At 41.2% G+C, this 272,087-nt stretch overlaps 3 protein-coding genes across 8 annotated transcripts; all 3 read right to left on the reverse strand.

The window, feature by feature from the left end:
• Positions 1 to 1,145: 1,145 nt before the first annotated feature.
• wdr12 (WD repeat domain 12) lies at positions 1,146 to 17,020 on the reverse strand. Its single transcript, XM_052024280.1, has 13 exons — positions 16,935 to 17,020; positions 14,834 to 14,928; positions 13,632 to 13,726; positions 13,349 to 13,455; positions 10,632 to 10,747; positions 9,074 to 9,228; positions 8,125 to 8,170; positions 7,326 to 7,411; positions 4,226 to 4,366; positions 3,365 to 3,470; positions 2,578 to 2,710; positions 2,001 to 2,073; positions 1,146 to 1,414 (listed from the first exon to the last, which is right to left on the reverse strand). The coding sequence occupies exons 1-13, from the start codon at positions 16,973 to 16,975 to the stop codon at positions 1,337 to 1,339; spliced, it is 1,272 nt and encodes a 423-aa protein (XP_051880240.1). The 5' UTR covers positions 16,976 to 17,020; the 3' UTR covers positions 1,146 to 1,336.
• A 6,353-nt stretch (positions 17,021 to 23,373) lies between these two features.
• On the reverse strand, positions 23,374 to 71,647 carry LOC127574822 (calcium-responsive transcription factor-like). 6 transcript variants are annotated; one of them, XM_052024241.1, is made up of 16 exons: positions 71,550 to 71,647; positions 63,477 to 63,562; positions 62,238 to 62,362; positions 61,009 to 61,239; positions 58,132 to 58,252; positions 55,731 to 55,857; positions 52,119 to 52,203; positions 47,547 to 47,736; positions 42,222 to 42,339; positions 39,745 to 39,888; positions 35,116 to 35,355; positions 33,879 to 34,041; positions 29,519 to 29,594; positions 28,671 to 28,801; positions 27,328 to 27,703; positions 23,374 to 25,343 (listed from the first exon to the last, which is right to left on the reverse strand). In XM_052024241.1, exons 3-16 carry the CDS (start codon positions 62,346 to 62,348, stop codon positions 25,243 to 25,245), a joined length of 2,214 nt encoding a protein of 737 aa, XP_051880201.1. In that variant the 5' UTR covers positions 62,349 to 62,362; positions 63,477 to 63,562; positions 71,550 to 71,647; the 3' UTR covers positions 23,374 to 25,242. The 6 variants fall into 6 exon arrangements, with proteins under 6 accessions (XP_051880201.1, XP_051880227.1, XP_051880219.1 ...); XM_052024267.1 differs by having other exon boundaries at positions 61,168 to 61,239; positions 71,550 to 71,611; XM_052024259.1 differs by having other exon boundaries at positions 33,870 to 34,041; positions 61,168 to 61,239; positions 71,550 to 71,611.
• LOC127585077 (melanophilin-like) lies at positions 71,562 to 166,147 on the reverse strand. Its single transcript, XM_052042648.1, is given in 16 exon segments — positions 71,562 to 71,783; positions 87,334 to 87,434; positions 95,489 to 95,614; positions 95,617 to 95,653; positions 96,302 to 96,505; positions 105,584 to 105,817; positions 112,720 to 112,803; positions 115,662 to 115,906; positions 120,440 to 120,650; positions 123,310 to 123,438; positions 128,230 to 128,267; positions 133,302 to 133,350; positions 133,960 to 133,980; positions 135,779 to 135,941; positions 143,546 to 143,767; positions 166,038 to 166,147. Coding segments are annotated over 16 exon segments (2,196 nt in total).
• Positions 166,148 to 272,087: the final 105,940 nt, after the last annotated feature.

Raw genomic sequence — 272,087 nt, forward strand, 5'->3', positions numbered from 1 at the left:
ACTGTAGCATAAATCACTAGGCCATGGGGTGGCAAGGTGCTAAACATCTGATAGTACTGCTCAGGATATGGACTATTTATACAATGTCCCAAGTCTAATGTTTTTTTTTAAACGTGGAAACTACTCTGAACATTATTTTCACTGCATTTAAAAAGATTATCATCAGAACAATAGACTTAGAATGACTTTCTTGGTCTTTCCATGATTTTATTTTAGTAAAAGTCAGTTGTTCATGGTACACTGCTGATTGCTCAATCTACTTTTCAATCTTTGTTTATTGTAGGACTCTGAGCATTTTATAGAAATTAGACTTAACAATCTACTGCTTTGGGAAAATTAAACTTATTTATCTTGATTAAAACAAGAATTGTGGCTGCTTCAACTTTTAAATCCCACTTTCCCATACCCCAGTGATCTGGAGAGCAGTTTGTAATGGCCCCTCCCAAAATAAAACATGGTAAGAAGGTTCCTTTGACAAGAATATTTTGATATAATGTTCTGCATAGACTTTTGGGTGGAAGGGGATCCAAGAGATTTAAAAAAAGGCTTTGGATGGTGTTTCCATTTTTTAGGGAATTCAGGAAAAAAGTATACTTTAACATTAATAGCTCTTAAAATTTATTAGAGATGTTATAGAATGAAAAAATAGTTGGTGCTATAAACCATTAAAAAGCTAATTTTCTACAAATCACATTGGAAACTGAATGTGTCCAGATGAGCTTCTTAACAGGTAATGGTTAATAGCAATGAGTGGTTTGGCTGATTTAAACAATGTAATCTTCCTCCATTTTAATATCAACTTTAGTACATCACCATTTCCATCAGGGCTTTTCTCTCTAGTTACACCAATCATACATAATGCTAAACACCTAGGAACATTTAGAGTTCAGGAAGTTAAGTGGGTACATTCTTAGTTCGGTAAATATGCAGGTGCCTTTAAGCAAGTAGTAATTTCAACCACTGAATTTTGCAAGATGTATTAAATTAGAAGCTCCAGGTTAAAAAAAATACTAATAACAAAATAGATGCTATCAATTGATGAAAAACTACAGCTCTAGTAAACTCCTTCCTCCTCTTGCACCCCCCCCCCCCCCCCAAACAACCAATTTTTCCTCATAGTAGAGATTAATGACAATAGTCCAACATCACAATCCAGATTTCAACATTTTAGTCCCATCGGCATTTCTCAAATAACCTTACACGGTTGGTCATAGAGACAGAGCAGGCAAACAGATCTTTTTCAATTTGTTGTAAGCTGCTTTAAGAGAAATGTAGTAGTATTAATCTGATGGTCTCCACGGGTGGTGTTTTTGTTCTCCATTGTTTACTGTTCTCCTCATGCTCCATCTCCAGAAGTGGGAGTCAAATACCTGAACAGGAATAATTTGTTGTCTGCTCCACCACTTAACAGCAACTGAAAAAAGGGGAACAAGTTGTTTAGTCTGTGAAGATTTGAATAGGAAGACAGTTTAGAACATCAGTTAGCCTTTCAGCATTATTACAATCAGTCTAAGTGAAAAACTTGTGTTGGATTAGAGAGAGTAGATATTTTCTTTAAATGTTATGTAGGCATTGGCTGTGAGGTCCAACTTGCATCCATCACTCAGTGAGCAATTACAAGTTTCATATTTCTCTCAATACTTTAATATTAACTGAAGAACTTTTTTTTTACATTTTAACAACTAGGTGTCTCATCTGAGTAACAAAAAGGACTGTGAGCTTTTATCCCACACCTAATCTTGTGAAAGCAAACATCATTTCTGTAAGTTTATTCAATGCATGCTTAGAGCACACTTTAGTAGACACTACATGCCAAATAGTAACAATTGTATTGCTATCCAGCATACTTCCTAATAGCAAATAACAAGGAATTACAACTATTCATCTTTTATATCACCTGAAGGACTATTCCTTGCCTCAATAATTCTGTATAGTATTACAAGGTGGAAGACAATAGATACTGCAACATCTGCACTTTATGATGCTCATAGCAAACTTACCCCAGTCTCTGTCCAGTCCACACAAAGTACTCTATCTTCATGTGCATTCATATCATATAACGGGGCCTTGCAACTAGAACAGAAAAGAGGTGAAACAATTTGTGGGCATCTTAAGGGGTGGGGTGTGAGCAAGTCCAAGCACAATGGAAATCTATTTCATCCAAAAGATTCTTTTTGTGGAATTGATAATGGGCACAATCAGTTAGCAATGGCAGGGTGAAGGATTGGGCAACAAAGTAGAACTAGAGAAATGCTGAGATCAGGAAAGCTCCCAGGAGGGATGTAAAAGTATTTTCCAGTAGATCATACAAAAAGTGGTATTGTATTAACAGTATGATTAAATTTACTTATATTAAAGATCACCTCACACCAATCAAATGTACACTAACATTTGCTTATATTGTGGGGACTGGGTTGGTTACTGGCACAGAGCAACTGTATGACAACCATCTATGTGGGAAAAGTAAGAATTCATTCTTAAGTCTTTCCATTAGTCAAAAGAGATAAGGAACTAATCACAGAGCTAATCAGCTGTTGTGCATTTCCATCCCACTGCAAACAGACAAATCCACGATACCTTCGTGTGTCCCAGAGCTTGACCAATTTGTCAAAAGAACCTGAAATCAACTGATATTCATTCATGGGTGACCACTGGACTGCTGTTACCCATCCATTGTGTGACGTTAGAGAAAGCAAAACTAGAGAGCCATCTGTAAGAGAGAGAGTAAACAATGACTGGAGGTTCATACAACTAAACTCTTTAAATTTAATGTATCCAGAAAGACAAGAGCTTTGACACACTTACATTATTTACATAGAGAATCATTTTGGTGGCCTGTAGCACTAAAGAACCAGAAACATCTTTGAATCCAAACCCTTTTTGCTTAGTAATATCAGGAGTAACAGGAATAAGAGTAGGCCATTCGATCCTTTTTTCTTGGACCCACTTTCCTACATTAACAAGCTATCCTTCAATTCCCTTGATAACCAAAAAATCTATCAATCCCTAAATCTACTCTGTAACTGAGTCTATACAATCCTCAAGTGTATGGAATTCCAAAGGTCTGGGAAAAGAAGTTTTCTGGAGACACAAAAGTGACTGCAGATTCTGAAATCTACTGGAGGAACTCAGTAGCACCTGTGGGGGGGGGAAAGGAATTGTCGAAGTTTCATCCTTGAATGTTATCCTGATGTAAACTTAAACTATTTTGCAAATAAAATGTGTTGCATTTAATCTGAGAGCTATGCTTCTATTATATTTATGAATGACCCACAATTATTTTCAACCTCAGTGCAAGGAATACTTTGTAAACTATAGTTACAGTCAATCAGCATCATGCATGACAAACGTAATTGTATATTACCTTTTGAGCGTGGGTCCCACAGCCTGATGTGCCTGTCTGTGCTGCCTGATGCCAGCCTTTTGCACAGAGTGGAATAAGAGATGCAGTTAAACACTTTATTCCCAGTCTGCAGAGGATAGAAAAGGAAACATCCTGTTTCAGGAAGCTAATACATCTCATCAGATGCTTAAAATACCATGTGTGATTTAGCTATATCACAAGAGATGATCTATTCATTCTGTTTTTAAAAGTATAAAATGTCAAACTTAAGCTTTTTAGCCACAAATTGTCCAAAAGACAGGCTTTGGAAGAAAAGATGTGGTACTAACAACAACACGCACATATGTAAACTTATTCACAGAAGTTAACCTGTAATGGACTGCTGTATTCATGTGGAAAAATGCAACTTAGGCACAAAAAGCTGTTAAAAGAAGTTTATTAACCATCACTGAAGGAAAAGCCTGAGTTTTCTTTTGTACAGGTAGGTATAACATAGTCATCGTCAAGATTCTCTCCTAAAGAACAGCAAGGCATAAAAAAACTGGCAGTTTTAATCATAAACAAACACACTCTAGTAGAAACTTCTCACCACTTGTTTAACTTTTTAATTGAGATTCCCCCCCCCCCCCCACAGCGCATGGCTTACTCTGCACTGTTTCAACAATAAAATGTGCCAAGAAATAATTGTTCCTCCATTTCCCAACACAAAGATCTGATCCAGGCAGTTAAAAAAAAATTGGAAGTCAATGAAGTCCTCCAATCTGAGCAAGGGAGAAATATATGCACACAAATGAACTAAAGCCACAACACTATTATAGACAACAGAAGCTGAAACAACAGCTCCTGTCCCCAACTCATATACAAGGTTACTAACTCACTCACCAGGGTACACTTCTGGGCTCCAGTCTCAGCATCCCATATCTTTATGGTGTGATCCCAAGATGCACTACATAGTTCCTCAGTATCAGACCACAGGACTGAAGAAACTGCTTCAGTGTGACCAGACAGTGTCATCATGGGGGTCTGTGGAAGGGATATCCAAGTTAACAACATACCAAAAATCAGCTCTCAGTTGGACTTGCATTCCCAAAGGCTTTCTTAATTAATTCTCCACTCTCATACATCTTCATTTTGATCAGGTGATCTTAAAATGGTAATTGTACCATTTTTCTCCCCTCTTCAATTAAGATATCAGCAGGTGAAGTAAGCAAAGCAAGTCACACAGACTCTACTCACTGGAGTTTCTCTCACTTACATTGAGCGTGAAGTACTGTATGAAAGCTGGTTATTGTAGTAACCACTAAATTTCATGTCAGGCAAGCTGAAATCAGCAATTTAGAAACACTTGTGATTAAGATTAAAACTAAAGGTAATAGTCAATGAAGCTTATTTGAATATCAGTCTAACCATCATGTATCTTTTACCATTTAGATGAATTGAAATGGAGACACAATACTAGTTTAAAAGCACTAAAGCCTTAGGTTTAAACTTGGTTACACATTGCATCCAAATAGTCCATAAACCATGTCAAATTCGAGCAAAAAACTTTTAAAATGTCTCAAGTCAACACAGTACCAACTATTCCTCCACAATGTAGTCATTATATTACATTATAAGCTTCTGTTATATCTGGGAGGTTCCCAATCTTATTATTTACTCCAAGATTTACCAGCTGATCTGGTACACCAGCACATACTGGCAAGAAGTGAAACTAAAAGCAACAATTACAACTAGGAGCTGGTCTTACCTTTCCAAACAAGAGTGCCAGTTAGGAGACCAAGGCTGGCAATCAAAAGAGCCACAAAAGTGTCCAGGCTCTGCAGGCAACCACCTCCTGTAGTATCTGAAGTGAGACAGGCAGTGCAACAGGGCAATGGTAGCGGCTAATCAAGTTGCTGCATGAAGACAACCTGCTGGGGCTGTTTCCACTGCCAACTCAGCCAACCTTCCTGCATTGTTGAGAAGTAGACTAATGCCAGCAAGATGATGTTAGACAAGCTGTCCTCAGGTCATTGCTAAGACCTGTCTCATTCAGCCAGTGTGGACCAGCTGGTCTCTGGCCCTGCCACCCACGAACAGCACAAAGAGCTATCAGCTGCTACTCAATTGGATGCCAGCCTATAAGTAAATTACTGCAAATTCATGCTATAAAAAATCAAACGCATCATTACAAAATTGCTTCACATCATTCAAAGATGATTTGTGCACTCTTCCCCACACCACCAACCTCACCACATCTCATCTTCCCAACAGATACATATACTCAGTATGAAATCCCTACCATGGCTTAACTGACCTGATTGTTTTACATAAACTTAACCTGTACAAAAGTCATTTTACTTTACAAAGCAGAATGAAGAAAAAAAATGTTTGTTGTAATCTCAAGCCGTGCAACCCTCTCAAAATGAACAAAAAACCTATGCTTCACATTGAAGCTTCTATGCACAGGAGCTGCAATATGAAAAGCACAAGAAGAATCTGTTACAAGTTATGACTGGCATCTACCCGACAGTGTGGTAAATTGCCCAGGTATGTCCTGTCCACAGGAAGCAGGATAAATCCAATCCAGTCAATTACCACCCCAATAGTTTACCTTAATTATCAGCAAAATGACAGAAGGGATAATCGATAACACTATCAAGCAGCTTACTTAAGAACAACGTGCTCACAGAGGCTCAGTTTGAGTTCCACGCAAGTCATTCACCTCCTGTCGTCATTACATCCTCCGTCCAACATGGACAAAAGAACTGAACTCCAGAAATGAAGTAACTGCCCAACTTCATTTGATTGAATATGGAATCAAGGAGCCCTGGCTAAACTGAAGTCAGTGGGAATCGAGGGGGGGGGGGGGGGGCGGGGGGTGGAAACAGGACGGACCCTAATCATACCTAGCCCAGAGGAAGGTGGTTGTGATGGTTGGAGGTCAATCATCTCAGCCACAGGACATCTCTGCAGGAGTTCGTCAGGCTAGTGTCCTAGGACCAACCATCTTCAGCTGCTTCATCAATGAACTTCCTTCAGTCGCAGGGTCAGAAGTAAGGATGTTCGCTGATGACTGCATGATGTTCAGCACCATTCGTGATTCCTCAGATAATGAAGCAGTCCACATCCAAATGCAGCAAGACCTGGACAATATCCAAGCCTTGGCTGACAGGTGGCAAGTAACATTCACGCCACACAAGTGCCGGGCAATGACAATATCCAACAGAGAAAATCCAGCCATCACCCCAACCTTCAATGGCATTCCCGTCACTGAATTCCCCACTATCAATATCCTGGGGGTCACCATTGACCAGAAACTGAATTGGAGTAGCCATTTACCCAAGGTGCTACAAGAGCAGGTCAGAGGCAAGGAATCCCTGCAGCACATAACTGACCTCTTAACTCCCCAAAGCCTGTCCACCATCTACAAGGCTCAAGCCAGGAGTGTGATGGAATACTCTCCATTTGCCTGGAATGAGTGCAGTTTCAACAACTCAAGAAGCTCGATACCATATGGGACATAGCAGCCCACCTGACAGGCACCCTGTCCACAACCACTCACTCACACCACCACCAACACACAGTAGCAACAGTTTACACCAGCTACAGGATGCACTGCAACAACTTACAGCACCTTCCAAACCCACTACCAGCTAAAAGGACAAGGGCAGCAAAAGCAGGGGAACACCCCCACCTAGAAGTTGCCCCCTGAGTCACACACCATCCTGACTTGGAAATATATCACCGTTACTTCACCATCGCTGGGTCAAAATCCTGGAACTCTCTCCTTGGCAACATCGTGTGTATGCCCATACCTCAAGGACTGCAGTGGTTTAAGAAGGCAGCTCACCACCACCTTCTCAAGGAATATTAGAGACAGGAAATTAAATGCTCGCTCAGTCTACGAAGCTCACATCCCTTGAATGAATAAAACAACAATGTCACTTTCTGGGATGGTCCAATTATCACTCCCAAGAGGTCACAACATAAACCAACATACTCTTGTTAATCCCAGTTGTTCAGTTTTCTGTTTCTTCCTCGGTCTGTTTTCGGACTCCTCCACCATTTCTTCATCTTCATTGGGAACTAATAGAATACAAACCCAGAACAACAAGAAAGTTAAGTTGGTGCAGCATAGAAAGGAAGTTTACAAGTCCAAACTACTCACGTGAGAAACTAATTTTGAGGTCATCTGTAAAATGAAACAGTGAGACCAATATAAAGGGGTACCTTGGATTAAACAACACAACTGCAAATTTGAGTAGCATTGGCAGTGGCACACAGAAGTGACCAATCCAACCCTTCAGCCAGGATACAATGCATGGTCCTTCAGATACATGGTGGGGAGAAATAACATTGTTTATCCTGTGAATGTGATTATTCTACGTTCTTAATACAACTCAACGTATAATTTATCATGTGCTCTTGGTTCCGAGGGATCACTATTACAACAAATTGCAAGTGTTGCAAATACATATTCTCACAAGAGCTTTAAGCAGCTCTAGTCTGTTGGCTAGATTTTCAGGCATATGGTTAATTCAATGACCAAGAAAATAAAGTTAAGGCAAACCCTGCAGCTTAATTGCACCAATTTACCATCAATTATACCATGACTTTATCCAGTACAAAATGTGCCTTTCAAGAAATGCTGCAGATTGTCAGTAACTTGCATCATGCAAATGGCCAAGATTGACTGGAGAAAGAAATAACAGACAGTTCAGAAGGTGGCCTAAGTAGTTGAAAATTTTGTGGACAAATACCTAAGTGAATCCAAAATCACAGACAAAATTCTCCAGTACCTGTTGACCAAATCTTTACCATCTTGTCCCATGAGCCACTGCAAAACTAAGAAAATGCATTATTAAATGAGATGGAGAAATAAATATTCCATACAACAATGGTTAATAAAAATACCACCATAATTTTAACTGCAGGGTAGTTAGCACATCATGAAAGGCCATTAAACCAACCGTGCATGTCGCAGTGTGAGTGTAGTTGAAGAAACCCTTTTCTCAAAAAAAACTGATACGAGGAACTCCATCTCTCAATCTGTCATGGCCCTTGCACTTTATTTGTCTATCTGTGCTGCACTTACTCTGCATTGTAGCACTATGTTCTGCATTCTGTTTTATTTTCCTTTTTCTACTGCCTTAAGGTACTCATGCATGGAATGATCTGTCTGGATGGCATGCAATCAAAAGATTTTTCACTGTATCTCAGTACACGTGACAATAATAAGCCAACAACCAATTGCTCAAAGATTTTTCTCTGATAACGTTAAATGATGATTCTGGGCTAGGGGGAGCTGGACAGCCAAACAAATAGATGGGAGTACAGAAGCTTCCATCACATCCAAGAGGTGGTGATGTGAGAGACTGTAGGAGTTCAGTGGTGTCAACAAATGGAGCCGTCAGCTCCCAGCAAAGATCCATGCTCCCTGTCATGGTCAGGGTAAGTCTAAGCCCCACACCTCAGCAAAGAGTGGCCACACTGCTCACCTCTGGCCTACCCAACACCAGTCTCACAGTCAGCTTTTCCCGACTGAGTCATGGACTGTGTATTACATCTATCTATCTATAAATTATATTCCCATTAGTTCACTGACTCTAGGGAACACATTATGATACCAGTGTTTCTTTTTTATTGGCTTATCAACTCTCCATTTCCCTGGCCTTTTATAGAAAAGCATTATCAAACCAGAGAGACCTGTAGATCTAAGCAGAGAGTATCAAGAAGAGATAAACTCACTTTAGTTTTGGAGCTGTCCACAGCAATTGATTCCACACTAGCAGCATGTCCTCGACAAGAGTGCAATGCCTTCACTTTGTTCTTTTCACAGTTCCATTCCCATAAAATAACACTCTGGTCCTGAGAGGCAGTGAGCAGCAAACTGCTGGGACCACCTAACAGTGAGAACATGCACAAGAAGTTAAATAAATGTGGCACCACAGGGGAAGCATGTGAACAGCAGATAGTCATCCAACTGCACACAACAACAATCTGCTGGGCTGGGCTGGTCTATGGCATAAATGAGGATCAATCTGATTCGCAGTGACCATCTGATGGGCTTTGCCTCAAAAATAAAACAGCATAAATCATATTTACAGCAGCAATTTGCTTCAGCTAGTACAGCGATCAGTGATCAGCAAGTGTGGACTTAATACTGACGTGATGCAACAACCTCTTTGGTAAGAAGACTGAAAGTTGAAGAATGGAAGATTAAGAAAATACTGCCATCTGTCCAATAGGCAATGAGTAACAAATGGATTGTGTCCTGCTTTCATCAATGAGTGCATTATTTGGTTTTGTTTCCAATAAACCTATCATTGAACCTGGACCTTTGGGCTTGTAGTCGAATCATTCTATTGATTTTGCATCCATAATGCCTTTACCTCACTAGGAGGTGATACGCTCAGCTCCTTACAGCAGCACTGGAAGAGGCCTGGAATACCACCTCACAGAGTGCAAAGATTAAAACTAGGTCAGCAGTGAGGTTCATCATATGCCCAAAGTTAGTGTATTTCATTCTGAATTACAAGCAACACACTCCAATTCTGGCAGGAAAATGATTATATACATTTTTTCTAATATATCATGTTTAACTACCCTGACAACATTCTTTCAAACTTTTACAATGTTTCTGTTGACCTATTTGTTACTGAAACAATGCACAGGATACTGCCTTCACACTGATGTCTTGTTTTTACAAGAAATAAGGTGAAGGCAGAAATTAACTTGGTAATGAAACTTGAACACATTGAATCTGTTTGTTTATATTCCAAATGACAAGTGAAGGTGACATTATATTAGACTCCTAACTTTCGAAGTACCTGGTGTTGTGAATGCAAGATCTTATGTACTTCACAGATCCTAAATATACTGAAAATTTACCAAAAAATATTTTGTTCTTGAAAATAGAAGTTTCAACAGCATAAGCAATCAACTAAATGTGTAATGAATATCCCTATTATTTTATATAAATACAACCACACGATATGCAGGCTGGGCAGCTGCTCAGATGCAGAAGTACAGAACTACATTCTGTTACATTAACGAGTTAGGCAGACTTAAAAAGATTTTTACCAATCATAAAATATGGGCATCCAAAAAGCGAAACCTTTTAAACATTTAATGGAGCCACAAGAGACTCCTAGCCAATTATATACGATAAAGTTACCCTATTTAGGGTCAACACAATATTCTAACTTCATGATTGTGCTATAAAGATAAAAGAAAACCTACAAATTCAAATTCTAGAATACACTCAAAATGGACAGAACTTGTGACAAGACGATCAAAAACTCACCTTTCCTTATCCATGCAACATCTTTGACTACTTCAGTATGTCCAGAAAGAGCCACAAGTGGTCGGCCGTCTAATGTCCAGATACGAGCAGTTTTATCATATGAACCTGTGAGAATCCTGGGAGAACACAAATTAACCACATTAACATTTTAAATCTTGCTACTGTACCACAGGCAGACAATGAACTTATAAAGGAGCTGGCTCTGAGAAGCGATTAGCAAATAGGAGTTACAAAAAAAAACACAATTAACATCAACGATCACTGAGATGCATCACAGTATTATTTGTACAATGGACTCTCCTCATTACAAACACTTTCATACTAAAATGGAGCGCAGAAGAGGGATCCAGGGAACTTAAGAGAAGTGTGGTGAAGGTATACCCAAGCTTTGGTCATTGTTTCTGCTGGATAAAGATGGAGGTCGAGTGAGACTCCCACTCCTGCAGGATGAATCCACTCCCATCCACTGGAAAATAACAAGGTAAGACCCAGGAGGAAACTGCAACCTGCCAATATCAGGCAGCACCGGGAGGGCAGATGAAGGTCTTCCTGCAGTTTTTCTGGAGAGGTTTGTGGGTTTTGGGCCAAGCCACAGGCTTCAGGAGTCTCAGCAATTGACAGCTGGGGAGTGGTTCCTGAGCAAGCCACAGGGGTCAGCAGGTGGCCTCAATCTTGGAGAGAAGGAGCAGCTGGCAGTTAGAGATCAGAGAACAGCAGGGGCAGACTGAGTGTGAAAATGAAGGGGAGAAGTAAGGGGAATGGGCTTGCCAATAAAGGTGGTGAGCGAAGGGGGAACTGCGATGGATAAGGAGACTGTCAGGGATGGGGAGACTGAGGGAGAGGATCTGGATGAGGGGGACAAAGGAGGGGATCAAGGCAAGGTGGGGATGAGGGAAGGGATCAGGGTGGGGGGTGTTGTGGAAAAGTGTGTGCAAGATTGAGCGTGTTCATTGTGAGTGGATAGTCAAAATAGATCTGTGTCACATACTGTGAGTATGTACGCTGTCTGTGCAGCAGAGCTGGTTCCGTAGTTGTTTTGGACCAAGACCTCACATTATCAAGATGTGTGGTAGCTGATGTGCAATTGCAATCCCCTTTCAAAAGAACATCATGCCCAAGTAGTTTCCACTCCTCAGCAGAAGCAAGTCATCCTCAATCCCAAGGGACTGCCCAAGAAGGCAGCTCCTTTAAGGAACCAACAGTCTAAGGTTTTCTACAGTATAGGAAGGAAGAAATGTAACAATAAAGTCCAGAATCATCACCAAAACAAAAATTATCCTGTTGGTATTGATCAATTTATAATTGATGGGAATCTAGTCCAAGAAATTTTATAAAGAAAGCAATTTTGTCCATTATTGCTTTTTCATATACACTAGGAATCAAGGATCACAATATTCATTGCATAAGACACACTAACCCATGACAAATTCTTTCAAGATGGTTGATTAACCTAGCTGCCCTACAAAATTTAAGCTCTCATGGAATTGAGCAGTTGCTTATTCTAGCTTTGAAAGAAAAGTTGTTTAAATCTTCAGCCCCTTGCTTCAGATCCATTTTTCTGGCAGCAACCTCAATGCCAAACAGTTTTAATTTATGAGAAACAAAGGACTGCAGATGCTGGAACCTAGATGAAGAAACAAGATGCTGGAGGAACTCAGCAGGCCAGGCAGCATCCGTTGAGAAAAGCAGACAGTCAACGTTTCAGGTCAGGATCCTTCTTCGGGGATGAAAATAGGAAAAGGGGAAGCCCAATATAAAAGGGGGAAAAGCAGAGCAGTGATAGGTGGACAAAAGAGGGGAGACGGGGTGGGCACAGGGTGGTGATAGGTAGATGCAGGTAAGAGATAGTGATAGGTGGGTGTGGGGGAGGAGGGGAGAGCAGATCCACCGGGGGTGGGTCAAAGGTATGGAGGCAGGTGGCACGGGGGTGGGGGGGGGGGGGGGGGGAAGGGGAGGAGAGGAAAAGGAGAGAAAAAAATGGTGAGTAGAAAAAAGAGGCTAGGAAAGGGAAGAAGAGGCAGGATGGGGGTGGGGGGGGGGTTGGTTTACTTAAAGTGGGAGAATTCGATGATCATGCGGTTAGGCTGTAAGGTCCCAAGATGGAAAATGAGGTGTTGTTCCTCCAGTTTGTGTTTGGACTTCTAGCAATGGAGGAGGCCGAGGGCTGACATATCAGTAATGGAGTGGGAGTTGAAGTGACTGGCAACGAGGAGAAGTCCAAATGCAAAATGGAGGAACAACACTGCATTTTCCGTCTTGGAGCCTCCACTACAGCCTAATGGCATGAACATTAAGTTCTCCCCCTTTAAGTAAACCAACCCCCACCCTGCCTCTTCTTTTCTTCTCTTTCCTAGCTTCTCTCTTTTTTCCTCACCACCATTTTTTTCTTCTCCTTTTCCTCTCCTCACCTCCCTCCCCCCGACCCATTCCCCGGTGGATCTGCTCTCCCCTCTTCCCCTGCACCTGCCTATCACTATCTCTCCCCTGCAACAACCTATCACCACCCGGTGCCCACCCCACCTCCCCTCTTTTGTCCACCCATCACTGCTCTGCTTCCCCCCCTATATATTGGGCTTCCCCTTTTCTTATCTTCATTCCTGAAGAAGGGTCCTGATCCAAAACGTTGACCATCTGCTTTTCTCCACAGATGCTGCTTGGCCTGCTGAGTTCCTCCAGCATCTTGTTTGTTTTTCAGTTTTAATTTATCCTGTCCTTACCAATCGCCTTGTGCCTCCACAGCACTGACCCAGTCATCGTGGAAGAAACACTCTTCTGGCTGAGGGGCGCTGTATCGTTCTACATATTCAATCTCAACCACCTCTTCCTAGGATAGTGGGGGGAGAAAAAACATCAATGTTCTTTTCCTCAATTTGGTCATCAAAAGAAAACAAATTCATACATTTTTCATACATTAATTTTGTCAAATATTGTTCCCTGTAATTTTATGGATAATGATTACTGCATTACTAAACTTCACCAAGATGTTTTGTGATGACTTACAGTTGAAATGTTCTCCAGTTCCATGTGTTTACCCAGTGGCACCCGCAGGAACTGGCCCTTGATGAGGAAATCAAAGTCTGCATGCTTGTGATTAACTGCAAGATAAGAAATGACTGATGATTTACTTCACAGATTCCAACACAAAGCACACATAAACATTCCCTCACCATGCCAAACACCAGTACTAATCGCCAGGAATCGCCAATACTTATTCCTTAGCTCTAATCTCACACAGAGAATCACACGTCATTGCAGTCCAAGTCCTGTGAAAGTGCTTGAGACGTAACCCCTTTCCTTCTACAGCATATGCCACTAGTGAACTGGATATGTTGTAGCATGGCCAAGTACACTGTAAAGCTTCATTACATTTTCTCAACCTACCCCACTACACCAAAGTAAATTTTTCAGATTTCCCGTTCCATTCATCACTGAACTCTCAGAAAATTAGCTTGCACCTTTTCAATGTCAGGACACTTTTGCCAAATCTACTGAAAATTTCATATCACAAGGACCAGCATGTTCCATAAATCAGTATAGGATTCAAATCCAGACAGAATACAGTCCCAGAACATTTAATGGAAAAAGACTTTGGAATATAGAACAGCACAGCACAGGAACAGGCCCTTCAGCCCACGATGTCTGTGCAGAATACTTCACAGAATACTTCTATTCAGTCCGCTAGGGCGACCCTGAGCTTCCAGTACCTACCGTTTTAATTCTCTGCCCCACTCCCATTCTGACTTCTGTCTTTGATCTCCTACTTTGCTCCAAGGATGGCCAGCAAAAGTTCAAGCAGCAGCACTTCACCTTCCAACTAGGACTTAATATAAAGTTTAACTATGTCAAGTAAACCCCCCTTTCTCTCCCCACAGTTGTGGCTGTAAATTTGTTATATTTCACATTTTTTCTGTATCATTTTTGTTCCAGCTGCTGGTTCTTAAAGTAATTGTTCCCTTGACAACTTTGGTCTGCACCCTATCACATATATTTCCTTTCTCTCCACAACTGAGAACATGCTGGTCTCCCCACTTTTGCCCTTCTGATCAAGGGTCTTTAACCCAGAATGTCAACTCTATTTCTCAACCCATTGGTGCTGCCTGTCCAGTATTGTTCTATTTAGAATCAAGCTGATCTCAACAAGTGCTAGCTCACAGACATCAATAAGAACAAATGCCCAAAATTTGTGTACAGCTTAAACTCACCATGTTTAGCTTCCAGAAGCTTATTGATGATTTTACTGAGGTCAATAACTTCAGATGCAGCTGGCACAGAGAATGGTATATCATCTACTTCATATCTGTAAGCAGAAAAACATGGCAGAATGTCACAATCACACTTTTTACTGTTTAGACTCCCTCTCATTTTGGTCCCCAAAACAAGGACATATACAATAAACAGTAGGAGCACTACAAATTCTGATGAACAGAGGGACCCTGGGGTTTAAGCCCACAGTTCCCCAAAAGCAGCAATGCAAGGAGATAAGGTGGTAAAGAATCCATATGGCACGCTTGCCTTCATAGGCTGGAGAGAGTGTAGAGGAGATTCACCAGGATGTTGCCTGAAATGGAGAGCTTTAATAATGGGGGGAGCTTGGACGGACTAGGTTTGTTATCCCTGGAGCAAAGGAAGCTGACGAGTGATCCAATGGAGATATATAAAATTATAACAGGCATAGATAGTGTCTTTTTTTTCTGTGGCAGGGGTATCAAAATCAATAGGGTTAGAGTTAGGGTGAGAGAAAGGAGTTTTAAAGGGTACTTGAAAGGCAAGTTTTGTCTTTACACAGAGAATGGAATTTGCTGCAACAAATTCGTAAAGAAGGTAAACAATCACTATGTTTAAGAGACACTGAGACAGGTACATGTATTGGCAAGGCACAGAGGGATATGGACCCAATGCGGGCAAATGTAATTAGTGTAGATGGCTGAAAAGGTCGGCATGGGATGAAGGGCCCATTTCTGTGCTGCACAACTCTATGACTAGACTCATACCCACTATGACACCACATATGACTAGGCACACAATCAACTGTACAAATGATTGTACCGACACTAAAGGCACAGATCAAATTGCAGTGATCAGACTCTTCTTCTAGCGACCTGTTTCATTGAATTATCAAACAGTATAATATGGGCAGTGGTCATTTGACAGAGAATCTGCTCGAACAGATCTGAAGGTCTATCCAGATCGACTCAATTCCATGCTCTCTCATTATATCCCCATATTTTTCACCTTCAAATACTTATCCAGCTACTAATGGAATCTACTTTGGTGATATGTTCCAAATAAGTCAGTGCTCTCATTACTGACCCTCCAATCACTGGAAACTTTTTTTATTCATACAGTTAATGATTTTGACATCTCTAATTAGGAGGAATTAAAAGAAAGTAACAAAGCTCATCTTAGCCCCCTCTGCTTTTAGGAGATCAGAAGTTTATACAGTTTATATGCCTCTATCTCTTTGGATCAGTCGGGGGGATGGAGAAAGCAGTGCAAAGGGAAGAAGGAAAGAGAAGAGAAATACAGTGCTGGTGGTGAGGGATGGGGAAGCCGGAGAAAGGGCAGTGGACCGGGTGAGGTCAGGTGGGGTGGGCAGGGGGGCTGAGAGTGAGGACCTAGGGTGGGGGTGATGATGAGCGGGCGTAGACTGGGGTTAAAGGGGCCAAGTACCGGAGATGAGGACTGGCGCGGGGGGGAGTGAGGACTGGGGGGGGGGGAGGGGGGGGGGGAAGGGGGGGAGGGTGAAGAAAAGGAAGGGAAGATGCTCGTGGTGGTGGGGAGTGGAGGGTGGGGAAGACTGGGGTGGGGGAATGCAGGAGTGCGAGACTGGTGGGGGTGGGGGAGACAATGGTTGGGGGGCACTGGTGTGGATGGGGGTTCGACATGGGGGTGGGAAGCCTGTGGTGGGGCTGGGGGGGGGGGGTGAAGAATGGTGTGGGGTGGGGGAGAGAGTTGACCGGGGTGGGGGTTGGGGGGAGGGGAGGGGACCAGTGGAGCAGCGGTCGGCAACCTCCTGATTCAGTGTGAACGCCGACTCCAAGTGACCCGGGCTGGAGAGCGCATCTCCTGCTGTCGGAGCAGCCAGGCCGCCGGTGCTGGGGGTCCCGGGATCGCCGAGTTGCTCCGGGTGTCCCCGGGGGGTGGGTGCCGGGGGCCCCGGGGGGGGGGGTGCTGGGAGGGGGGGGGGGATGGTGCCGAGGGCCCGGGTGTCCCGGGGGGGGTGCTGGGAGGGGGGGGAATGGTGCCGAGGGCCCGGGTGTCCCGGGGGGGGGGGGGGTGCCGGGGGGCCCGGGGTCTCCTCACCTCTTGTCGTCAGTGCGGAACCGCACCTGCACCTGAGCCATGGCGGACGCGAGTGCCCGGCGGCGCCTGCGCACTGCCCGCCGCTGTCACAGACCCTCGGCAGCACGTGGCGGCGCCAGACACAGCCAGCCGAGCGCCGAGCCAGCCGAGCCATCCTCCGCCGCCGCTCCATTGGTCGAGACTGAGAGGCGCTGCCGTTCCGGGGAGCGGACGTGCGGCCGGGCCCACGGAGCCCCGGGCGGGAAGGCAGAGGGGAGAGCGACCCATCCGGAGCCCGGCGGCTCACAAGGGCAGGAGAGAGCGAGGGAAGGCGAGCGCCATGTGGAAAGGAGCGGGGCAAGGTGGCATCTCCAGCGGCAATTGGGGAGGGGTGGGGGGCAGCCCGGTTCCGCACCGGTGGGGGTGGAGGTGACCTGAGGCAGCGCACAGCAACCGATGGCCATAATAAAAACACAGGCAGAGGTGGGTAAATATTCACAATTTCTTTGTCCCATCAGAAACTGAAGGCGACAGAATTGCAGCATGCGAGATTGCAACCGATTGCCACAGTTAAGCACAGCCTGGGTTATAACAGCGTGGACTGTGGCAATATGCTTAGCAGTGAAATGTTTCGTGATTCGAGTACTGCGAACAAGTTGTGCTGTGGAAGAACCAAAACAGAGCTATTCAGTGTGCGATGTTTTGGCCCCTAAGTCTGTAAGGAATTGTTTGCAGGATTTACTACCATCACCACCAGAACTGCCTACATATTTTTCTATCGCGACAGATGCATGAAATAAAGGGAACAAGAAAATTCTTCCAATTTGCTTACAATATTTCACCGCATCAGATGGCATTCAGTGGAAGCTGCTCGATTTTTGCGAAGATATTGGTATTGGTTTATTATTGTCACTGAGGCACAGTGAGAAACTTGTCTTGCATACCGATCGTATAGGTCAATTCATTACACAGTGCAGTTACATTGAGTCAGTACAGAGTGCATTGATGTAGTACATGTAAAAACACTAACAGTACAGAGTAAAGTGTCACAGCTACAGAGAAAGTGCAGTGTAATAAGGTGCGAGGTCACAACAAGGTAGATCATGAGGTCAGAGTCCATATCATTTGAATAAGGGAAGCATTCAATAGTCTAATCACAGTGGGGGAGAAGCTGTCCATAAGTCTGGTGGTAGGTGCCCTCAGGCTCCTGTATCTCCTACCCAATAGAAGAGAGAATGTCCCGGGTGGGTGGGGTCTTTGATTATGCTGGCTGCTACACCAAGACAACAAGAGGTAAAGACAGAGTCCAAGGAGGGGAGGCTGGTGTCCGTGATGCGCTGAGCTGTGTCCACAACTCTCTGCAGTTTCTTGCGGTCCTGGGCAGAGCAGTTGCCGTACCAAGCTGTGATACATCCAGATAGGATGCTTTCTATGGTGCATCGGTAAAAGTTAGTGAGAGTCAAAGGGGACAAACCAAATTTCTTTAGCCTCCTGAGGAAGTAGAGGCGCTGGTGAGCTTTCTCGGCCGTGGCATCTACGTGATTTGACCAGGACAGGCTGTTGGTGATGTTCACTCCCAGGAACTTGAAGATAGTGATGAAACTGCAAAAGGCGTTCATCATTGCTATCATGAACTGTCTAGATAAACACCAACTTGATGTTAGCCAGATTACAGCATATTCTGCAAATGATGCAGATGTGAACTGTGCCAAACACAATCCTCTACATTATTTTGAAGGCCACATGTCCGTCACAGATTGCCCACAAAGCTCGCAAACATGCAAATAATCAGCTGTCAGTCGATATTGAAGCAGTTGTTAAAAATATATAACCATTTTCCATCTACACATACACAAGAAATGCAAAGTTTTTTCAAGTTTGTGAACATTCAATTGAAAGAGTTACTAGCACAGATAGGTGACTTTCAATTAATCTGACTTGTTTGGCTTTTGAGAAGTTGGCCAGCAATTACAACCCATTTCAAAGTCACTGGGTGAGTCTTGTCCAGTAGCACTCAAGAACATATTCACAGAAGATGGAGACTATGGCTGCATTGCAGAAACCAACATGTGTTTTTTCCACAATGTTGCTTCTGATTTAGATAAATTTGTGAAAAAGTTGGAGGTATCAAAAATATGCATCACTGACATGTACCCAGAAATTAGCCATTTTAGGATGAACATGCTGAACAGGAAAGAGGATTGGATTTTTGGCTTCTGAGCCAAACAACTGATGGAAAAGTTAATACTACAACAAAAAAAAAGGTAAAACAAGACTTCATGAAGTTTTATGACTCTGTACTTCTGTACATTGTTAGTAGAGAAATCAACAATTTATCAATGTAGTGATGAAGCTGAAATTAATTGGCTTCTATGAGAAGCTTTGTTTTTCAGATCTGGAAGAAGTGGCAATTGCACTTAAAATGGAAGAGATTATAAACATGAACCAGTTGTGTGAGGAATTCTGCATTTGCCGGGATGTAATTGAAGCATCCAGGAATGTTACTTCTAAATCCATCTGTAAAAAAAATGGATGTATTTCAAAAGTATGGAAAAGAAAATTGAAAAAAATTATTCCAAATTGTATCATTTGTGCTTAGCATACCAGGATCAAATGTATTTGTGGAGAAGATTTTGTCATTAATGGAAAATAAATGGTCAGGTACACGGAACAGATGCAGTACTATTTAAACTAAAGTGAACTGCAAATTTGCATAAATTTTGACTTGCCTTGCAAAGATTTCTTCACTTCCATTAAAGAAGATCTAGGGTTATTGACTGCTGCAAAAAGCAGCCAGAAACACCTCTGGCGAATATAGAGAAGTAATTATTTATGTTAAGAATACAGACTCGTATTTTAAAATACAACACTGGTGATCTTAGGATTGAGGGGTAGGGAGAATATATACATGTTATCCAGCTTTTTTTCTACAATATCGAAAACAAAGGCCATGCTACTGAAAATTTATATCACCATCTTTTTATCTCTGGGTCAAAATCTTGGAATGTCATCCCTAATTGCAGTGACAGTTTTCACGTGTATTTAATAGCCTTCACGAAAGATCCCTTGATAGGGGCAGTTGGTCAAATTTATTTTATTATTACCCTTGATTCTGTTGAAACCTGTGCTGCTAATTATTTGACCTTAAGTTTTCTAACTGAAAGACAACCAACAAACAAGTCTCAAATCTGGGCCCATTACCAGCATAAATAATGGTTGTGCAGATGATACATTTCCAGCATCCTAATGCACCAAATGGTGTCATTTGTCACGTAATGCAGTTTTAAGCATTGCAACGCAAGAATTAGTGGTTTTCCAAAGCATACCAGCCACTTGCAATCCAACCAGCTTTTAATAATGTTGCTGTACAATTATGTGATTTAAAGGACAATCACACTCTCACATGGAACTTACGCAGTCAGCTGCAGAACATTCTGGAGACTGATCATTCTGAAACACACTCCTTATCACCATTAAGGCTTTGATTATGCACTTGTTGCCATTCCTGAACTTGGAAGCTCCTTACAATGGGTACTTTCTTGGTGCTCCTGCTAATAGACAAGAATGTCCTGTTAACAGAAAGCAAGATAAATCCAGTCTACTCAAATCCATCAGCAGTGAAGGAAGTTGCCAATGAAAATGTGATCAATTTACTCTCCAATAACTTGCAAACCATGCCTAGTTTGGGTTGAAAAAGAGCACCCAATTTTGGACATCATCACAGCCTTGGTCCCAACATGGACCAAACAGCTGAGATTCCAGAGGTGAGGAGAGCGCCACTGTCAAATGTTGCCATGGTGTCGAGCAAAATGCGGCATCAGAGCCCTGTTAAAACTGAAGTCGCCAAACCTCAAGGGGAGAACACCTAGTGTTTGGGTTCATACCTTGCACAAAGAAAAATGGTTGTGATTGTTGTCAATCATCCCAGTCCTATTATTTCACTGCAGGAGTTCCTAAGGAGAATGTTCGAGGCTCAATCATCTACCATCATTTGGAATTTTCCTTCCATCATAAGCTCATAACTGGGGATATTCATTAATGATTGCAGCATTCAGTTCCATTCATAACTCCTCAGCAAATAAAGCTGTTTATGCAATGTGCAGGAAGAGGGAGACAAAATTCAGGTGTGGGCCAATTTGTGGCACAGATGTTACTTGTCACTCAAGAGTCAGGGAATTTCTATTTCCAACAAGGTATATAATCACCTACCGTTACAAAGTCACTCACCATCAGCATCCGAGGACATCAGCGACCAAGCAAGAGAAGCATTCTGCAAATAAAAAAGGCAACGTGCTCAAAACAATACCAATCGTCGTCTACATGGACTTTAGCAAGACCTTTGAAAAGGTCACACACGATTGGTTGGTCTGGAAGATTAGATCACATAGGATCCAGGGTGATCTAGCCAAATAGATACAAAATTGGTTTGGTCGAAGGAGTTGGGGGGGGGGTTGCGGAGAGGGGGAGAGTAGTATGGGGTTAGAGGTCTGTGTCCAGTGGTGTGCCGTGCAGGAACAGTGCTGGTTCCACTGTTTTTCATGTATATTAATGCTTTGGGTGAGAATGTAGGTGGCATGATTTGTAAGTTTGCAGATGACACCAAAATTGGTCTAGTGGACAGTGAATAAGGTTACTTACGATTACAACAGGATCTAGAAAGTGGGCAGAGGAATGGCAGATGGAATTTAACTCCAGACAAGTGTGAAGTGATGCATTTTGGGAAGTTAAAAGTGATGCATTTTGGGCAGGACATACACAGTAAATGACATGACACGACACTCTCCAGGGTTCTAAAACAGAGACACCTAGGGGCACAAATACATTGTTCTCTGAAAGTTGCGATGCAGGGAGGAAAGGCCATGAAGAAGGCGCAAGGCATACTTGCCTTCATTGGACTGGGCATTGCATACAAGAGCTGAGACATCCTCTTAGAGCTGTACAAGGCATTGGTGAGACCGCACCTGTTCTGGTCGCCACAATATAGGAAGGATATGATTAAGCTAGAGAGGGTGAGAAAAGATTCACAAAGGTGTTGCTAGGACTGGAGAACTTGAGTTATTAGGAGAGACTGGATGGACTGGGACTGTTTTCCCTGGAGCGATGGAGGCTGAGGGGTGACCATTTAGAGGTTTATAAAATCATGAAGGGCATAGATAAGGTGGAATGGCCACAGTCTTTTTCCCCCAGAGTAGTGGAAATCTAAAACTAGAGGGCATAAATTTAAGGTGAGAGGGGAAAGGTTTAAAGGAGACCTGAGAGACAGGATATTCACACAGAGGGTGGTGCGTATATGGAAATGAGCTGCCAGAGGAAGTGGTAGAGGGGCTACAATTACAACATTTAAAAGACATTTGGACAGGTTCACGGTAAGGTTTAGAGGGATATGGGCAAAATGCAGAAAAATAGGAGTAGCTCAGGAAGACACCTTGGTCAGCAATGGATCAGTTGGGCCGAAGGGCCCATTTCCATGGTGTATAACTCTATGACTCTAAGCCTGTCAGGCAGTGCACAAGGTGAATGGAACCAAGAGGTTGTTCAGTGCCAAGAGGGCATCACCTTTACTCTGTATTGTTACATATTACGTCAGCCATTTCTGACACTGGCCTCCCTTTCACAGTCCTCATGTGATTTTTCTGGGTCAGAGTCATTGAAAGATACAGTACAGAAGCAGACCCTTTGACCCATCAAGTCCACACTGGTCTTCAACCACCCATTTACACAACCTACATTAATTCCATTTTTATATTCTCCGTACATTCTGATCAATTCTCCCCAGATTCTACCATTCGCCTACACACTAGGGGCAAATTCACAGTGGCTAATTAACCTACTAACCTGCACATCTTTGGGATGTGGGAGGAAACTGCAGCACTGGGAGGAAACCTACACAGTCACAGGGAGAACATGCATAATCCACACTGACAGCATTCAAGGCCAGGATTGAACCCAGGTCTCTACTAGCTGCACCACTCTGCCACCCAGGTCAGTACTACTATCTGCCCTCCAATATGCTAGCGTAATGGATTTCCTTCTCCTCTTGCCTGACTGTGGGGGGGGGGGGGGGGGGGGGGGGGGGGGGAGAGAGAGAGAGAGGTGTGGGGATCTCTAGCAATCGGTGTGGTAGAGTGTGGTTAAGGCAGCACAACAAAAGCAAGTGTAAGTTTACCTTCACACATCCTGTGATGCTGCTGAAGGACTTTAATGCACCATTTAAAAAAAACATAAGGGTAATGTGCAGAGTTGTTTCAAAACCATTCGGTAGCAAGAAAGTTCTAGGCCAAGTCCTTTTCTTAAGCAGGGAAAATGACTGAACTTCTCAAATCATGAAACAGTGTGATGCATCATATCATGACAGTCTGGTATATTAACAGATTTGTACAAAAATCTCTGTCTTTCTCAATAAAAACACATCTGTCCTCCAAACATTACTTTATGAATGAAAAAAATACAAGTAGAGATATTACAATTAAAAGTGGCTTTATTTGAATTATTTTCCTTCTGTAAACAATGCAATCTTCTGCAAACACTGATGTACTAAACATTATCTGTGATCAAACCTCACTGCAGCAAGTGTACTTTTTAAATGGCTCATATCAGGTAGATATGTGTAATCAGAAAAACACAATTAATCTTCCCAATGCCCGTATTAAAATTTGGGTAGAGTATATTGGCAGTTCCCAGTTAGCTTGCTAAAAGGATAGGCAGGGCAACAAAAAAGTTGGTCCTACTTTGGCAGAAAACCTCATTCCACTTGTTTCACACCACTGGAATAAGTTTCGCCACAGAAGATGTTCTACGGATTTAATCATTCGATTACCTCCTCACGAGGCACACTTTCCTCATCTTAATTTGTTTTTCTTTTAATAATTGTGTATGTGTTCTGAAGATCTGTAAGGCTTCCCAAAAATAAATGGCATTTTTTAAATATGATTGCCTGTGGCATCTAAAGATAAATACACATTTTAATTTTTGTAGTTAATTAGACAATGCTAGGAATTGTCAAATCAAATAGCACTGATATAAATGCTTGGGGTAAATCTCTGCCCCTCAACATTAAAGACACCGACAGCCTAAAAATGTGAAAACTTCTGGTGGTAGTGTTGCCACGATTGCACATGCATTGTTTATCACTCACTAAAGGCCTGTGTGTAAGACATGTGATTGCAAGGGCATTATTCCATAGCCTGGCCAGAGGTCATCTCCTTATTCCTGAACGAAGCATCTTAATCACAATCACACTGGTCTGTATGAGGAATAGCTCCACATCTCTCTCACACCCTTCCAATTGTACAAGACCTCAAGAGTAATCTTCAAATACAGCTTACCTCTCATTAAATTGAATGAGTTAAAAGAAATAATGTTTTCTTTAACTATAACTTTACATTTCTGGATTCCTGCTGTTCATGCTACGAGCAAGTTTTTCAAAACACAGTAGAGATTGCCATTGGCAGGAAATCAGGATGTAGAAATTTGCTGCAACACATTAATTCATCTTACAGGCTTCAGAAAAATGCTTTCTGATGGTAAACTCTCATTGGCTGTCAGTACCAGAGTGCAAACCTAACTGTATTTCCAAGTGCTGCCTGCTAGATGTCTGTATTGTAATCCTGAGAGGCTTCTCCTCTATAATTCTGAAGATAAAGTGAAAGGCCTCAATTCTGCCTCCAGCTTTGACACCAAACAAACCATTAGCCAATATAAAAGCAGTCCACATTTGCCCACTGAAAAATTTTCTGAATAAATATATTAGTCTGATCAGATCCGGCATGCTTTCAATTCATGTTCTTTTATCAGCATAGATCTGGTACCAGCACCAGAAATGACATTAGCTAACACTGACAAGCAGTGAGAGCAAAAGAACCTTCAATCAAGAGTTCCAGCATTGTAGTAGAGACCAGTACTTAGGATGATCTTTCATGTTGCTGGCACAGACTCCAAAACCAGTTGGTAAATACTGAGCTGCACAACGTGATCTGTTATCTGCATTTGCTGATATTTCAAGGAAAGATATTATACTGACCATCAAAACTGAGAAGATTTCTTTAAGCAGCCAATTTTTGTTGAAGTGTTCGCTGCACCCACTGTTGATTCTTAGAAGACTGAGCAGGAGGTCCATGCATTTAATAAATTTCTCTTTTTAAAATTCCCTCCTTGCAAAACAGGCAAACATATTCCTGCTATTTGAGTGGAAGATAAACTTTAACCAGGTCTGTGAAACCAGGTTCTTCCCTGTTCTATGATAGCTCAGGAATTTCCCCATGCCGGGGTGCTATTGAACTCTCTGGACCAGCTGATTCTTTGGTTGCGCACATGGAGTGAATGAAGATCTTCAGTCTCCTGGTCTAGCTATCTCAGGCATGCAAGGCTCAGGTGCAGGCAGAATCCCATCTTCAGATTCCTCTTTCACTTGGCTTATATAACTGTCTTGGGCTAGAATCACATTGAAAAGAAATACAAAGTAAGCAATAATATCATCTATCAAATATTAAATAATACATAATTTCTTCCAAAGTGAATGGGAAACAATTTAAATTTTGTGGATACAATTACATATTTAGGACTTGCAAATAAAATTGGGAAGTGCTGGAAATACTCGGCAGGTCAGGCAGCATCTGCAGCAAGAGAGCAGAGTTAAATGTTTCAAGTCAATTACTCTTCTGATTGTTAATTCTGCTTCTCTCTGCAGATGCTGCCTGATTGGCAGAGTATTTTCAGCATTTCCTGCTGAATTCTATTGCGATACTATAGGAAGAATGTGATTAGGGTAGAGGGCATAGAGAGATTCACAAGGATGTTGCCAGGACTGGAGGGCTTGAGTTGAGGAGAGACTGCATTGGCTGGGACTGTTTTCCCTGGAGCAAAAGAAGTTTATAAAATCTTGAGGGGCATAGATAAGGTGGATGGTCACACTTTTTCCCAGCGTAGGGGAGACTAAAACTAGAGGGCATGGGTTTAAGGTGCGAGGGGAAAGATTTAAAGGGGACCTGAGGGACAAGTTTTTCCACACAGACGGAGGTGGGTATATGTACCAAGCAGCCACAGGAAGTGGTAGAGGCAGGTACAATTACAACATTTGAAGGACATTTGCACAGATACATGAATAGGAAAGGTTTAGAGGAATATGGGCCAAATGCAGGCAAATAGGACTAGCTCAGGAAGGCACCTTGGTCGGCATTGACAAGTTAGGCCGAAGGGCCTGTTTCCGTGCTGTATAATTCTATGACTCTAAATTAAGTCAACAGTGGTTATTAGGAAATACAGAATGAACATCTTTCTAAACAACAAGGGTAGAATGGGAGGTGAAACAAAAAAATGTTAATGGGTTCTAAGGAAGAATGAGATAGGCAATTTCTTTCGTATCAAGTTTATAGTTATTAGAATTGCATCAAAAGAGAATAGTATGATTAGGTGAGTTTTGTAGATTTAAGATCCCTTACCCATCAAAACTTATAAATTTTGTTCCTAAATGGCCTGACTTCTGTTCTGCATTTCTAAATAATGGATACATTGTGGGATCAACAGAGTGAAGTTACTAAATTATATTATTGTAGAAAATTTACAGATATTTAATAACTTTTACTAAATGAATGCACTGCACCCAGTAACACTATGGACAAAACTCTGTTGGATGCATTTCATTATGGACACGTGCAATGCATACATTTGCTATTTGGATAGCTCCTGTGGCACTAATATCATGCACATATGGATCAAATGGAACACAAAAATTAAAAGGTTTGCTTCAATGATATTATAACTAGACTGGAGGATGCAGTTTTAGGATTCGGCATATAACAAAGAGCACTATACTCAGACGTTGCATGCTTAGGATAGATCTTTGATGTACAGTTTTGCAAACTCACAAATTGTAAAGGATTAAGACTTTATGGAAAGTATTGAAGTGGCAATCAAAATAATTATGCAGGTATCAGGCTGGGGTGACTTAGGAAAAGATCAACAGAGGATATGATATGGGTTGTAAAATGAAGAGGATTCAATATCTTTCAGGAAGAACTTTTAGTAGTAGTTATTTTGGCAGAAAATCAACCCACATAGAATTTTGGATTTGGAATAAAAAAGTTCTTGACAAAGTTCCTACATGGAAAGAACATTTGCAGTTACGCAAGGAAAGTTTACCACTTGGCTAGATATAGACTAGATAAAACTTAGATTTTTATTTTGTAGGTATTCAATTTAATGCTTGTTTGGCAGGATATCCATCACCGGATTGATAAGCCTGATAATTTTTTATCCATCCTTCTCATATGTTGCTGATACAATCCAAGGACAACTTAGAGAAACATTTCAGAAATGTAAAATAAAATTTGGGAGAACCACACCAAATCATGAATTCATTAAATCTAGACTATATCTCAAAGCACCAAGTTCCATTAACAAAGGCAATTAAACTTACTGACTGTAGGTGGTGATGCGGCTTCCATGATTTGTACAGGAATGGTCTGCCCAGATCCAAGCAAGATCTGGTGAACTCCTCCATCAAGGCCAGTGTCTCCACTGATTGATGCTCCTACTGTTACCAGCTGTCCCATGCTGACCATATTCTGTTCGGATCCTGCCACACCCACCAAGGCTGAAGCTGCAGAGTCACACTCTGACAGCGAACTGCTAAGCTGCAAGAAGTGAGCTTGGCTAAAAACCTGCTGCTGTGCAGTGGGACTGCTGGAATCCAGCACTGTGGAAGAGCTACTGATGCCAGGTTGATGGGAATTCAATGTAACAACTGCTGTGGCTGTGTCAGAAGCAGTAAAAGCTGGCTGTAATTGTAAACCCTTAAAGAAAGAAAATATGCGACAGTAAATAACAATAACACTAATGCTTTGAAAGTTGTTCAACCTTCCGCATCAAACAGAAATTGCCAAGGAAAGAACAATCACCCAAATTCTTGTGTCAGGTTGCAATGGACTGAGTGAAGCAATTACAAGCTCAATTTTAATGAGCTATTGATTGTAATGCACAAAAAAAGGTTTCATTTTAACTTGAAACTGAAATTTCAATATTCCTAATCTATGATGCAAATTCCTTTCTGTACATACTATCTTTCTGGACACACACAAAGCCAGTAACAACTTACATTTATATAGGACATTTAACAAGGCAAAACATCCCAGGGCATTTCGTGCGAATATGACTAGACAAAATGCCAATACTGTAAATGCTTTGTCAAACAGGAAGGTTTTAACTAATGTATTTAGAGAGGACAGGCAGAGAGAAAGGACTGTGAAGGGAATTCCAGGCTCGCTCGCAAAGGACTCTTTGCAATGGTGGAGTTAAGGAAATGAGGAATGCACAAGTGGCCACATTTGAAAGCACACAAATGTTGAAAATTGCAAGGGAGGAAGAGGTTACAAAAGTAGGAAGGGATAAGCAGTGAAATGATTTGGACACAAGAATGAGAACTTAAAAAATGATGGATGGGTTGACTCAAATCAGCAAATATGGGGTAATGCATCAAAGGACTTCATGCTGGCCATGATCATAGGCAGCAGAGATCTGATCAAGGCAAGTTTGTGGTAAGTTGATGCTGGGAGTTCCAATCAAGAAAGCATTAGATTAGTCTGGAGGTAATAGAGTTTCTGAAGCAGATGGACTCAAGTATCAGGTGCTAATAGCGAGTTCTGAGACCAAGCTTAAAAGCCAGGCCTTTCCTGTTGGGGGGAAAAAAGTTGCAATAACACAAATCAACATCTCACTGAAAAGTAGGTTTATGTTTCCTCTAGCAGAACATATCAATCTGACCTGTAATTGTGCAAAAAGCTTTGGTTGCAATGAGGAGATTGAAGGAGGAATCTGTGTTGCCTCTGGAGACAGTGTATCTGCAAGCTGGGCTGACTCCACCTTTGTGATAATTGAATCAGCTGTAGTGCTCTCTGTGGATTAACAACATCCATGTAAAGATGTATAATAGCTTTACCATTTTAATATAATAATTTCATCTGCAATCTTCACTGAAATTAGCTGAATTCTGTCATGCAACAACATCCTCCAGCAGTAGAGTAAGACAAAACAATTTGGTATACAAATACCAATGAATCCCCTCAAAACATTGCAAGAAGTTACAAAAGTCACTGCCTCTCATCATCACCATGGGATATTGTAAAAATACAATGCTGTGGAACTGACTGGAGTGAAGCGGGACATTGCTAAGGGTACTTGTGTAACCAACAGCACTCACAATTGAAATATAATGAACTGGAATACGAGCATTCTGCAATAACACAACAGGAGAAAATCTCATTTAGTTTTGAAAATGGCAATCCATTGCCATGTATTTTGTGTATATTTTCCTATAATGAAGTTCCGCTTTAACATATTTTAAGATGCAGAGATCATTTAATGTAGTACCTAAAGAAATGTATTATCTTCTCCCTCAGTAAGCCTAGACTGTGTGGTTGACTGTCTGGTATGAAACTTAAACTCACGACATTCTAATCAGTGGCACGATTACTACCACTCTTCAATGGATAACTTTGCTGTACTCCTACATCTAAATCAAGACCATAAAGTTGCCACAGTCACTTCCTGCTGCACAACATAATTATAGATTGGAGATAAAAATGATAAATAAAATTTGCACCAGCACTTACCATCCCCAGGTGCAGATGCAAGTGTGACTGTCACTGTCTCTGTGTGAAGACTCCCATTGGAAGCTGTCCATTGCAGCTGGAAAAATAATCTTTATCATTAAATAGAAACAAATTTGAGAACCACAGAAGTCAGTGACCCAGCCACCATTACACATGCACTGGGTAGCTAAACGCTTAAAAGATATCATAATCCAGAGTTAAGAAGGGTAGAGTCACAGATATACAGAACGGAAATGGGCCCTTCGGGCCAACTGGTCCATGCCAACCAAGATTCCCATCTAAGATAGTCCCATTTGCCCACGTTTGGCCCATATCCCTCTAAACTGTTCCTATCCATTCTCCCCAATATCCTAGCCAAAATTTATTTTCTTTACCAATATCAATAAAACATTAACTGACCACTATTTCACTGCTTTATCTAGGACCTTGCTATGCATAAATTAGTTTAAAATCTTTGTGTTCCTTCTGGAGGCAATTGGCTTGCCCAAGGCATGTTGCTTCAAGGTACCAGCTAACATAAGACTGTGAACGTTGGATACCCAGATTATTAAACTTTATGGTACCACTCATCCACAGTTGTTAAATGCTTTGGTTACCCCGTTATAGGAAAGATATCATTAAACTGAAAAGAACGCAGAGATTTACAAGGATGCTGCCAGGACTCAAGGGCCTGAATTATAGGGAGAGGTTGGGCAGGCTTAGGATTTTATTCCTTGGATTGTAGAAGATTGAGGAGTGACCTAACAGAGGGGTATAAAATCAACAGGGGCATAGATAGATAGGGTGGATGCACAGTCTTTTTGTCAGGGAAGAGGAACTAAAAACTAGAGGGCATTGGTTTAAGGTGAGAGGTGAAAGATTTAAAAGGGACCCGAGTGGCAAATTCTTCACACAAAGGGTGGTGCTGCCAGAGAAAGTGGTTGAGACAGGTACAACAACAACATTCAAAAGACATTTGGTAAGTACATGGATAGGAGGGTTTTAGAGGAATATGGGCTAAACATGGGCAAATGGGACTAGCTTGGTGGGCTGTTTCCATGCTGTATTACTCCATGACACTTCTTTACACTGTTTTTGATTAAAAACTACAAACTGTGTCTTTTGTTGTTTAGTTTCTGGCCTCATGCATACAATTGTATTGCAATTAGTTAGGATATGATTATACAGTCAAATACAAACACCATACACTGTAAAATCCCACAAACATCAAAGTTAGTTTGTTTTTTGCTTGAAGAGTGTTGACTTGATCAAATAAAGAACAATTGCTCTTCTTAAAGTAACAACATAGGAGATTTACAATCTACCTGATCCACCAGAAAAGGCAGACAGATATGGCATCAGTTTAAAAGCTAGAAAATTCATGACTTTATTGCAGATGTCACTGAGAATCACATTAACTAATTAACAAATAACAAAACCTTTGGCTTCTTCTATAGAGCTATTCACAACTTGCTGGATACAGTTACAAGGACCAAGATCACAAAGAATATGTTTTTCAACAAGGAAGGTATGATTGGGGCTTCCTTCATTTGCAGAGATTCTGATTACATTTGCAGGCTATGCTGATGTATTTAAATATTTATTAATAAAGCCTATCCACTCTGTAATGGATGTTGGATTTTGTGCCTTACGGTTACTGTGGTCCCCTGGGATCAAAGAGGTTGTTCTTAGAACTTTTTAATTCCCCAAAATTTGCCTATCCCATGTGAATGTTTAGATGCTGGTGAGTGAGGACATGGAAAGTTACAAAGCTCAGTCACAATATAACTGAGCAAGACAGATTAGTTATTGCCTTTCTTCAATGTTCTAAGCTGCATAAGGGCACAGTTTTTAGAAACCAACAACAAAATGGGAAAACGTTAGTCACAGAAACGGTACAAAACTCATTCTTTGATAGTAATCATGGTACTTGTGTCTAAGAAATCTCTGTTAACTTCACTGCTTGGTCAAAGTCATGAATAGTAGACTAAATATTGTGTTTTAAGGCGAATATAGAGAAAATACTGAGTTTCATCTGCACCTTCAATATTCTCATGGCCATCTCCCATTCACTATAAACTTTAACTCATCGAAAACTCAGCTGCCTATATCCTAACTCAGCACCCAACATCTGTGTTAAATGTCCTGTGTGATTCACAATCTGGCAATTACTCAAGTTTTTAAAACTTCCTTTATTCAAAACTCTCGTGGCCTTCTGTAACCTCCTCTAGCTTTACCACCTTCTGAGATACAGTTCTGGTTTGTTGCACAAGAAGAATTTTCCTTAACCTCACAGCAAAGGCCATGTATTCAGCTATCTAGGCCCAAGCTTTGAAATTTCTCAATTTCCGTAACAATCTTTTAAGTATTTTTTTTAAACCTACTTCTCCTCCAAGCTTTACATGTTCCATGTGGTCTAGCTGAGAAAAAAATTTATCTGAAAACCCTTGTGAACAACCTTGGAGCTTTTTTTTAATTACTTTAATAGCATGGGGAATTGTCATTGTCGCACCTGACAGATGACTACTAAGATTGGATGCCCACCACATGTTAAAAGGCACGTTGAGCACCTAGGAGGCAAGGTGTTCCTAGAGTAGAAAGCCAAACCTATTACTTCAGTATTGGATGCATCCCACATGTGAGTAGACAAAATTTTGGTAGGCGTATTCACAAGGTCCAATAGTAGATTCTAGCTCATCCATGTTACATATATGGACACCTACACATGAAGTAATCCTTGTACTCTGCTCATCAAAATGCATACACTGAGCTGGCATTCCATCTGAAGACTCGCAACAAGACCTGAGAACCTTACAGGAACAGTATTTTTTTTCCCCCTATTTCCTGCTCCCCACAACAAAGACAAGGCCATCCTACTTCAGGTACAAAAAACTGTCCTTGGTTACTTTCATTGGCTGACTAGCTACAATTTGTAACTAGAAAGATTTTCCAAAACAGACATACATTTTACCAATAAAACCAAATGTAAATATAAAGATGGTGAAAATATGAAGCTAAAAGAGCACTAAATGGGCCCTTTTAAACTCTAATCTACAGCCACTGATATTTGTTAAGTTTCACCCATTCGTCAACACACTAAGTTCCTTGCAAGAATATGTCAATGGAGGTCTCTACTCCATTATATTTTGCCTAAATATTCTACATGTCTGAACCATGACGGTATGTCGTAGTGGCTCTTGACCATACAGAACACACAAATGATCATGTTTTCACCTAATGCTCACATGCAGAGATTACTAAACAACCGTCAGAAGCAAGAACTCTAATTTATTCTCATTCTGCTTAGCTCATCAGCACAAAGGTCAACTGAAGGACCTCAATTTCTCCCCAACCAACTTCAACTAATAAATAAATGGTGAATAATATGTGTACTTCTCACCTGTAATGGCTGTTTCCACATGTTTTTAAGTAAATAGTGGTTATAGGTCAGTGTTTGGGTCAGATATATCTACTTGAATTTAAGAGAAAAAAATGTTCTATACTACCTTAATCATATTCCATCCAAGTACTTTTGAGTCAGTCTGATCTTAAAAAGGACTAGTTTTATTTTAATTTGAAAATAAAATCACTTCACAACAAAAGTCTAAACTGTTGACAGAACTTTCTATGGGGGCAGAGACAAGAAAAAAAAAGGTCAGTGCCATTTCTATCTACTGCTCCGCATGATGCAGCCTGTGTTCACAATGTCTTAGGGACTCAGACAAACTGGGTATTGTTCATGGATTTAGTCAATTAGTGTCATGTCAAGCGAAGATGGTTGAACTTGTGTGGAGTCTCGGCTCAGCATTGAAGTACTTGACTGAGATGGATTTAGGTCTGTGAGAAGAGAATTCAGCATCACTTGAGGCAAGTATTCCACTTGAGCTACTGAAATCATAATGATTCTGACGACTCAAGTTGAGAAAAATGATGAAAAGTAAATGTTGTGGATATTTGTATTTGGGAAGCTGATCCCAAAGATAAGGACTGGTACAAAACTAAAGTTCAAGATCAGACAGATTCAGGAGGAGATGCATGGCCAATAATCTTAGACGGCATTATTTAAATACAATATTTTTTTGAAAAAAAACAAATAGAGCAAAAAATGGAAAAATTTTTTAAAATATGTTTGCTTGACACCATTAAGAAATAAATGAGAAAAAAAACTAATTGACGACAAAAGCCAATAACTTTTGGCAAAACCTCCTCTGGTGGTCAAAACAAAATTATAAGGCAGACGTCCATGCAATGTATAGAAGGCAAATCACAGATGCCACTCTGAGAACAACAGCAATTCCTATTTGTAGGGGAAGGTTGAACAGGAAGGATATCCCACTCCTCAGCCTAATGTTATTTGCAAACCAGAACACACAGATCTTACTGCTGCAGTCATTGATCCAGATGTGTACTCCAGCTCGCCTCTCTGTAGTGCTAACTGTGCTTCATGGATGTGATTTTTGATGTCGTTGACAGTCGGAAAGAAGGAGAGATTGTGTCTCTCAGGAACATCATCTGGTTTAAATAGTTCCCTTTCCACAAACTTTCTGCACAAAGAAAAACAGACCATTAAATACAGCTTAGCACATCACATTTTAAGACAACAGTTTAGTTGATCCAAATTTTAGATATTGAAACAATCCACTGGCTTTTGATTTGCTTTGGGTCTGACTGCATGTGACAAACAGCCCAGCTTGACCTAACTCTGACAGAACAGAACTCTCAGATTGACTTAAAAGCAAACCAGATGAAGAGTTATGATTAAAAGTAGGAACGACAAGCAAAATAGATAAACAAATGGCCTGATTCAGACCTGCTTGGCTGCTTCCCAATTCTCCTTCTAATCTATCTGCAGTTGGTGGATAACAAAACGTGGGATGTGAGGAAATAAGAGATGGCTTGATCATTAACACCTACTTATCAAACTTTAAATCCCCATTCCTCATTGTCAAACTCACTATTTATTTCCCATTTATCCAAGGATGTTGCCAGAACATTAAATAATTGAGATATACTCAAAATACCCGAAAGGATTTTAATCACAAATCTTCACTTTTAAGAGTAAATCTTGTTGATATTGTTCATGTTAAGATCCAAAACAATTTAATTCTTATACATACATATCCAATGGAAAACTGGATCATTAAAAATAAGATTTAAAAATGCTGAAGAAAAACAGAAGTACATGTGGAATAAATTTCAACACCATTAATGTTTTTTTTTACCTTTCACCTTTAGAAACCAAATTGGCACTGAAAACAAGGTGCAGAATTTAGCCGTCATTTTATATTTGTGTGCATTACATACAAGGGAAAACGTTAATGTGAGATTCTTTACATACAGCCATGACAAATCAGATTTCTTTTTGACAATCAAAGCTGTATGTTAAATAAAACATAGAAAATGCAAAAAAAAACTCAGATCTGGTAGCATCTGTGGAAGGTGAAACAGAGTTCACAATTCAACTCAATGATCTTTCATCAGGAATTTAATCAGTTCCAAGTAAAAATCTTGACCTAAAATGCTAGCTCTGCCTCCCTCGAAGATGCTAGTGATTTGTTAATCACACCCAATATTTACCATTTCCAGACCCACAGCATTTTGCTTAAATAAAATAATACCTGAGCTGCTTCCGGACCATGTAGACCTGGTCAATTCCCTGAGCAACCAGTTCTCGAATCTTGTCAGTGACCCGTGGGTGCAAACGAGATGGAAGAATCCCATTTTCGTCCATCATACTAACATCCTCCTCTTCAATGGAGACAAATGTTGGAGGTGGTGGCAACGGAGGTGGTGGTAAATAGGAGCCATCTTGATCATGATATTGATGAGCCTGTGGTGTAGGTAACTGCACATACCACCTATGACAAAAATGGCCATGGTTAATGGCAAAAGCTGTCAGTTGCCAGAAAATACTTCAAACAACAGAATCATAGTCCAATGAACTGCATGAAAATCTTAATGCCTAATATAGTTATTTCAGTCTAGAGGCGTGCCAGTGAAATTATTTGGGACTTTTATAAGACCATGATCTTTGCAAATTCAAAGGAAAATGAAAATATTTAAATATTTGCAAGAAAATTATGTGGTCAGACATGACAGGTGCTCACTCCCATTCCAAGCATGGAAGTCCAAGTTTGTACAATGAAGCAATGTTGAACTCATTTAAAAATATCAATCTCTGGATTAAGTCAGTGCAACGTGTTGGTAAGAATAGGAAAAGGAAAGTGTGTTATCAATGGATGGTTAAAGGCATCGCACAGGAGGGAGGGGTTCAGATCCCCGAGGACTGGGACTAGTTCTCTGGCAGTAGGGACTTGTTCAAGATACAGGAGGTTGCACCTGAACAAAAATGTAACCACGATCCCCATCGGCAGTTTAACAAGTGCAGTGGAGCTGAGTTTAAACTAGGGGGGCTGGTTAACAGGATATAGTGGCAGAAGGAGAAATGGAGTGCAGAGAAAGTTGGGACAGACAGACAGTCAGAAATATAACAGAATTAATGGGATTATGGGAAATAAAAAGTTATCTGTAAAATCTGAAGTGTTTGTGTATAAAGATGTGAAGCATGTTAATAAGGTTGGGAACCAAAGTTGCAAACAACATGGGAATTGTGTGTCATGGAAGGGATAGCTCAAAAGTTAAATGCTACAGTGGCTGACATTAGGCCACCACTGGCAGGAAGGATTTAGAAAACAGATTTCCAAGAAAAAGACTATGTGAAGTATGGAGTAATAACAAAGAAAAACATTGTATCCCAATACTGAATACATCAGAGAATACAGGGGGAGGTTCTGAAGTGCCTTTTGGAGTATTCTTAATCTCTATCTAGTCCTAGCAGCAAAATAAATGTGGTCAACTGAAAATGCCACAGTAAAGGGGTTCCTCAAGATACACCACAGTAAGGTGTAGATTACTTAAAGAATTACAAAAAGGGAGTGGTATAATTGAGCAACAGGCTGCATTTAAAAAGGAAGTGGTATGGTTACAGTCAAGAAATACTCCAATTTGGAAAGGGAAGCCAATAAAAAACAGAAATTGGAGAAAAGGATGAACAAAACAAAAATTAAGTGTATGACTCATACCAGCTTAATAAAAGGAAAATGAAGCTGAATGTAAGAAATACAAAGTAAAAAGAAATATGGAACTATGAGACTGTACCAGAATAGACTGATGGCTAACAGAAGAGTGTGACCTGGGTATACTTGTCAAAAAAAAGATATGGACTCCTGAGCTTTAATAAATACAGGAATGATGGACAAACACCAAGTTTTACTGAACCTACTCAATACTAGTTTTGTCCAAGCTACAGTATTATGTTGCATATTTTAAGATGCATGTAGAAGTTTACAGAAGGTATTTGATGTTGGTGGCACAACTGTTAAATAACTGGACTTGTTAGTCCAGGCTTCTGGATTACTAGTTAAAGAAGAATTCAAATCCTAACATGTCAACTGTGGGTCAATTAATAATTCGGACTTGAAAGAAAAAAGATCATCAATGAAACTTAGTAACGACGACTACAGAAACCACTGGATATTATGCGAATCAATGGATATGGGGTTAGTACAGAAAAATGATAATGAGGGAAAAGGTCAGCCACACTTTTTTTTCTTACATTCTTCAGGGCAGGCATGGTAGTGTAGCAGTTAGCGTAACACTATTACAGCGCCAGTGATCGGGGTTCAATTCCCGTCGCTGCCTGTAAGGAGTTTGTATGTTCTCCCCGTGACTGCGTGGGTTTCCTCCCGGTGCTCCGGTTTCCTCCCACATTCCAAAGACGTACGGGTTAGTAGGTCAACATGGGTGTAATTGGGCTGCGCAGGCTCATTGGATTTATTTTTACCGTGTTGTATAAATAAAAGTTCTAAAAAAAAAGTTCTAAAAGTTCAAGCTAGTCAATTTTTGATGGAAATCTTAACAAAGGTGTCAATAAACTTTGGCATTTGCATGTTCATGTTCACTAAACCACTGGATTGTTGTAAAAACACATCTGGTTCACTGTTGCCCTTCATGGGAGGAAATCCACCATCTTCCACCTAGTCTGGCCTATTTGGAACTCCAAACCTACCCCATGTGGTTGACTCTTAAATGCCTTCTGAAATGGTATAGCAAGCCACTCAATTCATGGGGAGCAGCTAGAAGAGTTGCTGCTTCACATCTCCAGTCACCCAGCTTCAATCCTGATCTCTGATGCCATCTGTATGGAGTTCGTACATTCTCCCAGTAACTATGTGGGTTTCCTCCAGGTGCTCCAGTTTCGTCCCACATCCCAAAGACGGTTGGATAGGTTGGTCAATTTGGCACTGTAAGTTACTACTAGTGTGTAGGCATGTGGTAGAATAAAGGAGTTGATGGGAGTGTGGGGAAAATAAAACAGGATTAGTGTAAATGGGTGCTTGATGATCAGCACAGAGTCAATAGGCCAAAGGGCCTGCTTCCGTGCCGTAAGACTCGATAACTATGACTCTATAAATTAGGGATGCACAATAAATTCTGGCCTTCCCAGTGATACCCAGGTCCTGAAGAATGAAGAAAAATGGGGTATCAGTTACATGGACAGCTGATTATAAAGTAGTTGGGGATGTTTTCCCTAAAGCAGAAAGTTAAAAGGAGATATGATAAAGGTGCTCAGAATCACAAAAAAAAATTAAATAGAACATATAAAGAGAAAGGCATTTGGGTCAATACCCAGAGGGAATGGGTTTAAGATTATTTTCTTTCAAACGAGAAAAAAAACACTTATGGTCAGACTGACAGGTTTAATAGCTCTAAGGTCCCTAATGAGACATTAAAAAACATAATTAGATACTGCTATTTTTAGTGTACGTGAACATGTAAATACCAAAGTTTATTAGCACCTTTGTTAAGATTTCCTTCAAAAACTGACTAGCTAGAACAAAAGAAAAAAGGAGTTGGCCCTGCTTCTGATCCACCATTCAAGAAGATCATGGCTCACCACCACCTACTAAAGGGCAACCAAGGATGGGCAATTAAATGCTGGCTCAGCCTGCAAAGCCCACATCTGTTGAATGAATATAAAAAAATCTTTGACCCAAGTATCATTTTTCTGTACTAACTTCATTGATTCCCTTAATATTCGTTAACATAATTAGTTCGGCACGATATCATGGGCCAAAGGGCCTGTTTCTATGCTGTACTGTGCTATGTCTATGTTCTATCCAATGGTTTCCTTATTTGAAGTGCAGGCAATGAGTGATGTTTATAAATGTCTCACATCAGAATTTGCTTTAAAACATCTTTCTAGCCCTTCTCAGTTCTGGAAACTCAAGAACAGTCTGAATTTCTCATCAATCTCTTCAATGAGTTAAAAATATATACTGCTTGATAAATTAAAACAGTACAAAATTTACCAGGTCTCTCCTTGGAACTAATTGTGATGTGTTGTAGCACTTCTGGGAGATCATTTTGGGACTGTCAACCTTTACTTTCAGCATTGTCAGAAAGATAACTGCTTGAAGGTCTTCATAATCAAATCAGGTTATTTCAATTTGACGAGATTTGGCAGAAAAAAAGGCATGTTAGAACAAATACATTGTCAAAAAAATTCATGACTCTCTGCCAGAGTTCCAGAATCTTCAAAAAAATTCTGCATTTTGCTAGTACTTTCTGCAAAGTGAATTAGATCATTGCAGATCAGTGTGTTTAAGCTAGTTCTCAATTCCAGTAATTCTGGATCAGCTGAAAATGGGTCAGCAACTAACTCCACAGAAGCCCGAGAAATGCCGATCAAGTGAATAATGAAGCTTCCTCCCACTGACTTAAGGAGAGCACCTGAGTCATTCTGTGATCAGAAAACTCCTGCTGACAGGTAGGGATGTGAAATCGATCAGCTCACTGTGATTGTGTATGGAACTATTTCAGTTTGAAATGGTGCAATTTTGCTAGCAGTTGGACACAAGTGGTTACTTTCCCTGACATTGAACGTTCTGATCATTAAGTCTTAACACTAGCTGTGCCACCACACTTTAGTGTGATAAAGTATATCAATTTATTATAAATACATTTTATACTGACAGCAGTTGAATGCATAAGAATTATGCTGTTGATTATAGAGAATTTCATTGAGCTCAAAAAGACATCCCCCCACACTGATTTTGCAGTGATACTGGATGAGGTTTAACAGAAAGGCAACTAGTCACATGTGGAGCAAAATATTGCAACCATGGACTTGGTGATAGCAAACCAATCATGAGCCACTTATTTTTTGATATATACAACATTCCTACCTGACGACTCCGCCTACATCAAATCCATTCTTCTTCAGCATATTAAAGGCCTTTTCCTGCTCTTGCCGAATAACTTTCTTATCAATTTTAGGATCGGTGGGAACCCTGTATTCTGGAAATTTTCGCACCTTTTTAATATAGATTCTGCAACAGAGTAACAATAAAATTAGAGGAAGGTTTAGTTACAAGCTATCAGAAAAAAAAACATTAGACTACCAGCCTTCTTCAGATGAATGCATTGTCAATACATCACAAATATAAGCCCAGGTTAAGAACAGGATAATTCATGCAGATCAAAATCTCTCTAAGATTCTCAGTTGTTAAATGATGCATCTACCCTTCCCTTTACATGAAGGGCCTGGAAATAACATCCATTTTCCTATTGGGTGTTAAATTGTGTCTTCAGTAGAACCTCATGTTACTATTAAGTTCATATTAGAAATTCAGGTTTGAGTTCGAGTTATGGTGGTAAGCATTAAGGAAATTAATTTATCTCGAGTATTGTTTCATCTGTACGTATAAATGGCAAGCAGACTCTAATACACAAAATAGCAGGAGTAGGCCACCTGGCCCCTCAAGCCCACCCTGCCATTCAGTGGCTCATGGCTAACCTACCCCAGACTGTGTGCCGATTCCCCATAATCCTCAATCTTTCAAATATTTATCTATCTGCACCTTAAATACATCTAATAATCTGGGTGTTATTATGTGTGAATCACAAAGAAAGTTAACAGGGTCTCCACCACCCTCGGAGGCAGAGAATTCCAGAGATTCATTACTCTCTGAGATAAAAACATCCTATGTACCTCAGGTTTATATTACTGGTCCCTTATCTTGAAACTATGTTCCCTCTTTTAAGATTCTCCCACCAGTGAAAACATTTGACATCTATCCTGCCATTATGTTTCACCAAGAACAACCCACACTATTCCAAACTCCAAAAAAATACAGACCCAACTTGTTTAGCCTCTCATGATAGAACACCTCTCATATCCCAGGAATTAGCCTGGTGAATATTTTTTGGATCACTCCCAGTATCATTATATCTTTTCTTAGGTAAGGGAACCAAAACAATATGCAGCATTCCAGGTGTAGCCTCACAAAACCCTGCACAACTGTAAAAAGCTTCCCATTTTCTAAACTCCAACCCCCTTGTAATAAAGCCCAATATACTATTTGCCCTCTTAACTATTTGCTGTACTTGCCTGCTAACTTTCTTTGTGATTCACACATAATAACACCCAGATCTCTCCGTACTTCATTCATTTGCATCCTTTCTCCATTTATATAATAATCTGCCCTTGATTCTTCTTACTGAAACGCATCACCTCACACTTTCCTATTTTAAACTCCATTTGCCAAATTTTCACCCACTATATACACACACCATTGCAGTGTCACATTATCCTATTCACAACTTGCCCTTCCACCTATTTCTGTGTCATCAACAAACTTGGCTACCTTACATTCTGCACCCTCCTCCAGTCATTAACATAACCAGTAAATAACTGAGGGCCAAGAACTGATCCCTGGGGTACTCCACTATTTACACCTGCTCAAGTTTGCAGGCAAACTCATAACCTAAATCTGTTCATTATGTAATTTGCTACCAAAACATACAAGCTATTATATAACAATACCTAAAAATCTAGAAAAATGAAATAGCAATGATAGGAAACATTACACAAGCAGCATTACACAACCTGAATTGAGGCACCCATGATGCTGCTCTAGCAAGTTTCACCATAGGACTAAAGCCAGAAAAGAAATAGAGCCTCAGGTAAAATCTGAGCATGTATTAACAGTGAGAATGCTGTTGAGTCAATGACTAAGTAAGCCATTCTCTTTTCATATTCCCTGATGAATTCTGGCAATTACTTTGAGAACAAGACTGGCAACTTCTCTACTTCCCTCCAACTCAAATGGAGCAGATAAATTGGTTCAGTCAAAGCTTTCTTAAATTTTGTTTTTTTTTCCCCCATTTGTAACCAGGAATTTAACCTACTATAACCAACCAGGCTAATTCGAAAAGCACCTAATGACTAAAAGTGCAGTTATCCAATTCCTTATCTAAAAGCAATGTGGGAGCAAGAACAGCAGCACTTCAAGCTGATGGCTCACCATCACCTTGTTAATCTTGTGATAACCATTAAATACTGACCTTACCAGCAATGCCCACATCCTCTAAGAGTTAACTATCCTCACGGAAGGACACTAGAACAATAGGTTCCAACTCCCTGATCAATACCACCTCTTTCCTATTATTGAACATGAGACATGAATGCAAACTTTTTAACCTAACTTACACTAAAAGGCCTTAGCAGTTTGAGTAACATTATTTCTTCCACATTTGGAACTGTATTGCACCGAAGATACTGGAAGCTCACAAATATCACATTATCATCATGAATGGATCTGTTTCAGACAAGTTAAAAATGATTGTACATTTCTTCATGTTATTCAAGAGGGGTTCTCACCGTGCAGCACAAGTTGCCTTATAATGCTGATTTGAGATGTTCTCCTGTTCAGTTTTCTTAGGCTGAACTCCCTTTCGCCTTGGTCCAAACTGGCATTCCATGACAATGGCCCTACTTCCTGAAAGAGACAGATACAAAAGCTTTATCAGGTTATCAGTGCATCAAATGACACCAAGCAAACCAGTATTATTCCTGACTGCTTATATCGAAGCTGCAGCCTCTCAATAAAGAAATAAAGGCCCAAGGGCTAGAGAAATGACTAATGGCTTACTACTGAAGGATTCATAGGCTGCACGGAAAGTTATCTACATTAAAAGCCCATTTAGCTTAACTGGCCCCCTTAAAGTTGAATTGCTTAATGTATAATTTTGGCATTAAACTACAACCCAGGTAAATTTAATTTCACAACTTCCTTTGAATCTACTTAAATCTTTGGGTTGCTATCCTGATATCATAACTATAGGAAGCTGAAATCAGACAGGGCCTTTGAGGAACATAAAGGAAGCAGGAGAAAACTTAAACAGGGAATCAGAAGGACTAAAAGGGGCCATGAAATGTCTTTGGCGAGTAGGATTAAAGAGAATCCCTAGGCATTTTATACACATATTAAAAACAAGAGGGTAATGAGGGAGAGGGTAGGACCAGTCAAAGAACCAAGGAGGGAATTTATGAGAGAAACAAAGGACTGCAAATGCTGGAAGTGTGAAAGAGGGAATTTATGCCTGGAGCCAAAGGAAGTGGGCGAGGTGCTAAACGAGTACTTCACATCGAGAGTCTCCAAAGAGTAGGACATGGAGGATGGCGAGATCAGGGAGGGGTATGCTGATATTCTAGAGTATATTGATATCAAGGAGGCAGTGGTGTTGGGGCTCTTAAAGAACATTAAGGTGTCTAGGTCCCCAGGACCTGATGGAATCTATCCCAGCTTATTGAGAGAGGCAAGAAAGGAGATTGCTGGGGCCTTGCAGAGATCTTTGTATCCTCTTTAGCCACAGGTGAGGTGCCAGAGGACTGAAGAATAGCCAATGTTGTTCCTGTTTAAGAAGGGCAATAGAGACAAACCAGAAAATTATAGGATAGTGAGCCTTACATCAGTGGTAGGGAAATTATTGAAGATTCTTAGGGATAGTATCTACTTGCATCTGGAAAAGCATAAATTGATTAGGGATAGTCAGCATGGCTTTGTGCAGGGGAGGTCACATCTTACAAACTTGATTTGAGGTTTTTTTGAAGTGATGAAGATGGTTGATGAGGGCAAGCAGTGGATATGGGATACATGGACTTCAGTAAAGCTTTTGATAAGGTCCCTCATGGTAGGCTGATCCAGAAGATTACAGCACATGGGATTCATGGAGACTTGGCAGACTGGATTCAAAATTGGCTTGGCAATAGAAGGCAGAGGGTAGTGGTGGAGGGGTGCTGTTCTTACTGGGCGTCTGTGAACAGTGGTATTCTGCAAGGATCAGTGATGGGACCTTTGTTGTTTGTGATACATATAAATGTTGGAGGAGTGATTACCAAGTTTGCAGACAACATAAAAAATTGGCAGAGTTGTAGATAGTGGGGAAGGTTGTCAAAGGATTCAGCAGGATATAGACCAGTTGGAAATGTGGGCAGAGAAGTAGCAGATGGAGTTTACTCTGGACAAGTGTGATGTGTTGCACTTTGGGAATCAAATGTAAGAGAAAAGTAAATGGCAGAACCCTTAGGAACATTATGTACAGAGGGATCTTGGGATCCAAGTCCATAGCTCCCTGAGTGGCAAAACGATTAGATATGGTGGTAATGAAGGCATATGGCATACTTACCTTCATCAGTCGGGGTGTTGAGTACTAAAGTAGGTAATTCATGTTGCAGCTGTATAACACTTTGGTTAGGTCACATTTGGAGTATTGTGCGCAGTTCTGGTCACTGCATTACGGAAAGGATTTGGAGACTTTGGAGAGGGTGCAGAAGAGGTTCACCAGGATATTGTCTGGATTAGAGAGTATTAGCTATAAGGAGAGGCTGAACAAATTTGGATTGTTTTCACTGGAGTGTTGGAGGCTAGGAAGTTACATGATAGATGCATATAGAATTATGAGAGGCATATATAAGGTAGATAGAGTCTTTATCCCAGAATGGAAATGTCAACTACTACAGGGCATAGCTTGAAGGTAAGAGGGGAAAAGTTTAAAAGGAAATTTATGAGGCATGTTTTTTGTTTACAGAAAGAATGGTATGTGCCTGGAACATGCTGCCAGAGGAAGTGGTAGAAGCAGATACGTATGTTAAAAAGGCATTTAGACAGGCAGATGAACAAGCAGGAAATGGAGGGACATAGACCATGTGCAGCCAGACGGGATTAGTTAAAATTTACATGGTCAGTATAGACATCATGGGGTCAATGAGCCTGTTTCTGTGCTGTACTGTTCTATGTTCTGTAACCAATGTACAATTAAACTAATTCTTGCAATCATTCAGGTTTAGAGTAAATGTTGCAGATGGAAGACCCTCTATCATTACTGATGAAAGGTCTTCAACTTGAGATGTGAACTCTGTTTCTCTTTCCACAGATGCTGCCTGATCTTCTAAGGTTTCCAGCATCAGTAGGTTTTTGTTTGATTTTCCTTCAGATTAACTTCAGTGGTAACTTGGATCATTTTCAATTCTGCAATATACAGTTCTAACAGTAGAATGCTAATATTCCACTCCATTAAATCAAACACAGGGTATTTGTTGCAAGCCATCGGCATCAAGCAGATCTGTTGCTCAAGGAATGTTAATGTTCATGATAAAAATTTAAAATTGGTAATTTCCAAAAGGTGAAAACAAGTCTGTGACTTGGTTGGGAATAAACAGAAAGAGGAAAATTTTTCTTTAAAGAGTTTTCTGAATGGAAGGAAATCTAAAAGGAAATAGCTGTAGTTCTGAACAAGAATCTTTCAAGGATTTGCAGAGTAGAATCTGAAGGAGGTATAAATGATAACAGTACACCAGGAAGCCTAAAATCAGTTGTGGTATAAAATAAATATTCATTCAGAAAGTTAGCATGTTGATTAAGGATAGCTACTTTGAATTTACAAAGGCAAGTCTGACAAATTTAATAAAATACTTTGACAAACCAAAGCATTACTAATAAGGAAACCAAAGCTGACAATGTGCTGTAATTTCCAAAAAGTGAAAACAAGTTCCTGAATATGGAGTTGTATAGGTTGTGTGTTTAAGTGCAAGGAAGCTGTAAGAGAAGTTAACAGATTCGGCATTTGGATGTGAGGTAAAACTTAATCTTATGAAAGGTGCATTAGAGTCAAAGAGAGATACAGCAGAGAAATGAGCCCTTCAACCCACCGTCCGCACCGACCATCAACCACCCATTTACATTAATCCTATGTTAATCTCATTTTTTATTCTACCTACGTTCTCATCAACTCCCCCCAGATTCTACTACTCACCTACACACAAAGGACAATTTAGAGTAGCAATTGACCTACTAACCTGCACATTTTTGGGATGCAGAAGGAAACCAGAGCACCCGGTGAAAACCCACACCATGAATGTGCAAACTCCACACAGACAGCACCCAAAGTCAGGATCAAACCCAGGCTGCTGGAGCTGTGAGAAAGTGGCTCTATTAGCCATGCCACTGTGCCGCCTCAAGATACATTATGCATGTTGAACAAGGATAAAAAATAAACCTTAGGTGGTAAAACATTAAGGCTTGCAGGGATTCAGACAGACATTTAAAAAAAACTGGAGGGGACTAGGTTAACAAGAATGGTAAGATAAGAATTTTTTTAATTAGTCATATGTACATCGAAACACACAGTGAAATCCATTTTTGTGTAGTATGTTCTGGGGCAGCCCGCAAGTGTCGCCACGCTTCCAGTGCCAACATAGCATGCCCACAACTTGCTAACCCATACATCTTTGGAATGTGGGAAGAAACTGGAGCACCCAGAGGAAACCCACACAGTCACAGGGAGAACGTACAAACTCCTTACAGACAGCGGCCAGAATTGAACCCGGGTCACTGGCGCTGAAATAGCGTTACGCTAACCACTACACTACCGTGCCACCCAGGAATGAAAGGCATAACATAATGAGGTGCATTTGATGTCTCTGGGCCTGTAATCGATGGAGTTCAGAAGGATAAGGGGGGATCTCATTGAAAACCACTGGATACTAAAAGGCCTGGATAGAGTGGACGTGGAGAGAATGTTTCCATTAGTAGGAGAGTCAAGGACCCGAGGGCACAGCCTTAGAATAAAGGGACATCCCTTTAAAACTGAGATAAGGAAGAATATTTTCAGCCAGAGGGTGGTAAATCTGTCGAATTTGTTGCCACCGAGAGCTATGGAGGCCAAGTCATTCAGTATATTTAAGGCAGAAATTGATAGGTTCTAAGTAAAGGGGCTAAAGATTACAAGGAGAAGGCAGGGAATGGGGTTGAAAAAAAAATCAGCCATGATTGAATGGCAGAGCAGACTCAATGGGTTTAATGGCCTAATTCTGCTCCTATATCTTATGGTTAAAGCTGTAAAAATACAAGTTTAAAGAGACTAGCATGCACATACAAAGAAGATTCTGTAATCTACAGAAGCAATTCATTAGCCTGTTAAAACAACTGCAATAAATTCTGGATATCCCTTTATAAGAACAACAAGAAAGCCACAAATAGGGAGACAAAGTGAAGATGATGTGAATGAAAGCATTCAATGAAGAGACTATAGAAGATGTTTTCACCAAAAACAGTTGTGGAAAATCTGACAAGGCTCTTTTGAAACAAATTGATGAAGTAAAAAAGGAAAGAAAAATGTATTGGCTGGTACCTTGGTACTGGACAGCTGAAAATCAGCAAAAATCAAAGGGAAAGATCAAGAGATTTCTTTCATGCAGCAGATTGTTATGATAGTATCAAAATCAGAATACCAAGCAACTTTAAAGAAGAAGAATATAAAAAATTGAAAAATTTTATAAGGGTATGGGAATAAGATCAAATGGGCAGTTCTTTAAACAAAAACTGGTACAATCATACTGAGCTGAATAACTTTCCTTTGGCATCACAAAATTTTCGTGTAATAGAGGATGGAGAATAATCAACCTTCTGCATTCCAATTCAACGTACCTAGGAAACAACAATATTAACAAAGGCCCAGTATTCTAACATTTAAGGAACTGTATGTGAAGCGAGATTGACCTGAAAGAACTATGAATGGGAATAAAAGATATATGAAAGGGAGCAAGGAAATTTAATGTTTTGAAATATTAAATTTAGTTATCCTATAATCGTCAACAATATCTTTCTCTAGTGGTAGTTGGCTATCTTCTGGTGCGTATTCTGACCTGCATTAACGAATGGAATTCCATCATAAGGGACATATTGGGATTTCCACATCAGCCTGGTGGCAGGTTTGGCAGGACTCGGAGACTGCCTTGTCCCCCAGACACTTTGTGTTTGCTGTTTGTGGACCGTTAGTACATTTTCCAATTCTGTTTCACTCTCACAGTATCCACGGTAGGAGTCGCCAATTTTCTAGAATAATGAAATATTAAACACCATGAGAAGGTTCCTCTTTAGACATTTTGTTAGCGCTAATGTTTTCTTCTTGGCATCCTCTGATCCTTTCACCTCCACAACCATTACATTCCAATGCAATCAGGCTAAAACCACATGGACTCTGATTGGTCCACATCCTAAATACTGCATTGAGTTCTGAGCACCAACCTGAAAGTGAAACATCTGAACACTGAAGTAAAACCAAAAAGTGCTGGAAATACTCTGTCGGGGTCTTTCACCTGAAATGTTAAGTCTGCTTCTTTTTCCACAGATGCTGCCTGACCTGCAGAGTATTTCCAGCATATTTCAGTTTTATTTCAGATTTCAAGCACCTGCAGTATTTTTGATTTCTATCTAACCACTGATTTGCAGTTAGACAATGAACACTAAAAGAGACCATACGGCATTGTATAATCCTACACATTTTGTTTAAAAGAAAGTATTTTTAAATTAGGCCATGACTATAGGACAAAAACCAGTAAAATCCAAGGATGGATAACAAATAGCAGCAAGCAAAAGACATACAGTATTTAACAAAAGACAAATAAATATTCAGATGCTTTCACAAGTACAATGGTGGAGGCAATAAATCTAAAGCTTTCATGAAGTGGTTAGATGCCATCAGAAATTTTGATCAATTAGTTCATCAAACAAACAGCCACCTTCCCTGTAACTGTAAGAATATCAAGAACAACACTTACGGGGACTATTTAAACAAACCTAGCTTGGGTAAAAAATAGTTTAACCCTTGTTCAGGCTCCTGCAAGGAACATTGGGAAGAAACATGCCAAAACAAAAATGTCAAAACACTATTATAGCAACAAAGATCCCAGCACTCTTACACAATACTGAAATATTTCTGCAGACTATGGTGAAGCCAACACAGAGCTCACATTTAAGTATCCACGCATGAGATTGTGCAGCATGGTAACTGGTTATGTTATCAGACATCTTTCTCTCAAGGGATATGAAAGAAACTACACTTTTCAGCTCCCTCTGCATACCTTCTTCAATGAATTTCTGGCATGGAATGGGTCCAAGAGAACCAGAGCGGCTGACAGTCTCTGTTCACATCACTATAGGTACTGATGCCTATAAGGGATGGGTTCAACAGATTGGAAAAGTATGGATAAAGTAAAACAGGAGAGTGCAGGAAAGATTACTGAAGTCTCCAGAATAGAGTATAAGACAAAGTTTGGAAAGGGATAAGAATTTAACTTCAGGCAAAATGGAGACAAATTTGAGAAGAAAGGTGGTAAATACAGGATTGAAGGTGTTATATTTGAATGCAAGCAGTATACAAAATAAGGTAGATGAGCTTGTAGCTCATTTATAAATTGGCAGGTACGAATGCTTTGGGCATTACAGAGTCGTGGCTGAAAGAAGATCACAGCTGGGAGCTGAACATCCAAGGATACACATCCTATCGAAAAGACAGGCAGGTGGGCAGGGTGGCTCTGTTGGTAAAATATGAAATCAAATCCTTAGCAAGAAGTGACATAGGATCAGAAGATGTAGAATCCTTGTGGGTAGGGTTAAGAAACTGCATGGGTAAGAAGACCCTGAAGGGAGTTATATATATGTGTGTGTGTGTGTATATATATATATATATATATATATATATAGGCCTCCGAATAGTAGCCAGGATGTAGGGTACAAATTACAACAGGAGATAGAAAAGGCATGTAAGGAGGGCAATGTTACAGTGGTCATGGGGATTTCAATATGCAGGTAGACTGGGAAAATCAGGTTGGCACTGGATCCCAAGAAAAGGAATTTGTAGAATGCCTATGAGATGGCTTTTTGGAGCAGCTTGTGGTCAAGCCCAATAGGGAAAAGGCAATTCTGGATTTGGTGTTGTGCAATGATCCAGATTTGATTAGGGAGCTTGAGGTAAAGGAACCCGTAGGAGGCAGTGATCATAATATGATAGAATTCACTCTGAAGTTTGAGAGGGAGAAGCTAAAATCAGATGTATCGGTATTATAGTTGAGTAAAGGTAACTACAGAGGCATGAGAGAGGAGCTGGCCAAAACTGATTGGAAGGGGACGCTAGCAGGGATGACAGTGGAGCAGCAATGGCAGGAGTTTCTGGGAGTAATTCAGAGGACATAGGATCAGTTCATCCCAAAGAAGCAGCAGCATTTTAAAGGGAGGACGAGGCAACTGTGGTTGACAAGAAAAGTCAAAGACAGCATAAAAGCAAAAGAGAAGGCATGCAATATTGCAAAAATTAGCAGCAAGGTAGAGGATTGGAAAGCTTTTGAAAACCAACAGAAGGCAACTAAAAAAGCAATAAGGAGAGAAAAGATGAAATATAAAGATAAGCAAGCCAATAATATAAAAGAGGATACCAAAAGTTTTTTCAGATATATAAAGAGTAAAACAGAGGCAAGAATGCACATTGAACCACCGGAAAATGATGCTGGAGAGGTAGTCATGGGGAACAAAGAAATGGAAGAAGAATTGAATAAGTATCTTGCGTCAGTCTTCACTGTGGAAGACACCAGCAACATGCCAGAAATTCGAGAGAGTGTCAGGGGCAGAAGTGAGTGTAGTCGCTATTACTAAGGAGAAGGTGCTTGGGAAGCTGCAAGGTCTGAAGGTGGATAACTCACCTGGACTGGAAGGACTACACCCCAGGGTTCTGAAAGAGGTAGCTGAAGAGATTGTGGAGGCATTAGTAGTGTTCTTTCAAGAATCACTAGAGTCAGGAATGGTTCTGGAGGACTGGAAAATTGCAAATGTCACTCCACTCTTTAAGAAGGGATGGAGGCAAAAGACAAGAAATTATAGGCCAGTTAACCTGACTTCAGTGGTTGGTAAGATGTTAGAGTCCATTGTTAAGAATGAGGTTTTGGGGTACTTGGAAGCACATGATAAAATAGGTCAAAGTCAGCATGGCACCTGACAAATCTGTTGGAATTCTTTGAGGAAGTAACAGGCAGGATCGACAAAGGAGCATCAGTGGATGTTGTTTCCTTGCATTTTCAGAAGGCCTTTCACAAGGCACTGCACATGAGGCTGCTAAACAAGATAGGAGCCCATGGTATACAGGAAAGGTACTAGCATGGGTAGAAGACTAGCTGACTGGCAGAAGGCAAAGAGTGGGAATAAAGGGGGCCTTTTCTAGTTGGCTACTGGTGACTAGTGGTGTTCCTCAGGGGTAGGTGTTGGGTCCGCTACTTTTCACATTATACATTAATGATCTGAATGACAGAACTGATGGCTTTGTGGCCAGGTTTATAGATAATACAAAGAGACAGGTAATGTTGAGGAAGCAGGGAGTCTACAGAAGGACTTGAACAGGTTGGGAGAACAGGCAAAGAAGTGGCAGATGGAATACAGTGTAGGGAAATGTATGGTCATGCACTTTGGTAGAAGGAATCAAGGCGTGTACTACATTCTAAACAGGAAGTGAATTCAGAAATCGGAGTTGCAAAGGGACTTGGGAGTCCAATTGCAGGATTCCCTAAAGGTTTACTTGCAGGTTGAGTCAGTCGTAAGGAAGGCAAATGCAATGTTAGCATTCATTTTGAGAGGACGAGAACATAAAAGCAAGGATGTAATGCCGAGGCTTTATAAGGCGTTGTTCACACCACATTTGGAGTACTGAGAACAGTTTTGGGGCCCATATCTAAGGAAGGATGTATTGGCATTGGAGAGGGTCCAGAGAAGGTTTATGAGAATGATCCTGGGTGTGAAAGGGTTAATGCACGAGGAGTGTTTGAGGAATTCATTGCCACAGTTGGCTGTGGAGGCCAAGTCATTGGGTATATTTAGAGGTTGATAGGTTCTTGATTAGTAAGGGTATCAAAGGTTACAGAGAGAAGGCAGGAGAATGGGGTTGAGAGGGAAAAATAAATCAGCCATGATCCAATGGCGGAGCAGATTAGATGAGCCGAATGGCCTGATTCTGCTCCTGTGTCTTATACCTTTCTCTATTTGGGACAGCAGGAACAGCAAATTTCCTTCAACTCATTGTATAAATTGACAGAACAGTTTAAAAAATGAATTCTGGAAATATGAAATAGAACCAAGAACTGCTGGACAAACGGCACCAGAAAAACGAACTATGGAAACGTTGTTGAATAAACTTCAAAACTACATACTTCAAACAAAAATGCCTTCATAGAATTTGCTCATTTTTATTCATTATTTCTGATGAAAATCTTCACTCGAAGTGTTGAAAAGTAAGTATAATTTTTGAAATATATGATCTCAACTAAAGCACAAATAATTGCTCCAGGAGTCTATCCTGCACCCAAGAGATAAAAATTATTTGAAAGTCAGTTTCTGTTTCAGCAAAGTATCAAGGCAAACATCCAATGAAGATGATACGCAATTAGCTAATCAACCTCACAGCTCCGAAGTCTTCGTGCCCACGCAGGGGTGTTGTGTGGCAGTGGCTGAAACGGGACAGAAAAATTGTCTTCAACCGTTCTGAAACACAAAAAAAAGTTGAATTTATTGTAAACATTTTTCTATATAGTTGCATCATATATCAAAACTATTAACCAGAAGCAAGGAAGATAAAACTTTTATTGCAGCTAGATTTAACCTTTGCTGCACCAATTAGTTGCAAAAGATAAAGAAATTCCATTCACTACTGCTAACATCCTCAAACTTTGAAGACAATCAATTTCAAAGATGAATTGTACCTTCTCCAAATGAAACTGTATATTAACAGTCAACTCCAATTCCCTAGAGCGTAATTATTCCAAGACCCAGCAACTGCAAATCCATTGCCTTATGACCAACTTCTTCCTTAATTCCACTAGGATTGTGCCAACAGCATCTCAAATTAAGTCTGGGTGCAATAATGCCAAGTCTCAACCTTCCATGCAGACAGAGCCTCTAGTTACTCCAAATGAAATCAATGACACAACAGAAGTCATGTCTGACACTTTCGATATAATGGAAATTCTCACTTTGTTCACAGGATTCTGCAATTTCATTAGTAGCAGAGCATCTGATTTGACCAGGTGGAGCAGCTGACCAAACATGGAATAAGGATTCTTTTTTTCAATCCAGAGAGTCTGGAAAAGTGATAGAGATAGAAGACCTCACCACATTTTTTTTAAGAAATGCCTGGATGTGTACTAGAAGAACCATAATGTGGAGGGCTACAATCAAGTGCTAAAAAAATGAGATGATATTCAGTAGCTCATTTTTTTTAAATCAGCATGGGCACTGTGGGCTAAATAGCTCATCCTGTGTTATAAATAGTCTCCAATATCAAAAGGTTTACCATTACTGTACAAAGATTTGTCTAGATTCCAAAGGAATAATGTACAATCCTAGTCACTTAATCAATGTAAATATAATACTGTCATCAAGATGCAAAAATTTGCAAAGGTGATTCAAGCAAAGGAACTTAATGGGAGAGTAAGTGTTAATTAAGCTTTGATAGATTTCAAACTCTTGCAACTGAAGTGTTAACTGTGTAGAGAACTGACCTGGGAAAATCGGCCCCATGGCAAAAGATTTAAGATATCAGGGAATACATGTTAAGATTAAGATGAAGACACAAGAGATCGCAGATGCTGGAACTCGAGCAAAGGCAAATTGCTGGAGGTACTCAGCAGGTCAGGCAGAGCATCTGTTGAGGCAGAGGGATGGTAGATATTTCAAATTGAGACCCTGCATCAGGACTGTGTATAGAGGGGAGAAAGCCAGTATAAAGGGGAGGGGGGAGAAGAGAAGGGGTGAAACTAGAACTGGCAAATGATAGGTAGAACTAGGTGAAGAGGGGGTTGATGGAGCCGGCTGGAGGGGAGGAGAGACACAAAAACTGCAGATTCTGGAATTTGATAAAGGAACATGTTAAGTGGAACTAGATAAGGGAGGGATGAAGGGCAGATGGAACGAGCTGGGGAGGGAATAGAACCAATGGGTTAAATGTGTGGGTGATAGGCAGATGAAACAAAGTGGGGGAGAGGAAAAGGGCTGGGGTGGGTGAGGAGAGGGTTGGAAAAGTGCAGGGGTGGTGGAGGAGTCAGTGAAAGAACCTGGGTGGATCAGAGAGAAAGAAGCATGGGGAGGAAGGGATGTAGTTTACCAGAAATTAGAAAATTCAATGTTCACACCATGGGTTGTAGACTACCCAGGCAGAATAGGAGGTGCTGTTTCTTTAGTTTGTATTTGGCTTCACCCTATCGGTGGAGGAGACCAAGGACAGAGAGGTTGATATGGGAATGTGAAGGGGAAGTGGAGCTGAAATAGCTTGCAATCGAGAGCTCAAGATGGCCATTGCAGACAGATCACAAATGCTCAACAAAGCAGTCGCTTAGTCCATACTTGGTCTCACCAACACATAAGAGCCCAAATCACAACCACCAAATGCGATAAGAGGAGGTGCATGAGAACCTCACCTGGAAGAGCTGTTTAGGTCCCTGGATAGTGGTGAGGAAGGTGGTGTAGGGACAGGTTGTTGTACCTTCTACGGTTGCAAGGCAAAGTTCTAGCGGATGGGGAGGGGTAGGTGGTGAGGGACGAGTGAACCATGGAGTCAGAGGGAGTGGTCCCTGCGGAAGACATGAGGGGTTGGGGGGAAAAGAGGGGAAGATGTGATTGATGATGGGATTGCGTAGCAGCTGGCAGAAATGACAAAGAACGCTGGATGTGGAGGCTGGTAGGGTGAAAGGCAAGGAACAAGAGAACTCTATCTCTGTTCTGTCTGGGGTGAGGGGTAGAGCAGAAATGGAGGAAATGCAAATGAGGGTTTCATCAACCACAGTAAAGGGGAAGCCACGTTTTCTGAAAAAGGAGGACATTTCAGATGCCCTGGAACGGCTTAAGTCTTATCTCAGGAGCAGATGCGGCAGAGACAGAGAAACCGAGAGAAAGGGAAGGCATCATGACAAGAGACAGGGTGGGAAGAGGTGTAGTCCAGGTAGCTGTGGGAATCAGTGCATTTATAGCAAATGTTAGTAGATAGTTTGGCTCCTGAGATGGAAACAGGGAGATCCAGAAAGGGGAGAGAGATGTCAAAAATGGCCCAAGTGAATTTGAGGGTGGTTTGTAGTTAGTAGCGAAGATGATAAATCTGACGAGTTCCACATGAATGCAGGAGGCAGCACCAATGCAGCCATCGATGTAGTGGAGAAAGAGTTGGGGAGTGGTGCCAAAGTAGGTTTGGATCAAGAGTAAGAACTAATTCTGCCAGGCAGATTAGAGAAAATTTATGTTAAAATGTTAAAGTTAATTTTGGAGTAGGCAGAAAAGTCAACTTCTCACAAATATTTAAAAAGGCAGATAATTCATCAAGGAAGGCCTCTGATGTCAACAATGTAAATACATTCAAGTGACAATAATATTTTCTGTGAAGACTAAAATTAGGCTCTTGATGAATAGATGAATTTGATCAAAAGGGTGCAAGTGAGTTATGCCCAGCAACTTTTCCCTATTCCAAAAAGCGTAACTATAATAAATTTAACCCCAGAAAACTAAAATAAACTAACCTCAATTTCCTTGTTGTATTCTCATAAGATAAGGGATTTACTTCAACATCGATGTACAATCTAAATTTATCCTGCTCAAACTTCCTATGTGCCCGGAAACATTTAATGGAACAATTTCTGAAACATTCCTTCAAACAAAATTAGAGCTAGGATATGTAGCATTTTATCTGTAGTTTGCAATTACTCAAAAGCAAGAAAACAGCAGATGCTAGAAATCTGAAACAAAGACAGCACAAATGCTTTCTCCACAGATGCTGCTTGACCTGCTGAGTATCTCCAGCATTTACTGGTTGTAGTTTTGATTTGCAATGCACCATTCATCACAAATTCATGATAGGGATTAAGATGTCATTGCATCTTACAAACTAAGAAGGATCTTTTACCAAGGTAACTAGAAGAATAAAACATAGATGAGAAGCTTTTGGTCATTTAGCAAAAAACAACACATCATGAGAAAGTGATTACAATATCACTTTTACTTAATGTAAGCACGTATCCTGTACATACCTGACGGTAGTCTTTTTGGGCAACGTTAGTGAAGACTGTGGATGCAAAACATAGCCAGTGTTATCTGCTATTGCAGCTACTGTCACTGTCTGAAGTTCATCACTTATCTGTTTGTCATCTGTTGCATCTGCCAATAAATAGGTTAACATACAAAATTAAACCATCACACCAAGTCCTCAAAGTGTTATAAACAGACATGAGAAAGCAAAGACAAAAAACCCCAGTGGGATGAGACACACGTCAATGCTCACAACTCATCCCACAGTGGCAGCACAGTGACACAGCAAGAAGTGCTGCCATCTCATTTCCAGCAACCTGATTTCAGTCCTAATCTCCTGTGCTATCCACGTGGAGTTTGCATGTTCTCCCTGTAAACAAATGGGATCCACATCCTAAATTCATGCTGGTATTAGCCAGTGTAATTTATCCCCTAGTGTATGTATGTAGGTGAGTTGGAAGAGAACTGGGGGGATGGGGGGGAGGGTGGGGGGGGAGGTTAAAGAGAGTGGGAGGTGTAGTTGAGGAGAAGTTGATGGGCATGTGAATGGGTCACAGGGAAGTGGGGAAATTGGACTGATGGGATTGCTTTGACCAGCATGACTCAATTGGGCAGAATGGTCTCCTATGTAACAAGGAAATGAGAAAATGTGCAAAATATAATATATTAGAACATTATAACTATATACTGTATATCTTTTCAGAAGTATATAATATCATGAGCGGCCTAGTTAGAATGGACAAGAAGTACCTTTCCCTTAAGGAAGCCTTCAATAACCATGGGGAATAGATTTAATATAACATGTACAAGGATTAGAGAGTGTTGAGAAACATTTTTCAACTAGTAAGGCAAGGGTCCAGAATTCAAGTGTGGTAGAAACTGTACTTAACTAAAATTAAATAGGGGAAGCACTGTAAAGATGGCATATGGTACGCTTGCCTTCACTAGACTGGACATTGAGTACAATTGGGATATCATATTATAGCTGTACAAGACATTGGTGCGACTGCATGGGGAATACTGAGCGTAGTTCTGGTCACCATACTATAGAAAGAATGTGATTAAGCCAGAAAGGGTGCAGAAAAGATTCACAAGGATGTTGCCAGGACTGGAGGGCTTGAGTTATAAGGAGAAATGGATAGGCTGGGACTATTTTCCCTGGAGCATAGGAGGCTGAGGGGTGACCCGATAGAGGTTCACAAAATCATGAGGGGCATAGATAAGGTGGATGCACATAGACTACCCTACCCTGGGAAAAAGACTAAAACTAGATTGCGTAGGTTTAAGGTGAGAGGGGAAAGATTTAAAGAGGAATCCGAGGGGCAAGTTACTTTTACACCAAGGGTGATGGGTGTATGGAACAAACTGCCAGAGGAAGTGGTAGAGGTGGGTACAATTACAATGTATAAAAGACATTTGGACAGGTTCATGGATAGGAAATGTTCTGAGGGATATGGGCCAAATGTAAGCAAATGGGTCTAGCTCAGGAAGGCAACTTGGTCAGCATGGACATGTTGGGACAAAGGTCCTGTTTCTGTTCAGTATAACTCTATGACTTCAATCTACAAGTCTATAGACCAAGCTGGAAAGCAAATTAGGTTTAAGAATTCTTTCTCTGCAAGCAGATATAATTAAGCCACATACTCATCCTTTGTGCCATAAATCTCTATAATTCTAAGATAATCTCTACTACCAAGACACTCAACAATTCATCTTTTCTCCCCCCACTATATACATTTTTACCTACCTATTCCCTCTAACTTTGCCAACCAAACTGTACTGGATTACCACAAGTTACTGTAAATCGTACCAGAGTTTAATTACATGCAATTATAGTTGTGAATGATTATGTAAAATGAATCTGGTTTGAAATACAAACAATCATTCTGATATTTGTTTCTAATTTTCTTTTAGTCTCCATTTAGCATACAGATACATATAAAAAGTCGGAATTTTTTTTTAAACACCTTCTCTCAATTTTGGCAATCACAACAAAATGCAACAATGCACTTAAAATTATTTTAAACATCCTCTTCTATGCTTCAAAGACAACCATGCTTCTGACAAACCTTACTTGATAACTATTCACTAATTACAACTAGTTATTAATTAGTTGTGACAATGTTTCTTGAACATTTTTTTCATTATTTTGATTATTTAGGATAATAATAAAGGGGCCAATGAGTACCATCAATAAAATCAAGTGTAGTTTTATTGTGTGAAATCAATCCAGTAGCTGTAATCCCCTTATCCATTTTTATATAGCTCTTTATTTGTCCCATGCTGTCCTACAATTCTCTATTGAAAGGTTCAAAGGTGATCATACAGGCACCTATTACTCCTTCATTTTTGATTAGATGACTTACACACACATAATTTTAAATGCCAGATAACCGTCCTTACCATGTGAACTTGCAATGTCAAGAAGCTGCCCCTGTGGAATTAGGACTTGTGCAACACCAGGCTGATTGGATGGAATCACATGAAGCACCTGGCCATTTTCTGACTGGCTGGTAACAATCATCTAGAAATAGCGACAAACAGTACTTGTGGTAGACCATGTTAGAAATGCACATGTATCATGTTAATCCAAAAGCAAATAGACCCTATGGCACTCTCACCTCTTATCCTTATATGGAAGAAAGCCAAATAATTTTGAGTCAGCTTTTATCAGCTTTACCCTAACCTTTTAAAGTCATATCAAAAAGTGGAAGAAACCTTGAAGTAGGACATGTATCCTGCCAAGCTTATGGTTCACAGCATTGAAAAACTTAAAACAGTTAAAACTCATGGTAATCCTTGCCTCCTGTGCTCCCCTTTCTCTCTCCTTCCAATCCACCTCCGGTCACCCCATTTTTGACCCTTTCCCATAACTTACCCCCCCTCCACCCACCCCTTATCACCCATTTTCGTTCCATCCACTTACTACCCACATGCATTTCACCCAATGGATCCCTTCCCCATCTGGTTCCATTTGCCTTTCACCTCTACCCTAATGGTTCCCATTATCACCTTTGTAATTTATCAGATCACAGTACTGGCAGCCTTTGTGTTCCCACTTATCACCCTCCAGCAGCTGTTTCCACCTTCACTCTCCCCTCCCACCCGGCTCCATCTGAACTTTTTTTTTCTCTTCTGTTTGCTTCCACGTATCACCCACCTGAGTCCGTCTCCCAGCTCCATCCCTCCCCCTCCTGGCTTGAATTGTCTGTCATCCTTCACCCCTCCTCGGTCCACATATCACCCACTGGCCCTGTCTCACCCCTCTCCTCTTTATACCAGCTATCTTCCCTCTCTACTCTAATCCTGATTCAGGGTCTCAACCCTAATTTCTCCCCGCATCCCTACCCCCGATGCTGCTCAACACACTGAGTTCCTCCAGCAGTTTGTTTTTTGCTGATTAAAAGCTCATGATTTGTTTTTAAGAAAATGAAAGAAAAGCATCAGGGAGGATCTGACTGCCTTTTTAAGAAAATTTATTGCCTGATACCTGATCCAATAGATAATTTCCCCTCCTGCATTAACACAAAATTCATGAAAGTGCTTTAATCTTTTTGCCAATAGATCACAGCAACAAGACCCGAGACACTAGCAAGAGCATTAAATATATTGAACAGGTAAGGGGGGGTGATTCTTTCAAATGATTCGCAATAGATCACTGATCTTCATTTTTTCAACTCTCTGTGGTAAACCGGAAATATTTTTTTTAAATTGCTTGCATATTTGTTTTGATCTTCATTTTCAAATTATTTTAAAAGACTATAACATCAAGCCATTGTTTGCCCAGCTGCCAAGACAACAGTGTATTTCTGAATGTACTTAAGACTCTCTTCTAATAGTTTCTTTGCTAAAGGCATTAAAAAAGTTTTCAATGTTAACTTAAAGATGTATCCATTGATCAGGCAAAGTAAGATATTCTTTTCCCTGGCTAACCCACAGATACATGCTATCATAAACACAATTTATTGGGAGGAAGTAAACATCTTTCAGTTATAATTTAATAACCTAGACAAATGGAAAAACAGTTTCAATGGAAGAAACATGAAGTAACAAGTTAATCATCAACACTGACAGCTCCTATCAGAAAAAAAAAGTAGGGTGGGAATCAAAATTGAAGGAAGGTTAAGTTGATTGGCGGACCAACAGCTCCAAAACCTCAGAATCAATTAGAAGCAATTCAGAACGATATATTCTTGGGTAAATGTTTCTGCAAGAGGTATGCATACCTGAAGCATCTTTTCATTGGAAAAAAAAGACACATTATTTCAGCAATGAGATAATCATCCCAGGTAATGCCAAAAAAAAGGTAGCCATATAGGAATTACAAATATTTTGGTAAGGGAGCTAAACTGTAATTTGTTAATGTATTCTAGAGGGATTATCTTGCACATGCTTTCAATTGCTCACAATTTCTGCCCAATCACCATGTAGAGTGCCAAGGTTGATCCCAAGATCTAGCTGCTTGGAATCAAATCAAGCATTTAAGATCAATATCCCAATATAATTGTGGTCAATTATTCTGAGTCCGTATCTTCAGATAAATAGAAAGTTGCTTCACTTTAGCTGCTCTTTTCCAGGGGATTTTTCTTCCCTTCCTCTTGGACTCAAGGCACAGTTCATTAAGTAACCTGATGTACCTCACTGAAAAGAAGTTGTAATCGTAATGCAGATTTTGAAGCCAGTCAGTGAAACTGACGAGCAGCTACAAAGCTGGGTTTGACTGAGGCACTGATCAAGTTTTGCATAAGCAAACTATAAATCAAGGCAGTAAAAAAAAGGGACTAGACTCAAAACACAAAATATTGAGCGTGCACTAAGTTGCCCACCTTACTTTGCAAACTGGAAACCTAGTCTGAAGTATTATTAAAACCTTGGGCTCCAAATTTTAAAAATTTAACATTTGATTTTTCAGAATCCAAAAAGTTACTACAATACAAAAAGTAACTTTCGTCTAACCCATGTATATTGCTAAATGTCCTCAACAAATTCTGGAATTTTCTAATAATTGTGGCCTTTGTTTTCATCATCACTTTGTGGATAAGGATGCACGTCCTTGGTTCTTCATCACTATGCTTAAATACATGCTTCATCGCCATGCTCCAATGTATGCAGATATTTTAGCAGATAATAAAAGGGGTACAATTATGGGGTAATCATCACTGTTTGGTACTTTTGCCACTCGAGTGGGGTCCAGAATGTTGTGATATTTTTGATGGGGCAGAGGGAAACATACACATAATCTGAATTTTTTTTTATCATGCTGTGCTGTTTGTTACTAACCATACGTGCATTTGTGTCCCCCAGTGACTGAAGTTCGTACTGGATAGGATGCCCATTCTGATCCATCAGCTGGAACTGCTCAGCAGATACTGCCTGTGGTTGCTGAGACACCTGTACCGTAGGATTCTGAGAAGCACCCGAGTCATCTGTAATATGTACCGTGATAGGAATGACAGTGATTGGATCGTTCCTTCCAAATGCAGAATCTCCATCATCTATCCAAGCCAATTGCTTTGAAATGTAAAAAAAAGACAAGGCTGAGTTTAGTAACTTTTGTACTTAAACAGTAGCAAGAGTGAACTGTTACCCTTCTAATGTTTAACCAGCTTTAACAAACTTGGCTGAGGGAACCTTTCTAAATAGAAGGGTATTTACTGTAACAGGGGACAAAGTGACAAGACAACATAATCTCAGTTCTATCATTATAGTAGCATTAAGCAGAGACAGAGTAAAAATGTGGATGTCATCAACACCATTCCCAGAAACCTCGACGCAGTCACATGTAGAACAACAAAGAAAGATATATTGGCTCTAGATTTTGCCAGTAACTGCTGACAGTAACACAGCATCAAACAAATCAGGTTCATTTGACAGTGGTAAATGCAATATCTGTCAAGAAGTTCTACTGCAGGACTTCTCATTGAAACCAGCAACAAAGCTCATTTTTATTGCAATCACCCAGCATTTTAGCTGTGGAAAATTGGTTCTATGCTCATGTAAGATTAGATATTCATCATTGATTTCAACTGGAATTGTAAAGCTGTGGAGTAAAAAGGCAAGTTCCTGAATCTAAAAACACTTTTTTTTTAAATCTGAGGGAGAGGCTTTTAAAATCCCTGACAGATTTGATAACAAAGCTGGGTCAGCATTGCGCCTGTTGTCAAAACTTTCCAGAGTATTTCAGGAGCAGGGTTTCTCTTGCACAGTTAACTCTTAGGCATTGCCACTGGAGTCAGAAATGATTCTAGTTAGGAAGGTAGGCCCTCCTCATCCGAACCAGGCAAGTTTGGATGTGGTGTGATTGTAGGTAGCAACTGCAGGCAGATACCTGCGAGAAATATCAGACCCAAAATTCACATCACACTCAATTGAGCATTTATTTTATCCTCAATGTTCTCCAGAAGCAAAGTATGAGGAAAGGTCTGTAACCAGAATCATTAACAGTTCACACAAGCTGACTGACCTGCTGCATGCTTCTAGTACATTTTGCTTTTCTCAAGTTATCTTACCTGGAAAACTTGTCGCTCTGCCTCAGAATCTTCAGTCATGTCAGAATCAGATCCCAATAATGTAGTGCCCTTCTCAATACTGATTTCATCCTGACTGACATCTTCTTCCATCTCAGAAATAACCACTGAAACAGAAAGTGAAAACTACAATGACCAAGTAATAAAAAAATCAACTAAGAACATTTAACAACACAAAGCAGCAAACAAAAGGTAAATTGAAATTCGTAAGAAAAATTTGCAGGGTAAAGCTAAAATGTACAAAAGATAGGAATTCAACAGAAACTCAGACTATAGAAGGTAGTACAAACAATAATTCAAAACACAAAGTTGAGAAGAGGAAGACCTATCATTGTGCATAATGGATAAATGGTAGACGTATTGACTTTCTAGTATATACTGATCCAAATTACAGTAATATTCAAAAAAATTAAACCAGAGTAGAGTCATGTATTAACAGAGTAAATCTATTAATCAATTTTTCATGAAAAGCTGCAAGAAGATTGGATTGTTTAGCTGCAATGCTCCATTACTTTGGAATATCCTGCTCATATTCACTGTCAAGGCTCATATAGGCATGATTACCTGGGAAAAATACTGGTGGATGTTGATGCCCTTAAAGGAAAATTTTAAATTTACCAATACAATTTGACATCTTAGAGCCTGACATTTTTCCTGGACCCCTTATGCTCAAGCCACATGTCATAAAGTACTTGAAAGATTGTTAAAATGAATTGATGACAGACCTGGATGCAAGTACAAGAGAAAAAAGTAGATTTGAAAGTGATTTGGATTAGTTTGCATAAACATGAGATAGCACACACCTGAATAGAATACACACAAAATTTATCTTTGTGAACAGTAAACCAAAATATGCAGTCCTTCCTAAGATTTCTGGACAGTCCAAGAATGGCGTGAAAGGAAAATGGTGTGAAAGAAATAAAGAGTCTCAAAAAATTCTTTGCTCAAGCTTTTATGTTATAATTGAACGCTTCTTCAGTATGCATGTTTATCGAAAATAAAAAAAGGCAGATGCTGGAAATCTAAAACATAAACAGAAAATGCCGTAAATACTCAGGTTGGGCTAAAGAGAAACAGTTGATGCTTCAAGCTGCAGACGGGCCTGATGAAGGGTCTCCTACCTGAAACTGACGCAGCCTGACCTGCTGAGTATTTCCAGCATTTTCTGTTTTTGTTGTACACGTTTACTGTGCCAATGTGAATTTTCTTCCATTTACTTACACTAAAATCCATCCACTATTCGTTAGCCAATCCACTTAATTGTCCAAATTCCTTTCAAAATCTTGAATCTTCTCTGCATTGGTTTGCTGGTAGGATTAACAAAATTTTACATTATAACAAGTACCCTCCTCTCATTTACAAATTAGGCAGCAGAATTCAAAACAATCTATTCAAACATTTTCCAACTTGTTCTCTACTCTTTAGTGAATATTCAATTATACAATTTACTATTAATCCTATCCATGAATAACAGCAACGGAGGATCAGCAATTTATTTCCAAGCAAGATAATTGTAAAGTCTTATTTTAAATTGATATTGCATCTACCCTGCTGTGTTTGTCACAAGGAAATGATTCCAAATGCCAAGGGTCGAGTTCAAAGCACGCTTTCAAACATGTCACAGAGACTTCTTTCAAAGACAGCACATGGAAGAACCAGCTCTCCAAATTAACTGTACTGCAATTTACTTTCTCATAATCATCTAGTAAATCACAAGGCATTATATTTGTCCGGTTCCAACAATGTCTGTATATTCTTGACATTTTTAAAAACCAGTGAGCTGTAAAATGATCATTTCAGAATCAGAGAGAGATACAGCAGGGAAAAATGCCCCTCAGCCTGTCATCTTACACTGGCCATAAACCACTGATTTACACTAATGCTGCATTAATCCTCATTTGTTTTACTCCTCCCACATTCTAATCTGTTACCGCCAAACTTCAGTGTATCAATTGCACCAAAAACTGGGAAAACCTGCATATCTGTACCAAACCAATTGACATCATTTAAATAATATGAGATTAAACAAACCAATTGACATCATTTAAATAATATGAGATTAAACACTGTGGACGCTACAATTCTAAATGAAAATAGAAAATGCTGTAAATCAGTCTAAAAATGTAGAGAAGCAAAGTTCACTTTTCAAGTTCAGAGGTTTGGAACGCAGGTTTGATGCGAAGTGAAGAGAGCTGCACATTCGGAGGGGGTGAGGTTGGAGCAGGCCAGGGGAGTGGAGAAGTCAAGGCGGTTGATGTCACGGCAGCAGCTGGAGATGAAAAGGTCTAGGGAGGGTAAAGGGCCTGAAGGGGGTGTCCAAGAGGAAGGGGAGTGTTGGAGACATGAGAAAGGGTCATCCATAAGGTGTGCAGACTAGATTGCAATTGTTTTTCGCTCACATTTCAAATTGACTTTTGATGAGAACATGTGCAACAAAGAGGTTAATACCCACAACTCTGTAGATGGTGTGCTGCTCTTCCTAAAGCTAGCAAGATGTTCTATCATAGCAATCCTTTAAGTTTCTGCAGACTCGTACAATTAAAAGGATTTCAACTTGAATAACCAGTTACCAATCTAACAAACCCCCCCAAACAGCATTCCATTCATAACAAATATTTCTGCTAAAAAAAAATGCACAGACATTAATTGAATAAAGTGCTGCCTTTATTGTTGTAAAACATTTTTATTTTCTATCTAAGTAATTTGTGCTTTTCACAAATGGAATTAAATACTACATTCAAATACCTTGTATGCAACATTTTTGCACAAACTGTTCAGTGCGATTTAGACACTGGCTCATGAAATACAGAAGATAAAAATACAAGTTACAGCAAGCAACTAGGAAGGCAAAATGTTTGCCTTTATTGCAAAGGAGTTGAAGTACAAAGCTAAGTAAACCTTGCTCCAGTTACGCAAGATATAGGTGAGACTACATAGTTTTGGTCTATCTTGAGGACATACTCGTCTTGCAGTCAGTGCAGCCCAGATCCTAGTACATAGGGTTTGCTTATGAGAAAATAGAAAGATTGGTTAATATTCCAAGGAGTTTAGAAAAATGGGAAATCTCACTGATATACAGATTTTGAGAGGAATTGGCATGGTAGCTACCAAGAGACTCTACCCTCAGCTTGCCACAGGTCAGTTTAGGGTGGAGGCCGGAAGTACAGTGTCCTCACTCAGCAAGGTGTAAATCATTGGAATTCTCTACCTGGAGGGTTACAGATCTTCAAACACTGAGTATGCTCAAGGCTGAGGATCACAATATTTTTGAATGGAAATAACAATTGAATGGAAATAACAATAGAATGGAGGGATATTCCTTATAGCTATTAATTTGGTAGATTTAGCTAGGCTTTGGTACTTCTATATCTGAGGTAAGGAAGGGGAAAATTTCCAAAAGTTTTGGTCTAGAAGGGATATCCATCAACATGGCAAAACATTCAAAAGAATGTTCTACAAAAATGGATAATAGAGAGAGGAACAGAAAGCTGTACTGACATTGTAGAGTGTTAACTACGATATGCATTCCTTCATTGCCCAATATTGCCATCATCTGGCTGAAAAACCATACAAAAGATCTTTAACCTTTTCCTTAAAGCTTCATAAGGAAATCATTTTTTAAAAGGAACTGATTCCACCTGTTTCCTACCACTACTCCAAGTCCATTACTTTGCTTGTAACATTAATCTTTCCCTGCAAAAAAAACTGATTTGAAAATTACAGTACACTTTTAACTTCTACCAATTAGAAGTCCTTCATGCTCTATGTAATGATAATTGACGTCTGCTTTGCCCTATATAAAGAAATATGTTTGGAGCAAGAAGCAGAATTAGGAAAGGACTGCTATACTACAGCTCAGAAAAAGAATAAGTGGCTAAAAGGATATATTTCTTTAAAGGCCTACAAACCAAATGTCTAGTTACAGTTTTTGATACAAACCTTACTAAGGCAAGTAATTTATTACGTTAAGCGTTTTATATGCCTCATTCTATTTCTTTGATGTCAATGTACTATTCTGGTCTTGATACAACAAAATCCCAAGTGGTTGTTAAATCACTCAAAAGAACTGGCCATTTGGTAGAGGGTAAGCTACCTATTTCTTTTTCTCGTTACCCTGCAAGAGACTGACCTCATTTCTCCCGATGTGACACTGAGAGTGACGATGGAAACAGCATCAGGCGAACTCTCAGCCACAGGACAATTTTGATGTTTTTATGCTACCCATTATCATATCATTATCTATTCTACCAAAATGCACAAGATTAGCATGGTGCCCCTGATCATTTCCCAGGATGCATGTGGAAAAATGCCATGCCAAGGAGACAATATGGGCAGGTTTTTCCCCCCCCCAATTAAACTTGCCTATTGGGAATATGGCATTCCTTGGAATTGAAACCATAAAAATACCTTTTCAGTCTCATTATAATTTATTATAATGATTCAAGGCCACTACCAAAAAAGTAACTCAAAGATAATGAGGAAGGATATCCTAGAAGACTCTTCAAATGAGGCCTTTTGAGTAGAGCTTAGAAACAAAAAGGTAATCACTTTGCTGAAGGTCTAACAGTCAGTGGGAGATACAGCTGATACGTAGGGAAATCACAAGACGCAGAAGAACGATGGGGCTATAGTGGCAGGGAATTTCAATTTCTGCAATATTGCCTTAGTGTGAAAAGGCATATTTTAGAATCTGAAAGACAGAGCACACCTACACTTGGATAGGCAAGGATTAACCAAAGATAGTTAATATAGCTTTATTAAAGAGAAATCATGTCTGACCAATTTAATTGAATTTTTCAAAGGGGTAACAAAGTGTATCCATGAGTGCAAGCAGTTGATGTGCATTTCAATAAGGCCTTGATAAGGTCCCACATGGAATTTAATCCTGACAAAGAGTCATACAGATAAGGCACAGAAACAGGATCCTCGGCCCACAGAGTCCACCCTAACCATCAACCACCCAATTAAATTAATCCTACAGCAATCCCATTTTTGTTATTTCTCCCCCAGATTCTACTCACCTAGACACCAGTGGCAACGTATGTCTAATTAACCACTAACCAGCACATCTTAGGGATGTGGGAGGAAACCAGAACATTTAGAGGAAACCCATGTGGTCACAGGGAGAACATGCAAATTCCATTCAGGCAGAGGTCAGCAATGAACCCAGACCTCTGTGCTGCCTTTATATTTTGGGAGGACTAACAAGTACATAAACAATGAATGGTAGGGCCCTAGAGAGTATTGAGGAAAAGAAGGTTTACAAGTCCAAGGATCCCTAAAGGTGGCAACATAAATTGAAAAGGTAGTTAGGAAAGCATACAGGATACTTGCCTTCATTAGAGGGGGATTGAATACAAGTCCGTGGAATTTATGGTTATAAACCATTGGTTAGGCCACAGCTGGAAACTGTATGCAGTTCTGGTCACCACACTGAAGGAAGGATATAATTGAACAGGGGAGGGTGCAGAGGAGATTTACCAGACAGGTAGTCCCTGGGTTAAGTAAATGTTCTGTTCCTGAGAACTATCTGTAAGCTGATTTTTCCACAAATCAGAAACATTCATTTTCTATAGATACCCATATCATATTGCTCTGCATACACTTCCTATAATTCTTTCACTTCATTGAATATTCACTCTAAGTCTACCCGTAATTAAACTAATGGAATATATACTGTATCCAAATATTAATGAATACCACGAAACATCTTATTACTATCTTAAAAAAATTCCTTTTAAAATTTATAGGAAAATTTGTGTAAAGCCAGATTTCTGTAAGTCAGGTCTTTTGTAACTAGGGGACTGCCTGCGTGTTGCCTTTCAGTTGTGAGCAGACTGGGTAGGTTAGGTTTGTGTTCCTTGGAATGGAGGAGGCAGAGAGGGAATCTGATTGAGGTATACTAAATTATGAGGGACATAGGGTAGACAACAAGAAACAGCATAGGTGTCTAAAACCAGAGAACAAAGGTTTAAGATAAGTGGCACATGATTTAGAAGGAATCGAAGGAAGATATTTTTCACCCAGGTGTTTGGAATTTGGAATGGACTGCCCGTGTAGGTGATGAAGACAGAGACTCTCACAATATTTAAGAGGTATCTAAACAAGCCAGGGCCCAGAAATGACAAATGCCAAAGCACGATGGGTGCTGTTAAATAATCGCTCTGTTTAAGATTTCACTCATCAATATGGTTACTAAAAAAAAGTTACAGAGTCATATATCACAGAAACAGGCCCTTTGGCCCAACTGCCCCACACCAACCAACATTCCCATGTAAGCAAGTCCCATTTGCCTGTGTTTGGCGCATATCCTCCTAAACCTTTTCTATCCATATACCTGTCAAAGTACCTCTTAAATGTTGTTAATGTACCTGCCTCAACCACTTCCTCTGGCAGCTCATCCCATATACTGACCTCTCTGGGAGAAGTTGCCCCTCAGGTTCCTATTAAATTACTCCCCTTTCACCTTAAACCTATGCCTTCTAGTTCCCCATCCCTGAGAAAAAGACTGTGTGCATTCACCCTATGCTGCTCATAATTTTATACATCTCCATAAGATCACCCCTCATTCGCCAATGATCTAATGAAAAGAAGTCCCAGCCTGCTCAACCTCTTTCCATAACTCAGTTCCTTGTGTCCTGGCAACATCATCATAAATCTCTATGCTCTAACTTAATGGCACCTTTCCTATAGCAGAGTGACCAAAACGGAACACAACATTCGAAGTGTGGCCTCTCCAACGTCTTGTACAACTGCAATGTAACATCCCAACTTCTATAATCAATGCCCTGACTGATGAAGGCCAACTTGCCAAAAGCCTTTTTCACTTCCTTGTCTACCTGTGACATCACTTTCAGGGAACCATGTACCTGTACTCCTAGCTCCCTCTGTTCTACAACACACCCCAGGGCCTTATCCTTCACAGTGAAAGCCCTAGTACCAAAGTACTGAAAACTGGAGCACAACTTCACATCTCAGCCCCCGACATATCCTGCAGGAAGGGGGATAAGAATTAAAATTTACTTTGAAGTTATTATCAGATCATTGCACATACTAAGTAGTATGCTGACTTCTCAGTTGCAAAATGCCATATATTAGCAGTGAAGAAAACATTTAGATTTCATGCCTGCCAAAAAATGTCACTGCACATATTCAACACATTTATTACAGATTCTTTAATTGAGTGTGGTTCCCTTGTACCGGACTTGGTTTTAATCAGGTATCAGAATTTTACATTGAACCACTTTGACAAAATCTAATGCAATTTTATTCATTTCTGTTTGGTGCTCCAATACCCTATACTGAACAACCTGGAAATTTATAATACTTCAGAGCACAGTTGCTTCAGAGAGCAAGCCATAAACTTAAACCTGGTGAATTACTTGTGCCTGTGCTGCTCCAAATTTTGAACTGCTGATCTCAGCCACTATATCGTGAACAGTAGATATAGGGTATCTCTCCACAGAAAAGATAAACCAGTTTCATTTAAATCCTAATTGACAACTAATGTGAATTTTAACAAATAAAAATCCAAAGTTCTAAGATAATGGACAATATTAATTTCAAACATTACAACAGCTGGGTGTACAGCTTAATTTTGATCCTAAGTAAACATAAAATAACTTGCATTAAGTTACTTTAGCAGTAAAGAAGATCCACAATCAAAAATAATGCAGTGTAAAACAACTCCAACTGAGCACCTCTACTTGAGATTTCCTGTGTGATGGCACTAAATTGCAACGACATGAGTTCACAGAAAAACTATGAACCACTTCACGTTTATTTATAATCACACAATGGAACAAATGCAAGAAAAAAAATCATGAACACAACTACCACTGGTAGATTAACCATTCTTGAAAACTCTCCTGCCATGTAGTTTGGGACACCTTTAGTACAAATCTCTGCAAATTTACTAAAAATATTCACAGGATTTTCAACCAGTACTACATCAAAATGATACAAATAAATTACATGGAATGCCAAAGAAAGACAAACATTGAAGAATGACCTTCCAAAATGGGTGGCGAAAGGAGTTTAAATAAAACACAGAAGTAGCAAGTCCTACCACTGAAAATAAAGCAGGACGTAATTTAATTTTCAGCCTCATGTACTCTATACAGCCGCAGACCTAGTACTTTAACATTTGTAATGAAAGGGGTTTCACTTTTTTGTGAAAACTGCCAACAAATGCTTTAGTTTGCAAGGATCAAAGAGAAACAGAAATGAGTCATCCCACAAATTTCAGGACCCTAGTATACAATTTACTACCATTTTATTTTAAAGAAAGATCCAACCACAAATAAGCCAATGTCTTTCAATGCATCAAAAAGGACCAACATTTCACCATCTCCAATTAAAGTGGGTAAGTGGTATTAAAATGTTATTCCAAAAATAAAACTCATTGCAACTAAACTTTAATTTCCCCCATTTCCACCCTGGATCCAACTAATTCTCAGTAATATCCCATGAATTTGAATTGTTCAACAAAAGGTTCATAAGGGGGTGGAATACGGGGTAAGTCACATTCTGAATGCAGGCTGATTTAAATAGATATCGAATTACAAGTGAGAAGTTAAAATGTGAAGTTCATAATCCATAACTAAGCTTTGGCTCTACCCCTTCCTCTCCCATCAAGGTCCAGCCACACTGCACAGTGCCCAGTGCCTCAACAGCAATTTCGACTGGGAGTTGGGGGAACATTTTGCACCAAGGTTCTGACGAAGGGTCTCGTTAACAGTCTTGCCACAGACGCTGCCTGCCCTGCTGTGCGTTTCCAGCATTTTCTGGGTGTTTTTTTTGTTTTATTTCAGATTTCCAGCAGCTGCAGTTCTGATTTTTATTTTGCAGCGAAGGCTCCGACTTGCAAGCAAATAATGTACGAGAACCCAAGTGTTAACACGTTGCTTTTTGTCTTGTTGAGCGAAAAAAAATAAAGTAACCTGGCAGGGACAACCATCTGCGCAGTGGAAGGTGCCCAGGGCCCTCCCTCCAACAGCGGTGGCCGGCCCTGCCGCCGCCGCCGCCACCCCCTCCACCACTGCCCCCGCCTCGGGCGGGTGGGCTGGGCCCCCCCTACTCCCCGCAGCCAGCAGCATTCTCGCCATTTTGTTGCCCCGCAAGCTTGGCCCAGGAGCGCCCGCAAGAGCTGGCGTCGGACCCGGGCTCGCTGCTCCCCTCCCACCCCCTCGCCCTTGCTCCCTCCTTCCCTCCCGGGCGCGGCAGCGGCTCTGAGGGCCTGAGAGCGCGGGGCAGGCAGACAGCGAGCAAAACACCGGAACGAGTCTACTCAACCTCGTCTTCGCTTCACAACACATCCGCCATGGAGAGCCGGGGCCGTGCGCAGCGCGCCTGCGCCGCTCGCCCCTTCCCGAGCCGAGCCGAGCCGCGCCACTGCGCTTGCGCCGCGGCCGGAGCATGCCGAGTGCCGCGCCCCCGCGTTTCCCGCCGTTTGCCGGCGGGGGCGGCGGCGGCGGCCATCCCTCCCGGATCCGGGTGGTGCTTCAGATCTAGTGGGGAGGAGGGGATCTAGGGGGTGACAGTGCCACCTATTTTAATGCGAGGTGAAAGCGGGCAGGCATGGCCAGGTGGTGGAGGAGGCGGAGGTGGAGGTGGAGGTGGCTCTCCGGTCTCCAGGACGCTGTTGACAACCTTGCATTTAAATTAAGCCATTACCTGTGCAAAAAACAACAAAAAAACTAAACTGCTGGAGGGACCATACAGGTTGAGCAGCATCTGTGGAGGCAGAGGGGTGCTGGATGTTTGGGGTCGAGACCCTGCATCAGTGTTCCACAGCCGCTGCCCGACCCGCTCAGTTCCTCCCAGCAGTTTGGATGTTTTGCTCCAGATTCCAGCATCTGCAGTCTCTTGTGTCTCCGTGTACCATTCCTTTACAAGGGCGGCACAATGTCTTGCCTGGCTGTAGTTTGCATAAGTGAAAGGGTTTCTCTTACTGATAAACGGGAGCAAGGAATTTCTTTAATCTGAATGCGAGCATGTCAATTCTCTGTGCACAAGCAGTGCGAGGGTTCCACCAACCTGCTGGTGAAAGCTTAACAGCTTTTCGCAGGAAGGTAGAAAGGAAATTATTTTGTTTTACCTAACGTGCAGTGCAATCAGCATTGATAATGCGGAGAACCGAACATCTGAAACATTAATTCTAACATTGTATGAATGCATACTCTGTTGGAATTAGGAAGAGGATTTTGTTCTAGCTTAAACGGCCAGTTCCTATGAGTACTGCTACCTGCACTCGGGTGCCTTAAAAGCTTGGTTTGATGTAAAAATCCATCCACTGGCATGTTACAGCGTCACACCCGAGTCTCTCAGAAGATATGAAATGTACTTTCAATTTTGAATGCACCAAAGCTTTAATACTGCTGTTAGATGCTGCGTGTCCGTGAAGTGAAGAAAGGTGGGCAAGGCAAACTCTCAATGTTCAAGTACACAATGAAGAATGAGTTTAGTAATGTTTTTGCCCATTCTGTAAATAAACCACTCCAGAAACACTCCCCCCAATATAAAGTAGTTTCATGCCACTTACAGATTTCACTCAAAAATAACCTACAATATTTGTCCCTCTCCTTCCCTTTGTTTATTAATTCATTGCGAATATTATTCAAACAAGTTAAGAGAAAATTACTGATCTCAACAGAGCAAGGAACCACATTTACAAATAGTCACTAAGAGAGTCTATCACACAAACCTCCTGCTGGAACAGAGCTTATCTGCAGAACAAATAGTAAACTGTTCGATCTATGTCATCATAAACTAATTCACTTGAACATTGGTAAAAATGAGCCTTACATTTAACATTCATAAAACAAAAGTGCTCTGCCAAGGATCCCAGCAGTGAGTTCTGACAATAAAGATGTAAGACAAGAAACTGGAAAAGGTGGACCACTTCTTATATCATGGGAGCCACCTCTCAGTGACAAAATTCACTATCAATATACTAGAACTGTCTTTGGCTGTCTGACCCAAACAGTCTTTTCCGGCGAGACAGAGATTCACCTGCATCTCCCTTAATATCATCTACTGCATTCAGTGCTCCCAGGTGTGGCCTCCTCTACATTGGTGAGACCAAACGCAGACTAGGTGATCGTTTTGCAGAACACCTGCGCTCTGTCCGTAATCACAATCTGCATCTCCCCATTGCCAGTCACTTCAACTCCCCCTCCCACACTATCACTGATATGTCAGTCCTTGGCCGCCTCCACTACCAAGAGAATTCCAAGTACAAACTAGAGGAACGGCACCTCATTTTCCGTCTTGGAACCTTGCAGTTTAACAGCATGAACATTGAATTCTCCCACTTTAAGTAATCCCCATCCCCTTTCCCCACAACACCCCCCCCCACCATGCTTCTTCTCTTCTTCCCTTTCCTAGCCTCTTTTTTCTACTCTGTTTCCTTTCTCTCCTTACCTTTGACCCACTCCCCCAGTGGATCTGCTCTCCCCTCCTCCCTTGCACCTGCCTATCACTATCTCTTGCCTGCATCTATCTATCACCGCCTTCTGCCCACTCCGCCTCCCCTCTTCTTTTATCAACCTATCACTGCTCTGCTTTTCCTTCCCGTATACTGGGCTTCCCCTTTTCCTATCTTCAGTCCTGAAGAAGAGTCCTGACCCGAAATGTTGACTGCCTGCTTTTCTCCACAGATGCTGCCTGGCCTACTGAGTTCCTCCAGCATCATCGTGTTTGTCATCTAGATTCCAGCATCTGCAGTTCTTTGTTTCTCTGAGATAAAGAGTGTTTGAAGATCAAGACGTCAAACCATGTGGTCTACTGGACAACTGTGACCCTGCACAGATATGCATCTGAACCACAGACTACTTCAAAGCACTGCAGAAATACAATCTGGAACATGAGGACAGTATCGAGAACCTGGAGTCCACAAATCAGGATCACATAAGCCCAGAGTTAAAAACAGAAAGAATACATCATCTGACAATTTACTGACCTTTCTGCCCTGTCAAGCACCTCCTGACCCATTTGTGGCAGAGTCTAGCATCCCACATCGGCCTCATCACCCACTTTAGAACTAGAGTGGAAGCAAATCATCCTCAATCGCAAGGGATCACCTATTAGTAAAATCATACTAATCAGGCTTAATAATATGGAAAAAGTGGAATGTGATCATATCAGATCCTAATGGGTTTTAACAGCATGAATGAGGGAGGATGTTTCCTCTTATGAGTGAATCTAGGAGTAGGATCACTGTCTAACAATAAGGAGTCAGCCAGTTAGACAGAAATGAGACAAATATTTTCCATCTGAGGATTGTGAGTCTTTGGAACTCTACCACAAATGGACAGTGTAAACAGAGTCTGATTATTTTTAAGGCAAAGGTAGATAAGTTCTGGATAAACAAAAGGATTTAAAGGTAATCAGAAATACGGAGTTAAGTTTACAGTCAAATCAGTCATGGTCTTATTAAGTGATTCAAGGAGTTGAATGCTTCTATCTTATATGTTAATAGATATAAATGAATTGAAGCTATTTTTGTCTGGAAACAATTTCTGAGCTCCACTAGATGACAAGCATGAAAATGACATTAATGATACGTGTTGTGCTGGAGGCGACACGTTACTCAATTCAGCAATGTAACTTAGAATCAGGAGACAGAATTATAAATATGTTCTGGAATCAAACAGTTATAGAAGTTGATAATGCCCAAGATGAATCCAGATCAGAAGAATGAGACAGTTACCACCCATTTAATTCACACATTTTTCACATTCATTCTGGAGAACCTACATTTCAAAATGAATTGAAAATTAATAATCCATGTTCCACACACGCAACATCATTTGCAGATACAAAAGGAGGATTGTGCTTCAACTACAAGTTACATTTATTTATCACTTTAGAAAAAAAAATTCAATGTGTTCCATGAGGTTTAAATAGTAAAAATAGATACAAACCCAAATGAATAATTGAGGGTAATTAAAAGTTCAAAGTGGTTTGTTTTATGGAGATGTAAAAGTAGAAGGGTGTATAGAGGGGTTACTATATCACTGGACCTTGAGTGCTGCTAATGGTGTGAAGGGAACGGAAAAGCAGAAAAGATCAGTGGCAGGAAGGATGAGGCTACAAATAAACAAAGTTAACACTTTAAATTAAAAACTGGATGGTCACTGCAGACTAACCATAGAGTGGTTGCTGCTTCCAGATCTGGTGCAGGAAAGAATATTTACTGGTATATGAAGACGAAAAGCCAGTCACAAAAAAAAAGTGGATCTCAGCAGGAAATGGGCTGCAATGGGGATGGAGGTGTGCAATATTGCAAAGGCGGAAAATAGACTTCTTAGTATTGAAGATGACATGGAGTCAGAAGAATTTGAAATGGCCAAAAGCAGAGTTCAGCCTGGGACTGCTGCCAGTGAAGGGACTGAAGGGAGTGGCAGGAAGCAATTCAGATCCTTGAGCCTGTTCTGACATTCAGTTTAATCATGGCTGATCGGCATCTTAATTGCTATTCACATCCCTTGATACCTTATTATCATATATATAAAGCTTCAAAGTTTAAATTTTGCCCATTTCTACTGTTTCTTAGAATCATCAGTTCCAAGAATTTCTACCCAATGTAAGAAATGCTTCCTGATTTCACTCCTGATCATCATGGCAGTAATTTTGATATTTTGCCACATTGTTCTCAATGTAATAGCCTTGCTTTATCCATACTCACTTTATAAAATGTTAAATCTCACTTAGATGACTCTTCAATTCTTAAAGTAAATCTTAAACCCCTCAATTAAGGTGAAGTTTAAAATAAAAATTATAAAGTAACAATCATAAAAAGATATTGATACTAAACCTGAACTAAATTTGAAATGCATATTTAGAATGAAGTAAAATGGAGAAGGGACCCAAAATCTAATAAAAAGGAATGAGAAATTACAAAGAGAACAGGGAAAGTAAATAGGAGAGGATGGTAACAAGTAAGTCAAGCAGAAAAGAGCAACTGAAGATCTGGCAGGAATCAGGAAAGTGGGGTGGGTGTGGGAGCTGTTGCTGAGGGAGCGCTGCTGAGGGAGAGCTACAGGTTTAGAAAAGAGTAGAAAAACAGCCCGTGGCATGGCCATTCTACTTCCTAAATGCTTCCATGCGGTCTTCCAAATAAGATAGAATGTTATGTCAGGTTTCTACAGCAGCTGACTATGAATTGGTTTGACACTTCAAAATCCTATTTTGTTTGGGATTCTAATAGTCAACATTAAAGTTTCTTTACAAGATGGTTATCAGCTTTTTAAACACTATTCTTGCTCAACAGATAATCATTACTTTGTGATTTGTTGTGATTACACAATTATAGAAGATAAGCAGACAATTTAAAAAGTTGGCTTTGTATGTTTCAGAGTTGTAGGCAAGATGTCAATCATTCATCCTGGTTGGAGTCTTCACTCTCTTGGATTGGGGTGCAGACATGACGTGTACCAAATTCGTATTTTCTGATGTTTTCCAGGGTTAGTCCTCTCCTTCCAAAACGACCCACAGGCCTTATCCCACGTCCAGTATACCAAGATGAGTCAATATCAGCATCTGCAAACCAAAGCACAATAATTTATACTTACAGCACTCTGTATTCCTTTGTTATTCGAGATGTAAGAAAGAAGTTTGCTTTATTTCAGAACTATTTTTCTTTTTGCTATAAAGGCAGAGCCTATAGTCCCCAGTGATACTGGAAGCACTTTAGTGCATTTCCCCAGGTTCCATCCTTCACTTGTGAACAAACACAACCACTTGATGAATACTGTTGTCTCCTTTAAGTATTTTGATCATCACTCACTTCAAGTTATGACCAGTCATGGTGTGAAGAGGAAAGAGACCAGGAGAAAGAATTACTTCAGCAATCTTCAAATGAAATACAGTAATAATTTTCTTCCTGCTTCTACCTTTTCTTAGCAAATTTTGCCCCTTCATCAATTGAAAGACAGTGCTGGGAAGGAAGTACAATATTCATATGTTACTGTCAACATCAAGCACTCCCAGGTCAGATTCATCACAGACTAGGTACAGAATTAAACCACCACTATTCTGCTTTGTCAAGTATGCCAAGATTGAGTATACCAATAGATCCAATTCAGGATTATGGTGTCACTATTTTATCCAGAATTCTTCTAAAATTGCACGCTGCTCAGTATTCCTGTGGCACAATTTAGATTTCTCATGTGCTTCCAACTACAGTGAAGTCCATTTTACCCTGTATTAGTTCTTTGCCCCATCCAAGGGGAATCACCCTTGGCTGCGCCATTCCTCATTAAAGTTGTCCACTAGCATTTATATGTGTGTGTAACTGTTGAAGAGTAGTACAGAATTGTGGGGGGCATTTAGTGCTGTGGGTCAACAAAATCAATTAACCAATCTTAAGTAGTATAGAACAATTTTATTTAGCATGGATTAGTTCAAGCAGTGTTATATCCCCACTGTCAGAACGCTGCACTGTCATCTCCTTTAAATTTCTTTATGCTCTCACTGTTACTGGATACGGGTAGTAACAGTACGTAACTATACAATAAACATTTGTTGGGTTAATTTTTGGAAAACAGTAATCTGCTGATAGAGTTGCAGAGGGGATCCATCACAATTCAAGGAAAAAATGAAAATTATTCCCCAAACACCTTTCAAATCTTTAAACTTCACAGTTGGCAAGCCTTGGAAAAATTATTTCTTTATTTGAAACTCGGGCTTTTGTCTCTTTCGTGCCTGCACACACACACACACGCACACACACACAATCATTCTTAAGACTTCAAAAGCAGGATAGATTCATTACGCAGTTTGCAAATACACAGCACAGTTTCATTCAGGTGTGAATTTGCACATATTTGGAGGAACAACGCTTAGCAACTTCCAGATAGTGAACTGTTGTCAGTGACTTCACGCCAACAGCAGCTAAAGTTAAAATAAAGAAAACTGAAATCCGAAATAAAAACAGAAAAATCTGGAAACACTCAAGTCAAACCCGCCCCCAAGCCCCCGACTGACGGGCACATCACAGTCTTGCGAGCATTTCAGATGCCCTTCCTCCCTCCAGCCAGATGGGAGTTGGAGGACGGCACCAGATCTCCAAGCTGAGGCAATATCAGCCCATGTAAGTTATCTCTATTTCCCACTCCATGGATGCTTCCTGACCAGCTGCGCATTTTTTTTCTTTTCGTTTCTTCAACCACAAGCCTCTCTAACACCACCACACCCCCACCCCCGTAGAAAAGCGGAACATTTTATTCTGCTGCCTTTCCATACTTTCACTGTCATCACGCACAACCACTGGGACGAACAAAACGGATTGAAAGGATTTAGAATTGCAGACTAACCAATCCTCCCATCACCAACCGGGCAAAGCGATCACTTACTCCTGATCTCCACCGGGGATCCTTGGACTCGGGAACCCGCATCAGGAAATGCGATGCACATCAGCAGGCAAACGACACAGCAAGCCGACAGCAACTTCATTCTTCCACAGGGATTTGGGTAAATTCCTCTTTTGACTGCAGCGACAAACAGGTGTCTTGCATGAATATATATCTATACAGATTACATTATAAAAGTACACACTCCCAACAAATTGCAGAAAACGTTTTTTAAACATGAACAATATAAACTTTGCATCGTTCTGAACTGCAACCCCAAAGTTAAAATGTATGCATGCTCTTAGTAAGTCACAGAATTAAAGACAAGTCTAACCTGGACTGATCTACCCAGGGATTGCAGGCTGTAGACCGGGGGCTACAAACCGCTCGGTTCTAGATAAGGTGTTTTATGAAGAGACTGATCCGTTTCACCAAGACCTGCTTTTTATTCCATGATTTCGTGATGACGTCAGTGACTGGCCGAATCTGCTTTGCCGAGTTCCCTTCGGCTGGCGTCACTCCTCAGCCCCCTGCTGAAGGTGGCTCGCTGGCGGCTGTATTATCTGCTGCCCTACAGGAATGATGCCTCTCTTAATTTACCGCTCCTGCAAAACTTCTTCCGAGCGTTTTACCTGTGCTCAGTTGTGTATTTTCCCGATAGTTTTTGTGTCTCTCCCGTGATCTGTAGCAAACTGTGTTATTGTGTTCTGTTGATATAGCCTGAAACAGATATTACTGTTGATAGTAATGGTGAACGAACACTTAATGTCATTTATCCGCTGTTGTAGTGGAATCATTAACCCACGTGTAAAGCAGTCATCCACTAATATTGAGACCTATAACCTCTATAACGAACTTCACACTCCCACCGTTTGCCTATCTGTAAAATATGATCGACTATCTAGCTCTCTGACCTTCCTTTTACCACCCCCCATACTAGTTTTGCTTCTTCCTTTTCTTTATTTCATAGCATCACCCCCCCCCCCGACCATCTGTCAATCAATACACGAGGCTCCACTGGACTCCCTTGATTTTAGTATGTGCGAGTGATTCAGACTTAAACGTAGACGGCATTGGAAAGAAGTTTGCAGATTGTACAATAATTGGTTCATTGGTTGACAGCGAGGAAGAAAGCTTTAGACTGCAGGTTTGGTCATTTGGATAGAGAAATGGCAAATTGAAATCATTTGGGCGAAGAGTGTGGTAAGATATTTGGGGAAGTGCAGCAAGGCGAGAGATAGCCAATAAATGAAAGGATACAGAGAGGTGTGAGGGAATACAGGGACCTTGAAGTGTATGTCCATAGATCCTTAAAGATGGCAGTAAGTTTAATAATTTATCAAAAAGGCATATCAGATACATCCCTTTATTAGCTGAGGTAGGGAATATAAGAGCAGTGAAGTTATGCTAGAACTGTATATAACACTAGTTAGGTCACAACTTGAGAACTGCATACATCTTTGGTCACTACAATACTGGAAGGATGTGATTGCTCTGGGGAGAATGCAGAAGAGATTTAGGATGATGTTGGCAGGAATGGAAAATATTAATGCTGGGAAAAGCCTGGATGAGTTAGGGTTGCTTCGTTTGAGACAGAAAAGGCTGGAGGTTGGATGTATAAAATTAAGAGAGGGCTAGATAAATAGGAAGAACCTATTTCCCTCACCTGAGGGGTCAAGTACCAGAGAGCATAAATTTAAAGTTGCTGTTGGAAAGATTAGAGAGGAGATGAGGAAGAAAGTTTTCAGTCAGAGGATGACAGGGACATGCCTAGAATGTCCCTCGAAGGGTCTTCACCGTGTAGAAGGATAATAAAGGCAGAAATCTTCAGCATATGTAAGCAGTACATATGCACTTGAAGAGTTGTGACATGCAGGGATATAGGTCTAATGCTGTAAAATGGGATTGAGTACTTTATTTTGACTGGTGCAGACATGATAAGTCAAATGACCTATATTAAACATTCTCTAATGTATTTTCCATACATTTTCATTTGGAAACCCACTATGTGGAAAATTGCCTCTGTGTTTCCTTTGCTAGAACAACAGCTACATTCCAAAAGTGTTTTATTGTCCTCAACGAGACTGTTCAATAATTTGCTAAAAAGGTTTGAGCACATTGTGTTGTGAAAATCACTACATAAAGTCAAGCCTTTCGATCTATCTTACAGCTTTGTAATAACTAAACTCAAATACAATGGCAAGCATAACATACATAGAACATAACTTCCTAGTTGAGTTCTGCTTGTGTGGTTTTTGCTGCCAAGAGGATGCTGAATCTTGATTGATAAGACCCAATATTATTTATTAATTATTTGTGTCACAATATATACCAAAGGAAATCATTATGCTTTTTAACTGGTCCAGACCTCAAATAGATTATTAGTTCCTGTGATGAGATGCCTTTTCCTATTCCTTATAATTATAGATTAGATTGCTGGTGCTATTCCTTGAGTCAGCAATTGATAAATTCAAGTCCCACTTCAGAACAGTGAGTATAAGTTATAGCATGGTGTCTCAATACTGGATTGACCACTAATGGAGCACATGGGAGTGATCATTGGCTCAATGGTAGATTTCCCGCCTTTAAATCTTTCTGGTTGGATTTGAATCCCCCTCCAGACAGCCCAGAGAAAATAGGCCAGAGCTCTGGCACTGAGAATTGAGGACATTCAGAAGAAGAACTTGAATCTGATGGCCACCTATGTTTCCTATCTCCCACAACCTCAGGCATACAACATGACATTGATGGGAAGTGGTGAGTCTCTTCAGCTTTGCTTACGGCCTAACCAGGAGGAGATGCCCTAAAAATGAAACAAGTCTTGAGGCTGCCAATGGAAAACCACTTTAGCAACTATTCCCAGCTGAATGGTTTAAGATTTAGACATGGATTAGGACCTGATCTAGGGCAGAATAGAAGAGATAAAAGAAAGACTTTTATGTACATAGTGTCTTTCATGACACCACAAAGAACTTTAATACTGATTAAATATTTACAAAGTTGTGACATAGGAAATGTGGCAATCCATTTGCACTGAACAAGATCCCATAGCAGGCACGGTAGTGTAGCGGTTAACATAACACTATTATAGCACAGGAGACCCCAGTTCAATTCCGGCCACTGTCTGTAAGGAGTTTGTACATTCTCCCCGTGTCTGCGTGGGTTTCCTCCGGGTGCTTCAGTTTCCTCCCACATTCCAAAGACATACGGGTTAGGAAGTTGTGGGCGTGCAATGTTGGCGCTGGAAGCGCGGCGACACTTGCGGGGCTGCCCCCAGAACACTCTGCGCAAAAGATGCATCTCACCGTGTGTTTCGATGTACCTGTGACGAATAAAGATATCTTATCTCTTATCTAGATAAGGAGATAATAAGGGAGACAGAGGGGCATTACAATGTGGGAGTCCAGTAGAAGGCAAGGTCACTGCACAGGCAGCAGAGACAATGGTGCAGCTGGTAAAGCCACTGCCTCACAGCACCAGAAGTGTTGTCTGTCAGCGCTTACCTGCACCTCTTCCATTTCCCACACTTCTGCTGTCACCCCACCTCACCTCATACAGAATAGAGACAGAGTTTCCTTGGTCCTTTTGAGATAAGGGTCAAATGAAAATATTAATTTTTTTTCTAGCTTAAGGGTTATAAGAAAAGGCAGGTGATATAGCGTTGAAGCGGATCAGCTGGGGTCCAACTGAACTTAAGGGTTGAATCACTATTCACGTTTGCTCTTAAAGGGAAGGCGTCAAATTTGAACCCAATCTTTTCCTTCTTCAGAGGTCACTAAAAGAAACACAGGCTGATGTGTTCTAAGCACAAGCACCCACATTGAACTTTAATATACTGTACTGGCAACAGTAGAGGACCAGGCACAAGGAAGGACATGATTCCTGGCAACAAGTAATTCAGGAGAGAAACAAAGGGAAGTATGAATTAAAGAAGTGATAGTGGCATGGGAGAAGTACAATGTGGCTTTGGTCCAAAATAGAGTCCATCTGAATATAAGGTGCTATTACACTATTGGATTAATACTGTGGATCACCCTCGATGAGTTAGAGGAGCAAATGTTCAGGGAAATTACCAAAAGATGCAAGAAGTTCAGAATGAAGTCTTCAATTTGTTTTATAAAAATTGGGATACTAACACAGCGAAAAGCAAGATATGCTAAGATTTCCTGAAACATGAGCAATAAATCATTCTTGATCAATATTTCCAGATCAGTTAGAGCTGGAGAATGAAATCAGGCAAGTGGAATATATTTCAGAGGGAGAGTATTTGTGGAAGGGTAATCATCATATTTAACACAGTAATGGAAAAGGCCAATGGTACAATCAAATGTAAAAATACCCAACTGGAGGAGGGATAACAACACTGAATTAAAAGTAGATCAGCTGTAGATGGGCTGGAAATAGCAATAGCAGGAACGGGTCATTGACCAATGGTGGTCCTTAAAAGCTTGATATTTTGAGTACAGAGTATATGCATAATTGCACAGGGACAGGAAAGGACATCCAAAGGTAAAAAATCCATGGATGACTGAAGATGAAGAAGACAGCAGTCATAAAATGATTAAAAGATTTATAAAGCAACAGAAAGCCAAGCTTGCAAGAGTACAGAGATGCACAAAGTGAAATAAGGGCATTACAGAAAGAGCATGAGAATTATTCAGAAAACATAAAATGGAACCTTAAACTCACCTTTCAATGATACTCAAAGGAAGGGTGGACTAATTAGGGATTAAATAAACATTCCCATGAAGGCAGAGGATTTGGCCATCATACTAAATGAGCACCATGTGGCTATCCTCACTGAAGAAAAGGATGCTGCTAAAGTTTCAATAGAGGAGGAAGTGAAAATAGGATAGGATAAAAATAAATGGCCTGTTAAAAGGGAACTGGTCTTCAAAGGAAGAATGTTACTCATCCTGATAATACATCCTAGATTACTGAGGGATGGAAATAACAAAGGTCCTGATCCTTCTTAGATAAATAGGTGGTGCCAGAGGCCTAGAGGATTTACATTCTTGATAGTAAAATTCATACTGTGAATGATGGCTTTCAAGAGACCTCTGACAATTTATCACATTAGAGGTGTGAACAAAATTAAAACCTGTGAGATTACAGATACAACAGTACCACACTTGGTTAAGGGACAGAAAGCAGAAGATAATTGAATGAATTGCAGTTTTTCAGCTTGAAAGGAAGTATGCAAAGAGGTAGGGACATGCTCGGCACAGCTTTGTGGGCCAAAGGGCCTGAATTGTGCTGTAGGTTTTCTATGTTTCTAAAGCTGGGATCAGAATTAGACCCATTTGTCTATTTAATTTATGCTAATGCATTGCTATACAGCACAATATTTGAAAGCTTCAGATAATATACATAACTTTGAAATGTAATAAACAATGAGAATAATAACAGCTTGTAGAACATAGCAATGTATAAAACGAGACACAAGGTAGATGAACTAATTGTACACAACAATAACCACAATATTCTTACTAATTCTGTCCATTACCATAATTTTCTTTAATATTAAAAATAACAGTACAGTGCAAGATTGGGAATAAACTTTTATTGTGCATTTCATCAAAGAGTAAAACAAAATACACCATTATATCATGATTACAATGACAATCATTAGGATTACTCATCAATCACTCATCTCTTCATGCCAAAGTTCTCCAGAGCAGTGATGTTGATAAACTCTTGGGTTCTGCCAGATAATAGAGACTCAGTTTTCTCTAGAATGGGCCAAGATTTATCATTAAAGCACTTGCAATGACTTAACCCCATTTTGTTTTAAATTAGGTTAAGACTATAGTGCCCCCCCCCCTCAGTTACTGAACTAGATGATTCACTTTTTAATTATGTTGACTGGTAATTTCTAGAAGATACAACATTTACTGAAAGACCAATTTTTATAGTATGCTTTGAATTTTTTTTGTCATTTGTTTACTCATTAATTATAATTGTTCTTGATGAATTCTTATTTTCAAAATAAGAACTTTCAAAATGTTCAGAATTTTAATCCATGATTTCAGCAATTTCTCAACACATCCTGTTTTGGATTTCACTATAGATACCAATTTCAATTCAAAACTCTTTCTGAACTTCAATCATTTTTCAGTTGATGGAAAAAGTGCAACCTATTAAAAAAAGAACAGAATCTATAACAAAAGGCCAGATCTGTTCCGCACAGACTTCCGTAAATCTAAAATTCTTGACCACTTTGGGCTTGGTTGAGCCAATAAGAAATACAAAGAGACTGGAATGAGACATTTGGTAGGAGTTACTCAGCTGTAGTTTTGCTCAGTTGCTTCATCGACTGTAGCAATAATGTTAGTGTTTCAGTGGTACTGGAACTGTACTTGTCTGATGAACAAGTCCTGGCTAGGAAAGGTATATAGACTTTGGATGGGAGTGTAAGGTATAAGTGTCAAAAAGCATCAATACGTGTATGTCTTTGGTGAGACAAATTCTGAAGGGAACTGTGCAGGGCTGATTTTAACACAACAGTTTCATTAGTAATTATAGAAGAATTATTATTAAATTCAAGAATAGTATATACGGTTTGATAAATGATCAATAAAATGTCATAGACTGATTTAGATAAATTATGCAGTATATGGCAGATGTCAAGCAATGGACAGGAAATTCAAGGCAGTTTTGTCTCAGATAATAGTAGCTGTTGTAGATAATAGATCAGGAATGAATCCTGAGATGATAGTTGATTGCTTGTAAGAGGTGCACGAACATTATGGAATATCTATAGGTAAACCAAGTGGGATATTTAACCATTGTTAGAAATAGGAAAACAAAATGGATCTTAACTCATCATTTTAGCTTATGTTGGTTGGACCATCAACTATAGACTGAAAACAATATATTTAAGGTCAATATCCTGTACAGGATTTCTAGCACAGATCACTGAACATTATGGAAGATTTTCCCTGGAAATGGCCAGGGATAATGGTGTCAAGTGTATCACTATATCTCGATGCATCCCAATTGAGGTCATTTACCTCATGTAGGCCAGGAATTGAGGCTGGAATCTTTTATTTAGTTCAGTTACTCAGTAGATAATATATTTAGCAATTGGGCTATGGTGGCATCTGCACAATGTATAAAATTATAACAAAAGAAGCGTTGAAAATGTGTAATACGCAATATATTGAAGTTTCAAAACATTTGAATTTTTATGAGCATTACAGCTGTCACAACATGGTCGATTGCACATGCATATATTTCCATGCAAAGGATATCCATTACTCAAAGGATCAATTGTGTGTAACCCTGCATGAAAGAAATAATATAGCACACAAGCTCTTTTGTACTACGTATCATTTAGCAAGCTGATTGCTCTGAAAATGAGGATTTTTATTCTCATTCTGGGAAGCTTGTGCATTTTGAAAGCTGCAGCATGCAGGTCGCGTTGATGGCTTTTCTCTTTACGGTCGCATAGACATGACTGGTTTCTGTTCAGCAAACAAATACATAAAGTGTTAACATTTATGGAGAACAGTAATGAGTATGAATAACAGGAGAGCTATTCTACCCTAGTTTTGGGTCATACTATTTTCCTTTCACAAATCTATTAGTCAGGCCACACTTTAAGAACCAGATCTGGTTTTATATTTTAGTCTTAACTAGGAACAGTGAATTTCTTTCCTGCAAAAATCAATTAGTTCATCAAGAGCTCCGTGATTTATCTCAGGAAAGGGAGCAAAACAGTAATGGAAATACATAATTTTAAAAACCCTTTGATAGTTTTTTATCCATAGCCTGAAATGGATATGTAAAAGGTAGAGGTCTGATCTTGACTCTCATTAATGCTTCCTTATATTATTAACCCATATAGCTGATTTAGAACTACATGTACTGCAAAGTAATAAAAAGGTTTATTAAAAGCTTTTTAAAACGTTTGTTGTTTGTCAAATCACAAACCTGATCTCAGAATATTATGTTTTTCTATATCTGTGCTCTATGCTTACTCAAACACAGGTTTATTTTTAAATTACTTTTTTTAAGCCACGAGGCTTAATGATTCCTAGTTTAGCAAGCATAAAAGAGTCAAACACTCTCTTCTTTCTGTGCTGCATTGTATTTCCTCTACCCAACGTGTACAATCATGCACCTTTCTCCTGCATAGGCAAATCCTGCCCACCACCCCTACATCCTGCAGATAGATGCCTCCACCTGATGCACAGAAGATGTCCCCTTTCCCCAGCAGGGACCACCATTTTCCAAACTGGTTCCTAGTTAACCTCCAGGACAGTAGGCATAGGTTGGAAACCAAATGAAGAGCAGTGCGACATTGAAGTTGGTTTGACATTGCTCCATAAAACCTGAAGTAGAAACAGCTCTTCAAATTATATACAACTGTCTGGCAATAAGAAGAAAAACTTTTACAGTAGGGAATATTTCCAAATTTTCTGTTGAAAAAAAACATGCTCAAACAAGAAATCCTGATCTCAAAAATGTTGCACCACAAAGAGAGGATCATAGGTCTGTGCGTGTGACTCTTCACTACCACTGCATTTTAACTGTGGCTTTGGGCAGTTGTTGAGGGAGCTGAATTCTAGCTCTGGCATCATCTGAGAGCTTAGAAAGCCATGAAACCAGGTTGAAAATCATGCAGTTACGTAGTCCTGAGGGCTACAGATCTAGCTATGTTATGCATTGATTTGTACTTATTTGCACCCTCAAGACCCTCAACAAGATCCTTAACATACCCCAAAAACACGGTCCAATCTTCTACTCATGTTGCTTGGATTCCTTTGAGTGAGTGATCCTTTGTGTTGCACATTTCGCTCACGTGTTTCATTCTTGACAGCTGCAGAAAATGAGTATTATTTACTACACCTCAATACATCTATATATCTATTAGTATCAGCAAGGGCCAATTAGGCTGAGATTACCTTCTCCATGGAGGAGAAGGCTAAGGAGAAACTAAATTGATATTTAAAAAAAATTATTGAAGGGGACTGGGCGGATGGATTGAAGAAATGTCTCTATTTAAGGAACAGTCCAAAACTATGATCATCAATATAAAATAGTCACTAATAAAGACAATTAGGAATTTAGGGGAAACTTCTTTACCCAGAGAGTTATGAGAATGTGGAACTTGCCTTCATGTGCAGTAGTGGAGGCAAATCACAGTTGCATTTACAGGGCAGCTGAACAGACACGAAAGAGGAAAAGAAACTGATTTGTTGTTAGGATGAGATGAAGAATATTGGGCGTCGGCTGTGGCATACACACTGCCAAAGACTGTTGGGCTAAATAACCTGTTTAGAAGCAGTTACAGTCCAATACCAGATCTGCGGAATACATGAGGAAAGGAAAAATGAGGAACAGGAAGATCAATAGTTTTGTTGTATGGGTGAAGAAATGCATCTGAGGAGGAAACAGTATGATTTTAGCACATAGGGGAAATGGGGAAAGAAGAGCGTGAAAGAAGGTTGAGGAGAAGAAGCCAGGGAAGCAGTAAGGGAAAATAAACTGGATTAAACTCAGAATTGGTCGGGTGACAGCAAACAGGAAAATTCAAATAATGGACTAGAAAGTGATCAGTATTGTGAGAGGGGATAGAATAGGTAAAAAGGGAAAGGCAGCAGTCTTAAATACAACAGAACAAGAACATTTTTTTAAAAAATTGCAAATGCTGGAAATCTATGATGCTGCCTGACCTCTTGAGTGTTTCCATCATCTTCTGTTTTTATAATACACTTGAACATTTTGGCATTGATGTTTCGTTGAAGACTCATAAAACCAATACATATTGCAATCAAAATTATTACAAATACAGTATTCATACATATTTCAATCAAAATTGCTACCACTCCTAACTGACTTTTTGATTCCTTATTTCCATTTGAATTTGAGCTTTTTTTCTGCGAAGGCTGCTGCACCATCATTGCCTGTAAAAGACAAATATATTGGTTAAACAATTGGTTATTGAATGAATCATCATTCAAACATGTCAATCAAAACCATTTCTGTGCACAGTTAGAACCTCCATGAGAATGATAAATGTGACCAGTGCACTCCAGAGGCATTCTGTGCACATGGGCACCTATGACACGATCTCAGTCCTTAACGCAAGATTAGTTTATTGTAATATTTACACTTTGCACTTAATAGACTGCTAATATACAGCTTGAGAAAGATAACAGAGAGTGGCAGAGAATTTGACTCTGCCCAAAATTATTCCCGAAGTTATTCTAGATCAGTCTAGGTAAAGCAATTTTGTACTCAATTAAATTATATTTTCTCTCTTTTTTATAGACTCCATCTCTCTCCCCTCCTGGCAATGCTTGAAGACTATGAACTCGTCTTACCCAGGCTGCCATTCCTTCCATTTTAAGTTGAGATACCAAGAGCCACAACTTAGCCGAATTCAGTGCTCACCAAATGCCCATTTTCTAGTAAGAGTCACTGTCGAGGGAACAGGAGGAAAGATCCCCACTAATCTTTCCTACCTTAACCCTCAAGTACTAAGCCAGTTAGAATATTTCTTCTCCTGTACAACAGGGGATCATTACTGAAAGCTTCCCTATCTCTTGAAAATGTAGGGTCCAACTGAGTAAGTGCCATGAGGTTTTTTGAAACAAATTAGTCATGGAGTCTCCTTCTAATCCTTAGCAACTGAACTTTTCATATTATGACGTATTATCATTTAGACCACAAGTAGATGAAAGACATTTGTTATCCATAGAAGTAATACAACCACTTAATGTTTTCTATTTTGGTGCCGATCTGAACAGCAGTAACATTTCTATCATGGAAAGATAATTTTCACAGTTACTTTGGTATGTCATACTTGGTCTTTATGATGAAACATGAGAAATTATTTCAGATCACTGAAAGTTGTCTCACAGGTGGATAGGGCAGTTAAGAAAGCTTATGGGATGTTAGCTTTCATAAGTCGTGGGATCGAGTTTAAGAGCCGCGAGGTAATGATGCAACTCTACAAAACAATGGTTGGACCACACTTGGGAGTACTGTGTCCAGTTCTGGTTGCCTCATTATAGGCAGGATGTGGAAGCGTTGGAAAGGGTGCAGAGGAGATTTACCAGGATGCTGCCTGGTTTGGAGAGTATGAATTATGAGGAGAAACTAAGGGAGCTAGGGCTTTACTCTTTGGAGAGAAGGAGGATGAGGGGAGACATGATAGAGGTATACAAAGTATTAAGAGGAATAGATAGAGTAGACAGCCAATGCCTCTTTCCCAGGGCACCAATGCTCAATACAAGAGGGCATGGCTTTAAGGTAATGGGTGGGAAGTTCAAGGGAGATATCGGAGGGAGGTTTTTTACCCAGAGAGTGGTCGGTGCATGGAATGCGCTGCCTGGGGTGGTGGTGGAGGCAGGTATGTTGGTAAAGTTCAAGAGATTGTTAGATAAGCATATGGAAGAATTTAAAATAGGGGGATATGAGGGAGGAAGGAGTTAGATAGTTTTAGGCGTGGTTTAAAGGTCGGCACAACATGGTGGGCCAAAGGGCCTGTATTGTGCTGTATGGTTCTATAGTTCTATGGTAATTTTGTTTTATAAGATTCAATACAGTACATCAAACTAGTTAGTGTATTATTTTGTTCATGGAATATGGACATCATTGCCATAACTCTAATTGCCATAACCCTGAACTGAGAAGGCAGTTAAGAGTCAACAATATTAATGGGCCGGGAGTTACATGTAAACCAGAATGGTAAGGATAGCAGATTTCTTTCCTGAAAAGACATATTGAACCAATTGGATTTTTACAGCAATGCTGCGGGTTTATGGCCACCATTGCTGATGCTCGTTTTTTTATTCCAGATTTATTTAAATTCTCCAGTTGCCACACGTCAATAATCCAGGCCTCTAGAAAATAGTCCAGTAAGTTAATTACTATTTTACTGTACACTTTATTGTGGAAACCCCAGTTGGGCACTGGTGCTTTACCATGTATGTGGAGACTACAATGACAGCAAATTTCTGAGGATGACGTGGCACATGAATATCACACCACTTGCCAAAGTTATGCATCACGGTGTTCATGAATATTCAATTACTTTGTGAATAAGTGAATAAGATATTATCAACAAACACATTATATATAGAATGAAGAAGACCAGTATTTCCAATAATCTGTTTCAGTTGAGTTAAAAGTCCTTTACAACTTTTTATCTCCTACTCCAGCCTCTCAGTACCTCTTTAAAATCTGGTTGAGAATTACTTCCTGACTGTTTGCCTGCCATGATTATTTTCTCTATATACCACATTTTGTCTTGAAGATTATCGTTAGGCACTGGCTCCCATTCAGTATCTTTTTTTCAAATGACCAGCTTAGGCATAGAATGCCAACAACCTGCTAAACAGGAAGGGTAGCACTGCGTTCCAACATTTTCTTAGCTGATATACATATTTCATGTTGTTGAGTTGAAGGCAGGAAGTAATAATTGATGGCTGGTTTTCCCTCTACATGACCTTTCAACAAATTGTAACTGCCCCAAGTGTGGCCTGGCCAAGATCAGCTAAATCAGTAAAGGCCAGAAATGGAACCTTCACATCATTGTCACCCTTACTGTAACACCTGCAGCAACTGAAGTAGTTGGGAACACTTCTAGCATTTTTGTTATCAATAGAAACAAACACTACCAGCTTCTGGACTTATCTTTCCCCCTGTAACTATCAGTGGCGGGGTGGTCCATTTTCACCCATACACACACCTGTCCATCCTGGTTGCTTTTGGATTTTTCCACAGTTGAGACATTCATCCCAGCAGCACTCAGAGCTGCAATCCGGTTTTCTATTTCTGAAACCTGTAGTACAAAATCGCACTGCTATTTCAAACAGCAGAGATATTGAGCTTTCTTGTTCAGAGATACTGTGTGCCTTTTTCTTTTTGTTCCCCTGCAGTTCCTCATGTACCATTCTTTAATGAATGGACAAACAAATCCTGGGTTATAACCAATCTTATCCTCATAACTTCCTTAGATCAGCTCTTTACATTGTCATTATGGGGAACAGCCAAGAGAAAAACAAAAACATTATAGAAGAGAGTAAATCAAATCAATACAGATCGACACAAGAGACTCCAGTCGCTGGAATCTGGAGCAACAAACAATCTGCTAGAGGAACTCAGTGGGCTGAGCAGCATCTGTCGGGGGGAGAGGAGTTGTCGGTGCTTCAGGTCAAACCCTTGCATCAGGACTGGGAGTGGTGAGGGTAGATAGCCAACGTAAAGAGGAGAGGGGGAAGGGTAAGATAGGGGCCAGTAGGTGAATGGTGGACTGATCCTTGGCCCACCTATCCCTGTCTCACCTCTCCCCCTCTCCTCTTTATATCAGCTAACATCCCTCTCCAATTCCTGTCCTGATGCAGGGTCTTGACCATAAATATCTGTCCTTTCCCCCAAAGGTGCTGCTCACCCCACTGAGTTCCTCCAGCAGACGGCTTTTTGCTCTAATCAAAATATGTCTGTTAATGTATATTTATGGAATGCACGCAACCACCAAGATACTATGAAAATGCATTCAAAGACAGAGACCTCCAGCTGGAGAGATAGAAACCACAGGCTAGAAATTAAAAAGCCCAGTTCATTTTTTTGTTGGTAGCAGTACTTACCTGAAATCATTTTTCCCCAAAGTGGAACACAGTTACAACCGTTACCAAGTTGAATTGTGTCAATTGTGAAATTCAACCAGGCACATTCTGTGGTGAATCACCTTTGCGCATCTAATGTGATATTTGTTTCAGACGTAATTCTAATGATGTCATTTTCTCAAGTATTGCTCTTTTTGAAGTGTTGCCAGGGGCATTAGTGAAGGTTTTAAGAATGCCACTCAGGGCTGGGACCTACTTGAGTAAACCACATTACTTACCTCAACTCCTTTGGGCCCCTCACCCTCATTAATTCCCACACTTCCACACACCAATCACAGCCCTCCTAACTTCTTGACTGGTTTAAGACCCAAAACCCCAGCTCCTTGACTCTAAGATTGTTCCAGCCCTACCTGCGTAGCCTGTCTCCAAACTCCTGAACTCCTTCCAGGTTCCTTAGTCTCAACCCCATCCTGTTGGTTGGGTGCCCAATCTCACTACCTCCAAACAAGGGTTTTCTTTCATCCCTGAAACGCAGCCCTACATGATGGATTTTATCTTCATGGCACCAATTGCCCAAACCTATATTGTGCTCTTAAGGGATATTTCTAAACCAGGATTTTTGCTTATAGCCTTCAGGAATGTGAGGAAGTGCTGTGTGTTGTCACTCCAAACCCACAACAGGATACTTCTGAACTTTGAATAGTTACCATTGCCATTTAGTGTTGACTTTGAAAATGTCAACTAAATTGATTACAAAAGTCTCCATAAGTTTCTCCTTTGAGTAGCTCAGTCATTTTCAGTTTGATCCTTCGACCATGGCCTTCATGGTTGGGATGCCAATGGGAGCACCATAATTGTGCTCAGAAAGGAATATTAGCCAGGTGTCCTATTTCTGATCAATATTCAATGTTCCCACCATAAATAGGTAATTGAGGACACAGTCAGTCTCTGCTGTGGTTACCTGTGAATATTTACTGCCAGGGTTCAGGCATGAGTAACAACCATTTTGACAAGACATTGAGATAGTTCACCAAGTTCTGATTAGTCAAGTGAGAAATGCATAGCGGGCTTCAAGCTGTGGAATTGATGTTCGAGAGGTGGCTCCTATATCAAGGGAAGTGGTGGTGATGAAAGAGAAGTCAGAATTTCAGGGATTGAGACATTGAAGATGGACATTATAAGGAAAAGATTCACACACATGGATGCCATTACTGCTGCCGAACCAAATTTGGGGAAATGTCACGGAAGAGTAAGAATTGAGGACACTACATGTTCACACGTCTCTCATGTATGAGACTGAGTGCATCTTTTGTGCCTGCCAAACCAAGGAGCACTGAGCTTGCCAAGCAAGATACATCACATGCAGTGAGGCATGATGGCATGTCACTGCCAAATGAAAAATTGTCAGGTTGATTTTTCTTAATAGAAAATATCCAGTTTCAGATTAAAGTTTTGTAAATTACTATTTGTAAACTAATATACAAATGACCTATTATCAATATCGCATTCCATTTGAGCCAACACATTTCCAAGGCTTTTACCCCATCCGATCTAATGCACGTTCCTTACGTTCAGTTATTTATCTTGGTGGGTGGTCATCCCTTTTATTGAGGGTACTGACATGGTGGGAAGAGTTCCACCAGCATCAGCTGCCCACTGCAGTCTCCATTAAATGACCATTCCTGAGAAAGGAGCATGGTTCAGTGCAACAGATGCTTCACAATGACTATATTTCCTGTATTGGGACTTATATAATGCTTTTATTCACTTACTATTGTTAATGCACTGATCTAGAATCAAGCTGCTGTTGTTGACAACCATGTCAGCCCAGTGGAGATATTTATTTTGCTGATTTCGTTCAAGGAAAGGCTTTGAGGACACAAGGACACCCACTTCATTACAATAGATGAAGGGACCCATTTGGTCCTTTAAGAATTTACGGTTGGCAACGTTAAAAATAGGCATAGTGCATTGTGTGACTTTCCTAAGTTGAAAGCTGAAGTATGTCAAACTGACCCAAGTAAAATCCTTGAGTTATTACTTGTGTTAAATTGGTAGGATGACGTCTGAGGTCCTTAAGAAATCATCTATTAAAGTGACTTATGATGAACTTGGTTTCAGTCTTCTCCCCTCTTTCTGTGGAAGATTAATCAGCTTCCACCTGTCAGCTCTGTACAGCTGCATGCTTGAAATCAGGAAAAGTTGGGACTTTATGTTGCAATTTTACAAAACACAGGTTAGACTGCACTTGGAGTATTACATGTAGTTCTGGACACCACACCACAGGAAGGATTTGGTTGTGCTGGAGAGAATGCAGAAGAGGTTCACCAAGCAACTACAATTAAACAAGTCCCTTAAGGAATACAGATGGTGTAGGGTGCATACTTAAGCAAGAAATTAGGATGGCAAAAGGGGACCATGAAGTAGCTTTGGCAGGTAAGATTAAGGAGCATCTTAAGTCATCTGTAAGTATATTAGGAGCAAAAGGGTAGCTGGGGAAAGGGTAGGTCCCATTAGAGATCAAAGGGGTAATCTATGTGTGGAGCCAGGGGACATATGCAAGGTCATAAATAAATACCTCTAATCTGTATTCACCAAGATGGACAAGGAGGAAAGTGAGTTCAGGAAGGGATACACTGATAGTATGGAGTATGAAAGTATTGAGTAGGTAGAGGTGTTAGATGCTTAAGAGTGGATAGATCGCCTGGGCGGGTTGAAATCTATCCCAGAATGCTGTGGGAAATAAGGAAGGAGATTGCTGGAGCTCCAGCGGAGGTTTTTGCACCTTTATTAGTCACAGGTACCAGAAGACTGGAGGATAGCTAATGTAGTTCATTTATTTATAAAGGGCAGCAGCGATACGGCAGGTAACTACAGGCTGGTGAACCTAATTCCAATTTCCATCCATCAGTGAATGGAGTAATAAACAAAGAAGGAGTTTCTTAGGATTGTCTTTGCAAGAAAGAACTGAGCAATTTATCCAATGTACTAAACTACAATTTAAGCAGAAGCTACTAGACAGTGATTAAGAATGAGAACAAGTCTTATTTTTTTGACCCTGTTGCTAATCCAGAAGAGACACAAGCCACTTGCTATTTCTCTTCTTTCAATGCAGCTGATTCCAGCTGTATCAGTGCAGGTGCAAAGATCAAAATGAGCAGTCTTCCTGTTCTTTACATGCACTTGGCCATTGCTGTTGGAAACTGAGCCTTTGGAAATACAAAGCATCCCTCTTCAGATTCAATGTGCAGCCACTAAACTGCGTTTCATATCTCTAAAGGTTTACAATGTCCCTCACTTTCAGTGCACTGAACCTTAGCAGCAGTTGAAGCCACCTTATCTAACAATTCTGGGAGCCCCGTGTCTGTTGTTGTGGTGGTGTGACTCTGCCTGCTTTGTGCCCGCTCTGCCAGGTCCTTCAATGCCTCTCCAAGTTGTAATTTGAGCTGGCAGCCACATACACCTACAGGAACTCGCTCTTTCTGCCTATGGCAGCAGCACATTTGATAGGGGCAGGTGTAAAGAGAACTATCAGGCAGGAAGATCAGTTGAATCAGCAAGAGAAACTCTTTTTTAACTTCCTGCTGCATTTCTCACATGCCATCATAGATTATATAAAATGTTAAAATAAAGGAAAAATATATCCCCATTTTTCTTCCTTTCCAAGTTACAATTTCCCAATAGCCCTCTCCAACTTGATATGTGATAGTTTTGTTCATCAACCTTAATAATGTTCCAGGGATATTCTACCAAAGAAGGCATCTCAAGGAAGCCTGCTCTCAAATGTAGTTGTGTTGAATTTTTAAATGGGAATTGCTGTAGAGCTAAATAGTTAAGGGTGCTGAGGTCAATGGAAGTGTCCCAATTCCTTCGTTGATTGATTTCAGCTAATAAAATTCTTTCCTGGTTTGCATAGTGCAACACAAAGCCCAAAGATACAGTTATCATGTAAATATCTTAAGTACAGTGGCTGCACTCAAATGGTTCAATGAATTCTTATCTTCCATTTACTTAATTACTAAATATGAAAATAAAAGCTGCAAAAAAAAAGATGTCTTGTATTTATTACGAATAATTGTGTTTCCTCTGTGAGGTAGAATGAAGCTCTTACATTTTCCTTAAGTTTTCTGTAAGCTTCATCTGCTTCGCTCGCACTCAGGCCTTTTTCACTGAACTTTAGGTGCAAAGTGGAATTTGTGAGAGGTTCGTTAGTTGTGCCCTCTACTTCTGCAAAGTCATGTAATGCTTTTTCAGTGGCGTTAATGGTTCTTAAAGCTTCTGTTGTGATGTCGCAAAGAGCCAATGCTGATGAGTGCTGTGAATGCTATATACAGAGTCAGTAAAACAGACAGGAAGTTAGTAAAGTATGAGTATAAAGATATTCTAAATCCACCCAGGCTTATGGAGTTTCTGTTGACAGTGAAGCTTAACATCAAGCAAGATTTCCACTTTTATTTCAGTTCTTATTGAGAATTTCCCCACAGCACATAAATTTACTTAATAGGAGGGTAGAAATTATTTTGCTATTGTCCAAGTATTTAATACTGTGCTGTCCAACTTCCCTGTTCACTGTGGATAAGGGCCCATTTCTGTGATGTACACCTCTTTGACTCTATAAGCATTCAGAAAGCCTAATGCCGTGATGTTGAGGGCATTTATCAAGTTGAAATTAACCCTTCATGTCACATGCCATCCGTTACCATCTCCCAATTACATGAATTTAAGAACACCCACCATTACAAATGCTGCATGCCTAAGATTTCCCATTACGTATTTCATGAAAGCATTACTCCCCATTTTAAGCATAGTATTATGCCTCTGGAGCAGGCCTTGTCCTTGTCCAAAGTGTGAGACTGTTCTTTCCAGAAACAGTTGTGCCATCAGAAGCCAAGTTTCCCCCAGTGGTGAAGTAATCCAGAGAAAGCACTACAACAGCAACAACAACTACTACTACTCCAATTTATCCAACAACCTTAATATAACAAAGCCATCCCAAGGCGCTTCACAGGAGCATTAAAGTAATCTGTGGCAAGCAGATTCTGGGAATCAAGGAAAAGTAAATTGTACACAAATAAATGAGTTACTTACTCATGCCTGGTGGTTACATAACAGAAAATATCTTCAACAAATTGATGCAGCTGAGACAAACTTTAATGAAATTGATCAACTCCAGGGAATTGTACAAAGTGTAGAATGTGTTCAAAATTTTCTGAAGAAGGTGAGGGTGGGAAGACAACATCAGTGGTGTGTTCCAGCCCTGTGCTGCTATTGTCAGGAAGTGCTTCATTGAAATACAGTCAAAGAGGGATGCACAAAGCTATAGAACCTTTAGAGAGAATAATCTCTTTCTTTTTCAATCTTTTTATTCGTTTTCAAATTAATACAGATTAATGTATAACATCAACGTTTGTACATGTAATACAAAGAGATCAGGAGAACAATCATGGCATAGATAATCATAAAGAACAATAAAATATAAAAAAATCTGTAGATCCAACGATCTCTTAGTAAAGGAATATAACATAAAAGAAAGGAAAGAAAAAGATTAATTATATATAAGAAAAGAAAGAAAAAAAAATCCCCAAATCAATAAGAAAAATTATAAACAATATATCAAACCAAACTAAACTAAACAGAAACATTTCAAAAAATAACAAAAAGAAAAAAAAAGACTGGACTAAAATTTCTCAGTAGAAACAGAGCAATATTATGTCATCAACTCCGTTCCTCTAAGTTGGAAAGTTATTGAAAGGGGATCTATATCACGTGAAAATCTTGAATAAATGGACTCCAAATATCTTCAAATTTAAGCGAAGGATCAACAGTACCACTCCTAATTTTTTCCAAGTTTAAACATGATATAGTTTGAGAGAACCATTGAAAAGTAGTAGGGGGTTAGAGAGAATAATCTATGACAAAGTTAATTGTCCCCTATAAAATAAATGTGGGATGTGAAAATGACAGCCAGCGTGGAGTTCTTGAAGAAAATCATCTTTAACCAACATAGCTAAGTTATTTACTGATGTAATGAAGGTACTGCTGCTGATGTGTATTTAGACTTTATAAAAGTAATTGATTGAAGTATTGCATAATAAATGTTAGTAGAATTGGAGCTCATTAAAAGGGACAGTTAGGGATAATGATGGTGACATAAAGCATAACATGGAGGCAAATAGTTGAATTTCAGATTGGCAGGAAATAGCCGAATTACTTGCCTTACCCAGCAGCCTACTAATATTTTATGATTTCTGCTATAATAGGATTTTTGTTGTCTTGTCTTGGCAAATTTGAAATGTAACAGTTTAGTACACTGGATATTTCTTAGGCAATCCATTAGCATCAAGGAAACTTCTGAGCTGGCAAATGAATCTAATGCAGACTCTGCAAACTCTGCCACAAATGGAGCAGTAGGTGCTCAACAGGCAGGTCATCTGGGAGGAGGGTCACACCTTCAGCTGTTTGCACACTTCTGTGCGCTCCCAACAATGGAGTCAAGGTGCTCAGTGCCATCCTGAATGCTCCTTCTCCATTTTGAACCAGAGATTCATGGGCCAGAGATTCCCACTAATCAGTGCTGATGTTACAAAGAGGCTTTGAACTGTATCCTTTGTCCAAATGGAAATTTCTTGCTGTGATGCAGCTGAGGGTAGAGCATTTCAGGAACCTGGTGCTGGATATAAGAATGACACGGCCAGCCCATTATAGCTGAGCTGAGTGTAATTATGGCTGCAATGCTGTGGATATTGGCCAAGGAGAGGATGCTGATGTTGGTTCATTTATCCTGTTAATGGATTTAATATACTTTGTGAAGACAGAATTTGGAGTACCTCTTCGGTGCTTTGGATAATTCATGTCTCAGAAGCAAATAGAAGAGTAAGAATCATTGCTGGCCAACAGCTTCTTGTTGAAGTTAGGGTTTTGATCTTCCAGCACTATTTTCTTCAGATAGCTAGTGGCTCTGCTGGTGCACTGAAGGGGAATTTCATTGTGGATATCTGTCTTTTTTGGGAGCTGGCTTCCGACATATGGAGACATTTCCAAGTACAGCAGTATCAGTATCCATTATTGAACCCACAGGCATGTTGGTGAAACAAGCAATTATATAGCTCCATCAAGAACACTGAGGAAAGGTAATGCACCAATTAAATGCTCTAGGTTAACAATGCTTTTCTCAAGAGATTGCCTTAGGAAGTGTTACATCATATGAGAGAGTAGAGGACGCTTCAAGTGAACATCTCTTTTGTAAACTGCAACTATGACAGTTCTGGGCTGGAGTGTCAATTGGAGATTTTTGTGTTCAAGTCTGTGGAGTGAGAACCTGTAACCTCTTAACTCAAAAGCCAGAAATACTAACAACTGAACCTGACCTAAAGTTATGATGCTGTGGATATATCAATGCCTTGCCATTACTTGAGTAGATATCAGCAATTTCAGCATAAGTTCCTAGATATTAATGAGCAAGATTTTACAGGGAAGATAGAGATGGTGCCTTTGTCATATCTGAATCTGATTTTACATGTTCTAGTTTTTCAATAGTTTTCTACAACTGAATAGCTTGCTAGGCCACTACAGAGTCAACCACATTACTTTGAGTCTGGAGTCATCTATGCACCAGAAAGATTGATAAACAGAACAGTTGTCTTCCTTGAAAAACTAGCTTGGCTATTACAGCCATCCAGTAGCTTCATTGATGGTAAAATCTTATTCCAGATTTTTGAAAACCTAATTTATTCAATTTAATTTTGTCAGCTACCATAGTAGAATTTGAACCAGCATTGATTGTAAACACATGTTTCTGAACTGTATTCCTAATCTTGTAAACTAACCACCATGTTATCACATTTACCAACTCCTACTGAGGTCCACGATTCTATCACTTACTGCGATGACTCGTGTGAGCAGGGATAGCATCAGCAGGCTGTTGAGTCATGTAAGACCTAACATCTAAGCTTTGTCTTACTTCCATACACTATCTAGGAATTAATGGTGGTGATGAAGTCTCGAAAGTGTGATTTTTATACTTTGCTTCCTACCCACGATGATGACTGTGGTGTTCCTTCTGTTGCACCAGCTAAGATCTGTGTTCTTTCTAGTCTTGATGGTTCACACCATGCCGAATCATTAGGATTCTGTGGTGTTTCTTTGTGCTTGTAATTCTTTGCACTGTTAACCTCCAACATCCCCAATTTATGCTTACTTCTGGATGACTGGGCTTTATTTCTCCCTCATGTTCAAAACAACCAGACTGCCTATTGAAGGAAAATATGGGAGAGGCAAGATTGATATTTAGAAATATGTTATTCATTTTGATCCTGTTAATAGCTTATATTCCCTGGTGCTATTTAAATACTGAAATAGATCTGAAAGAAATACTTGTGTGGTTTAATATCCTTGTAATATCAAAACAAGCAAGAAAGACCATTTTGACATAATACATTTATCCGTTCAGATACGCATTATTGCTGCTTAAGAGCAAAAGGAAACTGAGTCAAAAGAACTATTAGGAAACCAAAATAAGCAGAGTTGCTGTTCAGGTTAATGGGGTGGAGGGTCAACATCTTTTCCCTTTTAATAGTTAAGATAATGGAACACCAGAAAAGCTTCTTTTCAGCTGATGCATCCATTAGATCTGAGCACAAATATTTTACCATTTCACATTAAAAATGTGCCATCTGACTTGAAAATAGTCTGATGGTTAAATTAGTTCTAGAAAATAACAAATATTTCTGGACTATAATATGTCAGACTAACTTCTTTGGAACTGAAAAGGATGCGGTGTTGTTAGTGATGTTAACAACTCTGCTATGGTTAAAAAGAACACAAAGTAAGTGGAAAGTAAAGCAAGGGAACAAACATGCAATTGATGTATTAGTCACTTAGATGAATGACCCAGCTAACCCTCCTACTCTTAGCCACAGCGGTGTGAGTCTTATTTAAGTCTTAAGGATGTGACAAGTTGTTTTAGTCCAGTGATTAATTTTTGAGGTCAAGTCACTAATACATAGATAATATGGCATCCACATTGAATGACCATGCTGGTATTTTGAGGGGGGAATATTGATCAAAGTGAAAGAAAATCAAGAGAAAATAAATAGAAAGTTTCGTCCCTAATACATGCACCATCTCAGCAGCATGTTATCAGAAGAATGGTCCATACCCCAAAGGATGCAATTTAGGAACAGATTTATAACACACTGACGAAGTCTTATCAGAGTGTAATTCTATGGGTTTTGAGTTGTTCAACGTGAGGTTGCTAAGAATGAACTACAGACTTGTTGAGAAAGATATCAATTTACTCTCTGGTTTTCTCTAAGAAGGTAACTATGGCACAATTCTACGAGTGGATCTCAGCTGTAGAGAGTTGTTCTGACTTTGGTGTAGTGTGACACGAATACAATTAAGTTTTGGAATTATACCCAGCCTTTTGTTTTCTCTATTCCTTGAAATGTGCGCCATTGGCACTATGAGATAAGTTTGTCTGTACTTTTATTTTGGGAAATCCTGCATTTCCCCTCTTCAGACACAACCTCCTGGTTTCTATAAATATCGTGGTAACTTTCAACGTCTTCAAAGGTGTTCTTGAGTTGGGAAAGAATATCTACAGCAATGGAAGACTACAGTGATGGGAGTCATAGCTTTTTAATATTCTAGTTATTAGTTAATTAGTTAGCTAAGTTTAAGTTCTATTCTTGAATGGTGTCCTCTACCTTCACATTGGCCACCTAAAATGAGTGTTCTGTCCTATGGATTAGTTTCTCTGGCTACAAAGAACATAATTTTTGTAGTTTCTGCTGATGTTTTTTAACCATATTTTTGCTTGCAAATTGCAATTAAGCTTCTATAGATGTAAATAATTTTGCTGGATCCCATAAAGCTTTATGGTTCGGATGAGGAAGACAAGTTGATGACTGACATAAAATTACAGGTGTGATAACATTTGGCACAGAATGTCACCAGCGATGAGTAACTACCCTTGCCAACTGTTCCTAGATTTCACTGGAATCTTCAGGAATTAAAGATTCTCTAAGGTATTACTGTCAAAAACCTTGGAGAAAAATCAAGGAGCATCAAAACGTATAGTTTCATTTTTGTTTATTGGCTGCAACCATATCAGAGAAAGTTTTTAAAAAGTGCTACTTAACATGTGACAAAACCTCTAGGAAGACATAAAAATCGATCTGCTGACTTTATCAGAGATGGAAGACCCGCCAGTAAAGATCACAAGATCACAAGACAAGGGAGCAGAAGCAGGCCATTCGGGGTGGGGAAAAAAAAACTATTCAATCCCATTTTCCAGCCTTATCCCCATATCCCTTGATACCCTGACTATTTAGATATCTGTCTATCTCCTCCTTGAACACCCCCACATGATGTTCCTAAGTGGGTGAGTCTTATTTTCGTACTACCCCTTAACTCTGCCTTTTAATCTATCAAGGTCTACAGTTGCAATGGTTTCCATTGCTTTCACCCACCATAATTTGTCTGCAACTGGTAAGACCAATGTAAAAGATGTTGAAATTTTAAGCCTAAGTTATGTCAAAAGGAAATCAATTTTCTGCAAATGTTAATGCTGGCTTAAAAATCACTGTGGTCAAAATCAGGCCTACACACAACACTGGCCACACCTCAGATCAAATTGATAAGCCTGGGGAGTTTTCACTGATTGGGGTACTTTGCAGAAAATCTTAAAATTAAACATTTTGTTTCAGTGAATGGATATTCATCAGCACATTTAAAAAACAATAATAATGTTACTAAAAAACTGACTTATGAGCATCACTGAAACTAGTAAATGGTTTGTAAGGGCATTTTCTGTGAGGTAAGCACGTTACTCAGGTGTTAGACCAAGGATATTAAAAAGGCTTGTTTTTGGTTATGAACCGTTTTCAGTTCCATTAGTAAAACTATACTAGGTTACCACACTTAAACCAATGACATTTTTGTTCGATAAAAAATATAAACAAATTCCAGCCAAAATTGCAAATTATGCAGACTAAAAGTACAGAGTTTCCTGAAAGATTTCATGTCACAATTGTGCAAATGAATTTGTATGGAATTTTTAAATTTGTCTATTCATTTACAGGATGTGGGGATTGCTGGCAGGCCCAGAATTTATTGCTCATCCCTAATTGCCCTTGAGAAGCTGGTGGCAAGCCACCCTCTTAAGCGATTGGAGTCCTTCAGGTGAAGACACACCATCAGTTCTGATGGAGTCCTGATGCAGGGTCTCAACCTGAAACACTGACCATCCCTCTGCCTCCACAGATGCTGCCTGACCTGCTGAGTTCCTCCAGCAGTTTGTTTTTGCTCCAGATTACAGCACCCAAGGTCTCTTGTGTCTCCCTCATTGTTATTGGGTAGGGAATTACAGGATTTAAACCCAGTGATAATGAATGAATGGCAAAATACTTGTAGATCAGGATGGCTTATGACTTGGAGGAGAACTAGAGGTGGTGGTGTTCCCCTGCGTTTGCTGCCTTTGTTTTCCTTGGCGATAGAGGTTGTGTGTTTGGGAGGTGCCATTGGAGTAGCCTTGCTGAGTAATTTATGTGAATGGCACTTTGGAAAACCAGTGCAAATTCAAGTGCAATTTGCACCTGATCATTAATTGTGCCATGATCTCTTTGTCAGCTTCATCCAGAGGATAGCACTTCTGACAGCAACTGCATAACATTATTCCTATCTCCAATACCCACACTGTTCCAGGGTCCCACTGAATGAGTTTGCCAAGTTGCACAAAATTATGCGTGGTCATTTTCTGTGGAGCATCAGTCAGGTACTAATCGGAAGGGATTTTTGTTTGCATAGTTGGGGAATTAAGGGTTACGGGGAAAAGGCAGGTAGGCAGAGCTGAGTCCAAGGCCAGATCAGCCATGATCTTATTGAATGGCGGAGCAGGCTCAACAGGCCAAATGGCCTTCTCCTGCTCCTAATTATTATATCCTTATGTCCTCATGGATCCTATCAGTCTGGCTGGATTTTAACCAGTACCCCATTCAAGCATGATTACTACCCTTTGTATATAAGCCTTGATGATGTAACTTTCTTTGTTGTTTATATTCCAGGTGTCAGACAATCTGGATTCCAGGATGGCAGAGCTGACCTTCTCCAAACCTCAAAGCTCTTCTGCTGGTTCTGGAACAATTATGTTGTGAAAATTATGATGTGGGTTCTCAGTTTGATGCTATCAGTAACTGACCTAGCCACCTTTTTTGTTCAAATAACATATGAGGTAGCACAGTTTCAAAGATACTTTAGATTAGGCCTAATTTAATTTGAAAGCTTTTTTTTCACTCCATCTCCATTTCCTGTCCTTATTGTTGGAAGCCAGAGAACTTACCTGACTGCAGGTTAATAGACAGCAGTAGCTCTCTGATAATCTATTTTTCATCTGCATTTTGACACTGAGGCATTCAATGGTTGGGAAGCATATTCCCAACATGTTCTACCTTAATATTAATATATACAGTTTGTGGTAGTGGCCATCAAGAACAACTGATTTCCTTCCCTCCTTCTACTGTCCAGCTGAGATACTGATGTCAAGTGTGACACCTTGATGTCTGACTGGTTGATACCAGATAACAAAGGCAGTCAGAAACTCAACCTGTGGCAGTTCTGATCTGCATGGCTTGGAACTGCATCATATACTTACCAAGCCAGAAGGAAAAATTGACAAACTATCCTCATCACACTTGCATTGTGTACTTAGACAATTATTCTCATATTACACAAACTATTCACTTTAGATATTCCTTTAGTTTTGCACTAGTCTCCTAATTTTGTCCCACATATTTTTTCTTGCTTCCTCTTTCCAATGTCTCAAAAAAAGGCTTTTGGTTCTTGTTCAATAGTCTTGATTTCAATTTTTAAGTGTTCCTCATATCCATCTTTTGACCAAAATTATTCCAAGATGAGAGGCTGGTCGGAAGTTATATCCCATCTGTCCTGTGTTGGTTTATGGGTGCCTTAGGGAGGGACTCACATCCTGATTTTCCCTCTCAGCCTATGGGTTGGTGCCCAGCAACAGAGGGTGCCTTCCTCTGACCGGAAACTACAAAATAGAGACACTGCTCGGAGATAAAGAATGGGCCAGAGTTCACAGTCAAATAAAATATAAGAGAATCCATGACAGATGTGCCACTGCACTGCTTTTTACCGTCCATCTTTTGAACATTTACTGGTGGCCAAGAGGAGTCAATGCTTATAACTGTACCCCTGGAACTGCTCCAGTAATAGGTCTGCTTTCAATTAGAAACACAGATAGTCCATCAAATCACTGCACAGTAATATTACAGTCAACAGCTGACAACACTATTTACTAGGTGAACTGAACCCAAAAGATTCAAACACCTGAGAGAATTACTCTGGCTTCAACTGAAAGCTCATGCCTTACCTTTAGAGTATCATTTTGGAGGTCTTCACTGGATGAGCTCATTTCTCGTGGATTTTCAGTCCTCATTTTCAGCTCTTCTTCAGATGAAGGGCCTCTGTCACTTATATTGCTGGCCAATTCATCCAACTTCTTCTTCAGCTTTACCTCTTCCAAGTCTGCATCTGTCAAATCAAGTCCAGAAGCCTCGGACCCAGCCGGAGATGACAAGTAATGCCTGCCTTTGTTGTCTGGTGACTACAAAATTAATGAGAATTAAAAAAGACTAAAGCACAGAAGCAGGCAATTTATTCCAACTAGCCTTTTCATAGAATCATACAGCACAGAAACAGGCCCTCCAGCCCAACTTGTCCATGCTGACTATGATGCCTATCCACACTAATCCCATTTTCCTGCATTATGCCTGCATTAGGCTCATGTCTTTGTTCCTTTCCTATCCATGTACCTGTGCAAATGCCTTTCAAACATAGTAGTTGTACTTGCCTCTACCACTTCCTCTAGCAGCTTGTTCCAGATAACCACCATCCTCTGAGTGAAAAACTTGCCCCTCAGATCTTTAAATTTCACCCCTTTTACCTTAAACCTATGACCTCTAGTCTTAGACTCCCCTCAGCCTAGGAAGAAGACCCAATCTACCCCATCTATGCCCCTTATAATTATATAAACCTCAATAAGGTCATCCTTCAGTTGAGAATAAATTCAGCCTATCCAATCTCTCCTTATAAGTAAAGCCCTCCATTTCAGGCAATATCCTGGTAAATCTCTTATGCATGTTTTCTAATGCTACCAGATCCTTCCTGTAGTGTGGCAATCAGAACTACAATATTCCAAGTATGGCCTGTTGTCCAGCTGCAATATGTATCCTCTGTACCATCTCGTCTCTCCACTCAGTCCTAATGCAGGGTTTCAACCCAGAATGTCAACAGTTCCTTTCCTCCCACAGATGCTGCTCGATCTGCTGATTTCTTCCAGTGGATTGTTTGTTGGACAATGTCATTTGAACCCACTACATATTAGAAGTTAAAATACTTCCCACAGCTAACTTAGTTTGAGGTCTCATTTTATGCCCTCTGCACCACATTCCATCGATGTCAATGGGGTTCATTTCTAGAGATGGAAAGCAGGTAAGTACCATTCTTGGAGCGTTGTGAACTGTTTTGATCTCCATTTCACAAGGAGGCACTGCAGAGGGTGCCAAAAAGATTTACTAGAATGATACCATAGCTGAGAAAAGGTTAAAGAGGCCGTGGTTCTTTTCCCAGAAAAGATCTATTTAAAAAAAACCCATTAAATTGTTAAATGGGAAATTCTAGAAGAAGTATTTCCACTTTTCCACTTGCAGAAGAGAGCAGGACAAAAGGCTATAAAAATAAGATAGTCAATAGTAAATTCAAGAGGTAACTCAGAAAATAAACCTCTTTACCCATGGGATGACTGAAAATGAAACTGACTATCTCTAGGAATCAATGGGATGAACAACATTGGTACTTTTAATGAGAAATTAGCCAAATATATGTAGGAGAAAGGAAAAGAGTACGTATTGATAGGCTTAGATGATGATACTGGGAAGGGGCCTGTGGGGATCATTGAGGCTAGAATAGATCAGATAGCCTGAATGGCCTGCATCTGTGCAGTAAGTACTTGGTTGTTCATTTGCTGTAAAATCAAACAGAAAAGGAGGACATTGTGCCTGTCACGCATGCTTGCTTTTTAAAAGTGCTGTCCAATTTGTCCTACTCACCAATCAGCGGCTCACTTTTCTCTCACCATTTTAATAAATCTTTCCAGAGCAGTAAATGCCCTGAAAACTCAAACCAAAGCCAAGGAGAAGGTTTCTTATAAACTTGCATAAAGCTTTCCAGCTCCATTAGCATTAGTATTAGTTCATTAGTTTTTTTGAAAAATCATCTTTATTTGTGTCCTAATGAAAGCACTCAATGACTGTCAACACTCTGGACATTACAATGTTGTGAAAGAGAGTGATTCAACCCAGTGTGGAGAAGAAAATCTGCAGCAACTACCTCACATATTACTCAACTGGCTATTAGTTTTCTGTTAGTTTATTTAAAGGATGCAGCTAATTAGTTTGATATGGAAATGTGCACGGCATCACATTTTTCGCAACACAGTCCCTTCAGTAAACAACTTGGCGTTCCAATCAAGGGAGCTGTGTGTGTCATTAAGAAGGACTGCAGAACAGATGTCACGTAATGATTACCTGGTCATGAGAGCATGTTGCTTCGATCAATTTGCCTTTGAGTCATCCTCTTTGCCTTCTGTAAATTTCCTGATTGATAATGTGGTCCATAGAAGGGAAAGCAGACAGAACCCACCATCCCAACAAATCATTGTGCAGGTCAAGGTGCCTCAGGAGGTAACTCCATCTGAGCATTAAATGTTACCTGCACTGACAAATTAAATTAAGCTTTCAAATTAAAAAAAATTCTGCAAGACCTTTGGATGCCAAGGACTAGCAATGTTGTATTGGTTCTGATAATATCAAGAGATATTTGAGATGTATCCTCATTCCTAACCAACCATCAAGCAGAAAGGTGATAGACACTCCTCCTGTGACCCCACTTCTCTCCCTCTCAAGCACACACAAATGACAATGTGAAGAACATTCATGTCAACTAAAATAAACTAACTAGAAAATACAGTGGTACACATCTCCCTGGAATCCTGCTCCAGTGCTGCCTTTGCACTGAGGCACCTTCACTATTCTCGGTGTTATTGGTTGGGATTATACTGATAGGCCTTATCTACATACCACCATTAACTTAATAAAATGCCTCAGAGCGCGTAACAGGAAATGTTAATGTGCAAAATATTGATATTGTCATTTAAGGAGATATCAGGCAAGCTGAGAGATATCTTAATGGAGGAGAGATTGACCAGTTTATGATGGTACTTCAGAGCTTAGGATCTTGTCAATTGTGGAAATGACTGTCAATAACGGAGAAATTAAAATCAGGGAAGCCTCAATTGGAGGAAAACAGACATTTTAAAGGACCGTAGGAGGCAGTTGAGGTAGGGAGGGATGATGGGCCTGTGGGCAATGAATTCTTGATTCCGGCCTTGGTGAAGGAGGTGCCGGGTGACACATTCTAGTCATGAAAACCTGATCTGCTGTGGCTGAAGGCTGGGGATCAACAGTAGTTTAACATGTTGGAGTGACAACCAAAATTGTCAATGGTGCCCTACATCTGCACCATTCCACTGCACCCCAGTAGCAATGTTTAATGTTAGGAGCACCTACTGATGGTTCAAAAGTTAAGATCCTTTCAGAATAAGTTGCTTTATTCATAAGGGCTAAATAAAAATGCTGGAAAATTCTCTAAACAAAATGTTGGAAATCAAAATATTCCGAGGAGGATGTAAATCACATATGCTTGCTACTTACACCAAATAAAACATTTTGAGATGCAGCGGAGCAGGGAATGTTTTTTTTCTGCATTTAAATTTTCCTTGCAATGGAAGTAACAATTTAACTTGTAAAATTGTTTTTCTATTCATTTACCATCAGATGGTAATGTATAATTAGTGTAATGCATCAGAACAATCAGTTCAGAGGGGTGCTATACTGTCAGGAGAGTTAACCCAAAACCCTAACTGCTTTCTCAGTTATATGTAAAAGAATTCATGACACTATCTGAAGAACACCAGAGAGAGGAGTTCTCGCAATGTCCTGGTCAATTTTAATTGATGGATAAATGTTATCAAGACAGCTAAACTGATCATTTATCAATTTCTGGCTCCATGCTACATACAGCTGCTCTGTCTCTCTACAAGTCAATATCGCGGAGAGTCATGAGGAAGGTCTGAGGAGGCTCTGGAAGGAGGCACTTCAGGCAAGATCTGACAACGTGGCATAAGCTGGTAAACTGAATGGAGTAATTGCTACAGGTTTATCTTTGGGTGGAGGACAAAAGATAGAAGTGAAAAAAATGGCAAAATATAACTTTAGACTGACTTTAGGAGATTTTGCATCATAGATCAATACTCATATCATATCAATACTATTGAGATTATATTTTCTACTCACTTTATAGGAGGCTATTAATTAAAAGAATACTAAAACATATTTTTGTCTGAATATCCTGACACTTCTGCGGGACTGTATACCACGTGATCTGCCCCAGCAGACTCCAGTTCTTATACCATTCTTCTCATGGACTAGGGAAGGATGAGTTCCAAGGAGGAGAGCTCCATTTCCTTTGAAAGAGAGCCACTCTTCTAATAGGTGAACAGGACTTCCCACAGATAGCAGCTCTTGAGATATCCAGCTCCTGGCAATTTCTCATGCTGCTTTGAATAGTTGACAATATGAGCCTCCCCTTGTTACGACTGAGAGCCTTGTTTCTTCTGACCTTAATCCTTTCAACATTTCTCAGTGAGCGACTGTGGGAGAAGGGGCAACTGGTGAGGACATTATCTTCTAATGGACTTCCCACAGAAACTTAAATCAGTTACTTAAAAATGGTACAATATAATTAGGCTGTGTTTGAAATATCTCTCCCTCTTTTACTTACAGTGCAGACACAAGCTCTTCTTTTATTCGCCTTCTTAGATATCTCATAAGATGCTTTCATAGAGTCACAGAGTCTTACATCACGGAAACAAGCCCTTCAGCCCACCTGGTCCATGCCGACCAAGATGCCCATCCAAGCAAGTCCCATTTGTCTTCTTTTGACCTCCAAACCCCTCCTATCCATGTATCTATCCAATTGTCTTTTAAAACTTGTTATTGTCCTTGCCTCAACCATTTCCTCAGGCAGCTCATTCCATATACATACCACCCTCTGTGTAAAAAAAGTTGCCCCTCATTACAGCGTCTTCCCTGACTACAATAGTTTGGAGCTCTGTAACAAGCAAAGAAACTATGAGTAACTGGAAAAAGTTGATTAAACTACAACACTAGAGAACCCCTACCGTAAAAGTCCTAATTATAGATATTCTGGTGTTAGATCCCAGCATGTTATGATGCCTGGCTTTACTGTTCAATAATTATTGTCAGCTTGCTTGGGCCCAGCATTGTATCTAAACTATGTATAAAAACAAGGAAAATAAAGATATATTATAACCATTGCTCCAATTTTACAGATGGCAGGTGCACCTGTTAATGATTGTTTAAGGACATTTCTTCTTCTTCTCAGGCAGTCCCTCAGGGTTAAGTACAACTTGCTTCCACTCCAGTTCTGTGGGCGCTAAAGCACCTGTAGAGTCCTATTCAGGATCTACAAACTCTGGCAGAGTTGAGGCAGTTGGAGCTCAGTGAGGCAGATGGTCGAGCTGTCAGTTTGTGTACAACGGGCACTTGGTGTTCAGGTGCTCCCTTCAGAGAAGTGCTCAATAGAGTCTGGAATCCTTCTCTGTTACTTCGAGAAGTTTTTCATCAGGAGTTCCCACAATTTGATGATATTACTTATTTTTTTAGGCAGGCCTTTGAGGATGTTCTTGAAGGGTTTACTCCCTCCTCCCTGTCATTACTTGCAGTGGTGGAGTTCAGTGTTTCAATAGACTAGTGAAAGGCAAGTGGATGATGTAGAACTGCCCACCAGAGTTGGGTAAGTGTGATCAGAACTATGATGCTGGGGACGGTGGCTTGGGAAGCAGCTGACATTGGTTCACCCATTACTATCTACAAGGTTGAAGGATTTTAAAAGAGTGAGAGGCAACTTGATTTAAACATAAATGGTACTGAAGGGTCTTGATAGGGTGGACATGGAGAGAATGTTTCCTTTTGTGGGAAAATCTAGAACCAGGCGTCACTGTTTAAAACGAAGTGATTGCCCATTTAAGACAGACGAAATGATTTTTTTTTCTCTCTCCAAGGGGTCAACCCTCTTCCTGACAGGCTAGTGGAAGCAGAGTCTTTCAATATTTTAAAGGTTGGGAGCTAGATGGATTCTTGATAAGCAAGGGATGAAATTTTGACTGAAATACAAAGCTGAGGTTACAGGTAGGTCAGCCATAATCTTATTAAATAGCAGAGGGGATGGGTGGCCTACTCCTGCTCCTAATTCACACATTCATAAGACCTTGCAGAAGCACCATTTGTGGAATCTCTCCTTTGTGGTGCTTGCTGTAGTTGTCCATTTCTTCCAATTATACAGGAGAGCTGTGATCATCCCATTTTGCACCCCCTCCAGATCAATCTTCTTTATATGACATCATTCTCTTTCTTGCCTTACTGCATTATCCTGCAGGCTAATTAATACGCCCTGGCTCTGACCCTAAAACAGAACTCTTTGTTCTTTTCCCTCTGCCTCATTTCTCCAGATCCATATTTACTTAAAACCATCTCTGACTTTTCCAGTTCTGATGAAAGTTAAATTCAGATGAAATTTTATTTGTTTCTCCATAAATGCTCCCTCGTCTGTTGAGTATATCCAATTTTTCCTAGAGTGGTTTTAGACCAGCCAGCATGCTAGTTTGAGATGAACTGTGTTCAGTTTTGAGATTTTTACTACCTATTGAGCCCTAACCCGCACTCTATTGTTAAAATTTAAAGTTACAATTGTCGATCTGGCTACCTCATTTTCCATCACCCATTGTCACTCATTTTCACCTTCTCCCTTCTCAGATGATAAGGGTGACATAAAATACCTCATCTTACTAACTCCGACCTCTTTAAGGAATTAGAAGTGAACAAAACCGAAACCATTATTTCATTGCCTAGGTACCTTGGATAAATGTGGAAGTTTCCTTACACTTTCTTACCCAGTCGTAACGTGAAACTAACAGGAGAAAGATATCAAGAAAGAGCAACAATGCAGGATCGTTTGGGGCAACCAATTTACAGGTGAACATGCAGGTGAGTTACAGACTTCACCCACCTTTCTCCTGTAATACTGGTTTATGTATCCTTGTGTGGTATTACCTTCTTTTTGATGACTGGTTGCCTAAGTAAGTCACTTGGTGCTTAGAATAAGTTCATGAAACCAGTTATCAGATGCCATTTTCTGGGTCAATCTCCAACTAGTCAGTATATACTCCTCTGTTTGCTAACAATATCACTTGCCCTGGGTTTCACAGAAAATAATTTTGCTTTACATTTATTGATAATGGGAAGATGCAAAGGTTAGTTCATAATTTTGCCATTTTCCTCAATGTAATTAAACGATCCCAATGATTACCTTCACAGAGCTGGGGGTTATCTTCTCCTCCAGTCTGCTTAGCATTCGTTCAATGGAAGACATGCGCTTGGATAGGTCTGAAATCTGTAGGTAAGGAAAGGGTTAAACCATCACCAGCTCACCACCACCACCACCACTAGCTGGGTGAATACATTTTCAAACTCAGCCAGCTTAAAGAGGAGACACAAGAGAATGCAGATGCTGGAATATGGAGCAAAAAACAAACTGCTAGAGGAACTCAGTGGGTCAGGCAACATCTGTGGAGGGAAATAGACAGTCAACATTTCAAGAAGAGAGTCTTCAGCTGGACTGAAAGAGTACAGGTAGGAGGCAACGAAGGGCTATCCATCTCCACATCACCCACACACTCCTTCCACTGGATCCCCTCCCCCAACTGTTCCCATCTGCCCACCCCACCTCTCTTACTTGGCTCCATGCTCCACCTTCCTTTCTCTCAAATTCAATCACCTACAGCCCTTTGTTGTCTCCACATATCACCTCTCAGTCTCTATCGCTATTTCCTCTCTTCCCTCCTCCATCTGCCAATCACTCCTCACCCTAATCCACCTATCACTTGCCAGCACTTGCCCCATCCCTCCCCTTCACCTCTTTACACTGGCTATCACCCCTCTACTCTTTCAGTCCAGATGAAGAGTTTCAGCCTGAAACATCCAATGTCTATTTCCCTCAACAGATGCTACCTGACCCACTGAATTCCTCCAGCAGTTTGTTTTATGCTCCAGCTTAAAGAGGATCTTCAGTGTCAAATTAAATGATGCAAATTGAAACTCAATATTGGATGTTGAGAGCAATGTTGCCTTTGTTGTTTTCATCCCCCAATCCAAAGAATTATTGTTGTGCCATGTATGAATCATTGCTCATCCTTACTGATACAGTGAATATCCCCTTTCAGAGTCCTTTTCAGAACACATTGCATACAGAATAGCATAAAGACGTGATAAGTCTGAAAATTGAGTTGCAGAAACTAGATAGACAACTCATTTCAAACAGCAGATAATTGGAGGAAAAGCAGCAAAGGAAAATATCTGTAACGCATTGTGCAAGTTATTATACTGCAAATAATCAATTCTAACTAGTAAATGAGTTCTTTGAGGACATGACTAGTTGGATAGATAAGGGAGGAATTGTGGGTGTAGTTTATTTATATTTTCAAAGAGTTTTCAATTGGGTTGCATATAGGAAATTGGTCAATGAGTCACAGGTTGACAGGGTGGTGAAGGAAGCATATGACTTCTTGCCTTCTTGAATGAGGGCAGAGAATATAAGAATCAGGACATTAGAGTGCGGGGAGATTTACCAGGATGTTACATGAAATGGAGTTGTGGCTAATTTAACAGCATTGATGAAATAAAAGAATGGGAATAAACGGAGACACAAGAGATTCTGCAGATGCTGGAATCTGGAGCAACACACACAAAATGCTGGAGGGGTCCTGATGAAGGGTCTCAACCCGAAATGTTAACTGTTTATTTCCCTTCATAGACGCTGCCTGACCTGCTGAGTTCCTCCAGCGTTTTGTGTGTATTGAACGGGAATAAATGGATATTTTTCAGGTTGGTCAGCTGTGACTAGTGTGGTAATACAGGGCTCAGTGCTTCAGCCTCAGTTGTTCACAATCAATATCAATAATTAGACATTGAGCAGACCAAATATCATTTTTAACATTTGCTGATGATACAAAACTTATGGGGAATTGAGAGATGGGAATGAGGATGTAAGGAGGGTTCAAGAAGAAACAGATAAGCAAAGTGAATGCATGAGAAACAGCAGATGAAATATTATATCGAAAAATGTAACTTCAGTGCAAAAGACGGAAAAGCAGAATATTTTTAAAGACCGCAAACGCTGGAATCTGGAGCAACACACAATCTGCTGGAGGAGCAGCATCTGTGGGAGGAAAGAAATTGTCAACGGTTTGGGCTGAAACCCTGTATCAGGATTGAGAGTGCAGAGGGGAGCTGGACAGGACAAAGTGGAGAAGGGGAGCGGTGAGACAGGAGTCCGAGGTGAGTAGTGGACTACGCAGGGGTGAAAGATGACAGGCAGGCTGCACCAGGTAGGGGTGTGGGGGGGGGGGGTGGAGTTGGGAGACAGTGGCAGGGGAATGATAGATGGAGGCAGACAAAGAGAGAAAAAAAATAGGCAGATGGAGCGAGGTGGGGGGAGGGGAGTGTGAAGGATGGAGACAGCTGCTGGAGGGAGATACACATGAACGCAAAGGGCTACTCGTGTTGGAATCTGATCAGTAAACGAGGTGATAACGGGAACCATTGGGGTAGTTTTTATATGGTGACAGATTGCTATTCAAAGGGAACTACATGTACATAAGTCACTGAAAGCGAACATGCAGGTGCAGCAAGCAATGAGTAAGGCAAATAGAACACTGGCCAATAATATGAGAGGAATTGAGTACATAAGCAAAGATGTTTATTTTCAATTATATAAGTCGCTGTTGAGACCACACCTGGAGTACTGAGTACTGGTTTAGTCTCTTTCTCGACAAGAGGATGTACTTACCATCGAGGGAATGCAGTGAAGATTTATCAGCCTGGTTCCTAGGCTGTATGATGGAGATGGAATAGACTATTTTCTAGAGTTTGATCTTATTGAAACTTACAAAATTCTCACAAATCTTAACAGGACGGATGTAGAGAGAATGTTTACCCTAGCTGAGGAATCTAGAACCAGGGGTCACAGTCTCAGAGTAAGGGTTAGGCCATTTAGGACCAAGATGAGAAGAAATTTCTTTACTAGAAGATGGTAGGTTTTTGGAATTCACTGGCTATTAAACACTGTTGTCATATTGTTTACAGCTGCACACCCTAAAGGTAAAACTACAATATAAACACCAAGCTGTGTGTAACACATAATTGTGTGCTCATTGGTATAAGCTTGTTTGCTTGCATTCTTTGTAGATTTACCTGATGTCCACCAGAGACTGAATTTTCCTGTGAGAAGCTTTTATTCCTATGCCGTACAAAGTGGCGATGATACACTGGATGTTCGGGAGCCTCTTCATTGTCAGAACTCTCCATGTCAGCATGGCACTGGGCCCTGTGCTTCTGTTGTGACAAAAGCTGCTGCAGCTCTGTTTCTTCATTGGAGATCCAAATTCCGGGAACGGACTGAGAGTGGGGAACCCTCCGCTCATGATGCACAAGCTCTTCTGAGATCAATTTACATGGAAGTGAAGGACATGGAAAATTAAAGACATTAATGTAAATTTAGAGGAAAGAACTTAAACAGGGAATCATTGGAATCGATTGGAAAGGATTTAAAATTGGAAAGGGCCCTTGAAGAATTAAAAGGAAGCAGAAAAGTACTTAAGTAGGGAATCAGGAGGGTTAAAAAGGGCCATGAAATGTCTTTGGTGAGTAAGACCAAAGACATTTCATGGCCCTTTTTAACCCTCCTGATTAAGGAAAACTCCAAGGCATTTTGAGAGGGTAGCCAGTGAGAGGGTAGAACCACTCAGGACAAAGGAAGGAAGAGATACTAAATGAGTACTTTGCATCAAGGAAAATGACATGGAGGATAGTGAGATCAGGGAGGGGGTTTGGTGACATTCTAAGGCATGTTGATATCAAGAAGGAGGAGGTATTGGAGCTCATGAAGAACATTAAGATGGATAAATTCCCAAGACCTGATGGGATCTATCCCAGGTTATTGAAGGAGGCCAGAGAGGAGATTGACAGAGATCTTTGTATCCTCTTTAGCCACAGGTGAGATCTTAAGAGGACTGGAGAATAGCCAGTGTTGTTCCTTTGTTTAAGAAGGGCAATAGGAATAAAACAATAAATTACAGGCCAAGGAACCTTATGCTAGTGGTAGGGAAGTTACTGGAGAAGATTTTTAGGGATAGAATTTACTCACATTTAGGAAAACATGGACTTATTAGGGACAGTCAGCATGGGAGGTCACGTCTTACGAACTTGATTTGAGTTTTTTTGAGGAGGTGATGATGATTGATGAGGGTTGGGCAGTGGATGTTGTCTACATGTACTTCAGTAAAACTTTTGACAAGGTCCCTTGTGGTAAACTGATCCAGAAGATAAAGGCATATGGGATCAGTAGTGACTTGGTAGCTTGGATTTAAAATTGGCTTGGTGGTGGAAGGTCTTACTTTGAATGGAGGATTGTGACCAGTGGTGTTCTGCAGGGAATAATGCTGGGACCTCTATTGTTTGTGATATATATATATATATATATATATATATACACACATACACACACACATATATATTATATATATATATATATATATATATATATATATATATATATATATAAATGATTTGGATGAAAGTGTAGGTGGGTTGATTGGTAAATTGCGGATGGCATGACAGTTTAATCTGGACAAGTGTGAGGTATTGTCCCTTGGGAGGTCAAATGTAAGAGGAAGGTATACAGTTAATCGCAGGGCCCTTAGGATTTGTACAGGGGGATCTTGGGGTGTAAGTCCACAGTTTGATGAAAGTGGCAACACATGTAGATAGGGTGGTAAAGAAGGCATATGGCATACTTGCCTTCACTGGTTGCGGAGCTGAGTATAAAAGTAGGGAAGTCACGTTGCAGCTGTATAAAGCTTTGATTAGACCACATTTGGAGCATTATGTACGATTCTGGTTGCTGCATTACCAAAAGGTTGTGGAGGCTTCAGAAAGGGTGCAGAAGAAGTCCACTAGAATTCTGAGGGACAGGACCTACCAGCATTTGGATAAACAGAGTCTGATTAGGAGGAGTCAGCATAGCTTTGTGCGTGGAAAGTCACGCTTGACAAATCTTTTACAGTTTTTTTGAAGAGGAAAGCAAAAGGGTAGATGAGGGTAGGGCAGTGAATGTTGTCTACTTGGACTTTAGCAAGGCCTTTGACAAGGTCCCACATGGCAGGCTGGTCTGGAAGGTTAGGTCCCATCGAATCCAGGAGAGCTAGTTAGGTGGATTCAAAATTGGCTCAGAGGTGTCTAATTTCAATTATACAAGTCGCTGTTGAGACCACACCTGGAGTATTGAGTACCGGTTTGGTCTCTTTCTCTACAAAAGGATGTACTTGCCATCGAGGGAAGTCACTGACCTCCATTCCAAGAAACAACCTTCAACCTCCACCCTCTGCAATGAAGATTTATCAGCTTGATTCCTCGGCTGAATGATGAGATGGAATAGACTATTTTCTAGAATTACTACCAGTGACTAGTGGTGTGCCATAGGGGTTAGTGTTGGGACCCTTGTTATTTGTTATTTACATAAATGATTTGGATGCCAATGCACATGGCTTGATCAGTAAGTTTGCAGATGACACGAAATTAGGAGATCTTGATCAGTTAGGGAAGTGGGCCGTGGAGTGGCAAATAGATTTCAATACAGATAAGTGTGAGGTGATGTATTTTAGAAAGTCAAACTAGCGTAGGACTCATACTACGAATGGTAGGGCACTAGGGAGTGTTATGGAACAGAGGGACCTAGGAGTACGAGTGCATAGTTCATTGAAAGTGGTGTCACAGGTAGACAGGGTGGTGAAGAAGGCATCTAGCATGCTGGTCTTCTTCAGTCAGGACACTGAGTATAGGTGTTGGGATATTCTCTTGCAGTTATACAAGTCATTGGTGAGGCTGCACTTGGCGTACTGTTTTGGTCACCCTGTTATAGGAAAGATGTGGTTAAACTGGAAAAAGCACAGAAAAGATTTACAAGGATGCTGCCAGGATTAGAGGGCCTGAGTTATAGGGAGAGGTTGGCCAGGCTCTGTCTTTATTCCGTGGAGCATAGGAGAATGAGGAGCGACCTTATAGAAATGTTTAAAATTGTGAGAGGCATAGATAAGGTGGACAGTAACAGCCTTTCTCCCAGGGTAGGGGAGTCAAAACTAGGGGGCATAGATTTAGGGTGAGGAGAGAAAGATTTAAAAGGGACCCGAGGTGCAGCTTTTTCATGCAGAAGGTGGTGAGTATATGGAATGAGCTGCCAGAGGAAGTGGTTGAGGCAGGTACAATAGTATCATTTAAGAAACACTTGGATAGGTACACAGAGGGGCGGGGCTTAGAGGGATATGGACTGAACGCAGGAAATTGGGACAAGCTGGGTGGGCACCATGGTCGGCATGGACTGGTTGGGCCAAAGGCCATAGAGCTGTATTGCTCTATGACTATAGAATGTTGCCTGAATTAGAGAGTATTAGCTATAAGGAGAGGTTGGACAGACTTTGATTGTTTTCTCTGGAGCGTCAGAGGCTGAGAGGTGACCTGATAGATGTATATAAAATTATGGTACAGATAGGATAGATGGTCTGAGTCTTTTTCCCAGGGTAGAAATGTCAAATACTGGAACGCATAAAGTGAGAAGAGAAAAGTTTAAAGGAGATTTACAAGGCAATTTTTTTTACACACAGAGAGTGGTAGGTGCCTGGAATGCACTCCCAGGGAAAGCGGCGGAAGCAGATGTGATAGCAATGTGTAAGAGGCATTTAGACAGACACATGAACAAAGGGCCGGTTCCTGCGCTACACTGTTCTATGTTCATGTTTATGCCAGCAATATTATCTTAGGGCATCTTTTAGGAATTTGATTTAATTCCCATAATGGATTTGAACTTTGCGATAAATATGATACCATACAAACCTGGGAGTGAATTCTCTTGCAATGAAAAATTAAATAACAAGAACAGGACAGGAAAACAAAGTAGGGCTAGAAATTGTCATAAGTATAATAGGCCATATAAATGGGATTCTGCATAGGAATGGAAATTTGGGGAAAATGCCCTATATTTACACTTCGTATTTAAAGAATCCTGCACAGGTAAAAGGAGGTACAAGTGATCTCTTCCTCTTGGTTTGAATAGAAGGAAAGTATTTAATAGCTTCAGAATGTTTTAAAAACATTTTGGAGAGTCTTAAAACATTTTAGTGATTTTTTTCATCTTTCAGATATTTAATCCTTTTACTCATTTGTACTTTTAAAGCTTTTAAATGTTTTTTGGACACATTTGAGCACATCCATTTTCCAGACATTTCCTGCTTTGGTTAAGACTATGGGGGTACGTTTGATGACTTAATAGTCTGAGCGTAGAGCTGAGCAGGACATCCATTAAAATCAACTGATGGAAAAACATCCAGGCTGCAAATTGAGTAGGTTGACTTCTCTGCCTGAAATCCTGACATGTACCCATCACTGCTGTTTTGCATAGGAAGCATTAATTTGCTGAATTTCCCCTTGAATCTTAACATACTGGAATGCCGAGAACTTGTGTGATTGATATAACTGTTGCAAAGGACTGTTTTTGCCAAACCTATTTGTTTCAGGTACAATAAGGATAAGCACAAGGGGATCTGGACCATGGGGAAATCCACTGACTCAAAGGTCTCCTCCAAACCACACCCACATATTGTTGCTGGGTCAATATTCACAAATTCCCTACCTGAAAGCACAGTGGGAGTATTGTCACCATCTGGATGCCAGAGGTTCAAGAAGAAGGCAGCTCCCCACCATCTTCTTGAGGGCACTTATGCTTGAGGAATGAATGCCAGCTTTGCCAGGGATATTGGACATTGAATATAGACTTTCATTCCAAGTTGGAATTGATGCAGATCCCAAAGGTGAGATGACCAATTACTAACTCTGTATTTCAGTTTAGAATAGATACTGATGTACAAATGGAGACTATTACATGGCATGTAAAACATCTTGTTAAGAAAATGGAAGCATACCGGTTTTGCAAGATCTCTCCAAGCTTTGCCTTCTTGCGTTAATTTCCAATCGGACTTCTGTGCTGAACATTTGGTCTGGCATCAAGTTCTGACTTTTCTCCTGCAGGATGCTTCGAAATACTGAGGAAAGCTCTGGATTGTCAATCAAGGACCCCTTCCTGGAACCCTCTCCTGCTGCACCATTGCCAGGGTAAGAAAACTCTGAAAATGACTGCGAGAAAAGTGGAAGTGAAGAAAAATAATGGTCTTCGCCAAAGTCAGAGGGGACTGTCATATACATTATTCCAACGAACAGTGTCTTGTCAGTAAAAACATACACAAGAACCACCCTGATAAAACCATTCTCAAGGGAATTCCCAATTGGAATTGAAGCATCAGCCAGGAACTGTCAATCCTGAGACTCTGTGATCCTACTGCTCCTGTCAGTAAGAGCCCCTATGAATGTCCACAGTAGTAGTATGCTGGAACCAATCAAACAACCTGAAAAGCCATTCACTCCGCCACTGGCACACAGTGGATGCAACGTGCAGCATCGACAAAATGCACTGCACTATCCAGCCAGGCTGCTGCAACAGCAGCTCCCCCACCCATGATCCCTACCACCAAGGAGGACAAGGGCAGCAGGCATATAGGAACACTGCCACCCACAGGTTCCCCTCCTATCCTGGAACCCCTCCCCAACATTCTCTGTGGGCCATTCTTCCCAGGAGAACTGCGGTGGCTCAAGCAAATGGCTTGTCATCTCCTTCTCAAGGGCTATTAGGAATGGACAATAAATTCCAGCCCTGGCAACAACTGTCAGATCCCAAAGTTGAAAATAAAGCCAAATGGTGCAGAAGAAAACTATCCATGGTCCTTGCTATTGTCCTACAGCTGGTCCACGTTGGAGCCAACAGCTCCACAGGCACTAACTGATACCTTCCATACATAGCTATTTTGCATGAATGCGTTCAGGAGGGAGAAAATTGGAACAAGCAGAAAGGACAGACTTATTTTTGAATGGGTAGAACAGGACCATAGGGTGGGCCCCAGTGACTGCACAATTTACTAGAATTTCTATTGGGGCAAATAAAACAACTTTATCTTTTAATTTAGCAAGAGCTGCCTTCCGACAGTGTAGAGAGCCTTGTTAATTTAGAGCCACAGGAGTTTTGCTCTGTTTCTAGCCGAGCAAAGATTGCTCAGTTCTGAGCTTGGTGTGTGGGTTTTAGCGTAGATGGGGATTTTCTGTGGGCTCAGGGCTGAAGACAGGTAACCTGGAAGAATTTGTGTTTCAAATATCCTGCAGAATTTAAGTTACAGTTCCTTAAAGTGATATTTCTTGCCAAAGGCATCCTGATTATCAGACTGGAGTCCCTATTATGGGAGGTTTGTATCAGAAGGTTGTGGTGTACAAGAACAGGCCAGAGGGTGAATAATTAGTGGGGTCAGGTTTTGAAGGTGATTGGTTCAGTTGGGGAGACATATGACTGGAGAGTATGGGGTTGGGAATAGCCGTGCAGAGGTTTAATGGGTAACTTGTTCGGCCTGAAGGAAACATGCTTCTCCTCCTGACTCAGAGCTGTGCATAAAGGCACTTGACTCAAAATTGTCTGCTTTCAACCATTGGGTTTCCTCAAGGGTTGGGTTACTCAGCTAAGTGCTTTAAACTGAAGGCAGACAGCCGCATTTGATTAGGTTTTCAACCTGCCTCCCACAAACAGATATGAGCTGCCTCTGTTCATTAAAACTGGACGTGGAGATTTCGAGGGGCTTGGGTTGCTGGTTCACATTATTGAAATTTAACATCTGTCTTCACCCACCCACGTTTATGGGAGGTTAGCTTGAGCCTTGGATTCTTGAATGGGAAAGTATATAATTTCCCTGAATTACAATGCATCACACTGAGAAGCAACTGTCTATGTATTAGCTTGTGAGCTACAGATGCAATCATGTGTACAGTGTATTAGAATGTTTTCGAAACCAATGATGTATACTTTGGGAATAATATTATAATATTGCATTTTGCTTTACTGCTTTCATGCATATTAAAAGGGAAATAAATTTCCGTGAGACATTCCACTGCTTTACTTCTAACCTGAGTTTACTCTTTGGAAAATGTCAATATTTTTCTACACCAACACAAAAATACAAGATATTTGAAAAATCTTAAGGTTAAAGCTGTGCATCCATGGTAATAAGCAAACAGATTGTGTGGTATGATGTTGAAGCCACAGTCCAAATTTGGGGTTTACTCCCTCTCTCAATGCTCTACCTGTGAAGGTACTTCCTTATGCTTGGATACTGATGCATAGATGTCAGCCACTGCCTGGTGCTTTCCAGAGAGGATTTCTTCACCTCAGTACCCAGATCTACAGTGGCCGATAGAGTGTGAGGAGGCATCACAGCCAAGTTTGATGGTGCCTTATACATAAGTATTTTCAGAAGCTAAACATGGATCAAATAAAAAAAGTCAGGAACAGGAAACCAGCTGGTAACTGGATGTACAGTTTTAAAATAATTGCTAAAACAAGCAATGGGGAGGTGAAAGATTTTTTTTTAAATCAGAAAATATTGTCAAAGGGTGATGGAAGTTGTAACTTTCACAAATATTTGGATACTTATTTGAAAAAGGAACATCTGCAATATTTGGCAAGAGCAGGTAGTGGAACCAATTCAAAGAGCCATCACTGGCATGATGCATTCTATGGTGTGAGTCTGTCACTCTGGTTCACACACATTCACATTGAGAGATCCCAACTGACTTCAGCTAATTCAGCATCAGTAAGGAACTCTCAGCAAATCCCTGATCTGCAAAACTCAGGAATCTACTTACATTTGTTTGTAGAGACAGCTGGAAAATAGTGCAGTGCAGCTGCAGCAAGAGTTACCTGAAAGTCATTCCCCTCGAAATGTGGTGACGGAAGCTGGAGAGACGGGCGGCGAGATTGGGCAGAGTACTCTGAGTCCATATCAAAGTCAAAAGGATGCACCGAAAGCAGACGTTTATTTCTACGTTGCTGAGAGTATAGAGAGTAGAAAACATCTCAAATACTTTTCACTTCAAAATTATTTATATATCTTTTTCTTTACAAAAAAACAATATAAATGCCTTAATCAGAGCTTTGAAGGAAAAACAAGTAAAAACAACTAATTGAATAGCTTTTCCTAAAAGCCAGTGGACTGAATGATCTCCTCCTTTGCGGTTTAATTCAATGACTTCTATGACATTCTATAATGAGTACAGCATTAAAATGCTAACTGAATGTGCATTAGTAAGTGGAATTATTGAGTCCTAATTCATTGTGATGCCCCTTGAATTTCAGGATTAGGGGAGAAAGCTAATGGAAAGTATGTCATGGAAAAACTGATAAACTAACAGTTTAAAAAAAAGGAAATGCACTGCAAAGACACAGGTGATGATCACATGAATTCCATTTCCAGAGGAGGCTACTCATAGTGCTTGGGCATGCAAGACCTTGGTTGATTCATTCTCAAATCTTAGACAATGTGTATAAATGCTGTACAAACTTTTATCTGTGCGGTCTGCAACTCACATCTAATTACTACTTCTAAGTTAACCAATGTATCAAGACATTTTATAGTAAGTCAACGAACATCAGCAAGATATTGAAGAGAAGTTAGAGGACAGTGTAACAGTTTCAAGGAGGCTTTCAAAAGTGGGAAGAGATGGAAAGAAAGAGGGATTCACAGGAGGATTTGAAAATTCAGGCACTAGGTGACCAAAAATTTGGCCACTGATGCGAGGAGGTGAGCACGTTCAAGACACAAGAGAAAACATTCTGATTTTATCACCTCTGGAGGGGAGCCTCATCCAACAGGACTGTAAATCTGGAATCAGGAAACAAACTACATTTTGTTCTGACTATTGAACGTTTGGAAATTATATGCAGCTCAAGGATGAATTTCTAATACTTAGTCTTGGGGGATGGGCTGGGGAGAGGTTTTATGAGGAACAAACCAAATATTTTGTTTACATTTTGGTGAGGGTGGAAAAAAGCTTCCTTCTCTGAAATCCTCCCCCCTACACCAAGATTGAGAATGACACTAATTGATAATCTGCTTGGGGGTGGCATCCAGCCACCACTTGATGCCTTTTCACACGAGGCAAAACAGATAAAAAGCTAGACGTGGGAAAAGAGATTGAGGTGGCAAAACAAACCAAATGTAGAAATTAGAAAATGCAACTAGTAATGAATACAGAAATCAGCTTACAGAATGGTTAATTCAAATTGGGAAAAGGTGTTGCTCATATAAAGTGGAGATATAGAACCAGTAATACAAATTAGGTATGGATGTTGGTAGTAGTGAAGAAAATGAAGCTGACAATACAAATTAGATATAGAGATTTGGGAAAGGAGCTATTAAAAGGTACTAAATGTAAATATTGGAGCATCTGTAGTTAATTCCACAAAGCAAGTCGAAGGGCATTGGGAAAATTGTTACTTATGCAAGCCAGATAAAAAAAAAGAGAAATAGGATTGTTGTACTGGGCCCGAGTGAGACCACAGCTAGAATATTTTCCATGTTGCCTACCAAACAAAGGATATTCTTCTGAAAGAGGGACTGAGAGAAACGCCCTACATTTCCAATATTTGTATCCAGTTTATGTTAACAACATCATTTTGCAGTCTCTACCCATTTGAATTTTAATTATTCCATTAACTGGTCTCTTGATTACCAGCTACATTTCTGGAAGGTGGGGGGTTGGGGGGAGGAAGGTGATGGTGGGAAGGAATTAACATTAAGCAAACTTAGCCTAAACTCTCCAGAGTTTAGAAGAATGAGAGCAAATCTCATTGAAATATATAACACTCTTCTGGGCTTTGACAGAATAGATGCAGGGTCACATAGACCAGGCAACTGTTTGGCAAAGCACCTTCGCTCTGTCTGCAACGGCCATCTCGAGTTTCTAGTTACATCCCATTTTAACTCTCCTTCCCACAGCAACCTGCAATGGAGAAGGCAAAATGCAAATTGGAAGAATAATGTCTCATATTCCGCTTGGGTAGTCTACAACCCAATGGTATGGATACTGAATATACCAATTTCAGGCAAACCACAAGCCTGGTGCATTCCTTCCACACACACTCACCTGTCCACCTCATTTTCTTCTCCTTTTGTTCATCCCTCCTGTCCCCTTCCCCCAACTGGCTCCATCTGCCCATCATCTCCTCTCTCTCTCTGGCTCCACCTATCACCTACCATCCTCCACTTCCCCCACCCTGTCATAGAGTCATACAGCATGGAAATAAGCCCTTTGGCCCAACCAGTCCACGTCAACCAAGATGCCCATCTAAGCTATTCCCATTTGCCTGGGTTTGGCCCTTATCCCACTCAACCTTTCCTATCCGTGTACCTTTCCAAGTGCCTTTTAAATGTTGTCAATGTACCTGCCTCAACCACTTCCTCTGGCAGCTCATTCTATATACTGACCACCCTCTGGGTGAAAAAGTTGCCCCTCAGGTTCCTATTAAATCTCTTCCTTCTCACCCTAAACCTTTGGCCTCTAGTTCTTGATTCCCTAACCCTGGGAAAAAGACTGTGCGCATTCACCCTATCTATGCCCCGTATGATTTCATACACCTCTATAAGATCACTCCTCCCCACCCCCCCACCCCCCTTCTCCTACACGCCAATGAATAAAGTCCTAGCCTGCTCAACTTCTCTCTATAACTCAGTCCCTCAAGTCCTGGTAACATCCTCATAAATCTTTTCTGCACTCTTTCCAGCTTAATGGCATCTTTCCTATAGCAAGGTGACCAAAACTGAACACAATATTCCAAATGCGGCCTGCAGTATAACATCTCAACTTCTGCACTCAGTGCCCTGACTGATGAAGCCCAGCAAACCAAAAGCTGCCTTCATCATCCTGTCTACCTGTGACACTACTTTCAGAGAACCATGTACTTGTGCTCACATTTTAAAGCCTCCCAATTGCTGAATGTCCCTTTGCCCACAAACAACCTACTCCAATCAACTTTTGCAAGTTCCTGTCTAATACGATCAAAATTTCCCTTGCCCCAATGTAGAACTTGTGGACCAGATCCGTCCCTTTCCATAACTAATTTAAAACTAATTGAACTATGGTCACTAGTCCTAAAGTGCTTCCCCTTGCCCTGGCCTATTTCCCAAGAGTAGTCAAGCTTTGCCCTCTCCTTAGTAGGGCCTTCTATATATTGTCAGAGGAGACTTTCCTGAACACACTTAACAAATTGCACCCCATCTAAGCCCTTAGCACTATGGCAGTCCCAGTCTATATTAGGAGAGTTAAAATCCCCTACTATGACAGTACTATTATTCTTGCAACTTTCTGCAATCTCCCTGCATATTTGTTCTTCTAATTCTCATTCACTATTAGGGGGCCTATAGTACAATTCCAACAAGGTGATCAACCTCTTCTTATTTCTCAGCTCCGTCCACAAAGCCTCAGTGGATGGCCTCTTAGTAATTTTATCTTGGACTACTGCTGTGACGTTTTCCTGAGTCAGAAATGCAACTCCCCCTCCTCCCTTTCCTTCACTTCCATCCTGCCTGTAGCACCTGTACCCTGGAACATTTAGCTGCCAGTCCTGTTCCTCCCTTAGCCATGTTTCTGTAATGGCTAGAATATCCCAGTCCTACGTAGATATTCATGCCCTAAGTTCATCGGCCTTACCTGTCAGGCTGCTTGCATTGAAATAAATGAAATTTAATCCAAAAGTCTTTCCTTGCTCCCTGCCTTGCTGCCGCCTGTCTTGGCTACTGAACTGACCATTGATGAATTCTGTATCAACTTCCAACCTCCCATCTGCCTCACTGCTGGTTTGGATCCCATCCCCCTGCCAATCTAATTTAAACTCTCCCTAATAGCACAAGCAAATCTCCCCACCAAGATATTGGTCCCCCTCCAATTCAGGTGCAATCCGTCCCTTTTGTACAGGTCACCTCTGCCCCAGAAGAGATTCTGATGCAGAGTCTTGGCCTGAAACGGCGACTTACAACTTTTGCCTCCATAGATGAGTTCTTCCAGTGTTCTGTTTTTGTTCTGGATTCCAGTTTCTGTAGTTGCTTTTGTCTAGATATAGGGATGATGTTTCCCATGCATGGGGGGTGGGGGTGGGTGGGGGGAGCTCAAACTGGGGCCACAATCTCAAAATTAAGGTCGTTCAGTACTTTGATGAGAAGAAATTTCTTCACATGGAGGATAGTAAATCTATGGAATTCTCTGCCCAAGATGGCTATGGAAGCTCAGATGTTGAGTATATTCAACAGCCATGATCTTATTGTACAGTGGAGCAAGTGTAGGGGGTCATGTGGCCTATTCCTGCTTCTATTTTTTATGTTCTTATCTAGCAGTGAAAACCAGAGACAGCAAGATTGGGTCATCAGGATTTGTAATAAATATTTTCTATTAGTGTAGAATATAAAACTGCAAATTTTCTTTTCAATAAATGATGCACTTAAGGCTTTCAGTTCATATTAATGTCAATTAAGCTTTTAAAATGCACATCAATTTTATTTCCTTACCATGACTTTCCTTGGACTGTATTTTGCATGATTTATATAACCTGTTGTGATCTACACTTGCCTCAATTAAGGCTCCATTTCCAGCACTGTAACTAAGTTAACAGTACTGCACTTATTTGTTTATCTTGTACTTGGTGATTGTTGGCCAACATCTCCAGTAATAAATGTAATCAGCATGATTAAAGATGCCATTAGAAGACACAGTTCAATGTCTAAAATAAAATCTTGTAGTAAATTGTAGAAATCAGTGACATTTTCAAAAGCAGTGAAAGTGGTATTACTCTACTATAGCGCTGAGCCTCTGAGTTATCTAAAGTATCTTCATCCTCTTCAATGACCTCTGTCATCACCTGAGGATTGTATCCACCTGCAGGTAAGAAAAACAGAAGAGAAAAACACATCAATAATGCTGCAAATGTATTCTGACTGTGAAACTTTGACACCACATAAAGCCATGTGTTCTGGGATCACGTAGTGTTGTGCACTTCAGAAGGATAATATTGAAGATCAATTTCCCTTATGGTTTAATAGCATGGTAGACTTCCTCTAACATGTAGACTAAATCAGAGAGTACGTACTTGCGACATGTCACAGGATCCAATACGAATGATTTATGCAAACTGGAAGAAAGCAACTCCATGCTTAATTGGTGAACACAAAGAATTAAAGCAACTTCTGGTCCTGTTGTTAGCAAAGGGGGTCTTTCAACTGAGCAGAAATTTTGTCAATTGGTTTTATCTGACTAAGCAAATGAAGCAGGCACCAACTGAATAGTAGACTACGGAGCTAACAGAGAATCAGGAGCTTTCAGCGGCAAGTCTTTTCTAATTCAGATAAACACTTTGAAAGATAGTGTCCAGTAGCCTGTTGGAGGACGGAAAAGAAATCCACAACAGACTATGTATTGGAGGGAGTGGGGGGAAATGGAAGGCTAGATTTTTCAAGAGCGGAGTTATTTACTAATAGTGGTAAAATACTTAGGAAAGACGGGTGGAATATACTTGAATCTATCAGGAGCCTGCGTTTCTTTCTTTCACAACTAGGTGAACTGCAGATGAACGAAATATTGCTGGTACTGTTGCAGCAATTGACGATAGGGCAGTAGAGCTAATGATGTCAGGACTTATTGGGGTTAATCTTGATTTCATGTGATAGAGTAAAACAGGTGATAGTGAGTTGGCATTGAGTTTTACAGTATTCAGTATACAGGAAGATCTTGCCTCACAAGCCTGATAGAGTTCTTTGAGGAGGTGACGAGGAAGATTGATGAGGGTAGTGCGGTGGATGTGGTCTATATGGATTTTAGTAAGGCGTTTGATAAGGTTCCTCATGGTAGGCTTCTTCAGAAGGTCAGAGGCCAAGGGATCCAGGGAAGCTTGGCTGTGTGGATTAGGAATTGGCTTGCCTGTAGAAAGCAGAGGGTTGTGGTGGAGGGACTGCCCTCAGATTGGAGGGCAGTGACTAGTGGTGTCCCACAGGGATCGGTTCTGGGACCTCTACTTTTTGTGATATTTATAGATGACTTAGATGAAGGGGTGGAAGGCTGGGTTAGTAAGTCTGCGGACGACACTGAGATCGGCTGTGTTGTGGATAGTGTGGAGGGCTGTCGGAGCTTACAGAGGGATATTGATAGGATGCAGAGCTGGGCTGACAAGTGGCAGATGGAGTTCAATCCGGAGAAGTGTGAGGTGGTACACTTTGGAAGGACAAACTCCAGGGCAGAGTACAAGGTAAATGGCAAGGTACTTGGCAGTGTAGAGGAGCAGAGGGATCTGGGGGTTCATATTCACAGTTCACTGAAGGCTGCCTCACAGGTGGATAGAGCAGTTAAGAAGGCCTATGGGATGTTAGCTTTCATAAGTCATGGGATTGAGTTTAAGAGCCGCGAAGTGATGATGCAGCTTTACAAAACTCTAGTGAGACCACACTTAGAGTACCGTGTTCAGTTTTGGTCGCCGCATTATAGGAAGGATGTGGAGGCGTTGGAGAGGGTGCAGAGGAGATTTACCAGGATGCTGCCTGGATTAGAGTGTATGGAATATGAGGAGAGGCTTAAGGTGCTAGGGCTTTATTCACTGGAAAGGAGGAGGATGAGAGGAGACATGATAGAGGTATATAAAATATTGAGAGGAATAGATAGAGTAGACAGTCAGCGCCTCCTTCCCAGGGCACCAATGCTCAAGACAAGAGGGCATGGCTTTAAGGTTATGGGTGGGAGGTTCAGGGGAGATGTCAGGGGGAGGTTTTTCACCCAGAGAGTGGTTGGTGCATGGAATGCACTGCCTGGGGTGGTGGTGGAGGCAGATACATTGGACAGGTTCAAGAGTTTGTTGGATAGGCATATGGACAAATGTGAGATAGAGGGATACGCGGGAGGAAAGGGTTAGATAGTGTGAGGGTGGTTTGATGGACGGCACAACATGGTGGGCCGAAGGGCCTGTTTTGTGCTGTATGGTTCTATGGTTCTATGGTTCAAAAACATCAAAGACTAATCCCAACAAGGATTTTTTGGGAGACAATGGAATGCAGTGGATGCAATCTGTCTAATTTTCAAAAGGCCTTCGGTAAGGTACCCCATAAAATACTAATGAATGAGGTCAAAGAATGCAGAACAGGGACAAATAGCAGAATGGATTGCTTGTGGGCTTCAAGCCAGACAGCAGAGAGTACGAGTTAAGAGTAGCTATTTACAGTGGAAAAAAAAGTGGGTAGTGTTCCATAAGGATCAGTGCCGAGTCCACACCTGTTCACATTTTACATTAATGATCTGGACTCTGCAATCAAAAACACACGTTCTAAATTTGTGGATGATACCAAATCAAGAGGGGATGGTCAATACTGAGGAAGACTGCAACAAATGACAGGACTACATTAATAAACTTGCAGAATGGGCAAATAATTAGCAAATGAAGTTTAACAATGCAAGATAGTATATTTTGGTAGGAAAAACGGGAAGGTCAATAGGTAGGAAAGTGGAAGTTCAGGTGGGAGGAACAAAGGGAAGTTCAAGAGGAACAAAGGGAATTTGGTATGTACAAATACGCCAATCACTAACATTTATGCCACAGGTTAGCAAGGCCATTCAAAAGCAAACTGAGCACAAGGACTTAGTTTTGAAGGGATTGAATTGAAAAGTAAATTTATGGTAAATCTGCACTGAATCTTGCTTAGAGCTTACTGACAGTACTGTGTACAGTTTTGGTTCCCGTATTATAGAAAGGATATAAAGGCACTGGAGAAGATGCGGAGAAGATTTACAAGGATAATACCAGAAAGATGAGGGTATCTCCTCAGGAAAGGATGAACAGACTGGGTCTCTTTTCTCTTGAGAAAAGACTGAAGAGCAGCTTAATATCTTGATAATTATAAAGGCTTTTGTAAGAGAGGATGCAGAGAAAATATCTCCATTTGTGTGGAACAGTATTAGAGACTGTTACTATGTAGGCAGCAAGAAATCCAAGAGGAAATTCAGGAAAAAAAATACTTATCCAAAAAGTGCTGAGAATGTGAACTCACTGCTGCAGGGAGTGGTTGAAGTGAGTAATGTAGAAGCATTCTTTTGGAGACAGAGTGAGCATGTGGAGCAGAAAGAAATAGAGAGTTATGCTTATAGATTTAGATGAAGAAAACAGACTGCTAAAATGGAGCATTAACCCCAGTGTGGCGTGGTTGTACTGAATGGCTCACTTCTGTGCTGTATATCCAGTATATCTAATCTCGTGTAAGGGTCTTTTCTCAGATCATTATGGAGGAAATCATATTTACATCATGACTCTGATTACATCTTCAACATGACACTGGTTCTAGTTGATATGGACTTTAAGGTTGTCCACAGGTGTGTATTTAATTCAATATTATTGTTTGCCCTTTCTGCCATGAATTATGATCCTAACCGATGGTTCACGAGAGCTACACTCAGGAGTTGGGGATGTAGTACCTCTCTGAGTGATGACAAAGGGGTCAACTCGGGCCACAACCTGCACTGGGTCCTTTTCATGTCAATTGGTAGATGGATCAGCAAACTTGCTAAGGGCTGTTGGTGGCAAACAGGGAGGTGCTGTATTATTAGCATCACCGAATAAGCCCAGGAGTTAAAAACTGACGTTATCAGATTGCTGTAAAGCGGAAAACAAATAAAATATTTTGTTGTTTACTCACCTTGCAAATAAGTGTCTGATGCATCGTCAAATCCACCTTCTTCACAGTGTAAATCTGTAAGAGGTAACAAATATATTAACAATAAAATTTCAACTCTTTTCCTTGATATAATAGTTAATTGCACCACATTATACCATTAGAACAACTGCCTGGCAAAAGCTTGTGAAGCACTGAAGGGAGCCCGGGCTCAGGAAGAAATAGGGCCCAGATTCTGCCCAACAAGGAAACCAGAAAGGCTTCTCCAAATGAAACCTTCAACAAATCCCACCTACTATAGTCCAACCCAATCTAGTGATATTCCAGAAAATCTGCCCCCTTTGTGCACTATTTTAGCATGCTAGGCAATATTAAAATAATGAAAGAATTCCAGGAAGAGGGTATCAGTATCTGGGCCCCATATGACCTACTGTATATCAACAATTTGTATGAGTAGACCAAGTATCATCTTACCAAGTTTACGAGTTTTCTGATGATACAAAGCTGGGTGGGATTGTGACTAGGGAAGAGGATGCTAAGACACTTTAATGAGATATAGACAAGCTGAGTGAGAGGATGAGAAAAGGCAGGTGTAATATGATGTAGAAAAACAGGGTGACAGTGTAGCGCAGCAAATGGTGCTGATGCCTCACAGCTCCAACAACATGGGTTTGATCCTGACCTCCTGTGCTGTCTGTGTGCACTGTGCACATTCTCCCTGTGACCACGTGGGTTTGCTCTAAGTGACCCGCTTCCCTCCCACAGCCCAAAGATGCATGGGTTAGTGGGTTATTGGCCTCTGTAAGTTATCTCCAGTGTAGTTGGGTTGTAGAATCTGGAGGGATTGATAAAAATGGGGAAGGGGGGGAAGATAAGTTCCATGGAAAATAAGTGGGGGCAAAGCAAACTGCTGGAGGAACTCAGCAGGTCAGGCAGCATCTGCTCACAGAACTAATCCTCAGAATATACTCTCTAAGTACGGCCATGACGTTCTCCTTAATCAAAAAGGAAACTCACCCTTCTTCCTTACCCCCACCTCTAACCCTCCTGAAGCATTTGTGCCCTGCAACACTGAGCTGCCAGACCTGCCCATCCCTCAACCATGTTCCTGTAATAGCTGTAATATCCCAGGGCCATGTGCCTATCAATGCCCCAAGTTCATCTGCCCTTCCTGTCAGGCTTCTTTGTATTAAAATAAATGCAGTTTAGCCTATCAGACCTTCCTCGTTCCCCGTCCTGTCCCCTGCCTGCCCTGCCTGCTGGACTTGCTTGCCTCAACTTCTATATCAAGGTTGATAAATATGCTGCCTGACCTGCTGAGTATTTCCAGCATTCACAGTAGACTGGAAGGAATCAGAACTCTGAGTAAAATGGAACAATTTTCAGGTCTCTGAGGAAAGAACAATGAACTTGAGATGAATTTAGGCAGCGCCTTCGCAGACATTTGGAGTTAAACGGGTTCCTTCAATGCAGCAGGGTTCTAAGCAATAGGGAGGTCTCTTTACAAGAGTAAATGGGCCAGGAGGAGAGATTGAATGGGTTGTGATATAACTAAGGTTCAGAGGGATATGGGACAAAAACCAGCAAATGGGACTAGCTTAGATGGGCCTCTTGGTCAGCATGGATGAGTTGGGCCAAAGGGCCAGTTTCCATACTGTATGACTATGATTTGCTTCAATGTTTTCATCTGCCACACCACTGCTTTGGGTTCCTCCCCCTCCTCTCCCCATCAACTCAGTTAAAATCCTGCCAGGATAATGGTCTCCCTCCAGTTCAGGTGCAACCTGTCCCTCTTGTACAGGTCACTTCTACCCCAGAAGAGATCCCAATGGTCCAAGAATCTGAATCCCTCCCTCCTGGACCAGCTCTTCAGCCACACACTCATCTGCCATATCTTCCTATTCCTACCCACACTAGCATGTGGCACCAGGAGTAATCCACAGATTACAACCCTTGAAGTCCTGCTTTTTAATCTTCTTCCTAACTCCCTAGGAGCTTATCTTTTTATCTATCTATGTCATTGGTACCAATGTGATGATGATATAAGATGATACATCTTTATTGGTCACATGTACTTTAAAACACACAGTGAAATGCACCTTTTGCATAGAGTGTTCTGAGGGCAGCCCACAAGTGGAGCCAACATAGCATGCTCACAACTTCCTACCCTGTACGTCTTTGGACTGTGGGAGGAAACTGGAGCACCTGGAGGAAACTCACACAGACACGGGGAGAACGTAAATTCCTTACAGACAGCAGCGGGAATTGAACCCAAGTTGCTGGCGCTGTAATAGCATTACGCTAACCGCTACACTACCGTGCCTGCACAACCACCTCTGGCTGCTCACTTTCGGAGTGTTCTGCAACTGCTCAAAGATATCCTTGACCCTGGCACCTGGGAGGCAACATGCCATCCTGGAGTTTTATTCTTGGCCACAGAATTTTCTGTCTGTCCTATCGAGCCACTACAGCTCTCCTCATCTCCATTCTCACCTGCTGTGCGTCAGAGCCCAATGTGGTGCCACTGATCTGGCTGCTGCTGTCATTTTTTCCTGAGAGGCCATCCTCCCAGTAGTATCCAAAATGGTATATTTGTTTGAGAAGGAACAGCTAGAGGAGACCCCTGCACCATCTGCCTGCCCCTCCAGGCAGTCATCCATCTATCTGACTCAATATTTGGTGTCATGACACTCTCTGCCTCCTGCATGTTGCTCAATGAGTCCAACTGCTGCTCCAACCGATCATGTGGTCTGAGAGGAGCTGCAGTTGGACAAGCTTCCTGCAGACGTAGTCATCAGGGACACTGGACTTCTCCCTGATCTCCCACATCTCACAGGAGGAGCATACCACTTCACTGACTATCATCACTGCCCCTTTTAACAACTTAAGGAAACTAAAAAATCCTAACTTGCTCTACCTTGTTGCTGCTCGCCCTCCCCACCTAAGTCTGAGTTTTACCAAAGCCTGCACATTGACCTCACAGCTGCACTTCCAACCTCAACGCAGCCTTTTTCAAAGTGGCTGCTCTGCTAGATCTCGCTTCCCTTTTATTCACTGCTAGGCCTCACAGTAACAAGACAAACAGCTCCTCACCCGAGACACACTTCTTAAAATGGCCTCAACTGCTCCTCTTCCTTCTTGGGCCTCACAGTAACAAGACAAGTTGATAAGTTAATAGGCCATTGTAAATTGCCCCTATTGTGTAGGTAAAGTTAAAAACTGGGGTCAAATTGATGGGAATGTGGAGAGAATAAAATGGGATTAATGTAGGATTAGTGTAAATGGGTGCTTGATAGGTCAGCATGGACTCAATGGGCCAAAGAACCTGTTTCTGAGCTGTTTGACTCTATGAGTGTATAAAATGGCCACTTAGTGAGAGATACTGAAGTTTGCATTGATGGGAACACTTTCAAAATTGATGATAATGCATTGCTACATTAATTATCTAGTGTACTCATTAGCCAGCATTAGAATATTTAGATGACAATACTTTAACATATCTCAAATGAATAAATAGATACATCTTTGCAAACTTATGACCCTACTACTTCATTTAATGAAAATCACTGCTACTTAATTTTTATCTTCATCACTATTCTATTTATCCTTGTTTAGTTTCTTAAGGCATTACCCTTCCAACTAGTTCTCTATACTCTCCTATTGTTCAGAGAATAAGATTAGATAGATAGTGATAACCACAGCTAGAAGGGATGAAGGTGTACCTAAGTGTGGTAGGGGATATTTTTCTCCACTTTGAAGTCTTTTGGTTAAGCTGCGCATCACCTTGGCACTGCCAAAGTTTTTGAAACGAGACTTCACATGGGTATAAAACCAGTCCAGTGACCCAGTCTTCACAATCCTGAAAAAGCAGAGGGATGGATTTAGAACTAGAAGTTTATCCTTTAGCAGAAACCCATGTTTACAGTAGAGTTACTGAGATGCAGCACCATTCATTCCAACTCCCACTGGCACAACGTGCCTTCAAGAAGCAAGTGCCCAATTTTTTGCCAGACTTACTCCTATGGTGTCAAATTTAAATTCACCCTATTTCATTCATCTCAAGTTGTTTCTCCACTTCCATAAACATCAGGCATCTGCAATCTTGGTCCAATTTTCCCTCTCTGAAATTTCTTAATTCTTTAGTTGCTCCTTTCATTCTGCAGTCAACAGACTTTAAAAATCCATTTACTGCACCACTACCTCTTAATTATCTCAAGGAATGAATTTGGGGCTTTATGCACAGGGTTCAGCTGCACTGCAAAATCAGGAGGATTTTCTCTCCCTGACTGTAACCCAACAACTCAAAAAAAGTCTGACTGATCCAAAATCTGTCTGGCACGACATGAACATTCTTCAGCTGAGAAATCATTCTTTTGTGTGAAGTTCCTGAGGATTATGATCCTTCAAATTCATTAAGCATCATCGGGGCCAGATCTCAGGAATTGCATGTATGGTTGGCCAACTAGTTTCACTATAGATTCTGGATCAGAAGGGTGTACTTTTTTATGCCAGGAATTGAGTAGGCTTATCTTCTAGTGAAGTACTGTATTATCAGAAGTGCTATCCTGCAGATATGACATGAAATCAAATACTATCTGCTCTGTTATAATATTTAGATAGACTTTAAAGATGACGTGGAACTATCTGAAGAGCAGCAGAAAGATCTCATAATTTCCTGCCTGAAGCTACGCCTAGAAAAATAGATTGATGGCCATGTATCTCCATATTGGTGATGTGATCTTGCTCTGCATAAAACAATTATGGTATTTTCCCACAAGTATCGAGTGAGAAACCATTCCTGTATGTAATGTACTTTGATTTCTGTGAGCACCCAGAATCACAGCTCACACTCAATCTTCACTTGTACTTACCTGAAAATTGGTGTGGAAGCTTGCTCGGCCACTGGATCCTGGAAGTGTTCTGCTAGCTGAAGCATGGCCTCAGGCAGCATGATGCAAAATCCTGCCTCCAGAAAGCACCGGAGGTCTTTGGCAGAAGGGGAAGAAGATTTGTTTCCTATCAAAACTGCGAAGCAGTTTTAACACACCTTAAAAACCTCTGACATTCAGAGGCATTTAAAAACTTAAAATTTATGTAAATAATTTAAAGAAATAAAAATTGTTAAACTGTAAAATAAAAGTATTAAAATACATTGTCTTAAAAATCATTGCAAATGAATTAAAGCAAAATAATTTTAAAGGAATCATCTAATTTCCTCAGTCTGCAATTTAAGAATCCCCATTGCAATGAATGGGATCGCTGACCCTATGTCAGGTCTGACTTGACATAAGGCCTGACTGCCCACAGTAGTGTGGTCTCTACAGGAGTCCAATACCATTGATGGAAAGATGTTGCAGCATCCCATCCCTCAGGAAATTCTGGACTTAGAGCGGATCCACGTAGGTTTCTGAACTTTATATCAGTACTAGTGGCTGAATGTTGGCTGTTCTCTTTAGAACTGCCAGCCATTGCCAACACAATTTGGCCCATGATGAATGTTTGATTTTCCAAAACTTGACATGCTATGCTGAAAAACACAACCATTGTTCAACAAGGGATCCAGAATTTTATTAACCAGAGTTCAAAAGGGTTTCAAATTCATAATTCTAGCTTATCATTTAATTGGAATTCAGTTTACATTCTAGTTAAAACTTCACATAAAAATGCATAAGTTTAGAAATTTATCCCCGGTTGTTTTGAAGTCAATGAAATTAATTGCAGAGATACAGTTAATGCATGCAGCTCCTGTGTTACTATAGGAATGTTGTGATCAAGCTAAAGAGGCTGCAGAAAAGTTTCACAAGAATGTTGCCGGGACTGGATGGCTTGAGTTATAAGGAGAGACTGGATAGGCTGGGGGGTGACCTAGAGGTTTATAAAATCATGAGGGGTATAGATAAGGTGGATGGTCACAGGGAGGGTGGATGGGTAGGGGAGTCTAAAACTAGAGGGCATAGGTTTAAGGTGAGAGAGGAAAGATTTAAAGGGGACCTGAAGTTTTTCCACACAGAATGGTGGGGATATGGAACGAGCTGCCAGAGGAAGTGATAGAGGCAGGTACAATTACAAAGCTTAAAAGACATTTGCACAGGTTCATGAATAGGAAAGGTTGAGAGGAATATGGACCAAATGCATGCAAAGGGGACTAGCTCAGGATGGTACGTCGGTTGGCATGGATGAGTTGGACCAAAGGACCTGATTCCGTGTTGTATTGGTTTGTTCCCTTTGACTCTCACCAACTTTTACAGATGCACCATAGAAAGCATCCAATCTGGATGTATCACGGCTTGGTACGGTAACTGCTCTGCCCAGCCTTCCCTCCTTGGACTCTGTCTTTACCTCTCGTTGTCTTGGTGAAACAGCCAGCATAATCAAAGACCCCACCCACCCGGGACATTCTCTCTTCTCTCCTCTTCCAATGGGTAGAAGATACAGGAGCCTGAAGGCACGTACCACCAGACTTAAGGACAGCTTCTACCCCACTGTGATAAGACTATTGAACAGTTCCCTTATACAATGAGATGGACCATGACCTCACGATCTACCTTATTGTGACCTTGCACCTTATTGCACTGCACTTTCTCTGTAGCTATGACACTCTACTCTGTGCTCTTGTTATTTTTACCTGTACTACGTCAATGCACTCTGTACTGAATGTAACTGCACTGTGTAATGAATTGACCTGTATGATCGGTTTGTAAGACAAGCTTTTCACTGTACCTTGGTACAAGTGACAATAATAAACCAATACCAATACCAAAGTTTAATGAGGTAAGAGAAACTTTGGTGAATGAAAAGAAGGTCACCTAAGAAATCATAAGCTTGGCCCTTTGAAACTAACAGCTTGTAACAGGAAGGTAACCGGAAAGAGGCACAGAAGCTTGCAGTTTTTCCCATCCAGGAAAGAAGGAGTTTAGATTAGGAGATTGAAAGAAATAAATAAAGTAGAAAAACAACATGCAGGACAAAGCATTTGGAGTTTGGGCGGTACAAGACAGTTTAGAAGAACAACAGGCAGTTATTAAATTGCATTCAAGTATATATAAAGAAAGCAAAATATTGAGCAGACTGGACAATGTTATAAATCCAATAAAAAGTTCCATCTGATTAGAAATTAAGTTCAGCATATTATTTCATTTACAGACAAACATTCTGTCATCCCACCACAAGATGGTGATCAAGCAACAGGGCCATTTCTGTGATTGTGCTGCACAGCACTTTGCCATATCTGACAAGTACACAAGTTCAGAACAGATGTCAATTTTCTGTACTGTTTCAATCAAGGCAACTTGTAACCTGGTAACAGTAAGCAAAGTTGGCACTAGTTATTTGTGCCCATAACCCCGCTCCATTCAGGTTTCCTCATCCTGCAGCAAATGTATCATACCTGTCTGAAATGATTCCACCAAATAATTCCACTCCTAATCTTGTTTCAAAGGGTGTAAATTAAAATCTGAATTTTAGATGCAATAGGAAATACAATCAATCTCCCAATTAATTTTTTTGCAAATGATTTGTCCTGAGCCTTACTGAGACCCATGTTGTATTTCCTGTTTCTTTGAATGCGATTTATGGCAATGATTATGTGGTATCAAAAGTTTGAAAGCTTCTCATGATTCAGCATGTCACCGTATCTCTCTCTCTCTCTCTCTCTTTCATACTTGAAACTAGTCAGTAATTCAAACTAACATCTCAGGTACTTTTCATACTCTTACAGGGACAGAGACTCTCTGGCAAGTTCCACATTAAACAACATGGAAAAAGCAGAGAGCAGTTGGTCACATGATAAATTCTTAAGGTGGTATCAACAAATATTAGATACAAAAAGCACTCTAGAGCCCCATTTCCCGTGTTGTTTTCATATACATCGATTCCCATGCTCCCTTTAAATTCACTAAACCATGTTTCTTGTGCTCCCTTTAAACTCACTGGGTATTGTTTCCAGTGCTCCCTTTAAACTTATTGGAGCCTCACTTCCCACACTGCATTTTAATCCACTGGAGCTGTATTTCCTTTGCTCTCTTTAAACTCACCGAATATAATTTCTAGCACTCCCCTTAAACTCACCTGAGCTGCATTTCCTGCTCTCCCTTTAAACTCAGTGGCCCCGTTTCCTGCACTCCTTTTAAACTCACTAGGGCCCTGATTCTTGTGCTGCCTTTAAGCTTACCAGGTTCACTAACAAATTTCTTATCCGACAGCGTAACATGTAAAAAAAAATTAAACGTGGGTTGAGATACTAATAGCAGTAATATCCAATAATCTGGAAAACCTGCCTGTCTGGCACCTGCAAAGTCTCAAGGCTGCTGCATTATGGGAGCTTCACTGTAATCAGTAATTCAAACTGATACAAAGGGTACTTTATTGGAAGTAAAACTTACTGAAAAAAATTTTGAGGGACAGGATTAATCTACACTTGGAAAAGCAGGGTTTCATTGGGGATAGTCAGCATGGCTTTGTCGGTGGGAGATCCTGTCTGATCAATTTAATTGAGTTTTTTTGAAGAAGTAAAAAAATATATTAATGAGAGCAGTGCAATTCGTGTAGTCTATATGGCCTTTTGCAAGGTCCTACATGGAAGACTGGACCAAAAGGTTGGAGCCCATGGGATCCAAGGCAAGTTGGCCAAGCGGTCGAAGGCGCTGCGTTCAGGTCGCAGTCTCCACTGGGGATTCGAATCCCACTCCTGACAGTTAAGTATTTAGGGCAGGCATGGCAGTGTAGTGGTTAGCGTAACGTTATTACAGCGCCAGTGACCCGGGTTCAATTCCAGCCACTGCCTGTAAGGAATTTGTATGTTCTACCCATGTCTGCCTGGGTTTCCTCCAGATGCTCCGGTTTCCTCCCACATTCCAAAGACGTATGGGTTGGGAAGTTTGGGCATGCTATGTTGGCACCGGAAGTGTGGCGACACTTGCGGGCTTCCCCCAGAAAACTCTATGCAAAAGGTGCATTTCACTGTGTGTTTCAATGTACATGTGATTAATAAAGATATCTTATCTCATCTTAAATTTGATCCATTTGGCTTGGTAATAGGGGACAAACGGTGATGGTGGAGGGTTGCTTTTGTGATCAGAGGTGTCCCTCAGGGATCAGTGCTGGGAACCTTATTGTTTGTCACACACAATAACAATTTGGATATGAATGCAGGAGATGTGATTAGTAAGCTTACTAATGACACAAAAATTGGTGATGTTGATAGTGAGGAGGATAGTCATAAGTTATAGAGGATATTGATCAGCTGCCAAGTTGGACAAAGCAATGGCAGATAGAACTTAATACTGGTAAGTGTGAGGTGATGCAACTTGGGTGGCCTAATAAGGGTAGGGTAAATAGCAGAGCCTTTAGGGAGTATTGAGGAACAGAAGGATCTTTGTGTACAAGTCTATAGACTGCTAAAAGTGGCAGCACAAGTAGATGAGATGGTGAAGATGGCATACAGGATGCTGGCCTTCATAAGGCATCATAGAATATAAGAACAGGGAGGTCATGGTAAAAGTTTATAAAAATCTAGCTAGGCCACAGGTCTAATATTGTGTGCAGTTCTGGTCACTACACTATAGGAAAGAAGTTAATTCACTGGAGCAGATGCAGAGGAAATTTACCAAGATGTTGCCTGGGATGGAACGTTTCAATTATGGATAGTGACAAAATTTTCTCCATAACGGTGATGTCTAAAACTGGAGGAAAAAGGTTTAAGGTGAGGAGTAAAGGGGTTGAGGGGGATCTGAAGAAAGATTCCTTTATCCGAAGAGTGGTTACCATTTTGAACACGATGCCTGAGAAGGTGTTAGAGGCAGATACTCTCACAACATTTAAAGTGTGGATGAGCACTAGCAAGGCATTGTAGGCTAAAGACCAAGTGTCAGTAAATGGGATTATTATAGGTGGGTACTTGATAACATGGACTCCCTGGCTTATTCCAATAATCAAGCAGTTAACAATTCTCTCCGTATGATAAACAATAATAAGCATTTCATAAGCATAGCTGTACAAAAGTATTAAGCACTGTCTGCTGAGGCAATTCTACTGGACAGATACATACAAGTCACAAGCAATGGCAGATATCAAGAGAAAGTGAGTGAACAACCTTGAGGAAGCTTGGAAGGAAACCAGCAGAAATCTACCTGGTTTGATTGTCACATTCGGATTTTGCTTTTCTTCTCACCTGATCTGAGCGATGGGAACTCACCCTTCATCTAAGGTTTTCAACAGTATGAAGAATATATTAAAAAAATGAATAGTAACTCAAACTGCCTTGTTCATTATAGCAGTCATGCAATTATGCCTATCACAAGTAATCATCCTTAATATCCTGGCACCTTCCGTACAGTGGAGAATAACTTAATGACCATGCTGTCGAGGCACACCCCTGAAACAAACTCTTGATTGAATCAAGGCAGAAGAAAAACATTGTATTTATTATAAAATCTAGCATGTAGGTTGATGTCATGCACGATCAAATTTGAACAACAGACTGCTGGATTGGGAACCCCATGAGGTTTGTCACATGCTTTACTCTTCCTTCCCAGCCCCACAAAATACCAAACTCAATTCCCAAGCCTCAATCTTAGAACATAGAACAGTACAGCACAGGAACAGGCCCTTCGGCCCACCAAGTCTGTGCCAACCATGATGCCAAATTAAAATAATCCATCTGGCTGCACATGATCCATATCCTTCCATTCCCTACATGCCTAAATGCCTCTTAAACACCATTATTGTATTTGCTTCCACTACCACCCCTGGCAGCACATTCCAGACACCTACAACTCTCTCTGTTAAACAAAAATTGCCCTGTACATCTTTGAACCTTCCCCCACTCACTTTTAAAGCTGTGCCCTTTAGTATTTGACATTTCTACTCTAGAAAAAAGACGATGACTATCTACCCTATCTATGCCTCTCATAATTTTATAAACTTCTATCAGGTCTCCCCTCCCCTCTGATGCTCCAGAGAAAACACTCCAAGTTTGTCCAACCTCTCCTTACAGCTAATACTCCCTAATTCAGGCAGCATCCTGATGAAACTCTTTTGCACCCTCTCCAAAGCCTCCATATACTTCCTTACCCCTGATTTTAACCCCCCCCCCAAAGTGCAAGTCCCAATTCTCCCAATCATCTAATTCCCTGAGAAAAAATTCCAGAGAACATAAATAAGCTTTCATAATAAAGAGACTGATAGATTCTTAGATATTAAGGGAATCAAAGGATATTGGGTTAAAATCAGTAAAGGTGTGCTGAGATAGAGCAGCCACAATCTTATTGAATTGAGGAGCAGATGCAGGGGGTCAATTGGTGTACTCTTGCTTTTATATGAAAGGCACCTGCATTAAGAAGAGGGATTCCATGTGAGTGGAAAAAACTTGGGATGTCCATGCATGAAGAATAGGGAAACTGTGAACAGAGAAAAAAGTACAGGAAGTTCATGCATAAGGAAGATTGGTTTAATGCATTTTCTCACCTGACAATCCGGCAGGAATCACACACCCAGCCATACTCCTTTTTGTTGAATTTGCTACACCTTTTGCAGGTGTTCAGAGAACAATCCAGACATCGACGTTTGCCGTTCACCAAAAATTGGAAGGGCTCCAGGCAGTGAATGCAATGACCTTCATTAAATTTGGCTTGCTTTGTTAGAAACTTCCTCTTAACCCCTTCTTCCTCAATCCTACATTTTAGTTCCCTGGTCAGAAGGGAAAGGGACAGGGTGAAGATATAGAGAAAAAGGTGAGTGAATCAAAGCAAAAGAAAAAAATTGTATTTATCAGGAAATCTGGCATATAGATTGATGCAATGCATAATTCATACTCCAATCTGATGGTTTTCATAAAAAAGTAAATATTATACATCGAATACAAATTTGTTCCCAAATTGAGGGAATGTAAAATTTACATGATTTTGTGTATTTGTAGGACTGATCAGGAATTCAGATGCAAAATCCTTTAGGATTACCTGACCTCACAACCTCCATTCCTGAGGCATGCATTCAGTGTGTAAAGTTTAACTTAAATTAGGAAAAATCCATTCTTGCGTATGAAAGTGCAATGCATATTCTAAGCAGTCTTTACAATTTGTAGAACCAGAAACCCAAGACAAGAGTTCAAGATACGTGTCAGATGTAGCTTTAAATTTTAAAAGATTGATTTTTGGAAATGTCTGGGAGTGCAACATGCATTAAAATGTAAAATATTTAAATATTTTGCAGGTTATTCCATAGCATACACCATTATGAATTTGTGTTCTGCTTTGGTATTCTCAGTTTTGATTTAATCCCACTTCACAGTTATATTTTTGATACCAATTTTGGAGATATTTCTTTCAAATTTATTAAAACGGTCCTTGAAGCTTTTTTTTAAGAAAAGCAAAATAACCATAACTACAACTTTTATGTCCTTCATAAGTTGTCCTGTTAATTAAAGGTCCCATCAGGTCTGGACAGATTGGTCAGTCAGCTGAATGGTGAAGCTGCAGTCTGAGTATAAGCCCTACCTGACACTTACTCCCCATACTCGCTCACTGCAAATGAACAGACCAATTTCCTCAAATAATGGGATATTTTCCTCCCACACTTGAACTTTCTACAAACTATTTAAATGCATGCAGATTGTATCTTTCAGGTAATGCCTCATGTTTGTTAACCACCTAATTTTCATCTGCTTAGCAGAAGGAGGAAAAGTTTGTTATGTGCGCTTTATTGGTTGTAACAGAAATAAGACGAACATTTACAGACAGGTATTCAGAATTTGCTTACCATTTTGCTTAGTATCTTGAGCTTTAAAAAAAGTAAGAGAACATACACATAAAAGGAACAGCAGTTATCACTATGAAATGAACAAGATTGCAGTTTTGTCACAATTCTAGTTAATAATCCTAAAATCATGAACTGAAAATCTGATTTGACATTATAACTCAGCTATGATAACTCAGTCATTATAACTCAGCTATGATAACAAGAGCTTATTATGTGTTACATGGCAAAGCAAACCTATTGTTAAAAAAACACTTCATCCTCCAATTGACCAAGAGCCACAGGAGATTTGATACTGCAGATACCCTGTTTGATGAGACTTATTGTTGCCTTTTCTAATCCAGGTCCAAAATTAGGTGAGGTCACATGAAGATGATGACATATTGCGAGAGCACTCAGATCCATGATCTGATTTATTGATTGAAGATATTTCCATCATATACAGGCTATTCCAACTTCCATTCCTAGCAGTAATTAGCTGATAAAATTTACTGGCCACCAGACTGCAGGGTAACTGTGGGAGTCCTGCTAATTGGAGGTAGTGCTGTTTGACCTCTGCAGGAAACTAGCAAAGTACCGTGCAGCCTGAACGTCTATCCCCTTGTACTACAGAATCAGATTCCCCCATTCCCACTGCCTGAAGAAGATTGACTGTGTTAACAAGTGGATAGAGTCACATCCACTCGGGAGGAAGCACATCACAAAATTAGAATCTAACCCAACAACAAATGTACAAGCGAGAGTGGTCTGTAAATTCCAACTCCAGCAACAATACAGCTTCCAAAGCATGCACCACTGTAAGGCTGTGCTAATATGGATATTGTCAACAACATGTATACATAAGCTGAAGGCTATCAATGAAATCAAAAGGTGAATAAGTGTAAGACTCAAAACTCTTTTGGATAAATTATCAGGGTTTGAATTATTCAGTTTATATTTTTGGTTTATTTCTTTTTTTTTTCCCATTTGTTATCTTTGGCAAGTTGGGTTTCTTTGGTTCTTTAAAAAATACTTCAGGCAAACATTTGATTTCTGTAATACATTGCAACTAAATTAGTAATGATAATAATGATAATGCCTGCACATTCAGTCACTCAATTCTACCCACGTTTTAACAATTCCATAAAATTTTCCCCCAGAGTTACTTCACTTGAGACAACTCTATTCTATTCCATTCATACATCATTCAAATACGATTGATCACTAGTCTATGCATAAAACTGTTAAACAAAATGCATGTTTGACATTATAAGATATATTGCCTACATAGATTTATTGGAGTAAAAATTACAATTTTTTCTAAGTAGGTCTTTGTGTTTTGGTTATCTTTTAAAATTGGGAAAAAAATCAAGCCCTAATTATCTGTAAAAGATGGAAATGTCATTTGATCATAATTATTAGCAATGCATTAAAGACACATGTTTTCAGCAGCATGAAAAAAATTAGTCTGCTTGCATTAGCCTACTTTGATTGAATTCAGCACTATCTACCCATTTTCTCACACTCAATGTCTTTTTTATGTACAGATACAACCTAGTGGGTATTGGGTCTTGCCCACATTTATACACACAGCTTCAATGCATTACCGTGGTAATCTAGTACTCCATCCTGTAAACTGTCTCATTCCTACTTCTGCCTACTGGTAATTTCATGCTCCATAACAGTACGAATTTACTTGAATCTTCTTTGCCAATTTCTTTCATAATCTTAAAAACCTTAATTAGGCTTCTTCAAAGATGCCTCTTTCCCAAACAAAGCAAGCTCTACTTACATGACATTTTATCACCATCCTAATATCTGGACTCATTGCTATTGATTTTGTACCCTCTTTATATGCCTTTTTTTAATATGAATCCTAAAATTAAATTGCAAGAGATTTTGTTTTCTGCTGTACACTCCATATGGTTGTAGCTGTCACTTGTATGGTGAAATATGAATATAAAATCAGTTGTCACAGCCACAAAGGCAAAGTTGCTACTTTCTGTGAAGCCTCCATCTTGTCAGATTTGACCTGTTATATATTCTGTGAAGCCTCCATCTCTCAGATCTACTTACATTTTGTAACAATGTCCGTAAGGAGTTTGTACGTTCTCCCCGTGTCTGCATGGGTCCTCCCACATTCCAAAGACGTACAGGTTAGGAAGTTGTGGGCATGCTATGTTGGCACCGGAAGCATGGTGACACTTGCGGGCTGCCCCCAGAACACTCTATGCAAAACAATGCATTTCACTGTGTGTTTTGATGTACATGTGACTAATAAAGATATCTTATCTTACCATGGCTGAGGCCAACTTTCTGGGAGCTGACAGCTACAATGTGACAAAAAGATTGTTTCTTTTTAGTAGAATAATTTGCGAAGATAATTAAATCTTTGTGAATTATTATTTTTCCTTATCCTGTCCTTAACTAATGTTTTACACAGAAAAGCCCACTAAGTGATAATCAGGACAGGTAGCCTGGCTAATTTTGCACATCCTTAACCCATTGTATGACACTTAGGGCAACTCTTATTACTATGGTAGCTGACTCTATCACAGACTGGGAGTTGCATCCAGGACCCTTCTAAACTGTATGGCATGACTGTACTAAGGTGCCACACATTAGATTATTAAACAAAATTAGGGCACTTGGCAACGGGAACAATACATTGGCATGGCTTATGGATTGGTTAATGGAATGAAAACATAATGGGAACGATGAGTTTGTACTGGAGAGGGTGCACAAGAGATGTACCGGGATGTTGCCTGGAACGGAATGTTTCAGTAATGAGGAGAGACCGGATAGCTGGGTTTGTTTTCCTTGGATCAGAGGAGGCTGAACGTGGACCTGATAGGCTTACACAAAATTGTGAGAGGTGTAGCCAGGGCAGATAGTAAGAAACATTTTCCCATGGGAGAGGCACCTAAGAGCAGAATGCATAGGTTTAAAGTGAGAATCAAGAGATTCAGAGGGGATCTGAGAAAGGAATTTTTCACCCAGAAGTTGGTTACAATCTGTCTGAGAAGGTGGCAGAGGTGGGTACTCTCATAACATTTAAGAAGTATCTGGATGAGCACTTGAAGTGCCAAAGCACTGCAGGGTATGGACCATCAAGTACCTGTCTACAGCAATCCCACTTACCAAGTGCTGGTAAATGGGATTAGTGTAGATAGGTACTTGATGGTCTGCATGCATGTGGTGGGTTGAAGGGCCTGAAGCACAATAGTTACAGTCTCCCAACCCTTTTTGGGTCGGGAGGCTGTAACTACTGTGGGCCATAGCAATTAATACTTTGACTTGGATGATGGGATCAAGTGTAATATATCGAAGGCAAAAGATATAGGTTTGCTGATGACATGCAGATGTGTACGGGTGTGATGATATAGTGAGGCTTTAAGGAGTTACAGACATACTAAGCCAATGGGCCAGGGCGTGGCAGAGGGAATATAAAATGGAAAATGGAAATTGGTTGATTTCTGAGAAAGGTAAAAGATCGACGATGATCTAGTCAAGTGGCCAAGTCCAGCTTCTATTCCTTATGTTCTAATTGAGCCACTAAGTCATTATAAAAAAAATTAAAGGCTAAATGCCAGAAAAGAAACAAATTTAACTTTACATAGTCATGCAGTAAGAAGATGACTAATTCCGAAGTTGACATTTTGTCCTATAAACTAACAATACACAGTTTTAAGGACAGAATGAACAAAGCACTCTCTGTTATAGTAAAACATTTGTAAGCAGATAAATCACAGCTAGTCACTGAGATGTAACATTTACAAAACCTTATGATCCATATCCTGAGGACATGGGAGCTTAAATCTGAATACCTCTGAAGACTTGCAGGAATTGTGATGGGTGATTGGGTTGTACCCATTCAGTGTGAAGCAGAGAGCATGCTGATTTAGTGCTGCCTGCTAATTACAATAATTGCAGCATCCAGCCTGTGCTACTGTGCTGTTCATTAACCAGACAGTTTAAGTCAGCCTGCAAAGAAGATAGGAGTTGAGATGTTGCAAATTTACAAAGCACTGATTAGGCCACACTTGGAGTACTGTTTGCAGTTCTGGTCGCCATGCGATAGGAAGGATGTGATCACATTGGAGACAGTGCAGAGGAGATTCACCAGGATGTTGCCTGGATTGGAGGACTTTAGTTATGGGAAGAGATTGGATAGGCAGGACTTGTTTTCCCTTGCCTGGAGTGAAGGAGGCTGAGGGGTAACCTGACAGAAGTATATATGATTATGAGAGGCACAAATAGGGCAGATAGTCGAAATCCTTTTCCCATGGTAGGGGTATCAAAAACAAGAGGGCATAGGTATAAGGTGAGAGGAAGGGGTTTTAAAGTGGGCCTGTATGTTTTTTTTTTACATAGAGAGTGGATGAAATCTGGCACGTGCTGCCAGAGAAGGTGGCGGAATCAGATACAAATACTACATTCAAAAGGCATTGACACAGTCACTTAAACAGGCAATAGGCATAGACATTTAAACAGGTGCTAATCCAGGCAAATGGGATTCGTGTAGATGCCCACAAAGGTCAGTATAGAAGTGTTGGGCTGAAGGGCCTGTTTCCGTGCTGTACACTCTATGACTCTCTCTCTTAAAAGTCTGAAGCGGGGGTGGTGTGGCGCGAGGGTTAGCACTGTAACTGGAGTAGAAGCTGGCAGATGTTTTGCAATATAGGAATGGTGCAACATGGGCCTCAGTGGGCTCTGCTGTTTATAGACGTTGCATTGGAAGCTTTGGTGAAGGATTGCAAAGGCAAGAGAAATGTCTTCTACCCTCTAGGAGTCAGGAAGCACTTCGGACTCACAATTTGAGGAAAAAGTGAACAGAACAGCTTTTGCAATCAATATTTGGAGTCATACAGCAATGATTTAATGCAATGCTGCAAAGGTTTAGTGATGAGGAACACATTATAGTCCATTCCTGGGTTAAGAACGCCCAATTTAGGGACACCTGTATATATGAATGAGCTCCCATAATGTTATTAAATTCAGAAGTCCAGACTTTGCTCTGGTTCAAATTCCTTTGCTTCGGTTCAAATTCCTTTGCTTCTCTGTGCCCTCTGTAGTGCAATCCTTTCTTCAAGGTGGTGACCAGACCTCTAGCATGGAGTACTCTAGGTTATACACGTTATAGAATCCTTACTTTTATATGCCACTGGTTTCAGTTAAGAAAGTATTTCTTATATTTTCTCAATAACCTCATCTACAGTACGTGTCCCACTATCTTCATTTAACATAAACTCCAATCTTCCTCTCTTTCTTTAATTATCAATCTCAAATATCAACCACTTTGTTATTAATACTCATAAATCCAGGCAGCATTTGCAGACAGAGAAGCAGAGTTAACATTTATCATGAAAGGTTATCAGCCTGAAAAGTTAACTCTATTTCTCTCTCCTTTGGTGCTGCATCACCAGCTGAGTATTTCCAACATTTTCTGTTTTTATTTCAGATATTTGGCATCTGTAGTTATTGGTTGTATTTTAGTTATATGAATCATTCTGGTATATGGTTTGGGTTTATTTTACGATTCCCTGCTTAGTTAAAGTTTTATCGAGCTTACATTTTCCTGAAACATATTTTTGAGATGAAGAAAATGGTAATGTGGCACCATTTTTAAAGTTTTTGCTACAGGAATGGATTGAAATGCCTGTCTAAATATCTCTCATCCATTGTGACTGTATCTGATTTTACCACTCTCTGTGTAAAAAACTTTCCTTTCAAAACCCCTTTAAAGCTTCTTCCTCAAATCTTAAACCAATACCCTCTTGTCTTTGATACCCCAACAATGGGAAAAAGATTTTTACGAAGCACTCTTCTATGCCTCTTATAATTTGTCACAATTGTGCACAGTAATCCAGGTGTGGCCTTATCAACTCCCTGTCAAATTGTACAAAACTTCCCTATTTCTTAACTCCAACCCCTTTGCAATAAAGACCAATATGCCATTTGCTTTCTTAACTATTTGCTGCACCTGCCTAACTTTTTGTGATTCATTCACAAGAACTCCTAGATTCCTAGCTTCACTCATTTGCAGTTTCCTTCCATTTAGATAATAGCTCAATTTAACTTTCTCACAATAAACTGCATTTGCCAAGTTTTCACCCACTCACTTAACATACTTATATCCTGTTGCAGATTCACAATATGCTCATTGCAGCTTCCCCTTTCACCTATTTTCGTGATAGCAGCAAATTTGGATTACTTACATTATGCTCTTTCCTCAGGGTCATTTATATGAACAGTAAATAATTGAGGGCCAAGAACTGATCTCTGGGGTACTCCTTTAGTTACATCCTACTAACCTGAAAAAGATCCATTTATTCCAACTCTTTGTTTTCTATGTGAAAACCAATTTTCAATCCACACTAACACACTTCCTTCAATGCCATGAGTGTTTAACTTGTGCACCAGCCTTTTATGTGGCACCTTGTCAAACTTCTTCTGGAAATCTAAATGAACCACATTTACAGGTTCCCCTCTGTGACTCTGCTTGTGACATCCTCATAGAGCTGAATCGAATTTGTCAAACTTGATTTGCCTTTTATGAAACTACGTTGACTTGGTTTGATTATATTTAGCTTTGATCCGTTATTCAATTTCTGGATCTAATCTGGAATTTCAAATATTGTGGGGACCTTTTTTGAACTACTTTCAAAACCATTGATTTGGTGCTTAAAGTACAGATATTGGCTAATACTATTATGTCTTCAGGGCTTTTTTTTTGTTTTTTTTCAACCAAACAGCTTTGGTCTTGGTAGCAGGTTTAGATTTTTTTAATAATAAAATTATTCCAATTTATTAATATTAATTAGTTATCATTTCTGTTTATCAATATGAGATATTGTGATTTCAAGTGTGACTCAATAAATGTATTTTGTAACATTTTGTTTTTTCTTTTGTTTCGCGTACTTTGTATTTTCTATCTGGAATTAATAAAAAATATTGTAAAAGAAAGATTATATTCAGTTTTCCTACATGATTAGCTGCTTGTTCTTTGAATATTGACTCCAGTAGATGTTACACTGGCCTATAGTTTTCAACCTATTGTCTTCCCCCCATCTTGAAAAAGGGAGTCATATTTGCAGTACACTCGGTACCTTCATCCAAGTCATGAACACAGTTTACATATAGTTGAGGCCCCAGCACTGATCCCAGTGACACCCTAGTGTATACTGATTTTCAGTTAGTTAGCCACTCCCCTATCCATGCCATTGATCCGGTGGGCTCTCATCTTGTGCAGTGACATATTATGTGGCACCTTATTGAATGCCTTCTGGAAATTAAAATTAACCAAATCTACTAGTTTTCCTTTATCCAGTTTGTTATATCGTCACGAATATAGCAGATTTGTCAAACATGATTTTCCTTTCAAAAACCATGTATCTCTTCTTGATTGACATGATTTTCTAAATATCCTATTATTACCTTAATAATAGATTCCAACATTTTCCCAGATACTAGGCTAACTAGCCATTAGCTATTGTTCTTTCTATCTCCTTTCTTTCCTGAGTTGTGGTGTTACATTTGTAGTTTTCCAATCCCCATCTGCAACTGGCTTCTAGACTTCCTGACTGGCAGACCTCAGTCAGTTAGAATTGGGCATAACATTTCATCCACCCTGACCCTCAACACTGGTGCTCCCCAGAGTTGCGTGCTCAGTCCCCTGCTCTTCTCCCTGTACGCCTATGACTGTGTGGCCAGATACAGCGCCAACCCGATGATACCACTGTTATCAGCTGGATCAACAACAATGATGAGATGGAGTACAGGAAAGAGATTGTGAATCTTGTGTCATGGTGTCAGAACAACAACCTAGCCCTTAACGTCAGCAAGATGAAAGAGCTGGTTGTTGACCTAAGGAAGCAGGGAGGCATACACAACCTTGTCCTGATCAATGGAGCTGCTGTAAAGATGGTGGACGGCTTCAAGTTCCTTGGCATCCATATATGAGCAACTTCACACTGATGCTGTGATCAAGAAAGCACATCAGCGTATTCACTTTCTTTAGCATCTGAGAAGATTTGGCATGTCCATGAGGATTCTCTCAAACTTCTACAGATGCGCTATAGAAAGTTTACTGATGAGTTGTATCTCAGCCTGGTATGGCAACTGGACTGATGGAACCTGTAGAGAGTGGTGAACACACCCTAGTCCATTATAGGCTTGTCACTTCCATCCAGTCCATCTTCATGGTGTGTTGCTTCAGGAAGGCTAAAAACTGATAGTCATGGTTTAAGGCAATTTCTTTACAACATTGAACATGTCAGTGAATTGTCTGAGTTCCTTGAGCATTAATTGAAGATCTCACCTGATACTCAAGACAAATCTCACTTAAATGACACAAACCTGCCACTTGGCATTTAGTTTATTGCCTAAAGTGCTAAACCACTGGTGAACATTATCAAGTTTTTTTTTCTAGATATATTCATCAATCATTCAACACTGTAATAGATTTGACACATAGGGCAGAAGGCAATGCAAAACAAACGCCCAGCAAAGATGCAGACAAGAACAGTTTTCTTCAAGGAATATTCAGGTAAACAGTAGGCAAACTTCAAGAACATACTGTAACAGTGAGGAGAGGATTGTAAGATGAACTCAATGACAGCCAAAGTTTACATAATCAGACTGTTATTTATGTATTCAGAGTGTAATTATTAGTACAGCATGATCCTCTCAGAATGTGATTCCTAGCTTTGCCCATGATGTTAAAGCACAGCTTATGCAACCCAAGTATTTTGCAAATAAATGTGAAATAAATGATCTGGGGAAATTATGGGATTTACATAAAGATGTACAGCAATTTCAGAATTAGTTGAGGCAGCAAAGTGATAGGTATCGAACTTCCTGAATTCCGTTGATGCTAAATGTGGAGCATCTCAATATTGGCAAGTTATAATAAAACAATAACAGAGTATGAGGGAGAGGATTGCAGCCAAATCTACAGAGCTTACATTGAATATACTTGCAAATTGTGATCAGACTCAAATTGTCCAATGATTGTATAATGACCAGATAGGGAATGGACCAATTTTTATATAAATGCAAGTTCTTTCTCAGTTCTTATTACAAGCACTACTGTCTTAATAGGTTGTTACTTAACATGGAGGCTTCATTCCATTAACAGTTTGTTCTATAATTTCTTTTCCTGGAAGTAAAATATTGTCTGCTGCTAAAGTGGAAAGTGTGCCATCCTATGCAGCAACAGCTGTTGCCATATGACATTGTGGAAAAATGTTCATGTACCAAGCCAGAATCAAAATTACTAGGCTAGAAGGTTGTTCTGTAGTGATCCATGCACAGATAAAGCATTAATGCAGCATGGCAGCCAAAGTTTACATAATCAGACTGTTATTTATGTATTCAGAGTATAATTATTAGTACAGCATGATCCTCTCAGAATGTGATTCCTAGCTTTGCCCATGATGTTAAAGCACAGCTTATGCAATCCAAATATTGTGCCATTCATGGTATTTGTGAAGTAACCAAACATGTAAAATAAGTAAATACTCTTATGGATGTTGTCCTCACCTAAAACATATACAACAAAGAAAACTCTTCATTGCTTTTGGGAATTAATATGCTGTATAATTGATTCATGAACAATAGGAAGATGTTGAGGTAGCTGACAACAGCTGGGCATGGATGGACATAATACATCTGACCTTAGTAAGGACCTGGACCTGCTTCAATTCGCCTATGACTACAATGGGTCTACAGCAGGTGTTATCTCGCTGGCTCTTCACTCTGCCCTGGACCACCTGAATAACCAGAACACAAATGTCAGGCCGATGTTTACTGACTACAGTTTGGCATTCAACACCATCATCCCCTCAAAACATATTGTCAGGTTCCAAGACCTGGGCCTCTGTACCCCTCTCTGCAATTGGATTCTCGACTTCCTCACTGGGAGACCACAATCAGTACAGATAGGAATCCTCATCTCCTCCTCACTGACCATCAACACAGACACACCTCAGCACTGAATGCTTAGCTCCGTGCTCTACTCTCTGTATACCTATGACTGTGTGGCTATGCATACTTCCAACACCATCTGAAAATTTGCCAAATACACCACTGTTAGCAGAATCACAGATGGCGATGAGGAGGCGTACAGTAGTGAGATAGGTCAGCAGGTTGAGTGGTGTCGTAACAACAACCTTGTGCTCAATATCAGCAAAACCAAGCAAATGGTTGTGGACATTAGGAAGGGGAAGTCAGGCGAACATCGCGCTAGTCCTCATTGAAGGGTCTGCGGTGGAAAGGGCGAGTACCTTCAAGTTCCTCGGTGTCAACATCTCAGAGGATCTATCCTAGGCCCAGCACATTGATGCAACCATGAAGATGGTGCCCAGCCTTCTTAAAAGTTTAATGAGATTCAGCATGTCATCAAAGACTCCGACAAACTTCCATGGATGTACAGTGGAAAGCGTTCTGACTGGTTCTTTCATGGTATGGAAAATCCAATGCACAGTAACACAAGAAGCTACAGAGAGTGATGGACTCTGCCAGTTCCATCACAGGTATAGCTCTCCTCACCATCAACAACTACAGCTAAGTCCTCTGGCATGTGAGGAGCTACTTTGATTTCCTGATGAAAAATAATTGGTTTTGCCTCTCCCAAGACAGGTGGATAGGGGATGTGTGTGTATCATAATATATTTAATACCATAATTATATGGGACTGTCTGAATGGATTACTTGGTCTTTTCCATTATTGCTCTATCAAATATATATTTCATAGGCAACATTGAGAGAGCCTTTTGGAACTAGACACACATTTAGGAGAAGTTGATCTAGGTTTTCTGCTTAAATTTTTAGAGTGAGCTTTGAATACAAGGAAGGTGAATTATACATTGGTGGGGCACACCAATGGAAGTTTCTTATTGGTCACCTGTTCAGTTCTCTATTGACATTCAGTTTCATTAACTAATTGAGCATAAGGTTGGGTGTGCCGTATACTGGTCAGTGAATGCAATTCTGTCTGTTTTACATCCCCACTCACATCCAATTCACCAGACACTTTCTGACTCACATACAAGGTACTATTAACTGATTTAACATAACAGAAATGGCTGCTTACTTGAATTATCTAAAAGTTCCATGTTCCATCATCTGGTAGTAACAACCAAATTTTTGTCCAGTACTTAATTTTCTGCTAAAACAAAATGAAATCTGAGAATTTGCCAGCAGGCAAATTGTTGCCAAATAAGTATCCAGAGACCTTCAATTTTAAGGAACATTAAAACTTTCCTCTGATGTATTTTAGTCACAAGAACAACTCATGCCTATCCCAAATATACAATGAAGGATTTTTATTTGCACAATGGGTGGTTTTGATTCTTGTACATTGAATGTAGTGATAAAAGATTTAGTAAATAGTACGTTGCCCTGTTTATTAAGTTGCTCCTTGCCCACAGCACATTGATCCATGCAAGCCTTAAATGCCAAAGCAAACAGACTCAATCTCAAACAACACAGAAAAGAGCTGGAGGAACTCAGTGAGTCAGGCAGCATCTATGGAGGGAAATAGACAGTCAACGTTTCGGGTCCAGACCCTTCATCTGGACTGTAAGATAGAGGGAAGATAGCCAGTATAAAAAGTTGGAGCAAGAGCTGGTAGGTGATAAGTGTATCAGGTGGGGGGGGGGGGGGGGGTGATAATAGGCAGATGGGGGAGGGGAGAGTGGGAATAGCACCTGAAGCTGGGAGGTGATGGGTGAAAGTGAAATTAAAAACACTTTTGTAATATAATTCCTTAACATAGCTATATAATTAAAGATTGAAGATGAAGATTTGGGTACTGCCCTAGAGTGACAGGGAATAAGGTCACCTCTCACCCCTTCCAGCACAGGATAATATTGTACAGCATAACAGCAATAACAAATAGTTGCACTTATATAGCACTTTTAATCAATCAAAATGCCCCAGGAGTGATTATAAACATTTGACACCAAGCCACACAAGTCTATAATGGCCCCAGTTTTCTAACTAAGAACTGGCACATCTCAGATATGATGGACTTGACCATTTAACTGGATGAAAGCTTGGGCCTCTCAAGCACAAGCGTTCCATTTAGCTGTACCTATTTCAGGACACCCACATTGCACCAGTGGACTCCTCATGAGATCCAATGGGAAGAGCAAACAGACCAGATTTTGCAGCACAGGCTGAGAAAGCTGCCCATTGGGTTGTACACTATGCACTCCCAGCAGGCTGAATCAGTGGTAAGTAGAAGTTAGTTTCATTTTTTATTTAACTTAATTCAGTTAATTTAAAGCATTTCATTTGTTAAGTGGATGAGAGGGTTTCTTTACATGGGGGCAGCGGCCTGCTGGCTTTGAAAGCCGTTGTGGGAATGGAACTGGGAGCCAGCCTCCCAGTTGGTTGAGGGGCCCACTGCAAGTGGAGCATTCTCCAAGGGTAGCCAAGTTTGTTGGTCAAGGGAAGATCCCCCATTATAATGGTATACATAAGGACAATGTTTCGGAGCACGTTGCCTGGCCATTCTCGTGTCGAATATTATGCTGTGAGACACACAGATAAGGAGAGGATGCAGACAAAATGTGAAAACATACATGGAAGTAAAATAGATTTATTGTAGACCAACAACAATTGGTTCAACACCTGCTCAAAGGACATTTGGTAAAAAATTTAAAAAGTCATTGTCATAACATAAAAGTGACATAGAAAATTTGCAGCTCTGTGAGGAAAGAGCTTAGGAATGGAACTTACTGGATTGATTATCACAAAAGGTTATGTTACGGACTCAGTGAAAGTCCCTTTAAGATAGAGAGTGTGTGTGTATGTGTGTGTGGGGCGTGCTTACGTCAATAGAAGATAAAGGACGTAATGACGTTGTTGAAGAAGTCAGAAGAAGAAGGAGAGAGAGAGAGAAGGGAGAGAGACACCAGCCTGCTTGTTTTCTCTATCGATGGATGAGAAACAATAACTGTGTTTGCCACTGAAATCCATGTATGGAAGTTGGAAGTAATCCGGTGGAGTTCACTTTGTTGCTGACCTGTAGAAGGAACCAGGTATTTGTATGTGGACGACCACGGTTCGGATGCTTTTCGGGGTGAGGAAGTCACTACCGAGTAAACACTGAAGTGTCGTTTGGGTTCCATCGTGGAACATTTGGATTTCGTATGTACTCTCTCTATGTTTTTCTACATCTACATCTTATCTTCAGACAACGGTGGTTGTTGAAGAAGCCCTTGCTCATGTTTCACCTTATGGCTTGCGGAACTGAACTTTAAGAACCATTCAGGAACTGGGAGTTTTGGACTTTGTCACACACACACACACGAAGAGTTTAGTTTTGGGGTTAACGTTCGAGGTTTAACATTCTTGAATTCTAACATACTAACATTTTTACTTTTATTTTACATATTATCATAAGTAGTGATTAATAAAATAGTTTTTAACACTGAATCATGCTCAGTGTGTTTCTTTTGTTGCTGGTTTGTGACAAAATTGGGGGCTCGTCCGGGATAGTTCCCAAGGTTAACGAGATTCGTCCGGGATCCAATCCAAAGGTTAACGAGTGTCGTCTGGGATCGTTCCCCAGATTGACGAGATTTGTTCGGGATTCAATCCAAAGATTTTTGAGGGAGGTCTGATAAATTCTTTTTAATTGGCTTGTGTGTGTGGAAACCAGCAGCAATGGATATTAAGGCATTTTTGGAGTCACCAACCCAAAAAGGATTGGAGGTGGCGAAAAAGGATGATTTGATAAAGATTGCTACAAGGCTAAACCTTACAGAAGTAAAGCAGTCTATGAGAAAGGCAGATATTCAGAGACTGATAGCTGGCCATTATGTGGAAAAGAAGGTGTTTGAGAAGGAAGTGTTAAAACAGTTTCCTGGCAGTGAAATAGCAATTTCTGAGGCACAGGTGCAGCTGGCAAAGATAGAGGCTGAACGAGAGCAAAATAAATTAGAAGCTGAACGAGAACAAAAGAGATTAGAGGCTGAACGAGAGCAAACCCAGTTAAAGATAGAGGCTGAACGAGAACAAACCCAGTTAAAGATAGAGGCTGAACGAGAACAAAAGAAATTAGAGGCCGAAGAAGAGGAAAAGAAATTAGAGGCCGAACAAAAGAAATTAGAGACTGAACAAAAGCTAACTCAGATGAAGATAGAGGCTGATCTAGCAATGAAGCAGATGGAATTGAAGAGGATGGAGCTGGATAGTGAGGAGAAGGAAAAACAGAGGCAGCATGAGTTACAAATGAAGCGTAGGAGTTTGGAATCTGATTCTGAAGATGGTTTTTCAGCCAGTAGGGAGGTTCGATTAGTCCCTCCTTTTGAGGAAGATCAGGTTGATCAGTATTTCCAACATTTTGAAAAGGTTGCTGTGAGTTCAAACTGGCCAAGGAAAGGATGGGCTCTTATGGTACAGAGTGTGATTAAAGGTAAAGCTCAAAAAGCTTATTCTGCTTTGTCTGCTGAGGATGCAGCTGATTATACCAAGGTAAAACAAGCTATATTGAAGGCCTATGAATTGGTACCTGAAGCTTACAGACAAAAATTTAGAGACTTGAGGAAATCTGCAGATCAGACTTATATGGAATTTGCCAATGGAAAGAGAATATGTTTTGAACGATGGTACATGGCTAAAAACGTAGATGGGGATTTTGATAAATTGAAAGAATTGATATTAGTGGAAGACTTTAAAAGATGTGTTCCAGCTGAATTAACAACATATTTAAATGAAAAGGGAGTGGAAATTTTACAAGAAACTGCTAGGTTGGCAGACATTTATGCTTTAAATCCAAAATGGGGACAACCTAAAACCTTTCAAACGAGTTATAAGGACAATCCAGGTAAACTGGAGATTAAATTGGGAGGTAATCAAAAAGGAAAAGATGAAAAGAAGCCAGGGCTGGAGAAACCTGTTGAGCGTACTTGTTATTACTGTAGGAAACCTGGCCATGTGATATCTAATTGTGCCCTTTTGAAGAAAAAGAAGGAAGCTGGGCCCAATGCTTGCTTTCAGGCAATTAAAAATCAAAAAGGTTTAGGAGATGCTGTTAAAGATCAGTCCTTGCAAGAGGGAAAAGCGGAAAAGTTGGTGGAGGTGAGGAAGGAATTCCGTTCTTATGTATCAGAGGGTTTTGTTTCACTGAATGATGAGTCACCCCAGGTGCCAGTGAAAATTCTTAGAGATACTGGGGCTAGTCAATCTCTCTTGCTGGACAGTGTTTTAAATTTTGGTGAAGAAAGTGACACTGGTGAAGTAAATCTAGTACGAGGCGTTACAGGTGAGACCATGTCTGTCCCTTTTCACAGGGTGATTTTAAAGTCAAAGTTCGTAGAAGGACCAGTCGAGATAGGGATAAGACCTAGTTTGCCAGTGGAAGGAGTTTCTTTGTTATTGGGAAATGACCTTGCAGATGGAGAAAGTGATCCTGTGGTACAGTTAACAACCAAACCAAGGATTGATGAGTCTGAGAATGATCCAGATGTTCACCCATCATGTGCGGTGACTCGAGCTAGAGCTAGAGAATTAGCCAAGACAGACAGTCCGGTGCAGTCTGATGTGGTTCCTTGTGACAGTCCTAAACAGGAAGAAAATTATGATGCCTTATCTGAGACTTTTCTGTCTTCACTGGAGGATCAACATCCTTATAGTGAGCCTGAATTTAAAGATTTGTCTTTGTCGAGGAAGGATTTTATGGTGGAACAGACAAAGGACCCTGAATTGACAGAATTGAAAGAAAAAGCACTCTCATGTGAGGAGATTGAAAAAGTGCCAACTGGATACTATGTCAAAAATGGAGTGTTAATGAGGAAATGGAGACCTCCTCATGTTCCTGTTACTGAGGAATGGGAAGTTATTCATCAGGTTGTTGTTCCAAAAGTTTATAGGGATGAGATTTTAAACCTGGCCCACAGTATGCCTTTGAGTGGTCATTTTGGTGTGAATAAAACTGTAGGGAAGATCTTGAAACAATTCTATTGGCCTGGTTTGAGAAAAGATGTGGTGATGTTTTGTCGAACCTGCCACACATGTCAGATGGTAGGTAAACCAAATCAAAAACCCCCTGTGGCTCCTTTGAAGCCAATTCCTGCTTTTGGGGAGCCCTTTTCGAAGGTGATTGTGGACTGTGTTGGCCCCTTACCAAAGTCTAAGACTGGAAATCAGTATTTGTTAACCATCATGTGTGCCACTTCTAGATTTCCAGAGGCAATACCCCTTAGAAATATTAAGGCCAAGACGGTGTCAAAGGCTCTTGTAAAATTTTTTACCTTGTTTGGTTTGCCAAAAGAAATCCAATCTGATCAAGGTAGTAATTTTATGTCAAAAATTTTTCAACAAATAGTCTATGAGCTGGGAGCAAAGCAGATTGTATCATCTGCATATCACCCAGAATCTCAAGGAGCTCTGGAGAGATTTCATTCTACTCTCAAAAATATGCTGAAGACTTATTGCTTTGAAAACACCAAGGATTGGGACGAAGGTATCCATTTACTTTTGTTTGCCGTTAGAGAATCGATCCAGGAGTCAATAGGATTTAGTCCGTTTGAGCTTGTATTTGGACATAGGGTGAGAGGACCTTTGGAGTTGTTAAGAGAGCAATGGGTAAATGAAGAAGTTCACTTGAGTCTGTTGAACTATGTCCAAAAATTTAAAACTCGGTTGGAGAGAGTCTGCCAGCTAGCGAGAGAGAATCTGAAAACAAGCCAGATAAGAATGAAGACATATTTTGATAGACGTGCTCGGCCTAGGACATTCGCAGTGGGGCAAAAGGTGTTGGTATTTTTCCCTAGCCAAAATAATCCCTTGCAATCTCGTTTTTCTGGACCCTATGTTATTGAATCTCGAGTGACTGATCTAACATATATAATCAAAACACCAGATAGACGCAAGAAAACACAACTCTGTCATGTAAACATGCTAAAACCTTATTATGAGAGGGATTCAGTTGTGGCCTTGGTGGATGATGTAAAGGTTGTTTCTAGAATGCCTGATGTTGATGTTGAGGAAGGCCAATTTAGACCAAATATTGTTCCATCAAAACTAAAAAACCAAAATATCCTGGAGAACCTTGAAACGAAGTTGGACCATTTACAAGTTTCACAAAAACAACAGATGAGAGAATTAATTTTAAAATTTAAAAATTTGTTCCCAGATGTTCCAAACAGAACATCGATAATTACCCATGATGTTGATGTTGGGGATGCAAAACCAATCAAACAACACCCATATCGAATGAATGTGGAAAAAAGTAAACTTGTTGATCAGGAAATAAAATACATGTTGGAAAATGATATTATTAGACATTCTACTTCAAATTGGAGTTCGCCCTGTGTTATTGTACCTAAACCTGATGGAACTGTTAGATTTTGCACAGATTACAGGAAAGTGAATGCTGTAACAAAGTCAGATGCTTACCCTATTCCTAGGGTGGATGTTTGCATAGACAGAGTGGGAAAGGCAAAATTTCTTACAAAGATTGACCTATTAAAAGGGTACTGGTGTGTTCCATTAACAGATAGAGGAAGGGAAATTTCAGCCTTTGTAACCCCTTCTGGATTGTATGAATACAATGTTTTGCCATTCGGAATGAAAAATGCTCCGGCAACATTTCAAAGAATGATTAATTCAGTGATTCATGGGTTAAAACATACAGATGCCTACATTGACGACTTAGTGACTGGGAATGATACTTGGGAAGATCACATCTCTGCGTTAGAAAGGTTGTTTGAAAGACTTTCCAAGGCTAACCTTACAGTTAACTTGGCTAAAAGTGAATTTGGCCATGCCACTGTGACGTATCTTGGTTATGTTGTAGGTCAAGGCAAGCAAGCTCCTGTTCAGGCAAAAGTTCAAGCTATATCTGAGTTCCCTATTCCCACAGGTACGAGGACTGTTAGAAGATTTTTGGGAATGGTTGGATATTATCGAAAATTTTGTAAAAATTTTGCTGATATTGCTCTTCCCCTAACTAATCTTCTGAAGAAGGGAGTAAAGTTTGTTTGGACAGATTCCTGTCAAGAAGCATTTGAGAAGCTGAAAGCCATTTTATGCTACCTTCCTGTGCTCAAAACACCTGACTTTGAAAAGCCATTTTCATTAGCAGTAGATGCCAGTGATGAAGCTGCAGGAGCTGTGTTGTTGCAGAAGGGTGACCTTGATGATATTGACCATCCTGTAGCTTACTTTTCAAAGAAATTTAATGAGCATCAAAAGAATTATTCCACCATAGAGAAAGAATTACTGTCGCTTGTTTTAGCCTTGCAACATTTCAGTGTATATGTTTGCACCGCTCAGAAACCATTGACTGTGTATACAGATCATAACCCATTGGTGTTTCTGAGCCGAGTCAAAAACAAGAACAGAAGGCTGTTAAACTGGAGTTTAATTTTGCAAGAGTTTGATCTCATGATAACTCACATTAAAGGCAAAGATAATGTGATTGCTGATTGTCTTTCCCGATGTTAAATGGGAAACATGTATCTGTACTAATCTGATAGTCTGTAGTTGTGTAGCATGATAATTATTAACATTACTAACTGTATGCGCGGTTAAAATTTTCTTGGGAAAATTTTTTTTTAGGTGGGAGGTGTTACGGACTCAGTGAAAGTCCCTTTAAGATAGAGAGTGTGTGTGTATGTGTGTGTGGGGCGTGTTTACGTCAATAGAAGATAAAGGACGTAATGACGTTGTTGAAGAAGTCAGAAGAAGAAGGAGAGAGAGAGAGAAGGGAGAGAGACACCAGCCTGCTTGTTTTCTCTACCGATGGATGAGAAACAATAACTGTGTTTGCCACTGAAATCCATGTATGGAAGTTGGAAATAATCCGGTGGAGTTCACTTTGTTGCTGACCTGTAGAAGGAACCAAGTATTTGTATGTGGACGACCACGGTTCGGATGCTTTTCGGGGTGAGGAAGTCACTACCGAGTAAACACTGAAGTGTCGTTTGGGTTCCATCGTGGAACATTTGGATTTCGTATGTACTCTCTCTATGTTTTTCTACATCTACATCTTATCTTCAGACAACGGTGGTTGTTGAAGAAGCCCTTGCTCATGTTTCACCTTATGGCTTGCGGAACTGAACTTTAAGAACCATTCAGGAACTGGGAGTTTTGGACTTTGTCACACACACACACGAAGAGTTTAGTTTTGGGGTTAACGTTCGAGGTTTAACATTCTTGAATTCTAACATACTAACATTTTTACTTTTATTTTACATATTATCATAAGTAGTGATTAATAAAATAGTTTTTAACACTGAATCATGCTCAGTGTGTTTCTTTTGTTGCTGGTTCGTGACAGTTAGCACATGTTCCATTGGGCCGAATGGATTCCTCCTGTGCTGTAACAGTTCAAGGACTCCAGTGCATGGAATGCAGTCTCCTTCATAGCAAGTTAGTGTTACAAGAATAACACGAGGTGGCAAAAGATACAGCAACACCGGTTTTCACAAAGATAGTGCTGCTTTAATCAATTCTTATTGAGTATTATCAGAGCAAAACAGCAATTTCATAAAGGTACAACTCAAAGAACCACAGTTCTGTTTCCTTTTAGTACCACTGTGTTTTAGCAAGCCTGAAAATATTGTCCAGACTATTAAAGTATAATGCTATAAATTCCAGGTAATCTTTCTCAGAATGTGTCTTTAGATGCATTGCTAAAACACCTGTGATCTCCCTAGTTTCCTTTGATTCCTTTCCTTCCTGATATGCTGGATTTTGTTTCAAAGGTTTTCCCTTAGTACTTCATATAAACAACCATTATTTTTATGTGAGCTGCTGGGCATCAAGATTGATGAGTATAATGGATGAAGAAATAGCCTGGAGTAAAATGTAATCCCATCCGCAGTTTCTGGAGAATACCAGAATAGGAAACGGTTTGGGCTTTAGGTGCCATGAACACTGCAGCACACAAGCAGGATAAAAGCCAAATGTAGAATTAGTACATATCAGGACCAGCGGAGGATCTGGGAGAGAAGTTTAAAGAAACAGTGAACGGTAGAACCGAACACTGCAGCTGTCAATTTGTCATGATTTTGTAATGAGACCAGTGCAGCACTGGAGAATTATTAACAACTGACAACCTGGAAACTGCACTTCTTTACTGAAAAGATTAATTTCCCAAGTCTTCAAAGATGTGGAACTCCTTATCTATATTAGTCCAGACTTCCTCTTGTAATCAACAAGCATTAAAAAAATTATCCAAGCCTAAAGCATGACTGCAGGTGTTCCTCAGGGCAGAGTCCTGGGCCCACCCTTCACCAGCTGCTTCATCAACGCCCTTCCTTCCACCTTCGTGCCAGAAATTCACTGATGATTGCTCAATGTTCAATTCCATTTTCAACTCATCAGAAAATGAAGCTGCCCGTGCATGTATGTGGCAAACGCTATACAGCATTAAGTCACGAGCTGAGAAGTGGCAAATAACTTCCGTGCTACTAATTGCTAGGCAATGACCATCTCCAACAAGAGGGAATCTATCGAACTACTCTTGACATTCAATGACATTAGCATCACTGAGTCCCCTCTCATCAATATCTGGAGAGGGAAGGAGGGTCACTAATGACCAGAAACTCAGCTGGACAAGCCATATAAATTCCATAGCTATAGAGGTTAGAGACTGGATATCCTGCAGTAAGTGACTCACCTCCTGACACCCCAAGACCTTTTCACCATCCACAAGGCACCAGTCAGGAGTGTGATGGAATACTCTCCACTTGGTTGAATGAGTGTAGTGCCAGTAACACTCAACCAGCTTGATCAGTACCCCGTCATTCACCTTAAATATCCCTTTCCTCCAACACTTCCTCATGGTGGCTGCAGTGTGTACCATTCACAAAACATACTGTAGCTACCTGTCCAGGTTACTCCAATAGTACCACCAAGGAGGACAAGGGCACCATGTGCATGGGACCACTGAGGTCTGCAGGTTCCCATCCAACTCATACACCATCCTGACTTGCAAAGGTATCACAGCTGGAACTCCCTTCAGCGAAAGGAATGCATTGATTCAAGGCGGCAACTCACCACCACCTTCTCAAAGGCAAATAGGGATGTTTAGTGAACACCCAGATCCTGAAAACGAATATTAAAAAAGAACAGGTTTGATGGATCTTAATGTAAGAAATAATTAAGGCTTATTTGCTCTGTGTAACCTTTGCTACAGAATGCGATATGGCCCGTCACCATGGTGAATCCTTCCAATTAACGTGGAAAACGTGTATCTGCTTACCCAAGCCGTTCATCTTCTTTCTTCCGCAGATTCATATCTCGTTGAACAACGTGGAAAACGTGTTCGAGCTCTTCCTCTGTTAACTGTGAAAGATCCAGCTTCCTTGCCATGCTTGGTATAGTCTCTTTAATTTACCAATCACAAGTGTGCCAGATGAACCAAATGGAGAAATCTGTGTAAACACACATTTCAAAACATTTCATGAATAGCAGCAATAGATATTCTGGTTATGCTTTTTAAAATCACACAATAGATAAATATCAATGGGAACTGGGCAAAAATCATTCAGTCCAACAGGCCGGTTCCTTTTTCACTGATAAACCTCACCTTCGAAGTATATTCTTTGAACCTGTCCCCCTACAAAAATGCATTCAGTTTTTGTGAAGGGTCTCACAGCTGAACTGTTAAAACTTTCTCTCTTTCCACAGATGTTACCTGACCTACTGAGTGCTTCCAGCATTTTCTGCTTCCATTATCTCTTTAAATGCATCCTGAAATGACTTATACCACAACATTAATAGCATCTGGGTGAAAGTTGAAAACTTAATTCTAATTACCACTTTTGAAACGGGTGACACATTTTTTGAGCTTTTCATCAGGATTTGGGATCAGTCTGGAACAGCATTCTCAACTCTTCTTAATGGCCTAAAGACCTGAAATTGGATCAATCTGAAGTATTGCAAATGCGATGTTCTTAAAGACCTGAGTGTGTTGCGTCTTTCTGTAAAATACATCAAATCCATCTATAGTCTTCTCTTTAAATTTGACCATAATCTAAATGCCATGTTAACAGAGCCAACTTTGAAATATGCCTTTGAACTTCCCATGGCCGATAATATACTTCTATCCACTAGCTGACTAATGTTAATATTAATAACATTATCAGACAGAGAAACCAGGTGATTAATGAGCTTTAGGAACCCTTCTAAGTCATGGCTAGGTGTTACTGGGAGGGCAGATGCCATAAGGTTACTTTAATGAACACAGGTCCTGGCAGAAACCTTCACCCAGCGTGAAGATATGATGGGAATGATTAAACTTAGCAGATGGAGAATTTTGGAGAATGCCATTTGATTTCCTGATTTGTGCTGTAGGTAGGCAAGGTCCCTACTGGAACCATGCATTTGGCAGGCAGGATGGCTGGGGGTGGGGTGGGATTGGGTTGGTGCTGGGTGGGCAGGGAGGGAAAAGAGCAGTTTTCGTTATTAGAATGTCCAGATAAAGAAAGGATGAATTTGATTGAAACATGTCACAGCTTTGGTTTAGAATGGTCAGAAATATTTTGATCCTATCAGGTATTCTGCGAACTTACATTTTGTGCAGCTGTAAGAGGTATCTTAAACTAATGGTAAAATGTTTCAGATGTGTCTGCCTATTTTAAGGTGTTTCTGACATATCTTAGTATACTAATGCTGTTGCTGCAGGGAATAGTGCTATAAAGAGTGTTGTTAACATTAAAACGAAAATTGTTAAAACAAATACAATATTTGCTCTCTCTAGTAAAACTGTATTATACAAGGTTGAGGAAGAAAGTTTGGTATTGGTATTGGTTTATTATTGTCACTTGTACCGAGGTACAGTGAAAAACTTATCTTACAAACCGATCTTACAGGTCAATTCATTACACAGTGCAGTTACATCAAGTTAGTACAGAGTGCATTGATGTAGTACAGGTAAAAAAAACCGTACAGAGTAAAGTGTCACAGCTACAGAGAAAGTGCAGTGCAATAAGGTGCAGGGAGGTCATGAGGTCATAGTCCATAAAAATAAAACTAACAAAATAACATGCTGAAGCAGGATTGTGTTTAAAACTTTCAGAATGTGAAAGTCAAGGCACTAATTTAAACTGCAGGACTGTGTTGGTGGGAGCATGCTTGCCTTCATCGGATGGGGCGTGGTGTGAAGAGTTGGGATGTCCTATTACAGCTGCACAGGATGTTGGTGAAACTGCACCTGGAATATTGTGTGTACTTCTGGCTGCCATATTATAGGAATCAGAATCAGATTTATTATTACTGACTTATATGATGTGAAATATGTGAAGGATGTGATTAAGCTAGAGAGGCCATATAAAGGCGGATAAATCCCCAGGGCCTGACCAAGTGTGTCCGAGGAGTTTGTGGGAAGCAAATGCCGGGAGCCTGGCAAAGATTTTTGTATCTTCCTTAGCCACAGGTGAGGTACCGAAAGACTGGAGGGTGGCTAATGTTGTGTTTTTATTTAAGAAGGATTGCAAGGGCTAGCCGGGGAGCCACAGGCCAGTGAGCTCACATCAGTGGTGGGTAAGTTACAGGAGGAGTCTGAAAGACAGGATCTATCTGCATTTGGAAAGGCAAGGACTGATTAGAGATCATCAGCATGGCTTTGTGCTTGGGAAATCGTGTCTCACAAATTTAATTGTTTTTTTGAAGAGATGACCAAGAGAATTGACAAGGGCAGGGTGGTAGACATTGTCTACATGAACTTTAGTAAGGATTTTCACAAGATCCTGCATAGTAGGCTGGTCCAGAAGGTGAGATCACATGCGATCCAGGGTGAGCTTGCCAGTTGGATACAAAATTGGCTTGGTGATGGGACTCAGAGGGGTGTTTTTCAGATTGATGCAGGTGACCAGTGGTGTGCTGCAGGGATTGGTGCTGGGCCTACTGTTGTTTGCCATCTATAATAATGATTTGGATGAGAACATAGGTGGCATGATTAATAAGTTTGCAGATGACACCACAATTGGTGGCATAGTGGACAGTGAAGAAGGTTATCTAAGGTTACAACAGATTCTAGATCAACTGGGAAAGCGGACAAAGGAATGTCAGATGGAATTTAATTCAGAACAAGTGCAAAGTGATGCATTTTGGGAAGTTAAACCAGGCCAGGACATACACAGTGAATGGCAGAGCCTTGGGGAGTGTTGTAGAATAGAGGGACCAAGGTGTACAAGTACTGTATGTAGTTCCCTGAAAGTGGCAACACAGGTAGACAAGGTGGTGAAGAGGGCTTATGGCATGCTTGCCTTCATCGAATGGGGTCTGGGGTATAACAGTTAGGACGTCATGTTACAGCTGTTATAGGACATTGGTGAGACCGCATCTAGAATATTGTGCGCAGTTCTGGTCACCATACTATAAGAAAAGTGTGACTAAGCTAGAGAGGCTGTGAGTTAAGATTCACAAAGATGTTGCTGGGACTTGAGGGCTTGTTATGAGAAGAGATTGGAAGGGCTGGGACTATTTTTCCTGGTGTGAAGGAGACTAGGGGGTGACCTTATAGAGGCTTATAAAGTTATGAGGGGCATAGATAGGGTGGAGAGTCGTAGACATTTTCCAAGAATAGGAGAGTCTAAAACTTGGGGTCACAGGTTTAAGGTGAGAGGGGAAAGATTTAAAGGGGACCTAAGGAGGAAGCTTTTCACACAAAGGTTGGTAGGTATATGGAACGAGCTGCCAGAGGAGGTGGTAGAGGCAGGTACAATTACAATGCTTAAAAGACATTTGGACAGGTTCATGGATAGGAAAGGTTTGAAGGGATATGGGCCAAATGCAGGCAAATGGGACTAGCTCAGGAAGGCACCTTAGACAGTATGGATGAGTTGGGCTGAAGGGCCTGTTTCCATGCTATTTAGCTCTATGACTCCAACATGCAGATAAACTGTGGCACTTGAAACAAGTTAATTAGGGGCAGCACACTGTTTAGGAGATGTAGAAAACAAAGAAGTTGAAACATCCAAAGAGCTACGTAACTGAAAAGGCAACATTTGTGACAGAATTCTAGACAAATGGCATAAGGATACCATTCAAGGCATAGTCCAATGTATGAAAGAGTAACTAAGGATTCTGCTTTGGTTTCTGATTTCTCCCATCCGCATTTTTTTGCTCCAAAGTGGTATTGCTTAATCTGCAATTGAAAGACTGGGGTAATAAACAATCTGCTGGAGGAACTCAGCAGGCTGAGCAGCATCGGTGGGGGGAAAGGAACTGTTGATGTTCTGGGTCCAAACCCTGCATCAGGACTGAGAGTGGAGAGGCAAGATGGCCAGTAACGGACTGGGATAGGATGGCTCAGGAAATTATCAGTAAGATCAAAGAGAAAAAGTATTTTAAATATGTGGTTGGAGAAAGAGAGATGATGTGACCTAGTGACAACAGGATGCAGGAGGAGGAAAGGAGAACAACGCCACAGTCACTTGGAGGATGAGCCTCTGAGGTTTTGGGGATTGTGCCTTTATTCAGCATTGCTTCATTATACTGGATGCATCTTCCTTTGTGAAACTGTTGCGCTTATACCCGATATTCATCTACCCAGAGTGGTTTGTTCTGGTCACAAACAGGTCTCTTGAGTTAGTTTAAATTAAATCCTGGAAGTAAAAGAATCTCTCAGCAAATGTAACACAAATAACAAAGCAATGCACTGAAAGAGACAACCAATGATATAACAGATGCCACAAGCCAAAGCACCAAATATTTGTGATATATGTGCTCAAATTTAATTGATATTTGAGAAATATTTCAAAAAATACTCATACTCACTGCAAGACACACACACACACATATATGAACATGCGCAGACACATTCAGTCATGGTGGGGAGAGGAGCAGGCCCCTCCAGCTCTGAAAGTTGTTCTGTCAGTGCAGCTGGCCTCTTGAGCTGGGAGTGTCCCTATTCTGCTAGAGGCAACCAGTGACAACTGGGCTGCAGGATCACTGCTTGTCTGTGCCCTCAGCCACACACCAGAGGGCAGTGCAGGGTCACTCCCAGCTCAAGTGATCAAATGCACCAACAGGACGTCTTTGACAGCTGGAGAGGCCCTGCTCCCTTGGCAAACTGGCTGTCAAAATGTTCATCGTTCTGGATGTTCTGTCTTTGACCTCCACAAGCATTCAAAAATACCTAGAAATATAACTTTTAAAAATGTTAGAAGTAAAAAGGCTAAAAATACACATACATACTTAAAAATATTAAAAACATTTAATCTAACTTCAGGAACTTCACCAGTGGCTAACAATGAAACACCCTCTGTCTTCTATGGGCAAGCCAATTTTGAATCCACACAGCCAAGTTTCCCTGGATCCCATGCCTCCTGACATTCTGAATGAGCCTTCCATGAGGAACCTTATCAAACGCCTTACTAAAATCCATGTACACCACATCCACTGCTCTACCTTCATCAATATGCTTTGTCACATCCTCAAAGAATTCAATCAGGCACGTGAGGCTGAAGTAAGACTCACTGGCCAGGGTTATCCCTACTCCCTTTCTTGAACAAAGGAACAATATTTGCCACCCTCCAATCATCTGGCACTACTCCTGTGGCCAGGGAGGATGCAAAGATCATTGCCAAAGGTGTAGCAATCTTTTCCCTCACTTACTGTAATAACTTTGGATATATTCCATCCGGCCCTGGTGAATTATCTATCCTAATGTTTTTCAAAAGTTCCAGCACATCCTCTTTCCTCACGTCGACATGCCCTAGTGTATCAGCTTGTTGTACGCCATCCTCACAAATGTCAAGGTCTCTCTCACTGGTGAATACTGAAGCAAGGTATTCATTAAGGATCTCCCCTACCTCTTCCAACGCCAGGCATGTTTCCTCTTTTATCCCTGATAGGTCCTACCCTCACTCTAGTCATCCTCCTATTCTTCACGTACGTGCAGAATGCTTTGGGGTTTTCCTTAATCCTAATCACCAAGGCCTTCTCATGCCCCCTTCTAGCTCTCCTAAATCCATTCTTAAGCTCCCTCCTGGCTACCTTGCAACTCTCCAGAGTCCTGTATGATCTATGTTTTCTAAACCTTAGTTAAGCTTCTTTCTTCCTCTTGACAAGATATTCTACGTCTCTTGTCAACCTTCACTCTACCATCCTTACCCTGCCTCAATGGGACAAACCTATCCAGAAGCCCATGCAAGTACTCCCTAAACAACCTCCACATTTCCACTGTGCACTTCCCCAAGAACATCTGTTCCCAAGTTCCTGCCTAATAGCATCATAATTCCCCCTCCCCCAATTAAATACTTTCCCATATCGTCTGCTCCTATCCCTCTCCAAGGCTATAGTAAAGATCAAGGAGTTATGGTCACTGTCTCCAAAATGCTCTCCCACCGAGAGATCTGAAACCTGATCAGGCTCATTGTCTAGTAGCAGGTCCAGTATGGCCTCTCCTCTAGTTGGCCTGTCCACATACTGTGTCAGGAATCCTTCTTGGACACACCTAACAAACTCTGCCCCATCTATCCCCTTTACACCAAGGAGGTGCCAATCAATATTATGGAAGTTGAAATCACCCATGACAACAACCCTGTTATTTTTGCACCTCTCCAAGATCTGCCTCCCGATCTGCTCCTCAGTGTCTCTGCTGCTACTGGGGGGTCTGTAGAATACACCCAATAGAGTGATAGCTCCCTTCCTGTTCCTGACTTCAACCCACACTGACTCAGTAGACAATCCTTCCAGGACGTCCTCCCTTTCTACTATAGCTAAAGAACTTATTGGGGTTTTCCTTAACTTTACCTGCCAGATCATCTCATACCCTCTCTTTGCCCTCTTGATTTCCCTCTTAAGAGTATTCTTAATCTGTTTATATTCATCAAGGGATTCACTTGTCCCCAACCTCCTAAACACAATGTATGCTTCCTTCTTTTTCTTGACCAGAGTCTCAATATCCCTCATGAACCAAGGTTCCCTAAACTTGCCAGGTTTACTGTTCACCTTAACAGGAACATGCTACTCCTGGACTCTTGATATCACACTCTCAAAAGTCTCCCACTTGCTATTCGTTCCATTCCCTTCAAATAGGCTCATCCAATCGACCTCTGCTAGATCCTGCATAATCCCCCCAAAATTAACCCTGCTCTAGGTTAGGTCCCTCACCTGTGGACCTGTCCTATCCTTTTCTATCAGGTGTACGTGCACCTGTCTATATCAACCGTGCTGAGGTCAAGAGGGTTGAGAGCTTCAAGTTCCTGGGAGTGAACATCACCAACAGCCTGTCCTGGTCAAATCACGTAGATGCCACAGCCAAGAAAGCTCACCAGTGCCTCTACTTCCTCAGGAGGCTAAAGAAATTCAGTATGTCCCCTTTGACACTCACCAACTTTTATCAACGTACCATAGAAAGTATCCTATCTGGATGCTACATGGCTTGGTACAGCAACTGCTCTGCCCAGGACCATAAGAAACTGCAGAGAGTTGTGGACACAGCTCAGTGCGTCACGAAAACCAGCCTCCCCTCCTTGGACTCTGTCTTTACCTCTCACTGCCTTGGTGAAGCAGCCAGCATAATCAAAGGCCCCACCCACCCGGGTCACTCTCTCTTCTCTCCTCTTCCATCAGGTAGAAGATACAGGAGCCTGAGGGCATGTAGCACCAGGCTCAAGGACAGTTTCTGTCCCACGGTGATAAGACTATTGAACAGTTCCCTTATATGATGAGATGGACTCTGACCTCACGATCTACCTTGTTGTGTTGTCTACCTGCACTGCACTTCCTTTGTATCTGTGACACTTTATTCTGTACTGTTATTGTTTTTAACCTGTATTACCTCAATGCACTCTGTACTAACTCAATGTAACTGCACTGTGTAATGAATTGACTTGTACGATCGGTACGCAAGACAAGTTTTTCACTGTACCTCGGTCAAGTGACAATAATAAACCAATACCAATATCTTAAAACTATGGTCACTGGAGCCAAAGTGCTCCCTGACTGCTACTTCAATTACTTGCCCTACCTTGTTCCCTAAGAGGAGGTCCAGTGTTGCACTCTCCTGATTAGGGTCCTCTCTATATTGACTCAGGAAACTTTCTTGGACACATTTCACAAATTCCACCCTGTCCAGGCCCTTAACACTCTGGGTAGTCCAGTCAATACCAGGGAAATTAAAATCTCCCACTAATACAACCCTATTATTCTTACAACTATGAGCAATTTCTCTACACACCTGCTCCTCAAGTTCCCGCTGACTATTGAGGGGTCTATAGTACAGCCCCACTAGAGTGACCCTCCCCTTTTTCTTTCTATGGCCATATGGCCTCACTGGATGATCCCTCAAGAATGTCATCTCTAAGTACTGCTGTTATGTCCTCCCTTATCAAAAAGGCAACACCCCCTCCTTGCTTATGTGTAACCTCTGTCACACCTGTAGCATCTGTATCCTGGAACATTGAGCTGTCAGTCCTGCCCTTCTCTCAGCCATGTTTCTGTTATGGCTATAACATCCCAGTCCTCAGAGCTAATCCACGCTCTAAGTTTGTCCACCTTACCTGTTAAACTTCATGCATTACAATAAATGCAGTTTAACTGGGTTCCTTTCCCTGCCTTTACTGTGTCCCTGGCTCTCCTGATTACTATACTTGCTCTTGCTGGCTACTGCTTTATCCTATGACTTGCTCCTGCTCAGTTCTCACCCCCCTGCCATGTAGCATTAGCAAATTTCCCTGCAAGGATATTGGTCCTTCTCTGCTTTAAGTGCAACCTGTCCCTCTTATAGCCATAGCCATAACAGAAACATGGCTGAGAGAAGGGCAGGACTGACAGTTCAATGTTCCAGAAGAGATCCCAATGGTCCAAGGACCTGAATCCCTGCTCCACGCACCAGCTCCTCAGCCACAAATTCATCTGTCCTATCCTTCTATTTTTGACCTCGCTAGCACTTCACCCTGGGAGAAATCTGGAGATCACCACCCTCGAGGTCCTGTTTCTTAATTTCTTATCTAACTCCCTGTACTTATTCTGCAGGACCTCATCCCTTGTTCTAACTATGTCATTTGTCCCAACATGTACAACGACCTCTGGCCGCTTGCCTTCCCCCTCAGGTATTTTCTGCAGCCACTCAGGGACATCCTTGACCCTGGCACCCGGGAGGCAACACATCATCCTGGCATCTCTTCTGTGGCCCCAGACTGTCTCCTGTCTGTCTCCCTCGCTATCGAGTCTCCTATCACTATCTCCCTGTCTGACTGCACCCTTTCCCTCTGAGCCTCAGACACAGTGCCAGAGACCTGACTACTGCTGCTAGCCCCTGAAAGAACAGTATGGGACGAGCTGCCAGAGGGGATGGTAGAGGCAGGTACAATTAGAACATTTAAAAGACATTTGGACAGGTACATGGATAGGAAAGATTTAGAGAAATATCGGTCAAACGTAGGCAAATGGGACTAGCTCAGTTGGGCAATTTGGTCAGCTGGATGAGTTGGGCCGAAGTGCTTGTTTCCATACTGTATAACTCTATGACTCTGTCTTCTGACAGAAGATCACCCATTGTAATCAATAGCAATACTACTAGTTTACAACCAGCATATTACAGTAAACTAAATTATATTCAGAAAATGGATGCCCTATTCTTAATTTGCAAATAAATCTTCCTTGTTTCAGATAAACCATCATAGATGAATAGTCTTTGAGCTCTACAGACATGCAGATACAACAAAATTTAAATTAAAAATGTTGGTATATCATCCATTCTTTTATATCACTTTGATTATGATGGTCCATGACTCAAAAATAGGAAGCAAAACACAACATATAACAGTAGAGGTTTAAAAGCTCTACGTTACTGTATATTGTCACTTTACACAGTGTAATCTAAGGTCCACTTGGTCTAAAAAAATACAGAAAATGTTAGAAATACTCCACAGATCAGGCCACATCAATGGGAAAATAAACAAAGTTAATGATTCAGGTCAAAGACCCTATGTCAGAATTGGGGAGCAGGCAAAAGAAGCTTGTTAAATTGCAGAGAATGTGGAGAAAGAGGAATGTCTCTGATGGGGTAAACCTGGGGTAATCGGGGGGATAATCTGTAAACAAGGTTACCTAATCTGTGTCGGTTTATCACCTCCTGTACTGTTACAATGGGACCCAAAACAAACTTGAGGAACAACAACTTGTCTTCCGTCTGGGCACGCTGCAGCCTTCGAGACTCAGTATTGAATTCTTCAACCTCAGGTAGCTTGATTTCTGTCTGTATCAGTCATCCATCTGTGATATTGGCTCAGTTTGCCATTTTTTTTCTTTTTTCCTCTGGAAGTAGAGGACATATCCAGCCTGGCCTGCTGGGCATGTCTTCCTGCTCTGCAATACATTATTTTGTCTTGGTTCTTTTGTCTGTGTTCTCTCTCTCTAACTGCTCCCATTTGCTCACTGACCAACCAACCTTGTTTACAACTCAGCCCATAGTTACCCCTGTTTTACCCGATCAGACACATCGGCCCTCCCTCACCCTCCCTGCAGCTTAACAAGCTTCTTTTGTCTCCTTCCCAATTCTGATGAAGGGTCTTCAACCCGAAACATTAACTCTGTTTCTCTTCCCACACCTGCAGCCCGACCTGCTGGGTATTTCCAGCATTTTCTGCTTTTTAATTTAGATTTCCAGCTCTACAGTTTTGCTTTTGATTTTCATCCATTTTACCTACTTGTTTTAATTTATTTCTGAGATTTTATTTACATATTAAGTCTCAAGTTAAGGCTCAAGTCCCATTTCATGAAAGGCAGTTAGAACATGGAAGATAGAACAGTACAGTGCAGGAACAGGCCCTAATTAAGCTAATGATTCCTAATTACATTAATCTCTTCTACCTGCACGTTGTTCACGTTATAAAGCCCTGCACCTTAAAAGAGCTGGCCAGTGTCAACTCAAAATGTGCTTGTCACTCAGAAGAAATATGACTTTGAAAGAAGAAATAACTGTCAAAGAATAACATAAACATTCAACATGGGAATAAATATTTGGCCCAAAGTACGCCGAAGGGTGTGGTAGCATTGTGGGTAAATTACTCAACTAACTGCCAGAGTTTTCAACTGCTGATCCACAGACATGAGTTCAAATCCCACCCTATCAGCTAGTGAATTTAAACTCAAGTAATTAAAGCATTGAATTTTTAAAAAATCAGTCTCAGTTAGTGACAAGAATCACAAAACTGCTGGATTGTTGAAAACTCTACATGGTTTCCTCATGTCTCCCTCGAGAAGAAAATCTGCCATCCTTGCCCAGTCTAGCTCAAATAAGTCCAGACCCACTAATGTGGTTAACTCCCAACTACTTCCTCAGATCAAGAGCAATTGGGGATGAAAAATAAATGTTGAAACGACGATGAGCATTAATGAATAAATAAAGGAATAAAGGCTTTCTCCGATCCTTCCTTGCCTAATTCTAATGGCATAATCCTCTCCTCCTCTATCTGCTGAGTATTTCCATCACTGTATTTATCTTAGATTTCAAGCAACTCTTGTGTTTTGCATCTTGTAGTTCTCGCATTGCTTTTTCTCTTTCTACTGCTCTTAATCATTGTCCTCTATTTACATTCCTGCAGACAGATCAACTGTGATTAACAAGCCTTCATCATGCCCTCTTCAGTGGCACCTTCACTACCCGTGTCACCTGGAAAATCTTGGTCTCCCCCCTTTCCCTGACATTTTCTCTATTCTTCCCCATCTCTGCTTCTTAAAACCCTGGTTGTTTTCTTTCTTGTACCATTTGAAAGATCATCAACTTAAAATGTTAACTCTGTTTCTTGCTCCACAGATGCTGCCTGAGCTGCTGAGTGTTCACAGCATTTACTCTTCTTATTTTAGATTTCCAGCATCTGCAGTTTTTGGTTTTCCCTTATCTATCACATCTGTCTACTTAACTTTCCCTTAATTCTATCTATACTTTTTGGCTCAATGATAAGAATTTAATTTTCCTGGCTTTTGACAAAGTGCAAGCTTGCTTCATTAAAATAATGGGCAAATGTGTGCACGCAGGTGTTACATTTATTTGGATGATCTTTTGAAGGTTTCCTTTTGCTCTATCTACTGATCTCTGCTGCAACAAATTCAACATTTCACACCCCAGCTGAAAAATATTTCTTTGGAAGTTGTGATTTTATTTCTTGTTGACTATTTTATATTGATGGCACCTAAATTTGCTACACTCCAGTTGATTTTCTCAAGCATTCTGAGAAATTGACATGATCAGTTTTAGCATTAAGAACAAGCATGAAAAACATCTTGTGACTGAATTGAGTTAAAGGAGTCCTTTGTTCTCAATGTGCCGTAGATCCTTTCTAACACTGCAAGACTTTCCATTGCAAAAAAGCAGTTGTTATAAATCATAATACTTAACTCAATAAATATATTGTTCAACACACCGGCACACAGGATAATTCAGCTGTTTACTTGTATAAAGTAACTGCCATGATCACACCAGGGAAACATAAGAGCACTTAATAGTTAATATCATCTGAAATACAAGGTTGAAAATTAAAAAAGACATGAAGCACAAATTGTTTAATCGTGATCCTAGCTTGAATGATGGTAATGGAGACACAAGAGACTGCAGATGCTGTAACCTGGAGCGAAAAGCAAACTTCTGGAGGAACTCAACAGGCCAATTCCTCAATTTTATCACCTTCGCTATGAATTTCCACCTTGCCCTCAAATTCACTTTGACCATTTCTGACACCTTGCTCCCTTTTTTAGCTCTCTCTGTCTCCATCTCAGGAGACAAACTATCCACTGACACAATTAATCCACTGACCTCCACAACTACCTTGACTACACCTCTTCCTACGCTGTGTCCTGTAAGGATGCCATCCCTTTCTCTCAGTTTCTCCGTCTCCACTGCATCTATTCGCAAGATGACAATTTCCATTTCAGGACATCTGAAATATCCTCCTTTTTCAGGAAACATGACTTCCCCTCTACTGCGGTTGACTGCATCTATTCGCAAGATGACAATTTCCATTTCAGGACATCTGAAATATCCTCCTTTTTCAGGAAACATGACTTCCCCTCTACTGCGGTTGGTGGAGCTCTCACTCGCTCCAGACAGAACAGAGATAGAGTTCCTTTGGGTCCCACCTTTCACACCACCAGCCTCTACAATCAGCGCATCATCCTTTGCCATTTCTGCCAGCTGCAATGCGACCCCACCACCAGTCCCCCTCCCCACCACATTCTGCTTTCTGCAGGGACCACTCGCTTCTTGACTCTCTAGTTTGCTTATCCCTCCACTCCCACCCTCCACACACACACACACACACACACACACACACACACACCCCCACCCCCAGGCACTTTCCCCTGCAACTGTTGGAGGTGTAACACTTGTCCCTACACCTCCTCCTTCATCACCATCCAGGGACTTAAACAGCCTGTCCAGGCCAGATAAAGGTTCACGTGCACCTCCTCCAACCTTGCCTGCTGATTCGGTGCCCTCAGTGTGGCTTCCTCAACATCACCAAGATCACGTGTGGACTAGAACACCCACGCTCTGTCCCCAGTGGCCACCTTGAGCTGCCAGTTGCATGCCATTTCCATTCCCACTTCCCTTCCCATTCCCACTTCCCTTCCCATTCCCACTTCCCTTCCCATTCCCACACCAACCTGTCTGTCCTCGGCCTTCTCCACAGCCAGGGTGAGGCCAAACACAAACTAGGAGAACAACAACAGATATTCCGCCAGGGTAGTGAACATTGTGCCCTGCCCATCATCCCTCCCTCCCTCATCTGGTTCCACCTATCACCTTCCTTACATCAGATTCCAGCATCTGCAGCCTTTTGATCTCCACTTAGCCTCTGTCGCCATCTCCACCCTCCCCTCCCTCCACCTGGATGCTCTCATTATTCCCTCTCTCCTTATCGGTCTCTACCCATTACCCACCAGCTGCTGTCTCCTGACTCCACCCCTCTCCCTGCTACACCTGGCTCCATCTGCCCATCATCTCCCTCCTTACCTGCCAGTCCCTGCTTCACCCCTCCCTCGCACCTCTTTATAACAGTTTTCTCCCCTCTACACTCTCAGTCCTGATGCCGGGTCTGGACCCAAAATGCCGACCATCCCTCTACCTCTACAGATGCCGCCTGACCTGCTGAGTTCCTCCAGCAGTTTGTTTTCTGAGCGACAATAGAATCGATTAGAACCAATGGCATCCAAACTCTCAGTATCAACCTGTCGTCATTTTATACCCCTGCTATTCCATTCCCAGTCATTTTCTATATGCCATTTCATATTCATCATTTTGTGCCCAATGATACATTGTAACCTGTATGTGGGTGAATCATAAATTAGACTAGGGAATTTTTTTGTTTTCTGCATTATCAAAATGAGCAGCACCACAGGGGACAATTGAGGTTCCATTAGGAAGATTCTATCTTTGTATAAACTCCAAGAAATGTATAAGAAATTACTGTGGCAAGAATGACACCATGCATCATAATGATCTCATCTTCATAACCTGATGCAGTAAGGAAGGAGATATCAGACACTGAATACATCTTCTCGAAAATAAACTTCTGTATTACTAATCTGATTAATGATGTTTTAAGAATGCAGGAAGACAGTGATGGTATATAATGCCCATCCTCTGACATACCTTTGTTGCATTTGACTGATCATGTTCTGGATCAGAGTTTTTATGGTGGTAGATCTGAGGAAAGTAATCCTGTTGGATGTAAAGTCGCAATGTTTAGACTCTCCCATTGTAAATTATCATTGCCTGGGACTTGTGTGACACAAATGTTAGTTGTTATTCATCGGCTAATGTTAGTCAGGTCTTGCTGTGTGTAGTCATGAATTGCTTCATTGTCTATTGTGGGCAGAACTGATGACTGTGAAATCATTAGGGTACATCCCAGTTCTGACCTTTCGATGGAGAGAAAGTCATTGTGAAGCAGCTAGCTGAAGATGATTGGGCTGAGGACATTGCCGGAGAACAGCAATGTATTCTGTGATGATGCACCTCCAACAACCCCAAACGTCTCTCTCTATAATGGCAAGTTCACTCTAAATCCTCATTGATATAGTTTTTCTCAGGTGTCATAAAACCACACTCAGTCAAGGTTTCACCCTACTTCTCGAATTCAACTCTTCGACCCCACAGGGACCACTGCTAATTAGTTTCTCCACTAAGAATTTGGATGTTGATCCTGTGAGCATAGGCTATAATTTGTGAATAAAATGGTGATTGCTGCATGTTACAACTATAAATAAAAATAAACTACTGCAAATGTTTGTGCTGTATGATTTTATGATGATTCTATAAAGTAAATCTTGAGGAGAGGAAGATATAAACATTTGTTTAAAATGTGATATTGAACTGACATAAACACTGAAGCTGATCTTTCGACAAGATCTGCTCTCGGGCTGGGAAAATCCCTCACTGAATATGCACCGTGGAAGATCTGTGGGCTCATTAATATCAATGAGATATCAGCTACCAGAAGAAAGGTAGCCAAGTCAATCCTGGAAAGTCCTCTTCACAAACACCTTGGTTTTGGGAAAGCTGTCCCACAGATCGAGCATTGACTTACAACCCAATGAACTCTCATGCCATCTCGTCAAACACAAGCAAGGATACACCCTCCTGATGAATCAGAGCTCCTCCACATTGTAAACCACTCAGAAGTACTGAGAATATGAATGACATTGAATATACTTCGAATAGGGGATTTCAATGCCCATCACTAAAAATGGCTTGGCAGCATCAGCACTGACTGGGCTGACCAAGTCCTGAGGGCATAATTGTTGTGCTGCAGCTGTGGCAGATGGTACAAGAGCCAACAAAAAGGATAAACCTTGTTCTCACTAATCTATCTGTTGCTGACGCATCTGTGCATAACATTGGAGTGACTACTGTGCAGTTCCTGTGGAGACTGTCCCATCTTCACATCAGGGAAAAATCTATATTATTATGTGGCACTACTCTCATGCTAGGTGGCATATCTTCAATACTTTTACTCACCTTGGCTCATCTCTCAGCCTGATTTTACTGTTAAGGCAAAGATCCAGCTATTGCTTGATGAGGAGAATGGAAGGGCATGTTCAGACACACTTAAAAAATGAGGTGGCAGCCTGATAAAGCTACAACACAGAAACACCTCAAGCCAAAGTGGGGAAACTGCACATTACAGACACATCTGACAGATCAGATCAAAGCCCTGCATTCCTCCTACAACCAGCTGTGAATGGTGGCGTACAATTAAAAAGCTAACGGGAGGAAGAGGCTCCATGTAGATCCACATCTTCATCAACGGTGCAGCCAGCACGTGAGTGCAAAAGATGCGCCTCGCCACCCATTGGTCTGTACTGTCATCAACTAACTGATGGAAGGTGTCAACAGTGCTGTCAAGCTGCACTTACATATCAATCGTCTGTTCGCTCATACTCAGTTTGGACTCTGCCAGCATCACCTGACTGCAGAGCTTGTTACTGCCTTGCTCCAATCATGAGCAATGGACAATGTCCCTGGCCCAGTTATTTTCCACTTTTGTACCAATGACTTTCTCTCCATTATTATGTCAAATGACAGCATGTTCATTAATGATTGCACAATGCGCTTGGAAATAGTAACTTCAATGTTATTACATATTGAGAGAATATCAATCATAAAATTTCTCAGATTTAAGCACAGCTGTGAAGGAAGGGATCTCTGTTCATGGAAACAGGCATTCAGCTAAAGCTATAAAACACTTTTTAATGTTTCAATTGAAAAGTTCCTCTCAGTAATTAAACTCCAGTTTCTGTTAGCTATAAACCATTTAAAGTCCTTGGAAGTTGCTGCCAGAAGTGATCTTTATCTAAAAAGAAAGCACTATTTGTATCAAAAATTAATTTTTTATTCATTCTGTAATGCAACTGTCATGGACAAGAGCAATATTTAATTCCCATCTCTAGCTGTTCCAGAGAAGGCCTTGGTGAGTCACCTTCTGGAACCTCTGCATTCTGTCTGGTGAAGGTACCTTACAATGCTGCTAATTAGGGAGTTTCAGGATATTGATCCAGTGATATTGAATGGAGAGTGATATATTTCCTGACTGCAACAGAGGTTTTATTCTCTATAAGTTGCATCCCTTATCTGACAGGGCATAAACAGGTTTTGGAGGTTGTAACAAAGGTGCACAGGACTTCATTCAGTAAGAACTGATTGAAATTCTCATCTTTGAGCCTGCCTGATTTCATTGGGATGGTGTCAACAGCTCCAATACAAGCTCACATCTAACTATATGAATATACTGAGAGGATCAACGCTCTGAAACCACACTTCACACAAAGGTTGTAGTTGTTAGAGATTAACCCACACACCTCCAGAACATTATCACAGAACTATCTCAGAGATACATTCTTGGCCCATCCACCCTCAATTGCTTCATCAATGACCTTCCCCCTATTATAAAGTGAGGATGTTATTTCTCGAGGTTTGCACAGTGTTCGAGGTTTTGCCACCACGGGACTAATTCCTCTGACAATTTAGCATCATGTCAGCCACAGATGAGCAGTGGACATCATCTAGACTTGGACAAATGAGCAGTCTTTCACCTAATGGGATACATGCGTACTTCTAATAGTCATTCAGTCAAAGACCCAGCCATCTCCTCTTAAGCTACAACAGCAACATCAATGTCGAATCTCCCATCATAAAGGCCACTAATAACCAGCAGTAGTACTGAATCAACCATTTCAATAAGTGAAAATAAAAAAAACTGAAGATGCTGGAAATCTAAAATAACAGGAAGTGCCAGAAATACTCAACACATCAGGCCGCATCAATGGGAAGAGAAATAGAGTGAATGTTTCAGGTCGAACACCATTCGTTGAACATCAGTTCTGACAAAGGGTCTTTGATCTGAAATACTGACTCTGTTTCTCTTTGCACAAATGCTGCCTGACTTGCTGAGTGTTTCCAGCCATTTCAGTCCTATGGCTTTAAGGACAGGACAGAGGTTGGACTCCTTGTGGCAAGTGGCTCACAATCTAGTCATTCAAAATTCCTTTGCCATTACAGGGCTCATTTAAGAGAGGTTGAAATGCTCACCATTTGCCAGGAAGGCTACAGCTCCAATAGCATTCAGGAGCCTGGCAACAACCGTGATCAAGTTGCTCCTTTGGCATGAATGCCGCTACATTTTATACCCATGGAGAGTTAAAGGGAAGGGCAATAGAAAGGTTTCTTTGCAATATTTCCAATTTCAAGATCTGCTCCCATTAATAATTGTTTCAAAGGAGATTGTGAGGTTGATTTTAACTTGGTGGATATTGGGTGTCATGATATGCTGTATATCATCAGAAATCATTCACAAAATCATACAGCACAGAAACAGGCCCTTCAGCCCAACTGATCCATGTCAACCAAATGCCCATCCAAGCTAGTCCCATTTGCCCCCATTTGGCCTATATCCCTCTAAACCTACTAAACCTTTCCTTATAGCCCAATCTTTCAAGGACTTTCAATCAATATTTGAAAAAAATGAGCTGAGATATTGGTTCAGCACTCACGGAGAACCCCACATGTGCGCAGGGAAGGAGTTGTGGAAATCTGGTGGCTTTTCCATCAGTAATGTAACAAGATAAGGAGGGTTGTGCTTTATGATATAAGAGGGAGGGAGTTTAGAGGAAATACTGAGGGGCTTACCCCTCAGCTGGTTATGCCATTATGCCATCTTCAGTGTATTACCTATGGATAGTATGGTAGTTCAACATTGTGTTTTGGTCCTATGCACACCACCTGGGCAGGCATTTTGAGTACGCAGTGTAAAGATCTTAATGGCAATGATAAGAGAACAGGAATAAGGTGATTAGAAATGCATTGATATTTTATCTGCCAGTTTCATTGTGAGATATGAAAGATGACTTCTGACTTTGGGTATTATGCATTAATATCCATTAGGAACTGTATTAGGTGTACCACAAACTCATTTCAAATCTCCCTCAAAAGCTATTTCTATCAAAGGAATCAAAGTCACTGTGTCATATTAAACTGTGACACCAACTGCAAAGGTAATTGTTACCTTAAGGTTGGTGGGTCACCAAAAGCTATGCCACATGGTTGATAATTGCAGCATTGTTGTATCATACCTATTGCTTCAGTTAAGATCTTATACCGGACTCTGTGGGCTGTTCCCAGGAACAAGTACTGAGACGATCTTCAACTGCTGCTAGAAGATCATCAACTCGGTGAAAGACACACACAAGGAAAATGACTGCAAGTGAATGCACAACAGGCACTCTCCAAAATGCAGGAGTATGTGTTGAGTGATGCACTGAAGGTCAGTGCAGCTATTGCAAAGGCTCTGTAGGGATGGTCTATGGTTTAGGGTTCTGCGCCACTGAACACAGAAAGCCTCGGTCCTGTGTAACAGCCTCTAAAATGCTTTACAAATGTGTTGTTTAAGGAGGAAACAGAAGTGGCATTGATGCATTGTAAGAGAATGCACTGAATTTATGGTACAGTAAATGTAGAGAAAGTCATAGAGTCATACAGTGGTACAGCACAGAAATGGGCCCTTCGCCCACCATGTCCATGCCAACCTTTTTGCCCATCGACACTCATCCCATTTGCCTGCATTAGGTCCACATCCTTCTATGTCTTGCCGAAGATCCCCTTTAAAACTATTCCCTTTTGTTTTTGACACCCCTACCATGGGGAAAACGATTTTGACCATCTGCCTGATCTGCGCCTATTATAATTTTATATATCTCTTCTCGGGTCACCCCTCAGCCTCCTTCATTCCAAGGAAAACAAGCCCAGCCTATCTTATTTCTCTCCATAACTAAAGTCCTCCAATCCAGGCAGCATTCCAGTGAATTTCCTCTGCACTCTCTCCAATGCAACCTTCCGACAGTGTGGAGACCAGAACTGCATGCAATGTTCGAAATGTGATATAACCAGTGTTTTATAAAATTGCAACATGATGACCCAACTATTATATTCTATGCCTCCACATAAGAAGCCAAGCATGCCACATACCTTCACTACTCTATCGATCTATGTTGCCACTTTCAGGGAAATATGGACTTAAATGTCTGGCAGGGGGATAGGACCCAAAGTGGTAATGTGGCAGATGAGTAAGTTGAGGCAGATACAGAAGTTAAAGCAAGCAAGTCCAATAGGCAGGGGGAGGGTCTGATAGGTAAACTGCATTTGTTTAATGCAAAAAACCTGACCGGTAAGGCAGATGAGCTCAGAGCATGGATAGGCACATGGGATTATGATATTATAGCTTATTACATAAACATGGTTGAGGGATGGGCAGGACTGGCAGCTCAATGTTCCGGGGTACAGATGCCACAGGAGGGAAAGAGGTGGAGGTAAGGAGAGGACGGGGAGTTGTGTTTCTGATTGGGGAAAACACGACGGCAGTATTTAGGGAGGTTATTCCTGGGGGAACATCCAGTGATGCTATATGGGCAGGATTTAGGAATAAGGAGGTGATCACTTTGATGGGATTGTACTATAGCCCACCCCCGCCCCCCAAGTAGTCAGTGGGACTTAGGGGAGCAAATATGTAGGCAGATCGCAGAAAGCTGTAGGAATAATAGGGTTGTAATCGTAGGTGATTTTACCTTCCCTAATACTGACCGGGACTGCCATATTGCTAAGGGATTAGATGGGGCACAATTAGTTAGGTACTGTATGTCCAGGAAAGTTTTCACAAGCAATATGTAGATGGCCCTGCTTGAGAAGGGGCAACACTCAACCTCCTCTTGGGAAATGAGACTGGGCAAGTGGTTGGTGTCAGTGGGGGAGCACTTTGGTAGCAATGGCCATAATTCTATTAGTTTTTAAATAGTTATGGAAAAAGATAGGACTGGTCCACAAGTTAAATTCCAAAACTGGGGCAAGGCTAATTTTGATGGCATAAGACAGGAACTTGCAAAGGTTGATTAGGAGAGACAGTTAGCAAGTAAAGGGATATCTGGCAAGTGGAAGGCTTTAAAAAGTGAGATAGGGAGCATTCAGGGTGAACATATTCCTGTTAAAGCAAAGGGCAAGGCTGGAAGATTAGGGAACCCTGGATGATGAGGAATATTGAGGCTCTGATCAGGAAAAGGAAGGAGTTGTATGTCAAGTATTAGGTACCTGGAGTCACCAATAGTGCTGATCATTGTGCAATCATCAGTGAACATCCATACTTCTGACCTTACTACTGAAGGAAGGTCATTGACGAAGTAGCTGAAGATGTTTGGACCTAGGACACTACCCTAAGGAACTCCTGCAGACATGTCCCATAGCTGAGATGGTTGAACTCCAACCACCAAAACCATCTTTTTCTGTGCTAGGTATGATTCCAACCAGTAGAGGGATCCCCCCCCCCCCCCCCCACCCCACCCCACTTCCCATTGACTCCAGTTTGGTCAGGGATCCTTGATGCCATACTTGATCAAATGCTGCCTTAATGTCAAGGGCAATTACTCTCCACTTCCCCTCTGAAGTTCAGCTCTTTTGTTCATGTTTGGACTTTGGTTGTAATGAGGTCAAGAGCTGAGTGACTTTGTGGGAACCCAAAGTGTGCTTCTGTGAGCAGGTTGTGCTTAAGCAAGTGCCACTTGATAGTGTTATCGATTATCCCTTCTCTCACTTTGCTGGCAATTGAGAATGGACTAATGGGGTGGTAATTGGCTGGGCTGGTTTGTCCAGCTTCTCGCAGACAGGATGCACCTGCACAATTTTCCACGTTGTCGGGTAGATGCCAGTGCTGTAGCTGTACTGGGACAGCTTGGTCAAAATTCTGCAGCACAAGTCTTCAGTACTATTGCCAGAATATTGTCAGGGCCCATTGCCTTTGCTGTATCCAAGGGCGTTAGCCATTTCTTGATATCACATAGAGTGAATCAGATTGGCTAAAAGCTGGCGTCTATCATGCTGGGGAGCACTGGAGGAGGCCGAGATGGATCATTGAATTGAATGATGTACTTATTTATGGAATGATCTATCTGGATGGCACAAAAACAAAAACTTTTCAGTGTATCTCAGTACATGTGACAATAATAAACCAATTCCATCCACTTGGCACTTCTGGCTGAAGATCTGTACCCTACCAAATGGGCTTATGAGATTCCATGCCACAATGTGAAGAACAGGAGAGCTCCACCAGGCCACGACAAGCACATCCTTGATAGATCATTTTGTCACTTTTTTCTGTATTGTTTATGAAATTCTCCTTTTTTTTAAAAAAAATATCCATTCATGGGATGTAGACATCATTGGCAATACAAAATTTATTGCCCTTTCCTAAATGTCCCCGAACAGAAGAGGCAGTTAAGAGGTAACCATATTGGTGGGTTTGGAGTTACTAGGCTGGACACAGTAAGGATGGCAGATTGCCCTCTCTGAAGGACAATGACTTATACAACAACCCAGTAGTTACTGAAGCCAGACTATGTGCAGATTCTGCATGCTCCACTTCAAAACAGTAAATATATTTCAGTATAACTTCAATGGCTATGAAGAACTTTTGAGACAACGTGAGACTATGAAGTTACTTCCCTTAGCCTCTTTCACTCCTAGTCCTGTTGTTGAGGAGAATTCAGTGTAAGCTTGCTAAAACCCAGCACTGTGATTTTTATTGCTGCACAGAACCAATATGTCCCACCTCCTAAAGACTTCAACGCACTATACGGGACCAGAAGGCCGCTCTATGAGTAGAATTTTCATGGAAAAATACTGGAGTCCTAAACATCTGCAAAGAATGTGAAACAATTAATTTATTCATGAAGAAGAGAACGTTTCAGCTTTTGAAAATGAAAACCATGAACATGACTACCAGCTGACTTCTAAAACACTGGGCTTTTGCCAGGATTTCAGTAGCCTAGAGCAGTGTTTGAGTGCAGGGGCCAGCTCGCTATCTTCCTTCACAGATGTGGATCTCTAAAGGTCCCAGCTATTTTTGGCTATTTTTTACTGCTAGATATAGACATATAAGTTGGAAATTAAATGAAAGTGCACAATGATTTTAATTAAATTGAATAATCTGAAAAATCAGCCATTTTAGTACAGGTGACAGTAAAATAAAAATAAAGTTTTCTTTTCTATTGAAATTTAACATGTTAGAAAAAACTTTTTGACACTAAGTGAATGTAGTTGTTTCTTTTTAAATGTAGGCCCTATCTCTTCTGGCAGATTTGGGGGTGAGTGTTTTAGTTTTTAAACACATTCTATTCCCAGTGTCAACTGCAGAAAGCAATACATCACCTTTAAAAAAGCATGACAGAAGGCATAATAACAGGATCAAGCTCTCTCACTAAGATACATCATTTTTTCCACTAAATATCTGTAATAATGAGATTTCTATGCCTGGCCCGCTGATACAAGCTTTTCAATCTGGGAATGAAATCTGCACATAGATACTCAATGTACCCTTCCAGTACACAGTCTCTTTTAGTACTTGGTTTTAGTTACATGCATTGCTGAAAATACGCACTTGCAAAGGTTAGTAGAATGGAATGGCAAAGATGTTCTGACTACACGTTCACCGAGCCCCGTATATTTCACACTGATTTTTATCCAGGTTTTGAAATTGTAACCTTAGGCCAGCATAGTTAATAACTCCAGTAACTCGGCCTCTAAAATTGGCAACAGAAAGGTCTCAGTGTCCACAGATGAAAACATGTCATAGATACATTGCTTTTCTTTCTGTGCTTCAGAATCAGTGGCGCATACTCCTCAAATTTCAGAGAGTTGATTTTAAATGGGATGCGACTGATGTCTATATTGCCATCAACAGACATCACTGCAAAGACAACTGCTCCTGACTCTTTGCAGACTTTAAGCTTCTTTTTAAAAGCTATGGTCTTGTTTGCCATTTCAAACACTGTTTATTTCCTTGAATAGACAAATTTACATGACTGAAGTGATCAAATTTGTCTACTAGATACGGAAACTTGGTGAGCCATTATAAACCTGGAAAGCATTCTACCAACGGAGACTTCCTTTGAAACAGAAAAGCTCCAAGTCCACGTCGCAGTTCATACACTTGGTTTAGAACTTTACCATGGGATAGCCACTGCACCTCAGCACGTAAAAGGTGATATGGCCAGTGCCCATTTCTTCACACAGAGCAACAAGGCTGCAAGAATTGTGGGCATTTGCCTCCCCAAATTTCAGTTTTAATTACAGTCATGAGAATCTGGTTAAGCTCTGCAGACAATTTCTTGGCTGCCAATACCTCTCCATGAATGAAGCAATGTGTTGCTTGAGTACCTGGTGCAACTTCTATCACTCTGGCTGACACACCTAAACATCTGCCCATCATTGCAGCTGCTCCATCAGCACAAATTCCAATGCATTAATTTCACTGCACTCCATGCCCTGTGATAACCTCTTGACAAAGTCCTGCATGGTAGCCTGGTCCAGAAGGTTAGGGTACATGGGATACAAAGTGTGTTGGCAAAAACTGGATCCAAAATTGGCTTGGTGACAGGAGGCAGAAGGTAGTAATGGATGGATGTTTTTCTGATTGGGTCTATAGCCAGTGGTGTACCACTGAGACCTTTGTTCTTTGTCATATATAGAAGTGACTTGGATGAAAATGCAGGTCGACTGTTTAGTAAGCTTGTTGACAACACGAAAAATCAATAGTAGATAGCAAAGAAGGTTGTGAAAGGATACAGAGGGACATAGATCAGGTACAGATGGAATTTAATCCAGACAAGTATGAGGTAATGCCCTTTGGGATGTCAAATACTAATAGGACATGTACACTTAAATGGCAGGGACTTCAGGAATGTTGTTGTACAGAGGAACCTTGGAGTGCATAGCTCCCTGCAAATGATGACACTGGTGGATGGGATAGTGAAGAAGGCATTCAGTATGCTTGCCTTAAGAGAAGAGATTGGATCGGCTAGGTTTATTCTCACTGGAACATAGGAGTCTGAGGTGTGACCTTGTAGAGTTTTATAAAGTTATGAGGGTAGATAGTCAGAGTCATTTTCCTTGCATGAGGGAGTTTAAAATTTGAGGGCACTGGTTTAAAGTGAAAGGGGAGATACTTAAGGGAGATCTGAGGAGTAAGATTTTCTCACAGAGTATGGTGGTTATATGGAATGAGCTGCCAGCAAAAGTGATAAGAGGGAGAAACAATTTACAGCTTTTAAAAAGCATTTGGACGGGTACTTGGATAGGAAAGGTGTAGGCCTAATATGGACAAATGGGATTAGTGTAGATAGGCATCACAGTTGATGTGGGTGAGTTGGACTGAAAGGCTTGTTTCTGTGCATCATGATTGTATAACCATATGTACTTATGCAGAACACGAAAAGTTTCAGCACCAGTTATACTTTGCTCTTCCCAGCAAAGTCAATCTGCATGAAAGACCCCTTCATAGGCTTGGTGCACATAAACAAAAATAGCCTCAGCATTACAAACATCAGTTGACTCATTGAACTGTATCGCAAACCAGCCAAACAGTTTCATTCTCCCAGTCAGGTGGGATACAATGCCTTCTGCAATTTCAGTAATTCTATGACACAGTATCATCTGACTACTTGCTTTTGTGATCAGAAGCCTGTGGCCAGCGGTGTCCCAAAGGAATCGATGCCGGGACCCTTGCTGTTTGTTATTTACATTCATGCTTTGGATATGAATGTAGGAGGTAGATTAGTAAGTTTGCAAATGACATGAACATTGTTGGTGGTGTCGATTATGAGGATAGTCTTGGGTTACAGTTTGATATTAATCACCTGGCTAGTTAGGCAGCACAATGGTGGACTGAATTTAATCCTGAGTAGTGGTTATAACATATACCATGAATGGCAGGGCCTTAGCAAGTATTGAGGAACAAAGGGATCTTGGTGTATATCCAAAGATCCCTTAGGTGGCAACACAGGTAGACATGGTGGTGAAGGAGGCATGCGGGATGCTTGTCTTCACTGGCCAGGGCAGAGAATGTAAAAGCAGGGAGATCTTGGTACAACTTTATAAGACATTGGTTAGGCCACTGCTGGTACATTGTGTGCAGTTCTAGTCACCACTCTCTGGGAAGGAAATGATTGCATTGGAGAGGGTGCAAATGACATTTGACCAGAATGTTGGAGCAAAAAGGCAAACTGCTGGAAGAACTCAGCAGGTCAAGCAGCATCTGTGGAGGCAAAGGGATGGCTGAGAACCTGCATCAGGTCTGAAAGTGTAGAGGGAAAATTGCCAGTATATAGAGATGAGAGGGAGGGGTGAGACAGAGTCTGGTAGGTGATACATGGAACCAGATGAGGGTGGGGGGGGAGGGCTGATGGGCAGATGGAGTCAGGTGAGAGATGAGATAGAGAAGGTGAACAAAAGGAGGAGAAACCCAAGTAGATAGTTATGTGGGTGACAGGCAGATGGAACCAGGCGGGGAACCAAAACTCAAGGTGGCTATTGAAGAAGAGCACAGGTGCTCTGCAAAACGGTCACCTCATCCATGCCTGATCTCGCTGGTGTAGAGGAGGCCACTCTGCCCAGAAAGGCCGTCTTGAGCCCCTGGTTGCACGTTATTTCAACTCTCCTTCCCAGTCCCACACAAACCTGTCTGTCCTCAGCTTTCTCCACTGGCACAGTGAGGCCAAATGCACACTGGAAGGACAACACCTCATACTCTACTTGAGCAGCCTACAACCCAATGGGATGAACGCGAGGTAACCCACACCCTTTGTGTTTCTTTCCCATCCTCACCAGTCCACTCAGGTTTGTTCTCCCTTCTTTCACCTTTTCCATTCTATTGTCCACACCCCCCCCCCCTCCCCATTACCAAGACCCTCCCCTATCTGGTTCCACCTGCCCACCACTCCCATACCTATCCATCTGGGTTCCTTCTCCCTTGGTTCACCTTTCCTATCTCCTCCCCCACCTTGTTCCATCTGCCCAATATCCGTCCCTTATCTTGTTTCCTCCATCACCTTCCAGCCTTTGTCTCTACCCTCCCCTCTCCCATCAGGCTCCATCTGCCTAATTTCCACCTCCTCCCCTGTACCACCTCCTCACCTCCTCCCCTGTTTCCACCTATCATCTAGCAGCCTCTGTCTCAACACTCCCCTCCTCCAGCTGGTTACATCTGTCCCTCATCCCGCACCCTCATCTGGTTCCACCTATCACCTACAAGCCATTGTCTCAACTCTTCCTCTCACCTCTTTATACTGGCTATCTTCCCTCTATACTCTCAGTCCTGACAGAGAGTCTTGCATGTCGACCATCCCTTTGCCTCCACAGATGCTTCTTGACCCACTGAGATTTTCCAGCACTTTTTTTTTTGCTCCAGATTCTAGCAACTGCAGTCTCTTGTGTCTTCACCAGGGATGTTACCTGGGATGGAACATTTCAGTCATGAGGGGAGATTGGATGGACTGGGTTTGTTTCCCTTGGAGCAGAGGAGGCTGGGGATAAACTGATAGAGGTGTCAAAACTATGATAGGCATAACTATGGTAGATAGTAAGAAACTTTTCCCCGTGGCAAAGTTGTCCAAGACTAGAGGCATAAGATTAAGGTGAAGAGTAAAGGGATCAGAGGAAGAACTTTTTCACCAATTGGTTGAAGTCTCGAACGCACTGCTTGAGAAGATTGTGGAGGCAGGTAGTCTCATAACGTTCTGGACAAGAAGTACCTGGGCAAGCATTTAGATTACCAGGACATGGTAGGGCACAGACCAAGTGCTGGTAAATGGAATGAGCATAGCTAGATAGTTGATGGTTGGCATAGACATGGTGGGCCAAAGGGTCAGTTTCTGCGCTGTATGACTATAAAAGTGGCTAGTTTTCCTGGCAGTTGTATCACCCAAGACTGAATGATAAGCAGCTATTATTGAAGGCATTCTTAAAAGTCTTCACCTATTGTAAATGGTGATTTGTATTTAGCAATGTGATGGGTCAGCAGATATGACCCTTTTAACACACCTTTAGTTGTCATTATCACAGTATACTGTACTTTTTGTTGAAATGCCACTTCATCTCACTTCCACTGGAAAAATTCCACTGGGGGTTCAGTTAGTTGGTTTCAAGGTGGGAAATTATTTCGGAAGGTTTCGTAGCATCATTGCTCAGAATCACATCGTATATAGCACATTCAAGTCTGGGGCATATGAAGTATAGGGAATCATTTATGAACTATGGGGAATATACCCATACTTCATAAATGCAGCATTTTATTTTTTGTTGCAAAACAAATGCTTCCTTGCTTTTTCCAACCTCTCTTTCGTTATACTGCATGTCTCTCAAAGAATCACAGAGTCATAGAGAGATACAGCATGGAAACAGGCCCTTCAGCCCACTGAGTCTATGCTGACCATCAATCACCCTATGCTAGTCCCTCTTTTATTCTCTCCACATCCTCATCAACTCCTCCCAGATTTCAATGCTCACCTACACACTGGGGACGATTTATAGTGGCCACATCACCTACCAACCCGCCCGTCTGTGGGATGTGGGAGGAAACCTACATGGTTACAGGGAGAATGTGCAAACTCAACACAGACAACATCCGAGGTCAGAACTGAACCGGGTCTCTGGCACCGTGAGGCTGCAGCTTGACTAGCTGGGCCACTGTGCCTCCCACTGTCCTGTCCACAGTTGTGTTTCCCCAAACTTAAGCTAGTTCCAAAAAATTGATCCTACTGCACCTGCTTTGATAAATTGTATGGACAAATTAAAATTCTTGTTTAACTTGCTGGTTTGTGATTCTGTCAAGTTCAGTTGAAAATCATGGCCAAGTGTAATTTTAAGTGGAAGACCCAAAGCAGAGCTGGAGTGGATCAGAATGTAAACTTACTCCAAGCAGTTTGGGATTTTGTGAAATCCTGCTCTCTTGTTTTTCTTTTATCTAATCTCACATGGTCTCACCAGTCTACTGACCAGTTGTTCAGAAACATTGCCTTAGAATACAAACTGAGAGATAAAAGATGCCACTGATCTTAAATATTCAGGCTTTTTCTTCATAATGCTATTTCTTTTAAATAGATTCCACTTAGCGAATAGGGGTCATCACCAGTGGCAAATTGGCAATTTACTACTATTGCCACTCTTGTTCATTGTTACCAGTTTAAAGATTCAAAGTCAGTGTCTACACTGGTCTGGTCAGAAATATTAGGTCAGAGATATGGTAAAGAAACACCAGGTTTCCTGCTAAGTGTTGATTGAATTTAAGTAAGAACACGAGTCGCACATCTCCACATGCCACTGGAACAAATCCAGCTGAAAAAATCCAGCTGAAAAAATCCAGCTGAAAAAATCCAGCTGAAAAAATCCAGCTGAAAAAATCCAGCTGAAAAAATCCAGCTGAAAAAATCCAGCTGAAAAAATCCAGCTGAAAAAATCCAGCTCTCTCTTCTTATGTGGTTGGGATGGGAAGTGATGTAACTTGCTTTTTGAACAATGTTTTAGAAAAAATACAGAATTTTCCACTGGGACTAGAAGTTCTGGATCAACTAGGACCTATGAAATTGGTTTTGGCAGTAGCTGAACTAAGGCAGGCAATGATCGGGAGTTATGCGTTTTCTGTGAGGGACAGAGTATAGCGTCAAAAGCTCATTTGGTTTGTAACAGAGTTTCATAGATTTGAACAGTCTGGTACAGCAAGAAGCAGTGGCTGAAAATGAAATGGGAGTCAGTGATTGGGAGCCAAAGCTCATAAATGTGGTCCAGTCAATGTTTAGTTTACATCGACTGAGTTGCCCTCAAGATTGGCCATTCTCTTAACAGATGAAGTGGAAAGGCTGAGAGAGGTGGACAAGTACAACTGTATCTTACCGCAAAAGCAAAAAATAAACTTCTGAATGGAAATACTGCCAGCAAGGAATGATGTTCGTATATGGAACCTTGAGGACTAAGAAGGTGATGGATATGATTGTTCTTTGAACTGTTAGTGTGAACAGTGCTTTAAAGAGGTAACTTGACATTTCGACTCAAAGTACCTTTTCCACCCCTTGGCTGAATCTAGTCATCCACAGATTCAAAACCACTTTGCCTGATAACCATTATATTTGGATAGGAATGATTCATATTTGGGTTGTACACTTGGTACCTTTAACAGTAACTAGACAAAATGCATTCCTGTACACAGGCTCTGTTCCACATACCAATTGAATGGCTCAGTCTACCTACATGTTAAAATTTCCCTGGGCTCTGCAGGTGTAATCAGAAAACACTATGTGCTTAGTTTTTGTTTGCAAAGTGTTCATTGGATGAAAATGGATGGAATTCACTGGATAAACACAAACCCACCCTTTAGGAGTATACAAAGAAATTCTTGATAATAGATTAGGTATATTCATGCAAAGGCATGAGTCACTACGGTTTGACATCCACAGCAGTGCAGAATATGTGAACCTGTAACATTCAAGGTTTTCTCTTTCTTGTTCCCTCTCTTCCTCTGTCCCTGTGCACTTTCACCAATGGTCTCTTTTATGATATATGCCACAATGAAAAGCTCACAGTGTCCTCAAAAAGGTTAGTAAAATCGTCTCAACCCTTTGTGTCAACTGCAAAGCTTTGTCCTGCAGCTCACAGAGCACTGATCTGTTAGCTACATTTTATCCTGAAATCTTCCATACTGCCATTCTATTTTCTGCTAAGTGTGAAGTGTTAATTGTCCCTATGATGTGGAAACTTGAATAGTTTCTTGAAGTGAGGCACTCCGAAATAAGAAAATAGTGGCAAATAACACAGCAGGTTGTCACAACCATCCCACACAGTGATATGGAAGAGATTGCTGAACCTGAGAAAGGACAAAATGATAAAGCATGTAAAGCTGTAATAATAGTTTTCACAGTGTATTACATAGAAGCCCAGCACAAAAACAAGCCACTTGACTCAAATGGTCAAGCCTAGTCCCAATGTTCTATACCCTGTCCATCCCCATCCCGCCATGTTTCTTCCCCCTCACAACGTGCATATGGTACACACTTTTTAATGTTCTGGGACCGAGCAGATAAATATTAGCAAGTCTGTTAGGAAATAGGCAATAGAAGTAAACAGCACAAAGGTGGGCAAAGTACATCATACATGCCAAAACAATGTACTTTGTTGAGAAATTTTCATTGGCCAAGTGACCATTTTAAAGTCATACAGCAGGGAAACAGGCCCTTCGGCCTAACTCGTCCATGCCGACTGTGTTGCCCAGCAAGCTGGTCCCATCTGCCCGTGTTTGGCTCATAACCCTCTAAATCTGTCCTATTCATGTACTTAGCTAGATGGCTTTTAAATGTTGCTAATGTGCCCGCTTCAACCATTATTTCTGGCAGCTCTGCCCTATGTGTGAAGAAGCTGCCCCGATGTCCCTTTTAAATCCCTCACCTCTGATTTTAAAACTGTGCCCTCTTGTTTTTTTAGCACGCCCTCTCTAGGAAAAAGACTGTGCTTTCACCCTGTCTATGTCCCTCATGAGCTTGTCTACCTCTATCAGGTCACCCCTCAATCTCCTACGTTCTAGGAAATAAAGTCTTAGTCTACGCAACGTCTTCTTGTAACTCAGGCCCCCAAGTCCAGGCAACGTCCTGGCAAGTCTTTTCTGCACTCTCTCTAGTTTAATTACATCTTTTCTGTAACATGGTGACTAAAACTGAACATAATACTCCAAGTGTGGCCTCACCAACATCTTATATAACTGCAACACAACTTCCCAACTCTGATACTCAATGCCCTGACTGATGAAGGCCAGTGTGCCAAATGCCTTCTTCACCACCCTATCTTCCTGTGACGCTGCTTTGAGCGAACTATGCACTTGCAGTCCTAGGTCCCTCTGTTCCATAACATTCCGCAGGGCCCTACCTTTCATTTGATTTCTCATAGTGGCTGGAAATCCACCAGAACAATGTTTAGGAATCCCCACATGTGACAAAGGAAGCTGTTCTTGCTAAATTGGAGAAATACAATGCACAGATAGGCAGAATTGCCTCTCACACCTGCAGCAGAAGCCACTTTGTACTCTGCCATGAATGATTAGGGTGCAGTGAGAACTTCAGTTGTATGGGCATATTTGGAACAAATCTCCTCAATATTTTAAATAATACCATTGAGAATAGGGTACCTATCCACTCAACAAAGATTAATGACCAGCTGCAACTCATTTGGAAACTGTGAAGGAAGGATTCTAAAACTCTCAGCTAATAATGCAAGGTTGGTCACAGATAAAAGTTGCAGGTCTGCTGCAGCCAATGGATCTTGCCACAGAGCACTACACCACACGCTAAGCTACTCTGACTGGGAGAGAACAGCATTACTGGAGAAGTTCATAAGAGGCAAACGCAGCTCTATAATGAACCAAAATCATTTCTGGCAGCACACAAATTAAATCAAATGAACTTTTACTCTGCACACTTGTGATTTTCATTGTCCTCATTGAATGTCATTAGAATTCATTATTAAAATTGATGTGGTATGTTCCACCTGAACCTGATCCATAACTCCAAAGTTTTGCATTTAGCCTTATAATCTGGCCTTAATGTTATAGCAAAATATTAATGTAATTTATCCAACATCTCTCTGATGCCTAACAATCAAAAACATGAAGAAAGGAAAAATCTGCATTTGTACTATACCATACCTGACCTCAAATTCCCCAGTGTGTTTCTCAGCCAATGAAGTGTGTTGAAACAGTAATCATCAGTACAATATGGACATACAATGAAATTCATGCACATCAAGGAACCACAAATATCTATGGGTAAATCATTCAATAGCTTTTAGTGACGTTGTTTAAAGGATAAACATTGTCTGGAACACTGGCAGAAATCTCCCCTCTACTTTCGAAAGTTCTGTGGGATACTTGCATTCACTTAAGATGATAGATGTGCTTCAGTTTAATATTTCAAGCAAAACAATCCCACGGCATTGCTGTGGTCAATTAAGATTATATGCTCTTAATTCTGGGGTGGGCTAATAATCTGGATGTCTGGTTCACCACTAAGATGAAGCTGACACCTACAACCAGGTAGTCCTGATACATTTAATATATTTAAACTAACCTAAACAGGTATTTTTGCATCTTTTGTAAATTCTTTCTTTAAAAAGTTAATTGCCCTTAGTGACCTTTAGTATTGAGATTTAATGCAAATTATGGCAAATTTCAATTGCTTCATCCTTTTCTATCACTCCCAGCAGTCTCCTTAAACTGTACAAACCCAGCTCCACCACTGTGAATGTTTCTCTGACTTTGCCCTCTAGTGCATAGAGTCAAAGAGAGATATGGCACAGAAACAGGCCCTCGTGTCTACTGAATTCATGCCCCCACCCCCATTCTCATCAATTCCCCCCCCCCCCCCATAATCGACCACCCACCTGCACATTAGGGGCAATTTACAGTGGCCAACTGACCTACCAACCCATATATCTTTAGGATGTGGGAGGAAACTGGAGCACCGGAGAAAACCCATGTGGTCACAGGGTGAATGTGCAAACTCCACACAGACAGCATCCGAGATCAGGATTGAACCCCAGTCCCTGGTGCTGAGAGGCTGTGGCTCTATCAGCTGTGCCACTGGCTTTTATGGCATCCTGTCCATAATTTTATTGCTGGCAGCCATATACTCATCTATTTGTTCCCCACAGTCTGCAATTGTCTACATTGAATTTATATCATCAAGTCTGCTGGATGAACTCAGCGGGTCGAGCAGCATCTGTGGGGGGGGAAAGGAAGTGTTGATGTTTCAGGTCGAAATCCTGCATTTGGACTCCTTATATTTCTACATTTCTTTCTAAGTTAAACCCATGATTACATTTAAAATGGGCAGCGCGGACTCGTTGGGCCGGAAGGGCCTGTTACCACGCTGTAAGTAAAATTTTAAAAAATTTTCAATATCCCTAGCGCAGTGTCTATTTATTCCCCATTGAAATGTTGCTGGTTCTGATTTTTCCTGCTTAATATACTGAAATTAAGTTGACAGCCAGCAATTGATGCATGAAGGAAAGTGATGGAATCGGCCGATTGCCACTTGGAGCAAAGGCCAGATAAGTCACAGAATATTATAGCCATTCATATTATCAAATTAAATTCCAGTTCCAGTATAAACAAATGTTTATGTCTAATTTCTTGCAAAAAAGGAGAACAAAAATAAATTTCTTGTACATGTTGTGCTTTGGACAGAAGAGCCAAGGAAACATTCATTTTGATCATTTTCCACAAGATTCTTGTTGCCCTTGCACACGTCATGGTAGATGAACAGGTCAAGTCAGGTGGAAAATCACACATATAGCACTCTTATATTGTGATTCCACTTCTGATCTTTCCCTTTATTTCTACTGTGGGTCCACAAAAGAAATACTTCCAAAATACTTCAGCAACTTTGGGATGCCCCAGGCTTCTGAATAGTACTAGAAATATGCGCAACCTTTTTGTGCTTTTTTTTCCAAAAAAAGTGTCTGGCTGCTAAATGTTCAGTGAAAATTTAAATTCTATCCCATTATGAAGTTTATTTTTATAACAGATAGTGCATACCAGTGAACTTACAATAGTCAAATGCAATCCATCTAATCTTACTCCAAAAATACAGGCTTTAAATATACCTGCTTGTATTTTGTTTCACACTGTGTATTTTTCAAATATTTAAGTTCTTGCTAATTTATTCTAAAGTTTGCATGTTGAACTCCATGCCACATAAATTAAATAGGTAAATACTTGAGGCTTGTTTGGAGGCCTTTGGTTGCCATAGAAATTGTCTTTGAAGTAATATCTATAAACTGTAAAACCTTGCACACTCTTTATACAACTTAACATCTTTCATAATTGGTTTTGCACTTTTAAGAGTAGTGAGAAAAGATTTTAATTCCTTGCTGATAGAGTTATACAGCACGGAAACAGGCCCTTCGGCCCAACTGGTCCATGCCGACCAAGATACCCCATCCAAGCTAGTCCCATTTGCCAGTATTTGGCCCATAACCTTCTAAACCTTTTCAATCCATGTACCTGTCTAACTGTCTTTTAAAAGTTGTTACTGTACCTGCCTCAACCACTTCCTTTGGCAGCTCATTCCACACAGATACCACCCTTTGTGTAAAAACAGTTGCTCCTCAAGTTCCTATTAAATCTTTCCCCTCTCATCATAAACCTATGCCCTTTAGTTCTTGATTCCCCAACTTCGGGAAAAACACAGAGTGCATTCACTCTATCTATACCCCTCATGATTTTATACACCTCTATAATATCACCTCTCAGGCTCCTATGCTCCAGAGAATAAAGTCCTGGCCTGTCCAACTTCTCCATATAACTCAGTCCCTCAAGTCCTCGCAGCATCCTTGTAAATCTTTTCTGCACTTCTTCCAGTTTAATAACATCTTTCCTATGGCAGGGCGACCAAAACTGAACACAATACTCCGTGCAGTCTCACATGCGTCCTATACAACTGCAGCATGACCTCCCAACTTCTATACTCAATGCCTTGACTTATGAAGGCCAGCATGCCAAAAGCCTTCTTCACCACCTTGTCAACCTATGACTCCACTTTCAGTGAACCATGTACTTGTATTCCAAGGTCCCTCTGTTCTACAAAACTCCCCGGGGCCCTGCCGTTCACTGTGAAAGTTCTACCTGGATTTGACTTTCCAAAATGCAACACCTATGTAATCCACTTTTGAACTGTAATTTTTAATTTTTAATGTAATCCATTTTGAATTGCCAGTAGATTGTAGGGTTAAGAATTCCCTGGAGAAAGTACACCAATATTCTAACTAAAGTAGAAGAAAAATCCACAGTGCTTTTTTCCTCCCACAAGTTTATTATTCTTTATGACTTGGCCACTGTAAATTTTCTCTAGTGTGTCAGTGAGTGCTGGAATCTGGTTGGACAGGGGGATAGGAAACGTGGGGAGGAAATGGGCTAAAGTAGGAATAGTGTAAAAATGGGCACAGACATGGTGGGCCAAAGGGCCTGTTTCTGAGTTATATCTCTCTAAATGGCATAAGAGACCCAAATAAATGAGGAACACTTTAAAAGTCATCAATGTCACTCACTTTAACAATTGGTAAATAGTGAGGGTTCTAATTTACCAGTTGTATAACTATAAAATTACATCACGCTCACTGCCTCAGTAAAGCAGCCAGCATAATCAAAGACCCCACCCACCCTGGACATTCTCTCCTCTCCCCCCTCCCATTGGGCAGAAGATACAAAAGCCCGAAAGCACCACCGGGCTCAATGACAGCTTCAATCCTGCTGTTATAAGATGATTCAACAGTTCCCTAGTACGATAAGATGGACTCTTGACCTCACTATCCACCTCGTTATGACCTTGCCCCTTTTCTTTGCCTGCACTGCACTTTCTCTGTAACTGTAACACCTTATTCTGCATTCTGTTATTGATTTACCTTGTACTACCTCAATGCACTGTTGTAATGACTTGATCTGTACAAACGGTATGCAAGACAAGATTTTCACTGTACCTCGGTACATGTGACAATAACAAACTAATTTACCAACTGGTTAAGAGTACCAATAATGGTACACAGTAATATCACTATATGCTAATGATTCCACAATGCATTAAGATTCTTTTTAAAAAAGTCACACTTTTATCACTGCGCACTTCAGGATCGTTTCAAAACCAAGCACTGGTAGGACTAGCATTTAGTGACTCCAACATCCTGTATGAATATAGACCAAGCTTCATTAATTTAGTTTAACAGTACCATATCTTACCAGAATTATAGGCTGAACTCAACAGGTTGCACTCAAGTGCGAAGCCGGAATTTTCTTTCAAACAGGGATGAAGTGTACTTCAGCGCAGGAGGTCTCCGCACGCTGGCCAACTGCGGTCCCACGCTCCAGCGGTGTTACTGCCGGCGTCAATTCCCCGAGCACTCTATCCTTACACAACGATCACATGTCACGGATAAATGCAGATCTTTATCTCTCTCGCCCTGCAGGGTCACAGCCACTCCACACTCGCCGGGGAAAGGATAATCACATGCGACTGACGAAACGAACACATGATGTTGAAAGAGCTGCCTGTGGACACTGAGTGGAAGAATGAATGGATACAATCGATCTGTGCAGGTTCCGAACAGGTCTTCACTTTGACGCATCGAGTACATTCGGAGCAGGCAGTCTCAACTTCACAGAGTAACTCAGAAATGTACACACAGGGTAAACGTGCCATTGGAAGTTTATTCTTTATTCCACCCCGTCTGCAACATCATTCAGTTGTCAGACTCTCTGATATGCAACAGTAAATGAACCAAAAAAAAAATCCAACTAAAAGTTTGGAAGACGGAACCCATTACATTGCGTCTCCCTGTCATAAACTGCCCGCTCTCTTCACCAGCATTGCATTCATTCATGGGCTTTGGGTGTTCCTGGCACAACAACATTTATTGCCCATCCATTATTATCCCTGCGAAGGTGGTAGTGCGGACGCGAAGCTGAACCGATGTATCCCTTGGGGTAAAAGTGCTCAACAGGGTAGGGAACTCTAGGAATTAGCTCCCGCCTGAATGAAGGAACAGAGACCCCCATGTTATAATACGTGCGGCTTGGAGACGAATCTGCAAGTGGCGTTAGTCCCCTTCTTATTCTCCACCAGCCAGAATCTGAGCCAGGCTGTCTGCAACTGTGGAAGTTCAAGATGGCCCCGTGTACAGATTTGGCCACACATCACAATCATTGCAAAGGTCGCCTGATTCTACATCTGTAAAATTACCTTAGTCCAGTCCTGCCTTGGCCCAACAGCTGCTGAAAATCTAATCCATGCTGACACCACAACAAGACTTCACAATTCAACACCCTCCTGGAGAGCCAAGCTCCTTCCATCTCAGTAAACTTTAGGTCATCCAATACTCTGGTCCCTGTGATTAAGAACAGATCAATCCCAAATTTTAATCACTACACCACTGTAGCAGATGCACTTAGCTATTGAACACTGGAATACCATCCTACTACCTTTCTGCCATCATATCTTTATTTCCTCCATTGGGAAGTTCCTTAAAACCTATCCACTGGAGAGAGCCTTCATATCTTAGTATGTCCTTTCAGGGCTCAGTGTTGATTCTTATTTGGTAAAGCATGAGAGCCTGGTGATGTCTTGATGTATTAATGGTGCAATATAGAAGCAAGTGTGACAGCAGAGTTGGGAATGTGATGTACGAAGAGAAACCAGAGATTGATGTACATAGGGTAAGTTAGAGGAGGGAATCTGATGTACACATGAAACTCATCTCCAAACTCCGAGAACTGGGACTCAACACCTCCTTCTGTAACTGGATCCTTGACTTTCTGACCAACAGAACACAATCAGTAAGAATAGGCAGCAAAACTTCCAGCATCATTATTCTCAACACTGGTGCCCCACAAGGCTGCATCCTCAGCCCTCTACTCCTTAGACACTCACAACTGCATGGCCAGATTCTGCTCTAAGTCCATCTACAAGTTTGCAGATGATACCAATGGGCTGCATCTCAAATAATGATGAGTCAGGGTACAGGAAGGAGATAGAGAGTCTAGTGACGTGGTGTCATGACACGAACCTTTCCCTCAATGTCAGCAAAACAAAAGAGGTGGTCATTGACTTCAGGAAGGGGGGTGGTGCACATGCTCTTGTCTACATCAACGGTGCTGATGTCGAGAGGGTTGAGAGATTCAAGTTCCTAGGAGTGTATATCACCAATAGCCTGTCCTGGTGCAAACACGTAGATGCCATGACCAAGAAAGCTCACTAGAGCCTCTACTTCCTCAGGAGGCTAAAGGAATTTAGCATCTTCCCATTGACCCTCACCAATTTTTATTGATGCACCACAGAAAGCATCCTATCTGGATGCATCCCGGCTTGGTATGGCAACTGCTCTGCCCATGACCATAAGAAACTGCAGAGAGTTGTCGATACAGCTCAGCACATCATGGAAACCAGCCTCCCCTCCATGGACTCTGTCTATACTTCTCACTGCCTCAGTAAAGCATCCAGCATAATCAAAGACACCACCCACCCTGGACATTCTCTCTTCTCCCCTCTCCCATTGGGCAGAAGATACAAAAGCCTGAAAGCATGTACCACCAGGCTCAAGGACAGCTTCTATCCCGCTGTTATAAGACTATTGAACAGTTCCCTAGTACATTAAGATGGAGTCTTGACCTCACAATCTACCTCATTATGACCTTTCACCTTATTGTCTACCTGCACTGCACTTACTCTGTAACTGTATTATTCTGCACTCTGTTACTGTTTTACCTTGTACTACCTCAATACACTGATCAAGAATTGATCTGTATGAACGGTATGCAAGACAAGTTTTTCACTGTACATGTGACAATAACAAACCAATTTACCAAAATATGGTCTGTGGTTTGATTTATACATGGTAACCCAGAGTGGGAAATTTGATGTAAGGGTAACAGAGCTGACATATACAGGGTGACTCAGAGCAGGGCATTTAATGTGCACAAGATCATTCAAAGATGGGAGGGCGATGTATACAGAACAACACCTGGATGGGAGCATGATCGACACACAGTAACACAGAGCTGGGAGTGTGATGTATAGAGAATAACACAGAACTGGGAGTGTGATGTACACAGAATAACACAGAGATGGGTGTGTGAAGTACACAGAGGAACATGTAGCTGGTAGCTTGAAGTACACGTAAGAGATGGGAATTTGAGGGACAGAGGGTAAATAAAAGACACAAGAGACTCTGGATGCTGAAATCTGGAGCAAAAAGTGAGCTGCTGGAGGAACTCAGCGCATCAGGCAGCATCTATGAGGGAAATGTTTTGGGTTGATATTCTTTATCTGGACTGAAAGAGTAGAAGGGAATTAGCTGGTATAAAGAGATGAGGGGGAGGGGTGGGGCAGGAGCTGACAAGCAATAGGTGGATTCAGGTGAGGAGGGGTGGACTGACAGATGGAGGGGAGGGAAGGGTGGAGATAGCGACGGAAACTGGGAGGTGATAAGTGGAGACAACAAAGGGCTGCAGATGATGGAATCTGACAAGAAAGGAAGGTGGAGCATGGAGCCAGTGGGGGGAGGGGATAGGGGACCCAGTGGGGGGAGAGTGGGGGTGATGGGAAGATGGAGTGGTTGGGGCAGGGAAAAGAAACTGGGCGAGAGAGGGCTGCACGAGGGAGGGGGGTTGTTTGGAAAGAAAGGGGTGTGTGAGAGGACCTGGGTGGATCAGAAGGAGAGAGGGAAAGGGGACAGAGGGGGAGCAGTTTACCTGAAATTGGAGAATTCAATGTTCATGCCACTGGGTTGGAGGCTACTCAAGTGGAATATGAGGTGCTGTTCCTCTAAATTTGCATTTGGCCTCACCCTGGCAATGGAGGAGGCTGAGGACAAACAGGAACAGTGTGGGAACGGGAAGGGGGAATTAAAATGGCTTGCAACTGGGAGCTCAAGATGCCCATTGTGGACAAAACGGCAGGTGCACCGCATAGCGCTCATCTAGCTCACCGATATAGAGGAGCCCACATCAAGAGCACCAAATGCAATAAGCAATGGTGGATGAGGTGCATGTGAATCTCTGTCTCACCTGGGAGGGCTATTAACGTCCCCGGATAGAGGTGAGGGAGGAGGTGTAGGGATAGGTGTTACACACCCTACAGCTGTAGGAGAAAGTGCCTGGGGAGAGGGAAGGATGAGTGAACCAGGGAGTCACGGAGAGAGTGGTCCCTGTGGAAAGCAGAAAGGGGCAGGGAGGGGAATATGTGACTGGTGGTGGAATCACATTGCAGCTGGCAGAAATGTAGAAGAATGATGTACTGGATGTGAAGGCTGGTGGTGTGAAAGGCAAGGACCAAGGGAACTCTATCTCTGTTTGTTCTGGGGCTGGGTGGGGTGAAAACAGAAGTGTGGGAAATGAAGGAGATGCTGGTGAGGGATCTGTCAACCACAGTAGGGAGGGAGGCTGCATTTCTTGAAAAAGGAGGATGTCCTGGAGTGGAAGACCTCATCTCAAGAACAGATGGTAAATCAGAGCTGGAGTTCGATAAAAAGAGGGCAAATCTGAGTCGAGAGCTTGTTATACAGAGGGCAACTCAGAAATGGAAGTTTGATATACACAGGGAAAGCAAAAGAATGGAATTTGATGTACATGGGGCATCTAGGATTAGAGTATTTGATGCAGACAGAGATGAGAGGCTGCTTGGAGACTGGGGTACACAGGACAACAGTGTTGACAGTACAGGGTAACTTGAGGCTTGGAGGATGAGGTACATGGGCTAATTCACAGCTGGGAATTTGATGTAGACAGGGTAGCAGAGTGGGAGGTCAATGGGATATCGCTATTCACAGGATACCACAGAGCTGAAGAGCATGATTGCCATGGCGTCACTCAGAGCAAGGAATTTGACATACATAGGTTTGCTGAAGTAGGGAGGGTAACTTGTACTTTGATGTAAACAGGTTTTCCCAGTGTTGCGAGATTGTTGTACACAGGATAACTCAGGTAGAAATTTGATGTACACAAGGCAACTTTCATGTAGACAGGGAGAATAAAAGAAGGGCATTCAATGTACACAGAGTAGATCAGACATGGGAGTTTGATATATTTTGGATTACTTGAACCCTCAGTATACAGAATAATTCAGAGCAGGGCAATTGGTGTGCACGTAGCAGAGTATAATGTACACAGAGTAACACGCAGCAAGGAGTTTGATATACACAGGATAACTATAAAACTTTGGTTGCAGCTGTATAAAAGTTCGGTAAGGCCACATTTGGAATATTGCGTGCAGTTCTGATCACTGCATTATGGGAAGAAAGTGGAGGCTTTGGAGAGGGTACAGAAGAGACTCACCAGAATGTTGCCTGGATTAGGGAGTATTAGTTGTAAGGAGAGGCTTGACAAATTTGGATTGTTTTCTCTAAAGTGCCGGGGGTTGAGAGGTGACGTGATAGAAATATATAAAATTATGGGAGGCATACATAAGGTAGACAGTCAGTATTTTTCCCAGGGTGGAAGTGTCAAACACTAAAGGTCATAGATTTAAGGTGAGAGAGGGGAAAGAGGGGAAAATTTAAAGGAGATTTACGAGGCAAGATTTTCACAGAGACAGTGGTAGGTGCCTGTAACGCACCACCTGGGTATGTGGTGGAAGCAGATACGATAGCAACACTGAAGAGGCAGTTAGACAGGCACATGAACAGGCAGGGAATAAATGGATATGGATCACTTGCAAGCAGGTGTGCAACTTAAACTGATGTCATGGTCAGCATAGACATTGTGGGTTGAAGGGCCTGTTCCTGTGCTGTACTCTTCTACGATCCATCTTCTAAAAATAGGAGTTGAATGTACACACCATATGAGAGGGCAGGGAGTTTGATGCACACCAGATAATTAAGAGATGGGACTTCTATATACACTGGAAGAGTTCGACCTGGGAATTGACCTGCAGGGGATAACTCAGGGCCAGGAGTTAAATGTACACAAGAATAACTCAGAACAGAAAGTTTGATCTGCACAGGCTAACTCGGAACTGGATGATTAATGTACTTTGGGTAACACAGAGATCAGAGCATTGCATTGGTAGGTTAATTGTGGAGGTGGAAGTATGTTGTACATGGACGGTAACTCAGAAGTTTGATGCAGAAAGGTTTATTCAGAGTTGAGAGCTGTATTTACACTAGGTAACAGAATACAGAATTTGACGTCCATGAGATGGCAGCAGAGGAAGGCTTTTCATACACAGTGTAAAGACCGATCGCTCATCATCAGAATATGTGCGTTACTGGCAAATCTGATATTTCTTGACCATCTATTGTTGCTAATGATATGAAGTGAACCTTTTTAAAATTCCACAGTATGCCTGGATTAGTGTTAAAGGAACAACAATTTATTTTTAAGTCATGATAGTGATGGTAGCATCCCTTTGCACTTGCAGTTCTGGTCGGTTGTGATGATAAAGGTTGAGCATTAACTGTGGGGGAAGCCTTTGTGAAATACTGCTCCAAGGCTTGACCCATTTTATAGGCAGGTGTCAAATGCATAAATTCACTGCGTTCTGCATGCACATCATATCTTGATTTGGAAACCTGACAGTCCTCACATGAAACTGCCTGGTGGTCTGGGCTTGTGACTGGCAGGTAGCACACAGGCTGGACTATGTGGGGGTATGGTGGAACACAGGCTGAGCAAGGCAGTGGGGTAGTAGTGTACAGGATGTGCAAGGTGGTGGAGTAGTGGAACACAGGGTAGGCCAGGTGGTGGGTTCGCGAAATTCAGGTGGGAGTTTGGTGACGCACAGGCTGGGCCAGTGGCATTTTGATGGACCACAGGCTGGGCCAGTGGCATTCTACTGGTACACAGGCTGGGCCAGTTGGGAGGGCAGTGATGCACAGATTGTGTGCTTTACCTGGTCCCATAAAAGATATTGGGGTAGGAGTTGTCGCCTCATTATAGGAAGAATGTGGAAGCGTTGGAAAGGGTGCAGAGGAGATTTACTAGGATGCTGCCTGGTTTAGAGAGTATGCATTATGAGGAGAGACTAAGGGAGCTAGGGCTTTACTCTTTGGAGAGAAGGAGGATGAGAGGAGACATGATAGAGGTGTACAAAATATTAAGAGGAATAGATAGAGTGGACAGCCAGCGCCTCTTTCCCAAGGCACCAATGCTCAATACAAGAGGGCATGGCTTTAAAGTAATGGGTGGGAAGTTCAAGGGAGATACCAGAGGAAGGTTTTTTACCCAGAGAACAGTTGGGGCATGGAATGCGCTGCCTGGGGCAGTGGTGGAGGCAGGTACATTGGTCAAATTCAAGAGATTACTACATAAGCATATGGAGGAATTTAAAATAGAGGGCTATGTGGGAGGAAGGGGTTAGATAATCTTAGGCGAGGTTTAAAGGTCAGCACAACATTGTGGGCTGAAGGGCCTGTATTGTGCTGTACTGTTCTATGTTCTGTGGTCTATGAGTTCATTCTTGATGCATGTACCAAAAGTACAACAGCAAAGAATAACTATCAAAGAATAATGATGCTTCATGAACAAGGTTGAACACATAATACCTAAACCATGTACATGTTACTCTTGCAAGCTATATACTGGACTGGTTGTCCAGGAACACTTACTGTTGCAAAGCGGAAATATCACATGCCTCCCTCTTCTAATAAGAGTCTATAATATTTCCATAAATGGAAATGCACTAGATCAATGGAATCCATTTTTGGAAGGATGAAACAGCTATTTCTACCAACTAGGGGGACAAAGAGATCAGTTGCATGGGAATACCATCATCTACGGGTTCCACTCTGTCACACATCTTCCTGACTTAGGAATATCATTCCAGGGTCCAAATCCTGGAACTCTCTTCCCAACGACATTACAGGAACAACTGCAGTAGTTCAAGGCAGCACCAGCACCTTCTTAATGGCAATTAGGAGTTGATAATAAATGCTGGCCATGCCAGCAATGCCAACATCCTATGTATTAATAAAAGAAAACACAGTGCATTGCTCTGCAGTGCATTTAGCGTAAGTGGTGGAAAACATTAGAGCTTTGTTATAGTTTGGGGACTTTCCCACAATATATTTGTTTAAGGACCACAGATTAGGCTGATGAATTCATGTACAAATGCTCAGAGTTTGCTCTGTTTATGCTCTTCCCATTACATGTCCATTACTAAGAATGAAGTTTCAGGGTACTTGGAAGCACGTGATAAAATAGGTCAAGGTCAGCATGGTTTCCTTAAGGGGAGATCTTGCCTGACAAATCTGTTGGAATTCTTTGAGGAAGTAACAAGCAGGATAGACAAAGGAGAGTCAGTGGTTGTTGTTTATTTGGACTTTCAGAAGGTCTTTGATAAGATGCCGCACATGAGGCTGTTAATCAAGACAGGAGCCCATGGTATTGCAGGAAACATACTAACATGGATAGAAGATTGGCTAACTGGCAGAAGGCAAAGAGTGGGAATAAAGGGGGCCTCTTCTGGTTGGCTGCCAGTGACTAGTAGTGTTCCACAGGGGTCAGTGTTGGGTCTGCTACTTTTCACATTCTATGTTAATGATCCGGATGATGGAATTAGTGGCTTTGTGGCCAGGTTTGCAGGTGATACAAAGCTAGGTGGAGGGGCAGGTAGCGTTGAGGAAGATGGGAGTCTGCAGAAGGACTTGAACAGGTTGGGAGAATGGGCAAAGAAGTGGCAGATGGAAAACAGTGAAGGGAAATGTATGGTCATGCCCTTTGGTAGAAGGAATACAAGTATAGACTATTTTCTAAAGGGGGAGTAAATTCAGAAATCAGAGGTGCAAAGGGACTTGGGAGTCCCAGTGCATAATTCCCTAAAGTTAGCTTTCAGGTTGAGTCGGTAGTAAGGAAGGCAAATGCAATGTTAGCATTCATTTTGACAGAACTGGAATTTAAAAGCAAGGATATAATGCTAAGGCTTTATAAGGTGTTGGTCAGACCACATTTGGAGCATTGTGAGCAGTTTTGGGCTCCATATCTAAGGAAGGATGTGCTGACATTGGAGAGGGCCCAGAGGAGGTTTATGAGAATGATCCCAGAAATGAAAGGGTTAACGTATGAGGAGCGTTTGATGGCTCTGGGCTTGTACTTGCTGGAGTTTGGAAGGATGAGGGGAGATCTCATTGAAACCTATTGAATATTGAAGGGCCTGGATAGAGTGGACGTGGAGAGGATGTTTCCGGTCATGGGAAAGTCAAGGACCAGAGGGCACAGCCTTAGAATAGAAGGACGTTCCTTTAGAGCAGAGGTGAGGAGGAATTTCTTTAGCCAGAGGGTGGTGAATCTGTGAAATTCATTGCCACAGACGGTTGTGGAGGCCAAATTATTGGATATATTTAAAACGTTGGTTGATAGGTTCTTGATTAGTAAAGGTGTCAAAGGTTATGGGGAGAAGGCAGACGGATGGGGTTAAGAGGGAATAACAAATCAGCCATGATGGGCCAAATGGCCTAATTCTGCTCCTAGGTCTTATGGTCTTATATCAATATTGCAGTTCAGCTCCCATATTCTTTGTTAGAGAACTTTGATTTGCATGTTATAAGTGGCCTTCTGGCTAAAAAGGTAAACATTCTGGCCAACTATTTAAAGCCTCTTGGCAAAGATGCTGTAAATGAGGTGGTAAATTGCTTGATGATATTTTCACTTCACTGCTACTCTTATTTATATCAGGTGACCAGTGAAAAATCTGTCCCCACCAACAGCTTCAGGTGTGTTTTTACTGCACTCGATTTTCAGCCACAGGTTGCATTGCATCTCAGTCAAGGGAAATTTGATTGATCTGCAGCATAAGGGTGAATTAACCTCTGCAAAACTACACTTTATAACCATCTGGTAGACATTTTATTTATTAGGAAAGGTTTTCTTTCATAAGAACACATGATAGTGGCTGATTTTCTACTTCAGAACATTTCCCTGAACTATCCTGATATCCTTCGATTCACTTAATATCATGAGGTCTATCAATCCCTGTTCTGAATGAACTCTGTGACTGATTCTCCACAGCCCTGCGGGGTAAAGGTTTTCCATCCTCTGAATGAAGAAATTTCTCCTCAGCTCAATCTTAAACAGCCTAACCCCTATTCTGAGGCTGTTATCCCTGGTTCTAGACTTCTCAGCCGGGGAAACATCCTCCCTGCATCCAGCCTGTCAAGCCCTGTGAGAATTTTGTAAGTTTCAATGAGATGACCTCTCATTCTTCTGAATTCGAGAGAATACAGATCAAATTTACTTGATCTCCCCTCAAATGACAAAGCCGCCAGCCCTGGAATCAGTCAAATGGATCTTTGCCGCACTCCCTCCCTGACAAGCATATCCTTTCTTATATAGGGAGACTAAAACTGTACCCAATACTCCAGTACAGTCTCTCCAAGGCCCTATACAATTGCAGTAAAGCCTCCTTTTCCCTGTATTGAATCCTTTCATAATGAAGTCTAAAATACCATTTATCTTCCTAATTACCTGCTTGTTGGGCAGTTTTGTGTACATCTTTTTCAGCATCAACATTATCCAGTTTTTCACCAATAAAAGTATTCTGCCTTTCTGTTATGTGCACCAAAATTAATGGCCTCACACTTCTCCAACTACATCTATCTGCCATGTTTTCGTCCATGCACTCACCGTATCCATACACCTTGAAGCCTCTTTACATCTTCATCTGTACTCCAAATGCACCATACCTAATGGTTCTCCCTTATCTATTCTAGTCACGTCTTCAAGGAACTCCTGCAGAGTAATCAAACATGATTTCTTAAATCTTTAATTTTGTTGCATTTTGATGCAGACAATTAAAAAAACAAAACTGTTGCCTTGTTCACAAGTTATGGAAAATTACTTACAAAGTTTGGAAGCTTGTTAAACATAAAAATGTGGGAGCTGGAGTAGGCCATCAGCCTCTTGAATCTGCCAAACCATTCAATGAGATCATGGCTGATCTGTGTCTAAAGTCCATCCACTTCTCTTGGCTTCACATCTTTTTCTCTCCTTCACTCGCAAAATGTTATCAATCCACACTTCTAATACCATTTGTGGTAAGAATTAGTGCTTCCGAACTTCTCCTCTGCATTGTGTGACTCATTCATCTGTGGAAAATGTTAATCTCTCTCTACCCTATAAATTAATTTCAAAACCTTAAAACCTCACTCTTTATGTAATCTCTCCTTGGCATTGCAGCTTTGGGAAACAAATAGTTCAGTATTTGGCTTAAAATATTAAATATTTCAAAAGCTCATGACCCTGATCTTCAACCACATAACATACCTGTAACCATTTCTTTCAAATGCATTTCACCAGAAATCATATCCCCATATGATTTATAGTGTGGTTCATAGTGCGAGGCATAACTTAAATATTCAGAAAGGTGGGATGTTCCTCCTACCCCACACCAAAATCAGAAAAGGTAATTTTGTACATTATCTCTTAAATTAGGATAATTTTGTTAAAAAAGTTCATTTCTTCCATCTTATTTGAATAACATTTACAAACTGGGTGTCAATAAAAATTGCATTTCCCCCATGCAATCTTTCATATCCTGCTTGCTTGATGCCGCAGACAGAAGATGGCAGCTCCAATTTGGAACAGTCACCACTTGGCAAGGGAGTGACAGCGTACATTAGACTCAAGAATCAGGCTTGAACCTTCAACCTTCTGAGTCAGATGCATGAACCAAACAAGTAAATTGTTTTTGTAACAATCTTTATAACTAAAACTGTCTACATTGTTTACAAATTGGTAGGATTAACAAAGGATAAAAGACTACTTGAATTCCTGCTTTAAGCAAGGAACACAAACAACACGGATGATATAGCTCCAAAACAGGGGACCATATTAACTGGTTTTCTTCCTGAAAGCATCAAAATTTTTGTTCAATCTGCATTCTTAATGTGAATCAAGAAACTGCAGATGCTGGAAATCTAAAATAAAAACTGAAAATGTTTGTAACACTCAGCAGTTCAGGCAGCATCTGAAGAAAAAGAAACAGAGTTAATAGTTTCTGTCAGAGACCAAACATCAGCTGAGTATTTCCAGCATTTTCTCTTTTTTTGTAGTTCAGATGAAAGGTTCTTAACCTGGAACGTTAACTCTGTTTCTCTTCTCACAAGTACTGCATGGCCTGCTGAGCATTTCCAATATTTGCTATTTTTCTTTCTGCATTCTTAATATGTTGAATTAGTTTCACAATTTCTGAACCCAGAGATAAAATAAGTAATAGAGAACAAAGTGGTCTTGTTTCCCAGCTCACATCTATTTCTCCTGAAGGCACTGACTTCTTACCAGCAGTTCTGGAAGAATCTCAACAACAATGTTATTAAGAAGAAACTAGACCTGAAATCCTAACTGGGTTCTGTCACTCTGGACTACTTAATTCATATTGAACACCAAGTTCTAATGGAGCACTTGAACACCTGAATTACACCATACCCAAGCCTTCCCCTATTTATGCAGCCTAATACCCACCAGATGAACATTCAGGGCTTCAGTATTGTCACTCATCTGTTCCCCACACCACAAAAATAAAAATTGCATTTCCACCACCCCTCAGAATATCCAGAGCACTCTATAGCCTATGAAGGACTTCTTGAAGTATTGCAGAAAATGCAGTGGTCAATTAGCTAGTTCCCACAAACAGTAAGGATATCGAAGACCAGTGTATTTATTTGTGGGATAAAGACCAGCTTCCGGCTTCTTCCCTGAGAAGAACTATTCTGATGTTCTTTGAATAGTGCCATGCAGTCTTTTATGTCCTGTTTGCTTGATACCTCAGGCAGAAGATGGTAGTTCCAATTTGGAACACTAACTGTTTAGCAAGAAAGTGACAGCCTAGATTAGACTCAAGAGTCAGGCTTAAATCTGCAACCTTCTGCGTCATGTGGAGGAGCCATGCATGAAAATTGTTTTTGTAATAATCTTTATAATTAAAAGTGTCTACATTGTTTATAAATTGGTAGGATCCACAGTAGATAAAAGATTATTTAAATTTCTTCTTTAAGTAAGGAATGCAAACAGCATTGATGATATAGCTTTAAAACAGGAGACCATATTAACTGATTTTCTTCCTGAAATCATTAAGAAGTTTTGTTCAACCTGCGTCTTCCCTGAGAAGAACTGCTCTGATATTCTTTGAATAGTGCCATGTTATCTTTTATGTCCTGTTTGCTTGATGCCTCAGCCAGAAGATGGCAGCTCCAATTTGGATCACGCACCACTTGGCAAAGAAGTGATAGCCTAGACTAGACTCAAGAGTTGGGCTTGAACTTGCAACCTTCTGCAACCTTCCTTGACAATGGTCGTCGTTTTCTTGTGAAAATGGATGAACAATCTCAATTTATAACAGAAAGCCGTATATCATAAGTCGCAGTTCAGAAAGATTTGTTCAGGATAAGCCTAAGCTTGTGACATAGGTCCAATGAAGAAAAGATAGTCTACGTATCCATCAGCAATCAATAATATTTGAAACTTTTTAATCAGTCAACCAGGGTGGACAATAATGTTAAGTTCAAGCATAGAATCTTAATTAGGACTCCATGAAATTGCAATACAACTATACTTAAGGTGGCAGCTGTGAAGAATTAGAATTGCACATAATGTTTTAATGAAAACAAGAGATGGATAACCATCTGAAATGTTAACATAATAATAGAAGGAATAAGAGAAAGTTAAAGACAGTCAAAACAAATTATACAAGTAGTAGCACAGTGAAACAGGTAGAAAAGAAAGGCCCAGTGTAATGGGATTCAAAGGTGTCAATCAATGACCCCTCCCTCCAGTATGGTGTTCTGACTAAGTGGCCAATTTCAGACAATGAACCAGCCTGTCTTTCTGCTAAGATTCATTGTTATAATGTAGAAAGCCAAAAGCAGAGGTCAGAGTTTGAGTGGGATGAGAAGATTGAAGTACCGAGATGCATGGTGGTAACGGTCTACACAGTGGATGCGTTTGGCAAAGAAGCTATTTGATCTACGTTTGGTCAACCAAGAGGAAAGGGCTACATCAAGTGCAGCAAATACAACTTTGCAGTTTAGCCAAGTGTAAGATGTTGCATTTTGGAAAGTCAAACCCAAGTAGGACTTTCGCAGTAAGTAGCAGGTCCCCGGGGAGTGTTGTAGAACAGAGGAACCTTGGAGTACAAGTGCATGGTTCACTGAAAGTGGAGACACAGATAAAGAGTAGTGAAGAAGCCTTTTGGCACACTAGCCTTTGTGACTCAGGGCATTGAGTATAAAAGTTGGGAGGTCATGGTGCAGTTGTACAGGATGCATGTGAGGCTGCACTTGGAGTATTGTGTTCAGTTTTGGTCTCCCTGCTATAGGAAAGATGTTATTAAACTGGAAAGAGTGAAGAAAAGATTTACAAGGATGTTGAGGAATTGAGTTACAGGGAGAGGTTGGACAGGCTAGGACTTTATTCCTTGGAGCATAAGAAACTGAGCGGTGATCTTATAGAAGTGTGTAAAATCATGAGGGCATAGATAGAGTGAATGCACCCAGTCTTTTTTCCAAGGTTGCGGAATCAAGAACTAGAAGGTAGAGAGATAGATTTTCTGGTTGAGTGGTTGAGTGGCATACAGGAGGGAATCTAAATCTCATGATGCAAAGATAGGAGGAAAAGCAAGGTATGAGGAGAGTGCAAAGAATTTGGCAGGGTTTGGAGCGGAGAAATGTAACATTCACCACTTTGGTAGGAAGGATAGAAAAACAATTGGTTGAATGTGTGCTTAGCCCACTGCTCCACTCTCTCTACATTCATGACTGTGTGGCTAAGCACAGCTCAAATGCCATCTATAAATTTGCTGATGATTCCACTATTGTTGGTAGAATCTTAAATAGTGATGAGGAGGCGTACAGGAGTGAGATAGATCAGCTGGTTGAGTGGTGTCACAACAACAACCTTGCACTCAACGTCAACAAGACCAAGGAACTGATTGTGGACTTCAGGAAGGGGAAGTCGGGAGAACACACATCAGTTCTCATTGAGTGGTCAGCAGTGGAAAGGGTGAGCAGCGTCAAGTTCCTGGGCGTCAACGTCCCGGAAGATCTGTCTTGGGCCAACACATTAATGCAGTCACAAAGAAGGCACGTCAATGGCTCTACTTCGTTAGGAGCTTGAGGAGATTTGGTATGTCACCAAAGGTACTTACAAATTTCTATAGATGTACGGTGGAGAGCATTCTGACTGGATGCATCACGGCCTGGTGTGGAGGCTGCAAGAGGCTGCAGTGGGTTATAGACTCAGCCAGCTCCATCATGGGCACAACTCTCCCCACCATCGAGGACATCTTCAAGAGGCAGTACCTCAAGAAGGTGGCATCTATCATTAAGGACCCTCACCATCTGGGACACACCCTCTTCTCATTACGACCATCAGGAAGGAGGTTCAGGAGCCTGAAGACCCAAACTCAAAGATTCAGGAACAGCTTCTTCCCCTCTGCCATCAGATTTCTGAATGATCCATGAACCCATAAACACTACCTCATTATTCCTTTTTTGTTGCACTATTTATTTATTTTTGTAATTTATAGATTTTATGTCTTTACATTGTACTGCTGCCGCAAAACAAATTTCACGTCATCTGTCAGTGATTATAAATCTGATTCTGATTCTGAGGTTTAAGGTAAGAGGGGAAATATTTAATAGGAACTTGAGGGGCAACTTTTGTTTTTACACAAAGGGTGGCATCTATGTGGAATGAGCTGCCAGGGGAAGTGGTTGAGGCAGGTACAATAACAACTGTTAAAAGACAGTTGGACAGGTACATGGATTGAAAAGGTTTAGAAGTCTATGGGCCAAACGCTGGCAAATGGGACTAGCTTGGATGGGGCACCTTGGTTGACATGGACCAGTTGGGCTGAAGGGCCTGTTTCCATGCTATATAAATCTATGGCTCTATACGAAAGTCTCATTTAACAGCAGTGTAGAAGGAACAATTTGGACAAGGTCTCATCAATGCATTTAAGGAAGTGTCTGGAAGATGTGATCTACAAAGTAAAAAGTGGTGACATCAAAGCAATGATACAACTTTTAGCTTAACAAAAAATCATGCCCAGCATTTTTTTTCTTTGCTTTTTGCTAGGGTAGCATTCGACATAGAACATAAGAAGTACAAGCAGGAGTACACCATACAGCTTCTAGAGTCTGCCGCACCATTCAATAAGATATAGTTACTCTGATCTTGGCCTCAGCTCCATTCTCCTGCTTGTTCCTCATAATCTTTGACCCACCAAAGACCAAAAGTCTACTTTGGCCTTTAATATATACAGTTTTACAGTAATAGGTAATTTTGAAGACTTCTGACCATCTGAGGGAAGAACTTCTTCTTCATCTCCATCTAAAACTATGTTCCCTAGCTCTAGAATCCCTCAGGAGGAAAACATCCTCTCAGCATCTAGTCAGTCCCCATCAGGGTCTTATATGTTTCAATGAAATTGCCTTTCATTCTTCTAAACTCCTAATTTTCCTATTTATTCCTATTTATTTTTTCTACCTGCAAACTAACTTTCTGTGGTTCCTGTATGAGAACATGCTGATCTCCTTGCTGCAGCATTCTGTAGACCTTCTGAGAATCAAAATCTGATTTATTATCATTGACTTATATAATGTGAAATTTGTTGTTTTGCAGCAGCAGTACAGTGCAAAGACTGTTCCTGAATCATTGAGTTTGGGTCTTCAGGCTTCTATACCTTCTCTCTGATGGTAATAACAAGAAGAGGGCTTGTCCCGGATGGTGAGTGTCCTTAGTGATGGATGCCACCACCTCTTGAAGATGTCCTCAATAGTGGGGAGGGTTGTGCCCGTGATGGGGCTGGCTGAGTCTACAACCCTCCGCAGCCTCTTGCGATCCTGCGCATTGGAGCCTCCATACCAGGCTGTCATGCAACCAGTCAGAATGCTCTCCACTGTACAGCTATAGAAATTTGTAAGAGTCTTTGGTGACATACCAAATCTCCTCAAACTCCAAATCAAGTAGAGCCACTGGCATGCCTTCTTCATGATTGGTTCAATGTTTTGGGCCCAAGATAGATCCTCTGAGATATTGATGCCCAGGAACTTGAAGCTGCTCACCCTTTCCACCGCTGGCCCCTCAATGAAGACAGGTGTGTGTTCTCCTGACTTCCCCTTCCTGAGGTCCACAATCAGTTCCTTGGTCTTGTTGACGTTGAGTGTAAGGTTGTGTTGCAACACCACTCAACCAGCTGATCTATCTCACTCCTGTACACCTCCTCATCACTATATGAGATTCTACCAACAATAGAGGTGTCATCAGCAAATTTATAGGTGGGATTTGAGCTGTGCTTAGCCACACAGTCATGAATGTAGAGAGAGTGGAGCAGTGGGCTAAGCATACATTTAACCATTTAACCATTTGTTTTTCTGTCCTTCCTACCAAAGTGGTGAATGTTACATTTCCCCACTCCAAACCCTATCAAATTCTTTGCACTCTCCTCATACCTTGCTTTTCCTCCTATCTTTGTATCATCAGAATCATCAGATTTAGATTCCCTCCAGAATGCCATGCACAGGACAATCATCATCCACCAAGTTGTACTTTGTGTAGGTAACCAATCTGGTGAAGCAAGCTTGAGGAAATGTACCGCCTACCCCTGCTCCCATTTTTACAATTTATTTTACAATTGACAGGCATCTTGGGTGTTCTTCATTGGTTAGAAAGAGCTTTGGGATATCCACAAGTTGTGAAAGTTGCTTGATGAAGTTAAGTTCTTTCTTTTGTGTGATGCCAATCCACTTCATTTACATGGAAAGGCATCAGCACTGTGAAACTTGACTGATTTTCCATGACAATACTGAGACCAAAGATATTCCAACTACCAACTCTCTGGAACTCAGTACCAATCACACAGCGAGCCTCAGAATTTTTATCTGAATAGATCCTTACTGCAAGACCATATCAAACCTTCGACAAAGATCATCAAGCTATTCAGTATTTGCAATCCATTTTGGTAAAATACAAGTCAATCGAGCAAAATCACTGGGGATATATATTGGAGCAAGTTTATCAAAGCAAAGAAGGATACTAACGTGTGTAGGTTATAGACTCATCTACACTTGTCCCTGCATGCCAGTCTCACTCAAGACTGACTACACTGTCTTTATTTCCCTTCTGTTTCCCAGCTGTTTCTCTACAGAGAGTGGAGTTGGAAACAAGTTCCTTAAAAAAAGCTTACCACAATTATATGAAACATTCCAGCTGGAACATGAATTGGATTCTTTCACTACAGATTGCTGAGTAGAAGATGAAGCCAAGTCACATGGAAAACAATGAGAGAGTCACAGAACGTCCTTACTTTTAAACTGCCAAAACTCTGGAGGACAGTAAATCTATTTATTCTTGTCATTAAGAAATAAATGTCTGACAACTCAAAAATGCCATAGCTCCTTTTCCAGTACCTCAGCATCTTAATCCATATCACAGCACCCACGAAAATGTAGCACTCCTTCACCAGTACATTGAAGGTTCAGCCTACATGATGTCTTCCTCTCCTGGGAAAGGTTCAAATCTGCCCTGGATAGAAAGACAACAAATTCACTTTAAGGATTTCTCCTCACCATGTCACATTCCATATGAACAACCCTCTCCTCCCACAAATGATCTCTTCCCACTGTACCAACACTACATCCTTCTATTCCCTCATGTATCATAGAACAGTACAGCACAGGAACAGGCCCTTCGGCCTATGATGTCTATTTAAATTAATCCCATCTGCTTGCACATGGTCTATATCCCTCTATTTCCCGCCTGTTCATGTGTCTGTCTAAATACCTCTGAAGCATTGCTATAGTATCTGTTTCCACCACTTCCTCTGGCAGTGCGTTCCAGACACCTACCACTCTCTGTGTAAAAATCCTGCCTCATAAATCTCCTTTAAACTTTCTCCCTCTCACCTTAAAGCTATTTAACGTTGCTATCCTGGGAAAAAGACTCTGTCTACCCTGTCTATGCCTCTCACAATTTTATATACTTCTATCAGGTCAGCCCCCACGCTCCAACACTCCAGAGAAGACAATCCAAGTTTGTCCAACCTCTCCTTATAGCTAATATCCTCTCATCATATGCACCCCGCCTCTATTCAAACATGTCATTAGTATAAGCCAGGGAGTTCCATGTTCCTACAAATGAAAAAAAGACACATTCATCTTTTATTTGATCTGCTAGTGGCTATTTTGTATTTATGCCCCCCTTCTCACCCACAAGTGATAACAGTTCTTCCATGTCCATCCTACTGTAAAGCAGTAACGTTTGGTCATGGAGTTGAGCCAACTTGTTCTGTATCGTACCAGTGGGTACAGGCCTATCATTGTACAAGTGTATTGTAGTACAATATTATTCTAGTGTAATATGTCGGCAGACCTGTATTGTACAACATACTGTCCTGCTGAATTTAAAAGCCCTCCATCAGGTCTTCAATTGTAATGAATTGCAGTGTTATAACAAAGTCATGTGCCCATCTGTACCCTTTACCAATAAAAACTTATCCATCTCTGCCTTAAATATACTCAATGGCTCGGCTTCCACCACCCTCTGTGGTAACGAATTCCACAGATTCACTACCCTCTAGCTGAAGAAATTCCTCCTCAAATCAGTTTTAAAGGGATGTCCATTTATTCTGAGGTTGTGCCATTAGAGCCTAGACTCTCCCACTAATGGAAACATCCCCTTCACGTCCACGCTATCCAGTACCCGGTAGGTTTCAATGAGATATCCCCTCATCCTTCTGAACTCCATCAAGTAGAGGCCCAGAGACATCAAACGCTCCTCATATGGTAAAGCTTTAATTCCTGGGATCATTAATGTGAACCTCCTCAAGACCCTCTCCAGGGCCAGCACATCTTTCCTTAGATACGGGGCCCAAAATTGCTCACAATATTCCAAATGCGGTCTGACCAATGCCTTATAAAGACTCAGCAGTACTTGTGCCCAAATATGCCATAGTTTAATGTATAAGGTAACAGACCTCTACTGACCAATACTGTACCCCAGTATTATATAGCGGAGGACCTGTATCCACCTGTGCCGTACCCAAGTATTCCCACAAATGAACAATGAGATTGTGGATTCATGACTGAACTCATAACTCCAGATCGGCCTTGCTGTTGTCTGCTTCAGGGAAAATCAACATCAGGGTCCTCTTGAACAGCCTCCTCCTCCCTGTTGCTGAAGAGCTCCCTGAATTGCAGTGTGAATTTCAACCATCTTGAGACATACTAGACACAATCTTCACCATGTGACAACACCAAGAGAAATGCAGGGACCAGCACTAATCCATGGTCTTGTTCAATCTTCCTAAAGCCCTTGATTCCATCAACTGGGAGGAACTGTGGGGAAGTCTCCTCAAATTCATCTGGCCATAGCAATTCAACCCCATCTTATATTTGCTTCAGGATGCTATGCAGGCTATGATCCTAACCGATGGATCTACAGCAGAGCCAATCTCAATGCAGACCAGTGTCAAACAAGGCTGCATCATTGTCCCAACACTTTTCTCAATCTTTCTCATTGAAATGCTGCATTTCACTTCCAACAAACTTCCTGCAGCAGTGAAGCTAATCTATAGAACTAATGGGAAACTGTTCATCCTACAACGGTGACATGCCAGAACCAATCGCACCAGTTGAGCTTCAGTATGCAAGCAGGATGTCCAAGCTCCGAGACTTCTCAACTCTTTCACCGAAGTATGTGAAACGATTGGCCTTATACTCAGCATTGGCGAGAAAATGTTTCTACCAAACTGTCCCCACTATACACTGTTGCCTTCCAGCAATAAAGGTTTACAGCAAGACTCTAAAAAACATGGATCAATTCCCATATCCCAAGTGTAACACCTCAGTGAATGCAGACATTGATGATGAAATTCACCATCACCTTCAATGCATCAGTGCAGCCTTTGGTCTATTGACAAAAAGGGTGTTTCAAGATCAGGATCTCAAACCTGGCACAAAACTCATAATCCACCAAGCATTTCAAGGCACTAGAAAGAAGCCAGCAATGTTGTCTCTGGAAAGTCCTCCACTGAAAGTATAAGCAAACCAAAGTCAGCATCCTCTCCTAGGCCAACATCCCCAGTACAAAGCCCTGGCTTTCTTAGGCAGGCCCATTACTTGCATTCCCAACACCAGATTCCTGAAACAGGAGTTCTTCTCCTGGGAAGAGATTACCATCATGACAGTGAATAAGATTTAAAGATGTGCTCGAAACTTCCTCCACACAAATGCAATGTCTGCACTGGCTCTTGGGAATCTCTGGTCGATGATTGCTCAAAGTAGAGAAGGAGCATTCAGGATGCCGTAGAGAACTTCAAGTACGTGGATTGGGAGTGCTGAGAAGCCCAGCAAAAATAGCAGATGGAGCACACCTCTTTATAGAATACCCACCCACCTGCCCTGTCAGGCACCTCCTGCCCCATCTGCGGAAGAAGTTGCATGTCCAACAGTGGCCTCATCAGTTACCTCACAACCCAGGTGAGGAAGTGGAGTGAAAGCAAGTCATCATCAGCAAAAGGGGCTGTTTAAGGAAAAGAAGATGGTGCTAATAAGATGACGTATCCTATTGTTTAGCAGTAACAAGATATCTTTGTTAGTCACAGGTACATCGAAACACACGGTGAGATGCACCTTTTGCGCAGAGTGTTCTGGGGGCAGCCCCGCAAGTGTCGCCGCGCTTCCGGCGCCAACGTAGCACGCCCACAACTCCCTAACCCGTACGTCTTTGGAATGTGGGAGGAAACCGGAGCACCCGGGGGAAACCCACGCAGACACGAGGAGAATGTACAGACCATGTCCACTCCATGTCCGTGTCCACGAGTGGAGTCACGGAGTAATACAGCGCAGAAACAGGCCCTTTGGCCCAACTTGTTCATGCTGTCCAAGATGCCCATCTAAGCTAGTCCCATATCTCTCTAAACCTTTTATGTACCTGTCTAAATGTATTTTAAGTTTTGTTGTTGTATCTGTCTCAACCAATTTCTTTGGCAGCTCGTTCCATATATGCACCACCCTCTGTGCGAGGAAGTTGCCCTTCAGGACCCTTTTAAATCTTTCCCCTCTCACCTTAAACCTCTACCCTCTCGTTTTTGATTCTCCGGGAAAAAAACAGTGTGCTTTCACCTTATCTGTGCCTCATATGCTTTTGTACACCTCCGTAAGGTCACCCCTCAGTCTCCTACACTCCAAGGAAGGAAGTCCTACCCTGTCCAACCTCTCCCTGTAACTCAGGCTCTTGAGTCCTGGCAGCATTTTCACAAATCTGGTTTGCACTCATTCCAGTTTAATGATGTAATTGAGTACTGGTAACAAGTCTGTCACTATACACTGGTATATAGTGCCAGACTTGCATTCCCTGGTATCATAGTGTACAGTCTGTCCCCGGGTTACAAACACCCAACTTATGTACAAGCTCGCTCCCATAATACTATTAAATTTAAAAGTCTGACGTACATACAGACATTTGTTTCTATGAATGGCAGAACTAGTTTCTTTCGTCTCCTCATTTTTAGGAATTGCCCTTCCTTATCAGTTTTATGTGTTTTTGATGTCATTCATTACAATACTGTGGAAATATGGGTACCATTTTTGTGTATTTTCCAGCTTATGGACAAAATTGACTTATGGACATCTGCAAAATTGGAACCCATTCATTACCTAGGGACAGCCTGTAATGTTATATGGTGATGGTTGTGCATCCCCTCCCTAGTACTATTACCCAGAGTAATAGAGTGGCAGAGCTGTAGCCACCAGTACTGTACTTCAGTAATATATAGTGACAGACAAGTTTATAGCAATACTAACCTCCAGTGTTATAACGTGATAGACCTGCTTCCACCAGTATGACTACATCCTGGTGTTACATGGTTATAGAACAATACCCATCAGTACCATACCCCAATGTTATACAGTGACAGATATGTACCTATTAATAGTGTGCCCCAGTGTTATTCAGTGATAGACCTGTTTCTACAGTATTGTATCTTAGTGCTGTACAGTGACAGACCACAGCCCATTAAATGCTGAAAGATTTGTACTTGCTGGTATTGTATTGCAGTGTTGTTGAGTGGCAGAACTGTGCTTACCAGTACTGTAGTCTAGTGTTGTACAATGACTGACTTGTACCCACCTGTATTTCCATGGTATATATGCCTGTGACAACAAACTTAAACTTATTGTACCCCAGTGTTGTATAATGACAAGCCCATACCCACCAATTTTGTTATACAATGGTACACCTGTACATACCTGAACACTGTAGCCCATCGTTATATACCGAGAGACCTGTACACACCATTAGAATGCCGCAATGTTATTCAGTGATAGACTTGTATCCACCTGTACAGTGGCCTATTGTTATACAGTGATAGACTTGCATTTAGCAGTACTGTACCCTAGGTTTATACAGTCACAGACCTGTGTTCCCCAGCACTGGGCGATGTGCCTTACTGTAAAGACGTAGGTCCACCAGTACTGTAGCCTAGAGTTATATACCAAGAAATCTGAACTCGCCTATACTTTACCTCAGTATTGAACAGCGTTGAACCTATGTGCTGCAGGCTAGTGTTAGTGACAGAGCTGTGTCCATTGGTACAATTGCCTAATCTTATACAGTGATAGACCTATGCCCACAAGTACTCGACCCAAGTGTTATATGATGACAGACCTGTGCCCAGCAGTACTGATCTAAGTGTTGAACAGGGAAAGACCTGTGCCTACCAAAGTTGTTTCAGTGTTATACAATGACAGACCTGTACTAATTTGTAACGTATCATGTTATAGTGACAAACTTTTGCCCACCAATACTGCATAGATGTGGATATTGACCTGGACCTGGACTTGGGTTCAGAATATCACATGGAGCCCAATGTTTTCCTGGGTCCTGGGTCCTTGGTCCCTGGTGCCAGGTCTGCCTCTGGCATTTTGATGGCCTCAAGAACCCAGTGCAGAATCAGATGGCCCCATGGATTGAAACAGCACTGGTTAGGCCTTGAAAACTTGCACCTTCATCGAGTGAGGCTCTAGGGACAGGGACTGGCATCAGGTGGGCCCCTACTTCCAGTCTTTGACCACTGCTTCCTCAGTGCTCTTGTTGGTCACCAAGCTATTCTAAATTCACTAAGTGGTGATAACAATGGCTGGTCCTTTTAAGGTGTTGGGGCTATCCTGGAGATTCCGGGCCTCATAACCTCCGGCTCTTTTATGGGAAATTTGACTTTATATGTCAGAGTAATATAGGTCAGCCAATTATCCTTTAAGGTCTGGGAAGTTCTGTACAATCTGGGAACGTTAACAACCTTAGCCTCGTGTATAAAGTTGCATGCTCAGCACTTGTAAGACAACCCCACCATTTTCCCAAGACCCCCTGAAGGGGAGAGGTCCTGGGCACTGAACCCAAATATTAATATGCCTCTAAGTTTATTTTTATCTCATTTAGTACCATTGCTGCAGAGAAAGCATTCTGACGTGAGGTAGTTGTCTTATAGCAATTGCATCAGAGTAACTTAGGAGGTAACTGGAATCTAACCTTCATTCTTTCAAAAGCCACCTCACTAAGACTATAATACCCAGTCCCTTTCTGTTCCCCTCTTTGGACAGTGGAATCTTAAAAAGGCATGGGAAATGTTTATTTTAAAATCAATCATTTAGAAAAGAGATTTCAGCAAGAAACTCAGCAGGGATGTTTCAGGGGATGGATTGGCATAATGGTTAAGTTGCTGGATCAAACCCAGAGACCTGGTTTGAGTCCCATAGCAACATATAAGGAACTTAAATAAATTTGCTAAAATAAATTATTTTCAGTAATGATGACCATGGAACAACCAGAATGCTGGTTCACTATTTAACATTAGGGAAAGAAACCTGCCACCCTTAGTCTGGTTTACATATGAACCCTAACACATTAATGTGTTTGACCAAAGTCAGCTCTTGAAAACTACTCAGTTCATGAGGCAATTTGGGACGGGCAATAAATGCTGGCCTAGTCAGTGATGTCTAAATCCCACAAATTAATTTTAAAAATCCTATTTTAAACAGTCAGTATCCAGGCACAATCACCATGTTGAATGTTAGCTCTGTTTCTGTCTCTGCAGATGCAGCCTGACCTACTGAGTATTTTCTGTTCTCATTTTGTATTATGCAGATTTTAAAGTGTATCATGAAGTTGAGGAAGAGTTAGAGAAGGAGAGATGATCAGAAAGCAAATTCCAGAGCCAAATCGCTGAAGGCTCACTAGGTTTTTGTAGGTGAAGGAAATGGGATATACACAAGGGGCTAAAGTTACAGGAACTTGGAGAATTATAGGCTTGGGGGAGCTTACTCGAAATGGGTCTGTGTAGAAATTATGTTTTAAATTAATAAAAGCATAAGCTCAATGTTATTTCCTGAAGCAAAGCCAATATAGACTGTAATTAAAGAAAAACACTGTTTTTCTATATTTAGTGGAAGTATTATGTTACAAAGCAGAAAACTCACTGTTGCAATGGTTAGTTGTGTTTCCTTGAAGCTCCATGTTTATGCAAATTAATAATATTGATACTCTGTTCTGGGGAGCAGCACAGATGAACCCACAATACACTACAAGAGCTTACAACATTCTCCAAGGTATCCTTCATCTCTGTGGTCTAAAGAAAGGCTTCAGCACTAATATCACTTTCTAGCCTGACCTAATGCAAGACTGACTTTTTTGTAAAAATGGTGCATGTTAGGAATCAAGTTCAAGATGACATAATTCAGATGAGAACTGTTGTTGACACTTTGGTCCTCAAGAAGCAGGTCAGAAACTGAATGCAAAAGAATCACCTATAGGTGACCAGTGTTAAATGCAATATCATCATCCATGCATGTTCATGGATCCAAATATATGGGAGACAAGTGCAATTCTGCACCTGTTTATCACTAGCAACCAAAGACAACTGTCTCCCCCACCATCTCCAGCACCCACTTCCTCCTCTCATTTCCACATCACAATCTTCCATTGCATTTTTACAAGTTTAAGCTTCAATCCTACAGTTGTTCCAACACTCTAGTTCAGGTCCTTCAGCCACTATATGCTGACCATGATGCCAATCTAAACTAACCCCATCTGCCTACACATGGTCTATATCCCTCCATTCCCTGCCTGTTCATGTGGCTGGCTAAATGACTCTTAAATGCTGCTATCGTATCTGCTTCCACCACCTCCCCTAGCAGAGCGTTCCAGGCACCTCCCACTCTTTGCGTAATAAACCTTGCTTTGTAAATCTCCTTTAAACTTTCCCCCTTTCACCTTCAACCCATGCCCTCTAGTATTTGACATCTCCACCCTGGTAAATTGACTTTCTATCCTATCTATGTCTCTCCTAATTTTACATGCTTCTATCAGGTTGCCTCTCGCCTTCTGTGCTCCAGAGAAAACAATCCAAGTTTGTCCAAGCTCTCCTTTTAACTAATACTCTCAAATCCAGGCAACATTCTGGTGAACATCTTCTGCACCCTCCCCAAAGCTTCCACGTCCTTGTTGTAACACAGCAACCAGAACGGCACATAATACTCCAAATGTGGCCTAACTAAAGTTTTATACAGCTGCAATGTGACTTCTTGACTTTTACACTCAATATCCCAACTGATGAATGCAACAATGTCATACGCCTTCTTTACCACCCTATCTAATAATGTTGCCACTTTCAGGGAGCTATGGACTTGCACCCCAAGATCCCTCTGTACGTCGATGCTTCCCATGGTCCTGTCATTTACTGTATTTGACTTCCCAAAGTGCAACACCTCACACTTGTCTGGATTAAACTCCATCTGCTATTTCTCTGCCCACACTCCTAGCTAGTTTATGTCCAGCTGAATCCTCTGACAATCTCGTCAATTTTTGTGTTGTTTACAAACTTACTAATCAACTCACCAGCATTTTCATCCAAATCATTTATATATTTAAAACAAACAACAGAGATTCTAGCACTTATTCTTGTGAAACACCACTGGTCACATACCTCCAGTCAAAATAACACCCTTCCACCGCTACCCTCTGTCTTCTATGGCTGAGCTAATTTTGAATCTAATCCACTAAATCTCCATGGATCAGCCCACCACGAGGGACCTTGTCAAAAGCTTTACTAAAGTCCACATATACAACATTCACTGCCTTACCCTCACCAATCATCTTCGTCACTTCCTGAAAAAAAACTTTGTTAGGCATGACCTTCCCTGGACAAAACCATGTTGATTATCCCTTGTAAGTCTATGCTTTTCCAGATGCAAGCTCTAAGAATCTTCTCCAGTAATCTCCCAACCACTGACGTAAGGCTCACCGGCATGACTTTATGCATGACTTTAGGTTTTCTGTTATGACAATGCTTGCTATTTTCCATCAACTCCAAGATGATGTGGTGCAGATGAGAACATCAAAATGAATTATTCTTTGACATTTTATCTACAGGAAGGTTCTGAACCATCTGCTCATTAAAAGAGAAGATAAGTCTGTGGTCCTTGGCCAGGGTGCCCTTCTATCTGAACATTGAAGTGAAGAGTTGCAGATTTCTATCTGAAGGAAGTATATCTACGCCATTTTCTGCCATTTAGAATAGCTCTATTAACTCTTATCAACTCTCACCACATATCAGTTCAATATCTAGATCAGAAATTTCTCCTGTGACACTTGCGGGCTGCCCCCAGAACACTCTACGCAAAAGATGTATTTTACTGTGTGTTTCGATGTACATGTGATTAATAAAGGTATCTTATCTTTTGGCAAATGCAGGATTCTTTCCTTCTGACTGCTCACTGAAAGCAGAGAAATTATATCTTGTAGGATGTACCGTATACCTACACAGTATCACTAGATATACAGCATGCTCCATGTACATCTTTGTAGAAGCACATATTAAACAATAAACAATGGATAACTCACATACCCTTCACAAGTGGAATGCTGTATATCAAATTTAGAGTAACTTCAAAGATAGCAAAATAGCAGGGCAATTCTTAATTTTTCTGATGAGAAAGAGGAGTGAGAAAGCAAAGCATTTATTAAAAAAGGCGTTGAAAGTGCCTAAGCTAAGTATTGTACGATTAACTATGTGTGTGTGCGTATGTCTTGTGTGTGTGTGTGTGTGTGTGTGTGTGTGTGTGTGTGTGAGAGAGAGAGAGGATGAAGCTGCATTTGCAGCGGGATCCGACTTGTGTTCTTTTGTTTCCTAAAATCGATAAAGCACCTGGTAAAACATATTTGAATGGATATTGGTTGAAGTACTCAGAAAATAACAGAGCACCAGTGGAAGAGAGCACTTATTTCAACATCTAAGATATATCAAGAACCCTAGAAATGGCACAACTTCATCTATCAAATAGTTAGACCTTCCTCTGAGTACAAGAAAAAACTAAATATTGTGTAAGTATTGGATTTTGATAACTTCTTCAAAAGAGGAAGACTATAGAAAGAAAAAAAATGTATTTATTGTAGAAACACCTTTAGGTTTAGTTATTGAGTGTGAGGGAAAAAGAGTGCTTCTTGTGAGTGTCTGCCTTTGCTGGAATCTGGAGCAAAAAACCAATTATGGAGGAACTCTGTGGTCAAACAGAATCTGTGGAGGGAAATGGACAGCCGATGTTTTGGGTTGAGTCCAAATGAAGGGTCTCAACCCGAAATGTCGACTGTCCAATTCCCTTCACAGATGCTTCCTGACCTGCTGAGTTCCTCCAGCAGTTTGTTTTTCACTGCAGTGCTTCTTGCAACCTAAGTAAAAGCAGGGAACAAAAATTTCATGAGAAATAAGGATGAAGGCAGGAAACCAGTATTATAACCTGGGAACAAAGTGGGAGAGGATAATGGATCTTTGGGAGACAATCGAATTAATGGGAACTGAAGAAGAAGCCAACAATGACAGCAGGAAATTATAAGCAGAAGTTGTGTAATCAAGTTCATAGCTTTAGGGAAAGATCATTTCAAATAATTCAGGGAGATACACAATGCAATAACAAGATGATTCAGCCGAAGGTTAAAAGTTGAGTTGGCAAATGTAGGCAACGGGATCATATGTGCAAATATCAAAACTAAAAACATTCTGATGATCTTGAAGTAGCCAAGAAGTTTCAAGATGATGAATGATTTGAGTGTGATCAACAAGATCCATAATACAACATTTCTATTTAAGACCAATGGTGCAGGGCTCTCAATTAGAAAAATTTCAGATAAAGCTATATACAAACTTCAGTGTATATCGTTTTGTGGCTTCTCGATTCTAGCTCTACAGATGTTTTAAGGTTGGCAGGTTAACTATCACCTTGCCTTGTAACCCAGGCAACATCTTGGTAAACCTCTTCTGCACCCTCTCCAAAGCCTCGACATCCTTCCTATAATGGGGCGACCAGAACTGAATGCAATACTCCAGATGCGGCCTAACTAAAGTTTTATAAAGCTGCAGCATAGCTTCCTGACTCTTGAACTCAATGCCTCGACTAATGAAGGCAAGCATGCCATATGCCTTCTTTACCACTAGATGGAACTTCTTTACCAGAGTAGGTGGAACTAGGTAGGGGCAGGGATACAGTGGGTGAAGTCTGTGGGAAGTAGGTGGCTTGAACAAGGAGTGGGAAGACATTGTGTCACATGTTAGCAACATTGTTTATACCATGCTTCAGTTCATTTTAGAGAGGTATCTGCCACAATAACAACATGGTCCCTTGATGCTGCAAAGTCCAAGAGTGTTTAAGTTATGGTCCACAGTAGTTACCAGAAGAGTCCAACATACAAAACTGGGGATGAAAATGTAAGAGTCTGTCTTACTGAACTGAGACTGGAGCCTGAGGTTTATAGAAGGCGAGGTAAAAAAGAAGGGCGAATCTCTTAGTATGGAAGAAAGACGCAGTATCTATAAAGGGGTTCAAGGCAAAATGGTGCAAGTGGGTCACAATTGGGAAGAATTTGTGATCTCTGAACAAAAGGAGATTGTTAGTGGAAGTGGACTTGCACACTTACATGACCCTGTCTAATTTGCTGGCACCCGTGGTGCAGTTGATGTCCTGATGACCACAATTCCTTCTCCAGGCTGGTATTGTTGACATGGCTTACTTCATTGCTGTACTCCTCCCACTCCTGGTTCAATCCACCTACTTCCCAAAGACTTCACCCACTGCACCCCGCCCCCAACTAGTTCCACCTGCTCTGGTAAAGAAGTTCCATCTGTTGGTAAAGAAGGCATACGGCATGCTTGCCTTATTAGTTGAGGCATTGAGTTCAAGAGTCAGGAAGCTATGCTGCAGCTTTATAAAACTTTAATCAGGCCACATCTGGAGTATTGCATTCAGTTCTGGTCACCCCATTATAGGAAGGATGTCGAGGCTTTGGAGAGGGTGAAGAAGAGGTTTACCAAGATACTGCCTGGATTTGAGGGCATGTGCTATGAGGAGAGGTTGGACAAACTTGGGTTGTTTTCTGTGGAGCGGCGGAGGCTGAGGGGAGATCTGGTAGAGGTTTATAAGATTATGAGAGGCATAGATAAGAGTAGACAGCCAGTATCTTTTCCCCAGCGTTGAAATGTCTAATACCAGAGCGCATCCATTCAAAGGAGATGTGCAGAGCAAGTTTTTTTACATAGAGAGTAGTGGGTGTCTGGAATGCGCTGCCTGGGGTGGTGGTGGAGGCAAATATGATAGAGGCGTTCAAGAGGCTCTTAGATAGTCACATGAATGTGAGGGAAATGGTAGGACATGGACATTGTGTAGGCAGAAAGTATTAGTTTAGTTGGGCATTTTATTACGTATGTAATTGGATTGGCACAACATTGTGGGCCGAAGGGCTGCACTGTTCCTGTGCTGCACTGTTCTATGTTCTTCATCTCTCCCTTAATGGTTCACCTTTCTTACTGATCAGATTCCAGCACTCTGTAGCCTTTGTGTCCTTGCTTATCACCCTCCAGCAGCTGTCTCAACCTTCACCGTCCCTCCTTCCACCTGGCTCCATCCGCCTTTTATTTCCTCTTGTCTGCTTTCAGCTACCGTCCACCTGCCTCTGTCTCCCAAATTCACCCCTCCCCCCTCCTCCACCTGGCTCCTTCTGCCGACCATCCTTTACCCCTCCTCGATCCCCCTATCATCAATCGGTCCCTGTCTCACCCCTCCCACTCTCCCCTTATTACTGGCTATCTCCACTCACAGGAAACTTAGACAATTCCTCTCCCCCCAACAGATGCTGGTCAACTCGCTGAGTTCCTCCTGCAGTTTGTTTTATTGTTGGAGGAGAAGACTGCAGTGAATTGAAAACTGACATTACGATGTAAGTCACAAACCTACAGCTATTGGAAATAAAATCAGAAATGGTGCAAATGGTCAGCTGGTCAAATAGCATCTGTGGAAGGTGACACGTGGTTAACATTTCAGATTGATGATCCTTTGTCAGGAAAGAGAGACACAAGTTAACTTTAAGTCAAAGAGGGTTGGTGAGAGATGAAGAGGACAAAGGGAATGTCTCTGATAGGGTGCAATCAGGGCTGCCATGTGATAAGCTGTTGATGAAGCCATCTGGTTGATTGGTCAATGATGGGAAACTAGGTAGGGAGAAAACATACAAAGGGACATGTAAAAGCTGTGAAATGCAGGTCAGGGCTGTTGGTAAAGTCCAGTATTCTCCCTCCCACTTGCACTCTCTGACCTATCCATTGTGGCCTCCTGCATGGGTGCTAACAAGGCCCAACGTAAGATTGACCAACAGCACCTCATCTTCTGGCTGGGTACATCATTGTCCTATGGATTTAATACTGAATTCTACAATTTCCAGCAACTTGTTTTCTCTGCGTGTATCAGTACTAATCAGTTCTGCTGTAATATTAATTGAAAGTGGACTGGGGAATTAATAAGGGGAAATCAGGAAATTGCAGATAATTTAAACCATGGTGAAGGACACTGTAAATATCCCAAGGATAACAGATGGGCTAGTTTTAAATAAGAAGAAAGAACAATCCCTATGAAAAGGGAGAAGGTATTGGAAAGGCTTCTGGGACAAAAGGTTAACAAGTTGCCAGGATCCAAGGGCCTTCAGCCAAGGGTTTTAAAAGAAGTGGCTGCAGAGATAGTAGGGACATTGGTTGAAGCTCTTCAAAACTCACTTGAATTCCAGGAGGTACTAACTGATTCAAAAACAGAAAATATGATGCCCTTGTTCAAGAAGGGAAAGCGGCAAAAAGCAGGAAACTATAGGCCAGTTAGCTTAACATCTGTTGATTCTATAATCAAGGAAGAAATACGTAGTCATTTAGAAAAGCTTAATGCAAACAAACCAAATCACCCTGGTTTTATGAAAGGGAAATCATGATTCACAAATTTGCTTGAGTTATTTGAGGATATAACAAGCAGAGTCAATAGAGGGGAACCTGTAGATGTGGTGTATTTGGACTCCCAGAAGACATTTGATAAAGTGCCACACAAAAGGCTAATATACAAGAGTCCATGGCATTGCAGAGGAGTGTTTACATATATTGAAGACTGGTTATCACATTGAAGGTAGAGAGTTGAAATAAATCAATCTTTTTTTCATTTGGAAGGACATAACTAGTCGAGACCCCAACAATAAGTGCTTGGCCCTCAATTATTTACTATCTGTACTAATGACTTGGAGAAGAAGGCAGAGTGCAAGGTATCCTAGATGTTAATGACATGAAAATGGGTGGGAGGGCAGGCAGCAATGAGAATATTTGGACTCTGCAACATGCTACAGATGAGTTGAGTGAGTGGACAACATCTTGGCAAATGGAGTTTAATTTCGGGAGGTATGAGGTCATACACTTTGGTAAGAGGATTCAAAAAGGAAAATGATCTAAATGAAAAGAAACTGCAAATGAGTATAGTACAGAAGGATCTAAGCGTTCCTGTGCACAAATCACAAAAAGTTGGCTTGCAGCTGAAGCAAATAATTAAGAAGATAAATTGCAAATTGGCCTTTATTGCCGGGGTGTTGGAATTTAACATAGAGAAATACTGCTGCAATTTCACAGGATGTTGGTGAGGCTGCACCTGGAGTACAGGGCACAGTTTTGGTTACAGTAACTTACGTTACTATAGGTTATAAATAAAGGTTATAGGAGTGTATGGTAGTATAATAATATATAGTATAGTAACGTTGGAGGTAGCTCAGAGAGATTAACGAGGCTAAATCCTGAGATGAAAAGTTGTCTGATCATGAACAGCATAAAAGTCAGAAGTGTATTGGGGATGTACGTTAAAGACTGATTACCACAATTAAACAGGCAAAGCATCGAATGGTATGGTCCTAATGCAGGCAAATGGGATTAGTGTAGATGAGTAAAAAGGTCAGCATGGATGTGGTGGGCTGAAGGGCCCATTTCTGTGCTGTATGATTCAATGTATTCTGTAGAATTTCGAAGAATGAGGAGTAAAACATACAAGATCCTCAGGGGAAAATAAGACTGACGTTGAGATATTTCCACTATGGGAGAGTCTCAAACAAGGAGATGTGGTTATAAGATAAAGGGGCAGTAATTTAAGACCAGGTGTGAAGGAATTTCCTCTCACAGAGAGCGGTGAATCTCTGGAGTTCTCTAACTTAGAGGGTTGCAGAGGCTAGAAACCTTGAGGTATTTAAAGAGGAGCTCAAGAAGATTTTGAAAGATAAGGGAACAGGACAGTGTGGTGCACAGAGAGGAGCTGAGGCCTAGGGCGGACCATCCATGATCAATTTTAATGGCAGGGCAAGGTTGTGGGTCCAGGTGGCCTACTCCTGCTCCTATTTCTTGTGTGTGTGCATATACAGTATATGTAAGGAGATGTGACAACTTTCGTTATATTCTGCAACTCATCTGGTGACACCTGTGGCTTGAAGAACGACCGATCATCACTGAAAACCAAACTTAAAGTTCACAGAATGCAGAAAATGCTATAATAGTGGGGGGAGATTATGCAGGTCCAACATTGATCATTTTGCTAATTATAACACGAGATCTCCTGAAGTCTCCACACTATCATGTGCGTTGTTTTTGATGTTGAGCCAGATCAGGGTTCAGATGGCCTGCCCCTCTTGGTCGCTTCCTGTGTTACACTCAACCATTGCCTCCATGGCTCGTTAGCAATTAAGATACTGAAAAAGCATTATTGCAAAAAATAAATAATATTTAAAGACATTATGCTTATTTTAATTAAGACATAAATAAATAAAAAACTTACCTTTTAACTGAAGATTGGTGATATTGACCACACCAAACTGAGGGCCCAGATGTCTGGCCTTCGGCCCTCTAACTTATGGAAGGCCGCTGAACTCACTGGTGAATCCCAGGTGAGTGAGTGAGAGGTCAAGTGAACACGCACCTGACCTCCAGCGCGTTCCCGAGTGCTCAGATGCGGAACTGCAGAGTGCAGTCCAGAGTCCCGCAAACTGCAGCTAACCCGAATTACTCCCTGGAACCACTGGCTAGTTGGCACCAACATCTCTGTAGGTGACCCTGTCCCTCCATCGCACACTCCTAACATTACCAAGCACTTAGCTCTTGTGTTCGTTAGAAGATAGTCTTAGAAAATATTGTAAATTGAAGCAACATTTTTGGATGGCTTGACAAATCAGGTGACATCCCACAGTGCAAGATAGCCGAAGTCTCCGGGGTCATTTTAATTTCTTAGGTAATGTAATGAAATCTCGCGATGTGGCATCCAGAAAGAAAGGATAATCAACTGAAAAACAATGGGTAAAATTAGTGGGAGGGGCTGCATGATTCTACTGCTGAAGCCATATACCAAGCTCCCATGGGCAGGAGATATGTTCTCTGCATGGGAATCTATCATCTTGTCCACTTCTTCAACAAGAACATTTTTTCAACTGGGAGTTCAATTTCTGATCAACCAAATTCCATATTCTTAAAAATAAAGCATAAGCATACCTGTTACACTTCATGTTTCCTCCAATGTAATCTAACCTAGCATTCATTGGATATGAAACTATTCATTGTATATGCAGCAAGAATAAGTGAGGTGGCAAACTGCTCTCAGTCCTATACCTAAGATCCTTGACCATCTGGGAACTGTGACTTGCATGACTCAGCTATCAGTTAGAACATAGAACAGTACAGCACAGAACAGGCCCTTCGGCCCACAATGTTGTGCCGACATAGTTAATCCCTCCTACCTACAGAATGACCATATCCCTCCATTTTCCTCTCATTCATGTGTCAATCCAAGCCCCTCTTAAAAGCCCCCAATGAATTTGCCTCCACCACCCTATCAGGCAACGTATTCCAGGCATCCACCACTCTCTGAGTAAAAAACCTATCCCTCACGTCTATTCTGAACCTACCCCCCTCATCTTAAATGCCGTTGTCGTCATAAGTTCTGCCATCTGTCAAGCAACGGATCAGGCAAGCAGAAGTGTCCTGATTTTTGTCACACTGAGAGACTTCATGCTTATCGGAGACCAATGTGTATGCTGCTGACCACTACCTCATTATGCCACATTGAGCATATCTCACAGAACATTAGAACGTAGAACAGTGCTGCACAGGAACAGGCCCTCCGGCTCTTGATGTCTGTGCAGATGATGACTCCAATTTAAACTAATCCCATCTGCCTGCACATGGTCTGTATCTGTCCATTCATTGCCTGTTCATGTCCCTGTCTAAATGCCTCTTTAAATATTGTTATTGTATCTGCTTCCACCACCTCCCCTGCCAGCACATTCCAGGCACCTACCGTTCCCTGTGTTTAAAATAAAACTTGCCTCGCAAATCCTATTTAAACTTTACCTCTCTCAGGTTAAAGCTATGCCCTTTGGTATTCAATATTTCCACCCTGGGAGAAAGACTCCGACTATCTACCCCATCTATGCCTCTCATAATTTTAAATATTTCTATCAGGTTAACCCTCAGCCTCTGACACTCCAGAGAAAACAATCAAAATTTGTTCAACCTCTCCGTGTAGCTAAAACTCTCAAATCCAGGCAACAACCTAGTGAACTTCTTTTACAGCCTCTCCAAAGGCCCCACTTCCTTGCTGTAATGTAGTAAGCAGAACTGCACCCAATACTCCAAATGTGGTCTAACCAAAGGTTTAGGTAGCTGCAACATGACTTCCCAGCTTCCCGGCCAATAAAGGTAAATATGCCGTATGATTTCTTTACCACCCTATCTACTTGTGTTGCCACTTCCAGGGAGCTTTGGGCTTGTACCTCATGCCACCAGTCAGATCAATGGCTCCTTGCTTTATGAATCTTTCTCACAATGTTTAATAACCTGTTCGAGGCACACAAGCTCTGAGATAGCATTCTATGCAATTGTGAGAGTTGCTGCAACTTGCCCTAGGATTCAAAGAAAATAATTGGGAAAAATGCAGTATAACCAAATGAATTCATTTAAACACATTACATAAATTGCTCTGTGAAGTATCATGTGAATTTACTTTCCTAAATCTATGCCTTGCTAATTACTATATCTCATCTTAATGGGATAATGAATATTGTAAAGTCTAATCATTATTAATCCTTATTACTTTAAATTCATTTAGACTGTGCTCCAAAAGCAGGATATAATGGAATTGCAAGTCAAAACAAAACACTGCAGATGCTGTGTTAGAGAGGTGTCTAAAATCATGAGGGGCATAAATGGGGTGAATGCACTCAGTCTTTTTCCTAGGGTTGGCGAATCAAGAACTAGAGGGCATAGGTTTAAGGTGATAGGGGAAAGGTTTAATAGAAACTTGAGGGGCAACTTTTTTTACACAAAGGGTGGTATCTATGTGGAATAAGCTGCCAGAGGAAGTGGTTGAGGCAGGTACAATAACAACTTTTAAAAGGCAGTTGGACAAGTACATGGACAGGAAAGGTTTAGAAGGTTATGGGCCAAACGCTGACAAGAAGGACTAGCTTGGATGGGGCATCTTGGTCGGCATGGACCAGTTGGGCTAAAGAGCCTGTTTCCGTGCTGTATGACTCTATGCTGGAAATCAGAAATAAAAACAGAAAATGCGAGAAAAACTCAACAGGTCAGGCAGATCTCTAGAAAATGAAACAGTTAACATTTCAAGTTGAAGATCTTTCATCAGAACTGATATAGAATAGAATTGCAAATGGATTGGAGGATTGTCAATACAGTATTGAACTTCTGTCTTTGACCTATGGTTCTTCTAATATTTCTCCCAATTGGACTAGGGAGTTTTGTTTTAACCAAACTGAAAGGCATTAATTTTTCACTCCCACATTGCCATATTTGCATTGCACATTATTTAATTGACCACAACTGAAACTTGCATTTTCTCCTTTCACTAAACTAATCTCCAAAAAAATTGATTTTTAATTGTCAAGTGACCTATTGATTTTCAGTGGAAGTGAGGTGAACATTAACCCTAGAAAGATGTGTTTAGTTGGCTGTTCACTTTACTAGGACACAATTGATATAATCAATTTACTAACTGGCATTTTTGGTGACAAACAAGGTAAAAATTACTTGGGAGCAACCTGAGTGATGATACAAAGTCGGACTTGGGAGATTCATGCAAATTTGGATGCTTCCATGCCTTTTTGTCATCTAGATGTGCCTTGGTTGGGTGGGGGGGGAGGGGTTAGGGTGAGGTGAGATGACTGGCAGGACAGAACAGGCACATAGTAAAAAAATCCATATGTTTTGATTTTTCTCCATTTTCAAGTGAATTTGTCAGGTAGCACCTGTGGGGAAAGAAACAGAGTCAACATTTCAGTTGCATGACTATTCATCAGAACTGTAACATTAACTCAGTTTTGTCTCTCTGCCTGACCGGCAATTTCCTGTTTTTATTTTGGATTTCCAGCACCTTCAATGTCTTGCATTATGATCCTAATTACCAACAACAGATGCCTCAGCAAGGGAAAGTAGCCTGCTCTACAACTAAAGGAAGCTTACCCTCAACACATGGAAAGGGCAGAACAAGCCTGCATACAGGACATGATGCTCATTCACTGGGCAGCCGGCTCTCCACCTCAGCATGGAGACAGTGGGAAATGTTGAAGCAATCATGGTTCTTAAGGACATTATAGCATGTCTCCTGCAATAGTGAACATGCTTTTTGAACAACCAGCTTTTCTTATATTTTTTCTCTCCAATAACTCCAAGGATATTGCTGGGTTAAATGGGGTATAATGCATTCTAAACCCTGGCACAATTCACTCCCTGTCTTTCTGCCTGGATTTTCTGTCATGGCCTGAACTCCACAGTGAATATTTCAGTTAGATGTAATTGATAAATTGTCCTTCTAAATCCATCATATTATCTTAATTCCATGACTGTGACTTTCCACTCTTGAGGACCTCATACTTCTTATCCTCTGTATTCTTCGTTTGACACCTGGATGGCTTCTGAGGCTGTCAAAATGTTCAAAACAAGTAGAACGTTTTGCCTTTTTTTATGACAGCATGAATCATGATTAGTAACAGATGTTTAAAGAAATGTGTTACATATTTGAAAATATTAGATAATTTAATAGCCTTTTAAGTGATCTATAATTTTTAATTAGATTGTTGACAAAACATTTTCAAATCAGGCAGTGGTAAACTTTAACTCTATATGTCTAACTTGGATTGAGCTCAAGTTCTAGAAGATAATCTTGGGATTATTTATTATCTAACTGCAACCTATTCAGAAGCATTTCATAATAAATGATAGTGCAAAAGGCTAAAACAATGCTTGCTCCCATTAGAAAGCAGAAGGTCAGAAAAGATGATTGTGATATTGTTATCAAAAACCAGATGGCTGGTAAGGAGACTAGGGTATATGGCATATACAAGACTTCTCAGGTGCCACAATAAGGTTTCCATCTGTAACCAAGCAAGAGAATGAACCAGACACCACAGTATGGCCAGGGCAAAGTGAAGGGCAATTTCATGTCTTAAGAATTAAAGCCCACACATTAATTAGATCATGCAAGATACCAGTTTGATTTCTCAGTGGAGAAGACTGGGCTTAATCCCTAAACTGTCCTAAGATAACTAAAAAAAATCATTCCGTAGGAGGTGGTTGCTGACAAGACTGGGATCATCTCTAGTTCCCCCTGAGAAGGTGATGTGTAACCTTCTTGAACAACCACAGTCTAAGGTAAGGTTTTCCAGGATTTTGACCCATATACAATAGCGTAATGGTTAAGTTATTCAATCACAGTGAAGACTGGTATCCAACAAGTTACAACATTGCTCAAGATTATCTCAATATTTTTCTCCGCATTGTTGCACCTCACCCCCAACAAATCTCCTGTGGTAATGGAGCTAATGTTCAAAACTAATGGGAAATGGTTCAACCTTTGGCAACACTCCAGAACCAAGTTCACCTTGACCTTGGCAGCTGAGTTTCAGTGTGCAGCTGATGCTGGTGTTGTGTGCATGCTCAGAGGCTGAGCTCCAAGCCACCATCAACTTATTCAGTGGAGCATACAGGAAGATGGACCTTACACTCAAGATATGCAAGGCAAAGGTCCACTACCTGTCTGTCCCCACAGCATCGTAATAAATATTCACAGGAAGACCCTGGAAAACATTGATCACTTCCCATATCTTGGGAGTTATCTCTCCACAGCAAAGGCAGACATCGATGATAACACTCAATGTGCTAGCACAGCCTTGGTGAATTAAGGAAATGGGTATTTGAAGGACTCCTTATATCTGGCACAAAACTCTTGGTCTACTAGGCAGCAGTGACTCCCTGACCTCCTATATATATTTGAGACCTGGACAAGCTATAGCCGGCATCCCAAGGCACTGGAAAATTACCACCAGTCTGCAAAAGTTACCAAATTCTCCAGGAGGATAGGAAAACCAATGTCAGTGTCCTTTCCCAGGGTAATATCCCCAACACTGAGGCCCTGGTTACACTTAGTTGACTGTGTTGGACAGGCCATATTGCTCTCATTCTCAACACCAGACTCCTGAAACAGACATTCTATTCTGAGCTCTGTCATGGAAAGAGCTTACCAGGCAGATAGAGGAAAAGATTCAAGGATGTGCTCAAAGCCTTCTTGAAGAAGTTCAATATTCCCACTGACTCCTGGGAATCTCTGGCCCTTAACTGCTCAGAGTGGAGAAGGAGTATACAGGATGGTATTGAGAACTTCGAGTCCATATATCAGGCGCACACAGATGTCTAGCGTAAGTGGTGAAAGGAGTGCACTGGTTCACAAACTACACACCCATCTGCCATTGAATATCTCCAGCCCCATCTGTGTAAGGGTCTGTAGTTCCCCCATTTGCCTTATTAGTTACCACAGAATCACAATACTGGAGTGAGAGCAAGTCATCCTCACTTGCCAGCGACTACCTGAGAAGAAGTTATTGGACTAATATAATGAGGCATGAACTATTGATTGAATTCAAAATCCAACATGGCAATAGGGAAATTAAATCCCAGTAACAGAATAAATGTTAAAAAAAACTAGTATCAGTGATGTTGACCATGAAACCACAGGATTGTCATAGAAAACCATCTGGATCACTGATGTTTTTCAGGGAGTGAACCTTCCATCCTTACCTGGTCTGCCTTGTATGTGACCTCAGACTTATAGTCTTGTGTCTGTGGGTTTCATTCATGTTGCTGCAAATTTAGGTAATCAGACTGAAATTATTGTCTGTGTGGAATTGGCATGTTCTTCCTATGATCGTATGGGTTTCATCAAGGTGCTCTGGTTTCCTTCTACATACACTAAACGGCCAGGTTAGTAGGTTAATTGGCCACTGTAAATTCCTCCTTGTGTGCAGGTGAATGGTAGAATCTGAGAGAGTTGATAGCAATGTGGAGAGAATAAAATGGGTTAGGGAAGGATTAGTGTAAATGCGCGGTTGATGGTTGGTGTGGACTTGGTGAGTCGAAGGGCCTGTAGTGTGGTGACCAGAATTGCACATAATACTCCAAACATGGCCAAACTAAAGCTACAACATGACTTCCTGACTTTCATATTCAATGCCCCAACTGATGAAGGCAAGAATGCCGTACATCTTCTCAACCACCCTATCTACTTGTGTTGCCACTTTCAGGAAGCTATGGACTTCCACCCTCTGTACATCGATGCTCCCATGAGTCCTGCCATTTACTGTATACTTTCCTCTTACATTTGACCTCCCAAAATGCAGCACCTCACACTTGTCTGGATTAAACTCTATTTGCCATTTCTCTGCTCACATTTCCAGCTCTATTTTCAATCTATCTCCCACTGTGCCCTTTGACAATCTTCCTCACTATCTACAACTCCGTCAATTTTTGTGTCATTTGCAAACTTACTAATCAGACCACCTACATTTTCATCCAGGTCATGAGAGATCTCAGCACTGATCCTTGTGGAACACCACTTGTCACAGACCTCCAGTCAGAGAAATGCCCCATCCACCATTACCCTCTGTCTTCTATGACCAAGCCAATTTTGTATCCAACTTACCAACTCATCATGGATCCCATGGGATGTAATCTTCTGGACCTGCCTACCATGAGGGACCTTGTCAAAATCTTTACCAAAGTCCATGTAGGAACATTCGCTGCCCTACTCTCATCAATCATTTTCGTCACTTCCTCAAAAAACTCAATCAAGTTTGTGAGACAGGACCTTCCCTGCACAAAGCCACACTGACCATCCCTAATGTCCATGCTTTTCTTAATGCAAGTAAATCCTGTCCCTAAAAATCTTTTCCAATCATTTCCCTGGCACTGATGATGCAAGGCTCACTGGCCTATAATTTCCTGGTTTCTCCCTGTTGTTCTTCTTAAACAAAGGAACAACACTACCTATTCTCCAGTCCTCTGGGACCTTACTGCGGCTAAAGACGATGCAAAAATCTTGGTCAAGGCCCCAGCAATCTCTATCCTTGCCTTCCTCAGTCTCCTGGGATAGATTCCATCAGGCCCCAGGGATATCCACTTTAATGTTTTTCAAGACACCCAACACCTCCTTCTAAATATTGACATGCCCTAGAATATCAGTAGACCCCTCCCTGATCTCACCGTCATCCATGTCCTTCTCCTTGGTGAATACCCATGCAAAATACTCATTTAGGATTTCACCTACTTCTTCTGACTCCAAGCATAGTATCCCTCCTTTATGCTTGAGTGCACCTACCCTTTCCTTAGCTACCCTTTTGCTTTTAATATACATATAAAATGCCTTAAGATTTTCCTAATCCTACTTGCCAAGTCCCTTTCAGCCTTCCAAATTCCTTGTTTTTCCTAGAGAAACAAAGGAATGCAGATGCTGGAATCTATGTGAAAAACACGATGATGCTGGAGGAACTCAGCAGGCCAGACGGCATCCGTGGAGCTGAGGAAGGGTCCTGACCCGAAACGTTGACCACTTGCTTTTCTCCACAGATGCTGCCTGGCCTGCTGAGTTCCTCCAGCATCATTGTGTTTCTCATCCTTGTTTTTCCTGCTTCCTCTGCACTCCTAAAGGGCCCTGTCTGCTTTCAGCTTTCTAAATCTTACATATGTTTCGTTTTCATTTTTGACTAAACCTACAATATTTCTTGTCATCCAAGGTTCCCAAACCTAGTCATCCCTACCTTTCATCCTCACAGGAACATGCTGGCCCTGAGGTCTAACCAGGTGGCCTTTAAAGGACTCCCACATGTCACATGTGGATTTACCCCCCAAACGGAGCTCCTAAACTACTCTCTCCAGTTCCTGTCTAATAGTATTGTAATTAGCCTTCTCCCAGTTTAGCACTTTTCCCTCGAGATCCAGTCTTATCCTTATCAATAAATATCTTAAAACTTACAATATTATTATTATTGTTCTCAAAATGCTCCCCCGCTGAAACTTTGGTCGCCAGGCCAGGCTCTTACATTCTAATCCTTGGCTATAAAGCATCCCTATCCCTTTTTAACCAACTTACCAACCTATTCTGCTGCCTGTAAGGATCTGTAGGCATCATTTCAAGATCCTATTGTTGCTCCACACCATTTATTTTACATCCCCTTAGCCTTACTGCACCAGTACACTACCATAAGTTCATTTTTGCCACTTTTCTGCCCAAATGACCAGACTATCTGTATTTTCCTGCGGCCAGTAGCTCTCCTCCTCACTGTCAACCACACAGCCAATTCTTGTAATATCTGGAACCTTGTTGATCGTGCCCTCCATTTAATCGATAATATACATGATAAACAGCATGGGACTGAGTAGTGAGGCCTCTGAGATCTGAGTCAGGGAAACACCAATCAACAGTTACCCTTTGTTTCATGACACTAAAACAACTTTTGGTCCAATTTACTACACCGTCTCAGAGCTTTTACTTTTTTGACCAACCTGGTATGTAAGATTTCATCAAAAGCCCTGATAATCCACATAGAGTGCATCAAATACACTGCCCTCATCAACCCTCCTTGGCAACTCCTCAAAAAATGCAATGTAACTCATCAGATGTGACCTTCCCTTAACAAGTCCAGACTGACTGTTCTTGACTGATCAGTGTCTTTCTAGATGAAGGTGAAAAATAGAGATCCATAGATTTGAAGGCACTGGTAGAAAGATTAGAGGAGAGATGAAGAAAACTGTTTTAACACAGAAAGTTTTAGGGTTCTGGAACTCACTGCTTAAAAGAGTGGACCTAACGATAAGACCCATAGCTAATGTTCATGTCCTTCACCTCACCCTCACACACTTAACCCTCCCGCGAGCCTCAGAGCTATATTTCACACCGCCAACTATTCAACCAAAACAGCCACATCAACACAACAGATTACAGGACATTCAGAGACACCTATCTCCCTTGCATAAAAAGATAGTACAATCACTTGTCGCAGAAACTACAGAAGGGGGTCAGTTGCAGGGACATGTCCTAATCCCTGTGGAGAAGATGGTACCCATCAGAATTAGAATGGCCATTGCTGACGACTTTGTCCTATTTTGGAAAAAAGGAAATGGTTCAATGTATCTTGATTTCAATGTGGTGTGAGTGTGGGCAGAAGAAACAGCACACTGTTGAAGTTATAATGGAAGACAAGAAGCTTGCACGGAGAGCTCACACCTGGACAAAACGCTGCAAATCTGCAAGGCCGAGTTAACCATAAAGAATAACAAGACTAGTTGCTATTTGATTCATAGAACTGGAGCCATACAGCACAGAAGCAGGCTCTTTTGCTCATCAAGTCCATGCCAACTGTAAAGCACGTGTTTACGCTTTCCTCTAATAATCCCATTTTATTCTCCATACAATACCATCAGCTCTCTTCCTGTTTCTACCATTCATCCCCATACTAGGAGCAATTTACAGTGGGCAATTAACTCACCAACCTACATGTCTTTGGGAATGGAAGGAAGCACTTGGAGAAAATCCACACAATCACAGGGAGCAGGTGCAAACTCCACACAGAACCGAGGTCAGGATTGAACCTGGGTTATTATAGCTGTGAGGCAGCAGCTCTACCAGTTGTGGCATTGTGCTGCTCCTCAGACTTTATGAACGTTTAATACTTCCTCTTGTCGTGTGAAGTTGTGGTGGGCGGTGGTGGCACAGTTACTGAAGCATGTTTAAGCTTCAACATGTCCAAATAGTATTTGGTGGAGATTTTCATCGCATGTGGAAGGGTCTCCTGCAGCAAACTATATCAGCCCATCTGAGTGTCTGCGGGGTCAACCTGCTGTGCCAATAGTGTGACAAGGCTTTTCACATCATACGTACAGGAGATGCTTCTCTATCTACCCATTTGCTATCCATAAGCTATTTTATGAAGAAAGTTGCATCAATACTTCCAAACCCTTAGTGTCATGTCTCTACTTTGGAACAGGATTTGGGGAACTAGGGATTCTGACAGGCAGAAACTCTTCAATTTTGTCCAGGACTCAGAGGATAGCTCTCATCTACCTCATGAGGTTGGGGGTTCAAAGCCTGCTTCTCTCCTGAGCACCATCCCAGTTAATACCTCCATAACAAGAAATGCTGCAGCAGCAGAGGTGCCAGCATTTGGAGGAGACATCAGAAGTACGTGCACTTACAAAGAGCCTTTCCCTTGACACACAGCACGATAGGAATGTAAGGAAAGGGGATGCATGGTGGGACAAGCTGCGTGAAGGGTATTGAGGTGGGCAAGAAAAGGGAGCAGGTCATTCAGCAGGAGCTTAATATTGGCACAATGTGCTCAGGGAGCAATTCTTCTCAATGAACCACTACAAGGCAGGTGGGAGATCTGCACTTCAGTGAAGACCCCCTCTGGAACTGCCAACTGCTGCAGCCACGGCCACAACATCCTCTTCCAAAATCTTAAAACGGTGCCACTTATAAAGCCTTTCTTTGAATTCACTGGACCCACATTTTTGCATATATCTGACCTATTTTTCTGAGGCAAACATCTTTGCAACATAAAAAAATATTTCTGGTTCCAGCCAAGTTACTGGTCCTGGGTTTTATCCCTCCATCTGGTGGAGTTGTTCTATTTGACAGTAACCACTGATGCAGTGAAGCATATCCAACTTTATCCATTATGATGCATAGGATTGTGAAATGACAATTTATCATCTTGGCTGGAGCTGAATGAGGTCAAGTCATGACTTCAACCAAAAGGGCCTGTACGCCAGCTTGTCTGAACAGGATCTGCGAAAATTCATTCAACACTGAGAGATTTGGAACCTTAGCAATACTGATTTTAACCATTTACAAACACAAGTCACAGAACCTCATGAGTTTGCTCTCTTAAGTGATTCCGTTGATATTTTGCATTGAAATTGGGCAGAATCTTTTCAGACGACATTGTAATTGTTTTACATTAAGCAAATTAAGGTTGTCTCTAGTTGTCTAATGCTTTCTCTCGTTGTTTCAAGTTGCAAAACCGTTTGTGGAGTGTTCACAGATCATAATTATTCAGAAAAACAGTATCCCATCTGATGAGTTTCTTTTTAAAATGCTATGTTATTTTAATCCAAAAAGATATGGACTTTAGACTTGAAAATCTAGATTTCATGCTGATTAAATTGAATAACCTAATAAAAAGGGAGTTGCAGTATATGATTAACCTGCACTTATTTATTGTGCCACAGGCAGCACATTAAACATGCTGGCTGCAGCTTTTCATGATTACTATGTGTACCTACTGGTATTCTTGGTGGTTATTGGCTGACACCTCAGCAGGAAGCCTAATATAGGAAGTACCCAGCACTAGATAAGTAAAACCTTTAAGGAGAGCTATGCATTGTGATATGAGAAGTGGGAGTCATTCTCGGTTTCCATCTGTGCTGAAATATATTGAAGGATAGAACCATAGAACCATAGAACAATACAGCACAATACAGGCCCTTTGGCCCACCATGTTATGCTGCCCTTCAAACCACACCTAAGACTATCTAATCTCTTCCTCCCACATATCCCTTTATCTTAAATTCCTCCATATGCTTATCTAACAATCTGTTGAACTTGTCCAATGTATCAGCCTCCACCACCACCCCAGGCAGCGCATTCCATGCACCAACCACTCTCTGGGTGAAAAACATCCCTCTGACATCTCCTTTGAACTTCTCACCCATTACCTTAAAGCCATGTCCTCTTGTTTTGAGCATTGGTGCCCTGGGAATGAGGTGCTGGCTGTCCACTCTATCTATTCCTCTCAATATCTTGTATACCTCTATCATGTCTCCCCTCATCCTCCTTCTCTCCAATGAGAACAGCCCGAGTTCCTTTAGTCTTTCCTCATAATCCATATTCTCTAATCCAGGCAGCATCCTGGTAAATCTCCTCTGCACCCTTTCCAATGCCTCCATATCCTTCCTATAATGAGGCAACTAGAACTGGACACAGTACTCTAAGCATGGCCTAACCAGAGTTTTGTAAAGCTGCATCATCACTTCGCAGCTCTTAAACTCGATCCCCCGACTTATGAAAGCTAACATCACATAAGCTTCTTAGCTACCCTATCTACCTGTGAGGTGACTTTCAGTGATCTGTGGATATGAACCCCCAGATCCCTCTGCTCCTCCACACTGCCCAGAATCCTGCCATTTACCTTGTACTCTGCCCTGGAGTTTGTCCTTCCAAAGTGTACCACCTCACACTTCTCTGGATTGAACTCCATCTGCCACTTGTCAGCCCAGCTCTTCATCCTATCAATATCCATCTGTAAGCTTCGACAGCCCTCCACACTATCCACAACACCACCAATCTTTGTGTCATCTGCAAACTTGCTAACCCAGCCGTCCACCCCCTTATCTAAATCATTAATAAATATCACAAAAAGTAGAGGTCCCAGAACCGATCCCTGCGGGACACCACTAGTCACAGCCCTCCAATCCGAATGCACTCCCTCTACCACCACCCTCTCCTTTCTACAGGCAAGCCAATTCTGAATCCACACGGCCAAGCCTCCCTGGATCCCTTGGCCTCTGACCTTCTGAAAAAGCCTACCATGCGGAACCTTGTCAAACGCCTTACTAAAATCCATGTAGACCACATCCACCACACTACCCTCATCAATCTTCCTCGTCACCTCCTCAAAGAGCCCTATCAGGCTTGTGAGGCAAGATCTTCCCTTCACAAAGCCATGCTGGCTCTCCCTAATCAGTCCAAGATTCTCTAAATGCTCATAGATCCTATCTCTTAGAATCCTTTCTAACAGCTTGCCCACCACAGACGTAAGGCTCACCAGCCTGTAATTCTGTGGACTATCCCTACTACCTTTCTTGAATAAGGGGACAACATTCGCCACCCTCCAATCCTACGGTACCATCCTCGTGGACAACGAGGACTCAAAGATCCTAACCAACGGTTCAGCAATCTCCTCCCTCACCTCACGAAGCAGCCTGGGGAATATTCCGTCAGGCCCTGGGGACTTATCTGTCCTAATATTTTCTAACAGCTCCAACACATCCTCTCTCTCAATATCTATGTACTCTAGAACATTACCCTCGCCAACGCTGTCCTCAGCATCATCAAGACCCCTCTCCTTGGTGAATACTGAAGAGAAGTATTCACTGAGAACCTCACCCACTTCCACAGCTTCCAGGCACATCTCCCACCTTTGTCTTTAATCGGACCTACCTTTATCCTAGCCATCCTTCTGCTCTTCACATACGAGAAAAAGGCCTTGGGATCATCCTTAACCCTACTCGCCAAAGCCTTTTCATGTCCCCTTCTCGCTTTCCTCAGCCCTTTCTTAAGTTCCTTCCTTGCTACTCTATATTCCTCACGAGCCCTGTCCGATCCTTGCTGCTTACACCTTACGTATGCTGCCTTCTTCTTCCTAACTAGTTGTTCCACCTCTCTCATCACCCACGGTTCCTTCACCCTACCATTCCTTCTCTGCCTCACCGGGACAAATTTATCCCTAACATCCTGCAAAAGATCCCTGAACATCGACCACATCTCCATAGTACATTTCCCTTCAAAAATGTCACCCCAATTTACACTCCCAAGTTCTCGCCTTATAGCCTCATAATTTGCCTTTCCCCAATTAAGTATCCTCCCGTCCTCTTTGCTCCTATCCCTGTTCATGACAATTCTAAAGGTTATGGAGCAATGGTCACTGTCCCCCAAAATGCTCATCCACTGATAGATCTGTCACCTGTCCCAGTTCATTACCTAAAACTAGATCTAATATGGCATTCCCTCTAGTCAGCCTGTCTACATACTGTGTCAGGAATCTGTCCTGGACACACCTAACAAACTGCGCCCCGTCTAAACCCTAGGTGCCAATCAATATTTGGAAAGTTGAAGTCTCCCATTATAATAACCCTGTTATTTTCGCATCTTTCCAAAAACTGCCACCCAATCTGCTCCTCAGTATCCCTACTTCTACCAGGGGGCCTACAGAAAACTCCCAGGAGGGTAACTGCCCCTTTCTTGTTCCTAATTTCCACCCATATTGACTCTAGAGAGGATCCTTCTACATTATCTACCCTTTCTGCAGCTGTAACAGCATGACTGAACATGCATGAAAGCAAGCACCATATTTTTCTAACAGTGTAGTGGGGGCCTTCATGCAAGATGTGTAGAGGAGAAATTTTGTTACCTGCAGTGCTGGTAGGAGAGGGCAGGAGGGGGAGTTGGGTGTGGGGGAGTGGCAGGAGAAAATGGCAAGAAGCCGCAGAAATCAATGGCAGGAGTGTAGTTCCAAGAACAAGGATCTGGTGCAGGAATAAGTTCAATTACAAAACAGTTGTTAACATGAGTCAGTAGCAATCCTACAACCTGCAGCATTAGCTTAACTCATTACACCCTCCTCATCTAATGATCTTTACTATTCAGCATTCCACCCTTTAATTCATATGATTTACCCCACCCCTCTTCCAGCAGCCTGCTTTGCTCTGCAGTAGCCTTGCATTGCTCATCCTCATTCTCAGTCATGCTTAAGGATTCTCTGCCAGTTCACACATACTTCACAGCGACTTCAGTACAGTGTATAACAAATGGACCAAACAGCTCCACTCCTTGTAGAGACCTCAAATTTTAGAAAACCTCCAAAAACATGTAAAAATTGTACCAACACCCAGCAGAAATAATCCAGAAACTGACCTGCAAGTTCTTCCTGATCACCTTCAACTAATGTTGGTGGGGAGTGGGGGTGGAGTCTTCCATTCCACTTATGGTATGATCAGCTAGCTTTTGGAGGTTAAGGTAACATTGTTGTTACTGTAAATTGAAATTTACATGCTCTGTGCATCATCTTCTCTCTGCTCGGGATGCTGCCACAACAACTCAGTCATGCAGCTCCTCAGCCCCTTTAACCATAACACACACCTCAAGGCTCGCAGACAGCTTCTATCCTGCTATTGTAAGACTCTTGTACGATAAAGATGGACTCTTGATCTCTCAATCTACCTTGTTGTGGCTCTCGCACCTTATTCGTCTACCTGCACTGCACTTTCTCCGTAACTGTAACACTATATTCTGAATTCTGTATTGCCTTTCCCTTTGTACTACCTCGAGATACTTATGTTGTGGAAGGATCTGTGTGGATGGCATGCAAAACAAAGTTTATCACTGTATCTTGGAACACGTGACAATAATAAACCAATTACCAATGTGGTGTCTATGCACACCACATTAGAAATCTGTGAATGCTTCTTGGACCCGACTTCTGAATCTCAGCTCTGCTTAACTTCTAAAAAAAATGGTCAGCATGTGGCCCATTTCAGTCCTGTTTATTATAAGCAGGTGATAGAAAAAAATTTCCATTGCAAGGTTGTTTATTGATCTTTACACCCCCTACTACTTTTCAATGGTTCTCTCGAACTATATCATGTTTAAGCTTGGAAAAAATTAGGAGTGGTACTGTTGATCCTTTGCTTAAATTTGAAGATATTTGGAGTCCATTTATTCAATATTTTCACATGATATAGATCCCCTTTCAATAACTTTCCAACTTAGAGGAATGGAGTTGACAACATAATATTGCTCTGTTTCTACTGAGAAATTTTAGTCCTGTCTTTCTTTTTCCTTTTTTTTGTTTTTTTTTTAAATGTTTCTGTTTAGTTTAGTTTGGTTTGATATATTGTTTATAATTTTTCTTATTGATTTGGGGATTTTTTTTTCTTGTCTTTTATATATATAATAAATCTTTTTCTTTCCTTTCTTTTATATTATATTCATTTACTAAGAGATTGTTGGATCTACAGATTTTTTTATATTTTATTGTTCCTTATGATTATCCATGCCATGATTGTTCTCCTGATCTCTTTGTATTACATGTACAAACATTGATGTTATATATTAATCTGTATTAATTTGAAAACTAATAAAAAGATTCAAAAAAAAAGATCTTTACATTGGTTATCCATTACTTAGACACATGTCAATTTCAATTCAAGTTCCAGATAGGCTGTAAAATCAAGTGGACTGCAGCCTAGAAATTAAATTATGTTGTGCAATTAGGGCAATGACTGACTTGATGATTGCTCCTGGATGAGTGATTGAATAGTTAATGCTATAAATTGCAACACTAAAGAGAAGAGTTAAGTACAGAGTATAGGACATAAGTATTGAAAGGAGTAGGAGATGTCTAGATACAATGAACACGAATGGCCAGAAGTATATGTGCTTACAAGTTGACAGTCATGAGGAGGAACTGAAAGATATGTGTCATGGTTGTGAGGCCAAAAGAAAGAAGAGATTGATGTGGAGAATGGTGTGGTGAGTCATGATAGGTTGTAAAAATGCACTTATCTTCATTTATAAAAAATACCTAAACAAAGTGAAAATTATAAATGTGTATAAACAATTGTAAAGTTTTAATGTTCTAACATCTGGAAAACATAGTTTACAAGTCAGTGAATAATGGGGTGCTTAAGAATAATCATACATCAAGAAATTTGAATACAAGGGATATTGCTTTCAGATGCCGAACCAGACATTATGGCTTTATTAAAGATTTCCATTCTCTTTAATGAGCTTTGCCTATCTTGTGTGCTCTAAAAGGACACAAAGATTAAGACGCTCTGTCTTTACCTGATTTGATTGATTGCTTGATTCAAACAGCATGGTTTGTATTGAAATCTTCATGCTGCAGACAGACTAAACATTTGGTCTCACATTGTGTATTAAAAATAGGAACTATTGGGGCAAGATTTAATGTACTAAAATGAGTGGGTTTGGGTTGGATGGGAAATTGAAATGCTCAGAATTTCAAAACCCAACCTAATCACCCCAAACCTGCCTGCTTCCAGTTTTAATGGAGGTGGAGTGAATGGTTGGTGGCTAATCCACACTAAGGAGAATAGTCAGTTAGTAAAAAATTTTTTTTAAAGCAGTCATATATCACCATTTTATCATGATCTATATTTTTAACCCATGTTGTTGGGCCTGGGGACCTCCAGAAGTAAAAGTGTATGCAAAGTGCTGGATTTGCTAAAATCCCTGACAGCAATGCTGGAGGGCTAAGAGGAGCAGGAACCCTCCCCTTACCTTACGTAGACTGTGCATTTCACGGCAGTGTTAAGTCTCCACTATCACAATCTATAAACTCTCTATCATGCTCTTAAGATCACTGTCTGCCCTACCACAGTAACCAGAGCTAACCCTAATTACTGATCTCTGCTCACTGATCACCACCCTCCCCACTATGAACCTCACACTTGTGATCAATGACCCCTGCAAATTGGTACTCCATCAATAATCGCTGATTTCTGATGTGATCACCCAGACCCTTACAGTGATCACTCCCGCCTCCTCACACTGAGCACTGCCTTACATCAGTCTTCAACCCTCCGCAGTTCTGACTTCCAACCTCCATTACTGATCCTGCTCCCCCCAACGTGGTCACTGACATTCCTCACTGTTTGTTGACTTTCCCTCTCTGATTACTGAACACTTGACCACAGATCACTGATCCCTCCTGTGATCATCAAACCCCTCACCCATGTTTGTCAGTCGCCTGAAACTCATCTCCAATTCCTCCACACAGTTTAGTGACCAACCCTTCCCCAACCTCCTCACCCCCCCCCCCCCCACATGATGACTAATCCCACTGCAATGAACCCTTGCTTTGAATCACCCATTGGGTATCATCTCTTTCAACTCCATTGTCTGATTTTATCTCTCTGCCCCCACCACCCACTTCTTTTCCCTCATTCTCTCAGGTCCTCCTAAGCCTTCTGTCCCCTCATGACCATACTCATTTTTCTCTCCTCAATTCACCCCTCTCCCTAATCTTTACATCTGCCCGTATTTTTTTTCCTTCCATGGTTACCTGGTCTCTCCTCCAAATTTCTCTTTCCTTTTATCACTCCCATCTCTTCTCACCGACCAAACTATCTCCCATTTATCTTTGCCTTTGAAGTAATTGCTCCACGACCAATGTCTCTATAGTAGTTTCTCTAGCCTACTCCTCTCTCTTGCCCCCAAACATTTCCTGCTCTCCCTCAGTTTCTCCTTTCTCCCCAATTTCCTTCTGATGTCTCATCCTTCTCCCATCTTTTTCCCAAGAAACTCGTCCCCTCCTCTAGCCTCTGCCATTCTCTTACTCTCATACTGTCCTTTTCTCCTCCCTATGATGTCTCCCACCTCCTTGATATGTCTCATCCTCTTGACATCTCCCTTTCCTTGATTTCTCTCTGCTGATCTCAGTCCTCCCACATATGTTACAGCAGTGTTGACCTCATTGGTCCGCACAAGATCTCCAACCCCTGATCTACTGGCCTCTGATTTCTTCACTCTCCCAAAAATCTAAGCTGTCCTGCCAGTGTCAACCTCCCTGTATCATCAATTTCTCCCAATCACTATCCAATGTCTCCAGCTTCCTGGATTTCTCCCTTCCTTCTTCTCTTTTTCCTGCTCTGAATGTTTTCTCCAATTCCTGGTCTCTCCTCAAGGTGCAGATGTCTTGAGAACCAGTCTTGAGCACTTCTGGATTAAGGCCTTTTCCCTGGATATCTTAGGACTTAAAGAGCCAACATGTCGATGTGATGTTAAGCTGCTGCACCAGCATTTAAGTGCAAGAGGTTACCTTGAAAAAGGAGTTGAAATGAGTCCTATGAACAGTAGCCAAGAGGTTAGGAAAAGGGGTGGTTGAAAATTAATTACCTGCTGACACACTCTTATGTGGATGACATTTCATTCAATGACCTCTCAAGAGCAACCAGATGAATAGAAATAATCAAACTGTTTTTGAGAATTTAGAATTCTACTTAAAGCCATGCTCATCTTTCTTTGCTGCTGGAGATTGCACTGCTTTTGAAGAAGGCTTTGGAGGAAATCAAATATTTTGGGGCACTTTCTCAAGCCTCACCCAGTAATTCTCCATGGATATCACCCATGGGAAGTGAGAGTGACAATACTTTCCAAGCCATCTTATCAGAGAAAGGTAGTGCATGACAATGGACATCTTGCTAGTTAGCGTAATGCTATTACAGCGCCAGCAACCCAGGTTCAATTCCGGCTGCTGTCTGTAAGGAGTTTGTACGTTCTCCTCGAGTCTACATGGGTTTCCTTTGGATGCTCTGGTTTCTTCCCACATTCCAAAGACATATGGGTTAGGAAGTTGTGGGCATGCTATGTTGGCGCCGGAAGCGTGGCGACACTTGTGGGCTGCCCCCAGAACATTCTACGCAAAGATGAATTTCACTATGTGTTTTGATGTACATGTGACTCATTTAGTTATCTTATCTGTTTTTATTAGTGCTGTTGATTTAGGGATGAATATTGACCAGGACACCAGAGATAACTCCCTTACTCTTTGGAAGAATGGTATTATGGGATCCTTTACATCTACTTGAGGGCTGAACCTCTCCATTGATGCAGCGTTCCTTCGTTATGTGAACAAGTATCCTTCAGACAGAGATGTTAGTGTACAATTTGACGAACAGTTTACACCATAGTTGATAAAAGCATTGATAAAAGATGTCTGATATGCATTGCATTACATACAGCATTAGGGGTCCATAGTACTGGAGAATGTGATTCTGCACTGTTCTAAACCCTGCAGTGAGATCACTGTTGTGACGTCATCACACTGGGTGAGACATGTAGGTGTGAAATTTCAATGGAAATGGAGCAGTTCAGCTGAGGCACATTTGTGCTTTATGGCACAAAATGGAAACCAGTTTACTTGATTTAGTCTGACCTTAAAACAAAATTCTGGGGAATATTGCATGACTCAGTCCAAGAGCTGAACATTGTTAATCCCCTGGGAGTACAAAATGGACCTTATGGAGCATGTTTTACAGGCAGAGAAAAGGCATCAATGCCTGACTTCAGCCTGATTTCACATCTGTTTACATCTGCCACTTCAATTAGAGTGCTGAATATTACCCACCAAAGAACACTTGATGGTTATTGAACTGTTGACCATGCTGACTCAGGCAAAGTCAGCAGACCAGCATAGCACTGAGTGCATGACTGTTCTACTTCTTGTGATTTACCCATTGAACCATTTAGCACAATAGTTTAATCATATTATTTCATTCATCTTAGTTTCAGGTGGCAGGGGATGCAGTGGAATGTGGGGAATGGAGAGGACATCTGACACAGCTCAGTCCTTGCTAGAAATGAATGGAAAGGCATATAATTTCCTCCAGTTACAGCCTTTCAACTAATATGTAGGAAATAGAAATGGCATGGTGGTGTGATGATGCTACTCTAGGGGTTAAGTAATATGATAAAGTGAACTTTCCTCTGCCATTCTCCCATAAAACAGCTGAAAAAACCCATGCAATGCAGGGAGGCATGGACAATATTGCTCCCATCCCCATTTCCTTTTTGAATCAAGAAGATTCTCCACAGAAGGCTACGGACCAAATGCGGGTAAATGGGATTAACATAGATAAGTACAATGGTTGACATGGACGTGGTGGGCCGAAGGGCCTGTTTCTGCGCTGTACGACTTTGTGATTCTATGACTCCTCTTTGGGCTTTCTGGATTACCAGAAGAAGATGCGGTAATGATGCAAATGGGTCCGGTGCACAGATTTCCTCCAATAGAGTGCAAGGCAGTTCTTGGGGGAGAAGATCTCACTGGAATCCATCACCACCAATTCCTGAACAGCTGCTTGGACACTAGTGCTCAGAAATTCATTGCTGACCAGTCACACTGACTGAGCTAACTGCATTATATAATAGTGTCAGCCCATTATACCCTGCCTCGAAAATTCATTCCATAATCAATGGAAAGAAAAACCTCTCTTATTCAAGCTAATCCTTCCACTATTTTCTAGCCATCAGTCTACAAGTCCACAATCACACACAGAAGCAGTCACAGACACAAACAGACAGATACATATACATACACACGCACACACACGCTTCCCTTCCTTCCACTTCCAATTCACCACACCACAGACATTTCAACAGCAGCCTCTAAGGCAGACAGGAAGGTTGCACAGACTTCTGTTCAGATCACTGCTACTAGGACACAAAGTGAATGTATTCTGAGGATGCTAGATTTAGACATAGTCATCTTGCTAACAGTAAAAGTTCTGGCAGGCTTGAGGGAGTAAAAAGTATAAAAATGCATGAGAGATTGCAGACGCTGGAATCTGGAACAGCAAACAATCTTGGAGGAACTGAATGGATCAAGCAGCATCTGTGGGAGGAAAGGAATTGTCGATGTTTCCGGTCGATACACCGCATCAGATTGTTTGTTGTATAATAATGCATCCTTGCTGAGAAGCTGACCATATAATTTGTTCCCATAAAGGCCATTTAGTTTTCTCCTACCCTTCCCCATTTATCCTTAGAAGCTGCTGCTGCCTTTAAGGATCAGACAATGTTTGGAGCTCCTCTGTAGATCCTTCCCTGCGTCTGTTCTTTGTCTAACCGCTTCCTGGAAATGATGCCCATTAGAAAGATGGAGATGTAAGGACATCAATGTGTGATGGTGCTCCTCGGGTGTACTTTGCACTAATTTGAACCTGGATAGTGCTGGGAGCTACAGGTCAGAAAGGAAAGTGAAAAACTGCAGATGCTGGAAATCTGAAATAAAAACAAAAATCTCTCCCTCTCTCCCCCGTGCTGCTTGACCTGTTAGATATTTCCAAAATTTGCTGTTTCTATATCAGAAAGGAAAGACCTGATTTTATTTGATTTGTTTTACAAATCCAGGGCAATGTGAAGTATAATACAGACAATGAAGTGCTTTTCAAGTATGGTCACTTTGCTGTAGTAACGTGGGAAATATTGGAGCTGATTTTCTTATTCGTCCCATTAACAACAATGTGATAATGACCAGAAGATCAGATTTTGGTGATATTGGTTGAGAGTGATAAATTGGTCAGGACATTGGGGATTACCCATCTGCTCTTCATTGAAATAGTGATATGGGATCTTTTATGTCCACCTGAGAGGATAATTTAACATCTCATCCAAAAAAAAACACCTCCCCTTGACTGAGCAGCACTCCTTGAGCACTGCACTAGAATGCCAATTGAGGTCATTATTCTTGGGTCTCTGCTCTGCAACTTTATCCTGCTGTCTGTTGACTTAGAAGTAAGTTTGTTACCAGATGAGCCACAGCTGACACATGGTTGGAATAAAGAAACAGATTTATTCTGTATTTTTCCCACAGGATATCCAACACGAGAGGTTAGGATCACATCTGGTCCTAAAGTGCAAAGTGTTCTCTGGTTCATCATTCCCAAGTACAAAACAACAAACTTTGATCAGAAGTTATTCAAATGGAAGAAAATAAACATCTCCAAAGAAATCATAGTTGACAGCACATGATAATTGAGTGAGCTGACTGGAGAAGTAGCCAGTGATGTCTATTCAGCCCCTTCATAAACCATCAGCTTTAGAGCCACATTTCAACTGATGTTCAAATTAATCCACATTCATCCACAACTGGATTAATGCGGATTAATTTGGACATCAACTGAATTTGGATGTTTAATTTTTAGTGCAAGAATTAAGAACTGGAGGAATCTTGCTTTGAACTCGTGGGGAAAAAAATAAGGTCAATTATTTCAGTAGTTAGAGACTTTGGACAGATTGTTTATGATTTTATGCATTTACTTGTGGCAAAAATATTTCCTCCCTGCTAGGACATATTCAAATATTTATGCTTGTTTTCAAGTAGATATGCTAGGAGCAATGGCAGTGTGGGCTGAAATTGGCATTGATCAATGAAGAGTCATGGAGTCATAGAGTAATACAGCACAGAAACAGGCCCCTCAGCCCAACTCATCCATGCTGACCAAGATGCCCATCTAAGGTATTCCCATTTGCCTGTGTTTGTCCCATAGAATCTAATATCTGGGCAAACAAAGGAGGCAAAATGGTTCCAAAGTTGAATCATAATCTCGCCTGTCCAATGCATGCCTAAAGTGAACCATGAAAAATTAAATTGGTTGGTTTTTAGTCACCTACATCACTGGGCTGAAGCAGGCAGTTGGCTCATTATTACAGGAATTGGGGATCCATAACAGTGATGTATAGCTGATGGGACACTGGATGGTGAATTTTGAGGAGTTTATGCCCCATAATCTCTGACTACATTTTTTGGTTTTAGAGAGCGTAATAAGTAGTGACCATTGGAGACTACTGAAAAAAGTGCTGAAAATTGTTGAGCTGTATTTCACTCAATGTGGTGAACAAATGGTAGCAGCCACTTGCTAGACTTGCATTTTCTCATAGACCTTCTATAGGACTTTGCATGGAAAGTCACCATTGGCTCATCATCAAAATGAGACCAGGCCTTCTACAGGGTCTTGAGACTCATTCTAAAAACAAAAGAAAACCGCTGGAGGAACTCAGCAGGTCAAGCAGTATCTGTGGAGGGAAATGGACAGTCGACATTTTGGGTCAAGACCTGGACAGTTGATGGTCTATTTCCCCCCCTCCAGCAGTTTATTTTTGCTCTGGATTCCAATACCTGCAGTCTCTTGTGTCACTCATTCTAAAAGATTGTGTATCTACTAGAATTAAATGACGTGAAGAATTGCTAGGAAAGCATCAGAGTCTGAACCAGGAGGTGACAAGTTGGAAGAATTTATTCAATGTCATACTAGGAAAAGAAAGTTAAATAAAGAGAGGGAAAGAAAAACTGGATGAAGTGAACAAAGTTTATTTTTTAGAAAGTTACAACATAGGAGGGGTCCATTTGGCCCCTTGGGTGTATGCCAGCTCTCAGAACAATCTCATCAATTGCATTCCCCCACTTACTTCCATGTAACCTGTTCTATCTTGCATCCCCAATAACTTCCCTCTGAAACTCCTGCCACCCACCTGCACTGGAGGCAATTTTCAGTAGCCAGTTATCTCACCAGCACATCTTTGGGATGTAGGAGGAATCCAGACCACCCAGGGGGAAACCCATGCAGTCGCAGGGAGAACATACAAACTCCACAAGAGCAGGATCCAAGGATCCTGTGAGGCAGCTGCACCATCTGCTGCACTGTTAGTTACATGGGAATGGACAAGAGCTGTCAATTTGTGGTGAGTTTAATGTGCTTAATCAAGACAAGCACAGCAACTCCAGGCTGATTCATGTCTGCCAGTGCCAATGGCATGCTGCATTTGCATAGTTTCTAGAGGAGGCACATGTTTCAGGCAGTCACTTCCTACTTCTACATTTAACTGTACATGTGTGGCTGCTGGAAACTACCCTCCAATCAGCACATAAATTAGTGCAGGAAGCTATTCTGGGTTTTCCTCTAGCCAAGTTCACATTGTTGTCTTTTGTTGATCCACCAACAGCGGTACTTCTGGGTTCTATAAAAATAACTTTTGGACTCTCAGATGGCTTTAGCTCATTCATTCCACTGATTCACAAGAATTATTATCATCAACACACAGGAACACTGTGTGTTGCTGGTAATAATTTACATGTGCTTAAAATTTCCTCATATATTTTCTATGAAAGCTGTTTTGCATAAACGAAAACTGGCTGCCTGGTAAGCCTGATATTTGAAATATCATTCTTGGGACTGTGAGAAACATGGGCAAGACTTTAAATAGTGGGTTTTTTGAAGATGGGCTTTTTTCTTTAATTTCCTGCAGTCTGCATGTTGAAGCAACTCACACAATGACTTAATGTTTTGCTTCAGAGGTAACAAGTGAGAAAGCAGGATGGGATAGGGCCATTAAGGATGGACAAGATGAACTCACAGATAATTGACTGAGACACTTTATAGTTACTTTGCCACAATAATTACCGGGGGGGGGGGGGCTAAAAAAGCAGATGCCACATTAGAAAAAAGCAAAAGCTATATATTAACATTTTCAAGATAGTAAGTGGGTATGTAATTAGCAAATTAAGCATACTTCGAGAGGACATAAGCATTGTTTTTGATGGATTGCACCCATGTATATTGAAAGAATATACCCATGTATATTGAAAGAAGACAGAAAATTAATTAATTAGAAAAAGGAAAGATGTCAGAGCTCTGACATGCAGCTATTCTTGAAGAGGGAAAAGTGAACAAGTGGAGGAAATTATAGACCAATCAGGGTAACTTTGGTGACAGGAATGATGATGGGATGTTTATCCACGGATTCCAAAACCATCTAGAACCTGAAAATATGCTCGTTCAGGCAGAATACATTTCAAAAGCAAAGGTCATGCCTAAGTTTTCCAATGAAGTAAGAGATAGAGCGGAGATATGTCATGTTGCAAATGAAATATATTTGAATTTTCAAAAAACCTTTAATATGTGACTGGACTAACTTCAAACCTTATGAATAAGATAACAGTAGCAGAATAGAATACATTAAAGGTAGGTACCCAGCTTTGTAAGTTGTGGAAATTGATGTTCCACAGGGATTGGTACTGTGGACATTCTTGTTTACATTTTCACAATGATGCTCTGTGAATTGGAACTGGAAGTAGAATTTTGAAACTTTACAGTCAACACAAGTAAACAGAAAGAGAGAACGTGGTAAGTTATCTTTATTAGTCACATGTACATCAAAATACACAGTGAAATGCATCTTTTGCGTAGAGTGTTCTGGGGGCAGCCCGCAAGTGTCACCACGCTTCCGGTGCCAACATAGCATGCCCACAGCTTCCTAGCCCATACATCTTTGGAATGTGGTAGGAAACCGGAGCACCCAGAAGAAATCCATGTAGACATGGGGAGAACATACAAACTCCTTACAGACAATGGCCGGAATTGAACAAGAACAATGAGCCATTAATAAATGTGAAAATTGGGCATGTTTTGGGAAATGGGGGGTACTTTGGATGAAGAAAATGAAATAATATACTACTTGCACCATAAACTTCTAGAGTAAAGATAGCAAAGTGACCCAGTGATATCTTCAACAAATTACTAAATGTGGCACACAGATTAAGAAGACCTTTTAAAAACAAGCACTGGTATTCATTCCTAAAGGGAAAGATTTGAAAAGCAGAGAACCTGTGTGTTGATTAAAATGCCTTTGGAATTGCCATTTTAGGGGATGTGTAGAAAGATGGCAAAGAAGGCACAAAAAGATCCTGAATGTGATTCCAGAAGTGAAGCACTGGGTGGCCTAGCAGCTCTTCTCTGGAAAAGAGAAGTTCAAGGGCTGACTTGATAAGATGACCAAGTAGTTTGAAACAGTAGATGCAGAGAAAATGTTTCCTTCTCATGGGGAGTCTAAAACTAAATGCTGAAAGTACAAGGTGGTCGGTAATAAATCCAACAGGAGATTCAGTAGACAGCAGTCAGGAAAAGGCACACACTACAATTGTTTGAGTTAAGGAGGATTGAAGCATTTAATGATGAGCTCATGAGAGAGAAAACACTCGATGGATGTGCTGATGGTTAAGAAGTTTGGAATTCTGTTTTAGGCATAAACATTGGTGTAGGCCTGATGGCCTATTCCTGTGTTATAGGCTTGATATAAGCCATTATAATAAAATAAGAAATTAAAATCCCAGTGTCAGAAGATTCCATAACAAGCATTTAATTCTAAATCCCAGAAACTGGATTACAGTATACAATATAGACATTTTAGAGCAACTATTATCTGTTTTGGGAAAAAGTCAATCTGGTCCAGTTCCAAGTAGCTTAGGTTTGGCCTTTTTCATTAAGTGGTAGAAAAAAGATTAATTATTCTGCCTTGGATTAGTTTCAGATTTCCATAATTTAATAGCCTTCTAAACAATGGAAAATGTTCTGATTTGAATTAGTGGAAGCAATTGGATTTATTTGCCTGACTACACTGCCATTTGATTTACTTCATCCTTAATGCCAGTATTACTCAAAATATTATTCAACTGAATATTCTGATTAAATTATATTAAATATTGTTAGTCTCACAGTGATGCAAAGTTTGAGATAACCAAGTGGTGTTTAACCCTTTCATTTCAAAGACATTACAAAGTTAGATCAAAGATTAAATAAATCTGAATTAGTGATTAGATGAAACAAACCACGTTCATAAGACTTCAGGAGAAAGGGTATTTTCGGGGATCCGTTATAGTAGTAACAATGTAGCATGAAATTAATTAGACTGATGAATCTTGATTCATTACAGTGAGAATCCAGTGTGGAACAAAATTCTGTGACTCGAAGAAACTCTTTTCAAATAGACTTCTGCCTTTAACCCACATTTTACAAAACATTGGCCGTCTGTATTTTAATCCCTACTTTAAGGATAATGTGAATTTTGATGGCACCTTCTAATACAGGGAGATGAAGGCTTATGGTAGTCAGATAGGGCAGAAAACTGAGAAACAAAGGACTGCAGATGCTGGAATCTAAATGAAAAACACGATGATGCTGGAGGAACTCAGCAGGCCAGGCAACATCCATGGAGAAAAGCAGGCGGTCAATGTTTCGGGTCAGGGCCCTTCTTCAGGACTGAAGATAGGAAAAGGGGAAGCCCAATATACAGGAGGGAAAAGCAGAGCAGTGATAGGTGGACAAAAGAGGGGAGGAGGGGTGGGCACAAGGTGTTGATAGGTAGATGCAGGTAAGAGATAGTGCTAGGCAGGTGCAGGGGAGGAGGGGGAAAGAAGATCTACCGGTGGAAGGGGTGAAAGGTAAGGACATCACCACCAAGCATACCTTCCCTTCACTACTCCTTTCTGCAGGGACTGCTCCCTCCATGACTCCCCAGTTCACTCCCACCCATCCCGCTCCCACTCTGGGAACTTTTCACTGCCCCCGCCATAGGTGCAACACCTGCCCCTACACCACCTCCATCCAGGGACCCAAATGGTCCTTTTAGGTGATAAAGATATCTACCTGCACTTCCCATAATATCATCTACTGCATTCAGTGCTCCAAGTGTGGCCTCCTCTACATTGGTGAGACCAAATGCAGACTAGGTGACTATTTCGCAGAACACCTGCACTCTGTCCGTAACTGCGACCTGCGTCTTCCCGTTGCCAGTCACTTCAACTCCCCCTCCCACTCCATCACAGATATGTCAGTCCTCAGCCTCCTCCACTGCCAGGAGAATTCCAAGCGCAAACTAGAGGAACAGCACCTCATTTTCCACCTTGGAACCTTGCAGCCTAACGGCATGAACATTGAATTCTCCCACCTGAATAACCCCCACCCCCTCCACACCCACCATGTCTCTTCCTTTCTTCCCTTTCCCAGCCTATCTCTCTTTTTTTTCTACCCCTAGAAGTGCTTGTGTTGTTCCTAGCTGGGTCATGAGGTTACAGACTGGTGGTGGATATTTCTGCTGCAGCTCAGTGGATATCCAGGTTTGAACTCCCATATCTGTTCTGAGTCTATCCAATCCATCACAGTTGCATTGAAACATAACACAATGGAAAGTGTTGTCAATGTGATTAAATAGTTTTATTTCTATAAAGACTGTGCAGTGGTCACTCTTACCAATCTTGTCATGGACAGATATATTTGTGACAATGACTATGTAATGTTGTTGTTTCTCTGTTGCTCTCCCAGTTTAGACAGAGGTGTTTGAGACGAGGACTTCGGAAGGTTGGAAGGGAGTGATTTAGAGTCATAGAGCTGTACAGCACAGAAACGGACCCTTCAGCCTGACTTGTCTATCCGACCATAGTGCCTAACTGCGCTAATCCCATTTGCCCGCATTAGGCCCAAATCCTTCTACTCCCTTCTTATCCAGGTAACTGTCCAAACGCCTTTTACACATTATGATTTTTTTCTGCCTCTACCATATAACCACCACTCTCTGTGTGGGGGAAAAACGTACTCCTCAGATCTCCTTTAAGTTTCTCCCCTCTCAACTTTGACCAGTTTTAGACTCCCCAGTCCCAGGAAAAAGTCCCTGACTGTCTATCCTATCTATGATCATAACTTTAAACCTCAATAAGGTCACCCCTCAGCCTCCTAGGTTCCAGTGAGAACAAACCCAGCCTATCCAATCTCTCCTTATAACTAAAGCCCTCCATCCCAAACAACATCCTGGTTAATTTCTTCTGTACTCTTTCTATTGCTACCATACCTTCCTGTAGTATGGCAACCAGAACTGTACACCATACTACAAGTGCAGACTAACCAAAGATTTCTGCAGCTGTAACGTAACATCCTTAGTCCTATACTCAATGCCTCTGCCTACGAAGGCAAACATGAAGAATGCCTTTCTCACTACCCTATCCACCTGTGTGGCCACTTTCAGGGAGCTGCGAACTTGCACTCCAAGGTCTCTGTCCCTGCTGTTTACTATATATGTCATGTCAGTACTTGACCTCCCAAACTGCATTATCTCACACTTGTCTGAATTAAATTCCCATCTGCCACCACTCTATCTAATTTTTCAGCTGATCCGTGTCCTGCTGTATCCTTAGACAACACTATCTATGACTCCACTAGTTTTTGTGTCATCTGCACACTTACTAATCACACTCCCTGCATTCTCATCCATGTCATTTATATATGACAAACAATAATGGTCCCACCACTGATCCCTGCAGTACACCACTGTTTGCAGATTTTCAGTCAGAAAAACAACCCTCCTATCACCAGACCAGTTTTGGATCCAGTTTGCCAACATACCTTGGATCCCAAGCACTTTAACCCTCTGGACTAGCCTATCTAAAGCCTTACTTAAACCCATGTATACCACATCTACCTCCCTGCCTTCATCAGTTTTCTTAGTTATCTTCTCAAAAAATTACATCAGATTTGTGAGACAGGATTTCCTCTGCACAAAACTATGATGCCTCCCCTTAATCAGTCCCTGCCTTTCCAAATGAAAATAAATCCTGCCCCTTAGAAATTTTTTCAATAATTTCCCGACTGTAGGCATACGCCTGTAGTTTTCTGGCTTATCCCTACTGTCCTTTTTGAATAATGGAAAAACAGTTGCCACCTTCCAGTCTCCTGGTACGTCACCCAAGACTAACGAAGAGGCGCAACTTCCCTTTAGAACCCCAGCAATTTCCTTCCTTGATTCCCCTAGCATCTTGAGATAGACACCATCAGAATCTGTGAATTTATCCACTTCAATGTGTGCCAGTATCTGTAAAACTTGCTCCTTCCTGATACAAGCATATCCCCGAATATCAGTGTACCCTTCCCCTGACTCTCCAGCCTCCACATCCTTCCCCCGGTGAATACTGATGATAAGATATATCTTTATTAATCACATGTACATCAAAACACACAGTGAAATGCATCTTTTGCGTAGAGTGTTCTGGGGGCAGCCTGCAAGTGTCCCCACGCTTCCAGCACCAACATAGCATGCCCACAACTTCCTAACCTGTACATCTTTGGAATGTGGGAGGAAACTGGAGCACCTGGAGGAAACCCACACAGACACACGAGAATGTACAAACTCCTTACAGACAGTGGCTGGAATTGAACCCGGGTCGCTGGCACTGTAATAGCATTATGCTAACCACTACACTACCATTAGGATTCCATTCATATCTCCTGACTCCGTTCAAAGATTTCCCTGTTGGTACCTACTCTTTCCCTAGCTACCCTCTTGATTTTAACATACTTATCAAAGGTTTTGAGATTCTCCATAATCCTGCTTGCTAAGGTCATTTCATGTCCCCTTTTTGCCTTCCTAACTTATAAGGTTATAGAAGCATACAGCATGGAAACAGGCCATTTGGCCTAGCTTGTCCACATCGACCAGTGAGCACCCCTCATGTTCATCCCATCTCCCAGTACTTGGTCCTTAGTCTTCTGTGCCTAGGCAATTCAAGTGCTTATCTCAACGCTTCTTAAATGTTGACAGTGACTCAGATTCAACCACCTCTTTCTTCAGTTCATTCCTATATGTCCTATCAACTTTAAAAGACTCATTTGATACCAATTGCTTATACCTGACAGGTTCCCTAATCTTACCATCTTTGCCTCTTACCCTTACAGGGACACCCTGACTCTGAACTATTACAAGAGAAACAAAGGACTGCAGAAGCTGGAATCTAGAAGAAAATCGCTATGATGCTGGAGGAACTCAGCAGGCCAGGCAGCATCCGTGGAGAAAAGCAGGCAGTCAACATTTCAGGTCAGGACTATCACAATCTCTCATTTAAATGCCTCCTACTTATAAAATGTTGGTTCTTTCCTCTAGCCAAGTCCTCCCCCCCAACTTAAGACCCTTACTCCAGGACCCTTTGGGAACAATGGTCACTGTTCCCAAAGGGTTCTTCCACAGACACTTCCAGCACCTTCCCATCCTCATTCCCTAATACGAGTCCAGCCCCCCACCATGTAGCGCTCTCTACGTACTGCTTTAAAAAAAAACACTGGATGCATTTTAAGAATTCCACCCCATCTAGGGCCCTTACATAAAGATAATCCCAGTTGATATTGGTGACGTTAAAATCCCCACCACTACTACCCTATGTTTTTACAACCTACTGTGATTTGTCTACTTACCTGTTCTTCTGATTCCTGTTGCCTATCGTATAACCCATCAAAGCGATTGCCTCTTTCTTAGTCTCTTTCTAAGTTCTACCCACATGGCCTCATTGGCTGATATCATTCCTGAATACCGCCTTAACGCTCTCACTGATCAGCAGTGCAACACCCTGCCCTTTTGTACCCTTGAAACTTCTATATTTCAGAACATTGCTGTGTCTGAATTTGGTACCTAGATCAGTGCCAAGTATTCTGCCTATGTTATTCTTTATCCGCTTAAACATAGCGGTCTTGATATGACTGCATGTCTTGAGGGGCAATTTCATGGTCAACCTTATTGCTGTGGATCTGCAATCACATGTAGGGTAGACCCTGAAAGGCTTTAGTGATGCAGATGGGCTTTAATAACAACATACCAGGTTTGTGGTCATTATTACTAAGTCTAATTGTTGTTTATCTACATTCTGTTAATAATCTTGAATTTAAATTCCAGAGTTGCAATGGTGCGATTTGAATTCATTTATCTGGATTGCTCAACTCGACCTCTTGTTTATTAGTCTGTCAATGCAAGCACTCCACTACCACCGTATCCTCATGACAGAGTTGTAAGTTTGTATGTGGTTATCTTTATCTTATTATGATCGTATTCAATGTGGTAGCGGTGATTTCTCCTGTTCTGCATGTTTCCATTGTATCTCCCATGTAAGTGTTTACTGGGCTCATTTAAAAATTAACTTTGTCTTAACAAAATTACCACAGGCCCATTGACTTGAATGGGCTACACCAATTCATGCTAGCCTGCACTGATTAAAGCCATTCCTACACCTCTTAAAACTGAAGAGCATTGTAGCTGAAATTGGTGATGCTAGAAGACTTGCTAGATCAGAGCAAACAGCCCTAATTGCATCACTGGAAACCTTGACAGATAAAGTGAAGGAAAGAGAGATATCCTCTACCCATACGGGGCTAGGAGGTCCTCTGGGCTAAGGCAGGAGGGGTTGAAGGGGGCTTTTGAGGTCAATGCAAAATGTCCCAAAGGCAAGGATACAATGTTGCTTCAAGACCCACACCTGAGATTAAAGTCATTCAAATAAAACCCATCTCCCACCAAATGCACTTTATTGCCTCAATGCATCTCAGCCCCTTTGTTCACCTACCAACAATGCCCACTAATTAGGACTCATACTAGCACTCAGACCTAGCATTCAAATACTCCACTGCATCCTCACAGACCACATCTCATATCTTGCACACACTACTTGCTATTAAATCTACAGCAGAATATTACCTGCTAGACACTCATGCACTTCCATCTCTATCCACAGGAAAATGCCTCACTCAACTGAGGCGACAGCATTAACAAACCAGAAGGGGATTTTGGAGCTGCTGCATCTCAACCAACATCCCCTGTCCCCTCCCCCCTCCCCACCCATTCCAACACCTCCAACCCTGGAGGACAGAGTGCTACCTGTCATTGGCACAGTCATCAGAGAGCCCAAGGTCAGTGGGTAAGCATAAATCAAGATTATGGAATGCTCATGCCTGACCTCCTCACATTTCACTTCCCTTCATCTCTTTGAATTGAAGACTGCAGATGATGCATCTCTTACTTTCTCCTCCAAATTATCCCACTTTTTTTTTCTCTCCTTGCAGATAGCCGAGAGTCCCGACACCTACAGCCCCAACTCTGTGTACTTTGGTGCCGGGTTCAGACTGGGCTCTGTGAGTGGTGAGTTACTAGGCATGAGTGGCCGTTAGACATGGGGAGGGCAAAGGGCAGCCCAGAGGACCACTGCAATATCCACCATGCATTTGCCCACTCACTCAAACTGTCCAAAGCACACTGGAGCCTCTCTGTATCCTCCCAACAGCTCACACTCCCACCCAGGTTTGTGTCATCTGCAAACTTTGAGATATTAGATTTAATTCCCTCATCCAAATCATTAACATATGTTGTGAATAGCTGTGGTCCAAGCGCTTAACCTCCTAGTTGCTGTCTGTTACATGGAAAATGACTCATTTATTCCTACCTTTTTGTTTCTTGTCAGCCAACTAACTCTCTATCCATGACACTACATTACCCCAAACCCATGTGCTTTAATCTTGCACACAAATGTCTTTCATGGGACATTGTCAAAAGGCATCTAAAAGTCCATAAACAACACATCCACTTGTCTCCTTCATCCACTCTACTTTTACATCCTCAAAAAATTCCAGTAGATTTGTCAAGTGTGATCACTTGTTTTGTGAATCCATGCTGACTTTGTCTAATCCTGTCACTGTTTTCCAAATGCTCACTGTTATGTTTTTTATCAGTGGACTCCAGCATTTTCCCCACTATAGGTGTCAGGCTAATAGTCTATAGTTGTTTGCCTTCTCTCTATCCCTTATTTTTGAATTGTGGGGTAATACTAGCTATCAGGGTGTAAAAAAGATTGATCTGGAGTCTAATAACTGTTCCTTAAGTACTCTGAAATGCAGACTGTTAGGTCCTGGGGATTTATCAGCCTCACTCCCATTAATTTTCCCAACGTTTCCCTAGGAATACTTACTTCCTTCATTCCTTTATCTCCTCCCTCTTACTAGACCCTAGGTTCCCTAACATTTCTGGAAGGGTATTTGTGTTCTCTTTTGAGGACAGAACCAAAATATTTATTCACTCGGGCTGCCCTTTCTTTGTTCCCCACTACAAATTCCCCTGTTTCTCATTGTAAGGTGACTCCCATTGTCTTCACCAATATTTCTCTTTTCATATATTTCTGGTATCTTTTACAGTCAGTTTTTGCGCGCCCTGCTTCAGGTTGATGACTTTTGATCAGAAATGGGAAAAGTTTGATTTCTAACATATTTTAATTTGCAGAGAAGGGATGGAGAGGACAAATGGGATCTCTGTGATAGGGTGGAGACCGAGAGACGCTGAATTAGGCATGTAGTGAAAGTGCTAGCTGAGAGAGGGTGGTGAAGACTTATTAATCATAGCTGATTTGTTTGGAGTACATGTAAATAGGAGAAGTGAAAACAGGAGGGAAAGAAAAAGGGAAGAAAAAACAATGCTGAAGCTATGAGATAGAGGAGATTGAGTAGTTTAGTGGTCTACTTGATGAAATTGTAGAGCACTTCAAATGTGTAGATGAACAGAGGAAGATTGGAGTGTATATCCAGAGATGACTGAAGATAGCAGGGCAGGGTGATATGTTGTTTTTTGAGGACAAAACAAGTAATTTTCCTTATTGGCCGGAGCATGACTAGAGCAAGAAGGTTACACTAGAGTGGTACAAACACCAGCTGGCCACAGCTTGATTATTGCATAGAGTTCTGATCAACACACTGCAGGAAGGAAGTATTAGCCCTGGACAAGGTACAGAGGAGATTTATGTGGATGATGTCAGGAACAGAGACTTTTATAAATGAGAGGAGATTAACTGTGTTGGGATTGCTTTCTTTGGAACTGAGAAGTTTGAAGGGAGATTTAATTTTAATATATAATTATGAAGAACCTAGATGTGTGGATAGATAGGATCATTTCTGTTAGCAGAGAGGCCAATAACAAGGGGTGAAGATTTAAGGTAACTGGTTCAAGGATTAGTGGGGAGTTGAGGAAATATTTTACTTGGGGGGTAGGGCAAGCAAATGATCTGGAATTCACTGTCTGAGGCAGAAATGCTTATTGCATTAAAAAGGTCCTTGCATAAGTGCTTGATGTGCCATAACCAAGAGCCAAGGGCTTGGAAATGGGATTGGGCAGGATGTGGCTTTATTGATCATTGTGAACATTGGTCTTAAAGGGCTTCTTTGGTGCTGCAAATTTATGACTCTGTTTTGAGGTTTTGAGTGGCAGTATGGTTCTCATTGTGGCTATATCCTGCTGTTGTCCTTGCACTGGAGTCAAGAGCCAGGCAGT

The sequence above is a fragment of the Pristis pectinata genome, chromosome 1, assembly GCF_009764475.1.
Source record: "Pristis pectinata isolate sPriPec2 chromosome 1, sPriPec2.1.pri, whole genome shotgun sequence".
Lineage (NCBI taxonomy): Eukaryota > Metazoa > Chordata > Chondrichthyes > Rhinopristiformes > Pristidae > Pristis > Pristis pectinata.

Excerpts from the sequence above, each read along its gene's own strand:
- wdr12 (XM_052024280.1), bottom strand. The coding sequence starts at position 16,975 with ATGGCTCAGGTGCAGGTGCGGTTCCGCACTGACGACAAGAG. Across the intron at positions 14,929-16,934 it reads TTCCGCACTGACGACAAGAG|ATATGAAGTAGATGATATAC; the intron begins GTGAGGAGACCC and ends TTCTGCTTACAG. Across the intron at positions 4,367-7,325 it reads AACAACTGGGATTAACAAGA|ACCCCCATGATGACACTGTC; the intron begins GTATGTTGGTTT and ends TCCCTTCCACAG.
- LOC127574822 (XM_052024219.1), bottom strand. The coding sequence starts at position 62,348 with ATGGAAGAAGATGTCAGTCAGGATGAAATCAGTATTGAGAAGGGCACT. Across the intron at positions 28,802-29,518 it reads TGCATCTGCACCTGGGGATG|AGAGCACTACAGCTGATTCA; the intron begins GTAAGTGCTGGT and ends GTTAATCCACAG. Across the intron at positions 27,704-28,670 it reads AGCTTTTTGCACAATTACAG|GGTTTACAATTACAGCCAGC; the intron begins GTCAGATTGATA and ends TCTTTCTTTAAG.